At 37.2% G+C, this 231,479-nt stretch overlaps 1 protein-coding gene and 2 pseudogenes across 3 annotated transcripts; 2 read left to right on the top strand and 1 right to left on the bottom strand.

Annotated features, from left to right (window-relative positions):
• The first annotated feature begins 20,278 nt into the window (after positions 1 to 20,278).
• Positions 20,279 to 23,666, top strand: LOC110287493 (pre-mRNA-splicing factor CWC22 homolog; annotated as a pseudogene).
• Hdx (highly divergent homeobox) lies at positions 22,478 to 144,640 on the bottom strand. Of its 3 annotated transcripts, none has more exons than XM_029472957.2 (11): positions 144,514 to 144,640; positions 120,402 to 120,548; positions 109,231 to 110,340; positions 99,821 to 99,874; positions 70,203 to 70,349; positions 49,782 to 49,989; positions 41,919 to 41,998; positions 38,785 to 38,868; positions 32,344 to 32,466; positions 26,424 to 26,592; positions 22,478 to 22,913 (listed from the first exon to the last, which is right to left on the bottom strand). In XM_029472957.2, the coding sequence occupies exons 2-10, from the start codon at positions 120,546 to 120,548 to the stop codon at positions 26,467 to 26,469; spliced, it is 2,079 nt and encodes a 692-aa protein (XP_029328817.1). In that variant the 5' UTR covers positions 144,514 to 144,640; the 3' UTR covers positions 22,478 to 22,913; positions 26,424 to 26,466. The 3 variants fall into 3 exon arrangements, with proteins under 3 accessions (XP_029328817.1, XP_029328818.1, XP_085694174.1); XM_029472958.2 differs by having other exon boundaries at positions 22,478 to 22,771; XM_085838048.1 differs by lacking the exon at positions 120,402 to 120,548.
• Positions 144,641 to 224,577: 79,937 nt separating this feature from the next.
• On the top strand, positions 224,578 to 224,709 carry LOC115030177 (small nucleolar RNA SNORA48; annotated as a pseudogene).
• The last annotated feature ends 6,770 nt before the right edge of the window (positions 224,710 to 231,479 follow it).

Genomic DNA, 231,479 nt, shown 5'->3' with positions numbered 1-231,479 from the left:
GAGTTTCATGTGTTTTGCAAATTGTATCTTGTATCTTGGGCATTCTAAATTTCTGGGCTAATATCCACTTATCAGTGAGTACATATCATGTGAGTTCTTTTGTGATTGGGTTACCTTACTCAGGATGATGCCCTCCAGGTCCATCCATTTGCCTAGGAATTTCATAAATTCCTTCTTTTTAATAGCTGAGTAGTAGTCCATTGTGTAAATGTACCACTTTTTCTGTATCCATTCCTCTGTTGAGGGGCATCTGGGTTCTTTCCAGCTTCTGGCTATTATAAATAAGGCTGCTATGAACATAGTGGAGCATGTGTCCTTCTTACCGGTTGGGACATCTTCTGGATATATGCCCAGGAGAGGTATTGGGGGATCCTCTGGTAGTACTGTCCTATTTTCTGAGGAACCGCCAAACTGATTTCCAGAGTGGTTGTATAAGCTTGCAATCCCACCAACAATGGAGGAGTGTTCCTCTTTCTCCACATCCTCATCAGCATTTGCTGTCACCTGAGATTTTGTGTTGTGCTGGCTTTTTCCAGAAGTATTCATTTCTTTTATTATCATTATTATTATTATTAGATATTTTCTTTGTTTACATTTCAAATGTTATCTTCTTTCCTAGTTTCCTCTCCAAAAATTCCCTATACCCACCTCCCCCTGATCCCCAACCCACCCACTCCCATTCCTGGTCCTGGCTCCCCTATATTGGGTCATAGAGCTTTCACAGGGCCAAGGGCCTCTCCTCCCATTGATGACCGACTAGGCCATTTTCTGCTACATATACAGCTAGAGCCACAAGTTCCACCATGTGTTTTCTTTGATTGGTGGTACTAGTTCCAAGGAGCTCTAGGGGGACTGGTTAGTTCATATTGATATTCCTTATGGGGCTTCAGTCCCCTTCAGGTCCCTGGGTATTTATCTGGCTCCTTCAGTGGGGGCACTGTGTTCCATCCAATGGATGACTGTGAGCATCCACTTCTGTATTTGCCAGGCACTGGCAGGAGACAGGAGCAGTATTCATTTCTAAAGTACTTCTGTGTTACTTACTGTTGGTGTTCAAGTATTGTGCAGAGTCTATGAAAACTACCCCATGGCAGACATCCTCTTTACCACTTTGAGGTCATGAATGTAAAAGTGAAGGGCAATAATTTTATTAACTAGACTTATAAAACTGGTTGGAGATCAGGCTTATTCTAAGTGTTTAATCAGAGTTTTCTGTTTAGTGAAGACCCAATCCACCATGTCAGTCTTCAACAGGATTCTTCATATAGGAAATTCAAGTGATGTAGTTGGGAGGAGGCTAGCTGGAAGCCGAATGCCATGTATTTTGATCCAACTGTCTTTTCTTCCTTCCTTTTTTTTCTACCAATAATTTATTTTTTAAATTCACTTTACATTCCGATCACAGAACCCCCCCCCACACACACACACACGCACTTCTCTTCCCAGTCCCACCCTTATGAATTCCTCTCCCCACTGCCCCTCCCCTTCTCATAGAAGGGGAGTCCCCCCAGTACCACATAAAGCTGGGAACATTTAGTCCCAGCATGACTAGGTACATCCTCTCTCACTGAGGCCCAACCAGACAGTCCAGAAATGGGGGAGGGGATTCAAGGGCAGGCAACAAAGACAGAGACAACCCCTGCTCCACTTTGTTAGGAGGCCCTCATGACCAAGCCACACATCTGCTACAAATGTGTGTCAGACCTAGGCCCAGACCCGGCATGCTCTCTGGTTGGTGGTTCAGTCACAGTGAGTCCCCATGGGCCCAGGATAGGTGACCCTGTAGATTTTCTTGTGGTGTCCTTTACCCCTCTGGCTCCTTCACTTCTATCTCCGACTCTTCCAAGAGACTCCAGAGCTCAGCCTGATGTGTCCTGTGGGTCTCTACATCTGTTTTCATTCACTGCTGGATGAAGCCTCTCAGGAGACAGTTATGCTAGGTTGTTCCTGTCTGCAAGCATAGCAGAGTATTTGTAATAATGTCAAGGGCTGGCTCTCTCACACGGGGTAGGTCTTGAGTTGGGCCGGTTATTTGTTGGCTGTTCCCTCAGTCACTGCTCCATCTTTATCCCTGCATGTCTTGTAGGCAAGACAAATTTTGAGTTGAAGGTTTTTCCGAGAGGGTTGACATCCCCCTCCCTCCTCTGGAAGTCCTGCCTGGCTACTGGAGGTCAGTCCCTCTGATAGGAATCTGAGCTAGGGTCACCCCTACAGACTCCAGGCATCTTCACCTACCCCAGGGTTCCAGATAGTCATCAGTGATGCTCCCTGCTGGTTTCTATTCTCATTCCCAACCCTATCCTGGAGGCTCCTAGCTCCTCACACCTGATCCTTATCCACATTCCTTTCCTCAACCCCCTCTCCTACCTACTTCTCTATTCCTCTCCTCAACCCCCCTCTCCTTCCTAGTTCTGTTTTCATCTGCCTCAGACTTATTTTCCCCTTCTGAGTGAGATTCCGGCCACCCAACCTTTTTAGTGCTGCAACCCTTGAATACAGTTCCTCACAGTTTGGTGACCAACAACCATCATTTTTAAAATTTATTTATTTTTACTTACATGAGTACAGTGTAGCTGTCTTCAGACACAAACCAGAAGAGTGTATCAGATCCCATGACAGATGGTTGTGAGCCACCATATGGTTGCTGGGAAATGAACTCAGGACCTCTGGAAGAGCAGTCAGTGCTCTTAACCTCTGAGCCATGTCTCCAGCCCCGAAAAATTCTTCTTTTTTTTTTTTAAAGATAAATTCTTTTTCTAATTAGATATTTTCTTTATTTACATTTCAAATGTTATCCCCTTTCCTAGTTTCCCCTCTGAAAAATCCCCTTTCCGCACCCCCTCCCCCTGCTCACCCTCCCACCCACTCCCACTTCCCTGTCCTGGCATTCCCTTACCCTGGGGGATAGAGCCTTCCACAGGACCAAGGGCCTCTCCTCCCATTGCTGACCAACCAGGCCATACTCTGCTACATATGCAACTAGAGCCATGAGTCCCTTCATGTGTTTTCTTTGATTGGTGGTTTAGTCCCAGGGAGCTCTGGGGGTACTGGTTAGTTCATATTGTTCCAAAATTAATTTCATTGCTACTTCATAGCTGTAATTTTGCTAGTGTAGACTCCATAATGTGGTTATTTTTTCTAAAATAGAGGTTTGCCAAAGGGGGGGGCGCTACCCACAGTTCGGGATCCACTGATCTGTGGGATGAGGCTCTGAATCAGATTTAATTTTGGATCTTTAGCACCCACATAAAAAGCCAATAAACCAGATGCAGCAAGTTCCTGTGATCTCAGCTCCAATGAGGCAGAGATAGGTGGAGCTCTGGAGCTCATTAGCCATTTAGCCTAGTGGAATTTCTAAGCTCCTTGTTCAATGGAAGCTCCTAGTTCAAAAAATAGGGATAGTGGTTAACCTGAAATTGTCTTCTGATCTCCACCTGTTATACACATCCGTGTGCATGAGCATGTACACACACACACACACACACACACACACAAATACATGTATATATGGCATAGTCATGCATACATACACAAGAATAAAATATAATTAGAGAAAGAATCTCCGCACACTAATGTTTACTAATGGTTATTTCTTTATTTGCTTATTTGGTGGGGGAGGTCTGTTCATTGAGACAGTCTCACTTTTTCCTCCATTCTGGCCTCTAACTTGCATCAATCCTTCTGCCTCTTTTGAGATACAGGCTTTGACTATGCCTGACTTATCAGTGACATTTTCATGCGTAATTTTCTCATCAAATAGTAACAGGTAACCCAATTATTGTCTTAGATACAGTACTTAGTGACACCTTTCTGTGGATTGTTATTAAGGGTGATATGTGTGTGCTATTTTGCATTTTCTTTCTAGGATGCTGAATAACACATTTAGAAGTTATGGAAGTTCTCTATAAATAATACTTTTAATTTATAATTTGCAAGTTTCATCTACTACTACCTTCCTTTAACTCTCCATACTGCTGGTCTCCATCTCACTCCTCACTTCATATTTCCTAGGTACTGTTTCTCTTGCATTAGTTGCTTTTGTCTTTTCTTTCATTTTCTTTTGTGGTGCTTAGGGTTGAGCTCAAAGCCTTATTTGTGTTTTGCAAGCACTTTCCCATGAAGCTACATCTCTAGCCTGAAGTGTTGCATTTAATAGAATTGTAACGGCCCTTTCCATGGGGCTTGCATTTATTGTTATAAGATGTTGTAGATTTTGTGATCACCAGGTGCTCCACTGTAATACAGAGTTCTTTCTTACCTTTTGAAAACACCAAACAGATATTGATTTATGAGTAGCAATTCAGTCTGGGGTCGTTGCCATGGTGGTTGTGAGGGAGCCGCTTCTGCTAGAGGAACTAGAAATCTCAAGGGTATAAAAGACCTCAGTATTAGGAAGGAACTTAAAATTTATACTCTTCTTTATCAGCAGAGGCAAAAGCAAAGGCAAAGGCTAATATATATATAAATAAAGTTCTTAATATCATGATGAATTTGAAGTACAATAGCAACATAAAATCACAGAAAAAAAATTGACTATATAGTCACTACTTGCAACTCCAATACAAAGTTTCTTTGAGGATGATTCTAGGAGAGCTTACATGAAAATTACTTGGGAAAGGGCCATAGACAATCTAAAAATGTTAGCACCAGGTAAGAGTCTGGTTGTGGACACCATTAAGGGAGTCCAACATACTCCCCAAATAACATAGGCTATTGTAATGGCTATTCCTGTTTTTCAACTTGACTATATCTGGAATGAGCTGCAATTCAGAAATGGAGGGCTCACCTGTGATCCAGATCTGAGGCTGGGAGACACGAGTTTCTGACCTGAACTTCGGTGTGGAGATCTTGAGGCTTAGTGGCTATGAAAAGCTTAGGCCCAGGCAAGGTAGTACATGCCTGTAATCCCAGGAGAACTAAGACAAGGAGATCTCTGAGTTCAAGGTCAGGCAGGGACAAAACAAGTCTCGGATTCAGGCATGGTGGTACACACCTTTAATCTGGGGTACACCTTCTGCTGGAAGACTACATAAGGACATTGGAAGGAAGATTCACTCTTTTTCGCCTGCTTGCATTTACTTGCCAGCACATCTGTTGGAATCTAACTACTACAGAAGACCAGCTGAAACAACTAACATTGTGGGATTGAGCAACTACTAGATCCTTGGACTTGCCATTCACAGCTGACCTTTGTTGGGAGTTGGATTACAGACTATAAGTCATCGTAACAAATTCCCTTACTATATAGAGACTATCCATAAGTTCTGTGACTCTAGAGAACTCTGATACAGAAGTTGGTACTGGGATTGGTTCTAAAAGGATCAGAAGTATAAGAATGAATCTTTTAAGAATCTGGAGTTGGTTTAATAATTCACCAGCACCTTCAAATGCTGAAACCTCTCCAGATATTCTTTGTCCTGGGAGCTTGGAGAATATTGAAGGCCCATGGTGGAAACTATATTTCAAACTTAAAGAAGCTAATGACTTTGATTATCTTGATCCTTCAATTGTAACTGAATTAGGTGACCCAGTGTACCAAATTTTCTACAATTTGGGAGAAAAAAATCAGAAAATGATTTTGCTGGATTGTTACTTTTAGTATTTCTGGAAAAATTGATGAAGGAAAGGAATGAGCTGTATGATACAATTGAACGACTTCAAATGCAAATAAACAATCTAAAGGTTTCTAAATGTGCCCTTGAAGAGGATTTTCTCCTCAGCAGCTATAGAGCTTGAGTTGCAGAAAATGAAACTGAGGCCTTCATTATAAGGTTGGCTGAATCTCAGGGAAAATTCAAGTCTCAGCAGTTAAAGTAAGGGCGTAGTTGGCAAAGAATGGGATCCTATAACTTGGGATGAGGATGTGTGGGAGGACCCTGTTGAAGCTGAGAACTCTGAATCTTCAGATTCTCAAGGGTTTACTTTACCTGAGGAAGTAGCCCCACCCCTTGAAATAATGCCTCTTTCACATGAGGAAATTAATCCCTCAGAGTCTGATAAATAGCAGTGACTTTCTCTGAAGAAAATGCCAGACAAGACAATATTGACATTCCTCAAGGCCCACTAATAGTTTCTTCTAGACCTATAACCAGACACAAGGCAAAACAGGCTCCTAGAGGGGAGGTAGAAAGTGTAGTCCATGAAGAAATTCACTACACTACTAAGGAGCTTAATGAGTTTGCTAATTCATTCAAGCAGAAGTCTGGGGAATGTGTGGGAATGGATTTTAAGGGTGTGAGATAATGGTAGAAGGAACATAAAACTAGAGCAGGTTGAGTTTATTGACATGGGACTTCTGAGTGGAGATTCTAGGTTTAACATGGAAGCTCGCACAATTAAAAAAAAAAAAGCCTCGGAAGTTTGTTTGAATGGTTGGCTGAAACATTTATCAAAAGATGGCCTACTTAAAAGGAGATGGAGATGCCTGATATCCCTTGGCTTAGTGTTGATGAAGGGATTTTTTAAGGTTCAAGGAAATTGCAATGACAGAGTGTAAAACCTAATTCTCCACAATGGGAAAGCCCAGAAGATATGCCCTTCGTGAATCCTATAAGAAGCAAACTGGTGAGGGGTCACCAGCACATCTGAAGAGTTTTGTTTTTGGCCTTTACCTTCTGCCAGACCTTAGGGTTGGAGATACTGTTGCTCAATTAGATGAATAAAACACAAGGGTTCAATTGGGCCCCAAGGTAGTAAGAGCCAGGTGGTAGCATTGAATCACCAGAGACAAGGTGATTGTAGTTGTTATAATGGGCAGCTCAGACAAAACGTTTATAATGACCTAGCCTGTAATGGTCAGCACAGGAAAGGTGAAATTTATAATGCCTCATATGGACCTTTGGTACTGGCTAATCAGTCATGGTGTTTCCAAGCATGAAATAGATAGGAAGCCTACTGCATATATGTCTGATCTGTATAAGTAGAAAAATTCTCACACAAATGAAAGAAAGGCTACATTGGATTGTGGCAAAAGGCAATCTTGACCAGTTCTTAGGGTTTTACTGATATGAACAGACACCATAACCATAACAAGTCTTATAAAAGACAAATTTAATTGGAGCTGGCTTACAGGTTCAGAGGTTCAGTCCATTATCTTCAAGGCAGGAAGCATGGCAGCATCTAGGCAGGAATGGTATAGGCAGAGATGAGAGTTCTACATCTTCATCTGAAGACTACTAGTGAAAGACTCATTTCCAGGCAGCTAGGGTGAGGGCCTTAAGTCCACATCCAAAGTGAAACACCTACTCTAACAAGGCCACACCTCCTAATAGAGCTACTCCCTGGGCCAAGCATCAAACCGTCACAAACAGTGAATCAGTTTTCAGACTTGAGCCAGTTTGCAGATCCCAAACCCCTTGAATGAGGGGTGGCCAGGTTCCCCTGAGGAAGGATCTTGATAAGATTCCTAAGTTTTGTTGTTAACCCTTCTCCAATTCTTCCCCAGAGGGACATACGGCCTTTTAAAAGGGTAATTATACACTGGGAGAAAGGAAATAATCAAACTTCCCAGGATCTATTGGATACTGGTTCTGAATTGACAATGATCCCAGGAGATCCCAAGAAACATTGTGGCCCTCCAGTTAGAGTATGGAGGACAGGTGATTAATGGAGTTTTGACTGATGTCCAACTTACAGTAGGTCAAGTAGGTCCCCAAACACATCCTGTGGTCATTTCCCCAGTTCCAGAATGTATAACTGGGATTGATAATAGAAATTGGCAGAATTCTCACATTGGTTCCCTGACCTGTGGAGTGAGGGCTATTATGGTTGGAAAGGCTAAATAGAAGGCTTTAGAGTTGCCTCTGCCAATGAAAATAGTGAATCAAAACCAGTATCGTATTCCTGGAGGAATTAAAGAAATTATTGACACCATCAAGGACTTGAAAGATGCAGGGATGGTCATTCCCGACACATCTCCTTTAACTCTCCTATCTGGCCAGTGCAGAAGACAGATCATGGAGAACAACAGTTGACTATTGAAAAGTAAATCAGGTAGTAACTCCAATTGCAGCTGCTGTAACAGATATAGTTTCATTACTTGAACAAATTAACACATCTCCTGGCACCTGGTATGCAGCTATTGATCTGACAAAAGCCTTCTTCTCAATACCTGTCCATAAGGACCACCAGAAGCAATTTGCTTTCAGTCGGCAAGACCAGCAGTATATGTTCATAGTTTTTCTCAAGGCTATATTCACTCTCCTGCCCTGTGTCATAACTTAAAAGGATCTTGATTATCTGTTATTCCACAAAATATCACATTGGTGCAATATATTGATGACATTATGCTGATTCGACCAAGTAAGCGGGAAGTAGCAACCACTTTGGACTCATTGGTAACACACATGCATATCAGAGGATGGGAAATAAATCCAAACAAAATTCAAGGACCTCGGTGAAATTCCTAGGAGTCAGTGATGTGGGGCATGTAGAGATGTTCTTTCTAAGGTGAAAGATAAGTTATTTCACCTGGTCCTTCCCATCACCAAGAAAGAAGCACAATGTTTAGTGGGTCTATTTGGATTCTGGAGACAGTACATTTCTCACTTGGGTGTGTTACTCAGGCCCATTTGCCAAGTGGCTCAGAAAGCTGCTAGCTTTGTGTGGGGCCTGGAATAAGAAAAGGCTTTTCAATAGGTCCAGGCTGCTCTACCACTTGAACCATATGATCCAGTAGACCCGATGGTACTTGAGGTGTCAGTGGCAGATAGAGATGCTGTTTGTAGCCTCTGACAGGCTCCTGTAGGTGAATCACAGAAGAGACCTTTGGGATTTTGGAGCAAAACTCTACCATCATCTGCAGACAACTATTCTCCCTTTGAAAAACAGCTCTTGGCCTGCTATTGGGCCTTAGTGGAAACTGAACGTTTGACAATAGGACACCAAGTTACCATGCGACCTGAACTACCCATCATGAGCTAGGTGCTATCAGACCCTTCAAGTCATAAAGTAGGACGTGCACAGCAGCAGTCTATTATCAAATGGAAATGGTATATATGTAATCAGGCCCAAGCAGGTCCTAAAGGCACAAGCAAGTTACATGAAGAAGTTGCTCAAATGCCTGTGGTTTCTATTCCTATTACAATGCCATCTGCTTCCAAGCATGTGCCTATAGCCTCATGGGGTGTTCCCTATGATCAGCTGACTGAAGAAGAGAAGACTAGGGCCTAGTTTACTGATGGCTCTGCACAGTATGCAGGCACCACCCAGAAGTGGACAGCTGCAGCATTACAACCCCTGTCTGGGTCAAACTTGAAAGATACAGGTGAAGGGAAATCTTCATAGTGGGCAGAACATGGTATTAGTTTGTTTGGAGGAAGAAATGACCAGATGTACCATTGTTCACTGACTCATGGACTGTAGCCAATGTATTGGCTGAATTGTCAGGGACTTGGAAAGATCGTGATTGGAAAATTGGTGAGAAAGACATCTGGGGAAGAAGTATGTGGATAGATCTCTCCAAATATGCAAAGGATGTGAAGATATTTGTGTCCCATGTAAATGCTCACCAAAAGGTGACTTCAGCTGAGGAGGAGTTCAAAAATCAAGTGGATAAGATGACCTGTTCTGTGGACAGTCAGCCTTTCCCTAGCCATTCCTGTCATTGCTCAATGAGAACATGAACAAAGTGGCCATGGTGGCTAATATGGGGGTTGTGCTTGGGTTCAACAATACAGACTTCCACTCACCAAGGCTAACCTGGCTACAGCTGCTGCTGAATGCCAAATCTGCCAACAGCATAAACCAACACTGAGCCCCAGATATTCCTCAAGGTGAGCAGCCAGCAACCTGATGGCAGGTTAACTACATTGGACCACTTCCTTCGTGGAAAGGACATTTTGTTCTTACTGGAGTAGATGTTTATTGTGGTTATAGATTTTCCTTTCCTGACCATTATGCTTCTGCCAAAACTACCATCTGTGGACTTACAGAATGCCTTATCCATCATCATGGTATTCCACACAGTATTGCTTCTGACCAAAGAACTCATTTCACAGCCAGAGAAGTGCAACAGTGGGCCCATGATCATGGAATCCATTAGTCTTACCATGTTTCCCATCATCCTGAAGCAGCTAGTCTGATAGAAAGATGGAATGGCTTTTTGAAGATGCAGTTACAATGTCAATTAGGTGGCAGCAATGTGGAGGGCTGGGGCAGAGTTCTTCAGAAAGCAGTATATGCTTTGAATCAGTGTCCGATATAAGGTACGGTTTCTCCCATAGCCAGGATCCATGGGTAAAGGAATCAAGGGGTGGAAGAGGAACCAAGGGGTGGACTTAAAGGAATCCACCTAGGTATGGCATGGAAACTCTTCCCTGAGGATAGATTTCAGTGTGGGGAGCGGGTGTGGCGGCAGTCCCAAAGGCGCCAGGGACTGTAGCTAAGTCGTATGACTTGCATCTGACTTCCTCATATAAGCCACAAACATTGAGAGCTGTGCAGGTGTACCAGGTTACTGGCGAAGCCATTTTGGTGGAGATATGCCCCTGCTGCCCTGATTAGCTGAAGCTGCGTGCCTGGTGAGGTGATGTGGCCTGCTGTGAGTGGATGGGAACTGATAGTATATAAGGGTGAGAGGCCCAGGGCTCGGGGTCTTTCGCCTACACAGTCAATGCGCAGCCCAATAAACTTGTGCAGAAGGATCCTATTGTGGTGTCTTTCTTGCTGGCGAGTCAGGCATCCCACATTTCAGAGTACTAGTTGTGATACCTATGATCAGCACAGATACTTTGTTAGTCAAGTGCTCTATCAGTGAGCTACAGCTCTAATCAGTAAGTGTTGCATTTAATAGAATTGTACATCATTTATATCTTGGTGGTAACAACCAGTTTAATATAGGTAAGGACTACTTAATGAGAGATAATCCATACCATGCACTGTAACATCAGGTTGGGAAAGCCATAGAACCTAGAGTTAAATCTTCTACTGCCACTTTCCTAAACCAATATAATTTCTAAGTTCATTATAAGTACTTACCTTATAATCATAGCTAAGTGTAGCCCTCAACCTTCACCAAAAAATGATTCATTTTTGCAGCAAAGGCCAGATAGAAATCCACAACTAGTTAAAATGCTCAGAAAAACTGTGGTGTCCATCTCCATTGGATACATCTGAAACCCCCTATACGGAAGGCTCAGGGAATATTTCAGAAAAAGTGCAGAAAGATTATGGGACAGAAAATCAATATGTATGCATGAAGATAGTATCTTTGGCATGACAGGGAAACTGTACCTATGACATCTCAATAATGTGGCTATCTAAACAAGACCTGCATAATCATTTTATAAATTATTTATTTTATCATTGCGATTGTGATATAATTCCAACATTTCTCTCTTCCATTTCCTTTCTCCAATCCTCCACCTCTTCTCTTGCTCTTTTTCAAATTCATGGTCTCTTCCCCCCCCCCCCATTAACTGTTGTTACATTTAGCTTTGAGAATCATTGCTTTAAATATAAATATACTTAAACAGTCCTGGGCTGTATAAGACAGCTCAGGCTCAGCAAGAAATGGAGAGTAAACCAGTAATCCTTGTTCCTTCTTGGAGTCTGCTTCAGTTCCTACTTCCAGGTTCTTGCTTTGAGTTCCTATTCTGCATGATAGACTCTAAGGTATAAGATGAAGTACTGCCCCACCAATCTGATTTTGTCATGGTGTTTATCACATTAAGAGAAAGTAAACTAGGACATCCAAGTTTCTGTGAGTAAGCCCAATAAATCCACTGGTTCGTCAAAGTACACATGGATAGAACCGTTAGTTTGGGTTGCTATTGGTGCTTCGTCTGAAATCAGTAGATATTTCTTTATATCTCCCCAGAAAGAGTCCATGCAACAGTAGACATGTCAACACTGCCCAAGCCCCATCCTGTTTTCTTTGATTTTTCTTTCTTTATTCTTTCTTTCTTTCCTTTCCTTCCTCCCTGCTTTTCTTTCTTTCCTTTTTTATTCTCATGACAAATATAAACTGTGTAGCCTGGCTGGCCTAATAGGCCAGCTTCAAACTTAGAACAATCTTTCTGCCCCAGCCTACAGTACTGAGATTATAGGCATGAAGCATCATGCTTAGTGTTCTAATGCTTTTTGTCCTTATATAATATTAGAGTATATGGTTTTTTTGTTGGACAAATGATAGGTTGAGGGATAGCATTTACAATCAAAATTTTTCTACAGTTAAAAATTTCATCACTTTCTAGAAAAAATGTTTGCATCATTAAAAGCAAAAGCAGAAACAAGAATTAAGCCAAGGCAATTTGAAGCATTAATTTGTGAATAGTAGTTTGATTGCATTTCAAATGATGTCTTAGTTCTAAGGGATTCTAAATTTATTCCGCTGAACTCTTGTTTTCCTTTCCTTAGTGATCATTTGTATTCAACTAGATCAATGTTTATTTCAAATGAACTTGGGGTTTCTTAACCTTTTGTTATTGTTTTTCCAATTAAGATACCTGATAATTATCTGAAAAGAGAAGGAACAAAAGTTATGAGGTTAAATAAGAATGAATCCTTTAAAATCTCTAATTGGTCCAGAGCTTCTTTTAAGTTTAGAAAAGTAGCTTTGTGTGCACTAAACAGACTTTACAAAAGGTCAAGTGACCCCTTCTTCTGGCTTACTGCATCAGTAGAGATGGAGTTATATAATTTTTCATATAGGAGTGAACAAAGTATTTGAAATAGTATGCAAAGTGTGGGTTCATGAATAAAATAGGAGGAAAGCATGCAAGTACCAAACCTACACTTACGAAAGCAATGATGCAGATCCCCATGATAAATGAAACATGCTTGAAGAAAGGATGCTAGTCTGCTTTAGGAGCAGTAATTACAGGGCAAATTTTACCTAGTAGGAAACAGAATGAAGTAGAACAAAACAACTGCACTCAAATTTCTGTAAGTCATTTTAAAAACCAGTTTCAGAAATTTACCATCATTTGCACATACATTAAATTAGAGAGCAACATTTGATAAAGTGAATTGAAGTTTTAAAGAAATAGTTTTTCTACAGTGATTCTAATTCATGTAATTGTATCAAATATGTAAAGATACCTATAGATAATGGCAGTAAAAGTGGATAAAATATGTTACATGGCATTAATACTTCATTCAGTGCAAATCAGAGTCCATTTAGCCCATTCCTCTAGCTGCTAGAGGAAATGCTAGAGTCTAGTAGTTCTTTGGTAAGGAGAACACCAAAGACCCCCTAAGAAAAACACATTAGCTTCTTTTTTTAAAGGGTTATTTATTATTATATCTAAGAACACTGTAGCTGTCTTCAGATGCACCAGAAGAGGACGTCAGATCTCATTACGGATGGTTGTGAGCCACCATGAGGTTGCTGGGCTTTAAACTCAGGACCTTCAGAAGAGCAGTTGGTGCTCTTAACCACTGAGCCATCTCTCCAGCCCCCAGAACATTACCTTTTGAGTATGACAGCTGCACTAGTCATATTCTACACGTAGATGAATCTTTTGAATTGTTTTGAATCCATCTCTATCCAGGGCCAATTTATTTTTTTATTATTTTTATTCACTTTACATCCCAATCACAGTCCCCCTCTTTTCTATTTTCAGTCCCACACTTACAAATCCCTCCCCCATTGCCCCTTCCTATTTCCTCAGAGAAGGGGAGCTCCATTTGAGTACCATCTCACCCTGGGGCATCTAGTTTCAGCAGGTCTAGGCACATTCTCTCCCACTGATACCAAAGCAAGCAGTCCTAGTAGGGGGAAGGGGATAAAATGGCAGGGAACAGAGAATTGATACAGCAGGGCCAAATTCTTAAGTCAAAGTACTCCTTGAGTTTTAAAAATTTTTTTATTTATTTTTCTTTTTTTAATTAATTTATTTTTTTACACTCCGTATTCCATTCCCCGCCCCCCCTCCACCCTCCAACTGTTCCACATCCCACACCTCCTCCCCAAATCCCTGTTTCCGTGTGGATGCCCCCACCCTACCTGACCTGTAAACTCCCTGGGCCCTCCAGTCTCTTGAGGGTTGGGTGCATCATCTCTGAATGAACACAGACCCAGAAGTCTTCTACTGTATGTGTGTTGGGAGCCTCATATCAGCTGGTGTATGCTGTCTGGTTGGTGGTCCAGTGTTTGAGAAATCTTTGGGGTCTAGATTAATTGAGACTGCTGGTCCTCCTACAGGATCGCCCTTCACCTCAGCTTCTCTCAGCCTTCCCTAATTCAACAACAGGTGTCAGCTGCTTCTGTCCATTGGTTGGGTGCAAATATCTGATCTGACTCTTTCAGTTGCTTGTTGGGTCTTTTGGAGGGCAGTCATGATCGGTCTCTTTTTGTAAGCACTCCACAACCTCAGTAATAGTGTCAGGCCTTGGGACCTCCCCTTGAACTGGATCCCACTTTGGGCCTGTCGCTGGACCTTCTTTTCCTCAGGCTCCTCTCCATTTCCACCCCTATAATTCTTTCAGACAGGAACAATTATGGGTCAGAGATGTGACTGTGGGATGGCAACCCCCTCCCTCATTTGATGTCCTGTCATCCTGCTGGAGGTCGGCTCTATAAGTTCCCTCTCCCTACTGTCAGGCATTTCATCTAAGGTCCTTCCCTTTGATTCCTTTGAGTCCTGAGAGTCTCTTACCTCTCAGGTCTCTGGTGCATTCTGGAGGGTTCCCCCAACCTCCTATTTCCTGAGGTTGCCTGTTTCCATTCTTTCTGCTTCCCCTCAGGGCTTCAGCCCTTTTCCCTCACCCAATACCAGATCAGGTCGTCCGTCCCCCCCCATTTCCCTGTCCCAGATCCCTCCCTCCCTCCCCACTAGTGATTGATTTCTTCTCTATCCCAAGTGGGACTGAGGCGTCCTCACTTGGGCACTTCAGTTTGTTTACCTTTTTGAGTTCTGTAGAACTGTATCTTGGGTATTCTGTACTTTTTTTTTTCCCTTTCGGCTAATATCCACTTATTAGTGAGCACATACCATGCATGTCTTTTTGGGTCTGAGTTACCTCACTCTGGATGATATTTTCTAGTTCTATCCATTTGCCTGCAAAACTCAGAATGTCCTCATTCTTAATAGCTGAGTAGTATTCCATTGTGTAAATGAACCACATTTTCTGTATCTATTATTCTGTCGTGGGACATCTAGGTTATTTCCAGCTTCTGGCTATCACAAATAATGCCGCTATGAACATAGTGAATGTAACACATGCCCCTGTGGCATGGTGGGGCATCTTTTGGGTATATTCCCAAGAGTGGTATAGCTGGGTCTTCAGGTAGATCTAATTCCAATTTTCTGAGGAACCTCCAGATTGATTTCCAGCGTGGTTGTAGCAGTTTGCAATCCCACCATCAATGGAGCAGTGTTCCTCTTTCTCTGCATCCTCTCCAGTATGTGTTGTCACCTGAGGTTTTGATCTTAGCCATTCTAATTGGTGTAAGGTGGAATCTCAGGGTCTTATTTTATTAGATATTTTCTTTATTTACATTTCAAATGTTATCCCTTTTCCTGGTTTTCCCTCTGAAAACCTCCTATCCCTTCCCTCTTCCGCCTGTTCACCAATCTGCCCACTCTCTCTTCCCTGTCCTGGCATTCCCCAACACTGGGGCATCGAGCCTTCACAGGACGAAGGGCCTCTCCTCTCATTGATATCCAACAAGGCCATCCTCTGCTACATATGCAACTGGAGCCATGGGTCCCTCCATGTGTACTCTTTAGTTGGTGGTTTATTCCCTGGGAGCTCTGGGGTGTCTGGTTGGTTGATATTGTTGTTTCTCCTGTGGGGCTGCAAAACCCTTCAGCTCCTTGGGTCCTTTCTCAACCTCCTCTATTAAGGACCCTGTGCTCATATGCAGTTGCCAAACCCAGACACTATTTTGGATGCCAATAAGTGCTTGCTGACAGGAGCCTCTTGAGAGGCTCTGCCAGTGCCTGACAAATACAGAAGTGGATGCTCACAGCCAACCAATGGACTGAACACAGGGTCTTCTTGAGTTTCTTCAATCTCTCTTTCCCACCTTTTGTTCTTGGAAAGCAATAATAATAGTATTGGTATCCTAAATACTTTGCGTTATGAAGCATTGTGATAAGCACTGTATGGCAGGTTATCACATTCTCATTAGCAATAGATACTATCATTATTCTGTCTGCTATACACACAGGTCAAACACTTACCACATCCCTGCAATTTAAAAAATATTTAGTTTTAAAGATTTATTTATATATGTATATGGGGCTTTGTGAATTTATGCATACCACATGCATACAGGGGCCCATGGAGGCTAGAAGGTGTTAGATACCCTGGAACTAGAGTTACAGATGGTTGTGAGTCACCATGTGGGTGCTAGGAACTGAATCTAGGCCCTCTGTAAGAACAGTTAAGTGCTCTTAACCACTGAGCCATCTCTCCAGCCTCCTCTCACATTATCTTAAATTATGTGTTGGAATGTGTACATGTGTGTTCAGGTGCCCACAAAGTTCCAAAGAGTTTATCAGATTTCCTACAGCTGGAGCCACAGACAATTATAATCAATTCATTGTGGGTGCTGGAACCAAATTCCAATCTTCTGCTATAATACATGCTTTTTTCCTGCTAAGCCATCTCTCAAACCCTACACCCTTGAGTTTTAACTTCTATAATAATTAATCTAAACACTTACTCATCTTGGCTATCAAACATTTTACACCTTGTTGACCCAACATCTTGCCCCTGCCCACCTTTTACTTACTGACCTCTATTATAATGATTTTTATCAAGACTTTTAGAGGTTCTTTATTTATGTGTCTTCAACTTTAATCTCTAACTCCCCCAACTGTCAGAATCCTGGCTATTCAAATATTGTAAAGAATGCAGTCGATTAAGGAAACGAATAATTATCTGACAGGTACCTCTACCGTTTGTTAGGGATGACTGCATTATGTAGAAGAGACTATATAAGATAGCTTCCTCAACATCTGGCATTTTATTGATTGAAGTAACATGTAAGATTGACTATATTGCCTACTGATCCTATGTGATTAGTGACAAACTAAAAGACAAGGTTCTAAATACAAATACCCTATGATCCTACAATAGAGGGATTTTTCTCTTGTATAAACTTATCTAAATGACATTCAAGGCTGTGACCTAGTTATTAGAGCTGCGAGCTATATAAATTAAACTAACAAGAATTATTGATACATCAAGCATTGGAGGCGTGGGCAGAAAAAGCCTTTTAATAGCTTGAAATAGTAGTTGTATCCTTACAATCTATTACATTTTGCTAGGCATGCTTGAATGCCTATAATCCCAGAATTTGAGAGAACAAAACAAGTTTGAAGATGTCCAGGACAACAAAGCAAGATCCTGTTTCAAAAACAAAATGACATTTGGAGAGATGGCTGAGCAGTTAAGAGCACTTGCTCTTTCAGAGGACTTGGGTTTGATTCTCAGCACCCACAGTAGCTCACAACCATCTATTTAACTCCAGTTTCAGAGGACCTGACACCATTTCCTGGCCTCTGTGGGTACCAGGCATGCATACTCTATCTACACAGACATACATGCAGGCAAAATACTCATTCTATCTACACAGACATACATGCAGGCAAAATACTCATAGACATACAATAAAATTAAAAACAAAACAAAGTCTGTGTTTTTATAAAAAAAATACTAATAAGAATATTAAAACTTCTTTAGCTTTGAGGAATGTGAAACCTACCATGTAGTCTTATGAACATATTTAGCCATGAATTTGTCTTCTAAAGGGATTCATAATGATTTTCCTTCATGTGTATGAAAACAAAAAGATGGCCTAGTCGGCCATCAATGGAAAGAGAGGCCCATTGGACTTGCAAACTTTATATGCCCCAATATAGGGGAATGCCAAGGCCAAAAGAATGGGAATGGGTGGGTAGGGAAGTGGGGGGCGCTATGGGGGACTTTTGGGATAGCATTGGAAATGTAATTGAGGAAAATATGTAATAAAAATATTAAAAATCAAAAAAAAATTTTTTTTACCATCTTACATTAATTCTTTTGAAGACCTTGAAAGGACCTGAATCATTTGAATGTCTGTATGTGATATTTCTCTCCTTCCAACAGTTTTAAAAATCTATCATCTGGGAAGGAAAGTTGCTTCTGTTCTACTTCAAACTTACACTTTGCCCTCCTGTTTCCCTTCTCCACTAGTTAGGCAACACAAAGAGTTTTAATTGGTATCAGGCTTTGACAAAGGAGTCATAGGCATATTTTATCCAAATTAAAAGCATGCCAAATTAGCGTCAGAGGGAGGCAAGACAAGTCAGATGCCACTTCAGTACTTAACAAAAATCTTATAAAACTGCCATTTTTGTTTGCTATTTATACTGTAGCAGTGTATTAAGTTGTCTTACCCTTTAAGTATGCTACTGGGGACAAACCTGTTGCCTGTTACAGAATATTCACTTTATCCCACTGATTCTGGCATTTTCTGGCTTTGTACCTATCTATGTAAAGCTCATTAGAATGATATACATGTGAACTTAAGACAGCGACCAAATTTTCACTTGAACATTGTGTGTTCCCCTTCTTTGAACCCCAAACATCCTAATATTCCTCTCCTTATCAGAACTTTACTGAGGGAAGAAATAATTCACTTTTGAGAAGAAAAACACAACACAAAGAAAAACAAACTTTAAAAGAGGGGTCTGTTAGTTGGAAATCATTTATTGCCTCTATAAAAGTTTAAATAAAAACTCTACAAAAATTCACATTAAAATCTGATATGGTTTTAAGGAGATAATATGTTTCAGAGGTAGTACCAGTAAAATGGAATGCAGGATTGCTAAAAGGGATTACTCAGTAAGTTAATGCAAAATAAAATTTCAATGAAGAACAAAATATACCCCGTATACAATTTAATGGAACAATCATAATTATATTAGCATGAAAATATCCCTTTCTTTTCCCACCCCTTGGCAAATCTGTTCTTAATAAAGGCTTGTTTATGTCAAGTGTAGGGTCATAAGTTAGTTGGCTATTTCATTAGAATATTACAAAGCATAGCTTGGCAAAGGGCATGGCAGAGTGCTGTCTGTCAAGGTTAACACAGCTTCAAAAAGAAATCTAGCCACCATTTAGAAACAGTGGCACAGGTACCACTTCAAAGCACAAAACTTTTTTTTTTAATTTGGGGGATTTGATTAAAAATAAATTTTATTAAAAGGACACACCATTCCTGGTATTTCATTACTACCTCACAGATAAAAGGCAGCAGTTAAAAATTTCAGAATTTTGTTGGTGATTATAAACAATCAGGCTAAGTGGCTGAACACTCCTCCACAAAAAGGGAGACAAAGTCATTTTGATCAATGTCTGTCTACATCCACCACTTAACATTTCTCTAACAAACTGGTAGGACTCCCTAATATAAGGACCCTAAAAGTAGCTGTTTCCATCTTTGCAGAAATGAGCTCTTGGACATCTTTTGAGGTGTTGATATTAACAATATACAGAACACAGGATGTGACTGGGCCACGACATTTTTTTCTCCAATAGTAACAAACATTTCTAACACTGATTTCTGCTGCTGTGTAAAAGTCCTGTTGATAACTGACCTTACAACAAAACATCCCCAGGTTCCCTAAACAGGCCAATTTTCTTCTAACATTTTCTTTACATGTGTTAATTTTCCTATTCTCCAGGGCAACTGCAATTTTCATTTCTTACAACTAATTTTAGCTTCACTGAATGAGGAAGGTACCTTCTTTTCATTGTTATTGTAGTTTCAGTGTTGCACTTTTAACTTGCATTTTAGAAGATAAGTACTCTCAGATATACATTAGAAAGTCCTTGATATCCTTACATTAAGCATTTAAATGCAGTAAAGTAGGAAAAAATTCCCATTTACTTCTGCTTCTCAGAGTAACGCTTCTGATAGTGTAATATGTTTTAATACTGTCAAGGAAATACTAGTTTGTTGATTTTCACTATCAGCCACAAATATGCTCATGAAAACAGCCAGTAGTTATCATTTTTCCTGGTCTTTAAAAAAAAAACTCAAAGCCAAATCCACTACATACATATGAAAAATATGTTTCCATTATAGTAGTTTCATGGTTTTCCTATTGAAGTTCTTGGTATTGAACTGGGGCCTTGTGTACATGCTAAGCAAGTGTCCCAGTTTTTTTTTTTGTTGTTGTTGTTGTTGTTTTTTGTTTTGTTTTTTTATCTTGACTTCTTCAAGGTCATTGCTATATTTTCAATCTGCCAAGGAAGATTGTTTTTGCATTGAAAAAGCTATTTACTTTGGAACTGGCTATAGAACACCACCATTTGGCACTTCCAGTGTGACGGAAGCATGATAGAGCTTTAGGTGACATGTGGAGACAGGAAAAAAAAAAACTGTCAAGGAACTCAGACCATTGCATACGTGTCACTTGAATGAATCCAAGGCATCTGGTTTATCGGGTCAGCTGCCAGCAGAAAATGAAAAGTAGTGTGGCACACATGAAACAGTCCTCTGGTCATGACAGAAGGGAGAGCCACAATTCATACCACTGGAGCACCTCCCAGAAGACAGATAGGCAGAACAAGAATGCCCCCCCGGGGGACAGAGACTACTCTGATTACAGCTAGTTAGACTATGAGCGTTCTAGAAAAGGATACTCTTATGATGACAGCATAGAATCATGAAGTAAGGATTGAGAAAAATGCAGAAAAAGAGATATCGGAAATGGTCCCGGAAATCCTCATCTCCTGAAAGAAGGAGCCCAGACTGCAAGGAATAACCCAGAATTCTACACAGGAAAAACCTACATTGAAGAAGCAAAGGAGGAAGAGAAGGAGGAGGAGGTGGAGGAGGAGGAGGAGGACCTGGTACTCACCTGCACTGGGGGAGCACACATTCTTCCCTCAAAGCTCAGGATGATGCAGGAACAGATTGTAGATAAAAACATCTTAGTGTACCATAGGATGAGTTAGGAGGATGTGAAGAAATCAATCAATGGTTATATCAACAATGTCAATATCTCCAATATAAGTATTATTATTCAAAAGCTCCTTCAAGAGAACATAGTCAGAGGGAGAGGATTGCTGTCCAGACCTGTTCTGCAAGCGCAGAGTGCTTCTCCAATCTTCTCTCAGGTTTATGCAGCTTTGGTGGCAATAATCAACTCAAAAGTCCCACAGACTGGAGAATTAATCTTCAAGAGACTAATTCCTAATTTTCAGGAGGGATATTGAAGGAATTATAGGCAATTTTGCATGAATGCTTCAAAATTTGTGGTATATCTTATTAACCAAAATATGGCATATGAAGCTCTGTGCTTGGAGATGCTCACTTTGCTCGTAGAGAAACCAACAGATGACAGTGTTGAAGTGGTATCAGCTTACTCAAGGAGTGTGGTCTCAAGTTAATCCAGATGTCACCAAGGGGAATCAATGCAATCTTTGAACTCCTGTGAAACATTCTACAGCAGTCTGAGATTGACAGAAGAGTTCAGTATATGATTAAAGTGATCTTTGCTGTACAGAAGGATGGATTCAAGGACCAGTCTGTTATTCTGGAAGAACTTGATTTAATGGAAGAGGACTATCAGTTTATACATATGCACCCCTTGGAGGATGACTACAATCCAGAACATGTTCTTAATGTTTTCAAGATGGATCCTTATTTTATGGAAAGTGAAGAGAAGAAGTACAAGGCTATTAAAAAAGAAATCCCATGAAGGAGACAGTGATTCAAACACAGACCAAGAAGCTGTAAGTATTGAAGATGAGGAGGAGGGAGAGAAGGAAGAAGAAGAAGAGGAAGGAGGACAAAACGTAACTATCCGACAAAACAGAGGAGCTAGAGAAAGTACCCAAGGAGCTAAAGGAGTCTGCAACCCTATAGGTGGAACAACATTATGAACTAACCAGTACCCTGGAGCTCTTGACTCTAGCTGCATATGTATCAGTAGATGCCCTTATGCCCTTGTTGGCCATCATTGGGAAGAGAGACCCCTTGGTCTAGCAAACTTTATATGCTTCTGTACAGGGGAATGCCAGGGCCAAGAAGTGGGAGTGTGAGGTAGGGGAGGGGAGTGGGGGGTGAGGGTATGGGGGACTTTTGGGATAGCATTTGAAATGTAAATGAAGAAAATACCTAATTAAAAAATTTGGAAATGAAAAAATAAAAATATAAAAATATAAATATAAAAGATGGCCTAGTTGGCCATCAGTGGAAAGAGAGGCCCATTGGACTTGCAAACTTTATATGCCCCAGTACAGGGGAACGCCAGGGCCAAAAAGTGGGAGTGGGTGGGTAGGGGAGTGGTGGGGAGGGTATGGGGGACTTTTGGGATAGCATTGGAAATGTAAATGAGGAAAATACCTAATAAAAATTATTAAAAAAAGAGAAATCAACCTAGTCTCATTTCGCCTTACAATAAATATACCTTGTCATTCAGTCAAGTTTAGATTTTGAAGAATTGTGCACACAAGTTGCTGAAAATGGAGTTTGCTGAGAGCCAAACAAAAGAACTCTGCAACATGATACTTGATTGCTGTGCCCAACAAAAGACCTATGAAAAATTTTTTGGCTTGTTAGCTGGGTGGTTTTGTATGATGAAAACAAAGAATACATGGAATCATTTGAAAGTATATTCAAGGAACAGTACTACACCATCCTTCTCTTAGAGACAAATTGAGAAATGTTGCTAAGATGTTTTCTCACCTTTTATACACAGATTCACTTCCATGGAGTGTTCTCAAATGTATAAAGCTGAGTGAAGAGAACAGGACATCATCTAGTAGGATTTTTGTCAAGATCTTCTTCCAGGAACTGTGTGACTACATGGGTCTTCCTAAACTGAATGCAAGGTTAGAGGATGAAATGCTTCAGCCATTCTTTCAAGGACGGTTGCCCCGAGACAGCCCATGAAATACCGGGTTTGCTATCAACTTCTTCACTTCCATGTCTCAGAGGTTTGACTGATGAACTTTGAGAACATCTGAAAAATACGCCCAAGTCATTGTAGTACAGAAACCAGAAGCAAAAAAAACAGCCCTGACATCTTCATCTTCAGAGTCTTCCTCGGCATCCCATTCCTCTGACTCAGATTCTAACAGTGGCAAGAGCAGCTCAGAGTCCTCCAGTGATGCAAGTGACTACTCCTCTGGCAGTCAGAGCTCTGCCGCAGCTAAAGGTACAAAGAAGAAGCAAAGGAAGGCCAGAGGGGAAGAAGTAGATAAGTTATCCAGGGCCCACCAGGCATGTGACAGGAGGCTAGGAGGAGGCAGGGAGGACCAAAGACACCAGGAAGGGAGAGCAAGGTCTGAAAGACAGAGAACTCAGAACTCAGGAGACACAGACTGGCAAGATCCCCTAGCAGAGCACATGGAAGACAGAAGCCATGAGAATAGTTACAGTAGAGTTGGCAATGGCTGAGAACAAGGCTCACACAGAGAGCCAGAAGACAAGCATGGCGAGCCAAAGAAGAAGCGGCGAGAGAGAAGAGATTTCTTTTTCTGAAAATGAGAAACACAGAACCCAAACTCAGGACAGTGATAATGTCAGAAGAAAAGATCGCTCCAAGTCAAGGGAGAGGAGTAGAAAGCATTATGGCCATAAAGGAGATGACAACAGGTGTCAGAATGGTGCCTAGAGATGCTGGGAAAAGCCTAGCAGATGCCCTGAACATTCTAGAGAATCAAAGAGAAGTCAGGACCAGAGGAGAGAGAAGTCTCCAACAAAACAAAAATAATTTTAATGACAACTGAACATGCCTTAAATTTAGTCCAGTGTCTTTTTTACATTGATGGATTTTATAGAAAACTCTTGTATAAAGTACCTGTTTGTAAATTTCAAAGATTTTTTTGACGTTTTATAATTGATATATCTCAAGGTCCTTTGTGTAAAATCATAAAGAAAAGAGATTCAAGAGATTCTTATGTTTTGTGAATAAAAGGGACAAATGTTAAAAAATACAAACAAAAAAATTCCCAAAACAACAACAACAAAGAATACCTCCATTTAATATTTGTAAATGTTTTAGTTCCTATGTTCATAAAAGATATAATCCTGTGGCTAGAAGAAAAACACCAGGATAAAAGTAGTCCTAACTAGACTATGAGGACCCACAGCTTCTCTTTTAATGAAACTTTAAATAGGAATAGAATACTTTATGCATCTTTCCAAAATTACAGATGTAAGATTCTTTCTAAGATTCACATCTATAAGAATCCTTAAATTAATTATAACTGCTAGTTGAAAAACTTTTATTAATAGACTTGAAAAGGTTAACAGGAGACAGTTCTTTGTGTTTTGAAGGCCAGCTTTCCTCAGGCTACCCAGTGCTAGAGTTCTTACTATGTGTCCTAGTACCCAGCTGAAATAATTCTTTTTATAGTCCATAGGTTATTTAAAAAATCCAGTGTCTGCCACAGAATCTTTCCTATAGCGAGAGCTCCAAGGATATTTTTAATGAGTTCCAAGGATTTTTTTTAATGTAGTAACACATTTCTAAGATGTGAAAATAATTTTTTTGTTGTTTTCATTTGTTCTGTAATGAAAACCAACTAGGAAGAGTCTTAAACTGAAGCAGTTTAAAGAGAAATTCAATGGTACTAAAGAAGATCACAGAGAGACTTGAGACCAGAAATGGGTTCCTACTAAAACAAACGGTACCTAGGTATGGTGGGGCACATCTGCCATCCAGGCATTTGGGAAACAAAGTCAGGAACAGCAGGACTCAAAGTCATCCTCAGCTATATTAGAAATATGAGGCCAGATTGGGCTACAGGAAAATTTGTCTTAATCTTCCATATAATAAAATAATAGTTTCTGTATCTGTTGTATATAGGGAGGACTCTTATAGAGAAATGTATGTGACCAAAGAGCTTAATCTAGATGTTTGAGCTTCTGTTGCTCAGTGGTCTTTTCCCTGAATGGAATTTGGTTTGTCAGCAAGGACTACCAGAAGTTGTTTGCAAAGAACCACATGACTTTCAGCTAAATGACATGATTAGCTGACTACTGAAATATTTCTGCTGACAAGGAAGCCATAGAGGTTGTGTGGCAACAGTGTAAAATCAAACATTTGATGAACTGAATGGTCATCAGTGACCTTTACTTGTATATAGTAATGAGAAAGGACATTTCTGAGCTAAAGGGATTAATAAGGGCCTTTCTGTAATCATAAATTGGTATCAATATTCTGAGATCAGAATAGCTGTAGTTAAGAAACTTAAACATATCTGAAACTTGATAATTGAAACAGTTTTCTAGATGCTTCATGCATCTTTCAGGAATAGATAATAATTTAATCATGTAATATAGTTCCACACAACCTAGTTACAAATATATGACATTGTGAGTTTAGGCAGAAACTAGTATTTTCCCATCTACAGAGAGACCTTAGTAATACCATCTGGTATTCCAGAAGGGAAGATGCAAAAAGATGTCTACAGTGTGCTGCCATTTGGTACCTACTAATAGTAACAACTGGGTACCATGCTCATTTTAGGTGTGTATTCATAGAATAGCATCCAAGAGATCCAGAGGACTTTGATTTACAATCAAAGTACTATATATAATTCTTTTTTGACATTATTGTTGGCTTTGTGCAGGCCTCATGTGGAAATGAGGTAAACTTTGTGGCAAAGTTGTATGTCTAGAATTAAATAAAAACAACCAAATACCAGTGCCATACTTTGATTTCCTGTTTCACAAATTTTAAGATATGAAAATGTTGGTAAACTTGAAGTATTTGTGCAATATTTTGTCTGACTCAATTATATAAGTTTACTATATGGTAGAATATTACTCATCAACACTTATAACTTATTGTATACAAGAATTGAGATTAAAAGTATTTTTTATAAAGTACAGTTTTTATGTACTTAAATGTTTTGACATTTTGACAATGATTCTACTTTTCAGAGGATTTTTCCCTCTCCTCAGTGTCAGGAGTACCAATAACTTACAATTACATTCTAGTAAGTGCTTCAATTTTCAATCATTATCTTAGGTCAAATTCTCATCGGAATTGAAAAATAAATCCCAGGATTCATCCAGGTTAAATATATGATTAGGCCTGTTGTAAATTTTTAGCCCACTTTCCTGAGTAAAAATGTATATGAATGATAAGAAAATGAAGTAGGAAGAAAGATGTAATGGCTACAAAATAAAACTAACCAACTTAGTAATGTTGAGATATGCTTATTTCTATATTTCTGGATAAAATTAAGATTCTTCTTAAAGAATAAGCAAAAAAAATCTTTCAGAAATCAGATATAATAGATTTCATAGTGGAGTTGGTCAAAATTACATACAATTTCCTAGGATTTTATATAAGTTTTAAAAACAAACCATTTCAAGTATTGTACATGCTTTTTTTTTTTTTTTTTGTATTGTAGCCATTATATCTTGTCATTCCTTCACAGCATATGTCTGCTTTAACAATGTGTTTTTCCAGTTGAAGACTGTTTGGGAAACAGTACAGTTATCTTGAAATGCACACCTGTTAGGCAATCAACAGACTATATCATATCCCCCACTCCCAATCACAAGCTGTCTGAGGCATTTTTCTCTGATAAAGAAGACACACTGAATGAGGTATCATCAGGATCCGGCGAGGCATGACTGAAATCCATCTCTTCTAATTCTGGAGGTAAATCTGACAGCAGTGCCTATGTCAAAAAAAAAAAAAAATCAATTGTGTTGCAGTAGGATTTTTTTTTGTTACAATTTTATGTTAATGCTTGTAGTTCTTTTCTTTTAATGTATTATTATGAATTTAAAGAAAGAAATATTTCTTTTTAAGGATTTTACACATTTCCTTACCTAAAACAGCAAGTCTTCATATAATATTAGGAAGGAACAAAATATAAATGCCAAGTATGTGGATTAAGTAGAGTAAAACCTTAGACAAAGGGGAACTCAAGAGGGAAATGAACTATTCTGAGGATACCAGATACATCTAGGATGGCATTGTTGTAGACATGAACAACTATTTCAAACCAAGGACCCTTCTTAGAGAAGGGCTTTTAAGTGGTTGAGGCAAGTAGTTTTCATGATAGTTTTGTGTGTTCATTTCTTACTCATAAAAAGCTTAAAATTTCATTCTTTATTAAAAATATTCATGCCTCATTACCCTTTAAGGAAACCCACATTTCAACAAAGGCCTATTTTGTTTTGTTAAAAGAATAAATGTAGCAGTTAGGGGAGATATTCTTCTATTTTACTTTAGATAATTTTTAACAATTTGAAAAGACCATGTGGGGTTTTTGTTCATTTGTTTCCTTTCCTTCGACTATGTCCATACAGGAGGCGAAGCTCCCACTAGGGACAGTTCAATATAAGATTATGGCAATGGAGAAGCTAGAGAAAGTACCCAAGGAGCTAAAGGGATCTGCAACCCTATTGTTGGAACAACATGATGTACTAACCGGAACCCTGGAGCTCTTGTCTCTAGCTGCATATGTATCGAAAGATGGTCTAGTCGGCCATCAATGGAAAGAGAGGCCCATTGGACTTGCAAACTTTATATGCCCCAATATAGGGGAATGCCAGGGCCAAAAGAATGGGAATGGGTGGGTAGGGAAGTGGGGGGCGCTATGGGGGACTTTTGGGATAGTATTGGAAATGTAATTGAGGAAATTATGTAATAAAAATATTAAAAAAAAAATAAAATAAAATAAAATATTATATATAAAAAAAAAAAAAAGATTATGGCTGTTTTAATGATGTATCTGCTTATTTCCTTACTGGAACAATTAGGATATTCTAGCATCTATGAGCTAAGCTTAACTATGTTCTAATTGATTCATCTGTATTTGTCGAACATGCTTCTATACTAGAGAAATAGTCAAGTTTTATGTGGCTGACAGTGCTGGTATCCACTTAACCATAAGAAATTGGACCTAAAATAACATAATCTATGTGGAAAATTTTCAACAACATTACTTGTATCATGGGTTTGGGGAGATTAGTAAACAAGAAGCAAGAGAATAGAAACAAATGAAAGCTGACAAGAACCCAATTAAGGAACAGAAAGACAGGGCATGCTGGCAGAACATAAAAAAGTACACTGTTGAAATAAGATCTGATTCTTTTCTTCAATATAATAGTGACAATTATACATCCTATAATTTTTGCCTTGTAGCATACAAATAAGAAGAAAACATTCTACTTTTGTCAGGCTATATAATGAAAAACTAACATATGTGGAGAAAGTTATTATTTATTTTTGTATCACTAAATTACCTATGGATGTACACTGAAGACACCACATGCTTTCTGAGGTACTAAGTGGCAGTAATATGAAACATACCAATTTCTTCTAAGACACCGAGCTACTACTGATCCAGTTCAGGTACAAAGGGGCCTTTGCTAATACATGCTGTTCAGAATGTAACATCAGTGAATTCAGTTCATGCTGCAGTTTTAAATACACCATGTTAATGACGGAAAGAGATTCAAATTGGCACTGACTGAACATGAGCTTCATATACTGGAAGTGAATTAGAAATTTTCACGATATTCTAAATTCTACTTGAAAGACCCTCAAACTAGGAAAGTGGTATTATTTATTTCTTCTTCATTGCATTAAATACAGTTGACTGACTAAAATTGAGAATAGAACTTATATGTTCATTATATGAGGTAGTTCATAGCAGTGTTGATGCATGGATTTCACTGCAAAATTCTTTCAATATCTTACTAGACAGCAATATTGGGACATTAAACAACTCTTTGTCAATGATTGAAACTGCCCTTTTCACAAAGATACAAGTAGGCACAATTAAATTTCTTCTATTCTGCCATCCCCCATATTGCAGATTGAACCCAGGGTCTCATTTACTCTGAGAAAAACACTCTGTCAATGACTCACATCTACAGCCTCAATATTTTTTTATTACATGTTTTTCATCAGTAACAAGTATTTTTGAGCTCTGACCAAATGCCATTTTCCCCAAGAGATCATTAACACTTTCTCCAAATACACACTCAGTGTCTGTACTACTTATTCTAGGCTCTAAGATGTGAATGTAAAATTGATAATCATTCTTATCCTCCTTGCAGAGTGGAGAAATTGAAGTTTAAGAAAGGCGATCGATCTGGCTAGGATCACACAGTGAATTATCAGGGGAAGGAAAGACCATAACTAATGACTTAGAGCAATGTTGGCAACATTATCTGGTTGTTAAAATGGCTATTATTGATTTCAAAAAGACAACCTTTAGGTACTCTAATGTTTCAGTTGGAAAGTACCATATATATTTTTTAAACCCTGGACTTCTTTATAGGGGAAAAATACTCCATAGATCACTTATCTCATCCAACTTATCCAAATACAGATTAATGAAGGAAAGACTGTATTTTAAAAAAAAATAAGAAAGTAATGGCAAGTGTTTCTATTTTACTAAATAGGATAAAATATATTTCCAGAAGTAAACTTGTAAATATTTCAAGGGTTAAACATCATCGCCAGGGCCAAGAAGTGGGAGTGGGCAGGTAGGGGAGTGGGGGGAAGGGTCTGGGGGACTTTTGGGATAGCATTTGAAATGTAAATGAAGAAAATACCTAATTAAAAAAGATATAAACTGGATTACTTTTGTTTGTCACTACTAGTATCATATATATGTGTGTATATATATATATTCATTTTTCTGTTTAGAGGCTATACACATGACCTTCTTGCCTCAAGTTTCTAAGTTATTACAGGTGTGTGTCACCACCATACCTAGTGTCTTTTATGCTTGGAGAAATTATTTTGAAATTCATTATACTCAATCAAAAGTACAAAAAAATCACAGTTTTTTATTTAGGTTGCTGACTCTATAGGCTGTGACATTTAGTATAATTTGGTATCATTTTCTATTTCAGCCCATGTTTTGTTCATATCTTACTTCAGAAGTCTTTTATCAGAAGAAAACTAGAAAAAGAAAAGCAACATACATGTTCCTTTTTTGTGAGTAATCTTTGGGAAAGAATGAAAGTAGAGCTGAAGTTAGAAATAGAAATTCAGACTGAGACAATGACAACTACTGGTTAACTAGTTCTATAACTGAATTAAAAATTTATACAAGATTTTTCAGATAAGAAATACATTCTAAGTTAGTCTAAAGTTGGAGCCTATTTGTGTGAGTGCATGTGCATGTGTGTGTGCTATACAGCTATTTAAAGCTATGATACTACTGGGATTGTGTTCAGTACTATCACTCTTATTCATTTAAAAAAATCTGTATTTTAGGTTCTTAAAAAACAACTTTTTTCTTTTTATAAAATTTGCTGTGCTGTGCTTGCTTTTGTTAGTTTTAAGGTAAATTCTTAATTTATAGCCAAGGCTGAACCCAAACTTACAACAGTTCCACTGTCTGAGCTTCCTTAGTGCTAGAGTAAGGGCATAAGCCACCATGCCTTTTTTATAAACACGTCTTCAATATGCCATGAAATGTAGATCATGTATAATGAAGGAATACATTTAATGCTAGCCTGAGCAAGTAAAGGCTTCTGAATTGTGATCTCTATATATGGTCAGGGCTGAAAGAGTAAAATTCATGAATCTGGATAAACAATATTCATGTTGGCTTTGAGGGGTCTCTTTTATTTATTTATTTATTTATTTATTTATTTATTTATTTATTTATTTATTAGATATTTTCTTTATATACATTTCAAATGCTATCCTGAAAGTTCCCTATACCCTCCCTCCGTCCTGCTCCCCTACCCACCCACTCCCGCTTCTTGGCCCTGGCATTCCCCTGTACTGGGGCATATAAAGTTTGCAAGACCAAGGGGCCTCTCTTCCCAGTGATGGCCGACTAGGCCATCTTCTGCTACATATGCAGCTAGAGACATGAGCTCTGGGGGTACTGGTTATTTCATATTGTTGTTCCACCTATAGGGTTGTAGACCTCTTCCGCTCCTTGGGTACTTTCTCTAGCTTCTCCATTGGGGGCCCTGTGTTCCATCTTATAGATGACTGTGAGCATCCACTTCTGTATTTGCCAGGCACTGCCATACAAGACAGCTATTACAGGGTCCCTTCAGCAAAATCGTTCTGGCATATGCAATAGTGTCTGGGTTTGGTGGCGGATTATGGGATGGATCCCCAGATGTGGTAGTCTCTGTATAGTCCATCCTTTCATCTTAGCTCCAAACTTTGTCTCTGTAACTCCTTCCATGGATATTTTGTTCCCTATTCTAAGGAGGAATGAAGTATCCACCCATTGGTTTTCGTTCTTCTTGATTTTCTTGTGTTTTGCAAATTGTATCTTGGGTGTTACATGTTTCTGAGCTAATATCCACTTACCAGTGAGTGCGTATCTAATGACTTCTTTTGTGATTGGGTTACTTGAGGGGACTCATAACTTAAATTTTGTGTTACAATATAACAGTTAAATATACAAAGATCTCTTTCTTTGAAAGAAAGGAGAATTATGGGATGTTCAGAACTTACCCTATTCCCTGGAGATGTCTGGGATGGGCTATTATGCATAATTTTTGGGTATTTGGTTTGTGGTTTTTTTTGGTGGTATTTTGGGGTATGTATTTTTATTTGGGTTTTGACATTTTTTGATGAATAAAATCTTCTAAGATAATTTAGTAAAATATAGTTACCTGCATTTCATACTACTCACACAAAACTTTTCTGATAGGGAATCAGCATGGTGATATATAACTCAGCAGCAAATTTGGCATCATTTAATATTAAACATAATATTTTATATAATCAGGCTTAAATATCCTTGTATTATATTATATTATATTATATTATATTATATTATATTATATTATATTAATTTTGTCTCAAGAAAGACCTGAGGGCCAAAAGTAATTTGGAAGTAATGTATAAACAAATATCCATAGCAAAAAAAGACATTTCATTTTTGGATGGGAAGACTCAAAACATTTCTACTTACATTGCAAAATGTGATACACTATGGTCACAAAGAATTTCATGAAGTAATTTCATGCTTTCTTAGTGAGGAGCAACATATAGAACAGACTATGTCCAAACATTTGTGAGCTCCAGCAGCTGCTGGTGGATAAATAAATGCCCACTTTTTTTCATTCAGAAAAAGTGCCCCAAGTACTCGGTCTAGTTAGGGGTTGAGACAGCTGTATTGCTACAAAAATTCTGAGGAATTTCTTGAAAATTAATGTTAAAATTTGGTTTTCTCTACTTAAAGGCTATCCTAAGATTCAGAAAATATTCTAAGCAGCTATTTAGATTTTGTATTATAGTAACACACACACCAAAATCTGAACCTCAAAAAATATATATGTTTAAAAAGATCATAATATAACCATTTGTTCTATGAAATTCAAAGCTGGAATGGAGACTCCAAATGAAGAGATATGAAGACTCCCAATATGACATGCCATTTTTCAACTTGACACATTGTGGCTTCCTCGTCTCTCGTGGGACTTACCTGCTGCTGTTCTTTATCATCAGCTTTCATAGCGAGAATCAGGTTTCTAACAAAAGTCTGGAGCTTAAAGTATTTCTGCTTTTGAATCTCTAGCTCATTTTCAATAAATCTGACTTCTTCATTCTAAAGGAGAAGACATCCAGCAATAAAATTACTCCATGTAAACTCAAGCCTGTACATATTTGATGAACAATAAAGTGCAAAAGCAACCACAGGATAGGAACAATAAAGAAAATAAAATTTTACTATAAATAAAACACAGAAGGAAATTATCTTAGTATTTAAAGGCTGCGTTTTAAACAAATCATCGATAGAAAACAATTTGCAAATCGATTCCAGGAAGAGAGGAAAACAAGAAAGACTTATCTTCTTGGAAACAACTTTTCTATATCAAACTTAACTGGCATTTGGATTAGTGTTAAGGATAGAGTCCAAATTAACCCTAAGAACAATAGAAGAGGAAACAATATTAAGTATATTATTTACAAAGTCAATCTCTAAAAGCTAAAACAGTTATTTTGTGCCAGGAAGGGACTGAAATTACTAAACTTTTAAGTGTACATTTCATTAAATGTAAAATCTAAAATAATAACATGCCAACAATAAAATAGGAGGAGGTGGCAGAGGATCAGGAGTTCAAGTTCAGCCTTGACTGTCTACTGAGTTGAGGCTACATGGAGGCTTATTTAAAACAAAAAATGAAACAAACCAATAAAAGGATTGAAGGAATCATTAGAAACATGCTCTAAATTAAAACACAAACTACATACTGCAAGAAAATACTCTAATTCACATAAACAAAAAAAAGATATCAAAATTTTTACATTTTAACACAAGTTGCAGACAAAGGTAGGCAAAAACTTCAAGCAGACATTTCATGAAAAAGTTTCACATTCAAATCATACTTAACATAATTTTCATGAAGGAAATGCAGATGAAAATCACTGTGAGCTACTACCACAAGACTCAGATGCTGGTGAGAATATGGAGCAATGAAAACACTCAACGTGGCTTGTGGGAAGTCAGATAATAAGGGAATTTTGCAAACATTTATTATAAAATTCAAAATGTTTTTTTAGTGATTCTACTATTAATTACTTAGTATACAACAATGAAAACAACAATGAAATTTTGCAGCTTTATTCATAATAGTCCCCAAATGCAAATAGTTCAGGCTTCATTCCATATTGTTGTAGTTTGAATGTGAAATTCCCACCTTAGGCTCCTGTCTTGGAGGCTGTGAAACATTTATGAGCTAGATCCTTGCTAGAAGATGTGAATCACTGGAAGCTGATGTGTTATAGCTGCTACTACTTCCTGTCTTCTGTCTGCTTGTGGATAATCCATGCAATGTGACCAAACCCCTCACACTTCTGCCCCCGTGCCTTTCCTGTCATAATAGGCTGTCTTCCTTTGAACTACACACTAAACCAAAACCTAAAATTTCTTTTTGTCAGGTATTTCATAACAGCAATGAGAAAAGTAACTAATATACAAACTATTTTTGAATAACAATTTGTCAAAATTACTTAATAGTACATTAAATTAGAAAGGTGAATGTCTCTGTATGGATATTTTTACTGTTTGGGAGCTATATACACTGATTAAATAGAAGCATACATAATGTCTCAAATAATAAGAACATTAGTAAAACTTGGGATGAACATTGTGGTATATTTCTATTGACACCAGCACTCGAGATTTTGAAGCCAGCCTGGGGTAAATACTGAGACCCTGGCTCAAATCCCAACCAAATAAAAGAAACTAAATTCTTGTTGTCTAATAGAAGGTTTGCACTATTTGACTATTAGCTGACTCCCGATCCTCTCACTGTAGTCTTGGGTAGCCACCACTCTATTCTGTTTCTTTGAGTTCAATTATTTGAGATACTAAATGTAAAAGTGGGAAAATGCCATATTTATCTTTCTGTACCTGGCTTATTCTACTTAGCATAATTTATGTTCTTAAATTTTATTCATGCTTTCACAAATGGTAAATATTATTTTTGTTGAAAAGTCCATGTAGAGAATATTATAAATAATATGCATTCCATAATTATTGAAAAGGCAAAATTTAAAATTCTTACCATAGAAAATAATTACTCAAAGTGATGGATATGTTAATTCATTTAATTTAATCATTTTACATTATATTCATAAATCATGCTATAACCTTGTAGCTTATGAAGATATAAAGGTATAGTTTGTCAATTTACAATTAAAATATAAATTATTAATAAAAAATTAATAGAAAAGAATAAATTATCAATCATCTTCCTTGACAAAAACTGAAGAAGTAGATGGAATATTCTTTCTAGCTGGAGACCGGATCTGGTAGGACAGCAGGAAGGACTTTAAACAGGATTTGTTCAAAATGCTTCCTAAAAACATATTAAAATTAGTGATTGTATGGCTATTTTGGTATTCCAGTCAAGTGGATGTTGTGGCATTAATCACATCCAATCTGTGAACATGTTTCCAATGCTACTTATTAGTTCAGTTTAAATCTTAATTTATATGATGAGACTGCTTCCTTCTAGGCCACTTAATAAGTGAAACATCTGTCCAAGCTAAATTTCTGTTCAGTCACCAAACAACTAAGTTAAAAGTAAGCACTCTAAAGAAATTCAACATGCTTCTGCCATGAAATGTTTTGCTAATTCTAAACCTTTGCTTTTATTAGAAGTCATTATGAACTAACCAGTACCCACCAGAACTATGTCTCTAGTTACATATGTAGCAGAGGATGGCCTAGTCGGCCATCAATGGGAGTGGGTGAGTAGGAGAGCGGGGGAGGGGGGAGGGTATAAGGGACTTTCAGGATAATATTTGAAATGTAAATGAAGAAAATATCAAATTTTAAAAAAGGTGAGACAAATGTAAAAAAAAAAGAAGTCATTGTCATTGTCAGAGTGTTAGTAAAATGCTGACCAAAAAATGGTTTTCTAGGTTTGTTTTTGTTTGTTTCACATTTGATGCACATGCATGTGATATATGGATGGTACGTGTGGCATGTATGTGCACATATGTGTATGTGAGTGTCTTTGTATGTGTGCATGTGTGTGCACCTGCATGAGTGCGTGTTTGTGTGTGTGCTTGCATGCAAGCATATGTTCAGTTGCTCGCCACCTTATTTTTTGAAACAGGGTCTCTCACTGAGCCTGAAACCCACTGTTTCAGCTATGCTCAGTTAGCCTTTTGTCTCTGTCTCACCAGCACTGGGTTTCCAAGTATGTGTCACTAGGCTAGGCTTTTCACATGGGTGCTGGGAATCCAAACTCAGGCCCTCGTGATTTCAAAGCAAGCAATTTACAGATTGAGCTATCTTCTTGAGCCCTGTTTTGCTGTTGAGGTTTTCAAATTGTTATTTTTTTTATTTTTCAGTTGAGTCTCACATAACTAGGCTAGCCTTGAACTTGCCGTGTGGTTGAAAGTACCCTTAAACTTCTGATCCTTCTGCCTCTACTTCCTAAATTATATATATCAAGCACACTAGGCAGAAAGTCATTTGAATACAGGCAGTATCCATCATCATTTAATGGTGGCTTATTTGCATACACAGTCCTCCTGAGTTATACTTACAGCCCATCAGAAAACATTTTAAAAATATTAGTTCATATTTGTAGAAGTCATGAAAGCATCTTTTCATATGCAGATCTTAATTTTCCATGCAAATATTTCCCTTCTTTGGTATTTATGAAATGTTTGAAAAACATAAACAGCTTTAAGATAATTTAATATTGCAGACATTTTCTTCTCAGAAATGCTTTTTGCAAGCCTATTAAATGCTTCTTAGATTACAGGCAGTAATTTATGTGTACTTTAGATATTTTCCTTAGTAAATGGAGTACTTGTGAAAGCATCGAGTAAGACAATAACAGTCACCAAGTTTTACAAAATAATGCCCACCTAATTTTGTTAAAAATCTTCCCTACATTCCCAGTAAACTGTTTATATTTTGCAAGATGATTGTTGTGAGACACAAGGCTGCAAATGTGCCAGAGTTTTGATCTCTGGGAAGGCTAATAATGGCTACCAAGTCTGATGTCCTATTTTATGATATAGTTACTCATGCCACAGGTATTGTCCATCAACATGCCTCCTAAGGATTTGGAATTAGTTACAACTCCCAGAAATATGGGTTTCTAATGATGTATATCAATCAGGAATGCTACCACATCTAAACTGTCTGTTAATAAAAGGCACTATAGATATATTCTTTTAAATTGCTATAATAAATCTCAAGCATAGAAGGTTAATTCAATGTAGAAAAGTTTAAAAATGCTGTAGCCTCCCCCTAATGAATTTATATAAACAAACCCTTGAGAAATGGTATTAAAATTATTTCCAGAGACAAAATAATTTATTCAATTACTTTCTCATCAACTGCTTGCTAAACATCCAGGTGCAAGGGTCTCCCAACCAAGTAATACAGAGGTAATTAAAATATGTTTCTGCCTTCAAGAAACTTATGTTGAATATGCTTAAGAAATTAAAAAAAAAAAACTTTCACCCCTAACAATGGTGTGTATATTTAAATAGAGTAAAGCAATTTTCTTCAAGATTTCTAAACTGGCATGTTCTACACCACAATATGCAATGGCAACTCCAGGCACAAAGTTCACAGATGGTAAATGGAAGCATTTTAAAATAATGTGTATAAAAATATATATTCTCTCTATATGAACAAATAGAATTCAAGGAAAAAAGTTTAAATATGATAGAGATGATAGAGATGAATGTTCCTAATGACATATTATAGGATCCCTTGTTCTCACAATAGTTCCCACAACTGAAAATACTAGGTCACTAAACTGTCTTTTAGAATGCAGTGCAAACATTCACTGACATTTCCGGGCTGGCTAATTTACGCTGCCTTCCTTAGTCTGTAGCTGCAAACCTTCTCAAGTAGATTGGCACTGAAAAGGGGAGAGGTCTTGGAAAGAATCCTCTAAGTCTTGAGCCCAACCCTATTTGAACTGTTCAAGAGTGCTAAGTGGGACACACTTAACAGCTGTGCAATCCAGTCCTCTCGCCTGGACTTTCCACGGCCTGTGCCAAGTAGTGACCTGGCCTGCAGAGTCATTTTAATCCTGAACCCAGTATTTAAAAGTATTATATGACCATGGAGGAGTCAATAATATGATCTCTTCTAATTCAGAACCAGCAATTTTATAATTTAGCTAGTTAAAATACAAGTTTATTTCTTATTGAAAATATATTTATTCATTTTTAAGAAAAGATCACTTTATATAAACCACGCTAGTCTTGAATTCATGGAACTCCTCCTGCCTCAGCCTGATGACTGCTGGGATTTTAGGTGTGACCAATCATATCTAGCCATAGCCATAAATGTAGCTTAAATACAGAATTTTATTGTGCCTTTTTGACCGCTTAGCAAATGAAATTAAAAAAACAACTTCCCTCTGTGTTTATAACACTCAGTATTTTAAAGCTTGCCATGTTATGAACATTAGAAAAACAATTTTCACAATGGCATTAATTTCAGTTATACTATACTAAAACTGAAAGGATTTTTTTTTTTTTGAGAAAAGTGACAGCTGTTTTCTAATTAAATGGTGGTCTTTGTTACTATCATAAGCTGTGTAAGTGCTGATTATGCTCCACAAAAAGAAATTTTGTATTTAGAAAGAAGCACAGTGTACCAAAATTTCAGAAAGAGCAAAGTTTCCCAGCAAGATAGGCTGCTGAATATCACTGGGAGAGCACTGTACATTTATGCAAAAAATATTGATAAACAGACTGATAGCTTATGTCAAAATTGAGTAAAAACAAAAATTATGCATGACACACTATCAAAGGATGCCGTCCAATTTAGTAACAAGTGACATTAAGAAAAGGTCATTTTTTTTTCATATTCATCCCGTATTTTCATTGGGAATTGTTTTTTAAATTCTCAAAAAAATGGGTACCAGGTACAGTTTTTCAAGAAACTGCAATCCTATAGAAAATTAGCAATGGACACTGAAAAATAAATTCTCTCTTTAACTACTTAACCCTCTCATGTTACTGTTGTGTTTATTTTGTTTGAGGAAGATTTAATGTTTCCCAACCTGATTTCAAATTTCTGGGCTAAACTGATGTTTCTGCCTTATTCCCACACATAGCTGGGGCTTCACATATATACCTCTAGCAGCTTTACTACGATTTAAAAGAAAACAGTCTTTACTATAAACTTCACATTAATTGTCACTATGTGTTGTTCTCCCATGCTAAATTTTGAGCCAGTAAACAGTTGGCTTAAAACCATAACAACTAAATAAGCCACAATTATGAACGTGTCCAACATTTTGATTAACTTTCAAGATGCCTGAGAAAAATCAGCACTGAGGACCTATCAGACAAAAAAATGAAAGGAACTCTACATGTTTTCTACTCACTAACTTCCCTTAATAAATTCAGAATTGGAAGTTCTTTTTACCTTGTAATCCAGGAGAGAATTTTCTTGTTCTACCTCAGAATTGCTTATCATGTCACTTTCTTCATCATCGATAATTTCTATTTTCTGTAACACAAGCAGAGAAACTTTGACAAATACATATCAGATCAATACATACAAAGTATACAACATACCTCTTCAAAATTTAGTTTGGTAACAGAGTGATCTAGGATATCTGGATTGATTAAATTTTGATAATTATACAGCATGTATATCAACCCTTATATCTTTAATTGGTGATTGATAGTTCCGTCCGGTGATAAGGGTAATCTATTTTAATCACACACACATACACACACACACATGCACGTGCACTTGACACGCTTGCCCACCTGCCCGCACACTAGAAAGGAGTTTTCTTTCTGTTCCAATAAGACTCTTTCTTCTAATGAAAAATGTCAACATATGGCATGCATCCCAAAGGAAAATACAGTGTCTAAAAATTCACATGTTTATTGCACTCTATTAGCTATACAACTGAAAGCAGACATCTATGATATGATGATGAAAATCGCATGGTGATTTGTTCTCTTCATTGGACAGTAACAAAGACAGTAAAGAGAGGACAGAGGCAGAGAGGGGAGGCCCCCTCAGCTTCAGAATTAGCACACAGCAAAGCATGTGCAGTATCTTGAGCACAGTACATACTTAAATAATATCTGTCAAAATAAACAGTGTAGCACAGTGTTGATGAAAAGAATACAATAAGCTCCAATCAGGAGGGCAAAACAAATTCTTTAATTAGAAAGCCTTTCTGTTTTCAAAAAGAAAGGGGAAAAAACCAAAGAGATCAATTAAAATATTTTCCTTTGCATATTAAAAATGTAGTTGAGGTAAAATAAACTGTATATTAAAACATTTAAACACTACCAAGTCAAAAGAAAGTTTCAAAAAGGAGGAAACTAAACCTTATTTAGTCACTAGACAGTGTTTTAAGAACAAACATATTAATAGGACCATGTCATAGGCAGAATATGAAATCAGATTTCATATCAATATATATATGTGTGTGTGTATCTATCTATCTATCTATCTATCTATCTATCTATCTATCTATCTATCTATCTATCTAGATACACACACACACATACACACACACATACATGAATATACTTATATTACCACTGAGGATATGACTCCATCACAGTGTTTCTGACCTGCAGTCTATGAATCATCAGGACAGCTGCAGTGAAAGTCTTCTACCACTGCATGGACAGTAGCCTAATGTTTTGTTTAACCACTATAAACTGAAGTCTTAATCACATCACACTTCTTGTTCTAAGGTCTTTAGATTTTCTACCTATTTGGACTGTTTTTTGGAAAATGGAGCCAGGCATTTAAGAGAAGAAGACCCCAGCAGCCACTGTATAGATTGTGCATATAAATGATCTTATATGTCACAGATTTGTCATCTATGACTAATAATTGGGGGCACTCAAAACTTACAGGCAGAGGACATCAACCTTTGAAAGTTTGAAGTTTTGTCTCTGAAAATCAATTGTTCTTGAAAAATTAGGTGCCTAAGTGACTCTGAGTCATAACTCACGGCTTCATTTGTTATTTTCAGCTGTCTGCTGCTGATGAGATGCAATGCAGAGATATTCAGGCTAAAAATGAACACATCTTTAGGGGAAAGATATTTAAAATGTAAATAAGTGTTTATGTTTTATACACTATAATTCACATCTAGAGCAGAAGGAGATATTTGCTAAGATTTAAAATATTAGGACAGTTCCTTTTAGAAAACAGTGATTATCAGATACTTGATTTTAAAAAATGACTGCCTCAAAACCAAACCTAACTTTTCAATATGCCTGTTGAACTTAGTGTTTAGAAGAATCAAACATGGACTTAAACTGGGACTTAAAAACAAAAACAAAATACAATGGAATGTAATCCTGAAGTCTATTTTAAATGTAGAGAACATTAGATATTATTGGTATTTAGCAAATATGAGCCCAGATGTATATTTTATGTGCTCTGTTTTTATTGAAGAGATGCTCAGGATTATACTGTCAAAGAAATTATGTTTGAGATAGAAGCTAGAGGAAAAAAAATCCATTATAAGGTTTCTTTTAATGAAAATCATGCATACAGCAATGACTCAAAAGCCAAAAGGAAAACATGATTGCATTTCTATTTGTGTCTGACTTGGTTTAATACTATCTTGATTCCTATATAACTTTACATGGCCAACATATAAACAAATTCTGCTGAAACAGCTGCTAAGGGAACATCATTACATGTTTATATTTTTACAAAACCCAATTTAATCCACACACAGCCTGCTGCTATTCAAATTCTTAAAATGCTGCCTTTCCATCTTTGCTGTGATGTTGAAAGCAATTAACAGAGTCCAAGTTAACCAAAAAGAAGTTTCCAAATATAATATAGTGTGATGGGTTGTATATGCTTGGCCCTGGGAGTGGCACTATTAGGAAGTATGGCCTTGTTCAAGTAGCTGTGTCACTGTGGGTGTGGGCTTAAGACCCTTAAGCTGCCTGGAAGCCAGGATTCTGCTAGCAGCCTTCAGATGAAGATGTTGAACTCTCAGTTCCTCCTGCACTATGCCTGTCTGCATACTGTCATGCTTCCCACCATGATGATAATGGACAGAACCTCTGAATCTGTAAGCCAGCCCCAATTAAATGTTGTCAATTTATAAGAGCTGCCTTGGTCATGGTGTCTGTTCACAACAGTAAAACCCTAACTAAGACAGACAGGTATGGCCTGAAGAGAGAAATCCTTGGATACAAGCACCAGCACTAAGGCTTTCTTCATGATCTCCAGCTAAACTCCATGTCAGTTCTGCCATCTGTCCAATGGAATCAATCTGCTTCGTGCTCAGTGTGTTGAAGAAAGTTAACTTGCTATATATAAAATATGTTGTATTTGAACTATTAGGTTTTCATACTTGGAAATCTCCAAAAGTTAAAAATAAGTATTTAACATTACTTATTGAGTAGTAAAAGAGATTAAATTTATACAAAAAAGTTCTGTTTTGGTTTACAGAGTAAAGCAAGACTTTATACTGACAATACAGATGTTGTCATCAACTGGCATGGTGTTCTTGAAATCCATCCTGTAATGAGGAAAGAATTTCAAGCTGTACATACCACATTATCTGCGGATACTGCCTGATGCTCTTCATCCTTATGTGCCCTGGTCTCATTTGGGATAAGTTCGTTGGACTCCTCTATAGGAAAAAAAAAGTAGAGTCCAAATCTTGTATCTCAAAACCTTAGTATATTTCTTTAAAGAATAATTCATCTGTTTTGCTAAAAACATACACATGGCAAATCACAAATATGCATTGTTTTTAACTTTATTCATATCTTATTTAGTCATATATATTTTCATTAGTTATGTGGATGGGTAGAAATATACAAATGATCATCACTCTGCTATTTATGATAGAAAAGATGCAAGAAACTTTTATCTTCAGCAATGAATAAATACACAAGTCACTTATGATGTAGGTACACACAATCTTACATTTGTAAAATATACACACATGCATATATATGTACATATACAAATGTGTGTGTTTAATAAATAAAACCAAGAGATGACACTTTTTTTTCAAATATTGTTTCCATTATTATCTCTGGATAGAATTATATATAATTATAAATGATTTTTACTTTTATTTTTAAGTTTTTAAATTTTGTTCGGTGAAGCTTCTTCTATAATATTACTCATTTTTCTTTTCTTTTTCTTTCTTTTTTTTTTTTGGTGGATAAGGTCTTGCTACATAGCCTTGACTGGCAAAGAACTCATCGTGCAGATGAGATTAACCTTAAAGTTTCAATAATTTTTCTGTCTCTACATCCTAGCTGGTGGATTTTCAGACCTCTGCCACCACACCTGGCTTTGATCATTATAAGATAAATACAGCAAATTAATTTCTCAATAAATGGTATAAAATTTTAAATGCAGATTTCCAATGGTATTAAAAGGCAGGATCACTTCAACACTTGTATATACATATTCACCTTTATATATCTTATACATATGCAAAGAGATACTCTTCATGAAAATATCCCTTTGCTCTTGTTTATAGAAGGTTGTTCTTGCTGGGCGGTGGTGGCGCACGCCTTTAATCCCAGCACTCGGGAGGCAGAGGCAGGTGGATTTCCGAGTTCGAGGCCAGCCTGGTCTACAAAGTGAGTTCCAGGACAGCCGGGGCTATACAGAGAAACCCTGTCTTGAAAAACCAAAAACAGAAAGAAGAAGAAGAAGAAGAAGAAGAAGAAGAAGAAGAAGAAGAAGAAGAAGAAGAAGAAGAAGAAGAAGAAGAAGAAGAAGAAGGTTGTTCTCTAAGGTGTAAGATTATTTCTGTTCCAATAGTATTTCCAAATATTTTCAGCAATGGATTTGTATTTTTTTCTGATCAAATTCATTATTTTAAAATAAAAATAATAAAACAGCAAGAGACATTAATTCAGAGAAACTAGTCTAATAAAAGCTGTCTGTGATGAGTGTCTGCTTCAAGGCACTGGGTGTGTCTACATACATTACCCTTTTGGCCCTTTAGTTTGAAATATCCTCACCCAGATGCCTTACAAATAGAGTAGGAATATTTATCTCTGTGTCTCTCTTTTCTACACAGCAATTTCATGGAGATAATTTGGATAAATACTAGCAAAATTTCTCAGATCCTCGGCAAATAACATTTCATTCAACTTAGAAAGCAGAACAAAAATATATATCATCCCTCCTAAGATTTTCCTAGTCCATTCATTTCCATGTATAAGCATGAAAAAGGATTAGGAGAAATTCACTTTTAAGGATTGTTTATGAGAATTCAAGTGTATGATATCCAAGAAAACTTCAGCAGAATTTTAATACAATGTTCTGTATAAATTCAATTTAACTTTCTTATCTCTACCATATATTTTAAATTAAATTTTATTGTATGTACTTGTGGTATATAATACAATATACATGTATATAGCAAAAAGATTGCTACAATGCAACAAATTAACATATTTATCATCTCACAGTTTCCCATCCCCCAGGCGACAGCTGCTATCATCACTTATTGAAAATCCTGAATACACAATACACTATCATTAACTATGGTCTTCATGCTTTTTATTAGATCTTTCCCCTTATTCATCACACACATTGTAACTTTGTACCCTCTGAGTTCCATCTCCCCATTCTCCTACCCCATTCAAAAATCCACTCTTTTATTACATTTGATATATTTGACCTTCCTTGCCCTGCTATTTGCTGCAACATGGATGAACCCAGGGGATGTTATCTAAGTGAAATAAGACAGGCAGAAAGAAAGAAAGAAAATAAATTGCATGATCTCATTTATTTGTGAAATGTAAGAAAAGTCAATTTAAAATTTTATAAAAACAATGATTCCTAGACAAAGGAAAGTTTACCTATTCATTAGTTAGACATTTCAAGTCGCAGACATTTCAAGTCCTACATTATTAGTGATGAAATGAAATGGAAAGAGGGAAAATTGTCATTAGACTTAGCTGCAGTTCTGATATTAGGAATAGTGGTCTCAGAAGAGGGGTTATATTACTCATCAACAAGATCATTACTGGTACTATTCCTTATAGGATTGCTGTATATTCTTCAGATTTACTCGTAAGTTTATACACAGCTCCAGATCACTGACAGCATATGTATGCTTTGATTATTTTGGAAAATTTATATAAAAGCTATTTTGAGGCTTTTGAAATCAAAAAAGGTGTAACATGATACACTAAATAAGCAATGTTTTCTTCTGCATATAGATACTTTCAACATTAGGAAAAGTTTGAGATGTAAAAACTGCCAGTGTGTCTTGGTAATTCCTCTCTCTCTCTCACACACACACAAAGGGCAGCTTTGCTAATTGAAAATAAAACATAGAATTAATCAGTGAGAACTCCAGAGGGCACTCTATGTGGTAGCTTAAGCTCACACTAAGCCACAGAGAAGTTATCTTTTGATGCACACACTACATATACCCCATATATTAAGATACAGCTGTAAAAGATGCACTGTTAGAAATATAAAGTTGTAAATATTATTTACTTTAAACAATTTGATTCTCAGGATAGTGAAAACCTTTAAATTGTCTCAAGTTACCCAAGTATTATTTTTGCTAAGGTCTCCAAATTGTAAGAATCAATTCCACCATGCCTATTTTCACTCCCTCCCAGGAAAACAGAAAAGATGGGGAGACAGGATGGTCAAGTGCAAGGCAGAACGGAGGTGAATCAGAAGGTCTATGTCAGGGACCTCCATGCTTGTTCAGACACGAAAGAGTACATAGGAAACTGTTAAAGAATCATGCTTGCTTTTGTTAGCTGGCAAAGCAAACCCGTGTTCTTTTGCAATTTGAAGGATAATATTTTTCCTTGCAAAGGCACGGAAAGAAAACTGTATGTTGTTTTCATGTGTGTGCTTTAACATGTATTGTAATATGGACGCACTAATTTAAAGATATTTCCTCTTTGAGATAGTTAAAACACTCCAATCTTTTTAAATGAACAATTGTGTTTAAGGACTCTGAATTGTAGTCCTGAGGTTGAAACTATCTCTACATCTCTTAGGGGGAATTGACGGAAATCTCAATGTAAACATAATTAAGCAATTTTTTTTTTCTGATCTGGAAGAGAATAGGTCAGTGTATTTATGAGGTAGGTTTTATTCTCTGCCAGATGATACAATTACTTCTTACAAACGGGTCACATAGACAACACAGTCAGATTAGTATTGTCCATCGGTGAAATGAAGAAACTGTACAGACCTAGTAGGAAAAAGTACCAAAAGGCTCCTTCCAGTCCTTGAAAATGCTTTTCTGCAGCAATTTCTGGGGAGAATGAAAAGGTTACTGTGTGCTTGTGAAAAAAAAAAAAAAAAAAACTAGCTACCGGGAGAGGCAACTGCTTACTTCTCATCATGTGTTTTCTGATTCATACATTAAATTCTCTCTCTCCTTTTTCTCATTAGGTCTTGATTACTCTGCCAGCTATCTAGACAACACACTATTATATGACAAAGGACCCTAGTACAGGAGCAGCAGTTTATTAAATAGGGACCATTAATGCAGACTTTAAAATTAACATTCGCTGTTTCCCCATTAAGTGCTTATTTTCTAAAATTCTGTTTCAGGAGAGGAAACGGCAGTTGGGAATGGAACTCTGCACTCAGCGGCCTATGTATTTTGCTTCATCAGAATAGTTCATCACAGCAGTCCTACCCTTTCAGAGAAACATACAGACCCTTCTTCCCTACCCACTTCAAATAGCTGTAGGGCATTAGGCTCTAAAGACCTCATCATATAATTATTGGGAATAACCCAAGGATCTCCAGCACTATTATTTTGGAAAGACTAACAGAAGATAAACATATAGTTACTGGATCAATTATATAAGAAAAAAAATGACCTTAGAAATCATGAAACACCTTTTTTCTTGATGATTTTTAAGCCTGCAACAGTTTTCCTACACCTTAAGCTCCCTTTATCATTTTCAACCATAGGTGAGAGAGAGGGAGGAGGAAGAGAGGCAGGAGGAGGGAGAAAGGAGAAGAAAGAGAGAAAGAGGGAGAGAGAGAATATTCACACTTGATAATCTTTCAAACACCTGGATTTAAAATTCATTGCCCTCTCACAGTGACAGCTTTTCTATCCCTGTCATTATTCCACCCATTACAATTTGCCTGCCTGCCCCCTGGGCATGCAATTAATTGCTTTTGCAAAGAACCTCTTAAAGACTGATTCAATGGCCTCTCCTTTCTACTCAATTTCTATGAGATCATTGAGATAATGACCCCTCTTATTTCTGAAATCTTTTTCTTTCCTTGGATTTAGTAATGGCACACTATCCAGTTCTGTTGTTCATGAATGTACTTTCAGTAGCTAATTTTTTTCCTGGGGCCCCAGAATGTAAATATTTCTCAACATACAGCCCTCCTCCATTGTCTTGTCTTGTTTTTTTTTTTATTTTAATTTTCTCAATTAAAACTCTCTTTTTGTGGGTAGGTGCTAGTTGGCCTCAGTTTGGCAGATTATCATGTTTCTTCTTCTGATTTAAGATCTCTTTTTGAGCTCCAGACCAATATTACTCAACAGTTCTCTATGTCCTGCTATTATCTAAAATTCAGAACTGCAAAGGGAATTAATCTTCCTAATGATAGTCTATCTATTTAATGTGCCGGCAATAAAAATTTTGAAAAAATATAAGGGGGAAATTGTGAAAAGATATAGAGCTAAATGTTACAGTTTGTCTAGAGCTAAAAAGTAAAACTTTACCAGATATTAAGGGATTTTATAAAGTCACAGTTAAAAAGAAATTAATGTAATACAACATGTATATATATGTATATATGCCTGCATATACATATGCACGCAAATACATCTTTTATTTTTAAAAGCTACACTGCAACTAACTAAAGAATGAATTATGTAATAAATAAGTGTGTGCCAATTGCTTAACTATTTGGAAAAGTAAGATTAGGTATTCTCCTCATACATATTAAGGCAAAGTAAATTCCCGGTGAAATTATTATACAATTGCCAAACTATTACCATAAGGATATAAAATATATGAGCTTCCACATCCATAGGGCAAGAAGAGGCTATAAATAGGACTACAAAGTCAAAAGCCACAAAGGAAAATACTGCTATGTATGACAATGTAAAAATTATATGCAAAAAAATCTACCTAAAAAGGAAGTGGTGACAGGAGGACTAGGAGTAATGAGAACTTCTAATTCAAAATAATCAAATTCAATTGTCATCACTTCAAATACATCTGTGTCCCTATATAATGTCACTTTGATAAACCTATTCTATCAATATATTGTTTATTTCCCTAATCAAAAAAGGGGAGTTATTCAGCCCACTTTTCAACCTAAGGAGATAGTGTTTCTTACTTGATCCAGAATCCTCTCTACAATGGAGCTTCTGAGGTATCCTAAGTAATTGGCTAACATTCTAGAGCTCAATGAAAGACTCATTAATAACACAAAAGTTAGAGCTACTGCCAAATTGATTATTGCCCTAATTACTAAAAATGATTTTGTATAACCAGTAGTTATCCTAACATAACATTTTTTATCACACAAATAATGCCATCTTTGAAGATGACTAGTATAACAATGCACCAATCCCAGGTACTGGGGGATATTGAGGGATCAGGCATTTAAGACCAATCTTTGAAGTACAGTGAGTTCAAGGCCAGTTGTCTCAAAATGTATGTGTGTGTGTGTGTGTGTGTGTGTGTGTGTGTGTGTGTATCAAAAGTTATCCAGGGATCCGTCCCATAATCAGCTTCTAAACGCTGACACCATTGCATACACTAGCAAGATTTTGCTGAAAGGACCCAAATATAGCTGTCTCTTGTGAGACGATGCCGGGGCCTAGCAAACACAGGAGTGGATGTTCACAGTCAGCTATTGGATGTATCACAGGGCTCCCAATGGAGAAGCTAGAGAAAGTACCCAAGGAGCTAAAGGGATCTGCAACCCTATTGTTGGAACAACATGATGTACTAACCAGAACCCCGGAGCTCTTGTCTCTAGCTGCATATGTATCGAAAGATGGCCTAGTCGGCCATCAATGGAAAGAGAGGCCCATTGGACTTGCAAACTTTATATGCCCCAATATAGGGGAATGCCAGGGCCAAAAGAATGGGAATGGGTGGGTAGGGAAGTGGGGGGCGCTATGGGGGACTTTTGGGATAGCATTGGAAATGTAATTGAGGAAAATATGTAATAAAAATATTAAAAATCAAAAAAAAAAGTTAAGAGGTATAAATTAAACAAGGGGTTGGAGAGCTAGCTCAGTGAGTAAAGCACTTGCCACATAAGCAAGCATAAAGACCAAAGTATGGTCATCCACCAGCAATTCCAGCTCAGTGTATGAGATGGAGACAGAATTCCCAGAACAGGTTGGCTTGTACTGGAAAAGAGACCTTTGGGTTCTTGGATGCCTACACACACTCAAACACCACGTGCATATCATACACATATACATATGTGAAATAGATAAATAAACCAGAAACTAATTGCCAGTATTCTGAACTGATAGCAGTGAAAAAATAGCAAGAGACAAGTGTGCAAATGAGTGGTTTGAAATTCCTCATGCACAGATCCAAAAGGACTATAGATTTTATTATCAGATTCAGAGAAAGTACATAGAAAAACACTTACATAGTCAGAAGGCAGATTAGTGTGCCTGAAGCTGAGGACACAAGAGACACTGACTAAACATGAGAAGTTTCCTGGGGTGGCAAAAAATATCTAAAATTAAACTTTAGTGGTACAAATCCAGAAGCTTTACTAAATATAACTGGATTGTGTATTTACAGAGAGTATTTTATTATATGTAAAGTAAATATTAATAAACATTTTAATAAAATGACATTAGGAGTATTTATTTCTATGCTTGAAGTCAAATAAAATATTCTTCTTGGGTAAATGGTATTAATCTATGCTATGGGGTACAGTTTCACGCAGGGATGTATTGAGAGGTATTGTAAAGACGAGCCAGTTTAACTTCATTTAACAGGTGAAGAAAAGAGTCTAATGAGCAGAGTTAAATGCTTTGCCCGAAACTGTACAATTTGCTAGTAGTAAAGCTTTGAGTGGCACCTAGTATTTCAGATCACAAGTCTATTTTTATTATAGTGTGCCATATTCTCTTTTGTTCAAGTATTTGTAAGCTCACACCTGACTAAGCATGCCAAATATAATAATTTACCTGCTTCTTGTATAAGGACTATTGTAATAACTGACGTTTTTAAAGTAGGCCATCACTATTGTGATAGATGAATGTTCTTTGTGATGACTTGATATAGAAGACTTTTTACATAGAAGCATTAAAAAATAAATCTGTTTCTTTTCAAATGCTTGGTCATATGTTTTGAACACTCTAGACTTAAAGTGCAGTCCACTGAAAAGCAAGTAAAAATACATCACATTTCCAAGGGCTGTTGTTATTAGGAGGTGCACTAAAGTACCTTGAGAGCTTGCTTCGGACAAACAGATGGACACTTCATCATTTCTGTCATTATCCTCTCCTACTTCAGGCCCAGCTTCCTCTCCTGGTGTGAGTGCAGACAAAGAACCAGGCTCAGGCTGCTCAGAGAAATCAGCAGGGCCTCCTCTTGGAGGTGGAACTTCAATTCCCATTAAACGGTATTTTCTTCTTCGATTCCCAATCCAAGTCTTTGTAAGAGAAATATAAGCAATTTTAGAAAATCTGGGCATCAGAATAAGAAACAAATGAGGCATAAAATATGATTAGAAAACACATGTAACAAGAAAAATTTCATTATTTTTTTTTAGCAGAAGAGGTTTTTTATTTAAATATTTAGACTTTCAAATGATATGCAGGCTATTGAAGATTGATTTTCTTCCTGTTTTTGTTGTTGTTTGTTTGTTTCCAAGGAAAACAATTCACCAAATCTTTAAATAGGAAAATTGATTGGTCTTTTTTTTTTTTCAATGAAATAAGGCTTAAATTTTGTTCTTCATAGCTAAAACTGTGCCCACTCTGTGTGTGGCTGGCTTCAAAATACTTGTTTCTAATAGTCTAAATTTTTGTTTTTATTACATTTAGAACCAATTGAAGTTTTTGTGTTTGTTTTTCTTTGTTTTGCTTTGTTGGTCAATATTTGGGATTAAACCTAGAGAGCCAAACATGTTACTACTGAGCTACATCCTTAGGCTTGACTTTTGTTACTTTTGCTGTTTCTGAAACAGGGTCTCAATTTGTTACCCAGTCTGGCCAGGAAGTCACAATGTAATCTGTGCTCCCCTTAAACAAAACCAGTCCTCCTGCCTTAGACCTTGTATTGCTAGGATTATAGGTGTGAGAAGCCATGACTAACTCTTAAAATTTTCATCTTAAAGTAACTGGAAATTCATAGAAAAATTCAAAATTCAGAACAAGTTTTATCTATTATTAACTTTGTTTCTTGTGACTTATGTCTTACAGAATTAGAATACACTATTCAAAACAGTAGACTAGGTATAGTGGTGCATGCCTATAATTCTGGCACTTGGGAGGCTGAGGTATAAAGATTGCTGTGAATTTGATGCTAACTTGGGATACATTAACAGGCCAGCTAGGGCTAATTAGTAAGATATATATGTATGTGTGTATATATATATATGAAAAAATTGGGTATATGCCTTGCCCAGCTTTTGGCTATTTCATATAAAGTTTCTATAAAAAGCCCTATGCAATCTTTTTGTGTTAATGTATGTTTTTATTTTATATTCTTAACAATCTATATGAGATTATATATATTTTTTCTATAAAACTTCGGTTACCATCATGCTAAGCAAGTACTCCATCAGTGAAATTCATGGAGTTCTTTTTCATTTTCTTTTTTTTTTTAATATTTTTATTACATATTTTCCTCAATTACATTTCCAATACTATCCCAAAAGTCCCCCATAGCGCCCCCCACTTCCCTACCCACCCATTCCCATTCTTTTGGCCCTGGCATTCCCCTATATTGGGGCATATAAAGTTTGCAAGTCCAATGGGCCTCTCTTTCCATTGATGGCCGACTAGGCCATCTTTCGATACATATGCAGCTAGAGACAAGAGCTCCAGGGTTCTGGTTAGTACATCATGTTGTTCCAACAATAGGGTTGCAGATCCCTTTAGCTCCTTGGGTACTTTCTCTAGCTTCTCCATTGGGAGCCCTGTGATACATCCAATAGCTGACTGTGAACATCCACTCCTGTGTTTGCTAGGCCCCGGCATCGTCTCACAAGAGACAGCTATATTTGGGTCCTTTCAGCAAAATCTTGCTAGTGTATGCAATGGTGTCAGCGTTTAGAAGCTGATTATGGGACGGATCCCTGGATACAGCAGTCTCTAAATGGTCCATCCTTTCATCACATGATTAAGAATCATATAATGAGCCAGGTGTGGTGGCGCACGCCTTTAATCCCAGCACTCAGGAGGCAGAGGCAGGCAGATTTCTGAATTTGAGGCCAGCTGGTCTACAAAGTGAGTTCCAGGACAGCCAGGGCTATACAGAGAAACCCTGTCTCGAAAAACAACAACAACAACAAAAAGAATCTTAAACACTATTCCACATATTTATTTGCTACTTATATAGCCTCTTTAGTGAAATGTCTCTTTTCTAATTGAGATATTTAACTGAATACCCAAGATAGTGTTCTTAGTGTTCCTTAAATACTCTGTGTATTAACTTTTTGGTCACATATGTGGTTGACAAATATTTCATCTCAGTGTATAACCTGAATTTCTATTCTGGGTTTTCTGCAGCAGAAATATAAAACATCTTTAAATTTTTAAAAACACTTCCCCTCAAGTTGCTGGTGAGAGGTATGTCAAAAATTGCAAACTATTGCCGTTGCTCTTGGTTGCCTACCAGAACTTGATTGTAAGACCTATTGCTGAGCAAAGCAAAAGAGAGATGGCCTCCACTATTAATATCAGAAATAAACCAGAGTACATCACTGTAGACTTTGTAGACACAAAATAGATAATATGAGGACATATAAACATCTCTGAACACACAATTGGATGACTTGGATAAAATGGGGCAATTCTTTCAAAACTGCAAATTACTGTAGTATAAACAAATTACTTGAACAGAATCTTAACTGTTAAGAAAATTTACTTCATCATTAAAAACTACCCTGTAAAGAAATCTCCAGGACCCCAAAGCCTGTAGATAATGTTATGTTTAATTATAAAAAGTAGAATGTAAAATATTCTAAGAATGAGAGTAAACAAGATATCCATTCTGGCTACTTGGACTTAACATGGAAGTGATTTTAACTTACATACCAATTAAGGAAAGTATAGGAATGTATACAGAGCAGAGAGGAAGAACTAAAGTTCTATTTGCAGATTGTAGGGTAGAGTTTATAAAGAAGATCCCAAGGAATACTCCTACAAATAAGAAGTGAATTCAGCAATAACTGCGAATACTAATCAGCACAAAGAAACCAACTGTGCTACTATAAAACTAAATGTACTGACCTGGGTATGGTGGCATATACCTTAATCCCAGCACTCTAGAAGCAGAGGCAGGAAGAGTTCCTATGAGTTCCAGGACAGCCATGGTTACATAAGTGAGACCTTATAGCAAAAAGTGAACATATTAAAGTTATAATTTAAAATATTATATTATTTTCTCTGCATACCTTCTTTCTGTGGTGTTGAGGATTAAATCCAGCATTCATAGTAGGCAAGCTCTTTACCACTGGACTACACCCCTAGTACTAGATTATATTACATCCCTCAAAAATGTATGCATAAACTTAATAAAATATGTGTAGGAATCATATGCTAGAAACTACTCTGTGTTGTGTGTGTATGTGTGTATTTGTATATCTAAATACCAAGACATGTCCCACTGTGCTTGTGGAGGTCAGAGAACAACTTTGGGTGTCAGTCTGGCTTTCATCTTGCTTGAAACAATGTGATTATAGACATGTATTATCATACAGCCTTTCCACTAGTTCTGGGTATTCAAAGTCAGGTCCTTATATTTGCAAGGCAAATGTTTACTCATTGAACTAAGCCCCCAAGCCATTTTTCTAAGTTATAGTTTTGTAGGGTGTAAATTAATGTCTGTACACCCATTCAGGTGTGTTTGAATATCATTTTCAGGTGTTGTTCCTCAGGCATCCTTGGACTTTTTGTCATTTTGAGAAAGGGTTTTACTATGTATCCTCAATATGTACAGCAGGCTGGCTTCATACTCAGAAAAACAAATGCTTCTGACTTCCAAACTCTCAAGTAAAAAGGTGTATGTCACCACATCCAGCCAGTTTAGACAGGGTTGCTCATTAGCCTAGGGCTTAATGGCTAGTCAAGTCTTGTCTGGCTGGACTGATAGCCCTAGGGATTGGCCTGAATCCATTTTAACGGTTCTAGAATTCCAGGTGTGTGTGTGTGTGTATGTGTGTGTGTGTGTGTGTGTGTGTGTGTGTGTGTGTGTCACCGTCTGGATTTTAAAAACCGTACTTTTCATTACATTTTTGTTCTCTGATCATTTCATACCGGTATAAATGAAATATGATTACAGGTACCTCTCAACCCCTCCTTACCCCTCCAATTTTCCTGTAACCCTCCTAATACATCTGTCCTCCCAACTTCATGTTTTCTTTGTTATTGTTGTGGGTCCATCCACTGGAGTATGTGAAACCTACCATTGGCCATACCCAGTAATTATAATTCTTTTTCTCCCAGTAGCTTTCAATTGCCAATAGCTTCTCAGTAACTGATGAAGCTTGGAGCCACCCCCCCCCCCATCTCTGCTGGAATATTGGCTGGCCAACTGTACCTCTCTTAGACATATACCCACTTACTTTTTGTTTGTGTGTTAGTTTGTTTGTTTTGTGTTATCTGGAGATGGGACATGGGTTTTCATATTTATATAGTTAGCATTTTACACTGATAGAACTATCTTCCCAGGCCCTTTCTATAAAAATATTAACTAGAATTTACTCTATACAAAAAAATCTACATAAATACAAAGCCATCATAGATACTTTCCAATGTAAATAAAAATGTGATTAAGGTTAGTTTTATATTTGGTTAGGTTTTTCAGAAAAAAATATGTCTGGCAAAACAGAAGAACTATTCAGTTAGTTTAAGAAGGCTAACTATTATTTGTACTTGCTGGGTTTGGGAGTAGGGAAGCAAATTCAGGAAATATAGAACTTTACATATATTTAGCAGTATATATTAAACATGAAATCTAAAAGAAACATATTGTCTTAGATGAAAAGTAATCCAAGAGAAAATTCTTATAGATGTTGGGTAATAATTTTCTTAAATTGGCTAGCTTTCCCACTAAGGAAAAACACTAGTTTAAAAAGTAGTTTCCATTTCCCTTTAATGTTGCCTCATTACAAATAAATTGCTAGACTTCAGAAAATCTAAAGAACTTGACCTTCTCACCAAAGCTCTTTTTATTTTATTTGTTATGTTCTTTCACTATTTCCTATCTGTGAGAACTGCTGCTTAGGAAAAGGTAATACACACCCTTTTCTTGTACAATCATCCTAGCCAGAGATCTTGTGCAAATGAAGGCATAGGCAACAGGAGGAAGATACCTTCTCTTTAGGATGCTTGTCTTATTTACATCATAAAACCTGAAGGAAGAAGAAGAAAAAGGAAAGAAAAAGAGAAACCAAGTTTCTGCTTCTCTTCCTGGAGGTGGGGAATCTCTCAGCTATGACAAAGTTAAAATGCGATGTGAATATTGGCAACTATTTGAGAGGTTTGATTTTATTTTTTGTATTCTAAGGTTCAAAATATTTTTAGATGCTCCTCAAAACTAAACAGCAGAACCCAAAAGTGGCAAAATGCACCTACAATGAGTTTCTAGGCAGCTCATATTATATAAAGAGACTGCCTTCAATATGAGTACCCTGAATGGCAATGGGGAACAATTCAAAAGAGAAATGCAATGGTAAAAATGTTATTTCATTGGATAGACTAATAGAAAAATGCGGTAATCTTACAAGTGGCTATGATTTGAATATCGACGTTCTCTAACCCTATTAGTATGATAAGCTTTTAACCTGTAAAGTGACAGTATTAAGAGGCAGAGCCCTTGAGAGATAGCTAGGTCATGAGGGTGAATCTCAAGAAGAGATTTACTGCTGGTTTTAAAGGAAAAACAAATGGATGTCATATTTTCCACCATGAAAAAAAATAGTTAGCTGTCTAGAATGGGCCCTAGCCAGACATTACATATGCTGGCTGGCACCTTAGTCTTGAATTTTGTAGTCCTCAAAACTATGAGAGGTTTGTTTTTTTGACTTGCTTACAACAAGCCATTTAATGTTATTTTGCTCTAGTAACTTGTGATGGCCACTTGACTGAGTGAAGGGATACACAGTCCATAAACATGATTTTTCGGTTTAAGAGGGCCCTCTGGAAGGCAATAGCATTAGATTAGCTCAACTGAGGAAAAAGATAAACCTAGCCCATTGAATACTTTAAGTTCCCATTTAGTCTTTTCATGAACATTTTAAAAACATAAAATTTACCACTCTTTAAGTTTCTCCATTCTGGGTTTTGGAAGAATGTGGGATCTTTAATTAATTGATTAATTAATTAGCTGTTGTTCCCCAGTATTATTCCTAATAGTGGAAGGGCTACTTAATTTTGTGAATCTGACACAAACTAGAATCACCTCCATCAGATTGGCCTGTTGGTAAATCTGTGGAGCATTTTCTTTCTTTTTTTTTTTTTTTTAGTTTTTCAATTTTACTTTATTTTATTTTTAAAAATTTTTTTTATTACGTATTTTCCTCAATTACATTTCCAATGCTATCCCAAAAGTCCCCCATACCCTCCCCCCCACTTCCCTACCCACCCATTCCCATTTTTTTGGCCCTGGCATTCCCCTGTACTGGCGCATATAAAGGTTGCATGTCCAATGGGCCTCTCTTTCCAGTGATGGCCGACTAGGCCATCTTTCCATACATATGCAGCTAGAGTCAAGAGCTCCGGGGTACTGCTAGGCCAGGGCCTATCAAACACAGAAGTGGATGTTCACAGTCAGCTATTGGATGGATCATAGGGCCCCCAATGGAGGAGCTAGAGAAAGTATCCAAGGAGCTAAAGAGGTCTGCAACCCTGTAGGTGTGGAGCATTTTCTTGATTAACGACTGCTGTCATGTTGGAGAGTCCAGCTTACTGTATGCAGTACCAGCCATGGTCAGGTGGTAGTAGATGGTCTAAGAAAGCAAAGCGAGCAGCATGGGAAATAAGCCAGTAAGCACTGTTCTTCCAGGGTTTCTGTATCAGTTCTTACCTCAGCTTCTAAGGACGATGGACCTGTAAGCCACATAAGACTTTCCACTCCCAAGTTGCTTTTGGTCAGTATTAAATCACAGCAACAGAAAGCAAACTAGGACAGTGGATCAGTGTCTAAGTATTGTACTCAGTTCTTTGCTTCAGAGTTTCTTCAACCCAAAGTTCTTTCTGCATTCCAGCTTTTGAATATATGTAAAGATAAATTTTATCTATTTCATATTAAACTTGATTTGTTTAGAACTATCCAGTTTTTCAACAGTTTTTGAGACAGTGTCTCGCTATTTAGCCTGGTTGACTGTGTAGATGTGACTGGCTTCATATTTCCAGAAATCCCCCTGCCTCTGCATCATGAGTGCTTGGGTTAAAGGAGTGTGTCACCATGTCTGGCTGTTGTTCAACTGTTTCACATAATCTTTTGGCAAGTTATTTTATTACTTGGCCTCAGATTCCTTGTGTGCAAAATTAGGTTTTCTGGTTTCCAAATATTTTCCTTTTTAGGATAATAGGTATCCTTCCAGGATGGTCATCAATTGATAGAATAGGATTTATGTCTTTTTAACCAGAGCACCTAAGAATAATTTCAGAAGTATAATAGCCATTAAAAATGAAGACTTTTAGACCATAAATTTCTAATAGTATTTCTATTAAGCAATGTGAAAGTATATTCTTAACTTTTCATATAGATTTATGCTATAATATAGTTCATATTTTCTATATGATACACACACATATATAAATATATATATATATATATAGTATACATTTCTGTTAGATATTTGTTCATACCACAAATATTACTGAATACTAGACAGCAATCATATATACAGTAGTAGAGATAACAAGCATGATATATGGAGGGAACTTGAACTTACAATATAATACTGGTGATACATATAAAAACAAATGCAACTAAATAGTTTGACCAGATGTTAGTGAGAGCCAGCTAGACTATTTAACTACCATAATGTACTATAGAGAAGACTTTTCCATATTTAACTCAGTCTCTCAATTTTATAAAGGGAAGAAAAACATTGTGTTTTAGCAGGGCACTGAATTAAATCTCAGGGTACTTATCAGCTTATTTCCTGTACTTCCTATTCTTTATTGAGACAGTCTATCACTATGTAGCCCTGGCTAGCCTAGAACTTATTAGGTAAAGGATTCTGGTCTAAAAATTATAGGTATCCTGCATCCTCCTCCTGAGTTTTAGGTCTAAAGGTGTAAATCAAATACTAGCCTGTAAAATTTATTATTTTAACATTTTTTGAGTGCCAGGCTTGAACCCAGTGCGCTCTACATACTAGGCAGGTACCCTAACACTAAAATATGCCCTCCCCTAAACTGATTAAGAATCACTTGACTTCTTCTTGTCCTGGTGAGGATTTACTCCTAGGCTTTGCAAATCATAGTGCCAGGCTTTGCTAGCACTTTTCTGGGAAAGTAAGTGCTCTGCCTCAGTGCTCGCTGGCTAAATTAATGTCTAAGATAGATAATAGAAGCTAGGCTTGGTAGCTTTTATCTATAATCCCAGCACTTAGGAGGCAAAGGGAAGAGGGTTGCTTTGAGTTCAAGACTAGTAACCTCAGCTACTTAGCTTAGACTATAGAATCTCTGCTTTAATAAACAAAACCAAACAAAAAAGATAACAGAGAATTTACTATATAATTGAAAAATTGTGGTCTGTATAAAGATATTTCAAATGTAGCCATGCTCTTCTGAAACTAAATGTAGTCTTAAATTTTAAAATGTGCATGCATTTTTCTATGCAATTAATTTAAATTTCACAAAATCAATTTTAAACATTCCATCATGTATTGCTCACACTAACATTTGATCATAAATCAGTACATTTGGACCTGTCCACCATAAACAATACCCAGATGGAAAAGGCAGGCATTATAACAGAATTATCACAAGATAGGGGGTATGTTACTAGTTTTTGAGTACTGTTCCCATGTAATTTTATAGGCTTTGTAAAAATATCTTCCGACTTACTGAAGCTCAGAGATAGTAAAGCTCCTGAAAGTTCCTTAAGCAAGCTGCAATCTTTATATCGCACAGAATTCTGGCACATGGTAGGTTCACCATGCACAGTTGTTAAATGAATAAGTTAATAAACAATAGACAGGAATCTAGATATAATATTTCAAGTTAAAGAAGCATGTGCATTGTAACTATGATACTTAATTAAAATCAAATGAATGGTGTGCCACGTTTTCTTCCCAGGCTTCTTACAAGTATAGTAATCCTCTCATAGCTTTGCTGTTGGTGTTTGTAGTTTCAATGACCAGTAGTCAAATGTAGTCTGTGAATAGAAACACATGTCTTGACTTTCATCACTGAGACCACAGTCACATGGCTTTTTATCACAGTATAGAATTATAACTGTTTTTGTTTGCTATCGGTCATTGTCATTAATATCTTGAAATTAATGTAGAAACGAAACTTTATCATAGACATGTATACATAAACCAAAATCAATATACAAAGGGTTTGAGTTTCAGAAATACACTGGAGGTCTTGGAATGCTTCCATGAATCAAGGTTGTAACTTAATGGGACAGAACAAGGAAAAAAATCTCTAAAATGTCAAATTTTTGTCATAAGTAATAGTTGACTAGCCATCTAGACACACTGCTCACTTTAGTAATCAGCAACATGAACGTCCTCTGTACTTAACAAGATTTCTCCTGAACTCTCAAGAGAGTTTTTTTAATGGTAAAAACTCTTGCTCAGAGCAATTTATCAAATATTATAGAAAAAGTCCTTTTAAAACCCATCCTCTCTTCAGGGGATATGTTTTAAAAGGACTTTTTCTATAATATTTGGTAAATTGCTCTGAGCCACCAACCAGGCAGCATACACTAGCTGGTCTGAGGACCCTGACACATATACCGCAGAGGATTGCCTGGTCTGGACTCAGTAAGAAAAGATGCATCTAACCCTCCAGAGACTTGAGGCCCTAGGGAGCGGGCAGCTCTAGTTGGGTAGGAGTGGGGAACATCCTCTTGGACTGTAAAAAAGGATTAAAAAATAAAAATTAATAAAAAAGTTTTCACTAACTTTAAGTAAAAATAAAATATCACTTCATCTTTGTCTTACATATTGAGAGTTTCTGTAGGTATAGTAGATTATACACATAACTGATGCGGGACTTCATATTAATAGCACTAGTTTAAAAACATACTAAGTACATGCCTAAACCCGCTGAGGGAATCCTAGCCATGAATACTACTGCTATATCACCTTGCATTTGGGAAGTGTATATTTTTGAAAATAGTCTGTACTTATCTATTTTCTTTTGAAGTACAAAGGAAGGGGTCCCAGGAAGGCCCTGAAGCGCAAAGTACTTATTACTATCAATGATAGGTTAAACAGAGCATTTGAAAAAATATTTAAATATTCTACAGAAAAGTTATAAGATAAATTTGAGGATACCTTATTGAAGGTAGAGTAAAGAGAAAAACAAGTTAAAAATAAGAATTACAAAGAGACAGTTGTATCCCTGTAAAGGAAGTAAGCAATTCAGATTGCAGTGAATGAGTCATAAGATTCAGAAAATATATCTTCAAGATGATGAAACTATTCTACTGCCAAATGTGTGGGGATGTATTGAGTAAGTATGCAAAGAAACTAGTATCAAGTACTTAGAAAACTAGGTAAGCAAATATGAAAATATCAGAAATACAACATAAGAAATATACTGTGATAGCACACACTAATAGTGCCAGCACTTGGAAGGGTGATGTTTCCACGAATTCAAAGCCAGCCTAAGCTACATGATAAGCATCAGAGAGCTAGAGATACAGAGGGAGACCATGTCTCAAAAACCAAACGTGAAAGACCTTGGGTGCGAACTCTGGGGACAGTTCCAAGGTCCCCATAGGACTCTCCACTACTCAGGTGCCCTAGCATGCTCAGTATTTTAGGATCACAGGTAAGTGGAACACAACATCTGTTTCAACACCACCAGGAGTGCCTGGAGCCAGCAGGAGCAGGGACACAGGAACCCCACCCGACCAGTGGCTTGGTTTCCTTCCAGTTGGCGCTGGTCTATCTTGGTTTCAAACTCAGCAGGCAGTCCCATGGCCTCCAATGCCAGGTGCTCTAACATGCCCAGGGTCTTAGGAGCCAAGGATCCTAGAAACTTGGTCACACCAGGATCTCCGGGTCTTAGAGGAAGCTTAACTGCCAAGAACGCTGACACACCCAGAATCTCAGGATCACAGGATCCCTGAATCACAGGATCACAGAGAAAGCTGGATTCTGAAGAGTCCTGAATCAACCAGGATTACAGGAAGGACAGGCTCCAATAAGATATCTCAAGGGCAGGGAGCATTTGAGATAATCAGATGACAGGAGGCAAGCTTAAGAACAGAAGCAAGAGAAACCAAGATTACTTGGCATCATTATAACCCACCTCTCCCACCATGGCAAGTCCTGGATACACCATCACACCAGAAAAGCAAGATATGGATCTAAAGTCACTTCTCATGATGATGATGATGGAGGACTTTAAGAAGGACATAAATAACTCCCTTAAAGAAATACAGGACAACACAGGTAAACAGGTAGAAGCCCTTAAAGAGGAAACACAAAAATCTCTTAAAAATTTACAGGAAAACACATCAAAACAATGGACAGATCATGGAATCAGAAACTGAACAGAAGCACAGTAAAACGAACAAAAGTTATGAAACAAATGGATTTAACCTATCTATAGAACATTTTATTCTAAAACAAAAGGATGTACCTTCTTCTCAGCACCTTTCCTTAATATCTCTTAATATCAATGGAGTTGAAAGTCAATTTTATTCAATATTAGAATAGCTACTCCAGCACCTCATGGTACCTTCTCCAAAACTGACCATATAATAGGTCACAAAATTGATTTTTGACAAAGGAGCTAAAACCATCCAGTGGAAAACAGACAGCATTTTCAACAAATGGTGCTGGCTCAACTGGCGGTTAGCATGTAGAAGAGGCAAATGGATCTCCTTGTACAAAGCTCAAGTCCAAGTGGATCAAGGACCTTCACATAAAACCAGATACACTGAAATTTATAGAAGAGAAAGTGGGGAAGTCTTTAACATATGGACACAGGGAAAAGTTCCTGAACAGAAATCCAATAGCTTGTTATATAAGATCAAGAATGGACAAATGGGAACTCATAAATTGTAAAGCTTCTGTAAGACAAAGAACACTGTCAAGAACACAAAAAAGCAACCAACAGATTGGGAAAGATCTTCACCAATCCTACATCCGATGGAGGGCAAATATACAATATATACAAAGAACTCAAGAAGTTAGACTCCAGAGAAACAAATTACCCTATTTAAAAATGGGATACAGAGCTAAACAAAGAATTCTCAACTAAGGAATACTGAATGGCTGAGAAACACCTGAAAAAATGTTCAACATCCTTTGTTATCACGGAAATGCAAATCAAAACAACCCTGAGATTCCACCTCACACCAGTCAGAATGGCTAAGATCAAAAACTCAGGTGACAGCAAATGCTGGCAAGGATGTGGAGAAAGAGGAACACTCCTCCATTTCTGGTGGGATTGCAAGCTGGTACAACCACTCTGAAAATCAGTTTGGTGGTTCCTCAGAAAATTGGACATAGTACTAATTGAGGACCCAGCAATACCATTCCTGGGTATATACCCAGAAGATGCTCCAATATGTAAGAAGGACACATGCTCCACTATGTTCATAGCAGACTTATTTATAATAGCCAGAAGATGGAAGGGTCCCAGATGTCCCTCAACAGAATAATGGATACAGAAAATGTGGTACATTTACACAATGGAGTAATACACAGCTATTAAAAAACAATGACTTCATGAAATTCTTAGGCAAATGTATGGAACTAGAAAATATTATCCTGAGTGAGATAACCCAATCACAAAAGAACACACATGGTATGCACTCACTAAGTAGATATTAGCCAAAAAGAAGCTTGGAATACCCAAGATACAATTCACAAACCACATGAACTTCAAGAAGAAGGAAGACCATACTGTGGATACTTCTATCCATCTTAGAAGCGGGGAACAAATCACCCATTGATGTAGTTACAGAGACAAAGTCTGGAGTAGAAACTGAAGGAATGACCATCTAGAAACCAACTCACCTAGGGATCCATCCCATTTACAATCACCAAACCCAGACACTGTTGTGGATGCCAATAAGAGCTTGCTGACAGGAACCTGATATAGCTCTCTCCTGAGAGGCTCTGTCAGTGCCTCACAGATACAGAGGTGGATACTCACAGTCATCCATTAGACTGAGTATAGGATCCCCAGTGAAGGAGCTGGAGATAGAACCCAAGGAGTTGAAGGGGTTTGCCTCCCCATAGGAGGAACAATTATATGAACTAGCCAGTACCCCAAGAGCACCCAGCAAGTAAACCACCAACCTAAGAGCACACATGGTGGGACTCATTGCTCCAGCTGCATATGCAGCAGAGGATGACCTAGTTGGTCATCAATGGGAGGAGAGTCTCTTCATCCTATGAAGGCTCTATGCCCCAGTATGGGGGAATGCCAGGGCCAAGAAGGGGGAGTGGGTGGGTTGGTGAGCAAGAGGAGGGAGGAGAGGATGGGGGAGGGTGTTTTTCGAAGGGGAAACCAGGAAAGGGGATAACATTTGAAATGTAAATAAAGAAAATATCCAATTAAAAAAAGAAAAAAGTGAAAACTACATAATTTATAAGTTCCAAAGGAATAAACTATATAATACGTAATGAAAAACAATATTGCACAACATAATTCACAGGTATCAAGTATTTACATTATAATCATATTTGTATTTTATAAGTTTGGGGATTCTAGCAGGGGAATGCCATTATTTTCTAGCTTTCACAGAAAAAATGATCTACCTCTGTTGAGAATGGTTGGTGTCTTTAACCAAGCCTCTGTTTCAAGAGGAACACATACAAAGTTGTAAGGCAGGAAAGAAACCTGCATAGCTGACCAACTTGGCTGAAATCACCCTTGGTTTCTCACGTCAGATCATCCCAACCACTCAATATTAATATTGAATATCACACTAACCAATACTAAGAGAGGACAAGAAGGAAGAAACCTGAAGAGAAGTGAAAGAAATGGTTAAGGGAACAATGTCAGAAGATTTTTAAAGTCTTGAAACATACAGCAAAAATGTAATAGACACCGGTTAGCATGGAAAAAATGAAGTAGCAATATAAACAGGTTTTTGAGGTCTAGCTAGCTATGCCTTATATTTGTTCTTCTTTCTTCAAAAGTAATAACAGGTTTAGCTGAACACAAGATTGACACAGTAAAACTCTATTTGTAGGTGCCCTTGCACTTAGGTTATGACCATGTGACTAAACTTTAGCCAATTTGATGTAAGTGAAAGTGTTTAATGATAGTTTCTCCAGTTTTTTTGAAAGATAATTGGTATATACCCTTGATATTTTCTCTTCTCTCTGTTGTACACCATGGAGTTATATATGCCACCATAATGGACCTTGAAGAGGCCTTGCACCACAGAAGTGGCAGAAAAATCACTAAGGCTACCCTAGGAGTTTTACACTAGCTGTAGACAGCGTATCAGCTGGACAGAATTGTAGAGGTTTGTCTAAACCATTGTTATTTTGAATTTTCTGTAACTCAGAGCTAATTCTATTAAGTGTAGGACTTCATTCACACATGGCAGTAAATATCAAAGAGAGTATCTAATTGAGTAAAAAATGTTTGGCTCTAGCTTCTGAAAAAGGTAGGAGGGGAGGAGTAGGGAGAGTTTTTCTAACAAATTCTATAGAACTTGATAGCCTGGTTCTTGGTTGAGCTAAGGCTAGAAGCCCCGGAGACCCTGCTCCCAGGCACCAGGCCCCTGTCACTGTCCACTGCCCTACAACAATTGGCTTGACAATGCTCCCCACAGGAACCATAGCCTAATAAAAAACTCTAGTACCAGGCACAAAACCTTCCTTTTAAATGGTTGATGAGAGTAGTTCACATAACTGCCAAAACAATATAAATTTTTAAAGTAGCCTCTTGGGGTGGATCCCTGTTGCTAAAGACATCAAACACTTAGGGCAGGCACAGCCTCAAGTGGTTCGAACTGGATCTGACTTGAAAGCCTCTAGTTTCCATTATTCTAGAGCATTCTATGCAAACTTCCAAGGGAGAGAAGTGGATAACAGTCCCTATCCACCTGCATCACCTGTGAACCATAATAATTATCATAATAGCAAGGTACAGTAAGAGGCCTTCCCATGTCAGTGGCAGCCAAGAGTTGTCTAATTAGACTTAAGACCCATTCAACAGGAGGGAAATCATACCTGGTACTGGATACCTAGTAAGTTTCCAAGTGCTAGTTAAGTCATGGACCTTAGAAAAGAATAGATTTCTGCCACTGTACTAGACAAGCATAATTCTTTACTACATTCTAAAACTTATCCTTTTTCCTAGAGATAATTGTAGCTACCAAAGAAGCCCCTCCTTACAGCAAATGGAGACCATTGCTGAAAACCACAACTGGACACAATGCAGAGATCAACAAACTGTGGGGAACTCAGCCCCAGAAGAAACATCTGCATCACAATTCCTCTCTGTCTGCCTCAAGGAATATCATGGAAGAGAGGGCAGAAACACTGTAAGAGACAGAAACAATCTAGCTATGAAACAGCTATATAAACGAGACTGGAACAATGATAAGATCAATGGGAATATTATCATGGAATGGAAAGAATTTTGTGGGATTCCAACCAGCAACCAATGACTCTGGGGAGAAGGAAAAATTAGCTTATCCTAAGAATTACCACCTGCCTTGTTGGTTGTTTAATGCAGAATGATCAGCCCTGAAATCATATATACAAACAACAATGGACTCAGCAAGTTGTATTTATATTTGTATAGGTTTGAGAAAAAATTAGTAGCAAGTACCAAAACCAAAAGTATCCCCACCCTGTGTGTATGTGTATATGTCTGTGTAACAATGACAAAGAAAAAGAGGCTATCCACTTGGAGAGGACATGGGAGGATAACTGGGAAGGGATGAATGGAGGAAAGCGAAGGGGTAAAGTGATATTATTCTATTTCAATGAAAATTATTTAGTTGTTTTATTGTTAGTGTGTGTGTGTGTGTGTGTGTATGTATGTGTGTGTGCATGTGTGTGTGTTTATGCTCAGGTACACACATGCCACAGTGTGCAAGTGAAAAACAGAGGACAACTTCCAAGTGCTAATTAGTTTTCTTCTTCTACCATAGAAAATGAGGCTCAAATCTAGGTTATGGCTTGCAGAGCAAGCAAGCAGTTTTACTCAAGGAAGTAGGTTTGATTCTTATAAATAAAAATTTAAATGATAAAAACACAAGCTCCATATTTCCCTATTCAACTTTACTTAGGTTTTCCATGTTACAATCCCACATTAATAAAACCAAAGAAGAGAGAACAGAAATTGGCAGTTGGGGGAGGGGGGAGCGAATCTCTCTAAGACTTGTGAAAGACCCTGGACAGGGGATGCTCCATGGAGTCTGTGAACTTGACTCTAGCTAGGACTTCTAGCAGTGGGGAATATGGAACCTGAAGTGGCCACCTCCTGAGTAGCCAAGCAGGACTCCCAGTGGAGGAATAAGGACACTAACCCACCTACAAAACATTTGACCCAAAATGTATCTTTCTTACAAGATATGCACAGACAAAAAATGGAGCAGAAACTGAGGGAATGGTCAACCAATGACTGGCCCAACTTGAGACCCACCCTATGTGCAAGAACCAATTCCTTACATTATTAATGGTACTCTGTTATGCTTGCAGACAGGAGCCTAGAATAACTGTTTTCTGAGAGGATCCACCCAGGAGCCAATGGAAAGAGTTGCAGAGAGTCACAGCCAAACATTAGATGGAGCTTTGGGAGTCTTGTGAAAGAGTTGGGGGGAAGGACTGAGACTCCACAGCAAGGCCAACAGAGTCAACTAACCTGGACCCTTAAGGGCTCACAGAGACTGAACCACCAACTAAAGAGCAAGCATGGGCTGGACCTAGTGTCCCCTGCCCCACACATATGTAGCAGAAGTGCAGCTTGGTATTCATGTTGGTCCTCCAACAACTGGAGCAGGGGGAGAAGAAATGCCTAGTTCGGCAGAGACTTGATATATGCTAGGGTTTGTTGGTACCCAGGAGGGGTTCCTATTCTCAAAGGAGAAAGGGAGGAGGTAGGAGAGGGGCTGTGTGTATTGGGGGAAGTGGGAGGGGGCTGCAATCAGGATGTAAAGTGAATAAATAAATGAACAAATAAAATAATAAGAAATAATGTTAAAAAGAGTCTCCAGTCATTTTTTTAAAATCATTTCTCTTGCTATATTTGAAAATCCTTTAGAACAGGATGTGTCTGATAAATTTCTTTATCCCTGAAAGCATACACTCTTGCACAGCAGCATACTTGGCAAACACAGGATGAAAATTGGTTTTACATCTGGATCACAACAAGAAGGAAAGCACTGACTAGGACAGTAAGTGTTTTTTAGAGTAGGATTTGAAAAACGTTTGCCCATCGTCTTCTCTTTATGTGTTTGAAAAATGTTATTTCATCTGGAAGAGTTTTATATTTTGTTACTTGTTCTTTATTAGTACCTTCCTCCTGGTCTTCTAAGATGACTCTCAAGTATGGATGAAGCCACGCAATAACTTTGCACACTGCCCAATGCTATCATTTCTTCCTCTGAGTTGAATGAGACTTGGAAACCCAATGGTAGAAATCTTTATACCAAAGAAACCAGCAGATGGTTTAAAAAAAAAAAAAGAGGCATTTGTCCCTTAAAAAAACATTATTAAATATTTGCAATGCCCCAATCATCTCAACCTCATATAAATGTCTTTCAAGTAGAATATAAACTAATTGTTCCTATAATTGATCAATACAATTATTTTTATTTATTGTTTATTATGGATGCATGAGATATTTCAGAGAAATGTTTATATATACCTTTTACAATTAAAAATATATATATATACTTGTTTTTTTTCGAGACAGGATTTCTCTGCATAGCCCTGGCTGTCCTGGAACTCACTTTGTAGACCAGGCTGGCCTCGAACTCAGAAATCCACCTGCCTCTGCCTCCCAAGTGCTGGGATTAAAGGTATGCGCCACCACCGCCCAGCCTGATACATAATTTTTAAAAACATATTTCCCATTAGTAAGGGGATCACTCCTCGAAGCTGATAGGAGTGCAAACTACTCTGTCAATCAATTTGGCAGTTTCTCAGAAAACTGGAAATAGTTCCACCTCAAGACCCATCTATATCACTCCTGGGCATACACCCAAAGGACACATGCTCCACTATGTTCATAGCAGCCTTATTTATAATAGCCAGAAGCTGGAAAGAACCCAGATGCCCCTCAACAGAGGAATGGATACAGAAATTATGGTACATTTACATAATGGAGTACTACTCAGCTATTAAAAAGAATGAATTTATGAAATTCCTAGGCAAATGGATGGACCTGGAGGGCATCATCTTGAGTGAGGTAACACAATCACAAAGGAACTCACACAATATGTATTCACTGATAAGTGGATATTAGCCCAAAACTTAGGATACCCAAGATATAAGATACAATTTGTTAAACGCATGAAACTCAAGAAGAATGAAGACCAAAGTGTGGACAATATGCCCCTTCTTAGAATTGGGAACAAAACACCCATGGAAGGAGTTACAGAGACAAAGTTTGGAGCTGTGATGAAAGGATGGACCATCTAGAGACTGCCATATCCAGGGATCCATCCCATAATCAGCTTCCAAACGCTGACACCATTGCATACACTAGCAAGATTTTGCTGAAAGGACCCAAATATAGCTGTCTCTTGTGAGACTATGCCGGGGCCTAGCAAACACAGAAGTGGATGCTCACAGTCAGCTATTGGATGTATCACAGGGCTCCCAATGGAGACGCTAGAGAAAATACCCAAGGAGCTAAAGGAATCTGCAACCCTATAGTTGGAACAACATGATGAACTAACCAGTACCCCGGAGCTCTTGTCTCTAGCTGCATATGTATCGAAAGATGACCTAGTCTGCCATCACTGGAAAGATAGGCCCATTGGACTTGCAAACTTTATATGCCCCAATATAGGGGAATGCCAGGGCCAAAAGAATGGGAATGGGTGGGTAGAGAAGTGGGGGGCGGTATGGGGGACTTTTGGGATAGCATTGGAAATGTAATTGAGGAAAACATGTAATAAAAAAATATTAAAAATTAAAAAAAAAGAAAATATGGTTCATTTATGCAATGGAATACTATTCAGCTATTAGAAACAAAGACACCATGAAATTTGCAAGCAAATGGATAGATCAGAAAATATCATCCTGAATAAATACTGACTGATAAGTGGAATATTAACATTAAAGTGCAGGATAACCACACTGCAATTCACAGACCCAAAGAAGCCAAATAACAAGCCAAAGGAAGATGCTTGGATCTTTCTCAGAGGAGAAAAGAAAATAGAAATCGGAGGTAGATGGAGGGAGGAAACTCAGGGGGAGAGGAGATGGGGAGGGAAACAGGATGCGTGGATCAGATGTAGGGAAAGCAGGGGAGAGGGAATAGAAATTGGTAATGGACAGGGGTGGAGGGGGATGTCTATGAGATGACACTCTCTGTAGCCAGGCAGAACTCCCAGTAGAGATATAAGGACTCCTACCTATACACAAAACCTTAGACCCAAAATGTGTTCTGCCTACAAGATGTGCAGAGACAAAGATGGAGCAGAGACTGAGGGAATAGACAACCAATGACTGGCCCAAATTGAGACCTACCCCATGGACAAGAACCAATTTCTGACACTATGATAATCTGTTATGCTTACAGAGAGAATCCTAGCATAACTGTCCTCCGAGAGGCTCCACCCAGCAGCTGATGGGAACAGAGACTCACACCCAAATATTAGATGCTCAGGAAAAAAAAAAAAAGAAAGAAAGAAATGTTGGAGGAAGGACTGAGGGAACTGAAGATGATAGAAACTCCACAAAAAGTCCAGCAGAGTCAACTAACCTCTACCTTTGGGGGCTCCTAGAACTAAACTCCAACTAAAGATCATACATGAGCTGAACCTAGGCCCCTGGCACATATGTAGCAGATGTGTAGCTTTGTGTCTGTGGGTCTCCCAACAACTGAAGTGGGGACTGTCCCTGACTCTGTTCACTGTCTATAGATTCTGTTCCCTTAACTGGGCCCCCTTGTCTGGTCTCAGTGGGAGAGGATGTGCCTAGTCCTGCAGTGACTTGATGTGTCAGGGTGGGGTAATAATGGGGGTGGTGGTTCTTCCTTCTCAGAGGAGGAGAGGGGGGAATGGGTGGAGGAGAGGGGGTAGTGAGTAGAGGGGTTGTGTGAGGGGACTGGGAAGAGGGGGGCTAATATTAAGATGTAAAGTGAATGAATAAATGAATGAATGGATGGATGAATAAATAAATAATAAATAAATAAATTGAAAATCTAAAAGAAAAAAATTTCTCCCACTCTGCAGGTCTTTTCATGTCATTAATGATATTGTTTGCAGTACCCTGTGCTGCTAGTTTCAATCTCTCATTTTTGTTGTTCATTAACTAAAGCATGAAAATTACTGAACATGTCTTACCCGAACTATTTCACAGTCGACATTTAATTCAGTTGCAACAGCTTCAATCTTCTCTCTACATACAGAGCCCAGGCTGGTCATACCATTGTCCCAGTACTTCTTAAGAGTAGCCAAGTCTCGGTCACTGAATTGAGTGCGGTCCTGTAGCTAGAAAATATATTTAAAATGTAATACAAGAAGGTAAACAGTGTGGGAAGTAGCAAGCTAAGCTAATATATAACATTGTGACAATGATACAGAGATATTCTAAGAGACACTTGTGCCTCTTCTTTCAGCTATCAGACTACATTTTTTTTTAACTTGCAAAGGTCAAGAAGTGGGAGTGAGGGGTAGGGGAGTGGGAGGGGATGGTATGGGGGACTTTTGGGGTAGCACTGGAAATGTAAATGAAGAAAATACCTAATTAAAATAAAAAATTTATCAAGTGAAAAAAATATATAAGTTTAATAAACCCTTTACTCCTAAAAAAAAAAGGGGGGGGGGGAACCCAGGTGTCAGGAATTCAAACTGACCTCCTAAGCAAAGGTACAAAATGCTGGCATTCTCCACCTCTCAAGGCAATAACAGACTTACAACAAAGAACTCTTATCAAGCCCTGAATGGGTGAGAATCTTATATTCAACAATTTTATTTTCTCTTTCAAAGTAGTATGTCTTTAAGATCTCATGTTTCTCTATCTGGATGTAAATTAAAATAAACAAAACAACAACAAAAAACACTTTCTCAGAGAAAACTTAGGACCCAGGTCTCCTTGTTCCCACAATAGGATCATGGGTCTATCTCACAGTTAAATTGTGTATGCTCTAGCCTTGTCTCCTGACTTTCTATAAATTATGAGATTCCTACAGGCATGATGGGGAGGAACTTAGATGCTGCCCACACTTTGGCCAGAACATAAATAAATCCATTCACTTTGACTAATTTCTGTTTCTTAGATTGTCTAAATTCCAGACAATCTAAGACTCAGAGTTTATGAACCCAAGTGTCCAGCAAATGTAGTAGGTAAACAAATTTTACAACTTTTGCCATATTTCTTCATTATTAAAATATATATTTTCATTGTTTTAAATTTCCATAATAAGTATGCTAGGACGAAAGGAGTAGAATTGCTTTTAAGTGACAGAAATGCAATGCACTTCACTCTGCAAACATTTTCATTATAGCAAACAGAGAAACAAGAAGATGATTTAAATTAACAACCTGGAATAACACTTAACATTTTAATTTATATTCTTTCAAACTTTTACTTATAATGCACACATTCCCACTCATATATTACACAAAATTAACAAAGAGAGAGGCTGTGGATAACAGCTCACTCAATAAAGTACTTGCATTGCCTGCAAGGAAATGGTTTGCTTTGAGTGCCTAGGAGGCCAAAATGATGGCATGCTCTTATAAAGCCAGTGTTAGTAAGACAGAGACAGAAGACTTTCTGGGTCTTAATGGTCAGCCAATCCTAGCCTAACTATTGAATTGCAGGCCAATTTGAGACCCTGTCTCAAAGGAAGTCTATATTATTTCTGGTGATGGCACCCTGCTCTACACACATGTGTAAACTTATACATATATAAATATGTAAACATATAGAAACACATATACACATACAGAAACACATAGACAGACAGACAGACAGACAGACACACACACACACACACACACACACACACACCAAAGATAGCCTAATAACATTGTGCTGCCTGCCCTTTAGTGTTAATCTAAAGTTGTCTTTCAGGTAGAGAAAAACTCTAAAGGCCCCAAAAGCATTTGCTTCCCAAGAAGAAATTTCACACAATTCTGACAACTTAAATTAACTAATATAAGTCTCATAGCTTACTTCATCTTTTCTATAAAATTCTAACACTGCTATAGAAAATGTAGAGAGAAACTATAAATCTCTTTTTTCTTCCCAGTTTGGCCAAACTGCAAACAAATCCATTAGCTTTATCAATTTGTTACTTAATTCTTTTACAATGCAGCAGGTTTACGAACTTAAGGACCCTTGGTAACATGATGAATTTAAAAGACAAATTAGTAAAAGGAAAGAGAACATTGTAATTATGAAAAATGAATCATATTTATAGTCTCCAAAAGTTTCCAATAAACCTAACCCTTTTTGTTCTTAGGCTTTTAAAAAACCCAATATAGTACATGCTTTATACATTGTTTAATTCAATGAGTCTCAGAGCTGTTCCTGGGAAGTAAACTAGAAAACTGATAGAATAATGATGATCATTTTGCTGATAAGGTATCAGGAAAAGAAAGGTCAAAGAACTTGTTCAGTAGGTCACAAAGGGTCCAATGCAGAGGTAGAAACAAACATCTCTAATTCTTTTTCTGTAAGCTTTATCCTATGATATACCCAATTATATTATGTAATACTGGAAAAATCTAAAAATGGGCCTTACATATACAATTATATATATTATATATTGGAAATCTGTGTGTATCCATGTTTGTGTGATAAGATAAAGGAGAAAGAAAAAGGGAATGAGAGGTAGATGGTAGGGAGAGAGAAGGTGGGATGCAGTGGAGGGAAGGAGCAGGGAATTGGGTAGATTGATAGGTCGAGAAATAGAGGGAGGAAGGTATGAAGGAAGGAAGAGCTAGCTAGCTAGCTAGCTAGATAGATAGACAGATAGAGAGATGAGAGAAACAGATAAAGAGGAGGCTATAAGAGTGCTTTTAAAAGTGCTGCAAATCATGACGTTTGGGGTATGCGGTTGTTTTAGTATAGTTAGTTCATCTGAGCATAACATGACTTTTCTCATTACCAACATAGAGCAGAGATAACCCTGAGTCTTTCATCAGGCAAGGAAAGAAAACAATATATTTTAATAGTCAGGGCTCTGCCAGTAGTAGTGGAGTTGCCAATAGTCTCTAGTAGGGCAGATGGAAGGGTGTAAGGACTTCAACTGGGAATGTAACCAGTATTCCCCCTGGCTCCTCACTACAAGTGGCCTTCAGAAGTGCTAAAATATGAGACAGCTCAGTGAGTTTGGTGTCACATATGCAGGGATGGGCCTTTTGTGTTATACAGGTGGTTTTGAGTCATTGTGCTCTATCTAATAAATAAACCCAATAAACCCACTTGTTCTGCAGGCTGGATTTGAATGGAATCTTGCCTTTGGTCTGTCTCTGTGCTGGATTTGGAGTGAATAGATGTTTGTTCACATCTCCACAGGAGAAGCAATGCAATAGAGGCTCCAGTGCTTCCTTTTGCCTAAGATGAAGTTTATTTAGCTCCACACTAAGAATGTCCTTCAAATACGTCCTACATATACACTCCTTATAAAATGTATTGTTTAATTTAATATGGAAGACCTCCTAAATCAGACTCAGAAGTAGGAAATAAACTATGTGCAGCAAGGGCCAGGGAGATGGTACAGTGAGCAAAAACACTTGCTATGTAAGCAGAAGGACCTGAGCTCAAATCACCAGCTCTCACATAAAAGTAGTGTGTGCCAGCTGTGCCCATAACCCCAGCACTGGGAAGTGGAGCTAACTGGATTCCTGGTGTTGATTACCCAGCCAATCTAGGCAAAATGGCAAGTTTCAGGTTCAATGAGACTTTCCTCTTTCTTTCTCTGTCTCCACCTCTCTGTTTTTATGTGTCTCTCCCCCCATCTCTTCCTCTTCTCTCTCTCTCTGAGAGAAATTCAATTACAAAGGGATAGAAAGATGGCTCAAAAGTTAAGAACATACTGTTCTTTCAGAGACTCAAAATTTGATTACCAGCACTGATGCTGGATGGCTCATAACTACCTATCACTATACTCCCACAGGATCTGACCACATATTCTGGTCTCCATAGGCAACTGCAAACAGGTGGTGCACAAACATATGTCCAGGTGCACACACATACATATAATCAAAAATAAAACTTGAAAATGATTACAAGTTAAATCTGTTTCTCCTTACTTAAAAATATTTATTGTAAGTACTATTATTAAATCATATGTTTTCATTGAATGAATCTAAACATGCCATTTAAAGTTTTTTTTTCCTCATCAAAGGGGTCTAATGTTATTTGCAACATAAAAAAAAAATCACATCTTTTATTTGTTCTACATTGATTGCACAACAGTTGTGGAATTAAAATTCTCAAAACCCAGGATAAAATCAATTGTAGAAGATTCTAGGAAGGTTCAAATAATTCATTGCAACTGCTGTCATGAATATTCCCATGAATTTCCATTGCACCAAATTCTCTAGTGCGAGTTAACCTACATTACTGTCAGAATGGAAGAAGTAATGAACAGAACACTGAACACGCTCAGCCAATTAATTTGTAATTCATTTAGAGGACATCCAAAGCTGATTCATTCTTTAAATTGAACTAAATAAAACCTGATTTTATTTGCTAGAAATGTGCTGGGGTCTAAGCATTAGCAATGCTAAAGGCGACCTATTATGACAATGCCTATTAACTAGAAGCTTCTGAAAGAAGCACAGTTCTTTTTAAAACTCCTAAGAGCATATTTTAACTAAGAAAATAAATAAGGTAATAAAAATCAATTAGCATTAAAATTGCGAAGACCCACTTAGAGAGGGAACAGAGTAAGTGGACATTTACAGGATAAGGTGAATTCTCCCCTAAGGAAGACTGCAATTGAAGTCAAATTTGTCTTTTATTGGACTCTCAGGTCAACTTCGTTTTAGGAAACATACTGAAGCCTAAAGTTCTGGCTTAGGTAAAGGACACTGTCAATAACTCTGTTGATTTTGTGCAAAGGGTTGCATTCCAAAAGTCCAGGGCTTCCTAAATGTGACACACACACAAAAAGCATTGTCAGTGTGCTACCCTCACAATCAATTCCTGTCTTCCCTTTCTTCACCTAAAAACCTATTAATTTTAACACCCAACATAACCACTAGCAGTAGATTCTTCAGTAACAGTCTAGGACTAAAATGCATATATAGAGCCCTGTTCAATGGCTTACATGGTAATGCCATCATTACAGAATCACTCTGAGTTGCAGCCTGAACTGCATAGGACAGCCACAGGTTATGTGTGAGATTCTCCCTCTTGCTTCTCAGCATATATATATATATATACTGAGAAACACATTATACACATTATAGCCTAAGCTAGCCTGAAACTCCTAATCCCCTTTGCACAGTTTCCTGTGTTCTGGGCTTATAAGGTATGAACCATTATACCTGGCACATTTGACTATTTAAAAAAATCTTTCATGTAAGTAAAATTATGCAGTGTTTGTCACTCTGTGTCTAGCCTACTTCACTTAACATGATACTTTTCATTATTATTCATATACTTATAAGTAGCAAGGTTACCTTTTATATGGGGTGAACAATATTCTATTCTATAAACATACCTACATATAATAAAATGTTATGTGTACATACGCAGAAATACCACATTTTCTCTATTTATTCATCCCTTAATAAGATTTACGTTGTTACCATATTTCAACTATTTCCAAAAAATGCTGCAATGGATAATATAAGAGATTTTCCTTTCAATTCCGTTAAAAATATATTATTGTTGCTATTCTTGCTGCTGCTGTTGTTTTTGTTATATGCCCATGGATGTGTAGGTACCCACAGAAACTAGAGGAGTCTCATATTCCACAGAGCTAGAATTACAGTTGTAAATCAAGGGTGTTGGTAACAACTTGGATCCTCTAAGAGAACAGTAAGTACTCTTGGCCACTGAGACATCTCTTGAGGCCCAGTTTTCAAATATTTTGATTATATATCCCAAAATGGCAATTCCTAAACATATGATAGTTCCACTTTCATTTTTCAGTTTCAGTTTTTAGCTAACATATTGTGCTCCATCCTATAGATATAACCATAACAAGGTTATCTACTGCTATGTGTGATGGGAAGAAATTCCCAGCAGTATGTTTTGTTTTTTGATTATTTCCTCTTCATGTTGTTAGAAAGAGATTCCTGCCACTGGTAATGAGAATGGCTAAAATCATGACTTCCAATACTAAGTAGATGAGATGAGCAGTAATACACTTGCTTCTAGTTGCAGATACTATATGCTATGTGAAGCCATATTAATGTGCATTTGGGAACAAAGTCAACATTCTGAGGTGGTAGGAGACAGGATTTGTAGAGATAAGGACTGATGGTAACCAGTTCCCAAGCATGGTTCAATAGTCTGTGAGCTAGTAGCAAACTGAGATCTGTTACTCTGAGATCAGGTATTATTCCTAGTGCCCATGATAAAGGTTGTTCAAATAATGTAACTGCAGCAACACAATGGAGCAGACCAGTTGAGACACTCCCAGGTTTCCGCAGGTGCTTAGGCATGAAGAATGATGCTTTTACTTTAGTAAATATGAGTTTAAACTTTTAAAAATATTTTTAATATTTTTATTAGATATTTTCTTCATTTACATTTCAAATGGTATCCCAAAAGTCCCCCATACCCTCCCCCCCCACACTCCCCTACCCACCCATTCCCACTTTTTGGCCCTGGCATTCCCCTGTTCTGGGGCATATAAAGTTTGCATGTCCAATGGGCCTCTCTTTCCAGTGATGGCCGACTAGGCCATCTTCTGATACATATGCAGCTAGAGTCAAGAGCTCCGGGGTACTGGTTAGTTCATAATGTTGTTGCACCTACAGGGTTGCAGATCTCTATAGCTCCTTGGATACTTTCTCTAGCTCCTCCATTGGGGGCCCTGTGATCCATTCACTAGCTGACTGTGAGAATGCACTTCTGTGTTTGCTAGGCCCCGGCATAGTCTCACAAGAGACAGCTATATCTGGGTCCTTTCAGCAAACTCTTGCTAGTGTATGCAATGGTGTCAGCGTTTGGAAGCTGATTATGGGATGGATCCCTGGATATGGCAGTCTCTAGATGGGTAAACTTTTTTTATTAATCATTTTATTCATTTACATTTCAAATGATATCCCCTTCCCAGTTACTCCACCACAATCTCCCAATCCCATTCCCTCTCGTCCCTCCCCTTTCCCTCTATGAGGGTGCTCTTTCACCCACTCGCCCACTACCGCCTCACCCCTCTAGCATCCCCCTAACACTGGGGGCATCAAGCCTCCTTTCCCTCCCATTGATGATAAGTCCATTCTCTGCTACATATGCAGCTGGAGCCCTGGGTCCCTCCATGTGTACTCTTTGGTTGGTGGTTTAGTCCCTGGGAGCTCTGAGGGATCCAGTTAGATGATACTGTTCTTCCTATGGGGTTGCAGTCCCCTTCAGCTCCTTCAGTCCTTCCCCTAACTCTTACATTGGGGTCTCTGGGCTCAGTCCAATGGTTGGCTGTGAGTATCTGCATCTGTATTGGTCAGGTGCTGATAGAATCTCTTTGGGAACAGCCATATCAGGTTCCTATCAGCAAGCACTTCTTAGCATCAGCAAGATGTGGGGGTTTAGTGTTTGCATATGGAATGGATCTCTAGGTGGGGCGGTCTATGGATGGCCTTTCCTTCAGTCTCTGTTTCATTTTTTGTCTCTGTCTTTCCTTTGGACAGGAACATTTCAGAATGTCTAAGATCAAAACCTCAGGCAACAGCAGATGCTGGTGAGGATATGGAGAAAGAGGAACACTCCTCCATTGCTGGTAGGATTGCAAGCTGGTAAAATCACTTTGGAAATCAATCTGGCATTTCCTCAGAAAATTGTTAATAGTTCTACCTGAAGACCCAACTATACCACTACTGGGCATATACCTAAAAGATGTTCCAAAATATAACAAAGATGCATGCTCTACTATGTTTATAGCAGCCTTATTTATAATAGCCAGAAGCTGGAAAGAACCCAGATGTCCCTCAACAGAGGAATGGATACAAAAAATGTGGTACATTTACACAATGGAGTACTACTCAGCTATTAAAAAAAAAAGTCAGGCAGTGGTGGCGCATGCCTTTAATCCCAGCACTTGGGAGGTAGAGGCAGGCAGATTTCAGAGTTTGAGGCCAGTATGGTCTACAGAGTGAGTTCCAGAACAGCCAGGTCTACACAGAGAAACCCTGTCTCAAAAACAAAAACAAAAAAACCAACCAACCAACCAACCAAACAAACAAAAAACCCAATGACTTCATGAAATTCGCAGGCAAATGGATGGAACTAGACAATATCATCCCAAGTGAGGTAGACCCACACATAAAAGAACACACATGGTATGTACTCACTGACAAGTGGATATTAACCCTAAAGCTCAGATTACCCACCATACAACCCAAAAAACATATGGAGCTTAAAAAGAAGGAAGACCAAAGTATGGATGCTTCAATCCTACATAGAAAGGGGAACAAAATAATCACAGTAGGTAGCGGGAAGGGGAACCAGGGAGAGAGAGAGAGGAGGGGAAGGGGAAAAGGGGAGCAGGATCAGGTATTGGACGGGACAGGAGAGAAGTACAGAGGGTCAGGAAATAGAAACATGTAGCAGTGAGGGATAGGGAACTGGGGGTAGGTACTAGGAAGTCCCAAAAGCCAGGGAAATGAGAGTCTCCCAGGAGCCAATGGCAATGACATTAGCTGAAATACCCAACAAAGGGGAGAGAGAACCTGTAGAGACCACCTCTAGTAGATAGGTACGGCCCCCAGTTGAGGGACCCATGCATCTCAACATTTTAAACCCAGAGATGTTCCTGTCTAAAGGAAAGGTGTTTAAAATTCTAAATGCAGTGCTACAGATGAAACTGTGAGGGAAAACCTAGTTACCCCTCCAAAAATCCCCTACCCCCTCCCCTTCTCCCCAACCCACCCACTACCATTCCTAGTCCTGGCATTCTCCTATACTGGGGGATCGAACCTTCACAGGACCTAGTGCCTCTCCTCCCATTGATGACCAACCAGGCCATCCTCTGCTACATATACAGCTAGACACAAGTCCCACCGTGTGTTTTCTTTGGTTGGTGGTTTAGTCCCAGGGAGATGTGGGGGTACTAGTTAGTTCATATTGATGTTCCTCCTATGGGGCTTCAGACCCCTTCAGCTCCTTGGGTACTTTCTCTAGCTCCTTCATTGGGGAAAATGTCCCTCTCTTTAGTGAGAATTTCTACCAACAGTTAACAAAGATTTTGTTACATTCTCACCAACACTTGTCTTGCTTTGTCTGTGTCTATACATTTTAGAATAAACATCTTAACTATATTGAGGTGCTACTACCACAGATTTTGAGACTTCTCTGCCTCCATATTTGAGTTAGTCAATTCTTTGTCTTCATTTGATAGGAGCAGAAGCCTTGGAATGCCTATGCAGTTTAATTTAAACAAAGAAAAAGAAAAGAATGCAAGCCGGTTTCCTTCTTAGCTAGAAGGTAGAACTGTCCTTGCTAGATAACAAGGACATCTGCCTCTGCACCTGGCCAGAGACAAGGGATGCCGGGGCAGTAATTTTCTTATCTCTTTCTCTGTCAAGGTTTACCCCTTTCTTGAAAACAGAACCCGGAACATTCCTGAGACAGTGAGGCACCTGGACACCTGAAGTGAAAAGTGGAAAACCAGAACAACCAGCTCCCTCCCTGTGTGTCTCCTCAGGCTAGTGAAACCTGACTAACTCTAAGGCAATGAGTCTCAACAGGGTCCCATTCCTGAGATGCTTTCTTCTCCTTTGTTCAGTTTGCTCTTAAGCTACAATAAAATACTTCTTTCTAAAACTCTCTCTATGCTCTATGAATTTCATTCTTTAAATTTGTAAGCAAAGAACTCCAAAGCGGCTGGTATGGGGTGGCTTTGATATCCAACAAGTTTCAAGAACCCAGCTTCCCAAGTCAAGCACACCAAGGGCTAGGAATGGCTGCCACTCTGGAGCACATTCCAAAATTGCTGTGGCAAATTCATTCCCTTGCATTTCTCCTACTAGAGACACTACTAACTAACACAGATCACAGCTACTTGCAATTCATTCTTTTTATATATATATTTTTTTATTACATCTTTTCCTCAATTACATTTCCAATGTTATCCCAAAAGTCCCCCATACCCTCCCCCCCCACTTCCCTACCCACCCATTCCCATTTTTTTGGCCCTGGTGTTCCCCTGTACTGGGGCATATAAAGTTTGCATGTCCAATGGGCCTCTCTTTCCAGTGATGGCCGACCAGGCCATCTTTTGATACATATGCAGCTAGAGTCAAGAGCTCCGGGGTACTGGTTAGTTCATAATGTTGTTCCACCCATAGGGTTGCGGATCCCTTCAGCTCCTTGGGTACTTTCTCCAGCTCCTCCATTGGGGGCCCTGTGATCCATTCACTAGCTGACTGTGAGCATCCACTTCTGTGTTTGCCAGGCCCCGGCATAGAGGACACTATGCCCTCCTTAGAATTGGGAACAGAACACCCATGGAAGGAGTTACAGAGACAAAGTTTGGAGCTGTGACGAAAGGATGGACCATCTAGAGACTGCCATATCCAGAGATCTATTCCATGATCAGCATCCAAACGCTGACACCATTGCATACACTAGCAAGATTTTGCTGAAAGGACCCAGATATAGCTGTCTTGTGTGAGACTATGCTGGGGCCTGGCAAACACAGAAGTGGATGCAATTCATTCTTGAGAAACAGCTTTCACTTCATAGCCTGAGTTCGAGTAAAGAATATCTTGGGGGTATTTTTGTTTGGTTTGCTTTTTGTTTTGTTTGTTTACCTTTTGGAGTACATTGGCTTAACTTAAACTGATTGCATGCCAATAAACCCATTATAAATAAAGTATAAATTTTAAATGTATTTAATATATCAAACCTCTTGTACATCACAGTTTAGTAACACAGCACTGTAAAATACCAACTGTTTACCCTCAAAACCACATGGCTGACTGGAGCAGAGGCCCTGCCACAGATGTCCGGAATTATGTATATAGTGTGTTACATGCAATTTACCCATGAAAAGAACAAAATTCTAAGTCACAAATATATTTTCTATTGACTATGTACTTTGTTTTGTACCAACATAAAAGTTTTAAAAAAATATTGTAAGTTAAATTACAACAATTTGGGGACTTCCAATACCATCATCTAAGTTAGTGATCCAAATCTCTCCTAAACACACAATATGTGGGAACTTGGTGTCAGGCATTTTTTCTTTCATTTCTGTTTGCCATGCTAGGAACATGAGTTTTGCACATAGGATGTTTTTCATACAGTGTGCAAAGTCTCTATTATTGATATGTATATATGCTGCAATTTTTCTCTTCAATGAAAATTAGTGGGAATCTAGAGAATCCTAAGTTTAAATCTTAGCTCCTTGTCTTCCTCATTGTGGGCAAGTGACTTAATTTCTGAGACTTACTTTCTTTATCCTATAATGATGTGATTAAGACTACCTCCTAGCACCACTAAATTGATTAAATAAGAAATCCTGGGGGCTGGAGAGATGGCCCAGTGGTTAAGAGCTCTGACTTCTCTTCCAGAGGTCCTGAGTTCAATTCCAAGCAACCACCTGGTGGTTCATGACTATCTGTAATGAGATCTGGTGCCCTCTTCTGGTGTGTCTGAAGACAGCGACAGGGTACTCATATACATAAAGTAAATCTTAAAAAAAAAAGAAATCCTACACACACACACACACACACACACCAGGCTCATAATCATAGGAACTTTATAAATGTTAGCATCCTGACACCTACTTCCTCTACATGTCTATCTCTATCCTAAACAAGAAAAAGTTACAAGATATTTAGAGGCAACCTTAATTCCAGCAAGAAACTAGATACCTCAGGGGAATAACCACTTTTAAAAAGAACAGAAGTAGCTAGAAATACTTGGAATTTCCCCAGCCTTTTTGAATACTATTTCTAATTTTAGAAAGAAAACCCAGTCACAAAAGAACACACATGGCATGTACTCACTGATAAGTGGATACTAGGCAAAGAGTGTGGAATACCTGTGATACAACTCACAGACCACATGAAGCTCAAGAAGAAGGAAGACCAAAATGTGTGTGGGTGCTTCCATCCTACTTAGAAGGGGAAACAAAATAATCATGGGAGGTAAAGGGTGAGAGGGACTTTAGAAGAAGAGAGGAAGAGACAGAGGGGAAGGATCAGTTGTGAGAGGAGACAGGGGTCAGAGGGGTATAGAGGGCCAGGAAATTGAACAGAGCTGTGTAGCAGTGGAGAATGGGGAACTGGGGTAGCCACCAAAAAGTCCCAGATGCTAGGAAAGCAAGAGGCTCCCAGGACCCAACAGGGATGTTATTAGCTGAACTATGCAACAAAAGGGAGAGAGAACCTGTAGAGATCATATGGAGTGGTTAGGCACGGCCCCCAGTTAAAGGATGGGGCTACCTACCCATCTCAAAAATTTTAACCCAGAATTGCTCCTGTCTAAAGGAAATACAGGGACAAAGAGTAGAACAGAGACTGAAGGAAAGACCATTCAGAGACTGTCCCACCTGGGGATCCATCCCATATACAGTTCCCAAACCCAGACACTATTGTGGATGTCAAGAAGCAGTTGCTGATAGAAGCCTGGTATAGCCGTCCTCTGAGAGGCTCTGCCAGAGCTTGACAAATACAGATGTGAATGCTCGCAGCCAACCATCTGACTGAGCTCTGGACTCCAATGGAGGAGTTAGGGGAAGGACTGAAGGAGCTGAAAGGGTTTGCAACCCATAAGAAAAACAACAATATCAACCAAACAACCATCCCTCCAGAGCTCCCAGGGACTAAACCAACCAAGGAGTATACATGGAGTGACCCATGGCTCCAGCTGCATATGTAGCAGAGGATGGCCTAATCTGGAATCAATAGGAGAGGCACTTGGTCCTGTGAAGGCTTGATGGCCGAGGGTAGGGGAATGCTAAGGGAGTGGGGTGGGGAGCCCCCTCATTGAAGCAGGGGGGTGGGATAGAGGGTGACTGAGGGGGAACCAGGAAGCGGGACATTTGAGATGTAAATAAATAAAATAACCAATAAAACAATTAGGAAAAAAACCAAAATAGTAGGTATGGCCAAATTTACATTTCAGCCACACTCTTCATATAGTACAGATGCCCAGGGATTATTTTGACTATGGAAAAAAAAGATTTATTTTCTTGACAGTATCATGAAGATGCAGTTAAAGCTTCATTATATTTCCTTGCAGTAAAATCTATGTATGACCCAATATTCTATACAATAAATTTGAACCTTGATAGATGTTTGCCTTAAATTCTTCTTTCTTTTACTACCAATCAATTTTATAGATTTTTGTGGTTCTCTGTCTGGTTTTCTCTGCTTTAAATGTGTTATGTAAAGAAAAACAATATTTATTTAGTTCACAGTCCTGAAAGTCCGCAAGCACAGTATGCACATCTTTGTGGAAGCCCGAGGGCCTTCCTACTGGGCCCTTGCATATTGGAGACAAGTGCTACAAAGAGCCTGGTTCATTATTCTTTAAACATTTTCAGCCACATTCCAGGAAAGTACAAGAAAGAGGTAAAAATGAGAACTTCATCTTGTAAAATGTACTTAAATTCTCAAAGCTCTATCATAGGTATTACTTAGCTGTGTTCTTATTTGTGAATGGGAAAACTTCTGCAAAAAGTATGAAATACCAGTTATTATATACAACAAGCAGTTTGATTTAATAAAATATGCATGTACCAGAAAATTATCTTGCCATCCATCACTTGTCTAAAAGTCCCAGGTGCAAGACAAAACAGTGGTAATTACTTTGACAATATATTTAAAACACAAATAGCTTCAAATTGACAGTGTTAAGATAGTTCTTCTCATTAATTTGCCTGAACTTAGACCTATTTTGCTTGCACTAAAATTGCCACTTTTCTCTGTAGCTTCTTGTCTTATCATGTGATTTCTCCCTCTTGCACTTGCTCCCTTCATTATGATACAGCCTGATCATCACTAGAGCTGAACTGACACTGGGGCTATTCCCATAAACTTCCAGAAATAAGCACATGAATCATAAGGGATTACTATGAACAATTGGGAAGTAGGGAAAGAAATGGATAATTTTGAGAACCACACAAGCGAACCATGATGAATTAAAAAGAAACAAAAAAATTCTAAACTGACCAATAACAGGTAATGATGGAATATATAATAAAAATCCCCCACAGGAAAGAATGGCATCAGCAGTGAATTCATTCAAACAGATAGAAAAACTTAACATCAATTCTTCGCAAACGCTTAGAAAACATGAAGCAGCAAGTAAAACTCCCTAACTTGGGTTTTTTGCTTGTTTGTTTTTTTGAGACCAGTATTATCTTATACCCAAGCCAGATAAGGACACTGTGATTTTATGCCACTACATGTTAAGTAATGTCTATGAACACATATATAAAGTTATTTTATCCAAACATAGAGAAATGGAACTAAGCATGTTCACTATACATTATGATCAATCTGGATTTATTCAAGAAGTATGAATGTGGTTCAGCACACAAAAACCAATCATGTAATAAAACATATTAATAGAGCTACAGAGGAAAGAAATCTCATATGATCATGTTAATTGGCCCTGGAAAATGGTGTCAACACTATACATGTTCTAATAACATGTATATAGAGGACACAAGCAGTACATATAATTTTGTTACTATCAAGTCCACTGCTCCTTCAGGCATATTGAATAATTCAGTGGCAAGGTGAGATTGAGAATGAATTTTTTTTCATATGAGGGAGGTCGAGACTAAGTAGGCAAGAGGTTAGATAGGGGGTAACCAAGGAAAGCTGGGGCTGTATCTTTCTAGCTATGCCTGCTGGTTACACAGGGAATTATATGTGTGAGAACCAAGGAAATAGTAGCATATCTTGGTGTCCGTAGCTCCTGACTATCAGAATGCCTCTTGTAGTTAAATATCCTTGAAGACACAGTTGGATTTTTCTCACTATATCACAAACTCAGGTATCATTGAATTTTCTCAATTGTAACCCAGGCAAACTAAAGAAGGATCTCCATCCTCAAAATATCCTCACTCTATTATATTACTTACTTTGTGGTTTTAATATTCCCATTGTGAGCTTTTCAAGAGAATCAGGGGAAGAAATACCCACAAAGGGAGATCTAACCCACCATAATATGGGAAGCAGAAAAGGATTGACTCGCCTACATAGCTATGTTAATATCCTCACAAATATTCATAAAAATTATTAAAATTTCACAGTATAGAACCCAGGGAGGTCCTATCTACCCCTGTATGTCAGCCTCCTCTAAGCGCTGATATGAATTGCTTTGTTTTGCTAAATAAACTTCTGCTTAAATGTTCCATGTTTCTTAGTCAAACTTCTCTTTTGAGAAGACAAGACATGAGGGAAACACTTCAACAGAGTATTCACATATTGTCAAGACTGATCTCATACTTTAGTGATCAAGTGATCGCTTTGAATCAGCCTGCAAGTAGCCAAAACTAAAAGTGTGCACCATTGTACCTGTTGATTGTAACAATTCTTTACCTAAGACCATATATTGTAAAAATATCATTGGGATTTATATAACCATCAAAAGATCAAAATCTTTATCTTTATTTCATTTGAACACAAACCAAGAGCTTTGTGCATGAGAGGTAAGCACCAAGCGAGCTACATCCCAAGCCAAATACATGATCTTTTTATAAATAGAGTCGCATTATTATGCAGCCCTGGTTGGCCTGGAACTCACTAAGTTCCTCGGGATGACCTCAAACTCACAGAAATATACACACCTCTGCTTCTAGTGCACATGATTTTAAGTTTTAAAGTTTTTCCTTTCTGACTATTTTCCATCTATAACTTAATGTATTAAGAAAATGTCAGTGTCCCTATAGAAGTGAAAAATATTAAAAAGAACACCATTATAACTGTAAATAAATTGAAGAAGGCTTTATAGTTCTGTTAATCTTTGGGAAAAGACATCTAAAGTTTTGTTGAGATTAACTTGGTTAAATTAATATCAGGCAGCAAAATCTGATCAGTGGACCCCAATCAGTAGAGCCAGGAGACTATTCCATAACATTATATCATCATCATAAGACTCACATGAGGCCTGTATTAAGAATATACTTTCCAGATTTCTCCTTAGATCTTTTGAGTGGGTAGAGAATAAACAAGTCCTATTTTTAATATGCCCTTAGACCCTACCATTCAAACATACATATTTCAGTGGTTCCTATGGTCAGACAGTGCTGGAAACAATGTACCCAATTAAGTGGATCTCCCAGTTATTGACTCCTTCCTCCAAGTCTGTTTTGAATTCTAGAAGCAAAATTTGTTTTCAGTTGGCTGGATAAAAGTAGATAGACTTCATTATCCCTCCAAACTTGAATGAACAGACACCTAACTGACTTCATCATTCCAATTGTTTATACAAGTCTATGGAAACCACAAAGGAATAAAAATTTAAAAACCATGTTTTTACAAAAACGAAAGAAAAAGAAAGAAAGGAGAGAAAGAAAAGAGGAGAAAAAGGCCCTGAGACTCGTGGTTTTCCCTTTCCCTGATTATAGTACAAGGAAAAACAATACGATCGTGCAGTGTAAACAAGAAATGACCTGAATTCTTACTCCAATCATTTAAAAATGATGTGATATCTTAGCCACTGTGACTTTGGTTTCTTCATTTACAGAGTCACCATAAATGCTTGTCCTATCTCTTACACTATATTTTTACAAGGGTTAGAATGAGAAAATCTGCGAAACTATTAGAATGAAACATCACCAACAAAATAAATAATGCTAAAATGCTGTTAAATAAAAATGAAAAACTCTCAACAAGAAAGAAAACATCACTGAGTGATGAGATAACATAAAAGGTTGGAATAAGTATATGCAAACCATACACGTGGAGAGTGATTAATATGCAGACAATATTAAGGAACGGAAATAACTCAACAGCAAAAATAAATTAATTTTTTAAAGGTCAATTGATCTGAAAAGATATTTTTCTAGGAAAGTGTATGAAAGAGCAGTAAAAATGTTGTATTATCTTTACTTAGGGAGATGTAAACAAACATTTACTTCAGACAGGGCACCAAGAATACAGTAAATCTAGGACTTCAGCAAAGTCAAACCCTGGTGAACTAATCAAGTTACTGGTGAATATGGGTGAAGAGTAGTCTAAATGAGCCTAAGTGATTCTAAAATACCTGAGTCTCATTTCATTACAGACGACTAGCTCATGTACAATGATACATCATAGAATTCCCCATTCAGTCAACTTTCCACTTCCTGTGTATTCTAGCATCTCTGCTAGAGTTTGCCTGCACTAGAAGAGTATAGAAGAGTATACTGGACAGAATCTCCAGTGAAGATCTTGTGACCCTCCCCCAACCTCCTTCTTCTAAAGGGTGATAGCAACTCCATTATATTGCCACAGACCTAACTATCACAACATTATTTAGCTCAATTAGTTGTCATGGTTACCAGGGCATGATAGTCTCATCTCTAACATGGTGATAAAATCATGTTATGCCCAGTGAAAAAAGCCACAGTACAACACCAGTAAGTAAAAAAAAAAAAAAAAAAAAAAATCAAAACAACAATAAAAACAATGTTATCACTAATCATTAAGGAAATGCTAATCAAAACTACAGTCATTCTGGTTCTTCAATAAATTAAAATAAAACATTGTATTACTATCTCACGTAGGCAGGAAAGTCATCCCTCCTAGAAAAAGAGAGGCCTTCCGGATAACAAGGCGGATAACGAGGCTTTGCACAGAGAAGGCTATAAGCAGGGCAAAACCGCACCCTGCTTCTCTAGCACAGAGTCACAGGCAGCACACCCACTGTCCTATCTCATGCCATGCACTAACCATGCCCATATAGCCCACATGACATGGGACACAGGTCATATTAACCAGGCCAACTGTTCTGCACATATCTCCATCTGAATGTTTGCCTGAGAGTGAGCACCTGGCCTAACCCAGTAGCAGAGCATGTGGGGCCTTTCAACCTAATTCGGTAATGCCAAGGGATTTTTACCTACTTCTTTGGGGTTCACCATGTTTGCCCTGTCTCCCACCTCCTAAAGAACCTTAAAAGAACACTTTTCTTTGTTTGGGTGGGCTGGTGCTTTGCTTTAGATCCTGTTGTGCTGCCATACCTAGTATGTTTTGCCTAAAGGGCTACTACAACACCTCCATGCCTCCCTTAAACAGCACTCTCCTCTCTCTCCCCAAATTAAGATTCTGGAGCTCACACCTCAGGCAGGCACTACTGAGGTGGATTGCTCTGTGGGACTGCTACACCCTTGCTGTTGCTGTGTTTGCACCTAACAGCAGACCTTTGTCCTCCTCATAGTCTCCAGGATTCAGAAATCCTAACAAGAGGTCAGGGGTTACTCTGGTTGTTGATTTGTTCTCTGTACAAGTCCTAATGGCAGTCGGCTGTCCACAATTCTAGAAGGGAACCCGTGGGACGCAGGGATATTTTTCTCGTTCATCCCATTTAACTCAGCAGACTTCATAATGTGTACCACCAAATCGCACCTGAGAGTCCAGTGACCTGAAAATGGTAGCATTAAACATTCTTAGAGATTTAAAGAACTTCATATAGAGCAATTGCAAGTTGTCTGCAGTTCCTTACATGCAGACTATGCTCTATCTGTTACTGACCTTCTCTCTGTCAATCTTTTACCACCTTCCAAATCCTGCCTCTAAATGAAAAACATGTTGCTGTGAAAAAATTTACTCATTCCAAGAACTCCTTCGATAACTTTGACCCAGGTGACCATGCTGACCCTCCTCCTTATGGCCTTTTGGCCCCCTCCAAGCCAGCTTCCTCTTCTAGCCCTTCAAACTGCCTTCTTGACCCTCCTTCCCTTCCACCTCTGACGGATTAACTCAAGTCCCCATGCTCCATTTCCTGCCCATGTGGCATTAACTGAAAACTCAAAGCTACCCAACACCAATCCTTGGTGCAGACCTGAAACTGTCTAGAGTGAATTCTGAACCAGAACTCTAAGTAGGAGCTCCTGAGCCTGTATATGGACTCTGGAACTGTGTAAAGCCCTCAAATTATAATTAGAGATTCCCCAGATCCTTCTCTGTCCCTGTCTGCCTAATAAATCACCCTATTCTGTGACTACCGGGGACTCCACCCAGACCCAAGAGCGGCCGCAAGATTGAAAACCAAGCATTATTCAGCTGGCCCATAACCCACACAACAAATGTGAGAGAAGATACGCATACCACAAAACGCCACAAAATGACCTAACCACGGATGCTTGGATCTCACTGCAAAATGATAAAACACTGAAGAGCAAAGACACTATGCTTCCTCCTGAAACCAGAACCCTAAGCATAATAATCCTTGAGGAAAGCAGTTCAGTTGCTGTACAAGCAAAGGACTTGGAGTAATTATAAATACAGCCAGTTCAAAGAGGATATGAACAAATGCCTGAGTGAAGACGGCAAAACTATCAACAGTTGACAGGAATAACGAACACAGTTTACTATACGAAAATAGAATTAAACAAAAAGAATCACCGAAGAAAAGCCAAAGTGAAAGAAAACTTTAAAGGAAAGATTCAGGAAGTGAAACAAAAACCTCAGAGGTAAGCTTCACCCACAGAATACAGAGATGGAAGAGAGACTCTCAGGCACTAAAGACAAGGTAGAAGCACACAGATACCTCAGTTAAAGAGAGGGCTTTTTTTGAATAGGAACAAAACAGCCAAGAAATCTGGGACACTATGAAAACACCAAATCTACAAATAATAGGAATAGAGGAAGGAGAAGAAAACCAGGCCAAAGGCATAAAGAATAATTTTCAACAAAATTACAGGTGAAAATTTCTCAAATTTGAGGAAAGAGATGCCTATCAAGGTGCAAATTTGAGGAAAGAGATGCCTATCAAGGTATCCAGAACACCAAATAGGCAGAAGCAGAAAAGAAACTCCCTGTGGCATATCATAATTAAAATCTAAATGTACAGAATAAAGGATATTAAAAGCTCCAAGAGAGAAACACCAAGACACATATAAAAGCAAGTTTTTAACACCTTTTTAAAAAATAAGATTTTTTTTTCTTGGATATTTTCTTTATTTACATTTTAAATGTTTTCCCCTTTCCAGGTCTCCCCTTCAGAAACTCCCTATCCCACCCCCCCTTCCCTGCCTCTATGAGGGTGCTCCCCCACAATTTGGATGAATGTTTGCCTGTGTGTATCTTTGTACATCATATGTGTGTCTGGTGCCTATGGAATCCAGGTTAGGGCATTTAATCCAAAAGAACTGGAGTTATAGACTTTGATAAGCCACATGTGGGTCCTGGGAATCAAACCTGGGTCTTCTGGAAGAGCCCACAGTGCTTTTATCTGCTCAATCTTCTTTCTAGCTCCAAGACCTGGACATTTAATGGACATATTGAAAGCTAGTGTTCTCAAAAAACATATCTGCCAGTCCAGCCAAACACTATCAGATCTAAAGTCACATATTAATCCTAATGCCGTGATAATGGGTGACTTCAATGCCAATTCTCACCAATAGAGATTATTTAGGCAATAATTAGATAAACTCTGGAGTCACAAAAAAAATCATATATCAAATGGATCTAACAGATCTCTGGAGAACATTCTACCCAGATGTCCAAGAATATACTTTCTTCTAGCAACTCACAGAACTTTTTTTTCAAGGGGTCGTCACATATTAAGACACAAAAAAGTCTCAACAAATATATGAAAACTGAAATAGCATCCTGTATCCTATCTGATGACCATGGATTTAAGCTGGCTATTACCAACAATAAAAAATGACAGAAGGGGGAACTGGGTTCTAGTAGTTACTGGTCTCCTGATCCAAGATACCTAAGAGGCAGAGGTGCATTTGCCCTCCATCCTCACATTTATGTTTCATTATCTACAAACTTTCTTTTATTTTTCATTTTTTAAAAATTTAATCTTTTTTTACAGCCCAGATTTTATCCCTCTCCGGGTCCACCCACTGACTGTTCCACCACATCCCATACCTCCTCCCCACATCTCCACAAGGATGTCCCCACCCCCAACGCCCCACCCTACCAAGACCTCCCCACTTCCTGAGGCCTCCAGTCTCTTGAGGGTTAGGTGCATCTTCTCTGACTAAACCCATACTCAGTAGTCCTCTGCTGTATATGCGTTGGGAGCCTCAGATCAGCTGGTGTATGCTGCCTGTTTGGTGGTCCAGTATCTGAGAGATCTCAGGGGTCCAGATTAATTGAGACTGCTGGTCCTCCTACAGGGTTGCCCTCCTCTTCTGCTTCTTCCAGCTTTTCCCTAATTCAACCACAGGGGTCACCAGCTTCTCTCCACTGGTTGGGTAAAAAATATCTATGTCTGACTCTTTCAGTTGCTTGTTGAGTCTTTCAGAGGGCAGTCTACAAACTTTCTTAACCCACCAGTCTCTATGATCTCCTCCTGTTTTTAACTCTAAGCTATGCAAGTCACTTCCCTAAAACTACTGATATATCTCTACAAAGATGTCTTTCCCTAAATACAACTATACTTATCTTTTATTTATCTATTTGTTTACTGCCTTCTCAAAACCCTTTCTCATGATTTCTCTGAGATATTAGACCATATTTTAAAGCCTTTTCCAAACATTTCTGCCTCTCTTTTACCTGCTATAGTTCCCACACAGTTAATAGATAGGGTCATAACCAAAATGCAGGAACCACCTAAGAAGGGCTATGCTATGGCTATCTCAGACTCAGTTTTGGAGTCGAGGATCCCTCCTACCTGGAATCATTTTACAACCTGAGCTTCTTGAACTAACCTGTCATAACAATAGCCAAGGGATCACCAATAAAGTATCTATACTAATTCTATATATGCCTTTTATATTATCCACAATCACATTCTCATTTTTGGAAGGAGAAGGGCTTCATATCTTCCAAAGGATATCGCATAATTAACACCATCTTAATCCCCAAAGTACTACAAACTGCCTCTTTACTATGGCAGGCTCTTATAAGCCTAGAAAAGCTGAAGACTGGTAGGGAGGCTAAATTTCAGGCCACATATTCCATTCTCCTTATTGCGTGCTGTCTTTTAACCTTCTTGTTACTCATCTACATTTAGAGTGGGGTTATCCCAGGAAGGTGCTACCTTAGATGAAGGCTGGTTTATAAAACAAAGCAAAAGATTAAACTAAGGGGGATACACTTAAGAATGTTGCAGCCCCTTGTACTGTCTGCATGACCTTTTTTCCTTCACTTATCCCTGTGCTCCTTCCCTTTACCTCCAGGGCTAGGCAAGACTCAGCAATTTGCACCTCAACCTCTGCTGTGCAGCTGCAATGACTCACTTGAGAAACTTCTTCCCTGCAGGTCACTTCTGGATCATTATCTTATCAGCCCAGAGACTCTCAACATTCCCAGTTGTTTCTCAACATCAGCTTCCCAGGCCTCTTCAAATTCCTTGCCCCTTTGTCCTCATTTTACAACCTTTATACATGCTCACATTCACGTCCACAGACATACAGATAGATAGACAGACTAATACATTTACTTTATGGTGTGCTACGTGGGATCTGAAATAAATATTATTAATTAAAGTTAGAACATACGAACTCGTGCTCCTTTCACAAGAGTTGCAAAGGAAAAGGGGAAAGTCTGACAAGCTAGCTAGCATTGAAACTGCTTGAGACTATATCTGTTCAATAGATTCTGACATTGTGGAAAAACATAAACATGTTCTTATATATTTCTTACATAGCATGGTACTCAAGTTAGTCTTTGGTGGAATCATATATGGAATAAATGGATATTTATTCACATCTCTCATAGAAAAGGGACTGTGACAAGGTGACACAGTCAAAGACCAGAAGGAGACAGATTATCAGTATCTGGAGACACAAGTCTGCATACGTGCGAAAGCTAACAACAACAACAAAAATAACACCTGGACTCTTTAGCCAGGTTTGCAGGTAAAGGTGAGTCACATAAATTAGTCTATATAGATGAGAAGGCTATTTTTCCAAACACAGACACAAACTGAAATGTATAAAGACTATAAACATTAAGAAAAAGAAAAACGGGGAGCTGGAGAGGTGTTTCAGTGGTTAAGAGCACGGACTGCTCTTCCAGACGTCCTGAATTCAATTACCAGCAACCACATGGTGGCTAACAACCATTTGTAGGAGGATCTGATGCCCTCTTCTGGTATGTCTGAACACAGCAACAGTGTACTTATATACATTAAATAAATACATAAATAAATGCATAAATAAATAAATAAACAGAAAAGCTTCTGTAAGGCAAAGAACACTGTCAAAAGGACAGCATAGCAATCCACAGATTGGGAAAAGATCTTTACCAACCCTACATCCAATAGAGGGCTAATATCCAATATATACAAAGAACTCGCCGGGCGTGGTGGCGCACACCTTTAATCCCAGCATTCGGGAGGCAGAGGCAGGCGGATTTCTGAATTCGAGGCCAGCCTGGTCTACAAAGTGTGTTCCAGGACAGCCAGGGCTATACAGAGAAACCCTGTCTCGAAAAACCAAAAAAAAAAAAAAAAAAAAAAAAAGAACTCAAGAAGTTAGACTCCAGAGAACCAAATAACCCTATTAAAAATGGGGTACAGAGCTAAACAGAGAATTCTCAAATGAGGAAACTCGTACGGAACAGAAACACTTAAGAAATGCTATCTTTCTTATGTTCAACATCCGTAGTCATCAGGGAAATGCAAATCAAAACAAACCCGAGATTCCACCTCACACCAGTCAGAATGGCTAAGATCAAAAATTCAGGTGACAGCAGATGCTGGTAAAGATGTGGAGACAAGGACACATGCTCCACTATGTTCATACTAACCTTATTTATAATAGCCAGAAGCTGGAAAGAACCCAGATATCCCTCAAAAGCAAACCAGTAGCCAACATCAAATGGTGAGAAGCTGGAAGCAATCCCACTAAAATCAGGGACTAGACAAGGCTGACCACTCTCTCCCTACCTATTCAACATTGTACTTGAAGTCCTAGCCAGAGCAATTAGACAACAAAAGGAGATCAAGGGGATACAAATTGGAAAGGAAGAAGTCAAAATATCACTTTTTCAAATGATATGATAGTATATATAAGTGAACCGAAAATTCCACCAGAGAATTCCTAAACCTGATAAACAGCTTCTGTGAAGTAGCTGGATATAAAATTAACTCAAGCAAGTCAATGGCCTTTCTCTACACAAAGAATAAACAGGCTGAGAAAGAAATTAGGGAAACAACACCCTTCTCAATAGTCACAAATAATATAAAATATCTTGGCGTGAATATAACTAAGGAAGTGAAAGATCTGTATGATAAAAACTTCATGTCTATGTCTCTGAAGAAAGAAATTATAGAAGATCTCAGAAGATGGAAAGATCTCCCATGCTCATGGATTGGCAGGATCAATATAGTAAAAATGGCTATCTTGCCGAAAGCAATCTATAGATTCAACGCAATCCCCATCAAAATTCCAACTCAGGATAAAAGAACCTCTGGTGGAATCACGATGCCCGACCTAAAGCTGTACTACAGAGCAATTATGATAAAAACTGCATGGTACTGGTATAGTGACAGACAAGTAGACCAATGGAAAAGAATTGAAGACCCAGAGATGAACCCACACACCTATGGTCACTTGATCTTTGACAAGGGAGCTAAAACCATCCAGTGGAAAAAACACATCATTTTCAACAAATGGTGCTGGCACAACTGGCTGTTATCATGTAGAAGATTGCGAATTGATCCATTTCTATCTCCTTGTACTAAGGTCAAATCTAAGTGGATTAAGGAACTCCACATAAAACCAGAGACACTGAAACCTATAGAGAAGAAAGTAGGGAAAAGCCTCGAAGATATGGGTACAGGGGAAAAATTCCTGAATAGAACAGCAATGGCTTGTGCTGTAAGATCGAGAATCGATAAATGGGACCTCATAAAATTGCAAAGCTTCTACAAGGCAAAAGACACCGTCAATAAGACAAAAAGACCACCAACAGATTGGGAACTAATATCCAATATATATAAAGAACTCAAGAAGATGGACTCCAGAAAATCAAATAACCCCATTAAAAAATGGGGCTCAGAACTGAACAAAGAATTCTCACCTGAGGAATACCGAATGGCAGAGAAGCACCTGAAAAAATGTTCAACATCCTTAATCATCAGGGAAATGCAAATCAAAATAACCCTGAGATTCCACCTCACACCAGTCAGAATGGCTAAGATGAAAAATTCAGGTGACAGCAGATGCTGGCAAGGATGTGGAGAAAGAGGAACACTCCTCCATTGTTGGTGGGAGTGCAAGCTTGTACAACCACTCTGGAAATCAGTCTGGCGGTTCCTCAGAAAATTGGACATAGTACTACCGGAGGATCCAGCAACACCTCTCCTGGGCATATATCCAGAAGATGTCCCAACCGGTAAGAAGGACACATTCTCTACTATGTTCATAGCAGCCTTATTTATGATAGCCAGAAGCTGGAAAGAACCTAGATGCCCCTCAACAGAGGAATGGATACAGAAAATGTGGTACATTTTCACAATGGAGTACTACTCAGCTATTAAAAACAATAAATTTATGAAATTCCTAGGCAAATGGATGGACCTGGAGGGCATCATCCTGAGTGAGGTAACCCAATCACAAATGAACTCACACAATATGTACTCACTGATAAGTGGATATTAGCCCAGAAACTTAGGATACCCAAGATATAAGATACAATTTGCTAAACGCATGAAACTCAAGAACGAAGACCAAAGTGTGGACACTTTGCCCCTTCTTAGAATTGGGAACAAAACTCCCATGGAAGGAGTTACAGAGACAAAATTTGAAGCTGTGATGAAAGGATGGACCATATAGTGATTGCCATATCCAGGGATCCATCCCATAATCAGCTTCCAAATGCTGACACCATTGCATACACTAGCAAGATTTTGCTGAAAGGACCCAGATATAGCTGTCTCCTGTGAGACTATGCCGAGGCCTAGCAAACACAGAAGTGGATGCTCACAGTCAGCTATTGAATGGATCACTGGGCCCCCAATGGAGGAGCTAGAGAAAGCACCCAAGGAACTAAAGGGAACTGCAACCCTATAGGTGGAACAACAATATGAACTAATCAGTACCCCGGAGCTCTTGTCTCTAGCTGCATATGAATCAGAAGATGGCCTAGTCGGCCATCACTGGAAAGAGAGGCCCATTGGATTTGCAAACTTTATATGCCCCAGTACAGGGGAACGCCAGGGCCAAAAAGGGGGAGTGGGTTGGTAGGGGAGTGGGGGGGGGTGGGTATGGGGGACTTTTGGGATAGCATTGGAAATGTAAATGAGGAAAATACCTAATAAAAAAAAGAAAAAAATGTGGTACATTTATTTATACTACGAAGTACTACTCAACTATTAAAAACAATAATTTCATGAAATTCGCAGGCAAATGGATGGAACTTAAAAATTTCATCCTGAGTGAGGTAACCCAATCACAAAAGAACACATATGGTATGTACTCACTGATATGTGGATATTAGCCAAAAAGAAGCTCAGAATACCCATGATACAACCCAACAGACCATATGAAACCAAAGAAAAAAAGATCACACCAAAGTGTGGATGCTATAGTCCTATTCAGTAGGGGGAAGAGAATAATCTCTGGGAAATAGAGGGAGAGAGCGATCTGGGATGGAGAGAAGAAGGAGAGGGAAAAAGGGGGACCAGTTCAGATATGAGAGGTGATGAGGGAGAAGTACTGTGGGTCAGTAATATGAAAGTAGGTGTGTAGCAGTGAGGGAGAAGGAACTAGGGGCAGCCACTACAAAATCCCATATGCCAGGGACCCAAGAGGTTCCCAGGACCCAACCGGGAGGATTTTAGCCAAAATACCCAACAAAGGCGAGATAGAACCTGTAGAGACCACATCCAATGTATAGGCATGGCTTCCAGTTGAGGGATGGGGCCACCCACCCACCTCAAAAATATTAATCCAGAATTCCTCCTGTCAAAAGGAAATACAGGGACAAAGAGTGGAGCAGAAACTAAAGGAAAGTCCATCAAGAGAGTGCCCCACCTAGGGACATCCCATCTGCTGACACCAAACCCGAATACTATTGCTGATGCCAAGAAGTGCTTGCTGACAGGAGCCTGGTATAGCTGTCTCCTGAGAGGCTCTACCAGATCCTGACCAATACAGATGCTGATATACACAGCCAAACATTGACTGAGAGTGGGGACCCTTAATGGGGAAGTTAGGGGAAGGATTGAAGGAGTTGAAGGGGTTTGCAACCTCATAGGAAGAACAACAATATCAACTAACCAGACCCCTCAAAGCTCCCAGGGACTAAACCACAAACCAAAGACTATACAGTGGGTACCCATGGCTCCAGCTAGATATGTAGCAGAGGATGGACTTATCTGGCATCACTGGGAGGGAAGCCCCATGATCCTGTGGAGGGGCTTGATGACCCAGGATAGGGCAACGTCAGGCCACTTAGGCAGTAGTGAGTGGGCGCCCTCATAGAGGCAGGGAGAGGGGGTGTTGAAGCCAGTGCTGAATGCATGGCAAGCAAGCACTGTACCAACCAAGCTATAGTCTTAGCCTCTAGCCTAACACCCGTTTGCTGCCACTGAAGATAACTTGAACCTGCTTATTTTAGTGCTTTCACAGTTTTTTTCTACCTTGTTTGTCAATGCCACCATCTGTGTGTGCCAGTAGCCTGGTTTTTTATCATCCCAGTGACTTTGTATACTGAGGGATTTTCACCTGCTTCCTGGATATCTTGACCACTATCTTCCTAGGCTTTCAGTCTTATCTTTTTTTTTTTTTAATAGATACTCATCTGCTTAGGTTTGGCTTAGACTTCTGGTGACATATACAGTCTTGTCCCATCACAAGACTGGGGAGCCTATGCCCTTTGGAAAACAGCCTTCTAGCAAGTTCTAACTGGAAGGGCTTTAGAAGGGCAAGAACACACTCAGTTTCCCTGCTTCCCAGGCCCAGAACAGGCCCACCACTGTCACATTGTTAAGCCATATATTATCTAGGACCTTTGTTCTGTGTTCTTTTCCATTTGCCCCTTAACCGGAGATGTGCCCGGAACTTTGCAAACATGTGCCTTAGCCCTAAACCAGAGTTCACAGTGCATTTTAGCCTAATATGGTAATGTCAACTGACTTAAGACCTACTTCTTGTGGTGTGACAATTACCCTTTCCAAAGGAAATTTTCAAAAACAGGACCCTTTGCTTTCCCTAAGTAAGCTGTACCTTTACCTCAGACACTACCTCAAGACTGACTTACCTTAACCCTTTGCCTGTTTCAGGGCATTCTCTGGAAACCTAGTAAGATTATAGTTTAAGTGATTCTTTAATTTCTGTATCTTCTTTGATGGTATTTTCATATGATCTGACATCACTAATGCATTTTAGTGCCAACTAAAGTGATAGAAACCCAGGCACTTGTGAGGATAATGTCCCTATAATGCCAATCAACAGGTCTATATCTGTAGAAAGAAAAGTGGAGTCACCGTATTTCAGGAACTTCATGCTGCGTCTTAATTCCTCTTGATGATGCCAATATGCAGTGCTGTGTAGTGTAGAGGATGCCGAGAGAGGCTCCACAGACAAAGCTGTTTGTTTCAGTGTCCTCCTTTTGCTCTCTATCTGGGAGTCTCTAGGAGAATGGCTAAGCTCAGTCCCAGTGAACACTTCTCTGGCTGCAATGTGTCAGTAAAAGCTTCTTAGCTGATCCTCCTTACCAAATTCCCAAACTTGTTTATGGAACTCTTCAGGAAGATAAAGGTATTAATGCTGTGTGTGTGTGTGTGTGTGTGTGTGTTTTCCTGTTGCTAGTGTAAGTGTTACATGCCATTTAAATCAGGTGGCCTTCTGCTTTTGTTGTTAAGTAAATGACAATCAATGTACCTTATGATTCCTCCAGGCCCTGGGCTCTCTAACCATTTCCCCTTCTTTCCACCTTTCAGAAATCTCTTACATTATTTCCATCATTTATCTATGTTACAGAGATGAAGAGGAAGTAAAAAATCTGAACAGTCTTGTCTGAATACTGAAGTCCTAGCTCTAATTTCATTCATTCTCAAACCCATCCATCCTTTTGTAACTTCGGTTACCTTTATAAATGTACATTTATTTTCCACAACTTTGCAGGTTTTTGTATGTACCAGATACAACAAAGTATTCTGGGTACTTGGTTAAATATAGTTTTATGAGTCCTACACAGAAAAAGTCAATGAGATTTTATGGGAAAATGTAATCTTACTGAATTTCTATGATATTACAGTAAAGAACTTAGAGTAGTTATAAATATTAACTACATACACTTCTAAAATGCTGAATTATAATAAGAGTGGTGAGGTATATTAGTAAATATTTATTGTCTGTTAAGATTAAGTTGTATGATCAGTGAAAGAGAAAACTAAGATATTTTGTGAGTTGCTTTAAATGTTTTCTTTTAGTTATGAATCTATTTTCTTTTATTTTTTTACTTAAACATTTCTTTTTTTTATAAACTGTAGTATTAAAAAAAACTTGCAAATAAAAACATAAATTTGTTTTTAAACAGAATGTCCTGCCCACAGATTACTCAGTATATTAATTTCAGGAATTAAGGTTGCCTTTGAAGATTAGATATTATGATCTAGAAATATGCATTTTGAGCCAATTTAGTTTTATCAAAGCTAGGTTTTTATTAGTGCAATAAAAATCATTTAAAATTTTCAATGATATTCCCACTAAGAATATGACAGGAAACTCATTTGTTGCATTAAAGCAAAGATTACTTACTGCTCTTTTCCTAGAACACCCTGTAATCCAAGGCACAGAAAGGTTTCCTGAAATCTGTGAAAACAACAAATGGAATCTTAGTATATATTAACATTGCCTGTAATGTTCATCAACACTAAAAACAAACATTGTATATGATGTGGAGAAAAATAGATATGTATTTAGAACATAGTCCAAATCGAAGGCATCCATTCCTTACTTATTTAAAGAGCCTTCCCTTATAGAAAAAAATAATTAGAAATGGTGTAGAACAATATGAACTAACCAGTACCCCCCGGAGCTCGTGTCTCTAGCTGCATATGTATCAGAAGATGGCCTAGTAGGCCATCACTGGAAAGAGAGGCCCATTGGTCATGCAAACTTTATATTCCTCAGTACAGGGGAATGCCAGGGCCAAGAAGTGGGAGTGGGTGGGTAGGGGAGTGGGGGGGAGCGTGTGGGGACTTTTGGGTAGCACTGGAAATGTAATTGAGGAAAATACCTAATAAATAAATAAATAAATAAAATAAAAAAAAAACAAGAAATGGTGTAGAATCTTCCAGAAATTAAAACAAAAATGCTTGTTGGGACCGGTAAGGGATATGAAAGTATGTAAAAAATAAAATTATTTTTAAATTTCAATGCTCTGTGGATTAAGAGAAAAGAATTTTTAAATAGCATATCATCACAAAACAAGAGATGTTACTATAAATGAAGCGCATTAGCAGTATTTACTTTGAACACTAAGTACTTACTAATATAAATATTATTATAGGTGCCTTCTTAATATGGATTAAGATATATCAATATTTTAGGAATTAAGTAATCTTAGGGATTCAGTACAAATCACTGAAAAACTGTTTTTTCTAAATTGTGTCCTCGTTAGATCACTACCTTGATATGCCTTCCATCTTATCACAAAGTGATAAATATAGATTTTAAGACCAATGATTTGAAGGATGATTCTTTTGTATAAACAATACATAACTGTAAAAGGTAGCAAAGATGAAATTTTAAGCTCTATCATCTCTATATAAAGATTCTGTAGATAAAGAGGATGTCAGGAAAATTCTGTTCTTTTTGAGTTGCAGTCCAGTGTTTAGTGTTGATAATGAAATTCTGCAATGTTGCAGTCATGAACAGATACATACATCTTCCATAGTATAAAAGTATTTCATATCCCAGCAAATATTTTCTAATACTGTCTCCAATTTTTGAGAGATTTTTAACATTTACAAATGGAAGAGGAATCAGAGTTAAGAATATAATTACTTCAATCATCTGTATAATGGACATGAAATCTTGGCTTAACATAACTAAAAGTATTTTATTAACATGCAGAAGGTCATGTCAGAGTATGAATAATTGATTTTTTATTTTAGAAATAAATATGACAAATCAACTGAAATAATTACATCATGTGCTCCATACAAATAGAGATATACAATTATGTTGAATAATCACTTCATATATTCTTACTAGTGAGAATAACTCAAAAGTAGCTATGCAGAACCTCTGGAAAACAAGTATGGTACAGCAAAGAATTATGGATAAAACAGAATCCTAAACCATTAACTACTAAAACGTTCAATAATACTAACATCTACTGTAAGATATTCTTTAATTCCTTATATTTCTAGTTCAATTCAAAGAACAGCCAGCTAGAATAGCTAGATTATATAAAAATAAACTTGACTAATAAACATTCCTTTGACTTTTAGGAGTCTTTTTTGGTGTAAGATTGAAAGACAGGATTCTCATGCACTAGAACCCATAAATCATAGTACTCAAATGAAATGGACAGTTAGTTTAATTTTACACATAAACAACCTGATTTAGAAAATTATGAAATAAATCTACAAGGTGGATCTCACAAACATTTCAGAACTTACACAGCCAAATGAGTGTTCTGTATTTCAAACTAGAAAATTAATGATATTATAAACTCATTAAAATAATGTTGTCATTGTTGAAAGCATTTGGGTAACTTGAAAATGTCAGTTCACGCCTTATCCAGAGACTCTGTCTCATTACTCATACACCTTTTATTGTAACTAAAAAATACAGCCTAGATTAAACATTCATACTATTCACTAAATGTGGCTCAGAATGAATTCTATTTTCTAAAATCAAATTTTAGTGATGATTTGTCATCAGTAAAAGCATTTAAAAGAATCCCACAGGTTCTTAAAACAATTGTAAAAGACTTCAAAAACTTTTTGACAAATTGAACATTATTAAAATAAGTAGATATAACTTTTCAAGGTTTCTAATTTAAATTCTGTTCAAATGTCTATCAGGTATCTCTCCTATATGAGATGCCGTTTTAGCCGTTACAGGAAATAAAAAGATAGGTAAAACCTAATTTCCTGGAGGGCAAGAACTATGATTTGAAAGGAAGAGATAAGACAGGTACACGAAAGATTTTTAATACAAAGACAACTATAATAAGAATTATGATGGATGTCCAATAAATAAAGTAATAGGAGTTCAAAGTATGGCGAAATTACACCCACTTGTGGGTTGATATCGCAGCTGAATCTTAAAAAGTGAGTAGAATTTTTGATAAAAATAAAAAAGAGACATTCCAGGGAAAAAGAATCGTACCACTGCTGTGGCACGAAAGCACAGCTGTATCTGAGGAACTGTCAGTTCATCTAGCACTGCTGTGGTAGGCTGAAGCCATTTCGTGGAAGTGAGGAGTGCCATGTACACTTCTATGTAATTCTGTGGAAAGTATGGAGCTATTGAAATTTCTGTGGTATACCTGTTATGTCTCAGAACTGTATTTTTATATATTCGGAAGTTTAATATGACTGTCCATGTATAAGAAGTAGAGACTTTCATATGAATTTGTATAAGAGGCAATCCAGGCTAGAAAGTAAGAAAGAGGAAGTAGAAATGCAGAAGAAAAATGTAAAAAAAAAAATACAGACTCAAACAGACCTTATATAAGAGACATAAAAATAATTGAATACTTGAGAGATGACAATGACCTTTTAAAATGACCATCATAAAGCTACTTCCTAGACAGGCCAACCTATTTAATTCAACCAAGAATTACAAGTTTAATACAAGGAAATGCCTTTAGTTTGAAATCTTTCTTATGGCTAAAAATGGATGTTTTTTTTTTAAATAACACAATTGCTTAAGTGTAAATGAGAACTACATCGCTTGTGTGGTTGAGCATAGTGAATCCAAATATAACACGTTTCATGAAAAAAATCACACTTATGCTTGAAGCTGATGACATATATCAATATATTAATTGTACATTAGATACTTATTAGTTTTGATGGGTATACATTCAGAAGCCATGTATATGGTTAATTTTTGAAGTTTGTTTCCTTTTAGAGAATTTAGGTCATATGAAAGTTCATACAGGAATCACTCTTCAAAAGCATTAACTTGATTCCAAAAGTAATTTAGTTGTTCTGTTAGTGTTTTGTCAATGGGACCCAGGCTAGTCATCTGAAAAGAAGACAGTTCAACTGAGAAAATGTCTCCAAAAGATTGGCCTGTGTGCAAGAATATGGTGTATTTTCTTGATTAATTGTTGGTATAGGAGGGCCCAGATCACTGTGGGTAATGCCACTTCTGGGCAGGTGGTTCTGAGTTCTCTAAGAAAGAAAACCATGGAGAGCAAGTCAGTAGGCAACTTACTTTAGCCATAAGACACAGATTTCAAACCAAAGTCACTTCCTGCCTCCACTCCAGCTTCCAGCTTGTATTCCTGGCCCAAATTCCCTCAACAATGGATTGGGATGTGGACATCTAAACCAAATAAACCTTTTCTTCTCCAAGCTGCTTTGGTTGTGGTGTTTTATAATGGGGTATTACTATGACAGATCTGACCATGTCATTCTTAGGAAGACTATGATGTGTTTTGTGACACTGGGCTGGAAAAGTCATTGATTACCCAGAGCTTAATGAGCTGTTCTGTGATAATGCTGAAAAAAGATGCAGAGAATGGAAGCCTGGCTTGTTAAGTTTTAGAGTGAAGTTTTGAGAACCCAGCAAAGACTAGATTTAGGCTGCTCAAGAGATAAGTTGAAGTAAAATACATGGGTTTTGGTCAGCTGGGGGTGAAAGTCAGTTATGATTAACAAGAGACCAGCACCGCTACAATGAAACCTTTGCCCTCTTGAGACAATCAGGCTGAGAGATTAACTATGATTAATAAAAGCCCAGCATCATTGAGGCAAAATCTTTGGGGAATGTTCTCTTAGGTTCAGTATGTGAAAGCTGTGGTCCAGAGGGGAACAAGGTTGTATCTCGTGCTGGCAGCCAAACTTAGTAATGTATAAGCATTGTATAATCCAGTATAGCATGGTACTGAATTTGAAGGCATGAAGGAGTCCGGAAAAGCACTGGACTTTGGCACTATGAAAGGCCAGGAGACATCACTGGTGAAGGTAAACCCTCTGTTGTAGTAGAAACCCCAGAATTGAAGGGCTTCTAGGAAAAGACTGAGGATTGGCACCAAGTAATAAGGTCTGGAGTCCCTGAAGAAAGCCTGAGAGTTCATTTGTCAAGGTGCAGCATGTGGAGACTACAGCATTTTGGAGATGCCAGTGACATGGGATGACCCCCCCAAGGACAGCAACAGCTTTAGAATGGAGCCAACTTGAGACTGTGAAATGAACTATGTGTGTTGTGGATGGCAGAGACAAAGAAGTGGAGTTGCCCCAGGTTCTGTGGAGTCCAGAAGATCATGAGAGAATCCTAGCTGTGGGTCATTCAGCTACAGTATTTGATTAACACTGCTGGATGTCAGTTTTGCTTTACTTTGATTGTGACTATACATTTGTCCTTCCTTCTTGGAGCAATAAAGTATTTAGAGTGTTTTCTTATTTTATGGGAATCCACAGTTCTGAGACCTTGAATATTTTAGCAACTTTGAAATTTTAAAGAGACATTGAGTTTTCAAAGAGAACTTGGCTTTTAAATTGTTGAAGTTTTTCAAGACTGTGGAACTTTTAAGGTTATTCTATGTTTTGTTTTGTAATATTAATAGTAACATGACATTTGGGAGACAAACAAGAAAGAAAATCTTACGGTTTAATAGTGATGTGTTTTTGTGTCAAGTTGACAAAGGGTCAGTTGTGCTAATTTTGTCAACTTGACAGAAGCTAGACTCATCTGAGAAAAGAGAACCTCAGATGAGAAAATACCTCCATAAGATTTGTCTGTAGGCAAGCCTATAGGACATTTTCTTGATTAATTTTTGGTGTAGGAGAGTGTAACCCACTGTGGGTAATGCTATCAATGGGCAGATGGTCCTAGAGTATTTAAGAAAGCAAACTGTGCTTTGTGGGTGATTCCATCAATGGGCAGATGGTTCTAGTGTATTTAGCAAAGCAAACTGAGCAAGCCAATAAGCAGTATCCTCCATGGTCTCTGCTTCAGTTTCTGCCTCTAGGTTCTTACTGGAGCTCCTGCCCTGACTTTTCCTAGTGATAGATTGTGATATGGAAGTGTAAGCTAAATAAACTCTTTCTTCCCCGAGGTGCTCTGTGCCATGGTCTTTATCACAGCAATAGAAACCTAACTATGACATCTATAAAGAATTCTACACACATATTGAATACCCTATTTTTATAATTTCAAATGACTGAAGCTACATACTGAAATATGTTTTATTTTATGTGGGTTAAGGAAATTGAATTTTTATTAATTAGCATTTCATTAAATGTGATTTGATTAACTGAAACAATTAGGCAATAACTGTCAACAGTAAGAAATTCATAAATCAATGATTTAGCTTTCCTTCAATTGTTCTGGTATGAGACAAGCACCAATGCCTGCCAGTCATAATGCTTAATTGTCAGAGTTCCCTAGTTTTTATTTTTTATTTTTAGGTTATGAGGTGTGTAACATGAGAATATTGCTGGGAATGTGACAGGAAGTCAATAAATACTTTCTAATTAATTGAATTGATTACAGCCTTCACTGCTCACTTGCTATGACTTTCTGAAACTCTACAAAAAGCTAAACATGGCAAGATGCAAAAGACTCTTTTATAAAGTAAGAACATGGGAACAGGAGAGGAAATTTCTTCTGGTTGAAAAGAACATTTTACTTTAAAAAATATTATATATATTATATTTATGTATAATTTAATGTTATATATATGTATATATATCTATATATGTGTGTGTATATATGTATCTCTCTCTCTCTCTCTCTCTATATATATATATATATATATATATATATATATATATAATCAGTTCACAAAGTAACAGATTAACAGTTCCCATAAGGCACTTTAGGCAGACTTCAGTTTTATTGATTGTTATCCTACCCACTCCTTCCTCTCTTGCTACCTTCCCTTTGTCCTACCATAGGCTTTCAGGCAGTATTCTGCCTTTCATTTCACTCTCTTGTTTCTTCACTCCCTTCCTTAAGATCCACTTTCCCCAGTCTCATGAGGTCTTTGGAGCTTCCTAGTTTATCCAATGCTTGTGCCCTCCTCAATACACAGATTTATCAGTTAGAGGCTAGGGAACACGAATGAGAAAGAACATTACGTATTTGTCTTTTTGAGAGTGGGTTGTTTGGAAAAAAAGACAATGTTGTGATGCACATATCAACTTTTTTCCACTCTTTTCCCTACCCAGTCTATATCAGGGCTCTGAGAAGTAGATTAGCCTTATAAATTATTTTTTAATATTATCATCTTTGGATAAGCAACTAAAATGCTTTAGATATAGAAATCTTTTCTTTTCCCATTAAGTGATAATAGAACGATGCTTAGGAACGATTATTAGCCTATCAAAATTCTTGCAATTCAAAACCAAGATGCTATTTTGAATTATTTCTACATAATTTTAGTGGTTAAATTTTATGAGTTATGAAAATAAAGAATAAGAAACTTGGAATTCTATGATGTGTAAATGAAATCAGAAAAGGTCCTCAGATATAACATAAAAAACCTCATTTTATTCCCAATTCTTGAAATACTGACTATAAAATATTGCAACATTATAAGCAAAATGATATAAACTTTATCTGGAAAGATTTTTTTTTTCTGGTTCAAAGGCACATGGCAGTATACAAGTACAAATTTGCAATGAAACCTTCCAGAATGCTTTATTATCTAATTTTGCTCATGTTAAAAGGACATTTGAGAAAATATAAATGTTCATTACTAATTTCAGAAACTATACCTACTAAATGGTAGCATTAAGTTTTCAATACCATTTTATAAATGAAATGAAGTAATTTTATAACATGGCTAGCAACACATCAGAGCTCCAGGAAACAATGGAATGTCCATATTTTGTTAGTAAACTGCCATCGTTGGAGGATACTAGCGTTTTTACTATATCTTTCCTTTCGCATATAACTCTTCCTTGAAGCAAAATACGGAGTTTTTGTTTTGTTGTTTTATTTTAAACACCATGGCTGCTTGTTACACTAACCTTATGTGCTCTAATGTAGTAACTATATTTTGAAAACAAATGGCAGATTGAAGTTAGCAACAATAAGAGCTAGGAAGCACTAGAAAATTGTTCTGCTAAGACAATATTAAGTAAGCAACTAATGGAATGGAGGTCAGAGCACATAACTAGAACGTGGGAGTCTGAGGCAGGAGGATTACAAAACTGAGGTAAGCTTATATAGGCAGTTCCAAGTCAGCATTATATTGGGTCTCTATGTCAAAACAAAATGAAAAACAAGTAGTGAAGGACAAATCAGCATTGTGGTAGCTCTGAAAACCTTTCAAAACCTACGGCAACTAAACAAATGACTAAGTGGTTGTAAAATGTATGGTATTTTTATTGACCACTTTTAGAACTGTTTTTTAGTGTGACATGGCATAAAAGCAGTTTTGACCCAATCCCTAATCTCTTCTGTGGACAAGCGGCAGGCTTAATTTGATTGAATTTTTTATTACTGTAATGTGTCTGCAGATGTCTGGGGGTCTCTTTCTCGATGCACTGTAAGTTCAGATATCCAAAAGTGGGACAGCTAAGCACTGGGGCTGGAGGGATGTACTTTCAGTACGACATCATAGTGTTTTTATTTTTTTCCCCTACCCTTATGGTCTCTATTATTTCTGTTTTGAGACATGGACTCACTATGTAGCCCAGGCTGACCTAGAATTTGTTATGTGAATTAGGATGGCCAGGAGCTTGTAGTGACTACTGATAAATACCACTACAATCAGCCACTGTTTTCATTTTGAATTATAAAACTATAGAGTAGAGAGAGGGAGCCAGGAGAAAATTGTGTTTTGTTAAAATCCAAGAATCCTGGAAGCATCTTTCCTTCAGTACTGTGGTTGAACAGATACGGATGTGTAGCTAGTAGCAAGGGAACGCAGCAAATAGCCACATCCTATTATTCAAATTCTCAACATCTTTATTTGTTTTTGTTGGGTTTTTTTTCCTTTTAAGGAGTAGACCTTAAGGAAGGTTCAGAGGTAGAGGAAGGTAGAGGAAAGTAGAGGAAGGTTCACAGTTAGAGATTATTTGAGGAGGCCAGAGAGATGGCTCAGAGCACTCCTCTTCCAGAGGTCCTGAGTTCAATTGCCAATAACCACATGGTGGCTAACAACCATCTGTAATGGGATCTGGTGCCCTCTTCTGGTATGTCTGAAGACAGCTTCTCTGTTCGCTCTTTTGCGCTTGCGCGATCTCTCTCTCTGTCTTGTCTCTGTCTCTGTCTCTGTCTCTCTCTCTCTCTCTCTCTCTCTCTCTCTCTCTCTATATATATATATATATATATATATATATATATAGTCTCTCTGTCTCTCAGACGGAGAGACAGAGATATAGGTAAATATGTAGATATATATAATAACTTTTTAAAATGAGATTATTTGAAACATACCCAAACAATTGAATGTGTAAAACAGTAAAGACATAAATACTCTTTGTTTCCCAGTCTAATGTTTCTGAAAAGTCTTACTCAGGATATATCTTTTCCCAATAAGCATCATACAAGCGATTATTTGATTAATGCTCAATTTAACATTTTAATCAGGCATCTAATTTTAGACAAATGAGTTGGCTAAACCATCCAAGCTCTTAAGTTTGCAGCCATTAATATCTAGAGTGCTGAATCACCTGCCTACCTATGTATCCAAGGAAGGCAATTGGGTACATAACCAATATAATCTTATTTTAGATGTGGGAAATTTTATGCTTCCTATAAAGTACCATGTCGTGAACCATTTTTTTTGTCAGACAAATTTTATTAAATGTCTATATTCCTTTTATTTTTAAAAGTCCTAATCATTTGAAAACTTGATAAAGAAAACATACCATTCTTCTAGGTGTTGGCTACAATCCAACATTTTCAAATAAAAGTCTCAAATTATTTCAAAATATGAATTGTAACCTAGACTATAATTGTACACAGCCATCGTTTTTAAAACAAGCACACCTATAAAAATCTTCATAAAATAAATTTATACCTACCTGGTAATTGTTTTGGTTTTGTGATAACCTCAGTTGGTTTGATGATACAAAATGTGGAGAAAAATTACTCCGTGATGGATTAGTATTACTGTACATAGTACTAGATGCTGTATGCAATGAGGTCCGTGGTGTCAAATGGTAGTCTCTATTTTGATACAGTACATTGTCTGACAAATCTCTAATATTCACCATTTGTGAATTTGGCAGGTTTCTTCCTGGTCCAGGCAAATTTGTACTTTGGTTCTCAGCTCGAAGGGAATTGCCACTTTCATAAAACCTTGAGTAGCTTGTTATTTGTGCTCCCATTGATGCCAGCTCTTCTTCTCTGGCATATTCATCCTCTGCATCTCCAGTCTCCATTGCAATGGACAAACAAGTTCCTTCTGCTGAGCCCGGCTTCTGTGTGGTACTTCCTCCCAGAATTCTCTGAGGGTAATCACTGACTGCCAATGAAAACACTTCACGAATTTCCAAGTTTTGTGTTCTACAGCAAGGGTCTCTAATGGTTGGCTTTTGCCCACATAAGTTATGTGATGCCAGACCTGCATGTTCAGGTTTATATGACCTTTGAATCCCAACTGGTTCAATTTTGCAAGGTCGCTGGCACACAGATGGCTTTTGGGGTACTGTCATTTCAGAAGCTTGCACCGGAGAACTCCCATAGCTTTTCTTTGTGTGATTGTACACTGAGTTTCCAGCATTTAGCACACTTGTCTGTCTTGACAAAATAATTGTCTTTTCCCCTAGGAGCACAGAAGCATTCTTACAGTGTGCTACTTGTCTTTGAACAGGAATGTGCAATTGTAATTCAGTGTCATTTTTATTGGCTGCCTTCTGAATAGGAATTTTATGTGCTTCTGTAATTTGTGTATTTGTATGCTTTGTAGTGCCTTGCTTACTTGATGAGCTTACTGGACTGTATATACCAGTTACAATGACATCATTATTGGCAGAAGTCCAAGAAGATTGCTGGCTTGAAGGGCGGGCAATATTAACCACATTTCTGACTGTAATGTCTGGTGCTGCCAATGAGGTACCAGACACAGTTCCTGCTGCTCCTGATTCACAGCTTTTACTACTCATTTTTCTTCGCTTATTGCCAACCCACGTCTGAAAAGAAAAAAAAAGGCAATATGAAAAAGTTAAAAACAAGCTTAGAGAACCCCATTTCTAAATGATGAATTGTATTCTTATCATAGAAACAAAGCTTACACATAAGCAAAAGGAGAAGATCCAATAAAAGACAAAGTAACCAAAGAATAAGAGCAAACATGATTAAAGACTAGCACCTGAGAATACTAGTAAGAACATATTACTACTCCTGTCTGCCATAAGATCCATCAAATTAATACTGAGAACTGCAAAAAATGTTCAAGAATTCTAAAATTGTTTCTATCCTTTGATCCATCAAATAATATTCTAGGAATGCATCTTAAAATACAATTATAGTCTGACCAGTAATAACTCTCTGCATTTACCTTTGCCCACAGCAAACAAGAGCTTCTCTAACCAAAGATTGGAGCACCAATCTGAGTATAAACATAGTTTAGACAGCAATTTAGACAGCAATTTCATGAAGGCATAGTATCCATTTTGCAAAATAACAACAGTAGCTGCCCCAGCCACAGGACTTTGACTACCAGCAGTAAAGTCCTTCCTGTATTGCAGGACTCATATCTGATCAGAATAGTTGGCTACCCACTTAACTGACTTAAGGCCACCCCTGACTCCCCAACCTATAAGCAGATAATAACAGCCATGGAGAGGGTTTACCAGGTGCCAACTATCCCTGCGGATGTATAGGCAATTAATAGCTTCTAGGATAAGGGAAACACATTTTTTTTTCCTTTAGTGGCATAGCTTATGGTAATGAGCCCATGTTCCTGTAAGTAATTCTTTACTTAGTATCCTGAAAACAGCCCCAAAGAAACTTACAGTCATCAAAAATGATTTTAAAAAAGAGAGTCAGAGGACACACTGAAGTAAATTGGAAAAGGAGATGAAGATAGAAGTGGAAAGAGCAAGGCGGATCATCAGAAATGGAGGTGAACAGGGGAGAGTAATAGGAGGTGAATGATAAAATGTATACATGTATAAAAATGCCACTGTGCAATTCATCATTATGCACAATTACTATATGCTAATAACTATTTTTTTTTTTTTTTGGTTTTTCGAGACAGGGTTTCTCTGTGTAGCCCTGGCTGTCCTGGAACTCACTTTGTAGACCAGGCTGGCCTCGAACTCAGAAATCCGCCTGCCTCTGCCTCCCGAGTGCTGGGATTAAAGGCGTGCGCCACCACGCCCGGCTGCTAATAACTATTGAAATATAGGCACATATATAGATGAAGTTTATAACTAATCATATTCATTATACACTTCCTTTATAATATCAAAAAATGAAAGCATACTAAAGGTAAGCTCTTTAACTCATTAGAAAATGATCACTGTATTATTAATCAAACATGCATACATAACTGTCAGGCTTAATGACCTCTATTGTATAGATATACATAATAACATGGTTTATTTCATACTAGTATTTATATTATTTTCAGAAATATTCATTATTTACATATACCTTATTTTGCATACTTTTTTGTGTTAGTGGTTCCTTGTCATGAAATACTAGGAGAGAAATAGCTAAAATCTGTGTTTTCTAAGTGCCATCCAACATACCAAAATTTTGTTTACCTCAAACCTCCAGTTTGAATCTCCTGTAGTTTTTACTACTCCTGAGAACTGATAAAACGTAAATATTTTGATTAGATTTTTGTGGTTACTATATTATTTTGATAGCCCATATCATGCATTATATATATCTATTTTTGTATTGGGGTATTTACCCTTTTAAACTGATTTGTAAGAGCAATTTTCTATAAAGACAGTAACTTGATTATACAATGCCTTTGTTTTGCGTTGTTGTTAATTTATGGTAGTCATTTACCTCTTTTGCAACTTTTTCTACTTAAAAAGTTTTATACAATGAATATGTATTACCTTTATAAACATAAAAAAGTTATGAATAAAAGTAATGCAATAGGTTGGCATTTAGGACTTAATTATAAGATACACTCTTCTATATGAGTAATTTATTATAATTACCTTAGTGTAATTCCCCTGAATCATGGTTCTTCTTAAAATACACAATAAAAATATTGCAGTCCAAATGTGATTATGAAATTTTATATTCAAAAGTGTATATCATATGATAAACTACTAAAACACTATAATCTCTTAAAAATTAAACAAAATAAATGAGTAAATGAAACTTTTAAATAAGCCAGTCTTGCACATAAATGATGTAAGGTTTATTTTTGCAAATTTTTAATGATGTGCTTTAGAAAACCTCATAAAGTACCCAATTTTCAGTGTTTACACAATGTATAGACACAACATTCATGTTGCTGTAATACTGTCTATACTAGATTCTGCAATGACTATTCTGTATATATTAGAGCTATTTTAGTAGATGCTACTTTTTAAATTATGTAAATGAAGAAACTGAAGTCCAAAAATAATAACTTTGGGCAAAATATCATGTCAGCAAGTAGCAATGACTCCTAGGTAAATTCTTCTTGATCTCAAATGTATTCTTCCAGTATCCCATATAAGGTGACTAGAACTTCCTGAAGGAGTCATCCATCGTCTATCCTACTTTCATGATATTTTCAAAAAATGGTTCCAGAAACTGTAATGTCCCCCTTTACTTCACATAACATAGTGGGAATTGTAAACTCACACTGACTTTCTTCAACTGGTCAAGCAGGATCTACAAGCAGGATCTGAAATAGTTTTTGGATGAACGTAATTTCCCAAAAGGTGAATTTCATAAATACAAACATCTAAAATATGTTTCCAGATTTTCAATTTAAAAGTGCATAAGAATGAGGTATTCTTACATTATAAAATATATACCATCAAACTTAAAAAATATTAAAGAAAAGCACAGTGATTTGATAAAAATTGAATACAGGAACTATTTATTATACCTAGAGGACATCTCTGAACCATATGTCTTACTTATAAATTTTAATGCTTACATATATAATTGTATATTATACATAATATTATATTAGTTTAATATATTATGTACACATCAAAGTAAAATACAATAAAATATCATGTATATCTGAAATTCATATATCCAGTAACCCAGAAAACTTATTTATCCAGAACACTGTCAACACGGATGTCACAAGATCAATTGATGTAGCTCATTAATACAGTGATTACTAGCTTGTAGCCCACTTTCTCTGATTTTACACATATGATAAACAAATACAGTGTTATACTTTCCCACATGTTAAAAAATTAGAAGTGGAATCAGTAGTGATAGAGGTTCCTGATTGTAGGGCTCTCTGATAATGATACACTAAATGATGCTCATTAAAAAGGAGGTGGGGAGGATGCAGTCTCAGTCTCTGAGCAACCAGTAAAGGTGTTTATATGTGTGTGTGGACAAGAAAATGGAAGTAGTCAAGTTAAGAGTTCCCACTCCCTGGACTCTACTTAATATTCTTTTCCTTTTCCTCCAAACCTATTTACTGGCAATGGGATTTTATATTTGCATTTCTTTTTATTCATTTTCAAACCATTTAAATGATTTAGGATTCTGGGTATGATGAAAGGCAGAAAAGTGGGAAGGAAGAGAATACTAGCAGACTGGCAGAAGCAGAACACTGGGCTCAAGAAGAGAGCCTAGAAGAGATATGATAGCTAGTCTTAATAATTGCTGTGTGTCTTGGCTGGAGAGATGGCTCAGAGGTTAAGAGCACTGACTGCTCTGCCAGAGGTCCTGAGTTCAATTCCTAGCAACCACATGGTGGCTGACAACCATCTGTAATAGTCATCCAATACCATCTTCTGCTATGTCTGAAGACAGCAACAGTATAACCACATATATGAAATAAATAAATATATAAATCTTTAAAAAAATAATTGTTTTGTGTCAATGGGCAAACTGAAGTAGTGAAGGAGACTTTTACATAACTACAGTTCTGAAAGTTAACATAAACATATTGGCACAGATTCCCAGGTTATGCTTGGAAAATTAGAATTTAGTAGCAACATGATTTCTGGAGGTTTGGAAGCCCTTGCTTCCAAAATGCAGCCCTTGCAGAGAAATGTCCAAAACTGTCCTACAACAATTAGAGTCGTACCAAAATTCAGGACCACAGTAAAGTAGCTCTCCCTTGACTTGTGGAACTGGGAGATTATAAAGTTGTTTTTGAACTGCTACAGCAAACCACACACTTAGATGGATTTTTATCAGGAGGATTAAAAATAATCAGACTCAGAAGAGGAAAAGTCTAATGATTAAGATGAAGGAAAAAGAATAAGAGGACAACAATGAAATAGGCTCAGATTTGGAAGAAAAAAGATTATTTTTAATTTTTAAAATTTATTTTATATATGTTAGTACAGTGTCACGGTCTTCACACACACCAGAAGAGGGCATCAGATCCCATTACAGATGGTTGTGAGTCACCATGTGATTGCTGGGAATTGAACTCAGGACCTCTGGAAGAACAGTCAGTGCTCTTAACCACTGAGCCATCTCTCCAGTCCCTGAAAAAAGATTCTTATATTAAAGAAAAATGGAAATCAGGATAAAGATGATGGTAACTATGTTAAAGAGGAAAAACGATGATCTTTGGGAAGAGGGAAGGTAATGCAGAAGATGAAGGAGAAGGGAAAATATAATTTTCATACTCAGACTTTGTACCATCATTCATTTGTATAAGTGCACTTTGTTACTGCACAGGTCCTTCTCTGGCAACCTGAAAGTGTCACATCGCACCAGTACTAAAGACCTGGCCACTCCACTCCCTCTTCCTGTGACCTGGACCTCTCCTAATAATTATTAATTACTGCTAGGGAGCGGGTCGGGAGCAACAAGAAAAAGTGTCTGAAGACAGCTACAGTGTACTTACATATAGTAAATAAAAAAAGAATTCAAATTTTATGGTTCATAATGTTTTATGCAAGAAGCTCTGCTTGTTAATTACTTTGTTGGTTAACAATGTGAAACCCTCTCAATGCAAATACACACAGTGCTTTAATAAAGGGCCAACTGAGGGCTGGAGAGATGGCTCAGCAGCTAAGAGCACTGACTGCTCTTCCAGAGTTCAAATTCCACGGGATGTCTCACAACCATCCGTAATGAGATCTGACGCCCTCTTCTGGGGTGTCTGAAGACAGCTACTGCTAGGGAGCGGGTCGGGAGCAACAAGAAAAAGTGTCTGAAGACAGCTACAGTGTACTTACATATAGTAAATAAATAAATCTTAATAGCAAACACAGGAGTGGATGTTCACAGTCAGCTATTGGATGTATCACAGGGCTCCCAATGGAGAAGCTAGAGAAAGTACCCAAGGAGCTAAAGGGATCTGCAACCCTATTGTTGGAACAACATGATGTACTAACCAGAACCCTGGAGCTCTTGTCTCTAGCTGCATATGTATCGAAAGATGGTCTAGTCGGCCATCAATGGAAAGAGAGGCCCATTGGACTTGCAAACTTTATATGCCCCAATATAAGGGAATGCCAGGGCCAAAAGAATGGGAATGGGTGGGTAGGGAAGTGGGGGGCACTATGGGGGACTTTTGGGATAGCATTGGAAATGTAATTGAGGAAAATATGTAATAAAAATATTAAAAATCAAAAAAAAATAAATAAATCTTAAAAAATAAAGGGTTAAGCCGGGCGTGGTGGCGCACGCCTTTAATCCCAGCACTTGGGAGGCAGAGGCAGGCGGATTTCTGAGTTCGAGGACAGCCTGGTCTACAAAGTGAGTTCCAGGACAGCCAGTGCTATACAGAGAAACCCTGTCTCAAAAAAAAAAAAAAAAAAAAAAAGCCATGTGATCTGACACCCCCCCAAAAAAAAAACCCCAATGTGAAACCATATTAGTAGGTTAAAGAAACAGCACCATTAGCCCATTTCAGAGGCCAAACCATTGACCAATGTTAGTAAGATTTTCAAGTCAAAGTTTTCAGTTGGTTTCCCAAATGATTTGTATAGCAGCCCTGTGAAGTGTTGTTTCTAAGTAGACTCTTTAATTATCCTTCTTAGAGTTTTAGAGCATTAATGGATATTTAAGTGGTATACAGTAGGTATTCTTAGTTGAAAGCAAACCAGTATTAAAATTTAGACTTAATTTTAATACATCACTATTAGAAAAAAAATCTGAGGTATGTATATGTGCTTGGTTATATGGCTACTAAATAAAATAACATGAGCAGAGTACAATGTCACACTTGTCACGTTGGCTACATGCTCAAGGCAATTTTTTAAATCTTGGAAATTGGCTTTTGTTTATCTGTTGGTTTACAAACTTGTAAATTTCCTTTATAAAAGGTGTCTAGCACATGCTAGCCTATTTAGCCAAGGATAATATTGAAATTAAGATTCCCCCTGGCTTTATCTTTTTACAGGGGTTTACCACATCACCCAACTTATGTGGTGATGAAGAGAGAACCCAGGGCTCATTACATGCTAGACAAGACTCAGCTGAACTATATTTCTAGCCCAATTATTAAAAGAATCAATATATTAATTGCACTTATGCATCTGAGATACTTTAAAATTACATACTAGAGTACTATTATTATTTATTAGTTTAGATGTATGATTTATATTTCTTTTAAGACAGAGTATCATATAACCAGACTGTTCATGAGTTTATTATAAGGCACAGGATGAGCACAAATTTCTAAATAAACTGTTTCCATCTTCCATATGTTAAGGTCACAAGTGTATATAACTATGCCTTGCTACTTCGAACTGGTGATTTAAAATTAAAACTATCAGTACAGACAGTAAAAATGTTTCACAGATGATTGAAATAAAATACTTGGGGTAAATTTTGTGGGAGCATTATAATCTTAGAAGAAAAACAATTCACCTAATATTAGCAGTAACGTTCGTATTTCAGTTCTGAAGAATTCTCATTGTACACTTAATGCTTAGGTTTTTTGAGACAGGCTCGTCTACCAGCCAGGATGGCCTCGACATGTTATGTACCCACAGGCAGCCTTGATTTCCTGAGTCTTCCCTGCCCTTTTCTCCCAAGTGCTAGGATTACAGGTGTGCTTCCATGCGAACCTGATTTTAGAGTGCTTACTTAAAAAACAACAACAAAAAAAACTAGGTCTCAATGGTATTTAAAGAATTATAGGCAACTGATTAAACCTGGAAGCAGCAGAGGTAGTCTTCCCTAGGGAAGAACTGGACATTGATTGTCCAGGGCTAGAGTTCTAGAAACATACATACAAGTAAAACTATACAGACCGAACAGGTTATTGTCAGGAATATATATCCATATACATAATTGTATGCATGCAATAACAAGTGCAAAAAGGAGCCATGAATTTGAAGGAGAATGGGGAGGCATATATGGGAGGACATGGAGGAAGGACAAAGAAGAAAGAACTGTGACTGTATTACTGTATATTAACATTTAATCAATCATCTTACTAATATAATCAACTTCACAGTTATCTGGTTTATAAACACTTAGAATATTCAAACAACCTTAAAGATTTATTTATTTTTGTGGAGGCTATTTTCTGCAGATTTCATATTTTGTAAAACATTGGGATTTATTTTAATGCTTTTGTATGGCAATATCTGTTTTCTTATATTTTCGGTTGTGAACCTAGCCTTTAACGGCTGAGCCATCTCTCCAGCCTGATATCAGTTTTCTTAAATCTTCAAAGTTAATACATTTTTGTACAGCTTCGTTTTTGACACAGGGTTGGACTATGTGGACAGGGTGGTCTTGAATTTGTAGGGACTCTCCTACCTCTGCCTCCCCTATGCTGTGTGTGCACCACCACACCCAGATCAACAGTGCATTGAATAAGCCATAAGGTGTTTTAAAAAAATTACAACACTCTTGATGCAGAAGGGGGAACATAAAAACAACGTAATGAAATTCATTAAGTATAATTGACATATGCTAATAAACTCTTAATAAGAAATCACTAAACAATGAAAAAAACTAAGGGTACAATTATTTTCCAAGTTTCCTATCAAAGAAAACAACAAAAATATGCACTTAAGAAATACTTCTTCCTAAAATGTTGTAAATAAAGAAAATTCATTGAGGGCTACAAAAATTAAACCTTACCCAAAGCTGCTCAGATATAAGATCTAAAACTTAGCAATGCTTATCAGATATAAATGTACACTCCTTGTAAATGCCTCATTCATCAAAAGGAAAATGAAAAACATGTCAGACAAACTAGGATAATGAGAATCAAAGATGATGATCTAGCAAGCCGAGTCTTTATAGGAAAAAAGAAAGGATAATGTTTGAATTGCCAATATTTGGAGGTCATAAAATTCTCTTGCAGTTCTGTCTTTTACATTTACTACCTCTAAATTTCTTTTTTCAGTACAGAGATATTTAATATCATCAGCATTTTATAACCATTACCACTACTTAATGTCAGAACATTTTTTCTTCAGTTTTGAGGGGTTAGCACACAAAAGAATGGGTCTCATTACAGTCTTTTCATACTTCCCTGTTCTAAACCACTTCACCTTTTTCTATACTCAATGTTCTCTTGTCCATTTACTTCATAGTGATTCTTTTTACTTGGAGGTTTTAGTCAGCCTTTTAAGTTCACTTTATATACAGAGTAAATAATATAATACTTAAAATTCTTCAGAAAAAAACCCAGTAACATAATAAAAATGATAAAGATCTCTCTCAAGTGGGATGCATAAACACCAAAATACGGGGGAGATTGTAGATTTTAAAACGTACAACCTGCTATGCTGAGCCTTTGTCTGAGTGGAAAAAGAAGGAATATTATGTTGGGATGTAGAGTTGAAATACTGAGTTTGTGTACGACTGATAATTTCCTGGAATGAAGAAAATTGATTGCTTTACACAAGTCCTTATATCTATACAATATTATAGTTACAATACTACATTCTAAGAATTGAAACCTATTACTATCATTGCTTTAGATTTTCACTCCATGAGCCATAAAAATATATTTCCATATTCAAATATAATAGTACTAGTTATAAGGGGAAGAATTTAATAATAAACTTGAAATATAAAAGATGGTCCACATGTCAGCTGCCTGGGAAGATGATTTACTTCAAAGTAATGATGAGACAAAGGGGGGAAGTCCAAGGAAATAGCAGTTGGAAAAGAGTTTATTTGTATACAGTACAATCTCCTCAACTTGAAATATTTTATTATTTTTAATTTAAATGGTGCAGTTATAGCTACCAAAAGGAGATATTTCTAGTTTTTATAGAAACGTGAATCTGATAGTTGATCTTAGACAATACTTATCCTATAATTCATGGCATAATCTCCTATTTGAAAGTGAATAAATTCTTAAGTTCTTAAGAAATAATTTTGAAACCTCTCTATCTAAAGATCTTCTCTAGTGCCTTTGAAGGTACAATTGTACAGCAAAATAAACTTGAAAAACATATATCCGTCTCTTCTCAAAATTAGTCTAGCAAATGTCATGGACAGGAAAGTTGTTAATCTTTGAATCAGTAGGGTTTCACACCAAAAGGATTTGTAGAATGTTTAAATAAACATGAAAAGACTGATGCATCCAATAAAATCAGTCACTAGTTCTGCTAGACTTATCACTTGCCTCCTCTCTATTATCTCATTGCTGTTCAGGAATGTGGAGTAGCTTTGATTTTATTTACACAGAATAAGAATGGTTGCAATAATTTCTTCCTTTGGGATTCCCTACATCATACTTGCTAACCATTAAATATATACATTTTACTTAGAAAGAAAATATATCTGTAAAACCAATTGTACTTTCCTGAAAAGAGAAACTCTCAAATCTTAAATGTGTGAGGAAAAGTTCTAAATATAACAACAAAAAAGATAGGTAATTGTAATTGCTTCAGAAAATCTCTGTTTCACTAATCATGTTATTGATATTTATTAATTCAAAGATTTATGTTCATACTGCAAGGGTCTTAGTGTTTTCAAGGTATTTATAAAAATAAAGATACTAGGTGGGTTTTTCTTTTTATCAAAATAGTATTTTTACATCAGGGAAATGAAGCTGTGTATAAAGTTAGGACTTCATACCCTGAATAGTTTTTTCTTATAGTAAGCAAATATCATTTGTAATAAAAAGCTATAAATTCAAGTGCAAGACCTCAATACTTACCCTGACTACACTGAAGTCCAGCTTAGTCTCCTGTGCACACTGTAATATGAGCTGAAAGCAATTTTTACTTTGATTTGTCATTCCATTTTCATAATAACGCTGTAAAATCCTTTGTTGCTCTACAGTAAATACAGAACGTAGATTCATCTAAAAATAAAAGAAGATACTCTGAAAATTGGAATAAAAATGTGGTAGGTGTAGATTTTGAACACTTGTTTTTTGATACAATTTCAGTGTTTCTAAGTGCACAATTTATGTAAATTAATTAATCCTCAGTAATGGGCAGTAATTTGTGTGCTAAAGGGAGACAGCTTCCCCCTGAAAAATATATACAAATATTTAATTTGCTTGGAAAAGCACAAATTTCAAAGACAGTAAAGTAACATAGAAAACAAAAAAGAGAAAAGAGTCAAGCTCTTATCTGGTTAGTGTCAGTACATGGGGAAAAACGGGTTTCACGGAAATAGATATTTATGGCTAGTAAAGCCAGAGATGGTGTTAGCCGTACGCAGTCAATTATCAACAGGGACACTCACTGTTCTATGTCAAGAAAAGCATCAGGCATATGTCTTAACAGTCAGAAGCTGTGCTCAGAAACAAAGGGGACTCTTTTTTTCCCCCTCATTCTGAGTTAAAAAGAATTTTTATCATATATTTAAAAACCTGTCTTTTTAATTTTTTGTTTGTTTGGATTTTGCTCTAGTACAGGCTGGCCTCCAACTCCTTATTTTCCTGCCTCTACCAAATGCTACAATTACAAGGGTTCACAAACACCCTCAGCTCAAGGAAGCATTTCATTAAGGATCAGAAACAAATAGAAGGGATTAATAACCGTGAAAGTGCCGTTGCTGTATGTAATACTATCCAAAATAATTATTTTAGTAACTATAGTAGCTAAATGGAAATTCAAACTGAGTGTAACTTACTAAAGCCATGTGGAAACTCTGTCTTTTTAAATTAAATTGACACCATCAAAAGTAGACAATGTAAATTTACTTTCCCTGATAACAGACAAGATGTTTACTAAAATGGGCTAAGAATTTTGTGTATTGTCCAAGGAAATGGCAGGTCAAACACTATTTTTCAAGGTTGAAGTATAGTAGTGCATTTTTTAAAAAGAGCATTTGTAATTTGATTAAGGGAATTTCGGATTTCTGTTAAAAATTTGGCACATAGAATTTCTTGAGGAAGTCATTCCTTAAAATCAGAAAACTGCCACAACAAAAATACCATCAGTCAAGTTAAACATTTTCCCTAGTATACAGTATATTGAAACAGTCAAGGTCATTAATATGGAAATACAAATTATTTCCCCCTGCTCTCAATACTTATAATATTAAATCCACCCAATAAAAAATTAATGAATCATAAAGTCTAACCATATTCTACAGTATGTTATTGGGTTTGATTTTTTTTTATTTTTTAAACTTTGCTCATTGCTCACACAAACCCTTCTCTAACTGTTAAGAGATATGATTAAATGAAATTAACTGTAGGAGAGGCCACAGGAGAAATGAATGTAGAGTTTCTTTCAGGAACATCCAGAAATAAAGACCTCCATTAACTTTCTGAAGGAGAGTACCCAGGGTTGCTCAGTAATGTGAATGTCAACTTGACCAAGCACTCAAGGATGATTGCAACAGTAGGTAGGGACAGTATCCATCAAATCAATTTGTACTATTATGGACTCCAACTCTCAGAGTTTACCCTAAATGGCTCAACTGCAATCAGAAGAAGATGCAGAAGATAGATGGAAGTCAAATACCTGAAATACCACATCCAATTTAGAAGCAAGGTACCCTGGAATGGATTCTGAGGGTGGCAAAGTCAAATTATGAATGTATAATTGGGAAAATCACTTTGATTCTTTCCTGTACAGCTGCATCAACAGTAAAATCCTACACTGCAGGATGCAGTTGATACCCAAGTGTGAGCATACCTCCCTAGAAATATAAGATAAACTATCTTCCTATTGGCTGGCTATAATCACTACACGTACATTATAAAGAACAGCTGGACTTCTCCACTGATAACTAATATACAAATGCAAGTGACTGAACACCAAACACATCTGTAGAAATGATAAGGACTTTTTAAGTCTTACCCTTAAATTCAGCACTAACAGCAAAAAGACACTTTGCTGAAAGGAGCTGTTTTTCTTTTAAGCTACTAAATAATTCATCTGAATAAGATGTCATTATTTTTACCCATCATAGCTATGTTTGTCTATATTAAATGAACACACAGCCAAAATTGGTAATCACTTACAAAGCAATAATCAGAAATATGTCTTTTAAAATAATCTATGTAAAAAACAAAATGGCATGCCATTGGTTCCATGGAATCAGTCATTGGATTTGCATGGAAAGAAGTTCTGAATTGAGTAACTAATTATTGAAATCACAGACCATTTAGCCTTGTCTCAAGATTCTCTAGTTTCATATTCTATGCATCTTCTAATCCACCCAACACACACCAGATCATAGGAATAAGACAGCCTGTGTGCTACTTAAGCTGATCTGCTTACTATTCAGCAAATCACCTAATTTCCTTGAGCATACTGTTCCTGGTCTGTAAAATGCTGGGCTGCACAATTTGACTTGCCTACTAATTAATCTCAGTTCCTACAACACAGAAATTTGAGTCCACTTTTCTCAAATTCTCAACAACATAGTTTGTATTGTTAATATAAATAAGCCCTTAAATTATTAATTTCAAGGATCAAATTTCTCATGTTCTTTTTAGCTTCAAGATTCAGTGTTTTAATAAGGACCCCAAGCTAATGAGAAAAGATAAATTATGCTCAGTATATCATATTCAAACCACCAAAGCAATGACTAAATATTTAGAATTTGTCACTTTAGGAATACTCAAGGCATACATCTTCTAGAAATGACTGCTTCCTTAGATATTTCTAATACCCAAGACTGTGTATTTAGGTGGAAATATTCCAAATAAATCCTGATATCATACTGCTTTTACATATTTGATGCCATATTTAACTCACACTTTAAAGTCCAATGTTTAAATAATGTTTTCACTGCTTAATTTATCTGAAAATTCATTAACAACTATTCACTCTTTGAAACCTTTATAAATGAGATGACCAAACAAATCTATCTCTAATTCAGATATAAAACATTTTTAGTATTCAACTTTTGAGTTTTAGGTCAGCCATTGGTGTTTTGTTTACAAAATGGAGTCAACACTAATAAAAGCCACATTCATCTTCAACAAATATGTCTGTATTAGCATTGTCCTCTTTACCCATTACTGTTATTCAGTTTTAAATTTCATACAGCAAAACTCATTTTTTTGAAAGTATTGTTGTAGTAAGGCAAATGTATATGGTCATAAATCTATGGTGGCAGTCAAAATAAAAAATATTTCAAGCCCTCCCAAATATTTTTTTACATTACCTCTTTGTAATCAATGCCTTCAGTAACCCCAGTTTGTGTCACCCACTAAGAATTCGAAATATATGACATCGTACTGCATGGTCTTCTGAGCTTTGCTCTTTTCATTCGGTATACTGTATGTCAGACTAATTTGTGTTTTCAATAGTTTGCTCTTTTCTTTCAGAGGTTTATTTCATTATGTGAATATACCTTCCTTAAAATATTCCTTTCCTGATGAACATCTGGGTTCTTCCAAGTTCTTGGCAATTATAAGCAAAGTGGCTAAGAAAATGTACGTGCAATTTTATGCATAAAAGTAAGTGTTCACTTCTTTTGCATAAATACCTAGGAATGGTATTGCTGAGTCATATGCTTAAGTGTCTAAGTTACATGCTTTCAAATGCAATATTCAATGAAAGGTTACATTACTTCATTTCCTCATAAGCATTTGTTACAGCCAAGGCTATTGAAAAAGTGGTTGAAAATGTGTGATTTATGCATAACTATGGTTCCATTACTTTGTATTTTTCTCATCATTCATGATGTTGAACAAGCACATACACTCTTTTGCCATCTATGTATCTTGTTTAATATTTTAAAGTTTTAAAGTACTAATTTAAAAAGTGATATCAAATAGAAAGATAGCACTTAAGGTACTACTTCTGATAAAGCATATATAATTCAGTATATATAATGAACACTGAGAACTGCTTTTGATTTAAAAAATACCTGAAGTACTTGGGAAATATTTGAACAAGATACTTATATAAACAAGATAGGTGGGATGGTTAGGGGGGATCTTGGAGGAGTTGTGGGATGGGAAACCATAATCAGAATATATTTTATCAAAAAACTATATGTTCAAATTAAAATTTTTACAGTACAACTTTGAGAGTGAGTGAGAGGCTGGGGCCTGAGAGGAGATAAAGGGAGGGAATGTGGGAGAGGTTGTCAGGACAGGGAAGGGGGAAATAATGTAATCATATTTTAGTTAACATTTCAAAATATATTCCACAGATCAGGGGTTTTAACTTTGATGACATTTATTTCCCCTTTTATTGACTCTGCTTTTTATATTAGTTTTGCTTGAGTTAGACTATTCTATACCCAATAACTTTTCATACAATTTTGGGCATTTGTTTGGAATCCTGCTGTGATTGTATCTGTGATTATACTGAATCTATAGATCAGCTCAATGAAATTCATTATCTTAGCATTATTACATTTCTTAATTCATCAATGTATTTAGTTACATGTTGATTTCTGGTTTTTCAACATACAGATCAAACACTTGTAATGTCAAAATTATACAAACATATTTTTTATTTGCCAGTAAGGTGTTATAGTAAATTTCATTCATTTTTAAATTTCTGATTGTTCTTTGCTATTTTATTGATACACTGTTGTTTGCTATGTTGAGTTTGCAGTTGAAGACTTTACACAGTTCACATATTACTTGCAGAAGACTTTTATTTTGTGCTTGGTACCTTTCTAACTTACACCATCCACACAGATAGGCTTTTCCAATATTTATGTCTTTTAGTTCTCTATCTTTACTTATTACACTGGCTGGGAACTACAGCATGGTTTTGTTTTTGTTTTTAATTTAAGTATAATTTAATTTAAGTATAATATTTCACCCTTGTGCTTAATTTCAGAAGCAAAGATTAAGTCTTTTACCATTAAGTACAATATTATTTGTAAATTTATCAATATTACGCTTATTAGATTACAAGAATGTCTTGTATTTTTCACTAAATGGAACACCATCAACAGCATCAGTAGGTGATTAATTTTTCCATGTTTTTGCATATCTATTGAGATGATAGTATTTTTTTGCTCTCTAATATTTTGACATGGTAAATTATGTTATTTGATTTTGAAACGGTAAAACTACCTCCATTCCTAGCATAAACACCAGTTGTGGTACATACATTTGATTTTATATATCACTTGAGTTGACTTATAAATATTTCTATCACCACTTTTGAGTCTCTATATTTTTGGGGATATTTCTGGTTCTCTTGTGCTATATTTAGCATTGCTACTATGCTAATAAGTAACAAAATAGATTTTCTATATATATTCTAAAAGAGATTACATATAACCGCTATATTTCATTTTAAATATTTGTTTAAAATTTCCAAATACAACTATAGAGGGTCAGCAAGATAACTCTGAGGATAAAGGTACTTGACAACAAGCCTAATGATGACTTAGATCCCCAGGATCAACACTGAAAAATATCCCTCAACTTCCACACACACACACACACACACACACACACACACACACACACACACAAACAAATGTTAAGAATAAACCATGGTTGCCATCCCTGTGAAGTGTTAAACTGCAAATCATTTTCCTATATTATCTAAATGATCGAAGTTTGAGTGAGTTTTGGCCCTCTGTGTTTTTCAGGGAATTGGTTCATTTAATCTAAATTGCTGAATTCCAAAGCGTGAATTTATTCCATTTCCTTTCAACTTGTCTAATGACTATACAGTCTGCAGTGATTTATCCTTCTCCTTCTTGGTATTGGTAATGTGTTTCTTTCCTCTTTCTTGTGAGCTTGGCAAGAAGTTTATCACTTATATTGATCTGAAAGAACTAGTTTTTCACTTCATTGATTTTTGTCAAAGTTTTTCTGTCTTCATTTACATTTATGTTTAATTTCTGCTCTAACTATTTACTGTTTGCTCTTCCCTTCACTCTGGTTTGTTTGGATTCAATTTACACTTAAAACAAATTCTTAGGGAAGATCTTATACCATTGTTTTGAGATATATTTTCACAAATATAAGCAATTACCACTGTACATTTCAATTTCTAATAAGTACTTCATTCATGGTCTACAAATTGTGGTAATAATTTAAAGTTACCCTTCAGTTTACAGTAATTTCAAAGTCCCTTTATTTATAGTGTAGTTAAAATGTTTAAGTATTATATTTCTTGCTATTGATTTCTACGTGTGAAAATGGAGAATATACTTTGAGTTACATAAAAAGGGGCAAACTTAACCATATATAGTCAGTCATTTCTCTAAATTCTGATTTCTTTCCAAGTCTGCTTGGTTTTGTTCATTTCCAAAATTCTCTGGGGAGTATTAATTTTTATGTACTCCCTCTTGCTAAATGTTCCATGTACAGTTAAAGGACTATGTATTCTACTGTTGCATGAATGTTTCTGAAAATGTCAATTGATTACATTGGCTCATGTATTGTTTGAGCTTTCTATATACTTACTGATTTTTCTATCTTTTAAATCCGTTACTGAAAGAATGAAGTCTTCAAGTATAGATAATTTTTTTTTCTTTTTTTATTTATATCAGGTTTGGCTTTATGTATTTTAAAAATCTGTTTTTCAGCACATGGACATTTGAGCATTGTTAATTATTTTGGTATACTGAACTTTTATTCAATAAGTCATTTTCTACAGGCAATCTATATTCCTTGTGTTTTTCCTTGGTTTGCATTCAACTAAGCTTGATGTTAATCTATATAATTCAGGTTTTTTTTTTTTATAGTATGTCTGTGTCTCACTATAACATTTTCTGTCGTTTTACTTCTAATCTGTTACTATAATATAAATTGGATCCTTTTTATAAAGCAGATAATTTAAGTCTTTTTAATTTGTTTGTTTTAATTTTGGGAGTTTTGGGTTTGTTTGTTTGTTGAGACAGGCTTTCTCTATGTGTAGGCCTAGTTGTCATGGAACTCACTCTATAGACTATACTGGCCTCCAACTCACAGATAAGTGGGCCTCTTTCTCCCAAGTTTAAGGCATGTGCCGCCACAACGTGGCAAGCAATCAATGTCTTTAGAGTTATTAGAACACTGGTATTAAATATACTGAGATAATTAGACTAATATATATTACTTAATTAATCATTAACTCTGACATTTTGTTCTTTGATACCTCCTTTCCCACTTGTTGATTTATTTATTTAAAAACATGGAATCATGTAATTTAATAGTTGATTAATGTATGTATGTTTTTCCTCTCATGCTGGCTTCAAAATCACATATAACAGAGGGTGACACTGAACTTCAGATCTTCTTGAATCTACCCCTCAGGTACTCAGGCTGTAGGTGTGGGCAATCATACCAAGGATTTTTCCAATTTATTTGGAATCATTTTAATAGTTCTTCACTTTATGTTTAATTCATCAGCTTTCTGGCTACAAGCCTATATCCATTTATATATAGTATAGCCTTTTCTCAAAGGTAGCATGTTGACTTCTTAAATACTTTCTTTTCTGTTTCATATATTTCTGCCTTTAAATGTTACTTTTTTTCCCAGGTAGTGGGTGTAATGTTTTCTTTCCCAAAATTTATAGATCTCTCGAATATTTCATTTACTGATTTTCAGATTCACTGTATTATGACCAGAGAATATCCTTTCTAGAAGTTTTTTGTTTGTTTTGTTTTATTGATTTTTGACAGTTTGATATCCTTAAATATTGTCCATGTTGATGAGATTTCCATGAGCACCTTAGTATTACATGTATTTTGTTATTGTTTTTATACTAATCAACTAAGTTAAGCTGAGAGTGTCACTTAAGTCTTTAAAAAGTAATTAATTTTTGACTCTATATTTGTAGCAAATACTAAGAAAAGGTATTCCTCTCTCAGAATACAAGTGTCATTGTTTCTTTTTTATGTTTTGTTTCAAATTTTAGAGTGCTATTATTTGATACAAATTGTTTAAGCATTTTATATTTTAATTAATTGATCCCTTTATTTAAAAGAATGGCCGTCTTCATCCCTAGTAATATTTTTTCCTTTTTAATTCTTTCTTGTTGGGGGCGGGGAGGTGTTTTGAGACAGGGTTTCTCTGTATAGCCCTGGCTGTCCTGGAACTCCCTCTGTAGACCAAGCTGGCTTCGAACTCAGAAATCCACCTGCCTCTGCCTCCCAGAAACTGGGTTTAAAGGTGTGCGCCACCACTGCCTGGCTCCTTTTTTAATTCACATATGATATATTGATATAATATAGCTTTCTTCTCATGGTATATTTTTGCATTCACTTATATGTGTCTGTGTCTTTGTGTTTAAAGTTACTTGTAGGCAGTTTATGCCTTTTAGATGGCCTATTTTGACAGTTTTTAATTGACATAAACATCAATATGGTTGAGTTTAAGTGTATAATATGCTTAATTGTTCCCTATTTGTCTATTTGTCCAACCCATTCTTTGTGTTTATTAATATTTTTGTATTTATTATTTATTCTTCATCTTAAGTTTTTGTATTCATTAAATGTTTTTGTGATTCTAACTTATTGGTCATCACACTTTGCTCCTTTATTTGAGTTAACTCTTTGGAGACAGTGGTATACATGTGGAACTTATTGCCTTATTAAGTTATATGATACTATTTCAGACAAAAGTATCTTGAAAATGATATCCTTTAATTTCTTCTCTCACTAGCCTTTATTTCATTGCTAAATAATGTTGTCTTATTACATTTTAAAGCTTTCAATAAATTTTCATTAAAAATTAAGGAGTGGTTTTTAATATGATTTTTTTAAATAGAAAAGATCTTTCATTTTTTCACCCACATATGTACTATTTCTAGTATTATTTTTACTATTATAAATTCCGTATTTCAATTTGCTTTCATTTTCTTCTTCTCTAAAAAGAACTTTAATAATCTTGATAGAGTACACCTGCTGCTGGAATGTTTTTGAAACATTTCTCTCTTTCATAAGTGAACTACATTTATTTTGCTTTGACATTTTTCATAAAGAATTTGGGTTGATTTTCTTTTCTTTTTTTTTTTTTCCCAAAACAGACTCTCATGTATTCCAGGATAACTTTGGACTCAGTCTGTAGCCAAGGACTCTTTTTGTCGCCAAGAACTAGATTTCATTGCACTTGTATTTATTTATTTATTTATTTATTTATTTATTTTCTTGTCTTTAGCGTTTACGAGTTTTTAAAAGTTCTCTCTCTCCCTCTCCCCCCCTCTCTCCCTCCCTCCCTCCCTCCCTCCCTCCCTCCCTCCCTCCTGCTCTCTCTCTCTCCTTCATTCATTTCCTCCCTCCTGCTCACTCTCTCCTTCATTCATTCCCTTCCCCTTTACCTCTCTGCCCCACTCTCCATGTGCCTGGAGATTAGAGGAAAGCTCTCTAGAGTTGGTTCTCTCCTGCCACCTTGTGGGATCCAGAAACAGGTGGTCAGGTCTGCGCACAAGACCAACCAGCTAAGTCATCTTAGTGGCTTTGTTGTCTGTCTTTTTTGAGACAGTTTCACGTAGATCAGCAGGATCTCAAACTTGCTTGGTATTGGAGGCTGATGTTGAACTTCATATCCTCTTGCCTATACCTCCTGAAAACAGGAATTAAAAATGTGCTACACCACATATGGTTTATGCAGTACTGAAAATTGCACACATTACTCTATTAAGTAAGCTGCATCCCCAGAACTAAGATTATTTTTAGTTTAAGTTCTTAAAAGGTGTGGCTTCACTGTTTCCATCTTTTTTTCAATGAGGTACCTCACTCTTACTTCCCTGTATATAAAGTATAGCCCGCACCCCCTTTTCTGCCTTTAGTATTTTCTGTCCCTCTGTATTTTAGCAATTGGATAATTCAAAATGCTAAGACATCACACCCAACCTTTATGTCATGTACTCTTCCATTTCTATAATTTCAAACAAACCATTAAAAATAGCTTCCATTTGTCTCATCCTACTGCTTTTTAATCTTCGTAAACATATCTCATGTGATAACAACAGTGGTTTAATTAGTCTTCTAGACCTAACTTTCTTCCTGAAGGTGCCTTAATTATTTCCTCTTTGAAATGTGAAGAATACATCTTCCTGTTTCTGTGTATTCTAATATACTGAATCTTCAGTTAATTCTATATATGGTGAACATTATTGTTGGCTAATGGATATATCTGTAGTCTTTAGGTATGTTTAGGCTTTGCTAGGAAAAATAATTAAGTTATTTGAAAGTAGTTTGAAGAACTGAGGTTGGCAAATCTAAAATTGCTTTTATTCTAGAATTAATTTGCTACATTACTGAGACAATGTCTTTTGAGGACCCTCCTAAAAGTATCATGCAATGGGGGCTTTCCAATTTGGTTAGGAGGAACATTAATTATAATTGATCCTGTGTGAGTGAACACTTATTTATGTAATTATATTTATTAATAGACCATGTCACATATAGTCCAAATTGTCCTTGAATGTGTTATGTAACAAAGAATGGTCTTAAGTTTCTGCTCTTCCTACCTTTACTTCCCAAGTGCAGGGATCATTGGTGCTGCCATACCTGCCTCTTATGTGAACTTTGAAGACAGTTTGGCCTGTTGATTTCTAGTGATGTTTTTCTCCTCTCTGTCCTCAGTAGCTTGTTCACTTGAGCTGATCAGTATTCAACTTAAAGATTTGAACAATCTTTCTATAGATCTCTTGAGATCTATGTGTGATAACCTCCCATGTGCAGGACTCATGTCTAAATTCCTTTGTCCTTCAAAGGTACCTAAACTGTTATCCTTAACTCTAAAAACTATGTCTCCTCATATCAAAGATACTAGGATGCTTGGGTTGCTTTTCTTTGGCCTATCATTCAAATGTTCCCAAGGCAATGAGTTGGAATGATCTAAGAACTCATTTTGTTAGTTGTTGTTCTATCAGAAATCATTGTCCTGGTCTGCCTTTTGTCATAGGCCTGAAGTCCATTAATTCTTATATTGTTATGTTTGTTTTTACACATTTAAGATGAAAGTCTGTATCTTGTTGCTGTCAATTCATCATGGCTGTGAGCAGAAAATTCAGATGGCCTTTTAGGGTAGAGTTTAGGAGTTAAGACATCTTTGCATTCAATGGGCTTAACTCTAGTTTCACAGTCTTGGAACAGATAACTGAACTCTTGGTCCTGAACATCCTCAAATGGATAGTGGGGATATAAAAAAATGTTTCATGATGAGTCTTCTCCACTAAAATAACTGCTAAGTTATAATGTTCTATGTAAATGACATTTCTCAAACTTTAAATTTTTTATTTATTTGTTTGTTTGTTTATTGATTTCTCTGTATAGCCCCAACTGTCCTGGAATTAGCTCCATAAACCAGACCAGCCATTAACTAAGAGATCCATTTGCATTTGCCTCCCATGTCATGGAGTTAAATGCATATGTCACTATGATTAGGAATAATTTAACAAATACTACTCCATTCCTATACCATTAGCATAAAACTTCAAACAAAGGAAATATAGTATTATATCATAGTAACAAAAGAAAGAATGATCCTATTCTTCCTATTTGTAAGAGTTTAATTTTTTAAAATCTCAAAGAATGCAAAAATGTTTAGTACAAAAATATCGAACATAAAAGGATATCATAATAAAACAGGCTAAATTTCATTTAGGAAAACTTGAATAAATATATAGTAATTAATTGGAATTTCAATGTTAAATCTGAACATGTGTGAAATACTTATTATTGTAAATCTATTCTCAAATTTGTATCTTTTGGGTATCATTTACATGTAAAATTCTCCTCAACCCAAACTGTTTTACTTAGCTTATTTTACTATTAACTTACAAGAATTACAGATGTTGTAAAAAAAAAAATATGTACAAAGTCTACTAATGGGTATCTGACATATTCTAATAGCATGAAAATATATTCATTATCTGTTTATTGAACTACAATTTACTGACATGACCTATACACATCTCTTGCCTTTTTTTAGAAATATAATTGGTTCTGTCATTTATGAGACAGGAGATATTATAAACAATCCTACTGCACGAGTTCCTCAAAGCATAAAGATGTGTCTACTGACCTCATCTAAAAATACCTTAAATGTATAATTATTCATGTTTACCAGATTCATAAAGTTAAATTTAGATTCATCATGGCATAGAAACACATTGCAACACAATTTCATGTATACATGATCCACAAAAATATATGAAAACATACATAACTGATACAGCAGAGATACCCACATACACATGTATAGCTACATTTATAATATTTGAGTCTTTTTGTTTGGAGGAAGACAAAGTCTCACTCTGTAGCCCAAACTGGCCTAGAACTCAATATATATTGCAGTCTAGCTTCAAATCCATGGCAATACTCAAGCCTTAACCTCCTGAGTAATGGGATTACCAACATGAGCCACCATGTCCAGCTCTAATATTTAAATTCTAATGAACTTAGAATATGTTTATATCAAAGGGGGAAAATGTTTCAGCAAGTAAATACCCGGGATCTCAGAATGTTTCATTGATAATAATTTATCATCTTTTAAGATATTTGCATTTATTATGTGTTAATGATAAAATTAGGCTGTCTATAAATTATAACAGCATTTTATATATTTGGATGACAAAATTCGTATTATTACAAAAAGGAGAAAGATCAGTTTCAAACAGATACTCCAGCACAAGGCAAAACCATAAATAAGGCTTCAATACATGAGTAATTAATTTCCCTGTATCTTTAACTCTGATTTCATATAACAAATCTACAGCCCATCCACATATAGAATATAGGGATATCACTAATATCTTGAGGTTCATAGTTCCCCCTAATGAACTAATCAAGCACTGTGATTTATACATCTTTCATCACTAAATTATGGTTCTTTATGTATGGTTGTCTCTAAACAAACTGTACAAGAAAAACCTTTCTTCCTGGTAGTATACTGATAGTATGTTCTTAACCATTCTTTCTCAATTTTTTTAATCACGATAACTCCATCCAATTTCTCTTCTTACCTTCTCTACTCCCAGAAGGAATGTTTATTGGTGGATAAAATTTGTTTTAAGATTAGTGTCATATTTCTTTCTTTAAACATTCTTTTGATATTTCTTGAATCAGATTTGCATTAAAGGTAGTTTTGTTTTGATAGGAAGACCTAGACTATCCAATTTTTTTACTCCTTATTTCTTATATCTCCTGTTTCTGATTTTTATATCATTCTACAAAAATCCTAGGGAGGAAAACTTTTCAGTACACAAGCTTTCGGGCATAGGACAAGTCCCTTGAAGCACGCCATCTAGTGGTGCATATGTAGTGGTGTATAAGCATTCAGATACAAAGAAGATAAACAATATACAAACAGACACAATTTTTACCTAAATACTGGAAATATATTTATTTCCCTCAAAGAAAAAAGAACTCAAACTGTCGTTAAAGAGTTAAATTTTTACAGCCATTATAAATACATTATGGAGGTTCCTCAAAAAATTAAAACTAGAACTCATGTATGATCCAATAATGTCATTACTGAGTAGAAACATTCACAGTAGCAAAGATATGGTGAACTCAATCTGAGTGTCCATAAATGGTTGTATAAATAAAGGGAGTGCGGTATATATACATGCAATTAAGCCTTAAAACAGAAGGAAACCTTGTCATTTGCAACAACATAGATAGAACTGGGGGACATTATGCTAAGTAAAATAAGCCAAGAATAGGAAAAAGCAAGATTACATGATTTTGTTTATATATAAAATACAAAGAAAAAAAAAGGATGAACTCATCAAATCCGAGTAGAACAATGCTTGTCATAGGTTGGGGGTTGGAGAGATTGTGGATAGATATTGGTGAAAGCATACAAGTATTCAATTAGATAAAAGGAGTGATTTCCAGAGATCTATTGTGTAGCATGACAGTAGTTAATCGTAATGGATTGTTTACTTTAAAAGTGATAAAAGAATAGATTACAAATGTTTTCAGAACAAAACCCATAATAAGTATGTAAGGTAACATGTATGTTAATTAGCTTGTTTTAGGCATTCTACTATGTGCATATATTAGAACATAATATTGGCTAGACACTGTATACACCTTTAATCTCAGAATCTCGGAGGGATTAAGACAAGAGGACCATAAGCTAGAGTTTAATCTGGGCTAGACAGAAAGATTGTGTTTCTATAAATATTTGTAGGTCATAAATATATAATTACATATATAATTGTTATCATTTAAGTAACACATAATTATCATTATACATATTTTTAATAAACTAAGAAAACATTGGATTACTTAAGAGCCTTATAAGAGAACAATTCTGAATTCAATACCCACAGGAAAAGAAACCACTTCTGTTTGTTTGCTTGTTTGTTGTGTTTTTCTCATGCTTAGGTTGTGTATCCAAGGATGATCTTGAATGTCTGTTCCTCCATTTTCTGCCTCTCACATGCCTAAATTAGTCACATGCCAATAGGCCTAGTTTGATGTGATACTAAATACCCAATCTAGAGCTTGATCAATGCTAGGCAACCACTCCACCAACTGAGCTACATCCTTATCCCTAAAGACATTTGTTCAGTGTCTATTTGAAAGAGACAACGTGTAGTGGCTATTCCTGGTTGTCAACTTGACTATATCTGGAATGAACTACAATACAGAATTGGAAGGCTCACCAGTGATCTTAATCTGGAGGCTGAGAGATAGAACTTTCTGACCTGGATCTTGGTATGGAGATCTTGAGGCATAGTGGCTATGGATTCCAGAAGATTAAGACAGGGAGATCTCAAAAGGTCATCTGGGATTAAAGGCGTGGTGGCACACACCTTTAATCTGAGCTACACTGGAGACTATATAAGGACATTGGAAAAAGGGAGTCTCTCTCTCTCTCTCTCTCTCTCTCTCTCTCTCTCTCTCTCTCTCTCTCTCTCTCTCTCTCTCTCTCTCTCCCTCTCTCCCTCTCTCCCTCCCTCCCTCCCTCCCTCCCTCCCTCCCTCCCTCTCTCCCTCTCCTTCACCTGCTTGCCATGTGGGACTGAGTAACTGATAGATCCTTAGACTTCCATTCACAGCTGCTACTGACCATTTTTGGAAATTGGACTGCAGACTGTATGTCATCAATAAATTCCTTTACTATATAGAGACTACCCATAAGTCCTGTGACTCTAGAGAACCCTGACTAATACAGAAGTTGGTACCAGTAACATCCCTCCATGGCCTCTGCATTAGCTCCTGCTTCCTGACCTGCTTGAGTTCCAGTCCTGACTTCCTTTGATGATAAACAGCAATGTGGAAAGTATAAGCTTTATTCACCCTTTCCTCCCCAACTTGCTTCTTGGTCATGATGTTTGTGCAGGAATAGAAACCCTGACTAAGACACAACCAAAACATGATCTTTCCTAAACTGACAAAAATTTCTTTGAGTCTTGGAGATATTCTACCTTAAGATGCTCAATTCTTACTACATCAAATGTCTTTCTATAGTTTACAACTGTATACCCATATACATCTTTCTCTGTGTGGTGTATATACACATGGCAATTTCTTTTATGATTAGTGTACAAAAACTTCTAAATTTTAAAAAAATCATATTTTTCAGATATTTGAAAGTAAGTCATTGGACTTACTGTAGTATCTACAAATCTCAGTTTTAAAGATACTGTCCTATATCAAGCATGTAAAATTAAAATTGAGCATGAACATTATTGCCAAGTTACAATCATGTATGTATTTAAAGAATAGCGGCCGGGCGCACACCTTTAATCCCAGCACTCGGGAGGCAGAGGCAGGCGGATTTCTGAGTTCAAGGCCAACCTGGTGTACAAAGTGAGCTCCAGGACAGCCAGGGCTATACAGAGAAACCCTGTCTTGAAAAACAAAAAACAAAAAACAAAACACAAAACAAAAACAAAAACAAAAGAATAGCATTAACTCCTAATGGATTTCTTGGCATTTTCTCTTGGCTAATCTTAACATATAGATATGAATAACAGTAGGGAAGATTATACAGCTGACATGTTTTTGACTCTTTCATTATAATTTTCTTCTTTTGTGGCAATCAGAACAGATCTGAATCTATAGAATAAACTATCCATAGTCTGATCCTGACCACATATAGCAAATGCTTTTCTATCATTCATATTTAATGCAAGTAAAAGGATTAAAGTATATATTTTATGTTTAGAACATTAATGTGCTATGCTTTTGAACATATATTTTGTTGTAATAATTGTGTGTGAGAGTGTATGCATTTGTGAATCTATGTGCATGCTGGTGTGCCAATGAGTTTGCATGCCTACGTGCATGTATGTGTGTATGAGTGTGTGTGTGTGTGTATGTGTATATGTGTGTGTGTGTATGTCTGTTGTTTTAATTTCTGAAACAGAATCTTGTTAGATAGTCCAAGCAATTATCAAACTCGCAATCCTGTTTCAGTCTCAAGTGCTGGGGCTATACTTGTGAGCCCCCATGTCGAGTTTGAAAATGAGTCTAAAACAAATTTTGAAAAGGTCAAGAGAGTCTAAGTAATAATGTTTTTCAGTATAATACGTATACTTCTATGGAAAACAGAAGGTTAGAAAGTGGGCAATAAGTGCTGGGACGGGTCCAGTTGATACATCATCCTGAAGAAAGGCTTTACAAAAGCTTGAAGAGTTTACCGGCAACTGGTATTTTGTATGGATACATAGTTTTAGTAATTTACTAAAATAATAGACTCATAGTTTAAAACTTAGAAATAACTTTATATCATAATAAATATAATAATTCTGATATCATCAGTAAACTGGAGATCAGAGATATAAAGTAACATATTTCAGAACTTGTTTTACCAAAATAATTCACATCATAAGCTCTTTTATGTCTAGATTATTTTGTCAAAACTGAGGGTATTATACACTATAAAGTATTTAAATAAATATTTTTATATATCCTAAAAGACAATCTTGAGTAAATTTGTTAAAGCTGTTCTAATAAAGTGGGGGGAACCCACCCTGGAAAGCTTTAATACAAATTTATCCTGTCACAGTTCAGAAGATTGGCACTCTACAATATGGATGTTGGGTTTCCATTTAAAGAAATGGCTTAATTCCTAGAACGTTACATTGTAAAAGTAAATTAAGATTGCAGGTGGAATTAAGATTGGTAGTCAGCCACCATAAATAAAATTATTCCACATTATTTGAGTGGGTTAAATGTGATGATCACCAGGGACCTTAAACATGAAGATGGAACCATAATAGCTTCAAGAATGATAAAATGTCAGAGTCCTAATAAAACATCGTCAGCTCTAAGACAGATAGAAGAAGGTTATAAGACAAGAAATGTGGGCAAATTCCAACACCTGGGAGGAGCAAGGATATGGATTCTTCACCTAGAATTCCCAAAATAGAAATTCTATTGACAAAAGTATTTTAATATAGTGAGAATCATTTGATAATTATCACTTTCATAACACAATGCATTTATGTTATTATTTTTGTCTGTTGTAAGGCAAGATTATTCTGAGAAGCCAGCTTTGGCTTCAGATTTGTGATTCTTCTGCCTGTCTCGCAAGTGCTGAGGTTATAGTATTTCACAATGCCAAATTTATGTTATTGTAAACCACTAATTTTATGGTACTATACCCCAGCAACAAACAGAAAAATGGTTTAGATGCCCCATTGAGTAACGCTAACAGCTCCTGCACATCAATCTATATACTTTTTGTGACTCTCTGTTGATTGTGCCTATGAGTCACGTATAATGACAAGTATCATTTCAAATGTGAGGCCAATGCTATCATCAAAGTAAGTGGATTCATCTAGACTCAACAATTTGATTTATTATATAATTATAGCTCTCCTTCTAATGAAACAGTGTCAGCTTCATGATGGAAGGAAGGTTATAAAAATCAGTCAGGTAATAGACAACAGAAAATACTTTGATTTCATATTTCTTTACATTTATGAAAGTGGACAGAAAATTCAATTTTTGTCTATGATCACCAGCTTTCAAAAGTCTAGGTAGTGAAGAAATTTTGACTTTGATTTCCAATATTGCTTCTCATATGTTAATGTGACTAGAGATCACCTGGGGGATCTTGCTAAAATACAGATGATGAGCAGGTTATCTGGGCAGGTCAGAAATTTTCAGTTTCTGAGTCTTTCCCATGTAATGGTCATGCTTCTATTCCACAGAGCATTCTTTGACTATCAAGGATTTAATAGATGCAAATACACCAAACCTAATCAGAAAAGTCAATTTACTGATAAATGATTTAATGTTGCTAGAGGTAAGTCTGAAGTGTTTTTTTCTTCTAACTAGAAATGATGCAGACACAGACTTTTTCAATATATTCATGATTGTAACATTATTTGTCAGTATTAAATATAAGGGTGGGGATTCTAAATAAAATAAGTAGCATATATTAAAAAATAACTCAAGTGGTTATGCTGTTGTCTTAGGAGAGATGAGTCAAGACTGAAGACTCAGACATCTACTATAATACTTCCCGCTAATGGAGAACATATTTCTCTTTTCACATTTTACAGTCTCCTAGGTCTCTACCAATCATACTCTTTTGTGAAGATTTTGACACGGAAAGTTGTTAATCTATGAAAGGGCAAAGCTACTTTGAAGATAGGTCGCAGATAATTACTTTCTAAAATGTTACAGCTAGTCCATCATAAAATACACAAAAGGTAGATCCAGCTAACCAAATAGCAAAGTATTAAAGCAATAAATTAGTGTAGTTGAAAGCATATAATCTTGTAATGCAACGTTTCATAAAACTCAGTGAAGGAATGTGTTCGCCATTGGCTGCTTAGACATCATAGTAAAGAATGTGAGCCTATTACCTTACGCCATGTGAAACCAGGAGGGTTCATATGATGAACCTCTTTTTGTAAGAAAAACACGTATCCACTGAGAAAAACATGGAAATTTTATAGACTTTACAGGCGAAGAAAGAGAGAAATTAGTGGACATATACTCAAGCATATACTCATGCAAACATTTGAAAAATAAAATGAAGTGTTTAGCTTAGAATAACACCTTCCTTATGTCCAAGTTCTGCCACTTACTAATTGCATGACCTTGCACAAAAACAACCCCCAAAATGACTGTCTACATGGAAAAGGTTTCTACTGGGTATGTAGGTCCCGTGTTTGCAAGACTGCTTAAAACACATCAAAAGAAAATGTCTCCCATTCCAAGGAGAGAGAAACTAAGGAGATGGTTCCCTTCATTTTTTTGTCACTCTAAGAAATACAAGGAGTAAAGATTCTCAGTCAGTTCAATTGCTTATTAAACTAGCTGTAAACCAACAGGGGACCAAGGAAGCTGAGCAACTTCTCTTGTACACCTTTACATGAAGAAGTAAACTATAGTGTTTGATTGACAAACACGATACAATATCATACATCCAGTTAATGCTGGCAGTTTTTCTACTAGCTGGCACAAAGATGACTCTACTTACACAAATGAGGTTTCCCTTACTGCCTTGGTATTATTGGTGCTTAGAAAGCTTCCAGGATGCCTGTAACAGTTTCTGAATATGCTAACCTTTCCAGCTTGTGTGTGTGTATCTGTTTATTGTTGAGGACCAAACTCAAGATCTAATTTTACTAGGCTAGTACTCCAATGCTGAGGTAAATTCCAGACCTAGCTGTTACAGCATCTTTCTTTTTCTTAAAATACCTTTTTTTCTTTGTTTTTGAGATAATAATTTAATTAGATTTCTCCTTTCCCTTTTCTCCCTCCAAACCCTCTCATATGCTTCTCCCTAGTCTTCTTCACATTCATGGCCTCTATTTTTCCATTAATTGCTATTGAATGGATATTTGTATTTCTACCACTCTAGATTTCATCACCTTTTACTTCCGAAAACAGTATACCTAAATATAGTATACTCAATGGAATTACATGTAACCACTAATTTCCATTTTAACTGATTCCACTATGAAATAAACATCAGCAATTCATATTTTTATCATGTTGAGGATTCTATTGTTTAAGAAATCTAATGTCCTCTCTAAAATACAATTTTAATGTGAATGAATTCAGTGTTTTTTAAAAAATAATTTAATGTAAAATTTATCATCTTGTATAGTTAAGGCACTGTATTTCTTACAGATTTATTTATGTTTTATTTTATGTATATGGATGTTTTACCTGTGTATATGCATATGGACTCTGTACATGCCTGGTATCGATAAAAGTCAAAAAGGGTCATTGGAACTGGATTTATGGAAACCAAATATAAGCATACACCATTGGGTCAAGCTTACACATGACTGACATTCCACACATAGTATGGAGGATATACACCTGCCTCATGCCATCATCCCCTTGACAAAGCTTTGATCTTCTCAGAGTCTAAACTACAACTGGAAATCCAAAATGAGTATCTACATTTAGTTATAGCCACACACACACACACACACACACACACACACCCTCACACCCCCACACCCCCACCACACTGGGCCAGGATGCCAGAGGCTCAGATCCTAGTTAAGTCTCTTAAGAATTCATTATGTTACCTTTCTCAAGGATACATTGATCATGAGTCAAATAGAAGTTGGATCCTGACTGTAGCATTTGAATCCTAGCTGTGTGGACCTAGGCAAGTCAACTACTTTGACCTTTCAGTTTCTCAAAATAAAAATGAAAAAAAAATTAGCAACTGTTTGAGAGGCATGCTATATGGTTTAAATACAATAAACTGTGTAAGACTATGAGGGTGTATATAAAATACACAATGCTTGTGCTAATATTAGCAAAGTACTTCACATCTCTAGGCCTCAGATTTATGGTATGTAAGATGAGAAAACTGGCTTATCATTAGAAAGTTCCTTCTAGCTCAAACTCTACATCTTAAATGAAAAAAAAAATCTTTTCTCTACACATAAGAATCATAAAATGAATATCAAAATACAGATGAAATTTTCTTCTTTGATATTTTATTTTAGTTTAGTTTAGTTTTTCGAGACAGGGTTTCTCTGTATAGCCCTGGCTGTCCTGGAACTCACTTTGTAGACCAGGCTGGTCTCGAACTCAGAAATCTGCCTGCCTCTGCCTCCTGGGTGCTGGGATTAAAGGTGTGCGCCACCAAGCCTGGCTGATCTTTTATTTTTAATGATGTAAAATAAAGAGCATGTTCAATCTTAAGTCCTGAATTTTCTTCAGAGTTGCCTACAGTTAGGCAATAGAATAATCTATTGGTGTGCAAATAAACATGTAAGGGAATCATATTAATTACTATATTTATTGTCTACAAACTAAAACTGCTTTGAAAGAACCCCATAATTTAGGCAAGAAGAGAAAAGGTCAAGGTAAAAGAACAGTCCCTAATAATAAATAGCACTTATAGTCACTTATAATAACCTGTTAGCATTATTTTAAAATTTATAAATTGTAATATCCTTCTGAATTGCTTTTAAGCTACAGTCTCAAACCACAACATTCAAAAAGTATTGGGATGGTGCCTCAAAATGAAATAAGAATTGAAAAAAAACTGTTTATCTAAAAAACATTCTCTATAATAAACTATGATTACACTATCATTCAAGCAAAATTTCTGTTCTATGAAACAATGAAATTTTATTCCCCAGGGGAGTATATATATATATATATATATATATATATATATATATATATATATGCAAATATATATGCAACTGTAGCAACCATTATGGTGATCAGCTGTCAAATTAAAACTGTCAAGGGTAGTCAATCTAACATAGTAATTGAAAGTATAATGCAATAAATAGTGATTAATAACAGATTTTTCAAGAGGCGATTCATGACATAATGTGATTAGAAAGAAGTACAGAGTGATGGGATGTCTCTAAGCAGTGTCTTTCCAGTGGAAAGAATTACAAACAAATCTACTTCTAAGGCAATAATGCTTTGGTTTTGTTTGTGGCATATTTGAAAGCCACTCATGAAATAGGTATCTCCATTATGCCTTTTTCGTGACTCACAGTCAGGTTTGTTTAGTCACCAGAGGAGTCCTTGCCTGACTAAAGATGACTAAAATTGATGTGTGTTTGTATAGTTCTCTCCAAAACAATATTACTTAGCTCCCCAGGGGATTGTTTTCTAAAGAAAAAAAGGACTGAAGTTACTATAGCTGTTTTCATTAGTCAGCTAGGTGTGTGGGAAGATAGTAAAGAACTGGCTGGTCTATTCTCAACCCCTAAGGATATAAAGTCCAGTTAAAGAGTACATAACACACACACACACTGCACAAAGTAAGATGGTAGACAACAGGGTAGAAGAAAGTGGCAAATCAAAGAACAGATGTGAGAATTTTAGGGAAGTTGACCTATACAGCCACTGCATTGTACTTGAAAGACACTTATAGGTGGTCTAATTCGAACAGCAGTTCCAAAGAGGACAAGATTTAAATTATGTAGAATAGAAAGTTGCCTAGGAAAAAGTGGTGATAGTGGTGTGAGAAGCAAAAGTGTTCAAGAAACAGTAGGGAAATTTACATTGAAGAAAGATAAGGTGCTACCATTCAAAAAGGCTAGATTGAGGTTTCGTTGTTGTTTTGCAATCTAGGTAGAATCTGACTTGGAATAATAGATAACAGGAAGTAGCTTGAAAAAATAGATAATAGGAAGCCAAGGATATTCTTGTTAGAGAAAACAATATTGAAGTAGTGTTCCCAGACAGGTAGTTTTATATGGTGAAAGGTATATACTGGCTAGGAAGCTCCTTTAGTTACCAGAGGAGTATAAGAGATAAGACTGAGGAGCAGGTAAAGAATGGTATGAGAAGACATACAAAGGAAAAGTTGCCAATATTTAACAAGATCTTCCCTTTAAAAATTGGAGAAAATCCCAGTTTTTCCCTGTAAAATGGGAGTAAATGATGAGATCATGGCAGGGACTAATAATCCAACCATACAATCTTTCCCCAAGGACAGAGGGGCTGATCATTCCTCCAAACAGTGGGGTGACATAGTCCGCCCCAATTAATGGATGCTAGAGAAAGTCTCTTGAAATAAAATTTGACTTAGACGGTTCTAATAGAAACACCCAAGAAGAAGAAAGAGGGAAAATATCAAATCTGAGATAGAGGTAAAAGCTTTATGTGATGGGGCTAACATGAAGAAAAGACAGACAAGTGAGTAAATGTATTTCTAAGTCTCCAAAGTGATGCTCCAAATTACTGAATGTCATATCACACCTAAGCTCTTTGAAGATTGAAAGTTAGATTTATTTTTAAAAATATTGTATACAATCCCCCCACACACACATCTTTAACTCTTCTTTATAACTGAAAACTTTAGTCTGCAAGTTCTTCAATTTCCTTCCTTTCCATAGACATATCTTTAAAGTTAGAATTTGCTTTCTCAAATTTATCAGTCTCATTTTGATGCTGAGTACACTCAGTAGGCCAAATGCAAAAACCAGTAGCAGATCCCTCACTTCCAATGGCATTTGAAACATCTCAAGGCCAAATCCCTAACCTTTCCCTTATTCAGTTCAGACACAGCTCAGCCCCTCCCCCTCCAGCTAAAGAGAAAAGGCGCCTGCGCAACTTCCAAGCCCATTCTCTCTGCAGTGAACCTCCCCCCTCCCCTCTAATCAGAGTGTTTATGCGCAGGCGCAGCGTCCTCGGTGCGATTTGAGTGGGGCTATGAGAAATCTACTGTCCAGTGAAATCTAGAAGTGGTAGAATTCAATCCTGTCTTTTCTTTAGAAGCAGAGGCGCCAGTTTCTCTTACTATCTGGCCAGTAGTAAGTCCCAGACATCGCCCTCTTTCAGAGCAAGGTCCTGCACTGTGTGGCAATACCCACAGTATCCCCATCCTCTGCTCCTTTCTAATTTCATGCTCTTCCCAGCCTTTGCTTGGAGGGTAGAGGAAGTTGGCTTCCTAGAAGCTGCACCAATTTATTGGCTGTATCTTTAGGCCACAGACCCTACGGGCCCCCTACTGGGCACATTGTCCCAGGGTCTTGAAAGTCCTCCTTTGCCCTTCACAGACAGTCAGGTTAGGCGCTTACCTCGGGCGTGGTGCGGTCACGAAAGAGATCAGAGGTTCCAAGATGAGACCAGGGCCAGAGCAGGCGGAGTCCGCAAGATTTTTTCCTGGGTCTCCACTGCCGCCTCAGACAATGAAATCAGCGTGTCCGATCATCAATTCTCATCATGATCGTGACGTCACCAAAGACAGCGGCCAATGAGAACCCGAGATCAGCTCCGGACAGTCCCTGGCCTCAGCCCAGAACCCAAGAGTTGGGAGGGAGGGGAGGAGAGGTGGCTTCCTGTAGTAGGGCTGCCTCTTCCTGGCACTTATCTGCTAAATCTGTGGCGGGGCCTCTCAGTTCTTCTCTCCCTGGATAGCTGTGAACATCCAGCATCCCTGTGCCTGTAGTAGTTTCATGACAATCCTTTGAGTCAAGTGATGCCTGGTCTTCAAACTTGAGATTTGCTTTGACCAAAATTTTTCTCCATTACCAAAACTGAATAGTAGCATAAAGGTTCATTTGACAGGTATATAAGCAATGTTATTAAAATTGAATGTTTCCAAAGACCCTTTGGATTTTTTCCAATAAGAATGAGTGTACTCATTTGTAACTGGTTGACTGTGGTCACTAAGGCAAGAAATGGACTTCACTCACTTAATCTCAATCCTTGTTTTGTCAGGAAAAAAATCTGGGAGATCACCTGTGAATTACAGGGGAAAAAAATAAAGGCAAGCCTTATGTTAAATTGGCAACACTTGATGCATTACCAAAATTTGTTGGGTGACATGAGAGATATATAATTTGTTGGTTAGTTACTGTTACAGAATTTACCATGCCATTTGGAAGATAGAATTAGCATGCAATAAACATTGACAACAATAAAATAAAATATATGATCTTATGTTCTGTTATTAAAGACTACATTGTTTTATGAATGAAGGCATCAGTAAGATAGGAAAGTTGGGGAAGCATTCTATTTTAATATTTTAATCTGATTGTTGGTTAAAAGAAGATACGAAGATAAAATGCAACTGTCTTAAAGGGGGAAAGGAATAGGCAACAGAAGTATATATATATATATATATATATATATATATATATATATATAATAAAACCAACTTGACCAATGAAGAGTATATAGTAAGAACTAGTGTGAAATTAAATAGACTGAAAATAAAAACCTTTAAAAATAGACAGAAAACTTTGATTCAATTAAAAGCCACCAAAAGTTTTGTGGTTCAAGGGATATCAACCTCTAGAATCAAAGATCCTCAAAAAAATCTCTGATGATTTTTACCAAACACAGTTCAATTCACATACAACTCTAGATTTCTCAATATCTTCCATTCCCAGATACTATAAAATGTAATTTCATATCAACTGCATACAACCCCCCCACACACACATCCTAAACAATATATTTGTAGCATTTTACCATATATGTAGTTGACTCACATGTAGCATGACTCACAAATGTCTGTAATTCTGGTTCCAGAGGTCTGATGCTCTTCTCTGTGGGCACCAGGCACACACATGGCACACAGATATACATACAAGCAAGACATCCATACATATAAAATAAAATAAATATGAAAAAAAGAATTGCAAAAAGCTAATTTTGCTAAACTGTGTATAGAGTTCAGAGAAGATTGGAGACAGAAAGGCAAAGGATAAATAATATTTTATCTAGTGCTGAAAGATAAATCCCAGGTCCTCCACTTGTTAGACAAGTGCCCTACTAGTTATCAACACACCTAGTTCTCCTTTTGAGATAGGTTCTCTCTAGCTATATCCCAGGCTGCCCTTGTTCTCTCAGTCCTTCTGCCTCCACCTTCTAAACAATGTGATTAGAAGCACCTCAACCAGTTCAAATAAAAGTCATTAGTCCTTAGTAGATACAGGTTGAAGAGCCAAGGTTTATCAAAATGAGTTGGGGCTTCAAGAACTAGAACTAAGTCAAGATAGAATTAATGTTCTGAAATTACCTGTACAAAGTAAGTGTATAACAGAAAGTTCTCAACAGCCAGTATCAGAAAGCAAAGTACAAATTGTAGGTACTTGGGAAAAATAACAGGTGACAATATTCAAGATTGCAGATGAAGAAATATTTAAGTTGGGTTTCAAAAAAATAAGTACGTAGTTAAAGAGATTAAGAGTCAGTAGACCAATTCCTGAGAGGACAGGCAGCATTAGGATCTATGGCAGGAAAAAGGCAAGCACAGAGATCAATTGAAAAAGAAGGGAATTAGGGACTCAAGCAAATAAGTACAAATAATGTCAGTTTGATATATGAAACAAGGAAATGATTAGAAGTCAATGCAAATCAAGAAACAGAGAAATAATAGAAAATTAAAGAACAGAATATGGCAAAGTGAAAGACGTATTAATCTCAAGGTGGATCTAATAAATAAAAGAAGCTAGTCAGCTTTGAGCTGGAGCTTTAATAATCCCAGTGTGCTCAAACTGGGTCCTGAAGGTGGGAGGAAAGAATCAGGAACATCTGTCTGCAGTGAAGTACATGGGAGCAAAAAAGGAGTTGCTTGTAGAAATCAGATTTCAACAATAAAAAACAGAAAAAATATAGAGTGGGTTTTTTTGGCTGTCTTATAAGAATTAATAAGGTAAAAAAAACCTTTCTTCCAAACTTGAATATCATTTTTTTCCATTAGAGTAAATTTTCTAAATGACATGTAGCAAAATGATTTGGCAGTGAAATTTTCAAGAATACATTTCAGAACTTTGCATGACATTATTATGCTATCAGTTGCATTACACAGACTGTGTGAAAATGTTATATCACCAATTTTTAAACTGGTCCTATAAAATTATTTTAATTATTTTTCTCTCCAATAAAATTTCCTATTCAGCTTCAGGTTGTTGATACATACTGTGTTATCTAGATAAACAACCTTTGTTGATTACTTTCCTGTTTTCACTTTATTAACCTAGTATTTTTGGTAACATAATGAGTAGGAAACAAATGACAGTGAGTTGGCTTGAGCTGTTAGTCAATATAATAGAATATCTCTCAAGTGAGTATTCTGTACATTTAAAACATCTAAATCTCACTGTTCGTAGCATAGACATTCTATTTAGGACTCAGAAATTATTGTGACAAGTACCATTTTAATACTTAACATGTTCAATTGGTAATGTAGCTTTCTTTTGCTGCTGATGAAAATCGTTCATAATTTTTGCTTCTAGTAGCCAAAGCTGCATACTAAGACCTGTGTAGCTTTGGGAGAAAAGGCAACATCTTCAACAAGTGGTGCTGAAAAAACTGGATATCTATCTATAGAAGAATGAAACTAGATGTTTTTCACTTACTCTGCACAAAAGTTAATTCTATATAGATAAAAGACATCAATGTAAATCCCAAAATACTGAGACTCTTAAAGATAAAGGTAAGTTGTACACTAGATAGATATGTAGGTAGATGGATAGGTAGGTAGATAGATAGATAGATAGATAGATAGATAGATAGATAGATAGATAGATAGATAGATAGATAGACAGACAGATAGAGGCAGAGAGTTTCTAAACAGGACTCTAGCTGTGCTGTGCAGGACATAAGGTAAACAATTGGCAAATTTTACCTCACAAAACTAAAAGGCTCTGTTGAGCAAAGGAAATTGTCAGTGAAGTGAAGAGCAGTCTACAAAATGGGAAAGAATTGTTGATAGTCGCTCATCTTACATAGGATTAATATCTAGAATGCACAGAAAACTAAAAGATCTAAACATCAAGAAAACAAGCAACTTGACCAAAACTGGACCATGGATCTGGACAGATAGTCACAAAAGGTGAAAAATAAACAACTAATAAATATCTATAAATGTCAACCTCACTAGCCATCAAGGAAATGCAAATTAAAACTACATTGTGATTTGTCTCACCCTAGAATGATCACAGTCAAGAAAAAAAAAATGAACAAATTCTTCTAAGGGCGTGGGGATAGGCAAACTCTTACTCTTTCTTTAGGAGTGGAAACCACTATGAAAATCAGTGTGGAAACGTCTAAAGAAGAAAGCTGAAAATAGAACTACCTTATAACCCAGACATACCAAACATATCCTTCACCCAAAGACTGCTATACTACACAACAGAGAAAACTGCATTCATTGCTCTCTATTCATAATAGCTAGGATAGGAATCAGACTTGATGTCCATTAATTGATGAATAGTAATGAAAACGTGGTACTTGTACAAAATGGAATTCTAGTTAGCATTAAAGAAAAAATAAATTATTAAATTTCCAGATAAATAAATGAAATGTGATAGTATTATATATGTAATATTTAATGAAAATATATTTTAATAAATTCTTTGAGAATTTCATATAATTGTATTTACCTTGAAAATACCCATGACCTCTCCCCTTACCACCCTTGCAGTTCTCTCATCCTTCCCACCCATCTTTGAGATTAATTTTTGTTTTAATCTTTCCCTGTGCAGTTCAGTTTGTGTTGTCAAACTAGTCTTGGGGCTATGTCATTAAAAAAAAAAAAACAAAACAAAAAAAAAAAAACAAAGCCAAATCTTCTTCTTGCAACCATCATACACCAGACAAACTTCCAACATACAGGGTAAGAAAGTGGCTATGATTTGAGAGGCAAAACTATTTCTTTTCACAAAAAATATTGTGTGTTATAATTCAAAATCACAGCTCTCTGTATCTCAAACCCTACAAAATTTGCTACTTTGCATAATTTCTACTTCCATTTAATCTTAAGTTTTAAATATTAACATAGGTTATTTTATATCTATCCTTTCCTATAGCTAACCAATTTTTAGAATACTGGGTGAGGTTTGTATATATATACATACATGTACACTAAATAAGTGTTCTGATGAAGTACATCTCCACACCCAATGATCTTCTTGTCACTCTTAAAAGCACTATATCCAAAGAGAGTAGATAATTTTCAAAGTAGAGACATTAAAGATTATGGTTTCTTAATAAAGATGGGATGATAAAGAAAAAAAGCAGTGATGTGCTAGGGCCTGCCAACACCTGCTTGGGAGAACTGATTATGTCCATCTCTTCATAAGTTCAATTCTGGTGACTATACTCTGGTAAAATGGTTAAGCTATGGTTGAAGTAGTAATTCACAAATCAGCCAGTGCTACAAATGAGGGCCACCCCATCGTTAAAAAGCTACTCGTTAAGCACTGACCAGCATACTGCTAAGCATATAGCAAGACAGAGTATGAAGATGATAAAGTACAGAGTAGTGTTTTGAATTAACTCAGAGCGATTGGTTAACTTTAATTTGCTTACCATGAAAATATGAGGTACAACTGGAAAATGCATCTGTGATTAGGAGTGAAAACATATCTTACTAAGTTATTTGGTAATTATAATTAACATTATCCTGCTTACACCTACCTATGTTCTTTTTACTCAAATCCTTATTAAAACAAGAATCAAAACACCATTGAGTAAATGGGAATGGGGGACCATCTAGAGACTGCCATACCCGGGGATCCATCCCATAATCAGCCTCCAAACGCTGACACCATTGCATACACTAGCAAGATTTTGCTGAAAGGACCCTGATATAGCTCTCTCTTGTGAGACTATGCCGGGGCCTAGCAAACACAGAAGTGGATGCTCACAGTCAGCTATTGGATGGACCATAGGGCCCCCAATGGAGGAGCTAGAGAAAATACCCAAGGAGCTGGGGGGGATCTGCAACCCTATAGGTGGAACAACAATATGAACTAACCAGTATCCCCCGGAGCTCGTGTCTCTAGCTGCATATGAATCAGAAGATGGCCTAGTCGGCCATCAGTGGAAAGACAGGCCCATTGGTCTTGCAAACTTTATATGCCTCAGTACAGGGGAACGCCAGGACCAAGAAGTGGGAGTGGGTGGGTGGGGGAGTGGGTGGGGGGTGTGGGGGAACTTTTGGGATAGCATTGGAAATGTAAATTAAATAAATACCTAATAATAAAAAGAAGTGTATTTTTTAAGAAAGTTGATTTTAGATGGGTAATAATGGATGATATTGGTCAAGTGATTTTATTGTATCATGTGGATCTGACAAGAAATACATGAGTATTGCCTCAATACAGAGTTATGCCTGAAACTTTAAAGCAATACTTTGAATTAAGTGATTATATATATGAAAGGACTATCTGAAGAAGCATAAGGTGGATACTCACATAATACGTAAAAGTATGGAACTGAAAATAATGCTAGGCCAAAGTGGGTATTAAGATGGTAACATACACTCATGAGTTAGACTTGTTTGTAAATCACTACTTTCTTGTAATGAGGCTATTTTTTTGTGCTCTGCAGAAACTCATTTGAAGACAATGGCCAATATCCTCAAGTTTTAAAGGAAATTTCTATATGGACAAAGCGTAGCAGTGATAGTCTAAAAGTCCAGGGAACATTTTTCTATATAACAGAATTATTGGACCGATGAAGACTCCATGTGTTCATCTAATATTTTAGTCAATTATCCACTTTCTTCATAGACTAGTCCCTAGATAACATCCCCTGTAATATTTTAAATTGTGTATTTCATGAACAATAAAGGGTGAAAAAAAAGCCTACATGAATATTTTAGTATGGTAACAAAGTAAAATATATACAGTCAGATATTTTAAATTCAAGTCTAATTGCTGTTTTTTAAGTTTCAATAAAACTGTAATGGATATATTCACATATGTCATCTTATTTAATCAAATAATCAAAAAGTTGATTTTAGATAGGTAATAATGAAAATCTTAATAATGAAAAATTAGGGGTTTGATTCAGTATGACTGATAAAAATAAATGGTCATTATGAAAATAAAGTAGAAATTAATAAACAATTTATATAAACAAGTCTAATTAACATGAAGATTTGGCAATCAGGTTTTTACTTTTTGTAATACTGATTTAGATATTTAGATATAATTCACTCTCTTTTAAATAAAACATACAATTATTTTAATACCTATAATTTTATTGAATGATAGCTGTATGCTATATAAAAAATAAATTAAAATAAAATATATTTGTTCATATTGAATCTACAGAAGTTTATGAGATTATTACTCCAATTTTAAAATAGAAATCAAATTTTTTTCTTTTTTAATTTTATTATAATTTTTTACATTTTATTAGGTATTTTCTTCATTTACATTTTAAATGCTATCCCAAAAGTCCCCCATACCCTCCCATCCCACTCCCCTACCCACTCACTCCCACTTCTTGGCCCTGGAGTTCCCCTGTACTGGGGCATATAAAGTTTGCAAGACCAAGGGGCCTCTCTTCCCAATGATGGCCAACTAGGCCATCTTCTGCTACATATACAGCTAGAGACACGAGCTCCAGGGGGGGTACTGGTTAGTTCATAATGTTGTTCCACCTATAGGGTTGCAGACCCCTTTAGCTCCTTGGGAACTTAGAAATCAAATATTAGAGACATTAACATTTCAAAGCTTGTATGTGTGAAAACCAATATTCAAATATACATTTTTTTTAAAAGAAAAGCTCAATTATTTTTAGTTATCTTGCTTTCTGTGCTCATCGGATAAGCACATTGTTTTTAACAAAAGTCCCAATAGTAAGACTTAATCATGGACTGGGTAAATATAGTACATAGAAACAACTCAGAGTTATATACTGAAATATACCAATGGGGTATATATTTGAGGTTTGCTTTGGAATACGAATTACATCAAAAACATATTTATGCTAAGAATTTATGACAAAGTACTGACAGTTGTTGAATCTATGTTATGAGTGTATGTGGAGTTGCTAATTATTCTCTCTTCACTTTCTCATGTATTCAAGTATTAAATAATAATTTGAAGAAATCAAACCCTCTATGATCTTATACTTCTTACTGGTCAAGGGAGATGTTATCATCTTCTTACCTATATCATGCTATCTTTTTTAAAAATCATGCGCTCTTCCGGTCAGAAAAGCACCGGGGCATCTGGGGCACAGGGTCGGCTGACACTCGCCAGCTACCCACAACACCCACCACAGGATCTTAAGACTTCTGGTGAGTGGAGCACAGCTTCTGCTCCAATCCAATTGCACGGGACCTGAGACTGCATTAGTTAGGGAAGCAGAAACCAGCCTGAGTAGGACCACAGGCCTCATCTGGCCAGATCAGCGCCGGGGTAGCAGGAGCGCAGGGTTGCCTGACACCCGCCAGCTACCCACGACCCCCGCCGCAGGATTTTGGGACTGCTGGTGAGTGGAACACAGCTTCTGCTCCAATCCAATTGCGCGGGACCTGAGACTGCATTAGTTAGGGAAGCAGAAACCGGCCTGAGTAGGGCCACAGGCCTCATCTGGCAGGATCAGCGCCAGGGTAGCGGGAGCGCAGGGTTGCCTGACACCCGCCAGCTACCCACAACCCCTGCCGCAGGATTTTGGGACTGCTGGTGAGTGGAACACAGCTTCTGCTCCAGTCCAATCACGCGGGACCTGAGACTGCTCTGGTTGGGGAGAGAGAAATCCGGCCTACATAGGGCCACAACCCTCTTCCGGTCAGAAAAGCACCGGGGCAGCTGGGGCGCAGGGTCGGCTGACACTCACCAGCTACCCACAACACCCACCACAGGATCTTAAGACTTCTGGAGAGTGGAACACAGCTTCTGCTCCAATCCAATTGCACGCGGGACCAGAGACTGCATTAGTTAGGGAAGCAGAAAACCAGCCTGAGTAGGACCACAGGCCTCTTCCGGCTGGACCAGCACCGGGGTACCATCAGCTACCCACGACCACCGCCGCAGGATTTAGAGACTGCTGGTGAGTGGAACACAGCTTCTGCTCCAATCTTTAAACAGTGACAACGATAACAACTAACCCCAGAGATTACCAGATGGCGAAAGGTAAACGTAATAATCTTACTAACAGAAACCAAGACCACTCACCATCATCAGAACCCAGCACCCCCACTTCGCCCAGTCCAGGGCACCCCAACACACCGGAAAAGCTAGACACGGATTTAAAAGCATATCTCCTGATGATGATAGAGGACTTCAAGAAGGACTTTAATAACACACTTAAAGAAATGCAGGAGAACACTGCTAAACAGGCAGAAGACAATAAAGAGGAAGCACAAAAATCCCTTAAAGAATTGCAGGAGAACACTGCTAAAGAGTTACAAATCCTTAAAGAAAAACAGGATAACATAATCAAACAGGTAGAAGTCCTTACAGAAAAACAGGAAAACACATCCAAACAGATGATGGAAATGAACAAAACCATACTAGACCTAAAAAGGGAAGTAGACACAATAAAGAAAACCCAAAATGAGGCAACACTGGAGATAGAAACCCTAGGAAAGAAATCTGGAACCATAGATACGAGCATCAGCAACAGAATACAAGAGATGGAAGAGAGGATCTCAGGTGCAGAAGATTCCATAGAGAACATCGGCACAACAATCAAGGAAAATGTAAAATGCAAAAAGATCCTAACTCAAAACATCCAAGAAATACAGGACACAATGAGAAGACCAAACCTACGGATAATAGGAGTGGATGAGAATGAAGATTTTCAACTCAAAGGACCAGCAAATATCTTCGACAAAATTATAGAAGAAAACTTCCCAAATCTAAAGAAAGAGATGCCCATGAACATACAAGAAGCCTACAGAACTCCAAATAGACTGGACCAGAAAAGAAATACCTCCCGACACATAATAATCAGAGCAACAAATGCTCTAAATAAAGATAGAATACTAAAAGCAGTAAGAGAAAAAGGCCAAGTAACATATAAAGGCAAGCCTATCAGAATTACACCAGATTTTTCACCAGAGACTATGAAAGCCAGAAGATCCTGGACGGATGTTATACAGACACTAAAAGAACACAAATTCCAGCCCAGGCTACTATACCCAGCCAAACTCTCAATTAACATAGATGGAGAAACCAAAGTATTCCAGGACAAAACCAAATTCACACATTATCTCTCCACGAATCCAGCCCTTCAAAGGATAATAACAGAAAAAAAACAATACAAGGACAGGAACCACGCCCTAGAAACAACAAGAAGGTAATCCCTCAACAAACCTAAAAGAAGACAGCCACAAGAACAAAATGCCAACTTTAACAACAAAAATAACAGGAAACAACAATTACTTTTCCTTAATATCTCTTAATATCAATGGACTCAACTCCCCGATAAAAAGACATAGACTAACAAACTGGCTACACAAACAAGACCCAACATTTTGCTGCTTACAGGAAACTCATCTCAGAGAAAAGGATAGACACTACCTCAGAATGAAAGGCTGGAAAACAATTTTCCAAGCAAATGGCATGAAGAAACAAGCTGGAGTAGCCATTCTAATATCTGATAAGATTGACTTCCAACCCAAAGTCATTAAAAAAGACAGGGAGGGACACTTCATACTCATCAAAGGTAAAATCCTCCAAGAGGAACTATCAATCCTGAATATCTATGCTCCAAATACAAAGGCAGCCACATTCATTAAAGAAACTTTAGTAAAGCTCAAAGCACACATTGCACCTCATACAATAATAGTGGGAGACTTCAACACACCACTTTCACCAATGGACAGATCATGGAAACAGAAACTAAACAGGGACACAGTGAAACTAAGAGAAATTATGAATCAAATGGATCTGGCAGATATCTACAGAACATTCTATCCTAAAACAAAAGGATATACCTTCTTCTCAGCACCTCATGGTACCTTCTCCAAAATTGACCACATAATTGGTCACAAAGCAGGCCTCAACAGATACAAAAATATTGAAATTGTCCCATGCATCCTATCAGATCACCATGGACTAAGGCTGATCTTCAATAACAAAATAAATAATAGAAAGCCAACATTCACGTGGAAACTGAACAACACTCTTCTCAATGATACCTTGGTCAAGGAAGGAATAAAGAAAGAAATTAAGGACTTTTTAGAGTTCAATGAAAATGAAGCCACAACATACCCAAACTTATGGGACGCAATGAAAGCATTTCTAAGAGGAAAACTCATAGCTCTGAGTGCCTCCAAAAGGAAACTAGAGAGAGCACACATTAGCAGCTTGACAACACACCTAAAAGCACTAGAACAAAAGGAAGCAAATTCACCCAAGAGGAGTAGAAGGCAGGAAATAATCAAACTCAGGGGTGAAATCAACCAAGTGGAAACAAGAAAAACTATTCAAAGAATCAACCAATCAAGGAGCTGGTTCTTTGAGAAAATCAACAAGATAGATAAACCCTTAGCCAGACTCACTAGAGGGCACAGGGAAAGCATCCTAATTAACAAAATCAGAAATGAAAAAGGAGACATAACAACAGATCCTGAAGACATCCAAAACACCATCAGATCCTTCTACCAAAGGCTATACTCAACAAAACTGGAGAACCTGGATGAAATGGAGAAGTTCCTAGACAGATACCAGGTACCAAAGTTGAATCAAGATCAGGTTAATGATCTAAACAGCCCTATATCCCCCAAAGAAATAGAAGCAGTCATTAATAGTCTCCCAACTAAAAAAAGCCCAGGACCAGATGGGTTTAGTGCAGAGTTCTATCAGACCTTCAAAGAAGATCTAATCTCAGTTCTTCACAAACTATTCCACAAAATAGAAACAGAAGGTACTCTACCCAACTCATTCTATGAAGCCACAATTACTCTAATACCTAAACCACAAAAAGACCCAACAAAGATAGAAAACTTCAGACCAATATCCCTTATGAATATTGATGCAAAAATCCTCAATAAAGTTCTTGCTAACCGAATCCAAGAACACATCAAAACAATCATCCATCTGACCAAGTAGGTTTCATCCCAGGGATGCAGGGATGGTTCAATATACGGAAATCCATCAACGTAATCCAGTATATAAACAAACTCAAAGACAAAAACCACATGGTCATCTCGTTAGATGCGGAAAAAGCATTTGACAAGATCCAACACCCATTCATGATAAAAGTCTTGGAAAGATCAGGAATTCAAGGCCCATACCTAAACATGATAAAAGCAATCTACAGCAAACCAGTAGCCAACATCAAAGTAAATGGTGAGAAGCTTGAAGCAATCCCTCTAAAATCAGGGACTAGACAAGGCTGTCCACTTTCTCCATACCTATTCAACATTGTACTTGAAGTCCTAGCCAGAGCAATTCGACAACAAAAGGAGATCAAAGGGATACAAATTGGAAAAGATGAAGTCAAAATATCACTTTTTGCAGATGATATGATAGTATATATAAGTGACCCTAAAAATTCCACCAGAGAACTCCTAAGCCTGATAAACAGCTTCGGTGAAGTAGCTGGATATAAAATTAACTCAAACAAATCAATGGCCTTTCTCTACACAAAGAATAAACAGGCTGAGAAAGAAATTAGGGAAACAACACCCTTCTCAATAGTCACAAATAATATAAAATATCTTGGCGTGACTCTAACTAAGGAAGTGAAAGATCTGTATAATAAAAACTTCAAGTCTCTGAAGAAAGAAATTATAGAAGATCTCAGAAGATGGAAAGATCTCCCATGCTCATGGATTGGCAGGATCAACATTGTAAAAATGGCTATCTTGCCAAAAGCAATCTACAGATTCAATGCAATCCCCATCAAAATTCCAAATCAATTCTTCAACGAATTAGAAAGTGCAATCTGCAAATTCATCTGGAATAACAAAAAACCTAGGATAGCAAAAAGTCTTCTCAAGGATAAAAGAACCTCTGGTGGAATCACCATGCCGGACCTAAAGCTCTACTACAGAGCAATTGTGATAAAAACTGCATGGTACTGGTATAGTGACAGACAAATAGACCAATGGAATAGAATTGAAGACCCAGAAATGAACCCACACACCTATGGTCACTTGATCTTCGACAAGGGAGCTAAAAACATCCAGTGGAAGAAAGACAGCATTTTCAACAAATGGTGCTGGCACAACTGGTTGTTAACATGTAGAAGAATGCAAATCGATCCATTCCTATCTCCTTGTACTAAGGTCAAGTCTAAGTGGATCAAGGAACTTCACATAAAACCAGAGACACTGAAACTTATAGAGGAGAAAGTGGGGAAAAGCCTTGAAGATATGGGCACAGGGGAAAAATTCCTGAATAGAACAGTAATGGCTTGTGCTGTAAGATCGAGAATTGACAAGTGGGACCTCATGAAACTACAAAGCTTCTGCAAGGGTAAAGACACCATCAATAAGACAAAAAAACCACCAACAGACTGGGAAAGGATCTTCACCTATCCTAAATCAGATAAGGGACTAATATCCAATATATATAAAGAACTCAAGAAGGTGGACTCCAGAAAGTCAAATAACCCCATTAAAAAATGGGGCTCAGAACTGAACAAAGAATTCTCACCTGAGGAATACCGAATGGCAGAGAAACACCTGAAAAAATGTTCAACATCCTTAATCATCAGGGAAATGCAAATCAAAACAACCCTGAGATTCCACCTCACACCAGTCAGAATGGCTAAGATCAAAAATTCAGGTGACAGCAGATGCTGGCGAGGATGTGGAGAAAGAGGAACACTCCTCCATTGTTGGTGGGATTGCAAGCTTGTACAACCACTCTGGAAATCAGTCTGGCGGTTCCTCAGAAAATTGGACATAGTACTACCGGAGGATCCAGCAATACCTCTCCTGGGCATATATCCAGAAGATGTCCCAACCGGTAAAAAGGACACATGCTCCACTATGTTCATAGCAGCCCTATTTATAATAGCCAGAAGCTGGAAAGAACCCAGATGTCCCTCAACAGAGGAATGGATACAGAAATTATGGTACATTTACACAATGGAGTACTACTCAGCTATTAAAAAGAATGAATTTATGAAATTCCTAGCCAAATGGATGGACCTGGAGGGCATCATCTTGAGTGAAGTAACACAATCACAAAAGAACTCACACAATATGTATTCATTGATAAGTGGATATTAGCCCAAAACTTAGGATACCCAAGATATAAGATACAATTTGATAAACGCATGAAACTCAAGAAGAATGAAGACCAAAGTGTGGACACTGTGCACCTTCTTAGAATTGGGAACAAAACACCCAGGGAAGGAGTTACAGAGACAAAGTTCGTAGCTGTGATGAAAGGATGGACCATTTAGAGACTGCCGTATCCAGGGATCCATCCCATAAGCAGCTTCTAAACGCTGACACCATTGCATACACTAGCAAGATTTTGCTGAAAGGACCCAAATATAGCTGTCTCTTGTGAGACGATGCCGGGGCCTAGCAAACACAAGAGTGGATGTTCACAGTCAGCTATTGGATGTATCACAGGGCTCCCAATGGAGAAGCTAGAGAAAGTACCCAAGGAGCTAAAGGGATCTGCAACCCTATTGTTGGAACAACATGATGTACTAACCAGAACCCCGGAGTTCTTGTCTCTAGCTGCATATGTATCGAAAGATGGCCTAGTCGGCCATCAATGGAAAGAGAGGCCCATTGGACTTGCAAACTTTATATGCCCCAATATAGGGGAATGCCAGGGCCAAAAGAATGGGAATGGGTGGGTAGGGAAGTGGGGGGCGCTATGGGGGACTTTTGGGATAGCATTGGAAATGTAATTGAGGAAAATATGTAATAAAAATATTAAAAATCAAAAAAAAATAAAAATCATGCAAAGAACCAAATGGTTCTTATTTCTTATTTCCTATCAGGAGGTAATGACTTTGAACTATGGGCCCCTAACATCTGATATAGCTGTACCAAATCCACAAGGCAACCAGGCAATCTGAACCCATATCTCCAGACTGCTTGCTAAAAAGTAAACCAAATATATTTAATGTGATATACTAATAAGTTTTATGAGTGACTAATAGGGCTGTGTAAAGTTTTCCATTACTTCTAAGCCTTAAAAATAATAAAAATTCATGACCACATAATGTTTTAACATTATACTTTGATCTCCTTTAGATTTTTTTTAAAACAAAATGGCTCAGTGTGTAAAGGAATATGCTACTTTGGTCCTTCTTTAAAAGAGAAAACATTTTCTTTTGACATTCTCACTCAGCCTTAGTTTTTGCTCATATAACTTACCACTGTATGACATTAAATCATGTATTGTGTACTTGCTAACTGTTTTCTTTCCTCACTAGATGGTAAATTCCATGAGGTAATGTCTTATGATTTTGATTACTGTGATTAAAACACCATGACCAAAGGTAACTTGGGAAAGAGAGAGCTTATTTTATCTTGCTCTTTCAGGTAATTCTTTTTTATTTATTTATTTATTTTTATTAGGTAATTTCCTCAATTACATTTCCAATGCTATCCAAAAAGTCCCCAATACACTCCCCCCCCCAGTCCCCCACCCACCCACCCCCACCCCTTGGCCCTGGCATTCCCCTGTACTGGGGCATATAAAGTTGGCAAGTCCAATGGGCCTCTCTTTCCAGTGATGGCCTACTAGGCCATCTTTTGATACAAATGCAGCTAGAGACAAGAGCTCTGGGGTACTGGTTAGTTCATAATAATGATCCACCTATGGGGTTGCTGATCCCTTTAGCTCCTTGGGTACTTTCTCTAGCTCCTCCATTGGGGGCCCTGTGATCCATCCAATAGCTGACTGTGAACATCTACTTCTGTGTTTGCTAGGCCCCAGCATAATCTCACAAGAGACAGTTATATCTGGGTCCTTTCAGCAAAATCTTGCTAGTGTATGCAATGGTGTCAGCGTTTGGAAGCTGATTATGGCATGGATCCCTGGATATGGCAGTCTGTTGATGGTCCATCCTTTCTGATGAGTGAAGTCAAGGCAGGAACTCAAGAAGGCAAGGAACTTGAAGGCAGGAACAAAAGCAGAGGCCATGGAGAAATGGTGCTTACCTGCTTTCTCCTGATAGCTTGCACCACTTGCTCTCTTATACAATCTAGGATCATCTGCCAAAAGGATGAACAATCCATAGTGATCTGGATCCTTCCATATTAATTATTAATCAAGAAGATGCACCATGGACTAACCCACAGGCCAATCTGGTGAGATCATTTTTTTTTCAATTTACATGCAGTCTTCCCAAATGAGTCTAGCTTGTGTCAAGCTGAAAATACACTAACCAGCACAATTATCCTGCCTTTCTTGTTTATTACTATATTTCAAAATATTTCAAAAGCACAATCACTGGTACATAGTAGGCACTCAGTACATGCTTGTTGATCACATGAATAAATGACTAGTTTTGTGGGTTTTGGCACCAAGCAACGGAAAAGTTCAATGATCATTTTATATATTCAAGCAATGGTAAATCGGAGCTTATGAAGTAATGCCCTTCATCAAGTAGCTTGCCAATTGTGTCAAAGATGTGTACAGATCTCAGAGGCCCAAAACAGACTTTAGCAAAACTACTCTCATATCTATACTGAGGAATGATTAGAGTGATAAAATACTACAGTTCATTTTCATGCATACCAGTTATAGTTAATATTCATTGTCAACTTAAAAGGATACAAAATCACCTAAGAGATAAGTCTGTAGATAAACTTGTGAAAGATTATCTAGATTAATTGCAAAGACTCCTCTTTAAGTATGAGCCGCACAATTCTAAAGGATTAGAGCCCCAGACCGAATAAAAAAGTGAGTTGAGCACTAACACTTGCCATTCTGTTTCCTAATTAAAAATTCAACACAAGCAACTGCTTCACTCTCTTGCTTCCTTATTATAGATGTACCCTCCCAATGTAAGCCATCATATGGTTTCTTTCCATGAGCTGTTTTTGCAAGCCATCTTGTCACATCAATTAATACAGCATCTGTATTTGTTAAGAATATTATATTAAATCATTTATGAGCTGAGTAATTAATACTGTGCTTGTATGGATTAAGAGTAGTATGTTAAATCATTTATGAGCTTGAGGGCATGTCCAATATGGTCCGTGGCTGCATGTGACCCAGGATAACTACAGATGTGTCCAAACACAAAATGATCAATTTTTAGAATATAGTTTTGTGATACATTTTCATATTTGATTCTTGATTCTGATCCTCAAAAGTGAATTTTATAGATCACATCATGTTGCAATGGTGAAAAGTGTGACATGTGACACACATGCCTGCTACAGTCTCAAAATATTTGGGGTCTTGAGAATTACCAAAAACTTGGTAAAAAAAAAAAAATAGATCCTTTGTTCCTGAGAAAAATGAAGTTCTTTGCTAAGTGATCATTGCTGTACTTTTGTGACTTATGTCTGGATCTGGGGCTAAGATCATCATTGAGTATGGCTAGAAAAAGAAGAAACAATATGAAGAAATTTATATATTCATATTTGACACTGTGGGGAAATTTAACACGAACAGGTCTTTTATTGAATTGGGAGTATATAGAAAAGACCTGATAGACACATTATGAAAAGAACAGAAAATGAACAATAGTAGATGATAGGAAGAAAGTGATGAAAGAAAAGATAATTTTTGCCTGCTTTTCAATTCAAAAGCATTTGTATCTGGAGTCTTGAGCAATTTTTCTTGAGTGATTTAATTCTTAAAATGCCTCTCCAAAACTGTATAATTTTAATGTCTATGGCAAATGTTAAATTTTTAGAAAGCATAAAACTTTTGATATGAATGGATAAGGACCTACAGAAACCTTAAAACAAGATAAAGAAGAGAAATAGATTATAACATATTTCTTATTTAATAAGCATAGAGTTATTATACTAGCATAATACATAAAAAAATTCCCTATAAGTGTAGAAAATTTCTAAAAATCGTACAGAACTAGATTAAGTATGCTTCAACTAAATTAAGTATACTTCTTTTTAAGTAGCTATATATACATACAAATTTACGTAATGACTATAATGTACAGGACTATTGTGCTTTAATATCCACATTTGATATATAACTTTTTTGAGTAATATCATCTGAAATACATCATATAATATATGATGGTGATGCTCTATGACCCATAATTTGATATATAACTTTTTTGAGTAATATCATCTGAAATACATCATATAATATATGATGGTGATGCTCTATGACCCATAATTTGTTTAAAAAACAATGCACATTTTAAGGGTAGAAGACAAGACTATTTCTAAAACTCCAAAAATGTGTCTAGAAGTTTCTAGAAACAAGAAAAATTAAATGCAGTAATGATGGAAATAAAAGTCTGCTATGGGATGTATTTTACAAAAGAACAAACTGTTTTCAATAAAAGAGAAAGTAAAAAATAAAAGTGTGGAACTATTAGGAATGAATTATAGGGATATTTATAAACTTTTATCTGGTACATTATTGTTGAAATATGACAAATTATACAAAGACCATGAAGTTATCTCTTAACAGTAGTTAAACCTAGTAATTTAAAATTTCCAAGCTATGGAACAAGAATTAAATGCTTAAACTTCCCTACCACCACCACACTGCCACCCACTTCCCTGTAGCATTATACTACTCAGGAAGAGAAATAATGACAATGATTAAGACAAAATAGTGTACCCAAAGACATACAATTAGGCATAACAAATAGTTTCACAAAACTGAGACTTTATCAAATTAAGTAACAGAAGTATAGGTCCTACAATGGTAAAATAACACTCTTACTTCCCAAGTGGCTAATGTGGTAAGAAAGGGAAAGCTGGTGTAGAGAACATAAACAATTTTTGTTAGGGCTGGGTGTGTACCTTAGTGGTAGATAGTTTAGCTAATGTAAAGCCCCTGAGTTAGGTACCTAGCACCACAAAAACATCTGCTGAAGAGCAAGGACTCAGAAAAAAAGTAGACACTTTACAGGTATATACTGACACTGCACAGAAGGAACAAAAATAGGCCTGAGGCTCATATATTTTGGCCTGGCTAATTGAACAATATTTTCTGCAAATATGATTAGGATATTTACACTATGAACAGTAGACTTTCCTTTCTACATTACAATAAGAAACATGAAATTTATCTGACTATATACATAGAAATGATGGAAAAATAAGAGCATCCTTTTGAATGCATACATAGTTGAATTTAACAAAAAAAAATGTAAAGGAAAGAGTTCCATGATGGTAAATAAATGTTATATTATTCATACTTCAACCATCTTGAGCAGAATGAAAACACTGAATTAACTTGTTACAAAAGTATTCAGAAATACCAATAAAGAAATATTAAGATACATAGAAATTAACAGGAAATTTGAAAGGCTAGGGAAAATTCAGAGTGATAAAAAGGGAAAAGAAGCTACTTAAGCCCTGAGAATATTTAACAGTCTAGGAAATTTTGTGACTCAAGTGAAATATAATTGGTTTACACACTTGAGTCACTCAGAAAACTATGCTATAGATTTGTTGTGATGGTTTGTACATGCTCAGCCCAGGGAGAGGCACTATTAGAAGGTGTGTCTCTGTTGGAACAGATGTGGCCTTGTTGAAGTAGGTGTGTCACTGTGGGTGTGGGCTTTATGACCCTCATCCTAGTTCTCTGGAAGCCAGTATTCTGCTAGTAGCATTCAAATGAAGACTCCTCCTGCACCATCTCTGCCTGGTTGTTTCCATGCTCACACCTTGATGATAATGGACTAAACCTCTGAACCTGTAAGCCAGCCCCAAATAAATGTTGTCCTTTATAAGACTTGCCTTGGTCATGGTATCTGTTCACAGCAGTAAAACCCTAACTAAGACAGAAAAGTACCAGGGACTGGGGTGTTGCTGTGATAGGCCTGACCACGCTTTGGTTTGGAAGAATGTGGATTTGGGGACTTTGGATTTGGGGCTTAATGGGCTATCCTAGTAGGAATATGGAAGACTTTGTTACTGAGAGTGATTTGAATTGCGGACCTGGCCCAAGAAGTTTCAGTGGAGAAATACAATACGTGGCCTAGAGACTGTTTTTGTAGTACTTTGGTGAAGAATGTGACTACTTTTTGCGCTTGTTTGAAGAGTCTGCCTGAGGCTAAGGTGAAGAGACTCAGATTAATTACATTGACAAAGGAAGTCTCAGAAATGCCCATCATAGACTTTGTTTTCTGGTTAAGTCTCGTGAAGAGCATTTTGAACAAGCATAGCAAGCTGAGAAAGGAAAAATATAAAATATATGGGTTGAGCATTAAAGGGGCACAAGGAAGTAAAATGGAGGTGAATCCTGTGTTTAAGGAGATAACAAATTAAGGGAGTGGGACTTTGGGGCAAGATCCTACCCAGCTAAATTTAGATTCCGGGAGGGAGGTACACACCTTTAAGGGCAGAAGATAAAGGCCAGAAGATCTCTTAGTTCAAGGTCAGCCTGAGATAGAGCAAGTTCTAGGTGAAGAAAAGCTTAAATTCAGGCATGGTAGTACACACTTTTAGTCCCAGGAGACAGGCATGCAGATCTCTGAGTTCAAGGTCAATTTACAGAGATTGAAGACAGCCAAGCTTAGGCAGTAAAAGAGTTATAAAACAGAAAACATCAGCTTTGGTCATGTTGCTCTGTCTTATAGAGTCCAGAATAAAAGGGCTACTGGGACAGTTGGTGCTTGTTAGCCAGAGCTAAGAAATTAGTGGTGATCAAGAGACCAGCATCACTGAGGTGAAATCTTCTGGGAAATGTTTTCTAAGAGCACAGAGGCTGTGTTCCAGAGTGATCCGAGGTTGTACCTTGTGCTGCAGCTGTACTTGGAAATGGGTAAGAGTCACCCAGGTCGTATCTGTTTACATATCTGTTTACAGCAGTAAAATCCTAAGACAAGATTTATTTTAATATTGTAACAGACTTGTCCCTATCCACTCAAAGGCAGATTAAAATTCTCTGAATAAAGTCAGCTTTGCTGTACTTTTCAAGTTATTCTCAGTTAATTGATTAGTTACCATAAATGAAAGATAATCAACTATATTAGGAACCCAGAAATCAAGAGTAAAAAATATCTATCCATACCATAATAAAACAGATATCCATAAAGGAAAAATTAAAATTACTAAAGAGGAGTTTTTGTAACAAATATCATCTTGAAGAAGTGGCAAGCAAAGCATAGCTGATCTGAGCAAAATGGCCAAGAAGCCATTGTGGCTTCTTACATACACCCATATATGCGTTATGGATAGCAGCAATGCAAGTCAAAAGATAATGTGATGATGGTTCTGAGAAAAATCAAGCTGGTCCAATCTAGATTTATATTTAAAGTAAAAAATCTCTTTTTAAAAGAGAGTAAAATGAACAGGTTATCAAACAAGAGTAAGAAGAGAAGGAGGACTCTCAAAAAGAAAACCAGAAACTAATATTCTGCAAGGTGGAAATAAGGGATATTTGACGACCACATGGGGAGATGGCCCAGTTGATAATAAAGCTTGCCATGAACGTTTCATAGCTTTTTTTCCCCTGGAACCAATAGTAAAAGGGGAGAACTGATTCCTGAAAATTGTATTATGAAATTCTCGGGCACTTCATAGCAAACAAGCCTTAACAGCACGCAAAACAGTGTATTGTAGATAAGTCTAGATGAGTACTGGCTTTCTAAAGCAATAATCATGTTGTAATATGTGGGTTTCAGGTTTAAAAAGTAAGGATATTTAACTACACTTTCTGTACCAGAGTGATATATTTATTCTAATCGAGTCTTCCAAAGCCCATAATTTATGTTACAGTCCACTTTTGATATTTACAATCTTAATCATAGGACCCAAAGGTAGAAAAAATAAATATATGAACTCAATAATATAAGCTGAAAAAAAATGGAAGAGCTAAAATGTTACAGTATTACTGTCTGAGGTGATTAAAGAATTTTTTAAATATAAATTTTTAAGTTTTTTTTTGGGGGGGGTTAAGCCATAAATTATTTAAAAAATAATCTGTAAATTCCAAAGAAACTTAATTTGAACAAACAATCATTGCTGTACTGTAGCTATTTCAAAGGGAAACCTATAATGAATAATAATTTTATGACAGTGTTTTTGAAAATGTTGAAGAAGTGAGCCAGCCAATTCTCCCTGTGTTTTCAAGATTAAAAACCAAATAGAAATTCTGAATAGTATTATGATATTAATAAAACTAGATGACTGTCAATATTTTCTAAAAAATAATGCTATGCTTATATTGATGAGATGGTGATTTCTAGAAAATATTTTAGCAGAATAAATTTTATTGTTACATGAAATCTAGGAAAAATATGAAAAACAATTGAACTGATTTTACAGGAATAGAATGCCAATGGTACAGAATCCATCATGACTAAAGATAATAATCATTTATGAACAATAAATATAAGTTTCCTAAACACAATGTAAACAGAATATAGCAATATATAAAAATAATAATATATCATGGTCTATCTGGCTTATTACTAGAAAGCAAAATATGTTTGATACTATGAAATTAAGTAATGCAGTTAACAAATTGTAAAAAATATATACAATTATCTTGATGCATTTGTAAGTTTTAATATAATTGGGAATATATTTGTAACTAAAATTAAACTCAATAGGGAAACAATAGGTAATCTTGCATTTTAAAAAAAATTTATTTATTTAGCATGTGTGTCTGTGTGTGTGTGTTCTGATATGTAAGTGAGTGTGACGTTCAGAAGACAAACTTCATGAGTCACTTCTTTCCTTCCACCATGCACGACCTGCAAACCCCATCTCAGATTACCAGGCATGGTAGAAGCATGTTTACCAGATGAGCAATCTCCTTGTCCTAGGGTAAACTTTCATATTCCAGTTTCCAATATCTACTTAAAACCCATAACAACTACATAAGCTTTTTTATAAGACACAGAGACTTCTTTCATATTATGGTACATGACAAGGATGATTAATATCATTATTACTATTCAATATTCAGCATTTCTATTCAACTTTTAGCACAGTAAAACACAAATGAAATAAAAAGCATAAGGTTTGAAAAGGAGAACGTAAACTATAACCTTTGACATCAATACAGTTTTCTATATAGAAAGTCTAAATTAATAAATTATTTGCATTAAATTAAGGTCATATGTTTCTGAATTAACAAAAATAAAAAACAGCAGTTACTTCAAATAACAGTACTAGACAGGTAATAAGATAAATATGTTCTTAATATGTCCTAGGTATCTAAATATCTGAGAATAAATCTAATGTAATGAAATCTACCATAATACAAGAATATTAAGCTATCATGTTTTCTCCAGGGATGAGCCCCATGAGAGTTTACTCATCCTAAAGTGGTGAACTGTAAATACTTGTACATAACTAAATGGGTTAAGTGGTTATATAAATACATATATTATACACATATGTGTAACTATATAGAAGAAAGCATCATGAATAAGAGAGGGAGTGGGAGCAGTAGTTGTAGGGTAGAGGAAGCAAAAAATGTGTACCATAAGAGACAAAAGAAAGGCATGTGAAATATCTTTGAAAATTATAATATATATAATCAAATATACATATATATCCAACTTTTAGAAAATTATATGTAGTGGTGTTAGGGGGGTGGCTCAGTTAGTAAAGTGTGTGCAACACAAATTCGAAGACTAAAATTCAGATCTCTAACATCCACACAAAGAACTGGACACAGCACAGTAAAGCTTCAATCCTAAAGGTAGCTACATAGATACATGGAGATCCCTGGGTCTAGCTGACACTCTTGCCAATCAGTAAGCTCCAAGTTCAATGAGCGATTCTGTCTCAAAAGAATAGTATTCAGGATAAGTGGATATTAGCCCAAAACTTAGAATCTGCCGTATCCAGGGATCCATCCCATAATCAGCTTCTAAACGCTGACACCATTGCATACACTAGCAAGATTTTGCTGAAAGGACCCAAATATAGCTGTCTCTTGTGAGACTATGCCGGGGCCTAGCAAACACAGAAGTGGATGCTCACAGTCAGCTATTGGATGTATCACAGGGCTCCCAATGGAGAAGCTAGAGAAAGTACCCAAGGAGCTAAAGGGATCTGCAACCCTATAGTTGGAACAACATGATGAACTAACCAGTACCCCGGAGCTCTTGTCTCTAGCTGCATATGTAACAAAAGATGGCCTAGTCGGCCATCAATGGAAAGAGAGGCCCATTGGACTTGCAAACTTTATATGCCCCAATACAGGGGAATGCCAGGGCCAAAAGAATGGGAATAGGTGGGTAGGGAAGTGGGGGGGTATGGGGGACTTTTGGGATAGCATTGGAAATTTAATTGAGGAAAATACGTAATAATAATAATAATAAAGAATAGTATTCAGAAGCTATTGAGGAAGAATCCCATATCGGCATCTGTCCTTGTACATGCAACTGCTTTCCCCTAGGTACAACCCTCCCTGCCACACAGAATGTGATGGTCAGCGTTAACTGCCAATTTGACAGAATCTAGACTCACCCAGGAAATTATTCTCTAAGCATGGCTGTGGGGATTGGTTGTGTTTTTAAAAATTGATATAGGAAGACTCATTTATTTTTTGCTGGGATCGTTCCCATGGTTGGGACTTCTGAACTATATAAAATGAAGAGCATGAGAGCAACATTAGGGTGCAAGTTTTGCTGCTCCCTAGTTCTTGATTGTGAACTGATGTGAGCAGCTCCGCAACTCCTCCAAGCCCTTGCTGATATGACTTTCTCACCATAATGACCTCTAATCTGTACTGTGAGCCAGAATTAACAGTTTTTCCCTTCAATTGCTCTTGTTTCGTCAAAACAACAGAAAAATAAATTAAGGCACACATGAAAACATACACACAAACACACACATCACAAATATGTAGCTTCTTTAAGGATTTGAAGACAATGTTATTTAAATGAAATTTAAAGATATCAACTTCCTAAATTGATACATAGGTGCAATGTATTTACAGTATTCTTTTTCTTCTTTTAGGAACTTAACAAGCTGATTCTGTTCTTTTCCCTGGAAGTAATAATGGCCAGAAACAACCATAGTGCTCATGAAGAAGAAAATGAGAGGAATTGCTAAGACAGTAGGCTAATGATCATGGATACACACAGGATAAAAGAAACTGAAACAATCATAGAAATAGTTTGACATTTCATCTGTTGATAATTGGCTCTATGGATTAGTGAAGAATTCGTGAATATTATTGAGAAATGGGGTAACAGTGCATTGGGGAAAGCCAAATACCTTCACATCATATTAAAAAGCAAAAAACAAAGGAAAAAAGGAAATAAGAAAAACAACTAATTGTGACAGAGGACAATTACTATTTTCAAAAACAATATAAGATTTTTCTTCTTAATACAGGAGCTTCTTTTTAAATTTAACTGTGTGCACAGGTGTACGCACACGCATCTGTCAATCCAACTCAGAAGCTTCGTAAACATATAAAACTTGTGGTACAGTGTGAAAAGCATTCTTTGAGGGAAATGTAAAGTGGTAAAGATTTTGTTAAAATAGGAAGAAAATCATCCAATCAACAACATAATTTTGTATTTGGGGGAAGAATAGAAGGTCAACTTAGAATGTGTAAATAACATTAACAAAACTCTAACTCCACTGACAGTATAAGGAGAGAAGTTGGGCACAGGAAAAAGGGAGAGAAAAAGAGAGAAGAGAGGGAAAAGAAGATGTGTAGGAATTAAGTTATTCCATAGAAGAAAATGTGACAATATTAATATTGATTTTTACAGCAGAAAACAGATTACAAAAGAGTATTTTGAATAGTTTTATACCAACAAATATGGTAATACTGGTGAAATGCATAAACAGTTTACCAAACTGATTCAGAAGAAAAAGAAAATTTTAAACAAATATATTTGTAAGAAGAATTAACCAATAATAAAGCAAAACAATCAGAGACCAGAAAGATGACTCAGCTGTTAACTGTACATACTGCTCTAACAGAGGACCTGAGTTCATATCCCAGTACCAATGATGATCCACAAACAGCAGCTTATAACTAAATCTACAGGGGATCCAATGTTCTCTTCTGGCTTTTGTAAGCACGTGCAATTGTGTACATACCCCACCCACCCCTCACACAAACAGGAAGAGAGAGAGAGAGGAGGGAGAGAGAGAATAAAAGTAAGTATTCAGCGAACAGACAACTTTCCCTGACAGCCCAGGATAAAATGGAGTGAAATGTGGTGAAATGTGCCTGGTATTTAAAAAAGAATGACACATATCATTTGCAAACTTGTCCAAGAATTGTAACTTAATGTTACAGAGAAATCCAGATACTATATTGACTAGATTAAAATTGTGCTCTTAAATCAAATTTGGGGATTATATTTTAATATGTAATTTGTTAATAAATAACCACATAGTGCTGTCTGGAGTATTAAGCTTACAGTTTTTTCTCCAATTTTCAGTCTCAGCTAGAAACTGTCCTTCAGTCACTATGAATGTTGGTTTCCAATCTGGTTTGGCTGATATTTGCTGCTGACATATCGAGTTTGTTTTCTTAAAGTTGTCCATCTCTCAGTGTTCACTCCACCTGTGTTAGACAGACCTAGCAAGTGAGTGTGCTGGTGAAAAAGCATCTCTCTCAGAGCTGACTCTAGAAGGTGAGGTTTTCTATCTTCCTAAACTGTGAATGTGAGTACATGCTGACAGTATAAGGAGAGAAGTTGGGCACAGGAAAAAGGGAGAGAAAAAGAGAGAAGAGAGGGAAAAGAAGATGTGTAGGAATTAAGTTATTCCATAGAAGAAAATGTGACAATATTAATATTGATTTTTACAGCAGAAAACAGATTACAAAAGAGTATTTTGAATAGTTTTATACCAACAAGTTGACAAACAACACCAAATCTGGGTGTTGTTCTAAATGTCAAGCAGACAATCAAAATTAGCCATAAAAACATAGTATCATGACAAAGTGAGATTTATTTTGAAAAGCAAGGATGATTAGTGAGAAAGTTAACTAGTATAATATCTTTCTGTAGATTAAAAAAGAAAAAAATTATGCTTCTTTTACTTGATATAGAAAACCCTCATTTTACAAAGTCCAACGGCTTTTATTAATTAATAACTATATTCAATAGAAAGAAAGTTGTACAGCTTGATATAAATCATCCATATTTGGAAAACTCACAGCTAGAAGAACTAAAACCTGTAAAAACGGAAGGGTTACCACAAGATCAGTAATGGAACAAAACTGCCCATTTTGTTAATTCTATTTGGTACAATATTAAGCCCTAGGCAGAGCAATTGGGCAAGAAATAGAAATTAAAGAAACATTAATTTGAAATTAAGAAAGATACCTCTATTTGCAACTGACAACAAGTATTTACTTTTGTAGACTTTTTAAAATTAGGTATTTATTTAATTTACATTTCCAATGCTATCCCAAAAGTCCCCCACATGCTCCCCCACCCACTCCCCCAGCCACCCACTCCCACTTCTTGGCCCTGGCGTTCCCCTGTACTGAGGCATATAAAGTTTGCACGACCAATGGTCCACTCTTTCCACTGATGGCTGACTAGGCTATCTTCAGATACATATGCAGCTTGAAACACGAGCTCCGGGGTGTACTGGTTAGTTCATATTGTTGTTCCACCTATGGGGTTGCCGATCTCCCCAGCTCCTTGGGTACTTTCTCTAACTCCTCCATTGGGGGGCCTGTGATCCATCCAATAGCTGACTGTGAGCATCCACTTCTGTGTTTGCTAGGCCCTGGCATAGTCTCACAAGAGACAGCTATATCTGGGTCCTTTCAGCAAACTCTTGCTAGTGTATGCAATGGTGTCAGCGTTTGGAAGCTGATTATGGGATGGATCCCCGGGTATGGCAGTTTCTAGATGGTACATCCTTTCATCTCAGCTCCAAACTTTGTCTCTGTGACTCTTTCCATGGGTGTTTTGTTCCCAATTCTAAAAAGGGGCAAACTGTCCACACTTTGGTCTTCGTTCTTCTTGAGTTTCCTGTGTTTTGCAAATTGTATCTTATATCTTGGGTATTCTAAGTTTCTGGACTAATATCCACTTATCAGTGAGTACATATTGTGTGAGTTCCTTTGTGATTGGGTTACCTCACTCAGGATGATGCCCTCCAGGTCCATCCATTTGCCTAGGAATTTCATAAATTCATTCTTTTTAATAGCTGAGTAGTACTCCATTGTGTAAATGTACCACATTTTCTGTATCCATTCCTCTGTTGAGGGGCATCTGGGTTCTTTCCAGCTTCTGGCTATTATAAATAAGGCTGCTGTGAACATAGTGGAGCATGTGTTCTCCTTATCGGTTGGAACATCTTCTGGATATATGCCCAGGAGAGATATTGCGGGATCCTCCGGTAGTACTATGTCCAATTTTCTGAGGAACCGCCAGACTGATTTCCAGAATGGTTGTACAAGCTTGCAATCCCACCAACAATGGAGGAATGTTCCTCTTTCACCACATCCTTGCCAGCATCTGCTGTCACCTGAATTTTTGAACTTACCCATTCTGACTGGTGTGAGATGGAATCTCAGCATTGTTTAGATTTGCATTTCCCTGATGATTAAGGATGTTGAACATTTTTTTTCAGGTACTTCTCAGCCATTCGGTATTCCTCAGTTGAGAATTCTTTGTTTAGCTCTGAGCCCCATTTTTAAATGGGGTTATTTGATTTTCTGGAGTCCACCTTCTTGAGTTCTTTATATATATTGTATATCAGTCCCTATCTGATTTAGGATAGGTAAAGATCCTTTTCCAATCTGTTGGTGGCCTGTTTCTCTTATTGACGGTGTCTTTTGCCTTGCAGAAGCTTTGCAATTTTATGAGGTCCCACTTGTCAATTCTCGATCTTACAGCACAAGCCATTGCTGTTCTATTCAGGAATTTTTCCCCTGTACCCATATCTTAGAGGCTTTTCCCTACTTTCTCCTCTATAAGTTTCAGTGTCTCTGGTTTTATGTGAAGTTCCTTAATCCGCTTAGATTTGCCCTTAGTACAAGGAGATAGGAATGGATAGATTCACATTCTTCTACATGATAACCGCCAGTTGTGCCAGCACCATTTCTTGAAAATGCTGTCTTTTTTCCACTGGATGGTTTTTGCTCCCTTGTCAAAGATCAAGTGACCATAGGTGTGTGGGTTCATTTCTGGATCTTCAATTCTATTCCATTTGTCTACTTGTCTGTTGCTATACCAGTACCATGCAGTTTTCATCACAATTGCTCTGTAGTACAGCTTTAGGTCAGGCATGGTGATTCCACCGGAGGTTTTTTAATCCTTGAGCAGAGTTTTTGCTATCCTAGGTTTTTTGTTATTCCAGATGAATTTGCAGATTACCCTTTGTAATTCGTTGAAGAATTGAGTTGGGATTTTGGCGGGGATTGCATTGAATCTGTAGATTGCTTTTGGTAAGATAGCCATTTTTACAATGTTGATCCTGCCAATCCATGAGCATGGGAGATCTTTCCATCTTTTGAGATCTTCTTTAATTTCTTTCTTCAGAGACTTGAAGTTCTTATCATACAGATCTTTCACTTCCTTAGTTAGAATCATGCCAAGGTATTTTATATTATTTGTGACTATTGAGAAGGGTGTTGCTTCCCTAATTTCTTTCTCAGCCTGTTTATCCTTTGTGTAGAGAAAGGCCATTGACTTGTTTGAGTTAATTTTATATTCAGCTGCTTCATTGAAGCTATTTATCAGGCTTAGGAGTTCTCTGGTGGAATTTTTAGGGTTACTTATATATACTATCATATCATCTGCAAAAGGTGATATTTTTGACTTCTTCCTTGCCAATTTGTATCCCCTTGATCTCCTTTTGTTGTCTAATTGCTCTGGCTAGGACTTCATGTACAATGTTGAAAAGGTAGGAAGAAATTGGGCAGCCTTGTCTAGTCCCTGATTTTAGTGGGATTGCTTCCAGCTTCTCACCATTTACTTTGATGTTGGCTACTGGTTTGCTGTAGATTGCTTTTATCATGTTTAGGTATGCGCCTTGCATTCATGATCTTTCCAAGACTTTTATAATGAATGGGTGTTGGATTTTGTCAAATGCTTTCTCCGCATCTAAGGAGATGATCATGTTGTTATTGTCTTTGAGTTTGTTTATATAATGGATTACATTGATGGATTTCTGTATATTGAACCATCCTTGCATCCCTGGAATGAATCCTACTTGGTCAGGATGGATGATTGTTTCGATGTGTTCTTGGATTCCGTTAGCAAGAACTTTATTAAGGATATTTACATAGATATTCATAAGGGAAATTGGTCTGAAGTATTCTATGTTTGTTGGGTCTTTCTGTGCTTTAGGTATCAGAGAAATTGTGGCTTCATAGAATGAGTTGGGTAGAATACCTTCTGCTTCTATTTTGTGGAATAGTTTGTGAAGAACTGGGATTAGATCTTCTTTGAAGGTCTGATAGAACTCTGCACTAAACCCATCTGGTCCTGGGCTTTTTTTTTTTTTTTTTTTTTTTTTTTTTTTTTTGGTTGGGAGACTATTAATGACGTCTTCTATTTCTTTAGGGGATATAGGACTATTTAGATCTTTAACCTGATATTGATTTAACTTTGGTACCTGGTAACTGTCTAGAAACTTGTCCATTTTATCCAGGTTTATCAGTTTTGTTAAGTGCAGCCTTTTGTAGAAGGATCTGATTGTGCTTTTGATTTCTTCAGGATCTGTTGTTATGTCTCCATTTTAATTTCTGATTTTGTTAATTAGGATGTTTTCCCTGTGCCCTCTAGAGAGTCTGGCTAAGGGTTTATCTATCTTTTTGATTTTCTCAAAGAACCAGCTCCTCGTTTGGTTGATTCTTTGAATAGTTCTTCTTGTTTCCACTTGGTTGATTTTGACCTTGAGTTTGATTATTTCCTGCCGTCTACTTCTCTTGGGTGAGTTTGTTCTTTTTTTTCTAGAGCTTTTAGGTGTGTTGTCAAGCTGCTAGTGTGTGCTCTCTTTAGTTTCTTTTTGGAGGCACTCAGAGCTATGAGTTTTCCTCTTAGAAATGCATTCATTGTGTCCCATAAGTTTGGGTATGTTGTGGCTTCATTTTCATTAAACTCTAAAAAGTCCTTAATTTCTTTCTTTATTCCTTCCTTGACCAAGGTATCATTGAGAAGACTGTTGTTCAGTTTCCACGTGAATGTTGGCATTCTATTATTTATTTTGTTATTGAAGATCAGCCTCAGTCCATGGTGATCTGATAGGATGCATGGGACAATTTCATTATTTTTGTATCTGTTGAGGCTTGTTTTCTGACCAATTATATGGTCAGTTTTGGAGAAGGTACCATGAGGTGCTGAGAAGAAGGTAGATCCTTTTGTTTTAGGATAAAATGTTCTGTAGATATCTGTTAGATACATTTGTTCCATAACTTCTGTTTGTTTCTCTGTGTCCCTGTTTAGTTTCTGTTTCCACAATCTGTCCATTGGTGAAAGTAATGTGTTGAAATCTCCCACTATTGTTGTGTGAGGTGCAATGTATGCTTTGAGCTTTACTAAAGTTTCTTTAATGAATGTGGCTGTCCTTGCATTTGGAGCATAGATATTCAGAATTGAGAGTTCCTGTTGGAAGATTTTACCTTTGATGAGTATGAAGTGCTACTCCTCGTCTTTTTTGATGACTTTGTGTTGGAAGTCGATTTTATTCAATATTAGAATGGCTACTCCAGCTTGTTTCTTCAGACCATTTGCTTGAAAAATTGTTCGAGCCTTTCTTTTTTTTTTTTTTTTGATTTATTTATTTATTTATTTAGTTAGTTAGTTAGTTAGTTGCCAGTATAGTTAATTCTTTTTTTTTATTACATATTTTCCTCAATTACATTTCCAATGCTATCCCAAAAGTCCGCAATACCGCCCCCCACTTCCCTACCCTCCCATTCCCATTCTTTTGGCCCTGGCATTCCCCTATATTGGGGCATATAAAGTTTGCAAGTCCAATGGGCCTCTCTTTCCAGTGATGGCCGACTAGGCCATCTTTTGATACATATGCAGCTAGAGACAAGAGCTCCGGGGTACTGGTTAGTTCATCATGTTGTTCCAACTATACGGTTGCAGATCCCTTTAGCTCCTTGGGTACTTTCTCTAGCTTCTCCATTGGGAGCCCTGTGATACATCCAATAGCTGACTGAGCATCCACTCCTGTGTTTGCTAGGCCCCTGCATAGTCTCACAAGAGACAGCTATCTTTGGGTCCTTTCAGTAAAATCTTGCTAGTGTATGCAATGGTGTCAGCGTTTAGAAGCTGATTATGGGATGGATCCCTGGATACGGCAGTCTCTAGATGGTCCATCCTTTCATCACAGCTCCAAACTTTGTCTCTGTAACTCCTTCCATGGGTGTTTTGTTCCCAATTCTAAGAAGGGGCACAGTGTCCACATTTTGGTCTTCATTCTTCTTGAGTTTCATGCGTTTAGCAAATTGTATCTTATATCATGGGTATCCTAAGTTTTGGGCTAATATCCACTTATCAGTGAATACATATTGTGTGAGTTCCTTTGTGATTGTGTTACCTCACTCAAGATGATGCCCTCCAGGTCCATCCATTTGGCTAGGAATTTCATAAATTCATTCTTTTTAATAGCTGAGTAGTACTCCATTGTGTAAATGTACCATAATTTCTGTATCCATTCCTCTGTTGAGGGACATCTGGGTTCTTTCCAGCTTCTGGCTATTATAAATAGGGCTGCTATGAACATAGTGGAGCATGTGTCCTTCTTACCGGTTGGGACATCTTCTGGATATATGCCCAGAAGAGGTATTGCTGGATCCTCCGGTAGTACTATGTCCAATTTTCTGAGGAACCGCCAGACTGATTTCCAGAGTGGTTGTACAAGCTTGCAATCCCACCAACAATGGAGGAGTGTTCCTCTTTCTCCACATCCTCGCCAGCATCTGCTGTCACCTGAATTTTTGATCTTAGCCATTCTGACTGGTGTGAGGTGGAATTCCAGGGTTGTTTTGATTTGCATTTCCCTGATGATTAAGGATGTTGAACATTTTTTCAGGTGCTTCTCTGCCATTTGGTATTCTTCAGGTGAGAATTCTTTGTTCAATTCTGAGCCCCATTTTTTAATGGGGTTATTTGACTTTCTGGAGTCCACCTTCTTGAGTTCCTTATATATATTGGATATTAGACCCTTATCTGATTCAGGATAGGTAAAGATCCTTTCCCAATCTGTTGGTGGTTTTTTTGTCTTATTGATGGTGTCTTTTGCCTTGCAGAAGCTTTGCAGTTTCATGAGGTCCCACTTGTCAATTCTCGATCTTACAGCACAAGCCATTGCTGTTCTATTCAAGAATTTTTCCCCTGTGCCCATATCTTCAAGGCTTTTCCCCACTTTCTCCTCTATAAGTTTCAGTGTCTCTGGTTTTATGTGAAGTTCCTTGATCCACTTAGACTTGACCTTAGTACAAGGAGATAGGAATGGATCGATTCGCATTCTTCTACATGATAACAACCAGTTGTGCCAGCACCATTTGTTGAAAATGCTGTCTTTCTTCCACTGGATGGTTTTAGCTCCCTTGTCGAAGATCAAGTGACCGTAGGTGTGTGGGTTCATTTCTGGGTCTTCAATTCTATTCCATTGGTCTATTTGTCTGTCACTATACCAGTACCACGCAGTTTTTATCACAATTGCTCTGTAGTAAAGCTTTAGGTCTGGCATGGTGATTCCACCAGAGGTTCTTTTATCCTTGAGAAGAGTTTTTGCTATCCTAGGTTTTTTGTTATTCCAGATGAATTTGCAGATTGCACTTTCTAATTCGTTGAAGAATTGAGTTGGAATTTTGATGGGGATTGCATTGAATCTGTAGATTGTTTTTGGCAAGATAGCCATTTTTAAAATGTTGATCCTGCCAATCCATGAGCATGGAAGATCTTTCCATCTTCTGAGATCTTCTAGAATTTCTTTCTTCAGAGACTTGAAGTTCTTATTATACAGATCTTTCACTTCCTTAGTTAGAGTCACGCCAAGATATTTTATATTATTTGTGACTATTGAGAAGGGTGTTGTTTCCTTAATTTCTTTCTCAGCCTGTTTATTCTTTGTGTACAGAAAGGCCATTGATTTGTTTGAGTTAATTTTATACCCAGCTACTTCACCTAAGCTGCTTATCAGGTTTAGGAGTTCTCTGGTGGAATTTTTAGGGTCACTTATATATACTATCATATCATCTGCAAAAAGTGATATTTTGACTTCATCTTTTCCAATTTGTATCCCTTTGATCTCCTTTTGTTGTCGAATTGCTCTGGCTAGGACTTCAAGTACTATGTTGAATAGATATGGAGAAAGTGGACAGCCTTGTCTAGTCCCTGATTTTAGAGGGATTGCTTCAAGCTTCTCACCATTTGCTTTGATGTTGGCTACTGGTTTGCTGTAGATTGCTTTTATCATGTTTAGGTATGGGCCTTGAATTCCTGATCTTTCCAAGACTTTTATCATGAATGGGTGTTGGATTTTGTCAAATGCTTTTTCTGCACCTAATGAAATGACCATGTGGTTTTTGTCTTTGAGTTTGTTTATATACTGGATTACGTTGATGGATTTCCGTATATTGAACCATCCCTGCATCCCTGGGATGAAACCTACTTGGTCAGGATGGATGATTGTTTTGATGTGTTCTTGGATTCGGTTAGCAAGAACTTTATTGAGGATTTTTGCATCAATATTCATAAGGGATATTGGTCTGAAGTTTTCTATCTTTGTTGGGTCTTTTTGTGGTTTAGGTATCAGAGTAATTGTGGCTTCATAGAATGAGTTGGGTAGAGTACCTTCTGTTTCTATTTTGTGGAATAGTTTGTGAAGAACTGGGATTAGATCTTCTTTGAAGGTCTGATAGAACTCTGCACTAAACCCATCTGGTCCTGGGCTTTTTTTGGTTGGGAGACTATTAATGACTGCTTCTATTTCTTTGGGGGATATAGGGCTGTTTAGATCATTAACCTGATCTTGGTTCAACTTTGGTACCCGGTATCTGTCTAGGAACTTCTCCATTTCATCCAGGTTCTCCAGTTTTGTTGAGTATAGCCTTTGGTAGAAGGATCTGATGGTGTTTTGGATGTCTTCAGGATCTGTTGTTATGTCTCCTTTTTCATTTCTGATTTTGTTAATTAGAATGCTTTCCCTGTGCCCTCTAGTAAGTCTGTCTAAGGGTTTATCTATCTTGTTGATTTTCTCAAAGAACCAGCTCCTTGATTGGTTGATTCTTTGAATAGTTCTTTTTGTTTCCACTTGATTGATTTCGCCCCTGAGTTTGATTATTTCCTGCCTTCTACTCCTCTTGGGTGAATTTGCTTCCTTTTGTTCTAGTGCTTTTAGGTGTGTTGTCAAGCTGCTAATGTGTGCTCTTTCTAGTTTCTTTTTGGAGGCACTCAGAGCTATGAGTTTTCCTCTTAGAAATGCTTTCATTGTGTCCCATAAGTTTGGGTATGTTGTGGCTTCATTTTCATTGAACTCTAAAAAGTCCTTGATTTCTTTCTTTATTCCTTCCTTGACCAAGGTATCATTGAGAAGAGTGTTGTTCAGTTTCCACGTGAATGTTGGCTTTCTATTATTTATTTTGTTATTGAAAATCAGCCTTAGTCCATGGTGATCTGATAGGATGCATGGGACAATTTCAATATTTTTGTATCTGTTGAGTCCTGTTTTGTGCCCATTTACGTGGTCAATTTTGGAGAAGGTACCATGAGGTGCTGAGAAGAAGGTGTATCCTTTTGTTTTAGGGTAAAATGTTCTGTAAATATCTGCCAGATCCATTTGATCCATAACTTCTGTTAGTTTCACTGTGTCCCTGTTTAGTTTCTGTTTCCATGATCTGTCCATTGGTGAAAGTGGTGTGTTGAAGTCTCCCACTATTATTGTATGAGGTGCAATGTGTGCTTTGAGATTTACTAAAGTTTCTTTAATGAATGAGGCTGCCTTTGTATTTGGAGCATAGATATTCAGGATTGATAGTTCCTCTTGGAGGATTTTACCTTTGATGTGTATGAAGTGCCCCTCCCTGTCTTTTTTGATGACTTTGGGTTGGAAGTCAATCTTATCAGATATTAGAATGGCTATTCCAGCTTGTTTCTTCATACCATTTGCTTGGAAAATTGTTTCTCAGCCTTTCATTCTGAGGTAGTGTCTATCTTTTTCTCTGAGATGAGTTTCCTGCAAGCAGCAAAATGTTGGGTCTTGTTTGTGTAGCCAGTTTGTTAGTCTATGTCTTTTTATTGGGGAGTTGAATCCATTGATATTAAGAGATATTAAGGAAAAGTAATTGTTGTTTCCTGTTATTTTTGTTGTTAAAGTTGGCATTCTGTTCTTGTGGCTGTCTTCTTTTAGGTTTGTTGAGGGATTACCTTCTTGTTGTTTCTAGGGCGTTGTTCCCGTCCTTGTATTGGTTTTTTTCTGTTATTATCCTTTGAAGGGCTGGATTCGTGGAGAGATAATGTGTGAATTTGGTTTTGTTGTGGAATACTTTGGTTTCTCCATCTATGTTAATTGAGAGTTTGGCTGGGTATAGTAGCCTGGGCTGGAATTTGTGATCTTTTAGTGTCTGTATAACATCTGTCCAGGATCTTCTGGCTTTCATAGTCTCTGGTGAAAAATCTGGTGTAATTCTGATAGGCTTGCCTTTATATGTTACTTGGCCTTTTTCTCTTACTGCTTTTAGTATTCTATCTTTATTTAGTGCATTTGTTGTTCTGATTATTATGTGTCAGGAGGTATTTCTTTTCTGGTCCAGCCTATTTGGAGTTCTGTAGGCTTCTTGTATGTTCATGGGCATCTCTTTCTTTAGATTTGGGAAGTTTTCTTCTATAATTTTGTTGAAGATGTTTGCTGGTCCTTTGAGTTGAAAATCTTCATTCTCATCCACTCCTATTATCCGTAGGTTTGGTCTTCTCATTGTGTCCTGTATTTCCTGGATGTTTTGAGTTAGGATCTTTTTGCATTTTACATTTTCCTTGATTGTTGTGCCGATGTTCTCTATGGAATCTTCTGCACCTGAGATTCTCTCTTCCATCTCTTGTATTCTGTTGCTGATGCTTGCATCTATGGTTCCAGATTTCTTTCCTAGGGTTTCTATCTCCAGTGTTGCCTCATTTTGGGTTTTCTTTATTGTGTCCACTTCCCTTTTTAAGTCTAGTATGGGTTTGTTCATTTCCATCATCTGATTGGATGTGTTTTCCTGTTTCTCTTTAAGGACTTCTACCAGCTTGGTTGTGTTTTCCTGTTTTTCTTTAAGGACTTGTAACTCTTTAGCCATGTTCTCCTGTAGTTCTTTAAAGTCCTTCTTGATGTCCTCTACCATCATCATGAGATATGCTTTTAAATCCAGGTCTAGCTTTTCAGGTGTGTTGGGGTGCCCTGGACTGGTGGAAGTGGGAGTGCTGGGTCCTGATGATGGTGAGTGGTCTTGGTTTCTGTTAGTAGGATTCTTACGTTTACCTCTCGCCATCTGGTAATCTCTGGAGTTGTTATAGTTGTCTCTGTTCAGAGGTTGTTCTTCTGGTGATTCTGAGTATCGTCTGTCAGCAGACCTGGGAGACAGGCTCTCTCCTCTGAGTTTCAGTGGTTATAGCACTCCCTGCTGACAAGCTTTCCTCTTAAAGGGAAGGTGTACAGATATCTGGCGTTTGGACCTCCTCCTGGCCGAAGAAGAAGGCGGAAAACAGGACCTTTCCCAGATGCCGTGTTGCTTTGGCAGGTCACAGAAGCTGTAGGCTTCTGTGGTGCACACTCTCAGCTGTGCAGACTAACTTCCTAAGTTCAGTGGAGTCTTGGATCCAAGGTGTGCTCCCTGCTCCTGAGGCAGAGGGCTCCTGTGCAGGGCAGATCACTGTCTTCCAGCTGGGAGGGTGCCGGATGTCTGCGGCCCCAAAAGGGTGCTGCCTCAGCGGCTCTGTGGCTCCCGCCTGTCCCAGAAGCTGTCTGCCTCTGTGGTCCTCACTCTAACCTGTACATGTTCGAGCCTTTCATTCTGAGGTAGTGTCTGTCTTTTTCCCTGAGATGGGTTTCCTGTAAGCGGCAAAATGTTGGGTCCTGTTTGTGTAGCCAGTCTGTTAGTCTATGTCTTTTTATTGGGGAGTATACATAAATATCCAGGTTTTCCAACACTAATTGTTAAATATATTGTCTTTTCTCCAATGTGTATTTCTGGCATTTTTGTCAAGCATAGGATAGCTATAGGTGTGTAGACTTGTATTTGGGTCCTTTATTCTATTCTAATAACCAATGTGTCCATTTTTAAGCAGTTAAAGTAAAGTGCTGTAAGGTAAAGTGCTGTTTCTACTATGTTTGTTTCTGTATTATAACTTATAAGCTTGAAGTATTAATAACTCCACCAATGATTTTGTTGATCAGGATTGTATTGATAATCTGGATCTTTGTGCTTCATATGAAATTTTAAGTTCTTGGTACTTTTTAAATTCCTGTGAAGAACTGCATGGCATTTTGATCATGGATTTTATTTATCTTTGTTTTCTACCAGACTTGATGGTAAGATTCTATTGCTGAAGTTAATACATACTCTGGTCACAGGATACAGAGAAATCAAATCAAGCTGGTACCAACCAGAAAGCTTCCTCCATGCTGGCTAGCTTTCATAGAGTTAAAATGTTCTATTCAGGTGCAGGAATTTAAACAAAAAGCATCAGAGGTCTCATCCAGCTATGAACCTTTTGAATGACACTGTCATACATAGCAAGATATGCTCATGGGTGTAATGGTGACACAATGTTATGAGAGTTATCAACCAATTTCTGTTTGGATTTAAGGCCAGCTCTATGGGATGTGGTACTGTAACCTGGCCAAGAACCCATGACTGGATAGCATAGCTCATAAGTTCCAGGGGTGGATCTATTACTATTATCCTACTAAATAGACATGGTATCAAACTAGGCTCTAATTCATATCTTTCAATCCATAGATTACTGCAACTCTCAGATATCACCAGAAAAGTTTCTTTGTACAGTAGACTGTAACTAATATATAAACTCACAACTAATGATAGTGTAGAAAATGTCAGCGGAGTGCTCAGTCACAAAGTGAACATCTATATCACTTCTAAGGCTCAGGTGCCAGTGCCAGAAGTTAAGAATAGATTTGAATAAAATGGTGCCTTCTGGACATGACAGACTCATAGCAGCTGTGGTTGCCTAGACAAGAAATTCATAAGATAAAGCCCCTTGATCTAGGTCTCTATAGTCCATATGGATCTCAGTACTATTGTCTTTCAAGTCATTACTAGGATGGTACACCAAGCTTCATTTACTGGCTCAACCATTTTTCTAGTCCAAAGTCCCAAAGTCTTCCATATTCTTCAAAAACAAAAACAAACAAAAAACAGTATTGTAAAGCCTGGGTACAGCAATAGATCACCCCTTAGAACCAGTTTCTACCATAGTTACTTTTCTATAGTTGTAATAAGACATCATGATCAAAATACCAGTAAAAGAAAAAACTTACTAGGCCTTGCTTAGTTTCGGAATGTTAGAGTCCACAAACACTATGGAGGAGCTCTTGACAGCATTTAGGAAGGCATGGCACAGGAGCAATTGCAGCGATCTTACTTTTTTATCCACAAGCACCAAGCAGAGAGAAATAACTGAGAATGGCACTGGCTTTTGAATCCTCAAAGTTTGCTCCCACTAACATACCTCCTCCAACATGGCCACATCTACTACTCCTTCCCAAACAGAATTTATCAACCAAAGACCAAATATGGAAACATATGCTACTATTGGAGTCATTTTATTTCAAACCACTATACTTGTCTTCTTTCAAATATTCATACTTTTTTATTTTGTTTTTAAAATAATGTGCTATTTTTCTGATTAATACTTTTCAATTTAGAAAATTTATAAAATAAAGAACATCAAGTTGCATAAAATTGGTATACTCTGTGTAGACCAATTAAGTATATGTATATACATGCATATTTTTCTTTGCAAATACATATATTTGAATTACACAAAAGTAATTTAAGATTTGACTTATTATAAAGAGAACATTTCTTATAATATAGCTTTAATGACTACATATTTCTTAATTTTGCAGTCTAAAACAATTTTTAAAATCCATAGTTACTGGAAGTGTTAATTGTGTTTAATTTTGTATACTTTAATTATGCAATAAATATCTTTGTGTTTCTTGCTGACACATTTGCCAATTTAAAATAAATTAAATGTGAATATCTGGGTCAAAGGTTATTATGCACATTTTAAGCCATTGAATACATATTAGTGAATTTCTCTTCATAAAGATTTTGCTAGTTTACAGTAGCACAATAAGGGGCCTTTTTACCTCACCTTTTTGACCCTGAATATTGTTATTATTATTATAAATTGCTGAACCTTTAAGAAAAAACTGGTATCCCATTTTATCTTGCATTTCTGAGGTTATTATAATTAATTCTTTTTCATTTGTGAACTGCTTATTCATGACCTCAGTTCACTTAAAAATAATGTATTTTTATCTAATTGGCTAGTAAGATGGATTATAAAATCACAAATTAATTGCTTTTAATTATCATTTATGCCTTTAAAAAGAAATATTGAATATTGAATATCTTTATTTCTACCTATATACCAATCAATGGTATAGACCCAGCTACACCACTTTGGGCATATACCCTAAGGATGTTCTATCCAACCACAAGGACACTTGCTTCTTTGTGTTCATAGCAGTTTTATTCATAAAAACTAGAAACTGAAAATAAACTAAATGTCCTTTAACTGAAGAGTGGTTAAAGAAAATGTGGTACATTTATACAATGGAGTGTTACTCAGCTGTTAAAAATAATATCATGAAATATACAGATAAATTGATGGAGCTAGAAAAAAATCATCCAGAGTGAGGTAACCCAGACCCAGAAATAAACACATGGTATATACTCACCTATAACTGCATATTAGCTTTAAAAGATCATCATGCTACAATCCACAGACCCAGAGAGGCTAAGTAAAAAGGAGGGCTAAAGGGAGGGGGTGTGTAACCTGACTCTCCCTTGGAAGGGGAAATAGAATAGATATACCAGGTGGACTGGGGTGAGTTGGGACAGGAACATGAGGGATCAGGTGGGGAAAGATGGAGACAGACAACTGGAACTACAGGGCATTTCTAAGGCAAAGCAGAGAAATCTAGTGCAATGGATTCTAGTCCTAGGAATCTATGAGGGTGAACTTAGCTAAATCTTCGAGTAAGGGGGGATATGGAGCCTGAACTGACCTTCTCCTATAACTAGTCAGACTTCCAGTGGAGGAATTGGGACCCAGCCTCAAAACCTTTGACTTAAAATTTATCCTATTTACAAGATGTGCTCTAGTAAAGGTGGTACAGAAATTGGCTGGCCAGGACCCAGAGGCTGGATAGCCCAGAGACCCAGGATAGAACTGAATTCAAACACACCTACGGTTACTTGATCCTTGACAAAGGAGCTAAAACCATCCAGTGGAAAAAAAAGCAGCATTTGCAACAAATGGTGCTGGCTCAACTGGTGGTTATCATGTAGAAGAATGAGAATTGATCCATTTTTATCTCCTTGTACAAAGCTCAAGTCCAAGTGGATCAAAGACTTCCACATAAAACCAGGTACACTGAAACTTATAGAAGAGAAAGTAGGGAAGAGCCTCGAACACGTAAGCACTGGGGAAAACTTCCTGAACAAAACACTAATGGCTCATGCTCTAAGATCAAGAATCAATAAGTGGTACCTCATAAAATTGCAAAGCTTCTGTAAGGCAAAAAGCACTGTCAATAGGACAAAACAACAACTAACATATTGGGAAAAGATCTTTACCAATCCTACATCTGATAGAGGGCTAATATCCAAATATATACAAAGAACTCAAGAAGTTCTTTGTATATATTTTTCTCTTTGTATATATATTTCTCTCCAGAGAACCAAAAAAAAAAAAAACCTATTAAAAATGAGGTACAAAGCTAAACAAAGAATTTTCAACTGAGGAATACTAAATGGCTGAGAAGCATCTAAAGAAATGTTCAACATCTTTAGTCAACAGGGAAATGCAAATCAAAACAACCCTGAGATTCCACCTCACACCAGTCAGAATGGCTAAGATCAAAAACTCAGATGACAACAGATGCTGGTGAGGATGTGGAGAAAGAGGAACACTCCTCCATTGTTGGTGGGATTGCAAGCTTCTGCAACCACTCTGGAAATCAGTTTGGAGGTTCCTCAGAAAATCAGACTACCTGAGGACCTACCTAGCTATACCACTCTTGGGCATATACTTAGAAGATGCTCCAACATGTAAGAAGGACACATGCTCCACTATGTTCATAGCAGCCTTATTTATAATAGCCAGAAGCTGGAAAGAACCCAGATGCCCTTCAAGAGAGGAATGGATACAGAAAATGTGGTGCATTTACACAATGGAATACTACTCAGCTATTAAAAACAGTGAATTTATGAAATTCTTAGGCAAATGGATCTGGAGGATATCATACTAAGTGAAGTAACCCTGTCACAAAAGAACAGACATGGTATACACTCACTGATAAGTGGATATTAGCACAGAAGCTCAGACCAACCATTGGACTGAGCACAAGGTCCCTAATGGGGGAACTAGAGAAAGGACCAAAGGACTGAAGGAGCTTGTAGTCTCATAAGAGGAACAACAATAAGAACTAACCAGTACCCCCAGAGCTCCCAAGGACTAAACCACCAACCAAAGACTACACATGAAAGAACCCATGGCTCCAGCTGCATCTGTAGCAGAGGATGGCCTTGTCTGGTATCAATGGGAGGAAAGGTCCTTCGTCCTGAGAAGGCTGGATGCCACAGTGTAGGGGAATGCCAGGACAGGGAAGCAGGAGTGGGTGGGTTGGTGATCAGGGGGAGGGGGGATGGGAAAGGGTGGTTTTGGAGGGAAAACCAGGAAAGGGGATAACATTTGAAATGTAAAGAAAATATCTAGTAAAAAAAAGAACTGAACACAATCAGAAAAAAATGTAAATGAAAGGATTCCTGATGATATTCTGCTATACTTGCAGACAGGAGCCTAGCATAATCATCATCAGAGAGGCTTCATCCAGCAACTGTTGGAAACAGATACTAAGACCCACAGCCCAACGTTAGAAAGGTATCCTGTGGGAGAAAGGGAGAAAATGTTGTAGGGGCAAGTAGAGTCAAGGACACCACAAGATGACTCATAGAATCAACTACCTGGGCTCATAGGGGCTCACAGAGACTAAACCTACAATCAGGAAGCCTGCTTGAGTTTGACCTAGGCCCTCTCTATATATATAGTTTGGTTCTATAACTTGGTTTTCTTTTGGGATTCCTAACAGTGGGAGCAAAAGCTGTCTGACTCTGTTGCCTGCTTTTGAGCTGCCTCATCCAGTCTTTTGTTGTTGTTGTTGTTGTTGTTGTTACTTTATTTATTTACATTTCAAATTACTTTTTTTTTACAGTCCAGTCATCACCCATCTCCTGGTCTGCCCTCCTATAGTTCCTTATCCCTTGCCTCTTCCCCCTGTCTCCAAGAGGATGTCCCCACCCTCTCTCCACACCCCGAATCCCCTGCCAGACCCGGGTGCATCTTCTATCACTAAGGCCAGACCAGGCAGTCCTCTGCTGTATATGTGCTGTGACCCTTGGACCAGCTAGTGTATGCTGCCTGGTTAGTGGCTCAGTGTCTGAGAGAACTCAAGAGTCTGGGTTAGTTGAGACTGCTGGTCTTCCCATAGGGTAGCCCTCTTCCTCAGCTTCTTCCTGCCTTTCCCTAATGCAACCACAGGTATCCCTGACTTCAGTCCATTGGTTGGGTATAAGTATCTCCTGACTCTTCCAGCTGCTTTTTGGACCTCTCAGAGGACAGTCATACTAGGCTCCTGTCTGTAAGCATACCATAGTATATAATAGTAGTAGTGTTAGTCCTTGGAGCCTCCCCTTGAGATGGATCCCAATTTGGGCCTGTCACTGGACCTTCTTTCCCTCAGTCTCTTCTCCAGTTTTGTCCCTGAAGTTCTTTTAGACAGGAACAATTCTGAATCAGAGTTTTTGACTGTGAAATGGCAACCCCATCCCTTACTTGATGTCCTGTCTTTCTATTGGAAGTGGATTCTACAAGTTCCCTCTCCCCACTATTGAGCATTTCATCTAAGGTCCCTCCATTTGAGTCCTGAGAGTCTCTCACCTGCTAGGTCTCTGGTACATTCTAGAGGGGTCCCTCCCCCACAAGTTTGTATATTTCTATTCATTCTGCTGGCCCTAGGAGCTTCTCTCCTGTTCTCCCTTCTTCCAATACCTGATCATGATCATCCAATCTTAAATGAGGGGGTATTATTGCAACTTGATTTACCATGTTTGGTTGATATCCCTGGGAAGCCTACCCTTTTCTGAAGGGAATGGAAGAGTTTGAGGATGGGGGTGGAGGAAGATGAAGGAGGACCAGGAGCAGAGGAGGGAGGGGAAACTGCAGTCAAGATGTATGATATATAAGAGGGAAAAGAAGGGATGTTTTTCAACTCCACCTTTATTGAGCACTGCAATTTTTACTACATATATAATGAAACAATATTGGTAAAATACATTTTGCTTATGCATCTATCTAAATGTCCTCTGGTGTTGAGATGGTTATATTTAAAAAATATTATTCAGATCTGTGTTATGTAACTCATTGACACCTGAAATTTCTTTTAACCATTTTGTAATTATGAGTTTTGATATGTAATGCAGAGTTCCAAAGAAACTGGATTTTCAAACAAAGTATTTTTATGTTAGGGAATAACACTTAATTTTTATTAAGATATGTCAAACCAGGGTCTGAGTATCATGTAGTTGTGATGATTTTCTTGGGATGACTCATAATAAGACTGCTCTCATCATGGAACTTATTGCTGTGGTCACTGCAGAGCAAAGGTCTACAGAAGGAAATTCAATTTCCAATTACTCCCTGTTCTCATAGCAACAACACTTTTTCTTATGTTCTTGTTTACACATGAAGGCAACAAATCCAGACTTAACTTCTTATATAAAAAACAGTGAAGTTTTTCTCAGTTACTAACACCTTTCTTACTCATCCCCTTCACCACTCTGTTGGAAGTCAAGGAAACATATCATTACATATACCACCAGCAGCATAATTGTGTAGCAATTTTATTTAATGTAAGCTCTCTTCAGGGGTTTACATTTCAGTCCTGTACACATCTGGAAATTTAACTTAGAAGACTGACTAAATAACCCGAAAAAAATTAACTTTTAAGTAAAAGAAAAACTTACACACAGTTTGGTGTTAAGAATTTAATTTTATGGTTCAATTGAAATTAACTAAAAGCCAGTGCAATTAACTAGATTCTAGAAGGATTATCCATGAAACATTTGCAAACTCACTTTTTGTTTTTACAAAATATGCTTTTAATCTTTCAGTCTAATATCTGATTCATTATTTCAAATGTAACTTTCTTTAAAACCAATCACATTTCTTTCTCTCAAATAGTTGTCCAGACATTAATGCTAAAGAGGGTAACTTGTTTCTTATAGTGAATAAATATATTCATATTACTTCTACAGGAAAGAAAGCACCACTGATGAAACTTGGAAAGATATTGTGTTCTCCTAGTTTTACAATATTGTTCCTTTTAAATGATTGATGTTTAGATGAAAAATAAACAGTAGATGTCATAGACAAGACGTATTTATTTTGGCAGCAACAGATGATAATGCTATTAAATCAAATCATTTCTACTTTCTTCCAATCTCAAAAACTATTCCCTAAGAATGTATCTTGGGGTCTGGAGGAATGGCTCAGCAGTTAAGAACACTTGCATTTGCAGAGGACTGAGGTTCAATTCCTAAAACATGATATTTCACAACCATCTGTTTCTTTAGTTCCAGGGGATCTCATACCTCATGAATACTAGGTGCTCATGTGGTACACATATATACATGTAAGCAAAAAGGCACATAAAATCAAATGAAAACATGTAATAAAAAGATTGTAGTTATGGTTCAATTGGTCAAGACACTTTCTATTCTACCAAGCCTGACAATCTGCATTCAATCCCCAGTATCCACATTGGTGAAGATGACCAAGTCCCCTCTAGATGTCATCTCTTACCCACCTGTGTCACCCTACTCACCTCAAATAACTGTAATAAAAAAGAATGTGTCTATTGAAGGGATTTTTTTTTCTTCTCTCACCCTGTGGCTTGATATCCTATCCAACACACACACACACTTCCAGTTTTGGCTTGTCAAAATTAACACATCAAAAATGGAATTCACCTTTTTCATACTTACTATCTCTTTTGTATTTACAAGTCTCTATCAATGAAATTGCTATCTTAGAGGAATCTAGTATCACTCTTTATTCAGTTTCCCATATTATATAGTTGGCGCTTCTAATCTTGCTTTTGCAATATTTCCTATATATGTGTTTTTCTCTAAATATATTAGTGTTACTATTGTCTAGAAAGTAATTTCATGAGAAATATTACAATGCTTGCAATGTTCTGTGATATTCTTTTCTTCCAGCCTCAATATAGTGACACAGTGTCTGAAGAAAAAAGTAATCTATCTGAAAATGCAACTTCACTTATATTACTCTGAAATTCAAGTTTCCCTACTATCTATGGCATAAAGCCTACACCATTTATTGCTCAATACTTAAGAGTATTGAAAGGCAGACAATCTGTTCTCAGTCGGTCTTCCTGTTTATACTGTCCATTTTGAACTCCCACACATCTTACACTCAAGCTCTATCACACAGCACATCAAAATTAAATAACCTCTCACTCCAGAAGTGCTGTCATATATTTTGTTCCTGTACTATTATTCTCTCAATAGCACTTTGTACTTTGATAATGTGTTTGGCAGTTTAATATGTTCCTTTTGGTCATCAACACAGTGAATTGTGTCACAGTTTATTTTCTGGTAAATTCAACTTGAGACTTTTGATATTTGAGACAGTTGTAAGGAACACACTGAAGATAAAGTCCTTTAGGGTTTTTAGAAACTATATTCTTATTCTAAGTTCAGTTAAATCTAAAGCAAAATATTCAAGTTCTTTGATGATATCATTACAGAGACACATTAAAACACAAATATTAAATATGTTCAAGATTAAAATCATAGATTTCAAGTAAGAAGTTCATATGAAGAGCACGCACTCTTAGCTGTAACAACTTGTCTGCTTTGTGATAGTTTGCATATATGCAAATATATAGATTTATCTGATCATATGATTATTTGATTAAATGTTCCAGAGTTCTTCACATAGAAAAGTCTTATATAACTTCCCCTTTTGAATTATTAAGGATAAATTTTAGTTTTAAAAATAGTTCATTAATAATTATTGTCCCAAACTATGTCATGTAAAATTTCTCACAGGCACACATTCACATTTTACTTTCAAGAAACATTTACTCAGAAAAGAATACACACATAAAATATAGGCTTAACCTAGGTTGGGACGATGGCTGGATCACTTTTTGGATTGCCCAGTCATCCATTCCCTTCCATTAAACAAGGTAATATAAAATGAAGGATTTGGAGCCCTTATCTGTGGCATCCTGCTATTGCTCTATAAAGTAACTGCCCATTTATAATTTAAAGTTTCAGATAGAATTTATATCCTCTTTCTCAAAAGAATTAATAAATATTTCCCAAACAGGATCTCTCGCTCCATTGTTCATCGAACCTTAAAGAATGTATTTTTGTTTACTCTGTTAGGCTAATGTACATTTTGAGAGCTTCAGTTCTTTTTTTTAAATTCATTGATAAGAGTGTCTATCAAGAAATAACCTGGGGAAATGGTGGATACTCAGAGTCCCACAGGATATAGTCATAGGTAGCACACTACTAGTTTCTCCCAAATATTGGAGCAGTGATAGTCTAAGCCTCCCTAAACCTTGTACGCATGAATGCATATACAACCATACAGCAGGAGCAATGATTTCCCAAAGCATTTTATCTTTAAGCTTCCTCAGGCTTAACGCCTCCTTTAAAATCATGCTAGTGAAACATGGTCCTAGTATTACAGTAATAAGAAGCAGAAAAGTGATAAGATACCACAAGTTTTAAATAAGAGTTTATTTTAAAATAAAAGTTAAGGGCTGAGGGAGTAGCTCAGTGCTTGAGTGCTTGCCTCTCACCTACATGGCTCTAGGTATCATACTTAACACCAGTGGAAAAATGGAAAAAGAAAAGAAAGTCAACATCTCCCTTAAAAATGAAACTTGTACTTATTTTAGTAAAAATTGTTCTGTCATTGCCATATGATATATATGATAATCAGTTTCATGGCTGTAAAGAAGGTCTTAAAGTTTGGAACTAACTTCAAATGCCATAATAAAATGCAATCATGAAACACTTACATATTGATCATTTTTCTTATTTGTGAAACATAATGCTATTTTTCCTGTTCACATTATGAATTTTAAAGGCTTTGCCATGGGTTTCATGGAAAGAAGCATTTTGCGCCAAATATGGGAGAAAATATTTCTCAGTGTGAGTGTTTGAGGTATAAGTTAATTTTCTTTTTCAAATACAGGACTGTAAATCAAAGAACGGTGGTACAATGAAGGTCTCACAAATAATCTCTCTCTCTCTTTTTTTTTTTTCCTGCATTTGTCTTTCTAGGTCTGAAAACTCGCCTTTTCATTTGAAGCCTTAACTTAATAGCCTGTCCTGACATTCTGCAGCTCACACTGAGTGAGGTCTCCCTTTCCCGGACTCCTACAGCACTGAGAAGAAGTACCACACAATTTTGCAGTTAATTGTTATAATAGTTTCATGAGTCAGTCTTCTCAACTAGATTGTAAGCTCTTTAACTGCACAAATCATGTCTTACATGTCTTGCCTGGCACAAAATTGGATAATTGTTGATTAATAAATGCAGCCAGCAATTTTCTCCCTTTTGAATGTTTCTACTCCTCTCATCTGAGCCTGCTTAAGAAAGGTTAGGCTCTAACAAAAAAAATACATTTAAACCTAGGCATTCAACAGTATTTTATAATGTTTAAACTAAGATAAGCAAGATCTCCAGGAAATCAAGATACATTGGATATGTAGTCTGAATATTAGAATATACATTATTTTATGTCTTCAGAACCTTTTAAAATGGGTACATTCTGTATTAAAAATTCAGTATCATGCATTGGGCAGCTATGATGCATTAGCTATTATTTAACAGACACCAATGGATGCAAAAGGCCCCTGACCAACAAAGAAAATAATTTACTCACATCACTAGGTTAGTTTCTTTACATAACATGGTTTACTTTTCACCCTCACCATAAAAAGAATTATACTCATTTTACAGATAAATAAACCAGTTTAGAGGAGTTAGGTCATTTGTTTAAGGGCATAGTATCCAAATAAATGGTTAAAGTAGTACTGAAATACATGTTTGTCTATCTTCAAAACCTGATGTCATCATTTTTATAACTCTAACTACAGAAAGAAAATTATATAATTTCCTGGGTTGTATGATAAAAATATGTATCACATCATTTCACATTGTATATATGTTATGAAATGTCACAGTATATGCTATCAACCTATACAATTAAAAGTATTATTTAAAATAAAATCATATTAAAATAAGCTGTGCATTGTGCTGTGTGCTTTCAATCCAAGTACTCAGAGGTGGAGACTGGAACTCTATTAGTTCGAGGACAATCTGGTCTATTTAGAGTGTTCCAGGTCAACTATAGTTACCCAGTGAGATCATATCTCAGAAAATATTAAAATTAAATGAGAACTTTGGTAAATACATGTACAATAAAACAAGAACATATATCTCAAATCTTATGGCAACAAAGAAGTGTAGGTGGTATAAATAAAAAGGAGTGGCTAGGTTTGCTTTGCAAAAACTGATGTAATATTTTCTAGAAGAGAGGTAAAAACCTTTCTAATGTATAGAGTATATTATTTTCTTACGTTTCCATAATTGCAGTAGCTACTTTTAAAGATTTATTTATTTTGTTTTATGTGTATGAACGTTTTGCTTGCATGTATGTATGTGCATTACAAGGAAGTCAGAAGAGGATATTGTATCCCCTGGGAGTGGAGTTATTGATGGTTTTCAGTCTTGAAATTTGGATTCTATGCCTTCAGATACTGTGTCTACTTTTTCCATCGTTAAACTTACACAATTTTGGGAACATAAGGGAAATTGAGAACTATTTCTTGAATGATGGAGTAAATGAACAGTGTGATATCTGAGTTGTGTGCTAAGTGATCAATATAGTAATACATACAAGGTGAAAAAGATGTGTAATGGTTCTTCAATAAAATACATGTTGGTCACTTAAGTTCTTTAATAATTATAATGCCAAAGACCAGCCTTGGCTTGGAGAGAGGTTCAGAGGAAGGGACATCTGGGAGTGGTAAAACAAACAACTGAACATCAAATCCTGAGTCTAAGCTGGCAGCCTAAATTCTGCTTGAGACAAGTTCCAGCCTGCTTTCTCATTGTTCTGCTTTCATTCTCTCTGATGTACTTTTTCTGGAGATCTCCAGACAGCTGTCTATGTTCTGCTGGAGACAGTTCTCCAAGCAGTTTTCTCTTGCTCTTCTAAAAGAAATCTCTGGATAGCTCATCTCTTGCAGGTCAAAAGCCCAGTCAGTGTTTTATTTTCATATCAATCCAGCCATTTACTCCAGGTTTCCTTTTGATTATCTTATGAATCAGCATCCCAAGACCCCAATCCCTCAATTCTTAGGAGACAGCAAGCACACATTTCTTTTTTTTTTTTTTTCTTTTTTTAAACTCCAGATTTTAGTCTGTTCCTGGTCCACCCTCTGTTCCACATCCCATGCCTCCTCCCCACACCCCTGTCTCCACGTGGATGTCCCCACCCCCCACCCCACCAGACCTCTAAACTCCCTGGGGCCTCCAGTCTCTTTAGGGTTAGGTGCATCTTCTCTGACTAAACCCAGACCCGGAAGTCCTCTACTGTGTGTGTTGGGGGCCTTATTTTAGCTGGTGTATGCTGTCTGGTTGGTGGGTCAGTGTTTGAGAGACCCTGGGGGTCTAGGTTAATTGAGACTGCTATTCCTCCTACAGGGCCGCCCTCCTCAGCTTCTTCCAACTTTTCCCGTAATTCAACCACAAGGCTCAGCAGCTTCTGTCCATTGGTTGGGTGTAAATATTTGCATCCGACTCTTTCAGCCGCTGCAGATGAATTCAGAGATCTGTCTACCTCTGATGAGCACAAATGCTAAACTAGCTGTGTGGGACCCTGTCCTGAAATTACCATTTCTACCACACCTAGGCCTAAACTTGCTTTGTCCCAGACACACCCTGAACTCAGAAATCTGTCTCACTTTGTAAATAAACATAAACAACAACAATAACAACAACAAACTTGGCAGGCTGGGATCTCCTGTGATCATCACTCCCTTAAATCTCAGTATCTAGTTTCCTTAGTATCTTTCTGACAGGTTGGCACATAGTGTAGCTGCCTCTGTTCCTTCAGATCTGTGAAACCCCTTATATAATCCATATTGCATCTTTATATTTTTGCATAGTTGAGAAATTAAAATGTTAGAATTCATGTTTTTAGAGTTCTTTTCCACAGCCTTAAGAGCTGTCCTGGAGATGCCAGCATTTACCATTTTGCTGAGACATTAGCCACACCTTTGCCTCCAGGAGGACTCCTGCTGTCTTGGATCAGCATGGAGTCATTAACATTAACAGGGAGGACTTTCCTTGAAGGAGGAACATAAAATATGTATATTATTATACAAACAAACCTTACCAACCCTTAGGAGCTATTGACATTCTTGGAGGCCCATGCCTGCGGGCTGTGTCCCAGGGGCAGGAACCACATCATTCTTTCCCTACCAAAGCTGTTTGGGACCTGGCAATCATATAAACTCAAATATGTACTTTTAAAGTCACAATCTGTACCCTAAGTAATGAGTATTTTCAACAGTCCTTTGTACCAGATATGAGAGAGGGCATATTTTTGTATGCAATATTTTGCCTTGCTCTGAATAAGACTTCAAAGCAAACTAGTGACAACTGTAGCTTTTCCAAGAATTGACAAGAATGTTTCATCATGTATTTCCAGACCAGAGTGAGGTATTTATATCTAGCATAATAGTGACTGGAAACTATAGCAAGGCATTTAAGAATGTATTTTAAAATGGCAACAGATCCATTTCTCATACATGACTTCAACATAGCCAAGTGGTAATAAAGATGACCTGATTTTGAAGAACTGACTGGAATAACATTCTGGAAGACTGCTATTGGGTTACAATCATGTTTTCCCACACTTACAAACACATTTCTATTTCATATTCTTGAAGCATATGATATCTAGTAGTGGGTTTCTGAGAAATTTGTCTTGGAATTCAGATGAACTCTGTTATTTGTTATATATATTCTTGGATCAACACGTACAGCCATATAGCAGGAGTGATAGTTCATATCAACAATCTCAGTTTGGTATACAAAGACAGGAGGATTGTCACAGTTTTAGACCTGCTTGGTCTATGTAGTGAGTTCTAGGCCAGTCAGGACTATAGAGCAAGATCCCGACTCAAACAATAATAACAACAACAAACAGAATTACAGCTAGAAGTATGGATGTTATAATAAACAACATGGAACTTTTATACCAACAATACAATTGATAAAGTATCTTCCAAAATGAATCTTATCAAGCTTACATCATTAGAGTTATAAAATATACAGCATATTTATGGACTCTTATCTTGTTTGTAACTCAGCTAGATAGTTTAGAATATGTGACTGTAATTCTATCCAGCAATATGTTTTTTTTAAATTAGGTATTTTCTTCATTTACATTTCCAGTGCTATCCCAAAAGTCCCTCATACCCTCCCCCCCTGCTCCCTTACCCACCCACTCCCACTTCTTGGCCCTGGCGTTCCCCTGTACTGAGGCATATAAAGTTTGCACGACCAATGGGCCTCTCTTTCCACTGATGGCCAACTAGGCCATCTTCTGATACATATGCAGCTAGAGACACAAGCTCCTGGGTACTGGTTAGTTCATATTGTTGTTCCACCTATGGGATTGCAGATCCCCCCCCCCCCCAGCTCCTTGGGTACTTTCTCTAGCTCCTCCATTGGGAGGAGCTAGATCTGTAGCCCTGTGATCTATCCAGTAGCTGACTGTGAACATCCTCTTCTGTGTTTGCTAGGCCCCGGCATAGTCTCACAAGAGACAGCTATATCAGGGTCCTTTCAGCAAAATCTTGCTAGTGTATGCAATGGTGTCAGCGTTTGGAGGCTGATTATGGGATGGATCCCTGGGTATGGCAGTCTCTAGATGGTCCATCGTTTCATCTCAGCTCCAAACTTTGTCTCTGTAACTCCTTCCATGGGTGTTTTGTTCCCAATTCTAAGAAGGGGCAAAGCAATATGTTTTGAAGGCCTGAGATGCTTTCTTCTTTATTTGGTGTTTTTACATAATAAATATATCCCTTTCGAAGCTCTATGTTATAAAGCAGAGGTAATTAAAACACCTCCTTTTTAAATTTGTTAGAAGTTCTCACAGGGAGTGCCATCATTTTTATTCTTTCAAAAGTTTATTAATCTCCGACTGAAAAGACTCAGCAAAATAGATATATTCTTTATTCAATTATCTACAAAAACCAAACTCATTATTTACTGTGACATATGAGGCATGTAGAACAAGTTAATGGAATCTATAGTATTAGAAACCTTCATGGAAGTAGGTATTGATGAGTTCTAAAATTATCCTGTAGTTTCTTTATGCATCATGTCATTGAAGTAAATGTATTGAAGATGGTGAGAAGGAGAACTGATTTAAATTCATGAGGAAAACCTGCCTCTTGATTGCTAATAAGCAAACACTAGTAAGAAAAACAAGTGTGTTGTTCCAAGAAGGCTGTATTGTATGTGTGTATAAAGACGTATTTTTATAAACTGTTTAAAGTGCCATATTATCTGGTTGAATACCATGAATACAAATGGGAATATAATAGAAAATCTGGGCTGCAAATTGAATAGGTATTGTCCAAACACTTTCTACAGATAAAAATTATTTCTAAGCAGAATATCTGGATTTAAACTATTTACTTGTTAATTTCCAAGAATGTTGTCACTATTGTCTGCATATCTACACTGTTAACATTGGCTTTAGTTCAATAAGCATTCACTGTATAGTTATCATGTTAAGTGTGGATAATGGAAAGGGGATTACACAAATATGAATTAAACATTGCCTGGTCCCAGTTATCAAAGAGGTTAAAATATAGTAGGAGAAATCATGCATACAATTAACTTATGAATAAAATAATTGTATCCTAAACAGAATTTTGAACAATAATTTAGCAGCTATTGTTAGATTGTGAACAATTCTTAATGTTTTTATGATATTAAGAGGAAAGAGGAAAAGGAAACATTTTATTATTGACAATTCTTGCCACCAAACTTTCATATTCTCAGCTAGAGTACGTCCACATAGCAACCAGTCTTCATTATATAAAAGTAAGTTGAAAACAATGACAAAGTCACATATCAAAAGGAGAAAACAATATAATATTGAATACATAAATTCTAAGGATTCAACAAGAATAAAAGTTATATAAATAGTTTTGGGAAAAAAAATCAAGACTTCTAGTTTTAAAAAGTTCCTGAAGAAATCACATAGTGATTCTGAAATCCCAGTTTGTATTCATGACATTATCTACTATTGATGTAAAAATAAATCTTATTGGTCACATGCATAGTACAAAATTTACTTGGTCCAAAAAAACCTCCCCTAACTTCAAATTTCAGTAATTACCTCCTCCAATGAGCTGTTACAAACCTCATTATGTATCTCATTCATTAGTGCCTGATGATAATAACTTCTGTATACTCGTTTTGTGTTTTTTTTAATGATTTACTACTGTGCATCTCTATATGAATTGATCTCAACCTCCTTGATAGTAACAGATACATTTTAAAATCCTTTTAAGAATAACTCCTAGTGTAGTGTCATTCAGATTTTGAATAACTATTCAATAAATATTTATTCTAAGACTGAAACTTTTCTAATTGATATTCAAGAACCACATCAACAGCTAATTAATGTCTAAAATTTTTGGAGTTCTGGATCCAGCCTTTTTTTGTATTCAAATACTCTTATTATGGATAAGATACGAAGTATAGAATTCAGTGTTGCTGGGAACTTTTCAGTAATGACAGAATAACCTAATTTAGAACTGCACTCCTGCAACTACAAGTAGAAAAGGGAGGGCAATGTCTTTGTAAGCTGATGACAAAAAGAGACTTAAATACAATTAGCCCTAACCCCTGCCTTAGTTAGTTATGCATCACCAGTGAAGCTCAGTGTGATAGATGTGGTTGCCATTCTCATTCCAACTAAGAACAAATATAAGAGGATTCTTTTGAAAAGTTTCTCCATAGTGATTTATGGAGGAATATATTTTGAATTTTGGTAATATCTACTTTTTTCTCACTTGGTTCTAACAAGAGCCTTACCACAGTATGGTTTCTGAGCACTGTTTTTGATGTTTTTGCGTACAAAATGGAGATAGAAAAAGGCTTGCAGCACAATAAACTTTAGGTTCCGCACAGCAGTTGTGGTTGCTTCAAACAAGTCTTTTAAAATAAGTGGGTCAAGTAGAGTATACAGATTCAGAATTCTCTAAAAACAGAATTATCAAAATGACTAAGACATTATTTTCCTTTTAAAGTTTTAACTTCTCCACAGAGTTGGATTGTGTCCTGATCGACATTGTTCATAAGTGAAGTAAACACTTAGCAATTTTTAAAGGACACATTTCTTTTTTTTTTTTTTTTTTTTTTTTTTTTTTTTTTTTTTTTTTTTTAATATTTTTATTACATAATTTCCTCAATTACATTTCCAATACTATCCCAAAAGTCCCCCATAGCGCCCCCCACTTCCCTACCCACCCATTCCCATTCTTTTGGCCCTGGCATTCCCCTATATTGGGGCATATAAAGTTTGCAAGTCCAATGGGCCTCTCTTTCCATTGATGGCCGACTAGGCCATCTTTCGATACATATGCAGCTAGAGACAAGAGCTCCAGGGTTCCGGTTAGTACATCATGTTGTTCCAACAATAGGGTTGCAGATCCCTTTAGCTCCTTGGGTACTTTCTCTAGCTTCTCCATTGGGAGCCCTGTGATACATCCAATAGCTGACTGTGAACATCCACTCCTGTGTTTGCTAGGCCCCGGCATCGTCTCACAAGAGACAGCTATATTTGGGTCCTTTCAGCAAGATCTTGCTAGTGTATGCAATGGTGTCAGCGTTTAGAAGCTGATTATGGGACGGATCCCTGGATACAGCAGTCTCTAAATGGTCCATCCTTTCATCACAGCTACGAACTTTGTCTCTGTAGCTCCTTCCCTGGGTGTTTTGTTCCCAATTCTAAGAAGGTGCACAGTGTCCACACTTTGGTCTTCATTCTTCTTGAGTTTCATGCGTTTAGCAAATTGTATCTTATATCTTGGGTATCCTAAGTTTTGGGCTAATATCCACTTATCAATGAATACATATTGTGTGAGTTCTTTTGTGATTGTGTTACTTCACTCAGGATGATGCCCTCCAGGTCCATCCATTTGGCTAGGAATTTCATAAATTCATTCTTTTTAATAGCTGAGTAGTACTCCATTGTGTAAATGTACCATAATTTCTGTATCCATTCCTCTGTTGAGGGACATCTGGGTTCTTTCCAGCTTCTGGCTATTATAAATAGGGCTGCTATGAACATATAAAGGACACATTTCTTATTTATCTTTGTTACCACAAGACATATTTCTCCTTAGGCTCCATTTTTAAAAGAGAGAAATTCTAGAAATAATTGTGAAGTGATACAATAAATCAGAGTAATATTGCTATCATTTTGTACCTTTAGATAAAAATGCTAATCAATCACAAGGGAAAAAAAGGCCACAATGAAAGAATGCTTTAGAATAATCAATAAAATTATCTTTAGTCTGAGGCAGAACTATTAATTAGGTTTCCTGAATCTTATGGATTTCAACATGGTTATACCTTTTGATTTCTCACTGTTCTTTTGCTAATGTAAGAAAAAAAAAAAAAAAGGAATCACAAGTCCATATTGGTACTTGGGAAGATTTGAAAGCATTACACTGAGATGTGTTGTGAAAAACCTCTTATAAATTGGATCAAAGTATTCGCATCCAACTAAGAAAATAAAATCAAGTCTTGTAAAATTTTGAAATAGATATGGATACATATATATGTATTTGTGTAAATATGACTTTTGTGTAATTTGTGTAAATATTGTTAAGTGCCTTTACAACATCTAAAAGTCTCCTCCTGCAATTTAATTTTATTTATAATTCCATATGTTATGCCAAAAGTAACCATAGTGAGAAAAAAATGAGGAAACCTTAAAATGTTGTGTGAAGAATAAGCAAAAAGAAAAATACAACTAGATTTTGAAGCCAAAGAAGTACCTATTTTAGCACACACATAACTAGGTACCAGATTCATATCTTTTTTTTTTTTTTTTTTTTTATTACATATTTTCCTCAATTACATTTCCAATACTATCCCAAAAGTCCCCCATAGCGCCCCCCACTTCCCTACCCACCCATTCCCATTCTTTTGGCCCTGGCATTCCCCTATATTGGGGCATATAAAGTTTGCAAGTCCAATGGGCCTCTCTTTCCATTGATGGCTGACTAGGCCATCTTTCGATACATATGCAGCTAGAGACAAGAGCTCCGGGGTTCTAGTTAGTACATCATGTTGTTCCAACAATAGGGTTGCAGATCCCTTTAGCTCCTTGGGTACTTACTCTAGCTTCTCCATTGGGAGCCCTGTGATACATCCAATAGCTGACTGTGAACATCCACTCCTGTGTTTGCTAGGCCCCAGCATCGTCTCACAAGAGACAGCTATATTTGGGTCCTTTCAGCAAAATCTTGCTAGTGTATGCAATGGTGTCAGCGTTTAGAAGTTGATTATGGGATGGATCCCTGGATACGGCAGTCTCTAAATGGTCCATCCTTTCATCACCGCTACGAACTTTGTCTCTGTAACTCCTTCCCTGGGTGTTTTGTTCCCAATTCTGAGAAGGTGCACAGTGTCCACACTTTGGTCTTCATTCTTCTTGAGTTTCATGCGTTTAGCAAATTGTATCTTAAATCTTGGGTATCCTAAGTTTTGGGCTAATATCCACTTATCAGTGAATACATATTGTGTGAGTTCTTTTGTGATTGTGTTACTTCACTCAAGATGATGCCCTCCAGGTCAATCCATTTGGCTAGGAATTTCATAAATTCATTCTTTTTAATAGCTGAGTAGTACTCCATTGTGTAAATGTACCATAATTTCTGTATCCATTCCTCTGTTGAGGGACATCTGGGTTCTTTCCAGCTTCTGGCTATTATAAATAGGGCTGCTATGAACATAGTGGAACATGTGTCCTTTTTACCGGTTGGGACATCTTCTGGATATATGCCCAGGAGAGGTATTGCTGGATCCTCCGGTAGTACTATGTCCAATTTTCTGAGGAACCGCCAGACTGATTTCCAGAGTGGTTGTACAAGCTTGCAATCCCACCAACAATGGAGGAGTGTTCCTCTTTCTCCACATCCTCGCCAGCAACTGCTGTCACCTGAATTTTTGATCTTAGCCATTCTGACTGGTGTGAGGTGGAATCTCAGGGTTGTTTTGATTTGCATTTCCCTGATGATTAAGGATGTTGAACATTTTTTCAGGTGTTTCTCTGCCATTCGGTATTCCTCAGGCGAGAATTCTTTGTTCAGTTCTGAGCCCCATTTTTTAATGGGGTTATTTGACTTTCTGGAGTCCACCTTCTTGAGTTCTTTATATATATTGGATATTAGTCCCTTATCTGATTTAGGATAGGTGAAGATCCTTTCCCAATCTGTTGGTGGTTTTTTTGTCTTATTGATGGTGTCTTTAGCCTTGCAGAAGCTTTGTAGTTTCATGAGGTCCCACTTGTCAATTCTCGATCTTACAGCACAAGCAATTACTGTTCTATTCAGGAATTTTTCCCCTGTGCCCATATCTTCAAGGCTTTTCCCCACTTTCTCCTCTATAAGTTTCAGTGTCTCTGGTTTTATGTGAAGTTCCTTGATCCACTTAGACTTGACCTTAGTACAAGGAGATAGGAATGGATCGATTCGCATTCTTCTACATGTTAACAACCAGTTGTGCCAGCACCATTTGTTGAAAATGCTGTCTTTCTTCCACTGGATGTTTTTAGCTCCCTTGTCGAAGATCAAGTGACCGTAGGTGTGTGGGTTCATTTCTGGGTCTTCAATTCTATTCCATTGGTCTATTTGTCTGTCACTATACCAGTACCATGCAGTTTTTATCACAATTGCTCTGTAGTAGAGCTTTAGGTCCGGCATGGTGATTCCACCAGAGGTTCTTTTATCCTTGAGAAGAGTTTTTGCTATCCTAGGTTTTTTGTTATTCCAGATGAATTTGCTGATTGCACTTTCTAATTCGTTGAAGAATTCATTTGGAATTTTGATGGGGATTGCATTGAATCTGTAGATTGCTTTTGGCAAGATAGCCATTTTTACAATGTTGATCCTGCCAATCCATGAGCATGGGAGATCTTTCCATCTTCTGAGATCTTCTATAATTTCTTTCTTCAGAGACTTGAAGTTCTTATTATACAGATCTTTCACTTCCTTAGTTAGAGTCACGCCAAGATATTTTATATTATTTGTGATTATTGAGAAGGGTGTTGTTTCCCTAATTTCTTTCTCAGCCTGTTTATTCTTTGTGTAGAGAAAGGCCATTGATTTGTTTGAGTTAATTTTATATCCAGCTACTTCACCGAAGCTGTTTATCAGGCTTAGGAGTTCTCTGGTGGAATTTTTAGGGTCACTTATATATACTATCATATCATCTGCAAAAAGTGATATTTTGACTTCATCTTTTCCAATTTGTATCCCTTTGATCTCCTTTTGTTGTCGAATTGCTCTGGCTAGGACTTCAAGTACAATGTTGAATAGGTATGGAGAAAGTGGACAGCCTTGTCTAGTCCCTGATTTTAGAGGGATTGCTTCAAGCTTCTCACCATTTACTGTGATGTTGGCTACTGGTTTGCTGTAGATTGCTTTTATCATGTTTAGGTATGGGCCTTGAATTCCTGATCTTTCCAAGACTTTTATCATGAATGGGTGTTGGATCTTGTCAAATGCTTTTTCCGCATCTAACGAGATGACCATGTGGTTTTTGTCTTTGAGTTTGTTTATATACTGGATTACGTTGATGGATTTCCGTATATTGAACCATCCCTGCATCCCTGGGATGAAACCTACTTGGTCAGGATGGATGATTGTTTTGATGTGTTCTTGGATTCGGTTAGCAAGAACTTTATTGAGGATTTTTGCATCAATATTCATAAGGGATATTGGTCTGAAGTTTTCTATCTTTGTTGGGTCTTTTTGTGGTTTAGGTATCAGAGTAATTGTGGCTTCATAGAATGAGTTGGGTAGAGTACCTTCTGTTTCTATTTTGTGGAATAGTTTGTGAAGAACTGGGATTAGATCTTCTTTGAAGTTCTGATAGAACTCTGCACTAAACCCATCTGGTCCTGGGCTTTTTTTAGTTGGGAGACTATTAATGACTGCTTCTATTTCTTTGGGGGATATAGGGCTGTTTAGATCATTAACCTGATCTTGATTCAACTTTGGTACCTGGTATCTGTCTAGGAACTTCTCCATTTCATCCAGGTTCTCCAGTTTTGTTGAGTATAGCCTTTGGTAGAAGGATCTGATGGTGTTTTGGATGTCTTCAGGATCTGTTGTTATGTCTCCTTTTTCATTTCTGATTTTGTTAATTAGGATGCTTTCCCTGTGCCCTCTAGTGAGTCTGGCTAAGGGTTTATCTATCTTGTTGATTTTCTCAAAGAACCAGCTCCTTGATTGGTTGATTCTTTGAATAGTTTTTCTTGTTTCCACTTGGTTGATTTCACCCCTGAGTTTGATTATTTCCTGCCGTCTACTCCTCTTGGGTGAATTTGCTTCCTTTTGTTCTAGTGCTTTTAGGTGTGTTGTCAAGCTGCTAATGTGTGCTCTTTCTAGTTTCCTTTTGGAGGCACTCAGAGCTATGAGTTTTCCTCTTAGAAATGCTTTCATTGCGTCCCATAAGTTTGGGTATGTTGTGGCTTCATTTTCATTGAACTCTAAAAAGTCCTTAATTTCTTTCTTTATTCCTTCCTTGACCAAGGTATCATTGAGAAGAGTGTTGTTCAGTTTCCACGTGAAGGTTGGCTTTCTATTATTTATTTTGTTATTGAAGATCAGCCTTAGTCCATGGTGATCTGATAGGATGCATGGGACAATTTCAATGTTTTTGTATCTGTTGAGTCCTGTTTTGTGCCCAATTACGTGGTCAATTTTGGAGAAGGTACCATGAGGTGCTGAGAAGAAGGTGTATCCTTTTGTTTTAGGGTAAAATGTTCTGTAGATATCTGCCAGATCCATTTGATCCATAACTTCTGTTAGTTTCACTGTGTCCCTGTTTAGTTTCTGTTTCCATGATCTGTCCATTGGTGAAAGTGTTGTGTTGAAGTCTCCCACTATTATTGTATGAGGTGCAATGTGTGCTTTGAGATTTACTAAAGTTTCTTTAATGAATGAGGCTGCCTTTGTATTTGGAGCATAGATATTCAGGATTGATAGTTCCTCTTGGAGGATTTTACCTTTGATGAGTATGAAGTGCCCCTCCCTGTCTTTTTTGATGACTTTGGGTTGGAAGTCAATCTTATCTGATATTAGAATGGCTACTCCAGCTTGTTTCTTCAGACCATTTGCTTGGAAAATTGTTTTCCAGCCTTTCATTCTGAGGTAGTGTCTATCTTTTTCTCTGAGATGAGTTTCTTGTAAGCAGCAAAATGTTGGGTCTTGTTTGTGTAGCCAGTTTGTTAGTCTATGTCTTTTTATCGGGGAGTTGAGTCCATTGATATTAAGAGATATTAAGGAAAAGTAATTGTTGTTTCCTGTTATTTTTGTTGTTAAAGTTGGCATTCTGTTCTTGTGGCTGTCTTCTTTTAGGTTTGTTGAGGGATTACCTTCTTGTTGTTTCTAGGGCGTGGTTCCTGTCCTTGTATTGGTTTTTTTCTGTTATTATCCTTTGAAGGGCTGGATTCGTGGAGAGATAATGTGTGAATTTGGCTTTGTCGTGGAATACTTTGGTTTCTCCATCTATGTTAATTGAGAGTTTGGCTGGGTATAGTAGCTTGGGCTGGAATTTGTGTTCTTTTAGTGTCTGTATAACATCTGTCCAGGATCTTCTAGCTTTCATAGTCTCTGGTGAAAAATCTGGTGTAATTCTGATAGGCTTGCCTTTATATGTTACTTGGCCTTTTTCTCTTACTGCTTTTAGTATTCTATCTTTATTTAGTGCATTTGTTGTTCTGATTATTATGTGTCGGGAGGTATTTCTTTTCTGGTCCAGCCTATTTGGTGTTCTGTAGGCTTCTTGTATGTTCATGGGCATCTCTTTCTTTAGATTTGGGAAGTTTTCTTCTATAATTTTGTTGAAGATGTTTGCTGGTCCTTTGAGTTGAAAATCTTCATTCTCATCCACTCCTATTATCCGTAGGTTTGGTCTTCTCATTGTGTCCTGTATTTCCTGGATGTTTTGAGTTAGGATCTTTTTGCATTTTCCATTTTCCTTGATTGTTGTGCCCATGTTCTCTATGGAATCTTCTGCACCTGAGATTCTCTCTTCCATCTCTTGTATTCTGTTGCTGATGCTTGCATCTATGGTTCCAGATTTCTTTCCTAGGGTTTCTATCTCCAGTGTTGCCTCATTTTGGGTTTTCTTTATTGTGTCTACTTCCCTTTTTAGGTCTAGTATGGTTTTGTTCATTTCCATCATCTGATTGGATGTGTTTTCCTGTTTCTCTTTAAGGACTTCTACCAGTTTGGTTGTGTTTTCCTGTTTTTCTTTAAGGACTTGTAACTCTTTAGCCATGTTCTCCTGTAGTTCTTTAAAGTCCTTCTTGATGTCCTCTACCATCATCATGAGATATGCTTTTAAATCCAGGTCTAGTTTTTCAGGTGTGTTGGGGTGCCCTGGACTGGGCGAAGTGGGAGTGCTGGGTCCTGATGATGGTGAGTGGTCTTGGTTTCTGTTAGTAAGATTCTTACCTTTACCTCTCGCCATCTGGTAATCTCTGGAGTTGTTATAGTTGTCTCTGTTCAGAGGTTGTTCTTCTGGGGATTCTGAGTATCCTCTGTCAGCAGACCTGTACAGACTAAGTTCAGCGGAGTTCCGGAGCCAAGATGGCGCTCCCTGCAGGGCAGGTCACTGTTCTCCGGCTGGGAGGGTGTAGGATGTCTGCGGCCCCAAAAGGGTGCTGCCTCAGCGGTTCTGTGGCTCCCGCCTGTCCCAGAAGCTGTCTGCCTCTGTGGTCCTCACTCTGACCTGTACAGACTAAGTTCGGCGGAGTCCCGGAGCCAAGATGGCGTTCCCTGCAGGGCAGGTCACTGTCCTCCGACTGGGAGGGTGCCGGATGTCTGCGGCCCCTAAAGGGTGCTGCCTCAGCAGCTCTGTGGCTCCCGCCTGTCCCAGAAGCCGTCTGCCCCCGTGGTCCCCACTCTGACCTGTAGAGACTAAGCTCGGAGGAGTCCCGGAGCCAAGATGGCGTTCCCTGCAGGGCAGGTCACTGTCCTCCGACTGGGAGGGTGCCGGATGTCTGCGGCCCCAAAAGCTCATATCTTTTTATATTGTTTTTCCAAAGAGGTAATACAACTTTCAAATTACTTTGATATAAATTCTGATCCCCAGATTCAGAATATCACTATTTGTTTCTTTTTACATATTCAATGATGCTTGAATTAGAATGGTAATTTTAAAAGAATGTGATTTGTTTGCTGTGAACCAATTGGTGTCCATCACTATTGCCTTCAGAACAGATTATTCTTCTTTTAATTCATCCCTAAAGTCTTATTATAGTCAATTACTGAAGTATTATTTCTATATCCATCCCAGTAGAAGTTACGTAGCTAAGGTACCAGGCACAATAGATATATTAAGATTGGAAAAAAAAACCCCAGATATCTGAAGCATTATTTGCTGCTTTCTAGGTACTTCATCCTATCAACCTTATTAAAGAAGTAGAGAAAAGTTTAACACAAATTATAAATATAACTTTTATTCATCAGATTGCCACTTTCTGAACTCTGTCTGTTTGGTTCACCTCAGCTGTTCTGGCTTGAACTCCTCTCCACACTGACTGATTCAGTCAGGCTTCTCTCAGTTTCTCACTCTGCTTGGCCTCAAACTAACTCTGACAATTTCTAATCTGGCTGCTTCTTATTCTCTGGCTTCAACTGCACTGAACTGCATGAACTCATGAATGGCCTCAACTCCACTGCACTTCATTCACTCCACTGATTCCCAACTGACTCAACTCCAACTCACTGACTAAACTGTTTCTCCCTGTGGTTCTCTTAAATAGCTCACTCATATCCTGAGAATTGGGAGTATCCTATCTCTAACTCATTCTGTCAAATCTTTCTCTGATCTGTCACTTTGTATGCCCTTCAATTAGAAATCATTTTTTGAGATTAAAGGTGTGTACTAAAGGATTCAAGCCATAGGGATTAAAGGTGTATAGAGTGTATTCATTCCAATAACACATTCCTATGTCTTTGGATGTGATCCATTGCCATGTTGCTTGATTAAAATTCCTCTACAACAAATATTGTTGAATTTCATTTTTTAAAATATATTATAAATATCACAGAGCTCCTCGTGGAGTTGATGTCTAGTAAGAAACTTCTAGCTATTTATTGGAATTTTAAAGTTGTACATTTGACATAATGTACTGGGAGTTTTATTTTATTTTATTTTTAATTTATTTTTTATTAGGTATTTTCCTCGTTTACATTTTCAATGCTATCCCAAAAGTCCCCCATACCCACCCCCCCAATCCCCTACCCACCCACTCCCCGTTTTTGACCCTGGGGTTCCCCTGTACTGGGGCATATAAAGTTTGCAAGTCCAATGGGCCTCTCTTTGCAGTGATGGCCGACTAGGCCATCTTTTGTTACATATGCAGATAGAGTCAAGAGCTCCGGGGTACTGGTTAGTTCATATTGTTGTTCCACCTATAGGGTTGCAGTTCCCTTTAGCTCCTTGGGTAATTTCTCTAGCTCCTCTATTGGGGGCTGTGTGATCCATCCAATAGCTGACTGTGATCATCCACTTTTGTGTTTGCTAGGCCCCGGCATAGTCTCACAAGAGACAGCTATATCTGGGTCCTTTCAGCAAAATCTTGCTAGTGTACGCAATGGTATCAGCGTTTGGAAGCTGATTATGGGATGGATCACTGCATATAGCAATCACTAGATGGTCCATCCTTTCCTCACAGCTCCAAATTTTGTCTCTGTAACTCCTTCCATGGGTGTTTTGTTCCCATTTCTAGGAAGGGACAAAGTGTCCACACTTTGGTCTTCTTTCTTCTTGAATTTCATGCGTTTGGCAAATTGTATCTTATATCTTGGGTATCCTAAGTTTCTGGGCTAATATCCACTTATCAGTGAGTACATATTGTGCGAGGTCCTTTGTGATTGGGTTACCTCACTCAGGATGATGCCCTCTAGGTCCATCCATTTGCCTAGGAATTTCATAAATTCATTTTTTTAATAGCTGAGTAGTACTCCATTGTGTAAATGTACCACATTTTCTGTATCTATTCCTCTGTTGAGGGGCATCTGGGTTCTTTCCAGCTTCTGGCTATTATAAATAAGGCTGCTATGAACATAGTGGAGCATGTGTCCTTCTTACCAGTTGAGACATCTTCTGGATATATGCCCAGGAGAGGTATTGCGGGATCCTCCGGTAGTACTATGTCCAATTTTCTGAGGAACCGCCAGACTGATTTCCAGAGTGGTTGTACAAGCTTGCAATCCCACCAACAATGGAGGAGTGTTCCTCTTTCTCCACATCCTCGTCAGCATCTGCTGTCACCTGAATTTTTAATCTTAGCCATTCTGACTGGAGTGAAGTGGAATCTCAGGGCTGTTTTGATTTGCATTTCCCTGATGATTAAGGATGTTGAACCTTTTTTCAGGTGCTTCTCAGCCATTCGGTATTCCTCAGGTGAGAATTCTTTGTTCAGTTCTGAGCCCCATTTTTTAATGGGGTTATTTGATTTTCTGGAGTCCACCTTCTTGAGTTCTTTATATATATATTGGATATTAGTCCCCTATCCGATTTGGGATAGGTAAAGATCCTTTCCCAATCTGTTGGTGGCCTTTTTGTCTTATTGACGGTGTCTTTTGCCTTGCAGAAGCTTTGCAATTTTATGAGGTCCCATTTATCGATTCTCGATCTTACAGCACAAGCCATTGCTGTTCTATTCAGGAATTTTTCCTCTGTACCCATATCTTCGAGGCTTTTCCCTACTTTCTCCTCTATAAGTTTCAGTGTCTCTGGTTTTATGTGGAGTTCCTTAATCCACTTAGATTTGCCCTTAGTACAAGGAGATAGAAATGGATCAATTCGCATTTTTCTACATGATAACTGCCAGTTGTGCCAGCACCATTTGTTGAAAATGCTGTCTTTTTTCCACTGGATGGTTTTAGCTCCCTTGTCAAAGATCAAGTGACCATAGGTGTGTGGGTTCATCTCTGGGTCTTCAATTTTGTTCCATTGGTCTACTTGTCTGTCACTATACCAATACCATGCAGTTTTTATCACAATTGCTCTGTAGTACAGCTTTAGGTCAGGCATGGTGATTCCACCAGAGGTTCTTTTATCCTTGAGAAGAGTTTTTGCTATCCTAGGTTTTTTGTTATTCCAGATGAATCTGCTAATTGCCCTTTCTAATTCGTTGAAGAATTGAGTTGGAATTTTGATGGGGATTGCATTGAATCTGTAGTTGCTTTTGGCAAGATAGCCATTTTTACAATGTTGATCCTGCCAATCCATGAGCATGAGAGATCTTTCCATTTATTTTATTTTTTTATTAGATATTTTTTTCATTTACATTTCAAATTCTATCCCCAAAGCCCCCTATTCCCTCCCCCTGCCTTGCTCCCCAACCCACCCACTCCTGCTTCCTGGACCTGGCATTCCCCTGTACTAGGGCATATGATCTTCGCAAGACCAGGGCCTCTCCTCCCATTGATGGTCAACTAGGTCATCCTCTGCTACATATGCAACTAGATACATACTTCTGGGGGGGTACTGGTTAGTTCATATTGTTGCTCCTCCTATAGGGTTGCAGACCCCTTTAGCTCCTTGGGTACTTTCTCTAACTCCTTCATTAGGGGCCCTGTGTTCCATCCAATAGAATACTGTGAGCATCCACTTCTGTATTTGCCAGGCACTGGCATAGCCTCACAAGAGATAGTTATATCAGGGTCCTGTCAGCAAAATCTTTCTGGCATATGCAATAGTGTCTGGGTTTGGTGTTTGTATATGGGATGGGTTCCAGGGTGGGGCAGTCTCTGGATGGTCCTTTCTTCTGTCTCAGCTCCGAACTTTGTCTCTGTAACTCCTTCCATGGGTATTTTGTTCCCCATTCTAAGAAGGAACAAAGTATCCACTCAGTGGTCTTCCTTCTTCTTGGGTTTCATGTGTTTTGGAAATTGTATATTGGGTAGTCTAAGTTTCTGGGCTAATATCGGCTCATATTTAGTTTTATATCAGTTTGACACAAGCTAAAGTCATCTGAGAAGAGAGATCCTTAATTAAGAATAAAATCCATAATATCTGTCTGTAGGCATGCCTGTGGGACATTTTCTTAATTAATGATTGATGGGGGAGGAAGGGTGCAGCCTATTGTGGTAATATTATCCATGAGCTAATGGCCCTGGGTTCTATAAGAAAGCAGGCTGAGCAAGCCACAGAGAGCACACTTTTCCATGGTGTCTGAATCAGCGCCTGCATTTAGGTTCCTCCTCTGATTGAGTCTCTGTCTTGACTTCCTTTGATGGTCAATTGTGATGTGGAGGCATAAGCCAACTAGGCTCCTTTCTCTTCAAGTTGCTTTGGTCATGTCATTTCATTACAGCAATAGTAACCCAAACTAGGATACTTAATGATCTAGATATCTCCTCCAAGCTTCTGAGTGGGTAATAATAACCATGATATCTTTGTTTCCTTAGTAGAAAAATGTTAGTGACTTAGCTTTCTAATCTGATCTGTTGTATGTATTTTATTGATCATTGGAACTGGGGAAAATAATGGCTACTTACTTATATCCAAGAAAGTAATTTTTCATATTCATACATTTATTGTTTTCCATTGGCTTAGGCAGTAATTAGCTATTACTTATTTTGTGATAGGAACTTTTTAGGTCCTAAAGATTTGGAGAATGGCATTACCTCTAAAGATATTAAACTAAAATAGAAGGAGAAGCAAGTAATCAAGAAAATAAATGTACAAAATGATGGATGGAGGAATCTATATTGGAAAGGATGTGTAAGGAAGATATGCTTAAGGAGGTTGCATTTAATTGAGCCTCTTATAGAAGATAAGTGTCATATAAAAAATGTGTCCTAGTTAGCATTAACTGTCAAATTGTCACTGCTTAATGAACTAAAATATTACTGAAGGAACAGCAAGCAGTGAAAAAAGATGGACCAGAAATTCTTTATACTGTGCTAAGGAAGAGCAGGATGGAGAGGTGGAATCGAGGGTTCAGTTTATGCTTTGTTAAATTTGAGTACCAATTCAATACCAAGTGGAGATGCCAATGTACAGTGAATTTGGAGTGTGAGGACCAGAGCAGATAAACTAGACATCTCATTTGGTAGCTATCAATGCATAAATGAAATTTATAGCCATGAGCTTTACAAGATCATTTACAAAATGTATAGGTAGAAGACATTTATCACATCTTATTTCATTCTATCACTTCCGTTGTTACTGTCATATTTTTCATCATATTTTCAGTTTCCTGGTTTCTGTGTTTCCTACTTAAGAATTCCATTTCCTGACATTTTGATAAATTTATCTTTCTTAACATCTCACTGAACTTAGGTTATTATTGTGAATCCTGACTCATAAAGACCTACCTTGCAGAGTACTGTTTTTTTTTTTTTTTACTTGTGAGCTCACTAAGATTCTTTCTATTAACTGCCAATGTTTCCCCTGATTTCACCCACCTCTTTTACATTTAGAGCCAGATTTTTAAATCAATTATCTATTATAGGATATAATTAGGATTTCTGCTTCACACAGCAATAAAGATTCTTTGGCAGTAGACATTCAATAACTATTTACTGTATGGAAGCATGAGTATATGAAACAAAAGGATAAGTGAACAGGCAGCCATATGGTCTATTAAGCCTCTTGATGGCCAGATTCATCTGAGAACAGTAGTGTTTTTTTTTAAATTATAGGGTTGGTAATTTCTTGGAACTCTATAACATATAAATTTACTTCAATGAATCATTATTTATGAATGTATTCTGATTTTATTCATGTAGTATGGATGAATTACATGTTAATATGGACAATAAAATCTTGTTTTGTGAAGTGGAAGCAAGTTGCCATCTATACTGCTGTCAAATTTTCCATATTACTGAGACTATACTATCTACAATGTACAAAACTGACACATATCAATGATTTTTTTTTCCTTTCCCAATGACACATTGTAATAGACAACTTAGAAGTGGCCAATTTAGGTCCATTAGCTGAGGCATATAATGTCAAAGATAAAAAGATTCTTCAAGTACAAAAAAGTTTTGTTAATAAAGGTTTTCTGTTTGTAATATTACATTTTGCACCTATGTGTAAATAGAACATAGGTATGCAAAAACCATGGGGCTCTATTTCCCTGCACTTCTGTCTTATTAAATAGAGTGATAATTGATTAAATTAGTTGATCCATTAGGTAAAATTAGGCTAAGAGCATTATATACTCATCTGTGAACAAAATTTTGGGGAAGAGTCATAATTGAAATCTACACTCATAGGTATTATGCAGAAAGTAGAATTCATAAATAGAAAAAACAATACAATGAACTGAAAATAATCTTCAGATATAATTTTATTAAATTATAAAACATTAGATCTGGAAGAGATTATGGAAAATGTCTTCAGAGTTAAAATGAATCTTCTTCAATGTAATTTTTTAAAATAGAAGAGCAGAATATATATGGTTTTGGATTTTGACCCTGAAATCTTTCTAGTATTCTATATTGCTTCAGTACTGAAAGAGAAATTACTGTTTAAGATGAAATTGGAGAACACTCTTTTTGTATATGCTAAGAGATGTAATTTCTTAGCTGTAGACAAGAAATGCACATATGATAAATTCTTTTTAGCCAACATTGATCAACAGATGGTATTTTGTTTCATATAGTAGATGGTATACTCTATTACTATGTGGTTTGCAATTTGACTTCTCAGTTACACACTGAGCAATGACTTGGGTTGGGTGCTTCTTAAAATGAAATATGTTGTGTGAGCATAAATGTTATGTCTTCCTTGTGGTTTTTCTCTTATTTTTATTGTTTTGTTTTATTAATGTAAGCATCAATATAAAATCATGGGTTTTAAGACAGCCAATGTGTATTTATTTACTGTTGTTAGTTTTCCTGATGATATTAAATTTCTCTCAATGTGACAAGTAGGGAGCCTCTGTAAGTTGACTAAGAATATTTTGAACTTGAAGTAAAATTTTTTGTGTGTATTTTATTGATTTCTCTTATGAGTTATTTAAAACTGCTAAAAACTGAAGCAGAGAATAGATAGCTGTTTACCAGCAAGCAGCTTGGACAAGGTAAATAAGAATTATTATTCAGGAAATATATGTCTATGTAAAATAAATAAATTTTAGATGTCTGTTTTACAGCATTTCTATAGTTAATGACACTGTATTTTACCAGTAAGTATTTGCATACATGATGGGTTTCATTTAGAAGTTGATATTCCTTTGTGTTTGTGAACCTGGGCATAAAGTGGAGAAAAGAATCAGAGTTAGAACTACATAAACTACAAAATGATAGTATGGTTTCTTATAGTTACATCCTGATTATATTAAAGCTATGGCAAGAAACAGCTGTTTAATGGTTACTGAAGATTCACCTGGAAGCATTGCAGTGATTATGATAAACACCATTTTTAGACTGGTAATCTTGATTTTTAAAAGCCCATACTCTAAGCTACATTGACTATTGCATTACTTTTTGGCTCTCTAACATTATCTACCAACTGGGTACTTGTGTGTGTGTGTGTGTGTGTGTGTGTGTGTGTGTGTGTGTGTATACGCGCTCATGCGCGCGCATGTGCGAGCTCATGCTCATGGGCACATGGGTGCATGCATATACATGTACACTTGTATGCATTGCTAGAAATTGAACCTTTGTACAACTATTCTTTCGCTGAGCTAAGTCATCAGCTCACTTTTAACATTTATTTCAAGACAATGTCCTCATAAATTATCAAACCTGACCTTTTTAACTTGTAATTGTCCTATCTCATCCTGCTATGTGGCTGGGATTTCAAGTATATTTCACCATGTATATCTAAAATAAAAATTATATAATCTCATATATAATTTTAGCAATATGTTAATTTATAACATAATAATATAATAGACTTTGATAATATTCATTCTCCCTGTAACTTTTTCTTACCTTTGCCGTTACCATTTTATATCCCTAGTATTCCTTTTATTTCCAAGTCATTTTCTTGCTTAAATTTCATAAACAACAAAAAATTGTCTCCTTTTCTTTAACATGACGAAAGCCAGTTCCACCTATTTTCCTGAAAATTAGGAAATTTTATTCTTAATGGCTAAATAAAGTCTTATATATAAACTAATAACTGTTGTCAAGGTACTTATTTTGATTTAGGACAACTTCTTATCATCTCAACATGAAAAGTTGAAGGTGCTTTCCTGATTACCTTTGTCCTCTGTCATTCTGCCTCTCCTACCACACAAAGTAACCTGCTCCATAATTTCTTCCTTCAAAACTCAGTGTGGAAATTCTTGGGTCCTTTCTTCTTAATATTTCACATTTTAGCTTTAGATAAACTCATGCCTTGTTTATGGCAATACTTTCCTAATGTTTCTATTTTCAGATTTAATTTCCTTTGCTTTCCTCTTGTCACAATGTCCTATACATACTTGGCTTCTAAGAATAATATTGAATGCTTTTTAAATTTTTTTCAAGATTTATTTATTTATTTATTTATTTATTTATTTATTTATTTATTATATGTAAGTGCACTGTAGCGGTCTTCAAACACACCAGAAAAGGGCATCCATCATATCTCATTACAGGTGGTTGTGAGCCACCATGTGGTTGCTGGGATTTGAACTCGGGACCTTTTGAAGAGCAGTCAGTGCTCTTAACCACTGAGCCATCTCTCCAGCCCCTGAGCCATCTCTCCAGCCCCTGAATGCTTTTTCAATGTTAATTAAAAACCCAGAATGACTGTCATGCATGTTTTCAAAAGAATGTTGAAACCTTCTGTGATGCCTATTTCCTAGTTGTCAACGTGACTACACCTGGAATAAACTACAATCCAGAAATGGAGAGCACACCTGTGATCCAGATCTTGAGACTGGAAGACACAGGCTTCTCACCCAGATCTTGATGTAGGATGACCCAAGCTTTTGATCCAGATCTTGAGGCATAGTGGCCATGCAAAGTTTAGGTCCAGGCAAGGTAGTACACACCTTTAATCCCAGGATACAAAGGCAAGCAGGTCTCTGAGTTCAAGGACAGCCTGAGACAAAGCACATTCTAGATGAAGAAGCTTAAGTCCAGGGGTAGTAGTACATGCCTTTGATCCCAGCACTCCGGAGACAGAGCCCTGCAGATCTTTGTGTTCAAGGTCAGCCTGGGATAAAGCAACTTCCAGATTCAGGTGTGGTGGTACACACATTTAATTTGACCACACCTTCTGCTGGAGGCCTACATAAAGACATTGGAAGAAGGAAGACTCACTCTTCTTTGCCTTCTTGTACTTATTTGCCAGCACATCTGTTAGAACCTATTTCTTCAGTATTCTATCTTATACTGAAGATCTACTGAAACAACTAGCCTTGTGGAATTGAGCAACTACTAGATTCTTGGACTTCCCATTCACAGCTGCCCATTGTTGGGTTAGATGGACTGTAGACTTTATGTCATTACAATAAAGCCCATTAATACATAGAGACATTCCATAAGTTTGGTGTCTCTAGATAACCCTGGCTAATGCACCTTCCAAAGTATATCATTTCCTATTTCTCCCCAGGATGATATTCTCCACTCATTGTTTCTTTTCCTATTGATTCCGAGAGGTCAACTCCTAACATTTTCCCCTCTTCTCAAAACACCTTTTCTTACCATTATATAACTTCAAAATTTCCATCTTTGATACTCAACTTAGCTGTAACTCCTCTTTAATCGTTTTCCAATTATTAAAGCTAATAGGAAGCTCTCACAATTCTGAATTTCTTGAAGCACAACATTACATATAATTTCAGGTTAGTATTTCCTCTTTTTAGACTATGCCTTGCCATATTTGGTGTGGGAACAGCAGGGATCATGGATAGTTTTTTGATACCTTCTGAGTCACAATTTATCAGAAATTTGAAGTTAATTGTACAAATTTCAGAATTGTTTTCTGAAATTATACTAGCAGATATTTTTTAACATATACATTCTTGAAAACTCTAGTTGATTTTGTGGTATTATTTTACAAAACTTACTATAGTGTTCTAAATATAGTAGATGCACAGGAAAAGTTCTGACAGCACTGGACATAGAGAACCATAGAACAGCACTGCTATTGTCATAGCATTGTTAGTTTTGTTATCTGTGGACCTTCAAAGATATTTTCTTAAAGGAAGAGAAAAGAGTTAAGGGCAAAAGAATATATTTATAAGCTGAAATGTCCAGTGGAAAGTATTAAGAAAACAGAAAAAGTGACATTGTCTTATTGAAACTGTAAGGATTCTTTTTGTTGAATTCCTGTTTAAGTATAAAATATCTGAGTATTATAAAGTATGATACAATCATTTTCCAACTCCACCAGCCACATAATGCCCTTTTATAGCATCAGTATAAGAAGTAGCCCAAGGTATTCTTACATTTTCAAAGAAACAAGAATCATAGGAAAGAAGTTAGCTCAAGATAAGCTCAGCAAGAAAGAAGGAAAAAAAGAAGAGAAAAAAGAAGAGAGGAGGTGAGGCAAAGCAAGGCAAGAAAAGGAGAGGATTGGAGAGATGAGTGATTTTCCATTAATAAAGAAATATAATCCAGTCTTTTCGACTTAGTTTGTGGAAAAGATGAAACTAAAACTGGCAAAATCTTACTTGATATTAAATGTAGCCATTTCTAGGCAATTTCCTATGTGCTTGGGGTTTGAGGATAATTGCAAATATCTCAAAAGGACATAATTATGCCACTTCAGGTCATTCCATATAATTATTAGCATAACACTCATAGATGTTAAAGAGAATTGTTAATTATCATCATCTTCTTCATTTAAATGCATGACAAGCTTCTTTACAATTCTCAAAGTGCTTTCCATACATTCAGATTCAATGACCACCTAATTCAATTATAATCAACTTTTATATCATGTGTGCTTTTACATACATCTCCTGTCTTCCTGACAACATTTTAAAAGTAAGGAGAATATGAGAATTATTCATATTCAAAAGATTCAGAGAAACTATGACTTTCTAAAGCTACACGGACAGTTTGTGTTAGAGAGGGAACTGAAATGCGTGATTTATAAATGAATACCAGTTCCTATTTTCTGCTTTACAATACCAACACCTGTTAGGTTCTTAACAAATCCATTTTTATAAATTACTAACATGTCAGATTTAATTTTTCAAAGCATGAAGTTATTTCTTCCCCAGACACTACTGACTGTTACCGCTATGATACCGTAGCCCACTTGTTCTTCTAGGCTGACAAAATTATTTTTTGTTCCTTTATTTGCTGTTCCTTGGTGCCATAAATTATCTAAAAATTGATGAATTTTCATATACATATGTCAGGGTTTTTTTTTTTTGTTCACTATCTGGAGTGTAAACCATAGGTCCTTATATCCCTACCAGCTTTAACCCTCTCAAATGGAAACAAATATATAGAAAAGCTAATGCTCTTTCTGGTAATACAATTCCATTATACAATAATTCAACAAGTTTATTGTGTTAGGAAAATTGAGGTCAGGATGTAAATGTTTTCATCTCTTTAAAAGCAGAGTGGGGAAAATGCAGGGAATGATAGGACTTGTTTTATGCACCTATTTTAAATTTAATTTTACAAAAATGAATTCCTACAATTTTAAAAATAAGAAATGATTATCAAAAACTAACTCATGCTCTTCCACTAGAAATATTTATCAAGAGCCTTTAAAAACCCATTGACACACAAGACAGATAAATTCTTTGTTTTCATAGTCATTTAAATAGTGGAAAGTTCTCTGAAGAAGTGATAGGGAGACACCTGCCAAGCTCCAGGAGTGATTTCTATCATACAATTTGTACATTACTTTCTAAAAGATACTTGAATGACACAAATTATTAGGTAACATCATAAACTTCCTGAATTAAAATAACTGGACTGCTGTCTGCAAATCTCATATTTTCGAAATCACTCATAAGGAAACTTCTCTACATTAGAGTTTCAGAAATTCTCCTTATTGGGATAGCCTTACAGTTTCTTCTTGTAGGTTGCCTTCATTTTCTTTTATTTCTACAGTAAATATGAAGTGCTTTAAAAATTAAGTGATTTAAGATAATTCAACCAGATATATGAGTAAGAGCCCATGCTACGAAAATTCAGTGTAGTAACATGAGTATGGGTGAATTAAGGAGCCCTTCGCCAAAAGAAGGAGCCAAAGATTATTTGGGGCCAGTAGAATGGATGAATAGGTAAAGACAGGATTCAGTGGATGGAAGGAAAGAATTGACTCCATCAAGTTATATTCTGTCTTGAACTTCCACACTGTTAAATACAAGTCTGCACACACACACACACACACCTAAATGTATTGAAAAACAATTTTACTTTTATATGTTATTTGAAATTTTCATGCAATGTATTTTTTAATCATATTCACTATCTACCTATTCCTCCAAGAGCTACACTCATTCCATACCCATCCAACTTTTGTGTCCTTCTTTATTAAAACATCAAATCCAATTTGTGCTGCCCATATATTCTTGGAATTGTGGATTTCCAACAGCATGTGGTAGAGTAAATATGTGTATATACATATACATATACATATACACATACATATATACATATGTGATATGCATACATATACATACGCATACATATATAAATAAATATGTGTGTATATATATTTGACCACATGCTATTGGAATGTATGTATGTACATACATGTATATAAAAAGTTAAAATGGAATTACCTAATAATGGAATAACAATGCTTTTTCTACAACCCTTAGGCTAATGAATAATCTTTTTTAAAAGCTATGTTTCCAAGGATACTATGCTAGTAGGAGATACTTACACTCAACCATTGGACTGAAGTCAGGATCCCTAAAGTTGAATTAGGGAAAGAATTAAGAAGCTGAAAGGGAATAGTTTTCCCTATCCTGGATTTTTTGTTATTCCAAGTGAATTTGCAAATTGTTCTTTCTAACTCTATAAAGAATTGAGTTGGAATTTTGATGGGGATTGCATTGAATCTGTAGATTGCTTTCGACAAGATGGCAATTTTTACTATATTAATTCTGCCAATCCACAAGCATGGGAGATCTTTCCACCTTCTGAGATCTTTGATTTCTTTCTTCATACAGATCTTTCATTTGTTTGGTTAGAGTCACACCAAGGTATTTTATATTATTTGTGACTATTGAGAAGTGTGTCATTTCTCTAATTTCTTTCTCAACCTGTTTATCCTTTGAGTAGAGGAAGGCTACTGATTTGTTTGAGTTAATTTTATACCCAGCCACTTTGCTGAAGTTGTTTATCAGGTTTAGGAGTTCTCTGGTGGAATTTTGGGGGGTCACACTTTTGGGGTCACATAAGTATACTATCATATCATCTGCAAATAGTGATATTTTGACTTCTTCCTTTCCAATTTATATCACTTTGACTTCCTTTTGTTGTCTAATTGCTCTGGCTAGGGCTTTAAGTACTATATTGAATAGGTAGGGAGAGAGAGGGCAGCCTTGTGTAGTCCCTGAATTTAGTGGGATTGCTTCAAGTTTCTCTCCATTTAGTTTGATGTTGGCTTGTGGTTTGCTGTATATTGCTTTTGAGCCTCGAACACATGGGCACAGGGGAAAATTTCCTGAAAGAACACCAATGGCTTATGCTCTAAGATCAGCAATAGACAAATAGGATCTCATAAAATTGCAAAGCTTAATCCTGGGGAGACTTGAGGCCCCAGGGAAGAGGGAGGGTTGGTGGGGGAGGAGCACCCTCTTAGAGGTAAGGAGGAGGAGGAGGAATGAGACGAGGAACTGTGGGAGGATGCACTGAGGGGGTCAATGACTGGAATGTAAGTAAATAAAATAACTTAAAAAATAAATAAAAGCTATGTTTCTAAGGATAATATGCTAGTATTTAAGTTGAAAAAAAATCCAAAAATGGCAGAGCATACTTGTTTTGTAGGTCCATATATATGGTTCATAGTTTTAAATACATATTAAAATTTATCTGTATACATTTATATTATATATGCATATATTTAAATATGCATTTAAATTTATCACATATGCTTTGCCAAGCAATTTAAAGTGTACAGTTTATTCACACTCAGTGCATTCATAATGTTGCACAAGTATCACCACTACACATCTCCATTTTTTCTTGTTTATATTGATTCTTTGTGAATTTCACATCATATACCCCAGTCACACTCATTTTTCTGTCTCCTCATATCCACCCTTTGCCCTTGCAATTTCCCCCAGAAAATAAAACATATGAGCAAGAAAGCAAACAAACAACAAAGCAACAAAGCATAGAAAACATCCCATTGTGGAAGCTGTAGTGTGTTGCACAGTATATCCCTCATCTTTACTTTCAAATGTTTATTGAAATGAAGTTCAAGATCTCTGGCTTCTGTGACACCATCAATATTGGGTCCTCACTGGGACTTCTGATCATTGTGCCATTGCTCTGTGTCATGGAGATCCTATAGCTTTGGAACAGCAGAACTGGCCCCTTAATGCATCCCAACCATTAACAAATGATATTCATTTTGGAATGTGCCTTCTAAGTGCTCTGGTGTTGGGCCTGGATGGTAGGAGATCTGGTCAGCCCACCAGCTCTTCCTTATCTATATCACCAGGGCAAGCTCTCCAGCACTGCTCTGTCTAGGCCATCCAGTGTTGCCATCAGCAGGAGGCAGGGTCAGCCCTCCTGTGCTTGTGCTCTTGGGACTGGCTCACCTCCACCCACATCTTTTTTTATTAGATATTTTATTTATTTACATTTAAAATGTTATCCACTTTCCTGGTTTCCTCTTCAAAAACTCCCTATTCTTTCCCCACTTTCCCTGCTCACCAACCCACCCACCCATTCCTGCATCCTGGCCCTGGCAGTTCCCTATACTGGGGCATATAACCTTCACAGGACCAAGGGCCTCTTTTCCCATTGCTGACCAACTAGGTCATCCTCTGCTACATATGCAACTTGAGTCATGAGTCCCACCATGTGTTTCCTTTGGTTTAGTCCCAGGGAGCTCTGGAGATACTGGTTAGTTCATATTTTTGTTAATCCTATGGGGATGCAAACCCCTTCAGCTCCCTGGATACTTTCTCTACCTCCTTCATTGGGGACCCTGTGCCCTATCTAATGGATGGCTGTGAGCATCTACTTCTGTATTTGTAAGGCACTGGCAGAGCCTTGCAGGAGACAGCCATATCAGGCTCCTGTCAGCAAGCTCTTCTTGGCATCTTCAATAGTGTCTGGTTTTGGTGGTTTATGGGCTGGATCCCCAAGTGGGGCAGTCTCTGGATGGTCATTCCTTCAGTCTCTGCTTCACACTTTGTCTCTGTAACTCCTTCCATGAGTATTTTGTTCCCCCTTCTAAAAAGGACCAAAATATCCACACTTTGGTCTTCCTTCTTCTTGATTTTCATGTGTTTTGCAAATTGTATCTTGGATATTCTAAGTTTCTAGGCTAATATCCACTTATCAGTGAGTGCATATAATGTGTGTTCTTTTGTGATTGGGTTATCTCACTTAGGATGATATCCTCCAGATACATCCATTTGCCTAAGAATTTCATAAATTCATTCTTTTTAATAGCTGAGTAGTACTACATTGTGTAAATGTACCACATTTTCTGTATCCATTCCTCTGTTGAGGAACATCTGGGTTCTTTCCAGATTCTGGCTATTATAAATAAGGCTGCTATGAACATAGTGGAGTATGTGTCCTTATTACATGTTGGAGCATCTTCTGGGTATATGTCCAGGAATAGTATTGCTGGGTCCACCCACATCTTCAGAGCCAGCTTCACTGTGATGCCATCAAGACACAGGGCCCACTCTCCCAAGTGCTGCAGTAGGACAAACATTTCTTCTAGATACAGAACTCATATTCCATATTATTTGCTTAAGGTTTATTTCTTTTAACTAAAAGAAATAAAAATGTTCATTTAAGTGTATCTTTTTTATTATTACTCTTATTTTTACAGTCCTGTCATTATCCCCTCCTAGTCTGGTCTGTCCTCCCACAGTTCCTCATCCCATTTCTCCTCCCCCCTGTCTCCAAGAGGATGTTCTCACCTACCCCACCTTCCACCCCTTGTCAGGCCTTAACACTTCTTGGGGCCTCAAGTCTCTCAAGGGTTAGCTGCATCATCTCTCATTGAGGCTAGACCAGGCAGTCCTCTGCTGTATATGTGTTGGGGGCCTCAGATCAGCTGGTGACATACACAAATTTGTAAGACACAAACAAATGAATTTTTAAAAGGAAACTGAAAGTAAATACTTTAGAATGTATGTGTACAACAATGTTCATAGTTAACATTTGCCTATTAATAGGTGACTGGACAAGCAAACAATTTTGCAAGGGAATATTATTCATCCATAAAAAAGAACATTCTACCATGTGCTACAACATGTGTGTTGCTAAAGACAATATGTTAAGTGAAACAAGCCAGTCAGTAAAGAACATGAGAATTGTATGGCACCAATTTTGTGAAGAACAAGAAAGGTCAAATTTGTAGAAACATAAAGTAGAATGCTGATGACTGAGGCTGAGAGAAGAGGAAATTAAAAAAAAAACTATTGTTTAATGAATTGAGAAATATATATGTATAGCTGGGCAGTGGTGGCACACACCTTTAATCCCAGCACTCCAGAGGCAGAGGCAGGCCGATTTCTGAGTTCAAGGTCAGCCTGGTCTACAGAGTGAGGCCAGCCAGGGCTACACAGAGAAACCCTGTCTCAAGAGAGAGAGAGAGAGAGAGAGAGAGAGAGAGAGAGAGAGAGAGGAGACACTCCCATGCAATGGGTAAAGAGACACCTTGTTGGTGGAGTTGTTCTTATATCAATAAGGGGCACAGCAGATGTCAGTTCTTTTTTTATTGTAGCTTGATGGCCAAAGCTGTTTTGTGCCTAGGACTCATAAAAATAAAATCTGTATGGGGATTTTACTCTAGCAACATGGCTGCTTTGGCAAAAGATCACATCCAAAGACCTTTCCAAGTCTATATGATCCATCTGGAATTTAGACATGCCATTAGAACACACCTTTACTTCCTCTGGATGGAATACAGATTATGCTTTTAGTACACACAAAGGTGCCAGATCACAGGAAGTTGGAGTCACAGACTGTTGTGTGTCATATTACATGGGTGCTAGGAACTGAAATCATATTCTTTCTAGGAACAGAATATGATCTTTACCATTGAGGTATCACTCCAGGAGCCCTTGCTTCCAATTCTTTGCACATATATCCAAATATAGAATTAATGGGTCATATTTACATTTAATTTTTTGAGGAACTAATATATTACATTCCAGATATCAGCTATGTTATTTTACATGCCTCCTAGAACTGTGCAGGTCTCTTGTTTTTGCATATAGTCGTTCATACTTACTGCTTTTAAAAATAAATTATTTTTATAATTATTTGAGAATTTCATACAATAATCATGGATTCCCTTAAGAAAGATACAGAAATAAGTAAAAACAAATAACATCAAAGATTAATGAAGGTAAAGTTTGGCAGGGAAGAGAGTTATAATTTGGCAGAATGTGATGAGGTTCATAGGAACAGGGTGGCATACCTCTAAAAGACATCATCTTCCGGTAGTACTATGTCCAATTTTCTGAGGAAACGCCAGACTGATTTCCAGAGTGGTTGTAACAGCTTGCAATCCCACCAACAATGGAGGAGTGTCCCTCTTTCTCCACATCCTCGCCAGCATCTGCTGTCACCTGAATTTTTGATCTTAGCCATTCTGACTGGTGTGAGGTGGAATCTCAGGGTTGTTTTGATTTGCATTTCCCTTATGATTAAGGATGTTGAACATTTTTTCAGGTGCTTCTCAGCCATTGGGTATTCCTCAGTTGAGAATTCTTTGTTTAGCTCTGTACCCCATTTTTAATAGGGCTATTTGGTTTTCTGGAGTCCATCTTCTTGAGTTCTTTATATATATTGGATATTAGTCCCCTATCTGATTTAGGATTGGTAAAGATCCTTTCTCAATCTGTTGGTGGCCTTTTTGTCTAATTGACAGTGTCCTTTGTCTTACAGAAGCTTTGCAATTTTATGGGGTCCCATTTGTCAGTTCTCGATCTTACAGGACAAGCCATTGCTGTTCTGTTCAGGAATTTTTCCCCTGTGCCCATATCTTCGAGACTTTTCCCCACTTTCTTCTCTATAAGTTTCAGTGTCTCTGGTTTTATGTTGAGTTCAAGGAATTTCAATATTAATTAGAACAAAATTATGCAAGTAAAATTTTGGGAAGTTTTTTGGGCTGTTATAAATAAAACCAGAAAAAGAAAAAAAAAGGGGGGGTATTAGCTAGAATTCCAGTAATCAAAAAATAGTTTAATTAGAGCAATAATGATGCTTGTAACAACTCCATTGCGAAGTTTAGGAATATATAATGATAGTTTCCTTTGATTGAGACATTTTGTTAAGCTCTGTTCTGCACCATTTTCTATCCTTTCCTTAACAGACATGGGGTTTTGATTTTTGACTATTAGACAGTAATGAGGTGCTTGGCTTTTTTTTTCCTGATATTTGATGATGTGACTGACCTTGCTTAAAGATTGGGTTTCAGGGTATTACAGATATATTGGAAAGTGTTTAGTAATAGACTTTTTTTTTCTTAAAAATTCTGTTTCCCCAAAGCATCATTAATCATCTATTTATTTTACTTTATTTTATTTTATTTTTGAGATATGAATCCCTAAGAACAGAGCTCCTATGTGGTACTATCCTATAGTTTGTGGATATAGTAATATGGTGAGAGAAAAATCTTCATTGGGGTTTAGGTAATTATTAAGGGTCAAAGCTGAGAGTGACCATGGAGTTTATTTAGCTGCTTTATTTTATTTTTATATTAATTTATTTGTAAGTAATTTGAAGACCAGAAAAGATAAGTACCTATATCTATAATTTCTTACATATTCAGCAGTCTGATTAGAATTTTTTGTTATCATAATCTCTGTTCTTGAAAAAAATTATCTATCTGCTAAGCTGGCAATTGTGCTCTCATAAGTGTAGTCAGTGTCAGAATTGCTAATGTAAAGATATAAAGTTCTTCAAATTAGAATCTCATTCATGCAACTTAAAATCTCCTAGCTTCATATTCTCAGTTTTAAGCTGACAGCCATTTTCACCACTCCTCCTACCCCATTAAATGACAGTCTCAGTGTTACACTGAAACTTATAGACAATTCATTTTAAATGGAAATGGCTTTAATGAATAGTGCCCCTTATGCACTAAAAGAAGTAGCAGTTAAAGAAGGAGTCACAAAGAAATTCCCTTCCAGGAAGAAGAAATTACACACTCTGTCAAGAAGAAGGTTGTAGTAGCACATTTAAAAGAAAATAAAATATTTGCAAACCAAATCCAAGAATACATAAAAAAGAAAATCACTACTATTGTCTTAGTCAGGGTTTCTATTCCTGCATAAACATCATGACCAAGAAGCAAGTTGGGGAGAAAAGGATTTATTTAGTTTATACTTCCACATTGCTGTTCATCATCAAAGGAAGTCAGGACTGAAACTCAAGCAGGTCAGAAAGCAGGAGCTGGTACAGAGTCCATGGAGGGATGTTCATTACTGGCTTGCCTCCCCTGGTTTGCTCAGCTTGCTCTCTTACAGAACCAAAACTACCAGCCCAGAGATTGCACCACCCACAAGGGGCCTTTCCCCCTTGATCACTAATTGAGAAAATGCCTCACAACTGGATCTCATGGAGGCATTTCCTCAACTGAAGCACCTTTCTCTGTGATAACTCCAGCCTGTATCTAGTTGACACACAAAATCAGCCAGTGCAACTATCATCAAGTAGGCTTCATGCCAGAGATGCAGGGATGGTCCAACATAAGAAAATCAATAAATGTAATCCACCACATAAGCAGACTGAAAGACAAAAACTACATGTGCAGAAAAGGCCTTTGACAAAATCCAACACCCTTTCATAATAAAAGTTCTGGAGATTTTAGGGACACAAGGGACATAACTAAGCACAATAAAAGCAATATACAGAAGGCCTAGGGCCAACATCAAATTAAATGAGGAGAAACTCAAAGCAATTCTACTAAAATCAGGAACAATACAGTGTTGTCCATTCTCTCCATACCTATCCAATATAGCACTTGAAGTTTTAGCTAGGGCAATAAAACAACTGGAGGAGATTAGGAGGATAGAATTTAGAAAGGAAAAAAAATCAAAGTATCCCTATTTGCAGATGATAGGATACTATGCATAAGTGGCCCCAAATATGCTACCAGGGAGCTCCTACAGTTGATAAACCCCTTCAGCAAAGTGGATGGATACAATATTAACTAAAATAAAGCAAAAACCCCAAAGAACAAAACAAAACAAAAATAACAGAAAAAAAAAAACAGTAATCCTCCTATATTCAAATGACAAATGGGCTGAGAAGAAAAGCACGCAAATAAAAACCTTCCCAGTAGCCACAAATGATATAAGTATGTTGGCATAACTTTAATGAAGCATGTAAAGACTACTATGATAAAAGCTTGGAGTCTTTGAAGAAAGAAATTGAAGAACATACAAGAAAATGGGAAGATCTCCCATGCTCATTTATCAGTAAAATTAATATAATAAAAATGGTCACCCTACCAATCTACAGACTCAGTCCAATCACCATCAAAATTCCAACACAGTTTTTCAGATCTTTACAGACTAATTTTAGCCATTCATAGAAAAAAAAACCCACAATAGCTGAAAACAATCTTTTTTTTAGCCTTTCTTTCTTTCTTTCTTTCTTTCTTTCTTTCTTTCTCTCTTTCTCTCTTTCTCTCTTTCTTTCTTTTACACTCCAGATTTTATTCCCCCCCCCAGTCCACCCTCTGACTGTTCCACATTCCATACCTCCTCCCTGCCCCTGTCTCCACATGGATGTCTCCACCACCCATCACCCACTCCACCAGACCTCTAAAATCCCTGGAGCCTCCAGTCTCTTGAGGGTTAGGTGCATCATCTCTAAATGAACACAGACCAGAACACCTCTACTGTATGTGTGTTGGGGGCCTCATATCAGCTGGTGAATGCTGTCTGGTTGGTGGTCCAGTGTTTGAGAGATCTTGAGGGTCCAGGTTAGTTGAGACTGCTAGTCCTCCTATGGGGTCACCCTTTTCCTCAACTTCTTCCAACTTTTCCCTAATTCAACCACATGGGTCAGCAACTTCTGTCCATTGGTTGAGTGCAAATATCTGCATCTGACTCTTTCAGCTGCTTGTTGAGTCTTTTGGAGGGCAGTCATGATAGATCCCTTTTTGTGAGTGCTCCATAGCCTCAGTAATAGTGTTAGGTCTTGGGGCATCTCCTTGAGCTGGATCCCAATTTGGGCCTGTTGCTGGAACTTCTTTTCCTCAAGCTCCTCTCCATTTCCATCATTGAAGTTCTTTCAGACAGGAACAACTATGGGTCAGAGTTCTGACTGTAGGATGGCAACCCCATCCCTCACTTGATGCCCTTCCTGCTGGAGGTGGGCTCTACAAATTCATCCTCCTGGATGTAGAGCATTTCATCAAAGGTCCCTCCCTTTGAGTTCTGAGAGTCTCTCAACTCCCAGGTCTCTGGTACATTCTGGAGGGTCCCCCCAGCCTCCTACCTCCTGAGGTTGTCTGCTTCCATTCTTTTTCAGTCCCTCAGGGCTTCAGTCCTTTTCCCTCACTCAATACCAGATCTGGTTCCCTTCTTCCTCCCCCCAGTCCACTTTCCCTCCCAGGTTCCTCCCCCACGCCCCCTTGTGATTGCTTTCTTCTCCTTTAACAACAAAAGAACTGCTGGAGGTATCACTGTCTCCAATTTAAAGTTGTCCTCTAGTAATAAAAATCACATGGTATTGGCATAAAAACATGCATTTTGATCAATGGAGTTGAATTGAAATCCCAGACATAAATCTATATACTGATGGACATCTTATTTTTTTGTAAAGAAGCTAGACATATACACTGGATAAAAGAAAGAATCTTCAACAAATAGTGCTGGTCTAACTGGATACTTGTGTATAAAAGAAAGCAAATTGATCCATACTTATCACCCTGAACAAAACTCAAGTTCAAATGAATCAAAGACCTCAACATAAAACTAGATGCACCAAACCTGATAGATAATGTAGGGAATAGCCTTGAACTCATTGGCACAGGAGACAACTCCCTGAACAGAACACCAATTCCACAGGCACTAAGATCAACAATTAATAAGTTAGACCACATGAAACTGGAAAGCTTCTGTAAGGCAAAGGACATTGTCAATAGGAATTTTTTTCTACCAACTCTACATCCATTTAGAGGACTAGTATCCAAAATATATAAAGAACTCAAGAAAGAAGACACCAACAAACCAAATAATCCAATTAAAAATGGATATAGATCTAAACAGAGAATTCTCAATAGAGGAATCTCAAATGGCTAAAAACACTTAAAGAAATGTTCAGAATCCTTAGTTATCAGAGAAATGCAAATCAAAACTATTTTGAGATTTCATCTTGCACCCATCAGTATGGCCAAGATTAAAATAAATGCAGCTCATCCTGGTGAGGATGTGGAGTAAGCATAATACCCCTCTGTTTCTGGTGGGAGTGCAAACTTGCAGAATCGCTAGGGAAATCACCATGGCAGTCCTTCAGAAAAATGGGAATCAATCTACTCCAAGATCCAGCTATACTAGTCTTGGGCATATACTCAAAGGCTGCTTCATCCTACCACAGACACATATGCTTAACCATGTTCTGTGAGGAGCAGGTGTAGCAGCAGTCCCAAGATGGTGCACAGGACTGCAGCCAAGTCTTATGACTTGCACCTGACTTCCTCATACACCTGAAAATAAGCCACGACCATCGTGAGAACTGCGCAGGTGCACCATGATGCAAGATTGGACCATATGTCGAGTGATGATTCTGGCCAATGGACTGCTGTTACGTGGACTGGGCTGATGGGGCATGGTTGAGAGGGATATAAGGGATTGCGATTGGGGGCGGATATACATACACAAGATAGAGATACATAAGAGAATTACTAGAAAGATTACTAGAGAGATTGATTTGTGGAGAAAGATTCCTGCATGCATGTTGAAAGGTTCCTGAATAAGCTGCTTTGAGAAGAACGTAGTGTTGTCGTTCCTTTCTGCTGGTCGAAACAGAAGCAACAAATGGTGGCCCGTATGGGGAAACGTTCAGAACTCATCACAGTCAGGGCAGCTAGCTGGTAAGGTTCCCAGGTAAGTGGGAAAATTTAAGTTCCCGGATTGAGATGATAAGGTTCCCTGTTTGGGGACAAGATAAGGTTCCCGGTTTTGGGACAAGTTAAGGTTCCCGGTTTTGGGACAAGTTGCACCAAGCACCATGGGGACTTGAGGTTTGCAGAGGAACAGGGGGTTTTACCAAAAGGGGTTTTGCTGGTCTGGAAGTTAGTGAGAAATTGCATAGAAGATAAAGATGTGGCGCAGAACTCCAGAGAGGTAATGAGGCGCTGAATCAGGTGAGAGAGGAGTGCTCTCATTTGGTTTGGGAGAGAGGGTCTGTTTGTGTTTCCCCAGGATCACCAACAACCGCTGTGGGTTCCAGAACGGCTGACCAGAGCAACTCAGGGCAAGCAGAACGATAAGGACGTGGATGTTCCTGTGGCTGGGAATGCTCCCGCTAGTGAGAACTGAAGAGCTACATTGGGGAATTATGTCTGTGTT

Source organism: Mus caroli, unplaced genomic scaffold, assembly GCF_978045245.1.
Source record: "Mus caroli unplaced genomic scaffold, Mus_caroli_1 scaffold_5, whole genome shotgun sequence".
NCBI classification, from domain to species: domain Eukaryota; kingdom Metazoa; phylum Chordata; class Mammalia; order Rodentia; family Muridae; genus Mus; species Mus caroli.
Note: the sequence above shows the minus strand (reverse complement) of the source record. Positions and strands in the feature narration are given on the sequence as shown.

Excerpts from the sequence above, each read along its gene's own strand:
- Hdx (XM_029472957.2), bottom strand. The coding sequence starts at position 120,548 with ATGAATCTACGTTCTGTATTTACTGTAGAGCAACAAAGGATTTTACAG. Across the intron at positions 99,875-109,230 it reads AAAACCAAAACAATTACCAG|ATTTCAGGAAACCTTTCTGT; the intron begins GTAGGTATAAAT and ends TTGTTTTCACAG. Across the intron at positions 38,869-41,918 it reads CAGTATCCGCAGATAATGTG|AAAATAGAAATTATCGATGA; the intron begins GTATGTACAGCT and ends CTTGTGTTACAG.